Source organism: Sebastes umbrosus, chromosome 10 (genome assembly GCF_015220745.1).
Source record: "Sebastes umbrosus isolate fSebUmb1 chromosome 10, fSebUmb1.pri, whole genome shotgun sequence".
NCBI lineage: Eukaryota > Metazoa > Chordata > Actinopteri > Perciformes > Sebastidae > Sebastes > Sebastes umbrosus.
The window spans coordinates 13,667,195-13,955,552 of record NC_051278.1 but is presented as its reverse complement, the minus strand read 5'-3'; the positions used below and the strand labels follow the sequence as shown (position 1 = coordinate 13,955,552).

The following is a 288,358-nucleotide window of genomic DNA, read 5'->3' as shown; positions in this document are numbered from 1 at the left end:
TTGTACTTAGCTCCACCCTCTCGTGTCACTTCTGGTTGCAAAAAGCCTAGATGGCGACGGTCAAACTGTTGAACTCGAGACTTAAAAACGGCAGTCCACAGACCAATGGGTGACGTCACAGTGACTACGTCCACTTCTTATATACAGTCTATGGGTATGACCAGTAGCTTATGGTGGCTAATGTTAGCATATTTTAGATAATTCTGTGTAACTGAGCCCATTTGTTGTTTCTTACACTTGCCGTTGGCAAAAGGTATGTAGTGTCAAATTATACTTTTGTTTAGCTGGTCAAATTAGCATAATTTGAATGACACCTAAACATTTCTATCCTTTATTTTCTTCTTTCTACCTGTGAAAATGCACAGTACTCTACATCCTTCACCGGAAAACTTTAAATGGGCTTGTGAGAGTTGTTTAAACGGCACATATTTAAGTTGTTTCCTGATACAGACAGGTAAATCTGTAAGGACTCCGGAGAAAATGAGACTAACTGCATGCCTCATGTAGCTTTGACTGCAACAATTTCTCCCTTGGCTACAGATCTATTGAAAGCGTAAAACCAGGTGTCTTTCCCCCAGCCGTCTGGAATTCTTTCAGCCAAAAGCCAACTACTCCACCAGATAATAACCTGGACCGCCTATTCAGACAGCACTAGGGGAGCTGATAATGGCCACTGTCACGGTCTGTCAGCAAGAGCAGGTAATGCCTGTGTGTCACCTTATTGTGATACTGGTCAGTTGGGGCTGAAGCCAGTGCAAGGGACAGCAGATGGGTTGCAAGCACACTGAAACTGAAATGACCAGCGTTTTTGTTCACCAAGAATAGTTTTTACCAAACAGTTCTGTTTGCAATGTGTTGACCACAGAGGTACATATCTGCACAGGGTCTTGGAGAGCCACACAGATACCTTTCCTTCTACACTATTTTTCCTTCTTGCATTTTCTGCCACATGAACACCAAAAATTGCTTGTATCGCTTGGTCTTGGATTTTTTTTCTTGTCTATGTGCAACCTAGACTCTTTATTCGTGACTTTTTTCTGAACCCACTCGCCAGAAACATACTCCTCTGTATCAAAAGACTTTTTCTCTTTTCCTTAGAAAATTCTTGAGGATGCAAACATCTCTCTCAACTTGCACTCAGGCTGTACAATGCACATAACTTCTACATTTCAACCTACTCATTAAAGCTCTTGTGCCTCACAGAAACACTGCTGGGCACTCATCATAGCTGCAGCCACACTGCATGAGGCCGGGATGCCTGCTGGCTGCTGCTGCCTCAATGCTGAATGCTGAGAAATGTCAAGGGCTCTGTCAATCAAGTGTCTCCTTGAAAATGTTTCTGCACCAGCACCACCGATATAAATCTATGATTCCTCACTAATTCTGACTTTAAAATAAGAAATACCTATAACAATAACCTCAATAAAACACACACTGAGTGACGGTGTTAGGTAATCCTAAATGTGCATATATTAAATGGTGATTTTCCGAAGTGGAAGCAGCTCCTAAGATAAAATAAGTGAGATATACTGGCTGCCAAATCAAGATGAGCTTTAATAATGTCCAGGCCTCTCTTGCTGCTGTGGGAGGGAGCCTCACCCTGTAATCCAACTCATATGCTTCACCAGCAACAAACTCTATGTTCACTTAGGACTTAAACGCACTGTAAAATGGAAAGAAAATGATTCGTCAAGGTCCGATTAGACAAGGTCACATGCTCAGCGATGTACAGAAAAAGAAACCAAGAAATAACAGAATGATATGAAAGAAGTGGTGTATTTTTCTCAGATTTGAAACTGTACAGTACAAACTCAGCTTCATTTAAAAGGGCAGAAAAGGAAGTGAATCAGAAACTGTTACCGTAAAAGAGATTTGCATATTTTGAAGCAGTCTCTCTCGAGTAAGACTCACCAGCTGAGCACGTAATCCCTGAACATGAATCCCTAACTTCTTCAGTAAACTCTGAGTGCTGCACATTCATGAATCATGACACCCAACTTGGCATAGACATGGAAAATGAATTTACTTTTTTTAAGATAATAAAGACCATACACGTATCCATCTATTGGTATTGGATTCCTCAGTTTCTGGTTTATCTGAGGGACTGTACAAAAATGATTAGAGGGGTCATGTATTTTTTCTATTTGATGAAGGGGAGGTGGATTATTTTGGGAGAGCAAGGGGGAGTTTAGAAACTTTTAAAGGGGGGGTAGACTGGGGAACACAAAAAAAGTGCAAAAATGTGTTCAATAAATAGCTGCTATATATAACTCCAAATAGCCTACAGCCATTGGCAGATGATGAGACAATGGGCTCTTGGGACACACGCTGGAGAGATTATCTGTGCGTTCCAATACCCATACTATTTAGTATGCCAGAAAAATATTTAGTATGTCCCAATACATAGAATGTCAAATGCAATATGCCAAAAATACCAGGATGTCCTACTACATCCGGCTGCATTTTGCGGTATGCAAGCCAACATGCTTTTCTGGCTATTCCTACCCACAATCCTCTGTGCAGCGGATATAGAGTGCCTCAAGAATTCAATTTAATTTAGATCTATATAGCGCCAAATCAGAAACAGAAGCTATCTCGGGACGCTTTTCAAAGGAATGAGGAATGAGTCCTAAAACCCAGATATGAGTTAGCATTTTGGTTCCCTCGTCTCGAAGTCAATGGGATTATTGAATGTTTTTTTTGTTAGATTCCCGAAATAAAGTCTGTGGTTAACACAAGCTTAAGAGATTTTAACGTTTTGTTCTACGACAAAAAATACATCAATATATGCCCCACTTGTGAATTTTGAAGCCTTAATGTGTCTTAAAAAAGGCGTTTGCTAACAAGTGGCTAAATGAGATTACTAAACGTCATCACGCCGACTCGTCTGCCTTTACAGCCTCGTTGTGCATGCTCGCGCTCATGCGACTGGGGTGTATTCCCACTTCAAACATCATAAAAGTGGTGTTCATTTGTAAAAATGTTCTTGCTGAACAAAATGTGTAAGTATCATAAACTTGTGTTTGCCACAGAGCTGATTTTATACAATAATCCAAAACCCAATGGAAAAATCCCATTGGCTTTTTGTGGAGAGAACCAGGGCGATGCTAACTTCCTGATTGGCCTACAAAAATACGTCATCCCTGGAGCACTCTATATGAGCAACAGGGTCAAAGTTCAAGGTCCAATGTTATGATAAAGTATGTCCCAATTGTATGTACTGTATACTGCATGCAACAGTATGTACTTTGTAAGGGCAGCTGCATTATGTGCTAAAAGTAAAAAGAAAAAGTATGCAATTTGGAACGTCGCCTTTATCTCATCTGGCCTGAGAACTCCAGCCACAGTGCAAAGTAAACAGGTCGATCTACTAACTGACCTGCTGCTGTGGTGTGTTCACTGGACAGCTAACAGCCCTGTATTTTTCTGACCTGTGTGAGTGAATCTCAGTCCCTATGCCCACCCACCTGCCGTAACCTTTTCATATTTAATAGTAGTTATTCCCTGCTAAGCTGACCCTGTCAGACGGTTTGTTTACACAGAACCATCTGAGAGAGCCTTCATTGGAAACTGTTTGGAAAAGGGCAGACACAAAAAATACTTGGCAGGTGATTGGATGAACCATCTGTCAATCAAACTAACGAAAGTGAAACTAACTGAAGGCTCTCCGAGTTTTGATATAACTAATGCTGTTGCGACATCTAAACTAACCTTTTTAGGAGCCGTCATAGTTGTTCAGAACGAACAGTCGCCTCTCCATGTCATCGTCATCTCACTGGGTCTCACACGCAGCTAAACCACGCCCGTAGCTTCAGTAGCTCCTCACAGGACGCCGACTGGTCTGTTGTCTGCCGAGCCAGACACGAACGCATTACTTGAAGCCTGACCAGATGGATTTTTGTGTCACATTTGATACCGTGATTCACGTGTGATCTTGTGACATCGCGAGAATCCAGCTGCCTTGCAAGGTTAATTCCCTGCCATATTCACCCTCACATGAGGGATGCCACAGTAAAGACATTTTCCCACCAGTTAATAAACACGTGACAACACAGGTGTTGCCGATTACGCCGGACATTATACAAGAAAAGATATTTGTCGATGACCCTCAATATCTGTAGAGCGCTTACTTTGATATTTAATATTGGATGGCTGTGTCAGGTTCCCTATTAGCATTGGGTTTAAATTCAAAATATTGCATGCTTTTATAGGTGCTTTTGGTTTTTCACTTTAACACCAGATCCTCTGCCATTGTCTTGTCTGTCAACTCTCTGATAAGTGTATTCTGAATCCTGCTACTCTGCTGCGACTCTTCTGCTGTTGCTGTACAGAGCAGACACTTTCAGTTTATAAATGTAGCGTCCGTCGTCCAACTAAGTATTCATAACATGGTTAGTATTTTACAAATTTACAGATCTACTAAAAATTTACTAAATTGGTTTTATTTCTATTAAATTAGCGGAGTTGGGCATGTAATTGGTGTATGCCCGAACACCATGTAACACCGGTAACACTACTGCAGCAAGCCTACCTCACATACAAAGCCAATTTGCTGCAGGTTAATAATTCATTTACGTTTGTTTACTCTCAGCTGCTGCACCCAAAGACTTAGATGATCGAAACCTCAGGAGAGAAAGACTAACTTTGCATCCTGACAGGATATGTCTCTGTCGCTGCATCTTAACACGACGACAACATAGCCACTGGCTGGGATTTATGGTGACGCTAGCACATCATATTCTGCTGCTGCCACACTCCAAACTTTTTTCCAACTAAGCCTGTAGTTTTCTACACTTTCGACACTCTTTGCCCCTGGTCTGCTTCGGCACAATTTGAACTTTGCCACTTACTCGTGGTGATGGATTTTTTTTTTTATCTACAATCAATTTCCACTTTCTGGGGCTGTTATTTTGTTCCTTTGAGGGTTGCCTCTGCCAAGACCAAGGCCTGAATGACCCTGTTGTTCTTGACCTACAACATCCCTCTACCTATTATCAGTTGTGCTTGCTGCACTTTAATAGCTCCATTCACTTCGAGAGTAGAACCCCTACACTTATAACTTCTTGTTAGATTCAGTTAACATCCTCTCCTGTCTTAGCTTCACTGTGTTTCACTGCCTGGGCTCAAAAATCTTGACTATCTTCCAGGGGTGTGCTACACTGCGGAGACTGTGAGTAACTCCTACACCTACAGACAAAAGCTGATCATTCCTGTGGGAGTCTTACAATTTTCATTATCAGTGGCAACATCAGCGGAGGCATCAGCCAATCTTAAGCTTGCTTTGTACCACAAGCCTCTTTATGCACTCTAAAGCTCTTATCACACCCATACCTAAACCTCAAATCTACTCTTTCTCTGCACAGTTCATGTTATACCGTTTTTCTTTTCTTTTGCAAATCAAGAACCATTTTCCTACAATTTTAATTGGACGCATTCCCATGTCGTTAGTGGCTGGAACTTGCACTGTTGATGAAACAACAATCTGCCAACCAGCATCTATAAAGCTCACTAATTAACATGTTGTAACTTGTTTGTTTGATGCATAGAAAAAACATGTTAAACTAACTGTACAGTCAACTCAAGGCTGGCAGCCAAAGAGTGGAAACTCCCGGAAGTCACAGCTCCTGGCCAAGAAATGGTCCAGAGGAAAATCACAGTGAAACAGCAACTTTTCTTTTGTATGGATTAAACAAATGAGATATAACTTGTTAATAAATGAGCTTTGAAGGAGCTGCTTGGCAGATTTTGTGACCTTTGGACTCGGCCATTTGAAATCGTTTATCACATTTTTCAATAACCAAATAATATTTGAAATGCCGCTGAAATCAATATGTCCCCAGTGTCCGCCCAGGTAGTAATGTGCAGGGACTGTGGTCTAAGAGGAGTCGTGGTTTGGCATCGCCAAGTATCTCAGTGTGCAAGTTTTATTACCTTCCACCTTCTCTTCCTCTATCTCTCTCAAACACACACACACATAGCGAGTGATTCGGCGCTCAGCCCTCAATCATCTCTGTAATGTTAATTGTCGCAGTTCTCAGTCCAAAAGTCAAAATTTATTGAAAAACGATAGATGTAATCATTTCCAAAATTCACAACATGGTAAATGGACTCTGGAAGTCTTCCGACCACTCAAAGCGCTTTACACTATATGTCAGCATTCACACACTCACACACACATTTATACACTGATGGCAGAGGCTGCCATACAAGATGCCAACCTGCCCATCAGGATCTAATCTAAATACTCATTCACACACCAATGGCACAGCCTTCGGGAGCAATTTGGGGTTCAGTATCTTGCTCAAGGACGACATGTGGACTTGAGGAGCCGATCGAACCACCAAACTTCCGATTGGTGGGTGACCCGCTCTGCCTCTAAGCCACAGCCGCCCAACATGTTTTTATCTAACGAAATGTTCTGCTTCAATCCATATTTGTTGGCATCTAGCCTTTCAAAAATGACTTTTTCACTGTGGTTAAAAACCGGTTTACTCTCCCCGGGGCGGTCTAGCATAACAGACATTCAGAGTTTAATTTGAAAACCTCAGTTAAAGCTTTGCATGTAAAAAAAAAACTATTTAAAGTGCAACAAGAAAAGCAAATAAACTTTTTGTAAATAAACTCTTTGGTGATTTGTCTAGGCAGCTCTAAACAGCACTCAAAATTGTCATAATTGTGTAAGATTTTGCAGATAGTGGCTGTAGGCGGTTAAAAATTGATGACTACTTGGTTTAGTTTTGTTTTAAGTGATTTATAAATCAACTTGAATCGATCTATATGTGGGTATATTACTGTTTACACATAGAAGTTACATCTTAACTACAGTCGTGATGGATAGAAAACTTCTCCAACAGAAAACTGGAGCAGAGCTGACAGTGTGATCCCATAAAGAAGTTTTAAGATCACCAAGAAAATAGGTCTGAATGAAAGATGATCCCGTCTCCTCCTCCCTCTGAGCACTTCTAAACTCTGTTTGGGTTTCATGCTTTATGCTGTTACACTCACCAGCTTCACACGCAAAACGGCGGGCGAACCTGAAACCAGCACTAAGCTTGTTTGTGTTTGCTTATTAATGCAGGAAAAAATGGAAATAAGCAAAGGATGTGTGATGAATATTGAGCGGTTTTAAGCTTTGAGCAACATATGCCTATTCTTGTATATAAAGGCATAAATTAGTATGTAAATGATGAGCACTTGTGCTTTATCTACTGATGTGTCAGTTATTTGGTTCATTACAGGTTGGTCAGTATCTTCATTATCACAATAAAGACGTGATTTTCCTCCAAATTAAGGAGGCATCCTTCAGTTTGGATGGAGCATCGCTTACGGCATGATCCACGGGGTATTACCCAAATTATTCTGTGCAGCTCTCAGAAGTGTTTAGAAACTAGATACAAACAATGACGGAGTGAATATTTAACTATATTTATGAAATGAGTATACAAACAACCTCTGTACTGATACAACAAACTGGCTTTGAAACTTTATTTTGCAGCTGAATGCTGAAAAAGCATTTGATGGAATAGAATGACCCTATTCATTTATTTATTTTATTATTATCTGTCATTGTATTTATGTATTATTTACACACTTTCTTAATTTGGCTTAGGACATATGCAATGGATTAGGGCACTTAATTATAAATACTGTCTTGTGTTAAAACAGAATTGCAGTCCCACCTATTCAGCTATTTAGGTCCACTTAACAAGGGTGTCCAGTTCCACCAGTTACTTACATTTTAGCAGTAGAACCTCCTTCTTTGCTATTAACGCCAAGGGTTAAAGTTTTGAGACAAAATCACACAAAACTCCTAAACCGGACAACACTGTGGTAGCGACCTGTCAATCAAAAGGTAGTCACGCCCTAAAGCATCCCCTGCTTTATGGTCTATTTGACTCTAAATGGGACCATAATTTACTAAATGAACATCATGCTGTATTGAAGAAGACTTGAAACTAGCGATTGAGACCATAAACTCATGTTTACAATGTTTACTGAGGTAATAAATTAAGTGAGGAGTAGGTTCATTTTCTCATAGACTTCTGTACAATCAGACTTCTTTTTGCAGCCAGAGGAGTCGCCCCCTGCTGGCTGTTAGAAAGAATGCAAGTTTAAGGCGCTTCCGCATTGGCTTCACTTTTCAGACCCGGAGGTTGCCGGCTGTTTTAACGCTCATTTTTAAGGCAGCAGGAAAAACTTGTACCTTTGTTTTGATGCTTCTTAAGTTTTATACAGTAGATGTTTTCAACAATTCAGTATAGTTGAATGTTAGTGTGGAAGTCTGCATATAAAAATGACATTTCAATTCGGCAAGTAACTACATACTGTATTTACTGTAAATTGAATGCAACCTAAATCATTCACTAGTGTTAATAAAATGCAACTTAATCATTACCTTGTAAACAGGTTTTTCTTATAACATTTGTTCCATTTTTGTTACAAAAAAAGTGAACCAAAAATGTAAAAAAAGCAATTCTAAATCCTAATTGTTTGCAATTCTAAATCCTAATTTGTGTAAAAAGCATTGAGGTTTTGAATATTGCGTGAATGCTGCATCCAATAATCCATTTGTCTCATTAAGAAACAGCCAACAAATAGTGTAGGTGCTGGTAGGTAAATTGTTGTTTTACCAACAGTGCAAATTCAAGCTACCAAAGACATGGGAAAGGGTTGTGTCTAGAAGGTAACCTGCAAATTGCTAAAACTCTGGTGAGACTCGCTGCCCGACGACCTATCATAACCTTAACCATTCAAGGTCAATGCCTAACTTTAACCATCTCCAATTTTTTTCCAGTTACCTTCTAGACATGTATATGGGAAAGTGAAGTAAAGATTGTAAGAAAATGGTTCAGCTTTGCAAAAATAAAAAAAATGGTATAACATGAACTGTGCAGAGAAAGAGTAGATTTGAGGTTTAAGAATGGGTGTAAGAGCTTTAGACTGCATAAAGAGAGCAAACAAATAAATAATAAAAACATTTTATAGTTGAATGCTGACTCAGTGCTGCACCTATAATGCCTGTTTGTATGCCGATGTGTGACATCATGCCTTTGTGCTGCGCTTGTTTGTTCTGCTTTTCATCCGTCTTGAATCATTTCAAACTGTGTTGTTTCTTTTTCTCCTGACAGGCGGATTCTTGGGACTTGTCAACTATTATCTGGTACAATGTGACCTTGAAATAAGTTTGACAGATAATTACAGTTTCACATGGAGGACCATGGAGGACCAGTCATTATTATTGACCGGCTGCAGATACGTGTGATTCAAGAAATAAACGCTCTTGAGGGGTCGCCCTTCCTAACGGCAGCTCAATATCTTCGTGACTGAAATCCATCGTATTGCTAACCATTAAACACCCAATCCTCCTCATTCTATGACACAAAGAACCTAAATTAATTTATAGTCATGCTTTTCACCACCGATACTGATCGGTATGCCTCGGGTTGCTCCGCGTAGCCGAGTACAGGATTTTCAGTGTATTGACTGTGTTGTAATGACAGCGCTTAGAGCAGATGAGAGGCTGTGCTGTGGAAAGGGAGGGAGGTGAGGCCGACACTGAGACTCGGCACTGGCCGGGAATCCAGCAGCTTCAATTTGACAGACTTGATTTGATTTGGTGTGTGCGAGGCAGTGGTCTCCACAAAACCGCTCTCAGATGCAATTCACAGAGACGACGTGGCCTGGCCCGATACTCCTTTATGTCAAAGTTCTGGGAGAATATAGAAGTCTGAAAAGCCTTTGTAACGTCTCCCCAGCTTTACCAGACATCCTTGGGAAATTTAGACGTTTAAAACGTTGCCTTTATCATCACTTGTGCCCCCAAACTTGGTGAGACATGATTGAAGATTGATCTCTTAAGAGATTTGTTTTGGCTTTGTTCTTTTTAAAAGACAGTTGTTGGGGGACAAGTTTCTATCAGACACTAAACAACAGTTTGCTTTAGGGATGCTAATTTTGATTTTTTTTTCTGACCGATAACTGACCCTCATTAACTGATTATTAACCGACAAGATTAGTGCATTTCATGCAGCGTTGCTGTGGTTGTAGTGCCTAACAAGCCACCCAGCTGCAACGATAAGCCAATGCACAAACAGGTTAAATTCATAATTTATCCCCAGCTGCAGTGTATGCACAAAACGGACAACTGAGTCCCCAGTTCACCCGATCAGGAGAGTTAGCAGCCACGATGCTGTGTGTATTGTCGTGGACATATGCAGCCACATTCCCAGTAAAAGTCTCCACCGCATCATTTAGTTCAGCTGCGAGGTTGTCAGCTGTGTGTCTGCCCGGCGTACTCTGTTAGCGAGAGTCCGACAGACCGTGTGTGTGTATGTGCTACGTTCACAGCAATAACGTTACTGATGAATTCATGCTCACCGTTGTCACACACACACACAGTCTCAGTAATGTTATAACTGTGAACGTAGCAGTTTATTTGTCGTGAGTAAATGCTACAACTCCTCAAGACCCGAGCCAACTCCCTGTATGTTGTAACACCAGCTCAGACTCACTTAAAGTGGGCTGTTAAGGTGGACCAGCTATTCTCCTTTACGTGGCAAGCCGCTCCCCTGAGTTTTGCTCAGGTTTTTATTTAATTTTTTATATTTATTTTAACCGTTTAACTGATAGCATCAATCGTTCAAAATTCTCAGTGTCGGTTAATGGTTAAACGGTTAATTATTAACATCCCTAATCCACAAACAATTGGCTAGCTAGTCGTCCAAAGTCTGATTTGATTGGATGAATTTTTGTAAATTTGCGTGCAGGATGAGTTATCAAACATTTGAAACCGTTTATAAGAAGAGAAAAGACAGGGATTTTAATCAGATTTTGATGTAAAGATACTGTGATACTGTTATTTGAATAATAATCAAATAATTCCCAGTGATTTTCGTATAGTATTTTTTTCTTGTATTGCACATTCCTACAATTAACACAGGGACACAGAATTGAGACTGGGAAAATTTATTTTTCATTTCCCAGGGACTTTAACTATTTAAGGTCGTTGCCTAACCTTAACCATCTTGCGAGAGTTTCCCAACTTGTGGGTTACCTTCTAGATATGACCGTGAAACATGGCCTCCAACATGGAGCGCTGCCAAACATTAAAAGTGCGACGCTGTCCTGCTGAAAGCCTTAGAGAAGATTGCAGATAGTGGAGAGAAGAGATTGGAGACCAAGGTGTGAGGAACAGCATGATTAGCTGTAAGAGGTGCCTGTGGGGTGTGTTGTACTTCGCTGCTAAGCTCTTACTTGATTGTGAGCCAACACTAGTATTTTAGCCAACAAAAAAAATCTGCTACAATCCTGTAAAGTATCTGAATGTAATGTGCAGCAGTGTCATTGTTCAGATCTGTTTGTGTGTATGCAATAAGATGTCACAGCTTCTTATGAATTTAGTAAATGCATTTCCCGGCTTTCATTTAGGCATAAATGATTATATGTTTATTTGGTGAATGATAAGTATAATCGTTCCACTTATTGTACTGTACACTGCTGATGATACCAGCAGGCACATCACACGTCTACATGCAAGCCATGTCCACTTTTGCCACTCCATTTTCTATTTGTCCTAGTAAATCACTTTCAAGATTGCTATCTCATTGAAACGCAATTTTCTGTTGCCAGCCAACAGTAAAGCACCAGTGAGGGTCCATAGAGAGCTGTTTTTTCTCTATAGGAAGACAACATTCATGTATTTCCCATTTGTTTGATTCATTCTCTGCCTCGTACCTATTTTAAACAGTATTTGTACACCACGCCTTATGGCCTTATTATTAAGGAGAAAGCATCTTCAGCAATGCTAAACAGTTTTTCTCACAGTTCAGGTTTACAGATCAAAATGCAACACAATAGATTTTGGTGTATGAGCATATGTATGAGAGTCATAGTTATAAAAAATACCGGCATAATCCATTATTAACCATCATTTGATTTTCATTTTTTAAGACAATAATAGATACGTCTATTTAAAGGCTGAGTCTGTGACTCTAATTCAGTACACCTGTTGTCAAATTCAGCAAATATCTCCTCACGGTCCGCTATCTATCTAGCTTTATCTAAAATCCAGTGTTGATACACAGCCCTATCTGTTTTTAATACATTTTGAGTATTGGACTGAAGACTGACTAACAGCGGCGCGCACAGCCGTCATGTGTGTTTGTGTGTTTTTAATAATTAATATAGTTTATAGATGATGCAATTATAGGGGAATGGAGATTAAAGATGAACAGAGACATGACACTGACCGTGCGGCCTCTTTTCATGTCAACACACAGAAGCAGACGAATGATTTTCTCCCGTAGTCTTTGCCTTGGACAGACGACTTCTCACAGCTGTTTTCATTTTGTTCTGAAGGCTGAACCCGCGCTCTGCTGCCACACTGGAGACTGGATTTACCAGCTCTTTGAACGTGGGATTTCCTGATCCTGCAAGCACTCGCTTCACCGGAAGGAAATCCTGCAGCAAGCTCTCCTTCTGTACCAGTGGTGCAGCTGCATCGGCACTCTGAGGCCTCCTACAGTTTGTCAAAATGACGGACGGCCTTCAGACTTTTCAAAAGCGTCCTCTGTATATGAGCAAAAAAAGTTCCTTAAATATACTTAAAAGTATAGCCTCTTGATTAGAAGCAAAACATGGGAAAAGGGGAGTAAAAAGTTAATCTCATATTAAAAGCGACGGTGGCCTTGTGGTCTAAAAACTCCATTATATGCCAATAAAAATATAAAATAATCTTTGGCACCGTTTCAAAAAGTGTAATAGGTTTCCTGTCTATTACAACTGAAATGTCTCTCCAGACTGCAAACTGAGCAGCGAGCCAACACTTGATCTTTTGAAGCGAGCTATCATACCGTGCATTTCATTTCAGGTGTTATTATCAATAGAATAAAATGATTATTTAGTGCAATACTGTTGAATGAATGAAAAATCCTCCTGCGTGCTGTAATAATTGCCACATAAGTGCCTCGTAAATGAATAGTTATGGCCTTTTTCTAAGTGGAAGCCACTCGGGAGTCTTAATGACCACAAAACCATGTGCTAATCAATGTGTGAGCTATGTCCCGCGGGTTTTCATTAAGACATGGAAAATAATGGAATGTAACACAGAATAACTACACAAAATGATCATTTATAATGAAAATATTATCAGTTTAATCTGTGGCACTCTATTACAAGTAAATTATCAATTTGCTTCTTGTTATCCCGTGCTCATATACTGTAACAAAATAATGTAAACCTGCAACCTTTATATTGTCTTTCACATCACAGGAAGTGATGTGTTTAACATTTCCAGCTTTATGGATAGCCTGGAGCAAGATTGTTGATTACCCGATAAAGTCTTGGAATATAGACCTTATCTATTTGGCACGTTTCTAGCATTACAAAGCACCCATTCAATATCGCCTGTCATAGCTCCATGTTATAACAACTTTTGCTTTATTAACCTTCTTATTTCATGTGAAAATATAAACAGGAGAGCGTGAAGAGACATGGAAATGCCTCAACACCACCAGGATTTTAATTCAGAGAGAAAGAGAAGAGTGTTGCCCCAAAAAAATCCAACTCAATTTCACATTCAAACTGTAGATGTCAGAGGTGTGGACTTTTGCAACTCGATTGGACTTTAACACCAGTGATTGTGACTTCATTTGGACTTGAGCCTTTTGACTTGAAGATACTTGATACCTTCCCCAAAGCCCAAAGAAAAGTATGTTATTTAAAATGTGTGTGCACAAAGACGATCAGCTTCCCGGTACAGGAGGTAACTCAGACAGCGTCGGAGATGTTACGGTATTTACTTTTTGAGAGATCCTTTATTGATTCGTTTGGGAAGAGGATTTACTCGTGGAGGAAAAAACTGAACTGAACAAACTGAATTTCTATCTTTTCTTGTTTATTGCCAAATCACCGAAAAGTTTTGTTTTTTGTTGAAGTCTGGACTCTTATTATTTATTACTCTAGTAGCTATTATTACTTATTTTTGGTGAATATTATTGGGACTTGCATTTGATTATCTTACACTTAATTCCCTGAATCAACTTTGTTTGAACCAATCCGACATCATCCAATCAAATCTCAGGAGAAAACCCACAAAGAACTGACGTTGCGTCACTGAACGCAGCATTCAATTGGCGCCAATTCCTCTGTTGTTAAAATAGCATTACATTTGGTGAAGAGCGCAATACGACTTATTTCTGACTTGAAACTCAAAGTTTAGGACTTGGGACTTGAGTGCAAAGACTTGAGACTTAGGGCCCAGACACACCAACCCGACATCAGAGAACTAGCAGTGACGAAGGCCACCAGTTGCATCGCCTCACATCTGATTAATTTACGCTGAACCACCAATTTGTGATTTCTCTCACCGACGGGCTCTGCCACCAATTCAACATGCTGAATCGGCTGAAAAACCTCCAACATGGGCAGACTAGAGTTGATGGACGCTCACCGACGGCCCCAAACTGTCCGGCGGCCGACCGTCGACTTGATGTGTCGGGGCCTTTACTTGAGACTAGCAAAAACAATTACTTGGTCCCACCCCTGGCCGATAGTCATAACACTGATCATGCTGGCTGATTTTTGAGTGTGGCAAGCACAGTGCAAAAACACCACATCAAAGAATACTTTGATCACTTTTCATTACTGAAACATTAAATAAAAAAGAAGGGATCTCAAGCTCTACTGGTTTCACACTTGTTTCAGATTTGTCCTTAAAGTTTTAGTTGTCTAAACTTCCCCAGACTGTTATCATAGTTGGCTACTGACAAATGACCTCTTTTGTCTTGTACTTGCTGAAATCTTCCCGCTGTTAGCAGTGTCGCCATAGCAACATCGGTGAGGAGGCAGCCATGAACTGAACTCCAGTTCATGGGAACCTTCATCTCTTGAAACCTTAAAAAGTCTCCTGCAGCAGAGTCATGTGAAAGTGCAGCCAAATAAACCAAAACGCATCTATTCTCAGAAACAAGCCTGGAGTTGGCTCTAAGCAGTAGGAGTGATCGCACATTATGTTTAAGGGGAGAGAACATTTAAAAACCAAGTCCGAGGTGGTTTACTGTTTTCATAATCCAGTGAGGTATGGATTCAGCAGCTTGCAGCATCCAAAATGTTTCTAAAAACTACTTTAAAAGGCAAATGTAAGTTATCCGATCACTTTGAAGAACTTGTATGTTTTCTCGATATCCCCAGAATCCAATCGATTTCCCCCGCAACTCTCCCTCATCTTTGATTCGTTATTATTCTCCATACATAGCTCATCTGCCTTCCTCTTTGAAGCCGCTCTGCTGCTTTGTGGTTTTCACGCGATCGATCCTGAATCAAATCCACACCGATGTGTGCTGCTGTGAGAGACAGTCTTCTTCTCTCACCACTATAAACTCGGTCCAGAGAAAGGACTGGCTCTGTTTCAGAGGAGACTTCAAATACGCTGTCATTCTTCCAGCCAGCCAGTATATATATATATATATATATATATATATATATAAATATTTATACAGGATGGCATAAAGTCTGACTGAAACTCATAACTTGTCGAAAAGCATACAGTGAGAATGAGGTTGAATGTGACACCAGCTATAAAACGAACCACGGGAGTGTGGCCTTAAACACAAACACTTCAGCATAAATCGCCAGAGATATATTTCAGCGAGTTTGTCCGTTTCGTGAAATGCCAACTCCTTTCTTCAGCCATTGTTTATCAATTTTTATGGCTCATTTTGGTGCTCTCTGGGCTTCTCTTATGCTGAAACAACCTCAATCAATTCTGTTTTCTCGGCCCGACGCGGCAGCAGATCCCCCCCTCCGGCAACACAAAACCACCTGACAGCTCGCATTACAACGGGATTGTAGCCGCCACTTCTCGGACATGGAGTTTGAAGGAATAAGCAGTTGATTATCGCTTGTGAAAACGCTTTTCTTTCAGCTTTCTTATCAGTGTGGAGGATGACCTTCAGAGCTGTGTGGAGGGAGGGGGAGCCATCAGAATAAATTAAGGCTGCTGCCCTTGTCAATGAAGTCCTGCTGGTGGTTGTGACGGAGATGTGTGATTCTCTCTCCATCTCTCTCACACACACATTACTTCTTTTAAAATGACACACAGCTCTGAAGGCTGCAATCATAAATGTAAGCTATAGGTAGGCGTGCACCAGATGTAAATGAGGCAGAATAAAAGATTACAGGTATAGATTAACTCATAAAATAGCTGAATATATTACTCAGAAAAAGGAATCTATGTTGTGATTTATCACCATGGAGATTTGACAAAGGCAGAATGAGCAGGGTGGAAAAAAGTCGAAGTGATAACGCAGCCTGCTCCAACCCTCTGACACGCCGGGTCAGTCGATCATCGAGTGAGGAGATGAGCCAAGGCCCGCGTCTTCTAACCCCCAACCACCCCTTTCATAAATTCATCCACATCTCACTCACTGTCTGTCACATCCGCGTCTCACAGTCACATTGATTGTCTGTGAAATCTTTTTGCTCCTGCTCCCAGGACTGGATGGCCACATTTTAAAGAGCAATAACTACGATTTTTACTGGACCCAGAGCGCCAAATGACCACTATCCATCTGCAGGAGAGCCGACAGTGTTGTTGATCAATATCCGTGACTCTAGGATCACTTCGCAAGACGCTGACATTTCTCACTTTCCAGACGTTAATGCTCCACTTTGGAACCTAATCACAGATTTCCGCTGCTCTGCGAGGAGCTGGCAATACAAGATGTTTCAGTTCCAAAGTCCTGAAAAGCAGAAGCCAAACATTGGAACTTTTAGTTTTTAACATTGACATCGTGCTTAATATCTTAATTAGATATTTTTGTTGGATCTCTGAGAGGGAGTCTAAAAATTCAAGCCTGGCTGAGTTAAGTCCATATAAAAAAGAGCAACAAGATGGAGCTTGACAAAAGGTGACAAAAAGTATGAATATTCTTCTAACCATGTCTCCAAGAAATTACTTTTGTGTACTACAATTTTGCAATAGCATTTCATCCAATTCATAAAACAATGTTAATGTTAATATAAACCGTATTGTAAAACCAACCCGGTGTAAATAGCATGACATTACATTGACATTCCGCGTGTCACAAGGACGCATTTCATGCTTTTCGCGCATCATTTGTACGCCACGCAACAAAACTATGGTAACATCCGAACTTAGGTTCAGGCAACAAAACCACTTAGTTAGGTTTAGGAAAAACGTCATGGTTGGGCTTAAAATAAGTGCGTAAACTAAGAAAAATGCATAGAGAAACAACGTAACATAAGTACGGAAATCACGTCACATATGTCACCAAAAACGTGACAAACCTTACTAACGTCACAAAACAAAACACGCTCTTGAACACCGATCTCCTGTTTGTTGGACCCATACACCTCGCCTCCCGCTTGCCATAAGCAGTCTTTCTCACTTTTTATTCTACATCACTAGCTCTGAGTACAAATGACACGCCAAAAGCAAGAAAGGCATTCTTATTGCACGCCTAATGCCTTACGCATTATTGTGTCATTCATACACCTTTTCCTGTGAACGGGCTGAACAGTATATTTTAGCTACGAAAGCACGGTTGTGTTTAGGCACTACAGTTAAGGTTAAGGAAAGAAAGTCAGTATTGACTTGAAGCACAATACAGGATTGTGTACTTTATTAACATTTAATTGAAACCACAATCTTTCCATTACTTTAACCAAAGTGCTTTTGTTGCCATACTGTATGTAGGACTCAGGGTTCTCATCCCGAGTCTCTGCTCTGTGCATTGTAAACCCTATGAGTCTTTTGTGGTACAAAAATGTAGCGCTTTCATCACTCAAGAAAATGTTTCAAATTAAGATCATCCATGCTGCAATTACGTTTCCCTCCACAACATAATTTGCAAAACAAATTAGTACTGTACAAAACGTCATTTCTACAAGACAGGGATGCAATATCTTTGACAGTAATTGGAGTCAGAAAATAAACATTTGGGCAACAAAGTGGAGTTTGAGTCAAACTACATCTAAAGGCAAAGATGTTTATACCTTATCCAAATGGCTACACTTGAAGGTTGTGCAAAAGGCCTGTCATCATAAAGAGGGGTGAGATGCAGTAATTGTTAAAACTACAATAAGGTCACACACTTTCTGGCAGTCTCTCCTCAAAGTCATTCATGGCGTTGCACTTGGTTAAACACATAAAAACTGACAGAGTGATGGATGAAGAAAGAGAGCTTGGGCGAGAAGTTCAACCCCTGCTTAATGTCTCACCACCGCACAGCTGACCAATCGCTGCGTGAAGTGGGCGTGATTGTCGGATTGTCGATTTTGGAAAGTTATCCGAAGTCGCCCCCTCAATTCCGACATCCAAAAGGTGTCGGGGGAGGGGATTTCAGATGCTGTCTGACAGTCCGACAAGGCCTGAAACATACCGCTCCTTAATGGTTCATAGCCAAGTAATAAAAAATACCATTAGCTGATTTTTTTTTATAAAGAAGCTAGTAAAATAAAAATATTACAGCATTGTAATTTCCCTTTTACGACGTTACGGTATGCAAAATTTTGTAGTTATTGAGGGGCGAATGAGGAACGAATCACAAATGACGTGATAATTAATGAATTGTTAATAAGTAGTTCGTGAATATCTCAGAAACGATGACTATAGTAGATAATGGTGAGTTACTAGAGAACATACTTTAATCATTAGATAATGATTAGAGACATACAGAAATGATTGAGGTGGACAGGGGAGTTGAATCTTATATTTTATTTTATAAAAAAGCAATACTCTTCTCAGCCTTATTTATATTATTGTTGGACTTTCCCCTTGACATTGAAAAAAATACAATAACCTCCCCCCCAGAGATCCCAAAACAAACACACAAACTGGCAACTCCCCAACTGACCCAAAGCCGTGTATCAGCACAGAGATGCCCAATTTAAAAAAGAAAAACGGCACAATACCCAAGGAATCTTTCACAAAGCTTTCTTTTTTTAAAAACAAGATTATTTTTTGGGGGCATTTCTGCTTTTATTGACGGTGAGAAAGACGGACAGGAAAGGCAGGAGAGAGAGAGAGGGGATGACATGCAGCAAAGGGCCCTGGGCTGGACTTGAACCTGGTCCGCTGCGGTAAGGACTTAGTCTTAAGCTGGGGACACACCAACCCGACATCAGAGAACTAGTGGCGACGAAGGCCGCCTGTTGCGTCGCCTCACATCACCTTTGTTTTGGCTGACAAGTTTCACCCGAACACACCGCAAAGACTACAGCCGATGGCTGGTTAGCACGGACGTTCTGCACCTGCATGAGATGAAATAACTCTCCACACCAGCAAGCGGCGGTAGTCTGTATTCGTCATTCAAAAAGGGAAACCGGAAGACCGAGGACGGCGTATATGCAAGCCGTTGTTATGATACATACATGAAACAAAGCAGCATTTGCCGACCATTTTCACACCTCTCTCACTCACCACACACTAACTTCATTCCAGATGGCCATGTCGGTGTGAAAATATCCGTGTATTGGAACGATCAAATGAGATGAAGATGAATAATGAGAAGAGCCTTCTGTGTTTTCCCTCTTGACTTTACTTGTTAGCTTGCTTTCCTTTCGTCCGTTTCTCTTCTCGTGCTCTGATTCGTTGAAGCTGAACAGCCAATCAGAGTGATTCCTTTCACCGACGGGCTCCGCCGCCGATTCAACATGCTGAATCGGCCGAAAATCCTCCAACACTGGCAGACGAGAGCCGACGTTACGGGACACAGAAATGGCTTGGTGTGTCAGGGCCCTTAATGGTACACACTCTACCCGTTGAGCTACCAGGGCGCATCTTTCGCAAAACAACATTGACGTTTGAAACAACAAGTTTCATCAGCCGTTAAGACTGCATCTACTCTCAGTAGAGTGAGAATCCTGCTGATGAGCTCCACCGACTGGCAGTCAGACATCTCCCACATCACGGGGCCTTACAGGATCAGCACCTTGGACAGCGATCATAATGCACTTTATGCAGAACACACCAGCTCCATCTGAAGCAGGAGGCTGCCAGACTATAACCTGTAGTCTTTAACATTTATCACAACTGAACTTTATCTGACATCAGTGGAGCTATGATGTTGATGAGGAAAATAAAACCCTGATACAGAGACAGGATTGATCCTCTGTGTGTAAAACGCACCTTTATGACCCGTTGCGCACATGAAAGCCGTCTTTTTTAATGAAACTATTTGATCTCTGAATTATATAATAAATCTTGCAAGAGTAGGCTGAACTAAAATACACGTATTGAGTAAGAAAACAACATTTAAATGCCCTCTGCTGTCCCCAAAAGAAGCCAGACTACCCTCCCTTAAGCAAAAATACAAAATTGCAATACCCTCCCCCCCTTTGTTTTTAGAAAGACTCACATTAGAAATGGAACAAAGGAAAATCACAAGGGAAATTTGTGTCTTCAACATTTAATTCTGGTCTTTTCAGGATTAAGATGTTCCTAATTGTTGCTTGGGGGCATCAGATGCACACGTTTCTTTGAGGCTGAACAACACTAACTATCAAACAAGAACTAATAAGTGAAGTATATCCATGCGGCAAGTAGTTAGCATATCTGCTAACATCAAACATGTTAACCTACATGATGCTATCTGTCATCTGTTCAACTCTTCTAGAGCTAAAGCAAAAAGAAGCTGTGTTTCTGCTGGCCTTGGGGAACAGTAAAACGTTAAAGTGCTAAAAATCTGTGTCATCTCTTCTGGTGTGGTAGTAGGACTGTGCTGTTGGGTCCATTATCTCCCATGATACATCTATAAACGTTAACAGAATTTTGTTATTGGATTGGTGAAGGTAAAACCCAATATAACAATCGTCAGTACATTGCCTTTTCGTTGAACTATTCCACACTGCTGCTACATGTTGCATTTTTAAAGCATCATCCTCACTATTGCTGCAGAATATGACTTACATGTGGTCTGAATATGATGGTGAAAATATTAATTGAGAATCCTGCTGTCTCTGGTTTGTTATTAAGGAACTGATTGTGAATTTCTCAGTAAAAAGAAATGTACCACTTTGTGGCACAAAAAGGATAGCCTATATGGTCAGATGATCATGAAGTAATGAGGGACTTCTTAGTAATTAGGAGAGATCGAGGTCGTATTTCTCTGTCATAATTTATGTTGGAATATTCTAACCAGCAGCAAATGAAAGGTTAAGGTCTCAGCTTTGAATAAGTATGTTTTAATATACACAAACGATTTCTAAAAGTAGGTGATTCGTGATTAAAGTCATGTTGTGCATTTGTTATACTGCTATAGTTACAAAAAAATGAGGCAACCAAAAGAAACAATTTGACCATTTAATTCAGGCAAGAAACATGAATATTTAATAGAATATATGCCCTTTTTAAAAAACAAACAACATTTATAAGCAATTCTTCAGCACGAATGTCTAATTACTGTGACCATTAAAAAATAATCATAATAAACTAACAATACAAACATTATTTTTAATCCTTAAAAAAATAGTTTTTAATCTCTCAAAATACCCCAACAAATAAACATTAACAGTAACATTAATGGACACGTGCCAACCAACCCCGCTCACATTTGACCCATGTCAATGAATTTTTGTGATGAAATTATAAATCTTATATCAAAATATAGCTGATTCCTATGTCTATTAACTAGAATATATATATTTCCAATATCTCTATCTAACACAGTTTTAGTCCACAGACCACTTTTTTACTTTTGATACTATCAAACTGAAATGTTATCCAGATGTTTTAACATAGTAGATGACTGCAGGTCAAGAAAGCGAATATTTTTATGTTCCATTTTTGTTTCTGTGACCCTCAAAGGACCAGAAAATAGCTGTGTGCCAACCAACCCCAGTCTCCCCTACTCAGTATAATATATCACTTTACTTGGGGGTGCACAAAAATAGTAAATAATGATGAAGTGACAAGTCATTAATGAGTCGTTCCTAGGTTTTGTGCTGCGCGGCGGCTGCTTCACAGTTAATCAGGAACAACTCATGAAGAAAGTGGTCAGTATGTAGATACACAGATATTTATGAACTAATCATTATCTTATGATTAATTAATATAGTCTGTTCTCTAGTAACTCACCGTTATCTATTATATGGTCCTCGTTCCAGAGCTATTCAGGAACAACTTATTAACGCTTTATTAATTATCAGGTCATTCCTTGTTCCCTAGCAACCCCTCACTCATGTGTGTGCCCTATTGTGAAGTGTTATATTATAGGCCAAACAACAAGTGATAAAAAATATCTCCTAGACCCTCTAAAAGATTAAATTTTCTCCCTGGCAGTGCCAGAGAGCTGTCAGTGATGGTGCACAAAGTCTAAAGTGCAACAGTAGAGAAATGTTACATTTTTTTCATTGGAGACAATACAAGAAACTAATCTAAAGGTCTGAGCCACAGTGTCAAGAAGATAGAGGGGGAAAGGGGAGAAACATCACTTTTGATGTTTAATATTTTGAAATAAATGGTATCCACCTTCCGAACTTATTCCGCCAACAAGTGGTGAAGTAAAAACGCAACTGAAAAATCGTCTTTTCTGTTATATCTCCATTCACAGAAAGAACACAATCTCACTTGTATCCAGAGAATTGAACAACACTGCGGTGAAAGAAGTGGAGATGTCCCTGTGTGTCCTTATGTGCTTGGAGGGATTGTGAGTCCTAGACGAGAATGACGACTCATTGATTCCTGTCTTCTCCGGGTAAGTTTTGATTAATTCCCATCCAGGTAATTTGACTTCTGATCCACATTAATTCAAAACAGAGACACCTGCCGACTGATAAGGGAGAATTGCAGTGATTCATCAACATTTTAATCACAGTGTAAATTAGTAAAACAGTATTGTCTGACCACAGCGTCGGCACCAGATAGATCATTAAAATTTGATGTGTCAGTCTTTTTAATAACTTAGTGTTTCTTGAGAACAACTGCAGTGTTAAATAAGGTAGTAACAACAGAGTGTAATATAGATGTCGGTGCACAAACACCACATCAATTAAACCTGGAGCGGTATCCAATATTCCTGACAGTATTTCAGCTTACAGCCGGTATGTTAAAAGGTCAAATAAAGAGACTGAAAGTAGCATTAACACTAATCTGTTTCCATGAACTATATCTACTGTCACACAGTACAGATTTTTTCTATTTAATTACTTAATGGTTGGATTTCCATTAAGCAACTACAATTTTAAAGCAGCTCTAGTCTAAATATTTATATATCAACAATGTGTCAAATGATTACATGTAATGTGAAACAGGTGATGAACACAAAAACATTACATCTTAACTTTTCAGTTCACCTTTTATGGCCATGAACTTTACTGTTTAGGTTCACTTTGACCGTTCTCATCAGCAGAAAAGCTCTAAAAACCCGACTCCAAATGAATGATCATGTTGCTCCGAGTCTGCTGGATGTCCAGGCCAGGAAATCATGTAATACTGTTTTATGTTGTTTTGTTTCTTAAATAGAATAGTTCGATTTCCACTAGCGCTGCAATGATTAATCGATTAGTTCAGGCAACTATTAAATTAATCGATTAGTTGTCAACTACTAAATTAATCCCCAACTAATTTGATAGTAGATCAATCGGTTGGAGTCATTTCTTTAAAGAAAAAAAGTCAAATTCCCATGATTACTGATTCTTAAATGTGAATATTTTCTGGTTTCTTTACTCCTCTATGACAGTAAACTGAATATCTTCGAGTTGAGGATGTCATCTTGGGCTTTGGGGAATACAGATCAACATTTTTCACCATTTTCTGACATCTTATAGACAAAACAACTAATCGATTAATAGAGAAAATAATCAACAGATTAATCGACAATGAAAATAAATATCTTCTAATTTCCACAGCAAAGCAACGGCGGACTACTGACTTATCAACCTATTGGGAAAAAGTAGGTTGTAGTGTCGATGCTGGTCTGATATGACAGGGGTTAGATCTACACTGTGATATTATTCCTTTGAGAGGAAGACTGTGTTATATGGTTCTCTGTGGTTTTATTCTCAGTCAGTTCGGTGTGTACTTTATTTGATGCACACAGCATGTCAAGTTCAATATACGCACCTATATTTCAAAGTTTCTATGAGCCTGTAATTCATCTCACACCCAGCTGACAGCCATCCAACATTTCTACTGATTTCCCTCAGTCTTTTCATGCAATATCTATTACTACTGCAAAGCTGAGTAGCATTAGAATTGATCAGTTAATTATTAACAACTTAAGATCAAGGGCCTCACTGCCTTTTTCCCATGCCTTTCCAACCCAATCTCAAGGGAAGGTGTTTTGAATAGCATGACATTACAATGGCATTCATGAGGACACATTCACACGCCTCTTTTACGTGTCATTTTTTACGCCAAAACTATGGTAACGGCTGCAGTTAGGTTAAGGCAACAAAACCACTTAGTTAGGTTTAGGAAAATTGTCATTGTTGAGCTTAAAACAAGTATGCAAACTAAATTAAATGTGTACAGAAACAACGTAACAGAACAAAAAAACATCACAAAAGTCACAAACGTAACTTCAAAATAGCTCAACAACACTTCGGGACAAGAACACCGGTCTCCTGGTTGAAAGTCCTGTGTTTGTTGGACCCGCTCACCATAAGCAGTCTTTCTCCCTTTTTATTCCACGTCACTAGCTCTGAGCGTCGCATATTTCTGCAGATATGTTTAGCATTGCAGTCAGAACAGAGTACATGGTGTACAAATGACGCCCCAAAAGAACGGCATTCTTATTGCACTCAAAATGTCATTCAAACGCCATTTAGTGCAACCGCGTTGGCCTTTCACAGGGAGCAAACTGTGACAGCACTGAAGTGCCACATCAACCAAATCACGCAGCTCTCTCTCTATTCATGTTCATTTTAGTTTAAATGAAAGTTTATAAGATATTCCTTTTTTTCCAGAAATAAGCCTTTTGGGGGGGAAACTGCGACAGTATTGGCTTTGATGCAATGAGCCACTGTTAATTGGCTGTAAATGTTATGATTGATAATCTTAAGGAGATGGAGACAAGCTCTTAAGCTCGTACTAACAGGCCTCCTGCTGCTTTATTGCAGCACATCAATAACCCTGCAGTATCTCCAGCACTGTGTCTGCACTCACTGTTGCTCTGCTTGTCCCCTTTCTTTCACTCATCAGATAGGGGCCTCCAAGGGCTCCCTCGCTGAACAAGTTACGTGCCTGTTTTGGGCTCCTTTATGAACAGTTATCAATCTAGGCTGGCATCTTCCTGCGTACTTGTGATGAATGCAAAGAAAGAAAGCTTCAGAGAGCACCAAGTGCAGCTTTTTCATAAGTCTCGTACTCAATACAATATATCAAAGCTTTGCAGGGGGAGAGACAGTCATGAATGGTTGGTGAAATTATTTGTCATGCCGAACATTTTCTATTTGGATCAGCCCAGTGCCGAATGTTGATTTAGTGTGCTTCTTTTTGACAGAAGAAAATCCACTTATTTTGCTGACCAATGCAGAACAAATAAGCATTTTTTACTAACATGTCGCATGTTGTATAAACCTTCAATATGCAACTGCAAACTCTGTGTTTTCACGAAGATTAAATAATAAATGGTGAGCTGTTTATTTATGCTTGCCAGAGGGGCAAGAATTTAGATCTCGGTTGCTCGGTACAGTAAAATACGTTTTCAGGGGTTCTTGTTTATCTGCGCATTTCTGACTTAAACTTTTGAATAATGAATAGAGAGCTATTCTTGGATAGTGAGAGTTGCACCTTCTCTTCCTACTATGACTGATAACTTTGTGTGCGAGACCAAAACACTGAAAAAACAACAAAACACAATACAGTATGATGTGAAAAAGCAAACTTGCAACGATCTTGTTGCAAACCTGTATTAAAGGGGTGGAAAAAAACTGAGACATATTCACACTTTTTCTTGTTTTACCCGCCGAATGTTTCCTTCCCACGCATTTTATGAGTACAAATGATTTGGAATAAGCGATCCATTTGCAAACACATTCGCAAATCTGAGTAAGGTACATATTTGAAGTTTATGATAAGCACATCTGTCCAAGCAAGCACCAATGTTTGCAGATACTCTGCAGCAACTGACTGCAGAGTTTCTGTGAGCTCAGGGACTTGCATAACCTTAAACCTCCTTCAGAGGGGCGATCCACTACTTTATAAAAAGTCAGGCACTATACTGTAGCTTTCTTGCCTGAGGAAACAACGTTACCTCTAGCTTATGTTTTTTATTCACCTCATGCAGACCATGCATTTTAACACAACAATTCAAGCCTTAAGGAACTATGTGTTAGTATGTGAGGTAAATGTTACTCAGTGTGTTTGTGTGTGTGTGTGTGTGTGGGCACACTGCTCGTTGTTTGTGTGTTTGTGCGAGCGTGAACAAGTGCCTTCAAAAAACTGATATCCAAGAAGATCTAAAGACAAATAGCTGCAAAGGTAGCGGGCCTAGCATGACAAGTGTAGATAAGCGATTATGTGTTGGGTTTCAGTGGAGCAGGTGATTCCTCAGCCCCGCAGGCAGCGGGTGAGGAGGGTGAGGGGGGTGAGGCATTTCAAGCGGCAGAAACATCAAAAACTCAGCGAGCTGGGAGCTCCGGCTACGCCTTGAAAGATCAATGATAGGGGTTACATCTACAGCTGTTCTCGCAGGAGGTTTTGTTGCTAGAAGTGTGAAAAATGAATCACGCCGATGATGTGGTGTGTTTATTATGTCCACTTTTGATGTGAAAAAAAGTCATTGGTAAACATGAGATAAGAGCCTGGAGGAGATTAGAAGAGGTCGCTGATAAAGCAGATAAACAAAAGGTTTAAAAAATGGACTTATTAATTATGTTGTGGTCTTTTTCATGTGGTCTGTGAATGTGAATAATAATGTCAAAAATAATTAGAGACTCTATTTGTTAACATGAAAGTAGTTTTCTTTGCTTCCATTGTCCTGTTGATGAAGCTACAAACCTGCTGTCAGCATGACCGTACATCCTGCATCCTCCCACTGCGGCAAAACTTAAGGATCCCATGAATAATTTGTCCATCTGGGAGCAGTCGATTTAGCATAACTGACTCATCTATCTGGGCATGAAGCGCGGGGCCAGGCTAAGATTGCCACCGACACGCAAGTCAACTTTTTGCAAATTTCCTGGGTGATTTTACACCAAATGGATTTACAGGGAGGTTCTGTTTTTTACAAGTTGCCGACTAGATCAAATTGTCTGTGAAGATGCCACCCGCTGATATATGAATAACTGATCCACCTCAGGATGAAAATAAGATATATGGCACTCAGTTGGTTTCCATATGGCAGCAATGCTGGATAATTACCCCGTAATTACCTTGAATGTTTGCACTCTGGACCATTTGCCTCGCCAGCTGTCATTGCTGAGGCATCTGCTGGATATCGCAGCGTGCAGTGCCTCACACCTTGGTCCCCCTTTGACCACCCAGAGCCACATGCTCATTAACTAACTCATAAAAAAGTGCAGGCAGCCGTGCCTCTACCTACCCCTTCTAGCTTATTTGTTCCTTTACCCACAGGTCCTCTCAATAAATGCCATATCTTCATGACTTAATGGGATCTTCATCCGCATTGCATCAGCGGGAGTTCATCCTTAATAAACGGAGGCGGCTGCTTCTTCAGCGGCTGCTTGAACCGAGGCTGCAAATCAGCCAAGACTAGGAATGCCATAACTGAACATTAATGAGTAGATTATTGGATATTGATATAAACTGTCTTATCTTGTCTCACAAGGACACTTATGTTACTTAGGATATAACCTCTTCCACTCCTTGAGGGTGCTGGCGTAAAGAAAAACTGGCATGGCGATTTTCAAAGGGGTCCCTTGACCTCTGACCTCAAGGTACCACTATAAAGCTGAGACTCTTGTGGATCCAATGAGCCCAATTGTATTCATGTGTGATGATGTTTGTCCCCATAGTAGCCATTTCATTGTAGTGAGACCATTTTTTAAAATTTGCCCTCACTGTATAAAATGACCAGTGATGACCTCCAGGATAATCACAGCCTCATGAAACTTTACAGCCACAAACTACAGACCTAGAGCACTCAGAGGATGGCTTTCAGAGGTAGATTGACAATAAGGGGGTTTCTGAGCAGTTTACAAAAGTTTTTGATACCAAATCCCAGCATGGCTTTTTCTATGGTTTTCCTCGAGGTCTTGGTGTCTTAATGTGGTATTTCAGAGGGATTATTGATCCTTTTTATCAATTCCCGAGTGGTAAAAAATGGTTAAATGTGTAACAAAAAGTTAAAAGAAATGAAACATATACTTATCTTCCACACATTAATGTCACACATCTCTCATGTCCGAGACATCTCAGACATCCTGGCTGTTTTTATATTTTCTGAGAGGGTTAAAAGCTACAGTACGCGTCTTCACCTTGAGGCGCCTTTTTAATTCCGCCCTCTCAGACGGTCAAGGTCTCGCTTGTCACTCATCTTGTCTCCTATGAATGCATCTAGCCTGAGGCTGCAGTGCCATCAATAAAGACACCACAGGCACCGCCGGTGAACACTGATGATCTGCGGTACGTGAAGCAATTCTGATTCACGCTGGTGTTGAGCTCAGACAGCACCCCTAAAATGTCCCTGAGCAGTAAAGAAAACTGTAGATTTATACTTTAACACGGAGGTCCACTTATTTACAGTGAGTGTATTGTTAGTATTAACTTTAAAAGTTGCATCTCGCACTTATAATTTTCCTGTTTAATAAAGAATGAATGTTTATCTGTGTCTGACAGACGAACTGCTTTCTCTGCTTTTGGCTGTGTGCCGCTGCTGGATGATCTCAGAGGCCTCGCTGGCTCATATCTGACAGGCATATCTGATTCGTATTTTTGCAGTGCAGTGGTCCAGGGACAGGTGTAATCTGTTTGGATTTCTTCGGTTGCTGTCAAGACTGCAGCTGCATTTTCACCTAAGCCAGTTTTTTCAGTAGTCAGATATGCCATGCATTAATTTCTCTGAGCAACGCTGCTTTTGCGGTTTTGTAATTTGCAAGCGATGGTTTGATTATCTTTGAAAAATCAAAGATCAAAGATTCTGCTCCTGGTCTTATTCTTGACACACAATTACTTTGGGAATAGCTGCTTAAGTAAATAATTTACACAAGCAACACAAGTAGTATGTTTTTCTTATGAAACATGTCGAGTAAAATATCTTATCCTTATCTTTTCCTCTGATCAATAATTCATCCAAAGAAAACTTTTCCACATGTTCATAACCTTGTAACAGAAAGATGAAACATTGGGAATCGTTCCACATAATGATGGTAAATCATCTTCTGCTTCTGAATGATATTTTCAGTCAATAACTTGCTAACATCCCAGCAGGAATGCTTGTCAAACTTAGAGGGAGTGTGTTTTGGGGGTTGAAATCTTATCAAAGACTCAGTGGGAATCAAATGACATCCAGCCTTTGAGAGAGATGACACACTGCAAACAACATTTAGGCAGAGGAAGAGTTTCATATTTGTTCTATTGATTCTCAATTTGTGCGGCTTTACATATTTATACAGTCTGTGACTGCACATAGCTAATCGCTCAGGCTGGGAATCAAATTGCCAATCACATCACTTGTTATTGTGAATATACTACACGTTGTTGCAGGGCACTGCTAGAGAAATGCAGACAATCTCCTCGCTGTGCTCCCAATGAAGCAGAGGAGAAGTGCAGAACAATATCATTTGATTTCCCCGCAGTGCAGCTCGCAGGCATGCCAGCCACAGTCCACAGTCCCTGAGGATCAACACCCCATGGTCCTCCAACCATCGGACTTGGAAAGTTCAGAAGTTTTGAGACTTTCCAGTGTTAAAGTTTGGCTGAAACTTAAAGGAGTTGCAGGGTTTCCGCCAGAAAAGTTGTTAGGACTGACGTTGGAGGCGTGCTAAGAAAAACTCGAAGGAGTGGCTTGTCATAATGACAGTAGCGCTGGTCCACCTTAACAGCCCACCTGAGTTGTGAAGTTGTGGCTAACTTTGCGGCTAATCCCTTCAGTAAACAGACTGTGGCCAGCAAGACATGGGAACTTGGCTTGTGTCTTGAGGAGTTGTAGCACTTCTTCACCGACAACCTAAACTGTACAAACAGTGCACTGCTACGCTCAAAACTATACTGTCATCTTCATACTCGCCGTCATTCCGTCACACACACATGCCCCCTCGCTCTCTCTCTCTCTCTCTGTCTGTACCGCACACCGACACACGCCAACGTTAAGCACACAACCTATGAGTTATTCCTTTAAGGAATGCTTAAAGGAAAATGTGTTATACGCTACTTGTATAACACTTTTTAAAACATCTTAAATTATATTTACATTACACTGACGGAAACCCTGAGTTGTTTGAAATTCTAGGAAATAAACTACTAAATTGGAGTTATTTAAAAGTTATTTGCAGAGGACAGGAGGAAATCAGTAGAAGTAAGCCTATGCAGCGCTGACTTTGTTTGTTCATCTGATAACAATCGGACAACTTTTTAATGAAACAACACAACCTAAAAATATTCTAAAATAAATTCTCATATAAGACACCCACTCAATATGAGAGTTTTAATAAGTATGCATTTGGAAAAAAGTGACCTTTACTCTTAGAATAATAATAGGTAGAATAATCTGGGTAGTTATGCCCGAAGGTAATGGCAAAAAAAATAAGAAAAAGTCAAGGTCGCTGGTGCTGCAAGAAGTGATTTTGAAATGTTAACAGAAGGCTTCAAATGCTGCTGTGTATGAAAAGAAAATTAGAAAAAATAATGGACTGGAAAAACTGACAAAGGCTGCATGTAGGCCTCCCCAATGTAAAACAATACAAAGATAAGGCCATTGGTTTTAAAAGAAAACAGTGTTTGTGATGTTAAATTCACCACCTCTCCCTCTTGGCTTCCTAAGCAGCCACACACAGTGTATCTGGCATGGGGAAATTAGAGGATTAATGATTGCATGTATGAAACTGAAGGTTATTCTACAGAGCAGGGGTCAAAGTAAATCACACATAGCTTGCTGAATGAAAGTGTGAGGGTGTAATGAAAGAAATTGTAAGCCACACCTGAATTGAAGGGAAGAAAGTGGATGAAAGGTAATTACAGTTTATTAGAAAAAGTGCTTTTGGAGCAGAACTCTGACATTCCCTTTAAGGGAAATTAGATTTCAGGGGATCAGCGTGACCTGGTCTTTAAATGGCTTCTGTAGTTTTCTAGAGGAGCCGCTGCCTCTTACCATTCGTATTATTCCCTTATAAGTCTTCATTGGTTCGCAAACCTCTTCGGTCTTGCAGCAATTATTACTCCTCTAAAACACTTTCAAAGTTTGCTTTGCCTCTCGTTAGGATTTCATGGCCTGCTAAGCATTGGAGCAATGATTTGACTGTGGAGAGGGAAACGTCTCATCCTGCATCAATACTTCTTTTGAACTCAAGAGCTGCAAAATCACCACTCACTGACAACTTAACCACAGGCGTGTACTTTATATACTCCATTCTTATTGCGTTTAACCAGAGAAATAATCGCAAACAAATGCTGTGATGTTCAAGTAAGTCTGCCACTCCTCTACTGGCTGTTGAGGGTTCATTCCTCCATTTGATTGCATTAAAACAGGATGCGTCACCTGATTATTAGGGCTAACGCAATAATAACGCCTTAACTTGTTTTAATGCCACTAATTTCTTTAAGGTATCAAGTTTGAGGCAAGTCATAGTCAAGTCAGCACACTGACACACTGACAGCTGTTGTTGCCTGTTGGGCTGCAGTTTGCCATGTTATGATTTCAGCATATTTTTTTATGCTAAATGCAGTACCTGTGAGGGATTCACGACAACATTTGTCATTGTTTTGTGTTGTTTGGTTCCCAATAATAAATATATACTTACATTTGCAAAAGCAAGCATATTTGCCCACTCCCATGTTGATAGGAGTATTAAATACTTGAGAAATCTCCCTTTAAGGTACATTTTGAACAGAGCAAATTTGATTAATTTGCAATTAATTGCGATTAACTATTGACAATCATGCGATTAATCACAATTCGATATTTTAAGCGATTGACAGCCCTACTAATTATAAAAAGGTAAATTGTGTTTTTTAGCCTGTGAAACTGGTCTCACGCAACACGTTCTCATCCCAACTTGTCACACACTGCGGCTTTGTCACGCCCTTTGGCGTCACTTTAGGTTTAGCATCAAAACCACTTGATTAGGTTTTGGAAAAAAACACATGGTTGGGCTTAACTCACGGGACATGAACAGCGGTCTCCTGGATGAAAGCCTTGTGTTTGTACGCCGACGGCCGTGACAAATCCTTGGTATTTGAGTGGTTGGTCCAACAAAGAAGTAACTGCAGGCTACAAAGGCATCCCTTTTTCTTTTTTTTTTGAATACTACAAAAAATCAACTAATTTTAAAGAGTAACATTGAGCATATGGGAGATTCTTGGATAGCAGTCGAAACATAAACCAGTCTTTTATTTCTCCTCTTTGGAAGGCCTTTCTTGGAAGCTGCAGCATCAGCAAGAAACTGCACACTAAAAAATGGACATAAAACAAATCCAAGTCCATTAAGTCAACCAGCAGCCCCCCGAAAAAAGAAAAAGAGATTATCAAGTTGAGGCAGGATTTAAATATTGGAAATCACACAGTGCAGAATCTGTAGGGACAGCTTGTGTTTTAAGTATCAAACACATTAAAATCGGAGAGGATGATGAAAGGAACATGATCAGAAAATAACAGGCAAACAAGCAAGCTGACAAACTGGCGTCATGCCTTTCTGTAAGCTCCCTTGACAATTATCATGCCCTGATTTCCACTGTTGGTTAACATATTTCTCAGTGTGGATCTCTGTGCCTTGTGAGTCGTGGCCGTCGTGTTTTATATTCTACCTGCGTGCTTTGTAGAAAGCACACTTCCACAAAGCTTGTCAGTGACAGAGGATTGCTGCGACCTATAACACAAACCTGTCCACCATCAGCATCATTCTTGAATATATTGTCAGTCAGCGCAGGAAACGATCTCTCCTATAGGTGCCACCTTTGTGTACAGTATGTGCATCAGGGGATCCACTATTTGCTCTCTTCTAAATCTACACAATGGGAGAATTTTGATATGTTTGCTATAGAATAAGCTTTTCATATCCCATTTTCTATTGTGATTATACCAGGAGCATTATTTATACCCACGCTGCCTGGTCGGTCTCTCAGGGGCTCTACTGCCCCAAACACCTGAGAGGAGGGAATATTTAACTTTTGTCAAATAGACAGATACACAACTCTAAATGAATGCTAAAGTTGCTCTGTGTTTGCTGGATGTGTAAATAAGTAATTGTCTGTTAACACCCAATTTTACAGTATACTGTAAGCTTGTCAAATGTAATGTATATAAAATCTTAATCTGCAAAGTAGTGCAGTACAATAAAATGTCAGGCTGTTCTTATACACTGTTTGTAGCTTTGCCTACGAAAAGTAATGCACTGTAATTCTTATCTATCCCACGAAATCAATTTGTATGTAATCCACGTCATCATGAACCAGGAAGTATAAAGAGCGACAAACTCAGCGTAGGTTGTGTTTATAAGGTAACACGCAAATTGCTAAACTCTTGCGAGATGGTTAAGATAAGGCATTGACCTTGAATGATTGAGGTTAGGATAGGTTGTTGGGCGGCGAGTCTCGCAAGAGTTTTTGCAAGATTTTGCAATTTGCAATTTGTGGGTTATCTTCTAGACATGACCCTCAGCTTAGTGAGACGGCGGGGTGGATGGGTGGGTCTTAAAACACCGGACTTTCACCCAGGAGACCGGTGTTCGTGTCCTGTGTGAAACCGAGGCTATTGAATGAAGGCTGGAACACGGTCTGGAGCTACGGGGTACGACACATTCGCAGCTGTGATCAATCTCCGGTTCGGAAAAGTGAAGCCAATGCTGAAGTGCTTAAGCTTGTATTCTCTCTAATAGCCAGCAGGGGGCGACTCCTCTGGTTGCAAAAAGAAGTCTGATTGTATAGAAGTCAATGAGAAAATTAGCCTACTTCTCACTTGATTTATTACCTCAGTAAACATTGTAAACATGAGTTTTTGGTCTCAATCGCTAGTTTCAAGACTTCAACACATGTTGCTGGACATTCGTAGGAGAATGCCCGAAAAAACGTTTCGTAAGATGTCATTCAAACCATTGTATGACGATACGTTGAAACAGTACAATGTGTCCTTCTAAAATGTAATGGAGTTCAAGTATAAAAAGACAGAAAATGGAAATAGCCATATAAAGTACAAGTGCATATAACTCTACTTCAGCGCAGTGATTTGTCCTCTTCCCACCTCTGAAAGATACAGGAGATAATATGGTTGCTATGGAGTAAGCTTTTTATATCCAATTTCTTGTCACTATTTTACCAGGGGCATTTTTTACACCCATAGTTCAAATTTCAGGCACGCTGCCTGGTCTCTGAGGGGCTCTTTTGCTCCAGGGCCCTGCACACGTCCCCTGCTAATTTCCTGAAGTGTTAATCAAGGTGAGCTACTCGGATGAAAAACCAACCAGCCGCTGGGCAGAGAGATCCCAGCCAAACACCTCTGAGTCACGGCGCCGCTTCTTTCTTTCCTTCCCCTACACACACTCGCTCTCCTCTCCCTCTTGAGCCCCTTCCTCATGCCAGTGCCTCCTTCATGCGAGAGTCTTCTTCCTCTGATCTCCTGCCTGCGATACGAGGCTCTGGGCACACTTGGCCATTTCAGTCCCACGAGGCTGCTGTACTGTCAAACTCTCGAGGGGCCGTCTTGCCTCCTATCTTCCTTCAACCCGCCGCCACTCACCAATGCTCATTTGAAGGAAGTTCATTCATTATGTAATGCTGTCTTTAATTATTTATCCTCCGCTGAGTTCCCATTAGCATGCAGGGAGCTGTTGTGTTCGACAGTGGAGATCCGTGTGTTTGCCACCTTAAATGCTAATAGTTGTCGCGCTGTATGTCATACAGCTCCCTGCAGACCTGATACCAGACTTACAATTCATGCCAAGTGTTAAATCTTTTTGAAGTTTTCCTCTCTAATGGCTGAGAGGTGAGTGTATGTGTGCCAGTGTGTAAATGCGTAAAGGGCTCTAAGTGGGGGAATTTTGAGGGTACAGGCAGCTTAAAGGTTCTCTATACGATATCCAGAGCATTAATATAGCAGCAAACAACTGTTTGCTATGTAAAGATTAGGGCTGTCAAAGTTAACACAATAATAACACGCAAAATCCTTATAACGCCACTAATTTCTTTAACGCATTAAGGCAACTTGCGATTTTTAGGAGCGGGCTTAGTTTTAAAGCTAGAGTGAAGATACTGGTATCATATGAAACTAGGAAACCTAAGGAATCCATCGGTACCAACCATGTCATACTAGCTTGTCGCGCAGGATAACGCTTCAGACCTGCGCTCATTTTTGGGATCAGAGGTCAAAGGGGTCCCTTGACCTCTGACCTCAAGATATGTGAATGAAAATGGGTTCTATGGGTACCCACGAGTCTCCCCTTTACAGACATGCCCACTTTATGATAATCACACACAGTTTTGGTCAACTCATAGTCAAGTCAGCACACTGACACACTGACAGCTGTTATTTTCTGTTGGGCTTGAGTTTGCCATGTTATGATTTGAGCATATTTTTTTACGCTAAATGCAGTACCTGTGAGGGTTTTTGGACAATATTTGTCATTGTTTTGTGTTGTTAATTGATTTACAATAATAAATATATACAGTAGGCTTCATACATTTGCATAAAGCAAGCATATTTGCCCACTCCCATGTTGGGAAGACATTACATTTTGAACAGATAAAAACTGTGCGATTAATTTACGATTAAATATTTGAATCGATTGACAGCCCTAGTGAAGATATATGGCCGGACTGGCCGTGCATGCTTTTAGTGCATGTTCGTGCATGTGAGTGTGCCCCACTGGCTGGCTCACGGCTGCTGCTCTGCACTGCTCTCATTACAGCGGTTACAGCTGACAACGCCGTCCCGACCAACATCGCTGAAGCTTAGAACTGTCAGCAGTGTTGCCTTTGTTTTCACTGTTAGTACCGTTAGCTACGAGCCGCCACCTCAGCCGTTCCCATGTGCGGAGGTAATAGAAATGCTCCTAATCTCACATTTAGCACCTTTAAATTAAAATGAACCTTTGCATAATAATCGTTAACCCTTGTGTATTAATTACTTTTTTAAAAAGCCTTAATGGTTTCCTAAACTGGCCACCCAATTACAGTTATCTTTCCATGGGTTTAAGCGCTCAGCTCTGAGCCAATACGCTGTTTATAGGACGTGACCTTCTCTTTAGACGGCTGTCTGCTCATAACTTCTTGTGTCAGAGCGTCTTGAGCCAAGCGTTGTGGTTGAGTGTTGGATTCCCTCCAAGAAGAGTCCTGTTATTGATTTGAGTCTTTTATTGCACCATCAGTAGCCATTAGGGCTTTTGTTCTTTTATTTTACTTCTTCATAAAAAAACGCTTTCTTTGTAAAGACGCTGCAGTTAACTAAAATTGTTAAGCAGTGTTTAAAGTTATATCAAGCTGATATTGTGTTTGTCTTAAACTATCTCTAAGATGCTGAAATATTAATTTGTATGGACTTGGATCCATTGTACTTTTTGTCTGTATTGTGAATTATTTAAAGAGTGCTGTATGGCCTAATCAAGTCTGACAACTGTTTACGTTTCACTCAGGAATCTAATGTTATTACCCAGAGATGTTACTGGAGGATGTGCCAGGGTGCGATATTGAGAAACGTTTTGTGGAGTGATGTTTCTACTATTCTCATTTTGGTAAAATCAATAAAGAATTGATTACATAAATTTTAAAAAAGAGGGGGACTTTATACACACTGGAAGGCTTGACTCTTTGACCAAAAGAAAACTTTTAAGTAGTTTCCAAGGTTGTGCTAATTTGTTTTCAGCTTCAAAGTTCAAGTTTTTTGTCATTTTAGTTCCTAATTTCTCTTGATTGTCTTGGCTTGTTATAGTCTGCTGTTGCTTTTCTGTTAACAGACTTTTCTTTCTTTTCCCACACCTTTGTGTCACTAAGTAAACTGTATTTTTGTCACCAGTTAGCCTCTCATTTCTTTCATGTTTTTGTCTTTGAACCCACTGAGACATCCGCTTAGAAAAAATAATAGCAGACAACTTCACCTCCACATGAAACAAATGTGCTGCTCGCACCATCAACAGGTGCTCTTTGTAGAGATCACGTTAAATATCATTTTAAAAAAGGGAGCATAAAGAAGCGTAACTGAAAGAGGCAATTAACTACATAGGAATTATGTTCATTTATAGAGGAAATACTTCACAAAGGCCTGAATAATTCAACCAGCTTGACTAATGTCAAGGTTATTATTTATATGATGGACACTAGCAATGAGTTTATTTGTATTTTGTGGTTAAAATAATGGTATGTTAGCATACTGTGTATATATTTCCTCTTGTTAGAGTGATTCAGAGTGATATTTCTCTTATAATGTGGTTAAAAATCATTGGGATTGTATTTTCTGCAGGCAAGGACATCAGAGTTTCTTTTGGTTATCTCCAAACCGGTGCTCGGAGAGCTTGTCATCCCTGGCGTTTAAGCATAAAGGACAGAAAGGTCAGATGACAAGCTGTGAATGTGAGTCGTGTCTTTGTAAAGTTGGTAATGGAAAAGTTGGGATCACGGTCTTCTGTGTAAAGAGGTCAGGTGAACAGTACAGTACCTGAGCCAGAATGAAAGCTACAATGTCACGGGGGATCAAGCGTTTTCCTGTCAAGGCCTCTGGCCCAGAACACCATGGCGCGGGCCTGTCACGGGGTTACACGGTGTAGGCAGGAGGTGCTTTCGAATGCATACCCTGGGACCAGAGCGGGTCAACACTTTGCGCTTCCAGCTCTTCCCTTTTAGGATGGATCCAAAGGATCTTGAAGTGCTAAAAGCGAACACTAGCGTCTGCTTCCGTGACCTTGGGCAGGAGAGGCATCAGAATGACATATGGAGTCTGACGGCAGCGTTAAGCTGTCTACTGGCGTGGGACATCCTGCAGAGCACACAAGCCCAAATGGGGCTAAGGCAAAGAGTTTGACATGTTGCTGCCCCTACTGCAATATTGATGCCCATTGCGATGTGTGAAAAGCCTGTCTGAACTGCCCATTGTGGTGAATATAAGCCAGACTGACCTTTCGTCTTTTGGGGCCCTCAGTGAGACATTGCTTTGGGGCCATTCTACACCTCAACCTTAACTTAGAAGAGTCAGCTAGATCACCTGTAGTACCACTTTCATTGTAATGTATTGTAGGTGGACCCCAGGGAGAGAGTCCAGTTCAAACAGGAAGTGTGTTAATGACATTTTGGAGTTGGCCCTGTGCATATGTATGAAGTCACTGCTCCCAAAGGCTTGGGATTATGGAAAGCTCTACAGAGAAGAAAGACATTTGTTTTTTTTAATTGTCATGATGGAGTAAAGGTGGAAGTAGTGTGACATTGTTATAGAACCACAAAACCTCTGCCTTTGACATGGTAGACCACTGTTCACTTCCTGTTTCCCACCAAGGAATATATAAAAGAAGTATAAAGTTGAGGTCTAGGCTACTTTAAGCAAATCAGAGGCATCCGGCACAACTTGCTGCCTTTGGAAACTCCCGAGAAACTTTAAACCAAACATTGTTGATCTAAGATATATGTTTTCAGAAATACATTTCGGTGAACTATTTTAATAATATAAGAGAAGAAAGTTTCCAAACGAGCCAACATGTTGGTTCCGGTTTGAACGCTGAGAGCAGCAGCCCACGAGGGAAAGCGCTCATCCAATCAGGTGCCGAGTGCGTAGTGTCTAGTGGCAGCCCATCAAGCGTCCAATGCTGGGAAGCGAGGTGATCCCTCACGATAAAAAACACCCCTGTGGACACTTACCATTGCCAGTCAGAGATACCTGATATTTACCTGAATTATGGTCAATAAGAAGCAACTGATACTAAGGACGAAATCATTTATATCGTCTTTTGGTGACTGGGGGTATTATTATGGACAATAAAGAACATGCTGCATTCTGAGCCTTGAGGTACTTGATGGTGCTGTCAAAGCATCCAACCAGTTGGCATCACCACAGACTCCTCAGGGGGTCAATGGGCTCCACTGCTCTGTCTGACAAAAGGGACTGGTGTCATCAAACAATCATCTATCCGTCCTTTGTGGTGAGTTACTGTGTATGTGGGGCAGCGGGCGGCTAAAAGAAGTGACAACCTTACACATAAAAGTGATGTCCTCAAAGCTCCCTCCATCATGTGAGGAAGACTTCTAAAAGCGCTGACTCCCACAGTCAGTTCAGGCACTTAACTGCCGAGGTCACACCATCACATCAGAACAAAGACGTCGTCTGACAGACGGTGCCAAATGCAAAAATGGATTCGGGGACCCGGCTTTGACTCGGCTTTGTCTACGCTCTCCCATGAGTACCTTGGGCCATCACCGCAGGGGGAATGCAAACTTTCAGATGACAGGGATGGATTTGATATATAAGGAACGTTAAACTTGAAAACCTGTCTCATCTATCATTTCAAGATAGGCATATGCGCTTTAACGATGGCACATCATTCCTTTTCTCCTTCATGAAATACACGTCTATTTCTTGATATGTGGGAGATATATCTGGAGGTGACTTTTTGGTGCAGAGAATAGTAGTGGGAGGCTTCTTTTTTTTTTTTTTTTTTTTTTAGAAAATTGGGCAGCAGTTAAGAAACTCTATCCCTTTGATATAAGCCCAGGATAGATAGCTCTGAGGTAAAGTAAGCTGCAAAGTAGGGTAACTCTCACAAGCAGTCACCAGAGTGCCAGAGAAAGTGAAGAGTTTGTTGAGGTCATTGTTAAACCCTGTAGTATAGGCTTCACAACGGTAGATTTAGTGGAGGAAAAACAAAACACTTTACAGGTCCAACACCTACAAAATCTGACCTCACAGGGGAGTTGTGCTTTTAAAGTGCCAAAGATTTTGCAGATCTTCATGTTTTTGGACAGATGTGTTGGAAAAAAAAAAGAAAAAAGAACTGTTATGCTACCTTGCACAAATGGGTCTATTGTTCTGCCTGCTCTTACTCACGGTTATAAAAATTATTCAAAAGCGCATCAGCTCTACTGCAGATTTCCACTTTGCATTCCCTGTTTGCGCTCTTTCAACCCCCCCAGCCCTCTCCACTGTAAACATAGCTTATTAAGGACAGAAAGGATGGTGTTTTATTTTAATGATTTGTGCAAAAAAACAGTCCCCTGCATGTTGTGTGTTTGAAGGGTGAAGTCTTAATCTACAGAGCCACATTGTAGCAGTTTGAGCAGCCTGTTTGTTGGCAGCGACGTGGTGTCAGTCAGTGTGAATTCTGCTGACTTTGTTCTCCTGGTGGGCATCAGAGGAAACAGGAGAGCAGGAAGATAGAGACCTCGGCATCTTGTACGAGCAGCCAGCCGTACAAAATGGGAAAAGCAGTCTGCAGGACCTTGAGGGAAAGCCCCGATAAGAATTTTGTCTTATCATAAATCCCACAACTGAATTATTCATACGACGCAATTATATTCTATCTTCTTATTTGATTCACAGTAGAATGTGGGTGTGAAAACAGTTCTTTGAAGTGTGGAAATATTGGCCGTTGGCTCCGGGAACAAGTTAACAACAACATTTTTTGCATTAGTGGATGCTGGTGTAGCCTGCTTTGATTACAAATGACAGCTCGCTCTCATTGTCTCGTTTCCATTCAGGACATACGTTTTTTTTTATTCTGAAACAAGAAGACAATACACAGTGATTTAGTATTTGATTTATATTAAATAATCTACTACTATGCAAGCATTGTTGGGCTGTGTGATTAGATTTAAAAGGTGCTCTCATGCAAACAATCAGTGAGACTTATAGTGTCATAGTTGTTGTTTAAATAATGTTGCTCAGTGGATAAATAGCTTTTAAAGTTGTAATCCTAAACGGGGTGTGATTCTGATGCCAGCAAACACTTCTTGAGCAGCTAGTTTGTCAGAAATACAACAGAAGAGCAACTGGTGTATCATGGTGTTCCACTACTCCCTGCAATATTGAAAACTGATCTCATTTTAGGAGGCGGAAATAGGCTAGTAATGGCATATCGGTTTACTCAGTGATTTAAAGGACCAATATGTAATAAATTTACTGTAATAAATTATGAAATGACCATGATATATCGTTAGAGATTAAGAAAACATGCTGAATTGAAATACTGGCTTCTCTGACAACAATGCTACAGCCAGTATGTTCTCCTTGGAAATTTCTATTCCGGTCCGAAACATTTGTTTTTGTTTTGGATCGGTGTGATCCTGTCCACTGCCCATTTCAACACCCCGCTGCCACATATGAAACAAACTGGCATTTAAACAGTCTTCTGCAGCCATGGAAGCAAGCGAACGAATAGGATCAACAGAGATAACATTAACGTTAGATTCTACCTGACCTGAAAAGCCTCGGCACATCTCTCTGTGGTCTGTGTGCAGCTGGGTTATCAAGGCAGCGAGTATTTGAGACGTACAGCCGGTGAAGTGATTTTGACTACTGCTGGTGATCAGAGGCTAACGCAGTTGTGTCTAGAAGGTAACCCTGAAATTGCGAAAAGTGCGCCAACTGCTATAAATCACACCGGAGGAGCTTTGGACTGCTGTTACCCATTTTAATCGCTAGCTGTCAGAGCTACATATTGTTCCTTTATAGATAAGATTTGTGGGTATATTATTGATCGTTTTTATAGTGGCTAATTAACCCCCGTTTGGTCTGTAACCCACTTTATTTTGGCATTGTGATTACTGGAATAATTCTGGACTGTATTGCACCCAACATGCCATGTTGGTAGACATAAATAATAAATGAAGGTACCCACGCTCTGCCAGCTGTGCGTAAATTACACATATTGGAGAGGTCTGAGTGCCAATGTGTCAAATAAACAAAGCAAAGTCACATCCACTCCTCTCCAATAAGAGCTTCTACCACTCAAGGGACAACATCGTGACTGATTATTTATAGATTAATGGCTACATTGAATTATTCCACCACTGTATCTGGCAGGAACATAGTTGGAAACAAGTGGTGTGTGTGTCTTTCTTCTTGGGGTAATTCATATGCTACACTATTGTCAGCATATCTGTTATTTTTCAAACTACTCTGACGTATTTCTGCAAATACATTAATTACATTTTTACAACATTACACTGGATTACATTTCTGTGAATCTCATGTGCATGTGAGTTAATCACGACGTTCTATGGTCTGTTATTTCTTTATAGGAGATTGTGGTAACACATTTTACAGGTCCGCAAATTTCATAGTAGTTAGGTGATAATTAGCAATTAACCTATTTGAAAGTTCTTTGGAATTACTGCCAAATTACCCCAATATCTCCCTCAAAATTGATCAAAAATTACTTTATTATAAACATGATTTAATAATTATATTACGCTATTTCCCAATAGCTGGTAATTTATTTAATACATTTCCAGGAAAAGAATACAAAGTTAAATTGATATGCTTTATTTCCATGTCTGCTGATAAATAGATAATAATTAGCAATTATTTAAAATTTCTTTAAAAAAACTCCCTGAATCATGACATTAGCTACCAGGTTACATTTGTGTAGACAATAAGTCACACAATGGTGAGATCTGTGCCTGATCAGAAGTGTCTTCTATTAGTTTTGGTTTTCCACCTCCGATGAAGAGCAGCGCACAGCCGCTTCTCAAGCTTAAGGGCCCTATTTTAACCATTATATGTTATTTTAGCATATCATTATTAAATATAAATGTTTATTAAATAGATGTTTATAATAAAGTAATTTTCAATATTTTTTAGATAAATATTGGGGTAATTTGGCAGTAATTCCAAAGAAATTTTAAATAGGTTACTTGCTAATTATCATCTAATTACCATGAAATTTGCAGACTTGTAAAATGAAGTGTTACCGCAGATTGTTACTATGTTGCTATGTATAACAGATCGTTGCTATGGGCGCAGTTCTGATTCTCTCTGGCGGACTGTTTTTTTTTGTCAAATTATTGATTTCTTAAGTTAGTAGCCGTGTAATAAGTGGGATAATGTACAGCGAGCGGGTCATTGTTGTGAAATAAACCCCTTGAGGGTGATGCGTCCGGGTCCACACCTGTCGGGGTTTATTTCACAAAATTGACCGGCTCGCTGTACATTATTACATAGATACCTTAGGTAATTACTGAATGTAAATACATTAAGCGGTACTACAGAAAAACAGCTCATCATCATTTTGATTTCATGAAAATCTCTCCTTACATTTTACACCACACTCAGATACACCAGCTACACTGGATATTGGGTTTGAGCTTGTTGTTGTTCAGTATTGTAATCTTATGTGTCAGAAAGGATTATGTAGTCGGTGTGTGCGTCTCGATATCTGCCCTGTGGGGTTTCATAGTTCAGGCCAGGATAAACACTGTAATTTGCATCCAGTTGCATTCAGCTATTATAATAAAAGGTACAGTAAAGAGCCCTGCTGTCGTCAAAGTGTCTTATAGCACAAGCACACCAGGCAGAGCAGCTTCATTGCTTTTGATAAGTGAAACACTTCGTACTCACCTCAAAGGTCTCTCTTATGAGCTTGTAGGCATTCGGGATCAAAGAAGGTTTCATAAAAAGAATTTCAAGTTAATTTCAACATAAACCACATTTCATATTAGAATCATTTTATTGCTCAATAAAAAGTGCCTCTCGATACAGAAGTGCGACGAATTGACCAAGGGCCATGTGAGTCTATAATGTGTGATGTGAGAAATGAATTTCACTCAGCTAAACTCAGTCTCCTCTCTTGACCTCATCACCTTGGTGACTCTGTTATCTATCTATAAAATAAAAAAAGAAAGTGTTGGTGTTAATACCGGATTTCTTTGAAGCTTGGAAATGTATGTTTTAATTGGAAAGGTTATTACAGAGAATGTTCCACATTTACACAAGCAATACTTCATGATTCTGGCGACAGGATGAGTGCATTCCCTTTTCTCTAACCCCCTTTCCTTTTCCCTCCAAAGCAGAACGGGTGCTATGACATGTAATACTCCCAGCACCCATTACAGTGTGAGCCTTTATAGTCTGAGCCGGCATCTGTCCTCATGACAGTGTGTGCAGAGCCTACGATTGCACTCCTTAATATGCAGCTCCGGCGCATTGAGTTCTTGGGGTTGAGAAAACAAACGGAAACACAAAGCACCCGCCTCACTGGGACAAGCAAAGGTTCACAGTACAAATGCGAGATAACATCGCACCCAGACAGCTAGATGCAAAATACGCATCAACATGTTGCAGGTTCACTCAGCTGAAGCTGTGGAAACAAAAGCAGATTTTGTTTTCCTCTGTGCAGGAAGTTCACATCTACAGCCTGAAAGTAGAAGCTCAGACTCTTTTCTGCAGTGGGTGGTCACAGTGGTCCAATATGGCATCATTGACTGGAATGAGAAAAAGCTGAAAAATTCACTGCTTCATCTGCTGCGTGGTGATTTCAGATCGATTACTGTGTTGCGTAGGGGGAATTATCCAATTGCTGGAAAGTCAACCTCCTCAAATCAGATCTAATAACACCCCATTTGTATCGATCCTGCTCTGTATGGAGTTTCCTGACACATGCTTTTGAAATGTGTGTCTGACTTCCTGTGGACAACAAGCATCCCCCAGAGAAATAAGAGCCAGATAGCACCAGGCAAATTACACACTGTTATACATGCCAGGCCCTATAAGAGGGAAAGATGAGCACGAGACCGAGGTTTGAGCTCGGCAAAGAGGGACAAGGATGAGATTGCTTTGGTAAGCCTGTTAACTTGTGTGTGGGTGTGTTAGGGACACACACACATAGACATGGTAAAAGGATGTGTTTTCAGCAAGCCAATGTACTGCATGGTCTGTTACCATTACCATGATGATTTGCTTGGCTGAAACATTTTTGAATTTTTAGGAACCCCGCTGCCACCCAATGCTTTTTGGTAACACATGCATATGAAGTCTAGGAAATATCAGAAGTTGTGTCACTGAAAATACTGTCAACATTATAACTGGTGGTCAGTTTTGCCATGTTTGTCTGACCTGTGGTCATGCTTGTTTGTTTCAGGGGAATGACATTTTGATTTTGAGTTTATGTAAAGGCACATTTAAAACTGTTAAAATGTTCTCCCAAACCAAAATGTGTCTTTGTCACCAATCACTCTTTCTAGTTTCAGGAAGCACTGCAGACAGGGGCCGGATTATATAGTTATTCGCAATTAATCACAAATTTTGTATCTGTTCAAAATTAGTATTTAAGTATTTAATACTCTTATCAACATGGGAGTGGACAAATATGCTGCTTTATGCAAATGTATGTATATATTTATTATTGGAAATCAATTAACAAAACAAAACAATGACAAATATTGTCCAGAAACCCTCACAGGTTCTGCATTTAGCATAAAAAATATGCTCAAATCATAACATGGCAAACTGCAGCCCAAGAGGCAACAACAGCTGTCAGTGTGTTAGTGTGCTGACTTGACTATGACTTGCCCCAAACTGCATGTCATTATCATAAAGTGGGCGTGTCTGTAAAGGGGAGACTCGTGGGTACCCATAGAACCCATTTTCATTCACATATCTTGAGGTCAGAGGTCAAGGGACCCCTTTGAAAATGGCCATAACAGTTTTTCCTCGCCAAAATTTTGCGTAAGTTTGGAGCGTTATTTAACCTGCTTTGTGAGAAGCTAGTATGACATGGTTGGTACCAATGGGTTGATTAGGTTTTCTAGTTTCATATGATGCCAGTATCTTCACTTTAGCTTTAAAACTGAGCCCGCAACAACCTAAAAATTGCAAGTTGTGTTAATTAATTAAAATGAATATGCGTTAACGCGTTAACTTTGACAGCCCTAACTTGTATAACCGGAGTGACAATAAACATCTTGAATTTTGGATCATCGTTCTGCATCTCTCTTACTCGACTAAAAAACCATGTCCCTTCCTGGTGCATCACCTGACATTGACATACCTACTACCTTTATCATTAATCCTGCTTTCCACCTAATAAGTGCTTGGTGTGGTGCTTAGTGTCCCTGGTGTCTACAAAACTAAAGAACAAAAAGAACAACTAATAATACTAAAATAATCAAACTAATGAAATAGCTCTTACATGCATGGTGAATGGAGCCTCGGGGCCCCCTGAGGGTCTGGGGGCCCTGGGTAGTTGCCTGATTTGCCTGGTTGGTAATGCAGCCTTGACTATAGAGTCTGTATTCATATTTTAATCATGATTCCTACCTTGGATTCACCTTCGCACACGATTAACAGGTATATAACATCTGGTAACACAAATAGACATTCGTAACTGGCCTTTTGAAAATTCTTACTGCAAAGTACTTCTCACCGTGACAACAAACTAGGAGCACATTTGAGTTCGCTGTCACCAAAAAACTTCCAACCCCTTAAGAAACTACTCTAATGACAAAAGTTTCAGATCAAACAAATGCAAATATAGACTCAGTGAGTGACATTTTGCCTCAGGTTCACAGAGCTCGAGGAGTTAAAGCAGTCAGCGGCTGTTCTTCAGGTGTTAAGGTTGAGGCTTTCTCTTCAATAATAAATGACAGGAGGGCTCTGCTGGATGGACTGCTGGGCACCGAGATGGGGAGATGGGTGTGTGCAGTATGAGGATCAATAGGTGATGGTGCATTTGTCAGATCTTATGGACAGGGCATGCTGTGTATTAGATCTCATCCACACTCCTCCACAGGGGTCTCCAATACAATACTAGTTCTTAGATAAACTCAAGCTTTCCCAATACGTTTTACTGGGTAAAACTCTTCAATTGTACTGTATATATGACGTTTGGCTCCTATACACATCACAATGTTCTGTCTGTAAACTGTATTTAAAATCCTATAATCTGGGTTTTTTCATCAGCAGGGTCATGTTTGTTTGGAACAAAAGGGTTTCTGTCTCTGACATCTTTATCTGCATCCATTGTATTGACAGAAGTGACACAGCTAACCGCTCCAAATACAAATCAAGCGTGCAGTGACAAACCATTGGCTTTTATGGCTTTTTTCTCCCCATCCACTCATTGGCTTCCTGCGATTTTTAAGGGATGGCTCCTCAAGGGATGCCATTGACGGTCAGACGATCGTTCCACCACTTTGGTCCAGACTGAAATATTTCAAATTGCCATGACATTTTGTTCAGACATCCCTGGTGTTTGGAGATCCTCTGATGGTGACACGGTGGTTTTAAGTGAAATATCATGACAACTATTTGATAGGTTGACATGAAATTTGCTACAGACGTTCATGTTCCCATCAGGATGAATTGTAATAACTTTGGTGACCCTCTGACTTTTCAACATAGAACCACCATCAGGTCCAAATTTCAGTTTGTAACGATACTTAAGTCACGATACGATCTTATTGGGATTTTAAACATTTTGCGATATGCTGAGTATTGTGATAAGATATATTATGATTTATCACCTTTTTTCAACTGAAAATCATGCAGTTTGTGAACAACTATTTTATCTAATAAGATACAGTTTTCACTCTGTTCATCTCAGAGTTTTCATTCACATATCTTGAGGTCAGAGGTCAAGGGACCTGTTTGAAAATGACCATGCCAGTTTTTCCTCGCCAGAATTTAGGGTAACTTTTTGGAGCTATGGAGTTATTTAGCATTCTTCCCGACAAGCTAACATGACATGGTTGGCACCAATCAATTCCTTAGGTTTTCTAGTTTCATAAGACAGCCTGCTACAACCTCTGAAAGACAGAATAGCAGCCGGCAGATTGTTAAGAGGTTAATAGTTTATATAATAAATGATTGATACTTCACATCCCTGTATCGATACAATATTGCCATGCAAAATATCGCAATACTATGCTGTATCGATGCTGTTTTTCCCCCACCCCTAGTGTTTAGTGCCAACTTAAATGCTGAACATGGTAAACATCAGCATGTTTGCATAAGCATTGTGAGCATGTTTGCCAGCTGATGTTATTTAGGTCACAGAGTTGCTGGCATGACTGTAGACTCTTGTTGAAATCACAGTATACTGTATATATCCAGGACTTAATGGCCACCATATAGTGTAGGACTGACTTTTTCAGAAAGCTGCGGGCTTTTGGACTTTGCTGTGGGAAGATTACGTAACTAGAAATATGAGGCTCTCCGCTCCTTTGACATGATCCCACTCACATTTGTGCATGATAATGTGACAACTCACATGGGTTCACGGAATATATTTTAATCCCAGTTTATGGGGTTTTCTTGGTGGCTAGAGCAAGGACAGGCAAACAAAAGTCTACACCAGCTTAAAGTTAGTTTAGTAATTAAGCCGGCAGCTGTGATGTAGTTCATTTTGATTAAATAAGTGGATAATTTAAGGTGATAACAGTTGTGAAAAGACATGGAAATCACACATTTGTCAATGTAATTCTCAACCTCTTTTCTATTTCCTTGTTTGATGTGCCAGTGTTGCTCATTTGGGCAGATACTAGCTAAATGAACCATCCAAATCCTGCCTCTTGGTTAATTGTCTTGCAGATTCTTTGTTATATTTTGACATCTGACTCAGTAGCCATTATATTGTTTGATAAGTGCATCTGTCAAGCTATTCAGAATCTCCTTCTAAGTCGCTAAAGCCAAACAACCATTAACCATTTCTAATCCTCAAACTATGGCCAAATAAATTCCCCATCTTCCCATCAGCTTTAGCGCTGCAGTATGAAAGTTAATAACCGGAAAGTCATTGCTGGAATTCGATGATATGTTTATGGTGATAAGGAGCCATTAAGATTGGTGTGAGAGGGTAAATGAGGTGACGGGGGCTAAGCTGCTTTGTGACTATGCATCGGGCTGATGGGAAGAAGCTGAGACATTGAGGTGACAGTGTGTGGACAAGATAATGAAAATTTCAGTAATATCTAAGAGAGGGAAAGAAGGACAATAGATCTGTAATCTGTGCCACGAGATGTGATAACCCATTACCCACATAAAGATAACATCTGGTCCCCACACTCCTCCCTGGCATGAGATAACAGACCATTTTACATTTCAGTTTCTTATGCTTTTCTAATCCCTGGGCTCAGGCAGTGAGAGCCTTCCTCGTAATCATCCACACAGCCACATATAAACAAACTCGTAATCTTCTCCAAACTTCAGAAAATTAACAAGGCTCATTTTGTGTAAGCATGCACAGCTGTTTCCCACACAGGCTTGAAATGACCTGAATTTACCGGCGAGCCAAGACTGTGTTCCAAATTGGCTTTCAGTATTCACGTTTCTATTTCTCCATATAATGCAAGCCATTAGATATAATGACCTAATGTCATATGCAATTACTGCAACCATCTTGCAACTGATCTTGAAATTGAAATTCCACCTTAACATTGCGGCTGTTTCCTTCTAGTTGTTTGATGGGATGAAAGAAACAATTTCATCAGCTGGATTTGAAATAAATCTAATCTCTTTCGTTCCAAAATCAAACAAAGACAGTTCTAAGAAATAAGAAAATAATTTGAAAAATCCATTCAGTATTTTGTCAAACACTAAAATACCCAGCAATTTTTTTATTCTTTCACAGATCACATATCTTCATGCGCCTCTTTGCTTTATTTATACATCGCCTTCAGCAAAAGCAGCTGGAAAAAAAACACATTTTAAGCAGCATTGTAGGTAAACAAGGAAAAATACTGGCAATGCCAAAGAACAACGGAAAAAGAACAACATTCTTGAAGGTTAACATCGAAAAGTTTTGTTCCATATTGCGAGCGTTTGTTTGTCGGAGTTAGCCACGTCTGCACGAAATAAATCAAGAAAATGATTGTTACCCTTGATGGGAACTGAATCCAACCTCCAGCTGGAGAGGCAACAACCTTGCAGCTTCATTGTACCATGTGATGGATTGTGTGGGTGTCACGACGCATAAATGCTCAACCTTGCAACGTACTGATGAGGAGTTACTTCAGTTCAGCGCTACAGAATTAACAGAATATGATTTAATGAATATACGCGTTGGATCCATGCTTGACACAGCCTGCGGCTTCAGGTACTCTGTTACACATATCTGGGTCAAACATCCCACTGAGAAGCTGCTACATAAGTTGTGTTTTCTAACAGAAAGAGTGCTTTGATTTGTCTGCTCGGCTCCGTTCCTTTCAGTGTTCTGTGATAGTCGACTGTGTGTCACAATGTGGTGAGTTACAGCATGTGATTGTGGGCCGGTTTACACCGAGGTTACACAAAACACACTTGAAGCCTATGCTATACACAGGCAACCATACTGTATCTGATCAAGACTTTATTATTATAATACAAGTATAATATATCTTAATCCCAATAAGTAAATGGTGAGACATGGTGGTATGTGCCTGAAGAGCAAGGCTGGATTAATCTATTGACCTGCCCACATCCCAGGATGCATTGTGTGTATACATCTTGTTGTATAGAGTGCTGCAGGGATGACATATTTTTGTCGGCCAACCAGGAAATTAGCATCGCCCTGGTTCCCTCAGCAAAAAGCCAATGGGATTTTTCCATTTGATTTTATATTATTGCAGAAAATAAGCTCTGTGGCAAACACATGTTTCTGATACTTTTAGGACACAGCAACCCATTTTAGAGGCATATTAAAGGCACATATTGTGCTTGCAAAGTAAAAGCAATGGCCTGGTTGTATGGTCATATTTACTGCGTATACTTTGACAGCTACAATAAATATGTAATGTTTATTTCAAGCTTTATATGGCACAAGCCCTCAAACATTGGTCTTGGTTAAACATATATATATGTATCCAGTCACACACCAAAGTCCAGCCTGACTTTGACAGCGTTTAGTTTTGACAGGGGTCAGGAAAAAAACTCCTGACATTTAAAACTCACCGACAAGATAAAGTCTGTGCTGTTTTCCTGTTTTGACCCTGAGGGCAGCGTTTGCAAAGTGATCCTTTCCCTGTTCCTGTTCTGCTCTGTCGGTTACATTCAGATATGTCAGCTTCCCATACCGCCCTGAAGTGTCCGTGAACAGAGCAGTGAAGGACGTCTGTGACATGTTATGGACAAAAGGTGAGCTCAACGCGTGGCCTGTTTACGTTCCGGATGCATCCTGTCACAGCTCAGTGCCTGCTGAAGGGCAACTTAAATGGAGGACGAGCAATATATATACAGTATAATGACCACTTTATCTGGCAACCAGTTCCAGCATCTTCTGTTGGCTCTCAGGAAACATTGGTACATTCACTTCATAACTGTCAGCTTGGATAAATGTATCATATCTACAGTACAGTGTGGGTGGTATTAGAAAAACAGCAGCATCCTGTCAGACTTCATCCCAGCAATGCTATTTCCTAGAAGTGCCCATCCATCCTTTTACCACAGTTCAATAAGTACGGACATTTGAGCCGGAGGGCTTGAAGCAAGTACGCCCGTTCACACATCAAAGCAAATTTATTTAGAATGTTATGGTCCAGTTATGCAGGTTTGCTGTTTTGTTTTTTTTACAGTGTGGTAGTGAATCATTTATGCAGTGTTTTAAAGGTTCTCTATATGATATCCAGAGCATTAATGTAGCAGCAGCCAACTTTGCTATGTAAAGATATCGTGGAGTAACGCCAAATTCACACCAGAGCAGTGGCGAAGTGCGACCTGCGGCGAGCTGCCATGCAATATCTATGGAAAGCTGTGGCGGCCGCCCCCGAGCTCAGCAAGCTGTAGCCGTTTGATTCTGCGCCGAAGTGCGGCCAAATTAAAAGTCGGGAAGTTTAACTTTTAGCGGCAAAGTGTGACCAGATAGGACCCGCAGCCAATCAGTAAACAGATCCTGTGACTCCTGTGACATGTTGTCCTATGTTACAAAGATTTCTTCCTGCCTGAAACATATGAACACGCCTCCCAGCCGCAGAAAAATGTATTTATTGCGGCGAACCGAACTTTGCCGCTGCCTGGTGTGAATGTAAATGTAAATCAGATTTTACTGTCACACATTGCATTGTACACAGTACAGCACACAGTGAAATTTAATCTCTGCATTTAACCCATCCTAGTATTAGAAGCAGTGAGCAGCTACTATACAGCAGCCAGGAGAGCAGTTTGAGGGGTCGGTGCCTTGCTTAAGAGCTCATCGGCAGTGCCCAGGAGGCGAACTGGCACCTCTCCAGCTACCAGTTCACACTCCATACTCGGTCCGTGCGGGGACCTGAACCAGTTCTCAAGCCAAGTCCCTACTGACTGAGCTACTGCCGCCTGAATTTGGCGTAATATCTACCTGAGCACAGTGTTGGATGAGAATTTTGCCTCCCCTGTAGTATCCTCTGACAAAAAGGCTGATACCTTTTTGAACACATGAAAAATGAAAAGCTAAGTAAACTATCTAGCATTCAACTGCACATTTCTCCAAACCCAGAAAATGTCAAATGATTTCAGACCAGATGGAAATGTCAAGTTGTAGTACTGCCCGTAAAGATGACGTTGCCCACATCATCATGCTTTTTAAATTAAGATGATAAGTAATACTTTAGACTTTTTAGCCTCTTTACCTCTGTGTTTCTTTTGTTTTGAAGGAAGGCTTTGACGGGTTTACAAATGATTGCTCTTTTCAGAAGTGGCATTGAAATCATTTGTAACTCATATTTTAAGTAATTGCAGTTGAGATGCTGACAGTGGAAACAGCAACGAAAAATAAGCAAGAAAAACAAATATTCCGTCTTTCTGAGTAAGTGTTTGTCTCAGTATAATGATTCAAATCTGTCTGTCATCACTGAAAACTTGTCAGAAGACTAAAAAGGATTTTGATTAGCTTTGACAGCTCATGTTTTGTATCGTAGCCTATGCTTAGATGGATGTGATAAACACACACAGACTACACTCGCTGCACCAACATGGCTGCATTATTTGCATGTCTGACAGATGGAGCTGCAGATACTGTCGCAGGCATAGCCTCCGATGGCACCCCAGTTCAAAGATGGCATTTCAGGACAAAGACTTGTTTAATCGTTAGGTGACTTCAGGGAGTGCTGTGATAGGCAGATACCTTTTCAATTTCATGGCGAAAAGTAGCTGAAGTTTGGGTTGTCTGATTGCAGTGGAGTTCAAAGGATTGGGGAAGAGCAATCAAACATACCCCGGGGCTGCCATTTTGGATATCTGGGTTAATAGTGGAGAAAACATGTACTTTGCGCTCCAGCTACGACTCCAAAGCAGAAAATAATCAGCTAAGCTTAAAAGGGCTCATTAGGAAGAGCTCTCTCTGTGAGAAACATGTCGCCAAGCAGGGAGTTTCCCCCCGCGCCTCGTTTTACTCTGGGAAATCTAAATGTAAAATGATTCCTTTCAACAAAGGTTCCCATCTGAACGCATTAAGGAGAAGGGAGGAAAGAGAGCAAGCTGGCAGGTGCATTTCCGGCTTCTACTTAAATGAGAATTTTAATGGCAGCAGAAGATTTCTCCTAATGTTGGCGCTTGTCCAGAGTTGCCCTTTGTGAGGCTGTCTGTGCAGTAAGACCTGGTCTCAGGAGATGCTGTAGGTCTTCAGGACCCCTGCACGGCTTTTGTCTTGCCCGCTTGTCTCTGTTCTCTGTGGCTGACATTCATGCAAATGGATTTCATAGTTCTATAGTCTCTCATGTCTTTCCAGGCTGCATTGTCCAGAGTGGAAACACAATGAGTGTCCGGGGAATGTGCTCATACATTCTTCAGAGATCAATGGAGCCGCACCGGTACCGCTGAATGGATGAGAATTATGAACGCCCTTTATGCAGAGTTCATGTACTGTGAGATCAAGATGAGATTTGAAGCTGGCACATGATGTCTCCTGATTTGCATACTGTATGTTCTAATAGGATTTCATCAACTCACTCCATCATTTGTTCATTCCCCTTGGCCGTCTGCCTTCTTTTATCCTCTCCCACCATTCTCCACTATCGGCGTTTCTTCAGCATACAGCTATTAGCGCGTATCTGTAGACGTCTGAGAAGAGAAAATAGAGGGGAGATTTTATGTTAATGCGCTCGGCATAAGGAGAGCTTCCATAAACAAGAGGCATGTTGGCTAGATTGAATGGGAATGTCGGTGTCATTCATGTGCAAATACACATTAAAATGTACTAAGTTCTTAGAAACCTCTATTCACAGATGAGTTCTTGCCTGCCTCCTTTGTAACATGATAAAGGGCTTGTGTTGGAGAATCTCTCTTTCAGCCTTAATGGGATTTTCACATGATTTCAGTGGTAGGTTGCAATGCCAATTTTATTTATATAGCATATTTCAGTCCACGTAAACTCAAAGTGCTTTACATTGAAAGATAAAATATAAAAATGTAGACATAAACTTAGCATAAACATCATAAATATGAGAATACAGTATAAGCATGAGTACAGTAAAATGCAGAAACCGCATCAATGAAGGATACACATACAAACACCAAAACATAATCAATTAGAAACACACACTCACACTCACACAGGTGGTGAAATGAAACTGAGTCTCATAACACAGACACAACTGAAATTAAAATGCATATTTGGTTTTTGTGACATCATAAAGATCTCTTTTGTAAATTAGATGGCGTATGTCCTCTTGTGGGGGAAGAAAATGTCTACCCAAACAAAGAGTCTTACATTAAAAAAAGGCCAACTGACACTGTGAAATTAGATTGGTGAATCAGACTTGAGCATCCAGGCAATAAAGGATTATCAATTCGCAGTGGGCAACAATGAGGAAGTGCCTTAAACTTGCATTATATCTAATAACCAGCAGGGGGCGACTCCTCTGGTTGCAAAAAGAAGTCTGATTGTATAGAAGACTATGAGAAAATGAGCCTACTTTTGATTTTTTACCTCAGTAAACATTGTAAACATGAGTTTATGGTCTCAATCGCTAGTTTCAAGTCTTCTTCAATACAGCATGATGTTCATTTAGTAAACTATGCAAAATGCCAAACTCGAGGCTTCAAAACGGCAGTCCACAAACCAATGGGTGACATCACGGTGACTACGTCCACTTCTTATATACAGTCTATGGGTCAGTCACATGATCCAAGACAGAGAAGTTCAAATGAACGACTGGAAAACAAAACACTTTTTTTTTTTTTTTTTTAAATAATTTTTCATGTGTGTTTGTGTGTGCCACCTTCAAATGACCTTGTAGATTTCAAAGAGAGGAATTCAAACCACATAAAGTCAGACATATGGTTTTTAAGTTAAAATAGTGCTATAACAAAGAGCAAATATTCAACTGCTTAACCTGACCTTAGATCTACATTGTACAGTTTGTGTTTAAGCTTAACTACATTGACTGGTCATGATTGGTCATTTAGATGCAGAATGGTGTAGTCCTGTTAATTTGTCCTGTTTTGTCTTCCTTTCACTAAAGGCAACATTAACACTAAATTAAACCAGATTTTTTATTATTGTATTTGGTATTTGATATTGTTGAGTTAGAATGTAACTTTGTAACTTGGGTCTTCACCTGAAAGGTAAAATGTTGTTCTTGCTGTTTACAGTTGTCACTCCGAGATCTTCTTCTCTGACATATTCACTCATTTGTAGTATCAGTATTTAATCAGTATCACAATCCAACCCACGCAAAGAAATAATGATAATACCTGAGATGAATAAAAAACCAAGGAAATTGTTCATCGATTATGCCGCAACGAAGGATGTAATCCATGAGACATAATGTCCTTAATTTGCCAGTCTTGCAAACCCTTTAGATCAGCAGCTTATCTGCAGCCCTTCGTGTTTTGAAGTGTTATTAATAGTGAGATGTGTGCAGAGATCTTATGAAGGAAAAAGAGATGTGCCTCAGATTGATCTGCTCTACTGTATCAGGGCATGTGGCAATCTCTCAGCAGATTACAAATAGACAGGACCTTTAAATTGTGTCTGACTGCTCTCCAGAGACCAATCACTCTGAGCCCAGACTGGAGCCGGCTGTAATATGTGTGTGAAATGAGAAACATAACAGTAACGCTGTGCACAGTTTCCCTGATGAATGAGACCCCTTTTAAACTCAGGTTAAATGGTTCGGCTTTGATAGACCAGAAATTTAACCCTTTTCTTTCACCGCAGTTTAAACCATCACTCCATCAGAGTCTCTTCGGGAACACCAACCGTTTTAGTGAAAGCTGACAGAGATGGCAACCTCAATGAAACCCAACAGGAGAAGGTGCATGTTGATACACTTGGGTTTAAACTGAGCAGAGCACTGCTGAAATATGCATGGATGCAGTTCAAGATGAAAAAACGAAAAATGTCTCCATCTGTCTCATTTAATCTTGTCCAGTTAACGTCTTTATCATCACACAGTAGGAAGCGCGAAGGCAGGTGTTGACTCTGCCTCCAGAGGCACCAACTCAGATAAACACTGCTGTGCTGCAGGTATCATACGACTCCTACGCATACTCATCTGCAGCACAACGCCGCCAAGCTCCTCAGGGGTCAGCATATGGCTGCACATAATTTCGTCTGTGCCTCTGAGGTAGCCCTAAACACTTCTCATTAATGCGTCAATATGGTCCAACTTTAGCTGTATATAGGGACCAACTGCGTTTTAACTGTGAACTGATTGACAATACTAATATTCTCTCTGCTAGAACCATAGACTGTATATATATATATATATATATATATATATATATGGTGCCTTCAAATGAAACTCGTGAGCTTGTGTTTCCAACATGGGAAGTCGTGTACACAAAAGTCGTGAGAACACCGCTGCTAGGCAACAGCAATATTAACATTTCTGTCGGCATCTAGAAGGCTAACAATTTAACATAATGCAGTAAATACAAAGGCATAATGACAGAGGAAAAGATGAGGCTGTTAGGAATATCAACATTTCCCTCGGACCTATTATAAAATTACGAAGAAAAACAATATAAGACTAAAATTACAATATATTAACTTATTATGCACCGAGAAATTAACTTCCATGTCCTCCGCCATTTCTGACAATATCAACAAACAACGTCAAACTAGTCGTGAACTCAGAGCTTTCCGAAACTTTTCACTTACGAGTTTGAGAATACCACAAGAGGGGGGCGTTCATATGGACTGTTCTCGTGAAGGCACCACCAATTGATATACGACTCATCTCAAATTCCTTCCACTGTACAAAAGTGAAGCCAAAATATCACAGATACGGGAGCTGCTATCTTGAGATTTTGACGTAATTTGGAGCCAAAGCCTGCATAGGTGGAGCTGCGTTATTGAGATCCCACCTACACACACTAGCCCGAGCCAATCACAAGCTGAGTACAGCCGTAGCTTTTTAACGTGAGCCACCTAGCTGCTACATTAGCACCACGGTAGCTGTTTGGATTGAAATACACAACAACTATCCATAATATCTCTATAACTACATTTATGATCAAATTGACACATGTTCTATTACACAGACTCATGACGATTTTGGAAATTTAAAGTTACATCTCCTCTCTCGTACAATTCCCGAGCCTCCACTCAACTAAAATCAAACTTATCTGAAAAATGAACACTTGAGCATACATCAGTGTGATAAGAACTACCTACAATGACAGAAACCATCTGTGACAAAAATGTATTTGACGTGTACTTTGTCTTTTTAGGTTGGCTCATGTCCCATCCACTAATATGGACGAAGCAGGATTTATGACCTATACTGCAGCCATCCACCAGGGGGCCATTGAGATAATTTGGCTTCACTCTGGTCGTTCATCTTTATGAACAGTCTGTGGCTAGAACAATGACCACATTATCAGATTTGATTCATTAGAGCTGTATTGCCAAATTGCAAGAAAAATTCAGCAGACACTTATTTCCTATTATTCCCCTCATTCAGCAGTGGAAACTGAAATATCTGGTGGCACTGACAATCCTTAGAGGGAGGTACAAAGCAGAGACATTTCTCCACTGGTGTTAACTGCTCATCACACTCACTCTGCTAAGTTTTCACAAACGTCACAGAGACCTGATGCTCTTTAAGTTCTAAATTTAAACAAGAAAATGGCAAAGTCTAAGCGCTGTGCAGTGATTCACTGAAGGGTTGTTTTTAGCTTGTAATTCAAGGCTTGCTCATTAGAAATGTCTGATTTTGATGGTGTGGAGGTGGCACAAGCATAAAACAAAAGCTCACGCCTAAAAATAAAGACCTGCTTGGAGACCGCATTTGCTTGTCACCACTCGTTATGAAAGATCTGTGGCTTTCAGTCAGATATCTGAGGAAGAATAAGACGCTGTTACCTAACAGACGGTGTGGGTAATTAGTATTGTTAGTTGTCTGTATGTTGACGTCAGAGATGCATTGCTATATTTGCTCCCCTCTGACCGTCAGCTGGCTTTAATAACAGGAAATGCCCTGCAACCTTTCTAAAACATCAGCCCTAGCAGCCTCGTCTCTTTGCTCCAGACCTTTCTTCACTTGATATTAAGATGTGATTAATTTCTTTAATTTAGTGGGAGGACGCCTGCCACTGAGCAGGTGTTACCTGACAAACCGATGCTTGGGTATTTTATTCTCCTCCTCAGTATTCAATGAAGGTGAAGGGCAGCTTATAAAATGTCAGACTGTGGTGGTATGGAAACATCAACGGTGTCACAGTGTCACAATATATGCTCCCACCCACTCACACTTATAGGAGGAGGTTCAATCAGGAGGTTAGAGTGAGCAAGAGAAAGAAGAATAGAGAGGCAGAAGTTGGAATAAGAGATCCTACCAAAAATGCAGACAGTCTGCCATCTATTGGATGGATCGCAATGTGCAAGTTAGTATTTTATGTCCTACATTTTGTTGTAGTGCTCTTTTGCAACACTGGGTGGCGATGCACTCCACAAGTTTAGTCATTAATCATTTTATCCATTATGGTAATTTTGAGGTGGTAGCATTTTCTCAAAGGGCAGAAAAATGATGATAAAATGATAAATACCAGAAGGAAGCCAACGTGCGCGCACTGCAGATTTATGTTGAGAAAACTCATCTTCAGGCACCTTGGTATAATAAGTAAAGTCAGTGATTTCCCCCCTTAAACAATACTTTCATTCATACAAAATATATTATCTGACATCTAGCTTTCTCTCTCTCTTTTCAATTTTATTTAAAGCACATTGAGTGTATAAAATGCACTGTATATATACAAAATGCCTTGCCTTACCTTGACATAAAGATATTGATGAATTTTCTGTTAATCTAATCTTGTTAAAATGTATTGTTGTAATAAAAACAGTGAGCTATGGAATGACACCTTTTTTAATTGCATCACGGTTGCCATCGTCATTATTAACAACAGATGTTACAGTCTGGAAGATGAAACGCTGTCAGGTGCACAGAGTTGCCTTAGCAGTGATTAAAGATTAGATTGTTTACACTCACAGCGTGTTTTGCAGAGGCAACAATATATCCCACGAGACTCTAACAAAGTGTTGAGTTTATTAGCATATTTCACCTGTGAGCCAATGGTTTACTGCTTTAATGAAAGTCTAAACAAACAGTTGAAAAGGTCTATGAAGCAAAAGGTGAACTTGACAACAATAATGATCTGATAGAAGATGATGCATTGCTATTACATCAGACTTCTGATTGTGCAAAACACAGTAACATTTGACAAAGTCAATATTTCCCCTCCCCAGTCAGTTTAAACAGGCTGCCACACACATTACCCAACCCTCCGGAGCATGTCAAGTCAAGTCAGCTTTATTTGAGTCCTTAGTCACAGTTACAGTCAGCGGATTTCACAACACCTGCATTATGAGAACAATGACTGAATCAAATAGGAGTTGTCATTACGTGATCGGAGATTGATGATGAATCATGAAAAACATATACCAAAGCAGGTCCTGCCCACTTGAAACTTTACAGTGAAAGTTTTTAGATTTGTTTTGTTTGGGAATTGCAATTTAATGGTTATTAGCAACACAACCATGCACAACAATATCCACCAAGTGTTTATTGTCTATAGGTATTGTACAGCCTTTTCATTTTCATAACGAAAATGCCCCAGGAAAACAACTGTTTGTTTTTACTGATGCTTATTGTTTTTATTATTCGCCTTTGCTACTGTACACTGCAAATGTCCCTACTGTGGGACTAATAAAGGAATATCTTATCTTATCTTATCTTAATGTCATTGTTTGTTAACAGTAAAACAACTATTAACTAAGTTGAATAAATCAATTTACCCTTTATAAAAGATGGTTATTGTAAGTGTTACCAGTAGGCCTACATGTGGTTACAATTTGAAATCCTTTCATTTCAATACAATATAATATAATACAATACACCTTCTTTATTTGTGTGAGAACATTTTGTCTCAAATATGGCATGTTTGAGTTAATATACTAATCTGTATACAAAGTGATTCTAACTTTTAGAAGGTTTTTTGTTCATACTTTATTTCGAAAGTTCAATATTTTCCCCAAAGGATAACCATGCTGCCTTTATAAAAAACAAAATATGTTTTTGGGGGATTCATCTCAACCTTTATGAAATCAGTTTTATAATATTTAATAGTTTATTGATGTTGTGTGTATTTTTGTTCTCAAGTATGGTTATTATGAAATATGTTTATACTCGGAGAAGATTGTCTGGAACTGCAGGGATGCAATCCTAGTGTTTCTGTGTTTGGTTGATGTATTTGCTTCCTAAAGAAGGGGATCAGCCTGTTTAAACTGCTAAATGTCAGCATTTAAAGAAAAATTATTAGAGAGATATCATATATAAAGAACCTCAAAGAGGTTTAGCGATTTAACTGACATGAACATCAGACAACAACACAAATCAGCATAAATATTTCATAGTATAAAAATAATGTAAAAAAAATATATATATATATACATATACACAACAAAAATCAGACAGCTATCGAGCTGTCTGATTTTATTATGTTCATGCCCATTCTTCTTTATTATCAACTTTATAACTCCTCCCCCTTCTGCAGGAAGGACAGCTGAAAACATCAGACACTGAGTACAAATATAATATCAATATCATGTGCAATACTACTTTTTACATTCTCATGTGCAATATCACGGTTCATTGTGTGCAATATTAATGTCCAACATGTGCAATATTACTTATTTTTCTGTTTGTTAGCTTACTTTACCTTTTTTATTTTACTTATCTTATTTACTCATTTTACTAAATGTATCTTACTTAATTGTTATTCTATTAGGCACTGGTGCTAGAAATAGTACTTTTTTATTTAATACACTTGAACTTGTTGTAATTGTGTTGTATTTTTGAGCAATCTCTGGCACAAGAATTTCCCTCGGGATTAATAAAGTTCTATCTTATCTTATCTTATGTTATCTTATCTTATCTTATCTTATCTTATCTTATGTTATCTTATCTTATCTTATGTTATCTTATCTTATCTTATCTTATCTTTTCTTATCTTATCTTATCTTATCTTATCTTATGTTATCTTATGTTATCTTATGTTATCTTATCTTATCTTATCTTAATTCACAGAGCCAACAAACATGATGGAGTGGAGATGAACAATGCTATAACACCTAGCTGGTTATCTCCTGTAACATTACTGCATTCTCCTGTAAGTATGTGTATCCTACTAATCTTTACATATGTAAAGTGAGTATATCAGTGTGTTGATAGTAGAGATGGCCCACCCTGTAGCAGCAGAGACGTGCTGCCCCCTATCAGATCAGTGCCATCATGCCCCGCCCCGCCTATCAGCATCTCCAGTCGGTGTAGAGGAGCAGTGAGTCTGGAGGAGCAGCAGCAGGCAGAGACACAGCGGCTCCACAGCGGCTCCACAGCGGCCCCGCGTACCGTCCTACACTCAAGAGCTGCTCTCCACCACCCAGGCAGGCAGTGGAGGTGATGATGGCGGCGGCTGTAGAGAGAGGAGGCGTCCGGGCCGCTTTCCTGAACCCGAGCAGCGGCGGCGGCGGTGGACCAGCACCGACCACAACTCTGCTCCCCATCGGAGGAGCGTTATCCGGGGCTGTGGTCCTGGGCTCGGGCTCCGGCTCCGGGGGCAGCAGCAGCATGCCTGTACCCATGAACCTCTTCGCGACCTGGGAGATAGACCGATCATCCCCCAGCTGCGTGCCCAGGTAACGTTAACTATGTTAGCGTTAACAAATACCACATCATGTGTACAAATCACCATATTGTTTAAATAACGTTGGACAAACAACGCCCCTCGTTGAGTGTAACGTTAGAGCTGCCACACATTATCACAACACTGCTGGGCTGGCTCACTAGCATGGTGGCTAATGCTAATGCTAACTAGCTAATAGCACTGCCGTTAGAGTTAACTAGCAAGGTGGCTAATGCTAATGCTACCTAGCATATAGCACTGCCGTTAGAGTTAACTAGCAAAGTGGCTAATGCGAATGCTAACTAGCAAGCTAACTAGCATGGTGGCTAATGCTAATGCTACCTAGCTAATAGCACTGCCATTAGAGTTAGCTAGCAAGGTGGCTAATGCTAACTTGCAAGCTAACTAGCATGGTGGCTAATGCTAACTAGCATATAGCACTGCCGTTAGAGTTAACTAGCAAGGTGGCTAATGCTAACTAGCATGGTGGCTAATGCTAACTAGCAAGCTAACTAGCAAGGTGGCTAATGCTAACTAGCAAGCTAACTAGCATGGTGGCTAATGCTAACTAGCTAATGGTGTTAAGAGTTCCTCTAATGTTTCTAAATTTGACTCAAAATCTTTGTTTTGTTTTTTATAATAACGAGGCATTGTGATAAATTGACAATGCTTAAATGTCTAATGCACATCAATATTAAAGTTTAAGTGTGTAATTGTTAATTTTATTCCAACCGTTATGATAAGTAGGTAACAAAAGTTAAGCTAACTAACGGTTAGTTTAACTGCATGTCTTCTGCTTTGTGGCTCTACGTTGGTAAAGCTTTGCAGTTATATTACATTTCCCTTTTGTCCATGCATGCAGGTCTGTGCTTGAACTGATTTAAGGAATGCATTGCCACCTAATAGCAACATAACTATCTATAAATATACAGTGACATGAATGCCGTTCGTCTCATAGAGACTAGCCTAGACATCCTTTTCATCCTTAAGCAGCAGCAGTGTGTGTGTGGTGCAACAGCTGCATAGCCATTTGTAGTCCAGATCATTTTCATGTGTTATTTGTATGTTTATGATCAGATACCTCTCTGAAGCTCAGTGTTGTGCTGTTCACACAGAGCCATAAGACAAACACAAACCACTTCATAGTGTTGACAACAGCAGCTGGCACAAGGAGAGAGTTAACTGCTAGATTGTCACTTTTTGTGTATGCAAATTTACTCTGCATTGTCTTTGTGTTATTCTGTTTAAGTATAGCAGCAATATCCAGTAATACTCTGCATCAGTATTCATTGTCACAGCGAGCAGGCACTGACTGCTGCCACCTGACCAGAAACCTCTCGGGAGCTGTGGGCACATTAATCAGCTTTGACCTAGATCTGTTCCACTCATTGGGAGAGAAGTGGGCTTTGCAAGGGGAGGGTTTCCTCCACAGTCGATGGTGCGTGTGCATATGTGTGGTTTGCCTGCTGCCACTTTAGTGCCTGCAAGAGTATGCAAGTGTCTGTGGAATCATAGCATGCGGAAAACATGGATAATTTACAGTGATGGTGATCTCTGTTTGAATGTTGTTCTGTTTTATCTGTGGCTGCTGATTTGAAGCCAACTAGAATGAGTGAGAATTTGACAGCTCACTACTCTTTTTTTATTGTAGTCCCTTTTCTGAAAATATGATTTTCTATTTTAGCTCAATAAGAATTTGTGACCTTGATCTCACATCTTCCATGACAAAAACTGATCATTGATGTTTGTCTCTAATGTCTCAGGTTTTAGCTCTTTTCATGGACATAAATAGATAAAACTGGTGTATTATACAAGTAACTACAAGTTCTGATAAGTGTATCCATAAAATTTTAAGACTACTGGCTAGCGGAGAAAGCATGTCAGTGCATTTATAGAGCGTGCCATACACGGCACATTGATTTCCCACATTTCTGCCGCTACACTATGTGCTCTCTCTCTATAGTAGAGATGTAGGATGACACACAAGGTGCTGTATTAAAGATGAATAAGGATGAGCATGACAATGGATTATTAATGAGGCCCAGCGTAAAGTCACCAGTCATTGTTCAGTACAAGACTGCTGCAGTAGCTGCCTGACACAAGTCTTTTGTTGATGTCTTGGTAATTTGTTAGATCTGATATGTAATGGAGTAGAAGTGATAATCAAGTATGACAGAATTGTTTATTTAGGCTACGAAGTCTTGTAGTTTTTGTTTGAGATGGTGGCTTGGAGTTGCAGTGCTCACAGCAAGTAATTTGCCAAGCCTATTTCTGCCTTCTTTGTTTTTAGACCACTTATCCTAGACTGGTGTGAAAGGTCTTGCATGGAGCCCAACCCAAGGCCTGTTTTGGGGATTCTGCCTTGGCATGCTTTCAGGGGCTGGGCCATTTTGTGTGCAGCTGTTTGCTCCTCTACTAGCCTTTAGCAAATGTGAGTGTCCAGCTAAGTGGCACGGTTTCAAATGAGGGCATAGGGCTTTTAGTAATTGACTGTTTTTTATTGTGGTACTCTAAAACATCACACACAGCTGTTGTTAATATGAATCTGTATTTTAAAAATCGATCATCCTCCTAAGCCCCACTGAAAGCCATGCTTAGGGGAAAATATTTTATTCACAATGGAAAATATGTTCAGTGCTTGTAGGCCTTCTCAGCATGGGATTATGGTTCCTTACAGTTTTGCTGTTGACACACCTATGGCACTGGGCCAATAAAGGACTAGGACATTTTCTAACTTTTTTTCTTTGCCTTTTCTTTTTAATGTACTATGACTATTACACAGGGTCAAGCTAGATTCATAGAAGTAGTTATATGGGCTGTCAAAAGATACAAATATTTAATAGCGATTAATTGCATGATTGTCCATGCATAACTGCGGTTAATCACACATTGTTATTTGTTCAAAATGTACCTTAAAGGGAGATTTGTCAAATATTTAATACTCTTATCAGCATGAGAGTGGGCAAATATGCTTGCTTTATGCAAATGTATGTATACATTTATTATTGGAAATCAATTAACAACACAAAACAATGACGAATATTGTCAGTGTGCTGACTTTACTATGACTTGCCCAAAACTGCATGTGATTGTCATAAAGTGGGCATGTCTGTAAAGGGGAGACTTGTGGGTACCCATAGAACGGCCAAAATGGCCATGTCAGTTTTTCTTTGCCAAAATTTACCAATGGATTCCTTAGGTTTTCTAGTTCCATATGATACCCGTATCTTCATTCTAGCTTTAAAACTGAGCCTGATACAACCTCCAAAAGATTGATTGGATTAATGCGTTAAAGAAATTAGTGGCCTAAAACGATTTTGCGTTATTGTGTTAACTTTGACAGCTCTAGTTGTTATATCTTTTATTTGCACGATGACTCTTTTACTCTTGCACTTGTTATTATCGATTGCTTTCTATATCTATATGCTATCATAAACTGGCAGATACAATTTTATTGCTGTGTGTGTGATACAGTATTTGACTGGGTTTTACCTGCCAGACAAGTGTTGTCCCTCCGTAACAGGCCTGCTGGAACAGTTGGATTGTTTTTATTCCAGCACTCCCATGCCGCCAGTCTGCAACCCTCCAATGTTTCTAATACCATGTGGTATTACTGTTGCAGCTTATTTCTTATAAGCTGAGTTTTTTCTTCTTGTGTTATCCATCTTCTAAGTGTCTGGAGGGTGCGCTGGGAGCAGAGAGGGTTTGACCCGCCATTTCCACATTTCACCCACAACAAATTGCTGACTAATGCTTTGGGAATGTTGCTGAAAAATCAAAGACAGCTAAAGGTTTAAAGGCGCAGGAATACAGTATACTAGGGGTTTAGTGGCCTGCTCCGGAATCCAAAATTACCCGCATATCTATGGCAAGGCAGGCATTTGTTGAGAATTTGCAGGAATGACACTAATGCAGAGTTCAAGACGGTGCTATGTTTATCTACTAACGATAAAGAATGTGTAGCACCATGTGAGGGTTGGCCTCTTACCAAGTTCAAGGATCTTTTACAACTTGGTGTCAAAAGTTGTGACATTTATCCTCATCACTAACATGATGGAAGCAACCGAGCAATTTTGTCATGTTTGCCATGCAACCTAGCCAGGCGTCATTGTTTCCAAAATGGTAGGGAAGTTGTTATGGTTACCAGTTAACAACTGAATGAAAAATGTTTTCAAGCTCTGGAAATATTTTTGCATTTTCAGTCCATGGTATTTTTACTCCAAATATGTGTCTGTCTTTTAAGTTTCACTATCTGGGTTCAGAGAGGTGAAGATATCTCAGGTTTTCTCACAGGCTATAACATCAACAACATCTTTCCCCTTTCCTCTGACGTTTATCTTGGGTGAGCAGAGCATCCTTCTTTCTGTCTGTTTGATTCGTGTGAGTCCCGAGATGACCTTATTCTCTCGTGAGTGGAACAGCCCTATCTGGATAGTAATTGAGTGTACTCTGCAGGCTCTGGTCAGATGTTTGCGTCTTCTGCCCCAATTCTGTGTATTGGCTCAAATTTGATGTGTGCTGTCTGTGTATGTCCGCAAATACATAAGAAAAACAAAAATAAACTCAGGCCTCGACTGGAGTGACATTATTGTGTCCTCTTTGTTCTAGGTCAATGAATATGAAGCCATCAGCCCTAAGTGTTTACATATACCTTATGCTGTGATGCACACAGCTATTTATTATATCCGGAAGGTGGAATTGTTAGCGTGCAATCTCCAGTATCATCCCTGGCCTTAATCTCTTTGATTTAATGTCTAATTCTCTGTATGTTCATTTTAAACCTAAGATGAAACCATTAAATCGGGATACAAATAAAGGAGGCTCGTCGGTCAAATAAGATGAGCTTACTGTCCCCTTTCACCTCCTCGCTAACCCCTCCATCTCAAGGCTCGGATATTGTTTCTCCTAGCAGGGGAGCTGCCGTAATCTGATTTCATAACAGGAAAAGAAGAGCCAGTAATCTGATGCTGCACACAGACACTGTCTGCTTAATCCCCGGCTTCCTTTTGCAATCATAAACAAGGTCCATCAGCCTTCTCCGGTGCCCTTCAGAATTGTGACACAGCACTCTGTGTCCGTCTGCGTCATGTTTACGATCTTTGTTCGGCCACGGCGACAGTGTAGACATCCGATGCAGAACGTGTAAGGCACAGAAATGTCACTGTTACTGTGATGTCAAAGTCAAACAGCTGCTCGGTCTCAAGGACAGTGTCACATTTTGATTATACTGTTCCTCTCGTACTCAATGAGAGTTTTTAACATGTTTTATGCTGATTGGTTTTGGGGCTGTACAAGAATAATCCAGTTACTCTTCCTTAGTTGGAACACACTTATTGAAAAATGATCCACTGTTTAAAATGTTGTTGAATTACTAAACTCCTCTTACATTGACGAGTTACCCCTACAGCTAATTGACATTATATCAATGCCCCAGAGCCACATTACAATAAAAACATTTGACTTCAGTGACTGGAGTTAGGGAAGATATCCATACCATGGATAAATGAAAATACTTGAACGCATCATAATATAACTCAGTAGAAACTCTGTTGATGTTACTTGCTCCATTATTCAGCCAAGTTGGACTGTGCTGCCCACCGGCTGCTAACAGCTAACATTATTAGCTCTCGTCCTGCCGATTTCAACACAGAGTTGTTGTTCATAATGTAGCATTATCAGGGAAAGATAGGGTGCGCCCCTCAGGTGTATTAGCACCACGCTGTTGAGCGCTTTCTTCCGTTTTTTACATGATACAGTGTGCGTATGGCATTACATCATTGTGCATGCATGAATCTATAGTCACGGAGGCAACCAGGAACCTATTCTCGATTCCCATCCCTAGGCCGTTTTCCCTGTCCGCCAAAGTGGCGGATGGCCTGATAATTTGACCTGCCACTGCCAACAATTTACCCGCATTTGGTGGGTGGCGGGAGCAAATTTTGTCTTTTTTTTTAGGTCCCTCTTAAAATGCATTAAGTTTTGGAAATTAACTAAGAACGGGTTTAGTTCCCTTTTGTGTGATGTATCCTTGAATAAAACCAGTCCTAACTCATGCTCCCCCATGCTGTTCACACACCTTGCTAACAGTAGACCAATCAGCACCTTCTCTCCCCTCTTTTTCATGCTCACTCCCACTGCCTGATATGTGTCAAAATTCTCTTGGTTTCCTTCCCTGCCTTCCTGGAGGAGGAGGAATTTCCTTGAGAAACATTTCACATTCCTAGCGACTAGAGATCTGCTGGTGCAGCCGAAGCCAGGCCGCCGTGCTCTGCCCTCAGCCCCCTTTGTATTCTGTTATTGACCAACTACCTGCTCTCGAGGAGGGAGGGCAGGATTGGAGCTGTGGATTGCCCACCCTGTGAAAAGTTTTGCTGAACTGGCTCAGAGCTTCACAGTGAACGGTGAATGTGCTGAATGCTCATGTTGAATTCCTCACAAAGGGAAGAAAGGTTTGTTCCCCCCTGCCTGGACCTCTGAATGGGAGAAAGGCCAGATTTGTGTGTGGGTGGATACCGGGGTCTCTGCTAGTGAAGAGATCCAACTTCCTGATCCAACAAGTGAGGCAAGGGAAACTGTCCTCTGACACAGGGAGGATCCTGTCAAAATAATCACTTTGGGGACAATGTCTCTCAACTCATTTCTCTCTTGTTCTTGCTCTACTTATTTCCCACCTCTCCCATTCAGGCATTTCCTGAACTGTATGTGCCAGCAGCAACACGGAGAACATTATTTCAGATACAAAACACTGTAGTGTGGATGAATGAGAGCACATGACACACTATTTGAAAACATGAAACATATTCATAATAGCAGTCAGAGCTCCTGTGCTGCAGAATCTACTCTTGTAAACAAACACAGGTAGGGGTGGATTACTAAATTATTCAAAATGAAATGGTAAAAAGCTATGTGTAGCTATGTTTATCCCCCAGAGTCACATTTTTTACTGACAAAATCTCATAATTATTGCAAGCCCTTCTCATAGACCATTTCTTTAATCTCATTGCTGTGTTCATAAACCCAATGGAAATGTAGCCCTTGTCTTGGCTAAATAATATCCTGAGAAAATCATCAACACTTTGCTGTGTGATTGAGGACATAACAGTCCCTGGAGTGTCAACTCTCAAATAGCATTGAGCTAGATGCCCTGCCCACTTGTCTAATCACAGATTAAGGAGCCTGAACTATCTGTCCTCTTTCTGTTCATGTCCCTTTGCTCAATTAGCCCACACTATAATTGTGCCACTCTTCTCGTCTTCTGTGCAAAAACTCCAAGGGTTTTAATGGTTTCATGGACAAAAATTAGGCCCAGCTCTAGACTAAAATTAAATCTAATAGATATAGAATAGATACAAATGTTGGTCTACACTAGACAGTGTCCTAGCACACCAACATTTGCTTACTAAATTAGCAAGTTGAAGTTTGTCATGACTGTTTGGTAGCAGCTGCACAGGTTCTTACTGAACTCCGAGACATCGTTGTCAAAAGTAATGTTACATAGAATGTAAAGGAGAAAGTTGTACACTTCTTAGCACAGCTTGCGTTCACGTGCGCATATTGTTGGGATACGCCACCGCAGAAATGGCGACTTGTTTACTTCTGGTATTTCCCCGGATTCGTGTACTGGTCCCTTAATGCTTATCCAGAAATACAATTTTGGGAACGACTGGAGTTAATTTTACTGCTTTAAATGCTTCTGAGTCTGCCATACTATGAAGCGTTGCGCGAGGGAACTTTGGATAATTAAAAATATTGGGATTCTCAGTAGGAAACATCAGATTATCATGCTGTTTGACTCGCACTGGTTAGCTGTTGGACATTTTCCATTCCAACTGGGGCCTGTCTAAACTAAGCAAGAGAAAAGCCGACTGTCTTTTTTTAAAGCTCTATTGCACAGTCTCTCTTTTGTGTCTGACAGTGTGTACTTCCTTAGAAATGATCTCCCTCTCTGTCTGTCCTGATTAAGGAATCGTGTCTCTGTTGATTTCAGTCTTGGTGTTTCTTGTGAGACGAAAGCTTTCCATCGCTACAGCAGCTCTCTTCAAATTATAGTGTGTTTGTTATTTGGCAGGGTACTGTTAGCTTTTGTCATTTCTCTGGCCTAATTAGCCTCACCTTGGCATCACACTGATGTTAGAAGTACTACTGCATGGATACAGAGAAAAGCAACGTCTGTATATCGAAACTCTGGAGAAACTGGAACTCGGCTACATCCAGCACATTAGTCATTTGGACATATTAAGCCAGGGGGAATGGACTGGGAGGAGAAGGTAGAAAGCATTTTCGGGCTGCCAGTGGTCATTGTTCATCTCAAGAAATAGTGCAAAAAAACTATATTTTCATGCACCAGGTGTTTTATCAGCAGCATTAGTGGATATTACAGCAATAGACGCACGTGGCAATGCATTGTTTGTTTATTAAGTATCCCTCCTCCTGGGAACTTTTAGCATTTTATATCACTTTATCATCAAAAAAAAAAAGCAGAATCATATTTGCTGATGCTGACCATTGTACAGCTATTGATTGCACAATCCCCTGTTCACGGTGGCCCTTCATTATTCTTTCTGGAAGTGTTGTCGACATCGCAGAAAATAGTTTTGAGTCGGCGTACAGAGTTGTTGATGGCCTGTTTGTCAGCTGCAGCATCATTAGCCCAGATAACCTTGCTCTATTGCTTCTTAAAGCTATATTTTCTAATCTTGATTGCTCATACTTGCATATCATGTGCAGTTACCTCTTTAACATAGAACTAAATACAGATGCATGACAACTTGTTGGCAGACTTACAGGCAGATGAGGCCGAGGGTGTCAGGCCTATTTTGTGTAAAATCTCTGATCAATGATGAGAGCAGAAGGACGGATATGATCGTGGTTGCTGCAAGCGTTAAAGGGCAGACTTAATCCCATCTGATGCTAATCAGACTGAGGCACCATATGGCAGTATGAAATATGTATAGTAAACCTGAATAGATCCTTTTGATGAAATGTCAGCAATGTGTAAATTTAACTCAAAGGGAGCATCTAGTTTTGCTGTTTCACACCCTCTAGTGTGATTAGTTATAGTCTTTGCCATCTTATATTTCTAACAATAAGTATGTTTTGATCTATTCAACTAGATTTTAGCCAAGATGTGATTCTGATGTGTAAAAGCTCACAGGGGTCAATGCAGAGGTCTGGCAGGCTTTCCTAAACATCCTTTTCATTGTATTTTCATCCTTGCCCAATCCAGTTTATTCATCAGAAGTTTTTTTAAAGGCCCTAACACACCAAGCCAATGGTTGGCCGTCGGTCAGTTTTGGGCCGTTGGTGAGCGTCTGACGGCCTAGTTTGTGTGGTGTGTCCCGCACCGTTGGCTCTAGTCTGCCCGTTTTAGCGTTTTTTCGACCTATTCAGCATGATGAATCGGCAGCGCCCCCCGCGGTCGGTGAGAGAAATCACTCTGATTGGCTGTTCAGCTTAAACGAATCAGTGCAGGAGAAAAGAAACGGACGTGAGGAAAGCAAGCCTACGAGTAAAGTCAAGAGGAAAAACACAGAAGGCTCTTCTCATTTTTCATCTTCATCTCATCATTCCAATACACAGACATTTTCACAACAACATGGCCATCTGGAATGAAGCTAAGTGGTGAGTGAGAGTGCAACTTTTTGGCCAAGACAAAGGCGACGTGAGGCGACTCAACGGGCGGCCTTCGTTGCTGCTAGTTCTTTGATGTCGAGTTGGTGTGTCCCCAGTTTAGGATGAATCATTTTCAGTGATTTTAGTAGAAAGCTTACATAAGCAAACTAGAAATACTAACCCTGACATACTCAGCACACATTTTTATGCTATTTTGCAATTCTAAATATTTCCTAATAAGGATGGCTTCACAATGAAGGCTGAAATGGAAAATCACAGTTATTGTGCTCAGCACAGAGCAAAAATGTCATTATTATTCATCCATCTCTGGCAACAAAGTCACTGTACTGCAATTTTTTTAAATTGACAGGAAACTGCCTTCATAGTATCAGTGTGTCTAGACTTTATAACCCTGTAAATAAATAGTCATGTGTCCTGTTTGTTTTTAAACACTGGTTTGTATTTACCTGGTCAGTAGGTCAGATGGAGAGATTGTTTTAAACAAGGCTTTGCTCTTGAGCTTTTGATCCTACCAGTAGACTCCACCAGGCAAAGGACTCTTCCTGCCAGGCAGACCATCCACCTTAATAGGATTTTATAGCTCAGCCATAACCTTGTCAGTAGCTATGACCCTCACAGGATTCACCTGTGCCTGTTGGACTGGTTACTGTAAACTCATTAGGAAGTCATTGGATGCAGCAGGCATGAAGTTGAAGGCCATCAGTAAGAGGCCATACTGTAGGTTACTGTAGTTAAACCGATAAGATTGCCGTTTTCTGCATGTTAGGGAGATATCGTCTGTCATGTTACCCCCTGTTATCATGTACTGTAGCTGAGGTTGTCAAGGTGTCTTACTTTGGCTCCTCTGAGTTTGCCTGTAAACATGCCATGTCTGGTCTGATCTTGTCATGCATGGCCACTACAAACATGGGCCTGCTGACCTCATCAGTTTGCGGTCAGGGCTGAACAAAAGAGCTGTTTAGCACTGCGAAAACCGCAAACAAAGGATGACAGCCATGTACTGAGTTCCTGAAAATGATTGTGAGATCACTGACTGAGGTAATGAATGCAGCACAGGGTTGTAATTGGTATCAGAGAGGCTGAAGAGTTGAGTCCGATGAACCACAGTGGGATCGTGTGTATCTTACATTTAAGACTACTTCGTCTGTTAATTTGGTTTGGCTCCAGTTGAACTGGGAGACGCTCTTTTTCCCAGCGTGTGCTTGACTTGATGATGAAACATGGGGACAGGTTCACCCCATTCTTGCGTTTCCTGGTGTCACAGCAAGCTTTTTTTCCCTTACCTCGAACAAGCCTTTTTCTTCTGCCCCATATTTCTCAATAGGAAACATACACAACGTGCTAGCACACCCTTCATTATCAGAGAGAAGTCTTCTACCACCCACACAACAAGAGCGTACTGGTCAGACCTCTGATTCACACTTCACAGACATAAATCTCTTTTTCAAATGGGAGTTTGAGGGAAAGCGCAAGCTTAAATCACTAAACGGAAACAAAATCTGGCACTGAGCTCTAATGCACCAGCACTGTGTAGTATTACATAAAATGTGCTGGTAATCCCGACAACAGTCAGATTCAGCCACAGCTCTGGGGAGCCTCATGACCACAGAGTTCACAAAAACCATATTATAGAGTATTATGACAGATATGAGTGCAGCTATTACGTCCTCTTCTCTCGCATTCTGGGAAACAACCGGTTCATCTGCTCCAGCTCCCCAGTCTATTTTTCTTTTCATAACACGTCCCTCAGGGTGGTTTCATACCTGAGTAATGACACCTGTCCTGTCCTGCCTTCCCGTTGCACCAAATCGCTCCACTGCACCTCACGTGTCTGCACCAGCTGGCCCCAACAAAGCTATAATCCATCCTAGCAATGACTTGACAAAAACTACATGTTGAATGAGGGATGTTAAAAGGCTAAAGGGATGTTGTGTTGCTGTGTCTTAATTACCAGAGCCAGATGGAATGATTTCTGCCAGCCCTCCACTGTTCTCACCAGTATTCAGTAAAAATTACCATTTCTTCAAAGTCTTGTGAAGAATAATTTCACCTTTAACAGCTTAGTGTCATTCGCTCCTAATGGATCATGATAGGGCCTCAACATATATAATTTATTTATGATTGATTAGTCTTTGGACTACTTTTTTCAACTAAACAATTGATCTTTATAATATTTAAATTGTAAAAATTACTGACAAAAATCGATTCACCTGTGTATCGCGATTCTTTTTGTAACGATTTTGAAAACGTTTTTTTTTTCAATTCCAGAATCAATATTTATATATATATATATATATATATATATATATATATATATATATATATATATATATATATATATATATATATATATATATATATATATATATATATATATATATATATATATGGAAGTTATTGCTTTTATTATAGCCGCGCGACAACATAGTCGGGGCCCAAAATCTTTGAAATTTTGGCCAAAAACTATGATTTTTTTCGACTTCTATTTCGTTTCCAGAGTACAACTCGGAAACTATTTAACTTAGGAACTTCAAATTTGGTATGATGGTTGACATTGTGGTCTAGTTATGTCTTTTGTGGGTTAGAAGTCCAGTGTGGCCACATTTTTTTTAATTTTTTTAATTTAAATTTTTTAGATTTTGGCCAAAAACTGTGATACACTGACATTTATGTTAAATACAGTCAAATGGAGCTGCCCATGGATGTATAAAGAGAATGGAGCTGACGGGGAATACTAGCGACGGACTTGGCGAAGTTGCGGAAGTATACACATGTGACTACGTCATGTTCAAAATAAGGGAACTGTATATACAAAATACATATATGGAAATGAGATTGGTTGGATTATATAAATTTTTCCTGTATCAATTTAGATATTTTTAAAATTAAAAGTCCCAAGAAGTGTACGATTAAACTTTTTCCCATGGTTTAGTGTTAAAAGAGTTAACAAAAATCGCAATAAATCATAATATCGAATCGGCACCCAAGTATTGTGATAGTATTGAATCGTGAGATAGATGTATCGTGCAGCCCTAGTTATTGGTGCGTAAGGTTTGATAAGGAAGTTGGTCATATAGATGTAGTTTGGCTAAAATATGGCTGTTGGAACACAGTGAGCATACAGATGACGGGCGGAGGCTTTTTTTTAGGGCATTTATGCTGCAGGCGGGGAAACCTTTTTGACAGACACCTTTCAAGCCTACAGAGGTTTAGTGTTTGATGCTCACAATATTTAAGCCTATGTCTACACAACATTGAAAGAGCTCTGTTTAGCTTAATCACACAACTTCTGGTCAGGCTTTAAGCTGCCGACTCATTTAAAAATATTTTGTATTGTGTTGTGGTTAATGAGTGCACACCATCTGTTGTTTTGCATTATGAGAATTAATGCCTGATGTGAAATTTTCATTGTTACTACTACAGAAGATTAAAGGATATATTTGTAATTTTTGTCTTAATGCCGACCTCTGACATTCAGCAATGTGTTGGCATCAAAAAGTCAAAACAGACACAAGACTTGGTCCCCCTTCAAGGCCATGACTGTGGCTTTGCAAGCCATCATATGAAGGTTGCTTTCTTATCAAAGGTCTGTTTGATTTCAGTCTTATTTAGCTGTTTTTAACCTTTGAGTTCTGTTCTCATCGTGACCATTAGGTTGTGAATCGCACATAAACAAAACAGTCACAGAAATCCGGTGTTTCCAAATGAATAGCTTCCTCTTGTTCTTTGTGTACCCATGGTCACAGCCTCTTCCTCCTCCTTCACTGGGAGCTTGAGAAGATTTCATTCAGGGAATTAAAGCCCAACCAGCATATGGCCATCTGGCACACATAACCAGATATTTGGGGGCTAAAATAGCTTTTGCATGCAAGCCTAAGTGCTGGCTAAGCTCTTATGGCACATCCTACTGTGTGAACTTGTTAAAACCGATCCATTCAGTCCTTTGGATTTGTCTTCATCACTCATAAAGTAGATAATATTCAAAAGTTAATTTCGCTGCTTCTAAATTACCTACCATTGTTCTCATTATTACTTCTCAGTTCCCTCTTTAGCCATAGTATTTTGCAATCTCCATTTCTTTCTACAGTCTAAAAAATTGTGAATTTGAAACCAAAAAGGCAAAGATGATTTATTTACGTGGGTGGTGTGGGTATGGATTTGAGAATGCAGGGCTTTGTTTTTCGCCTTTTCTGTTTGTTTACAATATGATGGAAAGGCTATGAGCAAAATGTCAAAAATAAAGAAGGAAATCTCAGTAGTTCCATAGGCTTCACCATGAATAGATGTGGCCCCTTTTTTCTTGTAGGAGAATGAAATATTCAGAAGAAGTAGCTTTTAGACCAGCGAACCCTTTATTTGGACTAAATTATGCAACTAGACATGAACAAATAATAGTGTTATGAAAGAACAAAGTGCTATGGGTTTTCCTCAGCAAGAACCATGACTAGAGAGAAAGGGTTTTTTGTCAGTCTCCCACATACTTACAAGCCAGCACCATACACGGCTTCCTTAAGAATTTCATGCAGAGCATTATATTCAAGCATGCTTTATTAAAGGAATGTGACCGCCTTCACATCTCAAACAGAGAATACGAGAAATACCACATTGAAAGCACTAAAAGCATGACTTGAAGTCTCTTAATTCTCTAGCTTGGAAGCCCCCCAGCACATACCAAACATAGACAGTGTCTTTTTCATTCAGCCCTCTGTTACATCACTCATCCTCCATCCTCCACTTCCCCCCTGCTTTGTGCCTCTGACAATTGCTGTGCAGTGATCCGAGGGCATGGACCTGGCAAAACATCAACTAGAATGCTGACCGCGGGGAAAAGAATTACAAAAGTGTGTTTTTGTTTAGGCAGCATATCATTCAATTCAAAGGATTTGTTGGCCTCTCTCTCGGTGCCGTGCACAGTCATTTGTGAGCTATGAGCACCATGTCCATGTTTGCATGATAAAGTTTTCATGGCCCTATAAATGTTAAGATCCCTGCTACTAATGCTTCGATCTTTCCAACTGAGACAAATGAGAACACAAGCATTGACACTCGCTTTGTGTAAGCAGCCATATCTCAACATAAGGCTTTGACTACTGTAGCTGCTGTCTCTTTGTACGCTCTTAAACTTAAGGGTGTTCCAATCACACGTTATTTGAGATGCCTCAGTCGCTGTAAAGTGGTCCAGAAATAGCATAGAGATAGCAGCCCCATGTACTCTTACACGCCAGCATATCTTGGACTAATGGCTTTGAAGGATGTTGATGTAGACAGGATCTGTGTTGTTTGTTGACACCAGTGCAGAGAAGAAACACTCTTGAGTGAGGTTGTGATATCCATGTAATAGATGAGGTATTTTTTTAACATAGTAAGCTAGACTTTTTGAAACAAACAAGAATTGTCAATTGAATTGTTGCTATATGAGTTACACGAGGCATTATCACTGTTGAAGCTTAAAATGTTTATATCTCTTAAAGCCCCCCTCCAGCCAGTGTAACTTCCTGTTTTTTGGTTAATGTTTATTCTCAAACTGAGAATTTCAGTCGTGGTTAATAGTCAGACATAATTCATTACCATGGCAACCAGATTACATCGTTTTTCAACCCAGTTTAGATGAATTTACTGTTTGTCAGACCACAAATGACACAATAATTAGCGCAACACACCGACTCTCTCTCACTCGCTCTCTTCTTTACTGTCTCCTCCTGGCGAGGCAGCCGTCTGGCTGCAGCTGCAACAAGGAGTCACACCGCCGTACGCCGGCCACAGCGCACCGGGAGACCAATAGACATGTTGCCGTGGTCCGCCGTTTGAAATGGAGTTTCGGGATGTTTTGGAGGTGCTCCTTCCACCACCACCGGCCGCTCTTGCCTCAGCTCCCAGCACCGACACCGGGTTGCACTGCAATTCATCTATTTCTCTAACGGGACTTTTCTCTTGTTTTCTCTTGAGCTGAAAGTTGTGCGCTACCCATCGTCCGGTATTTTATTTTTTACTTTGAGCACAAAATTAAGTTATTTGTCAAAGCAAACAGTGTGGCTAATAAACTTAGTCGGGAAATGACTAAAATAAATATTAAATATTATAGAAATGACAAAACACACTGGAGGGGGGCTTTAAAGATTTCCTTTTTATAATATGAAAAAAGATCTGTGTGTGAATTTCCTCTTGACTTTTTAAAAACAAGCAATCAACAGAAGGAAAGCTCTATGGTCTCAATGCCCTTGCCTTCATCTGAAATGATTATTCCCTTATATGCTTCCAGTCACATCTTCTCAGATCTGATGCAGAGTGCCTGGGGAGTTGATTTCAGATTTGGGGTTTACATTTTATAAACACCTTTTGATGTCAGTGTAATATAAACTGTCACATAAGCAGTCTCCAGACAGACATATCATTTTACCAAAGAGCCAAACTCAAAGCGGCGAGTGGCCGAAGCTTGGTGTCGCGCCAGAAGTTTTCTTTGAGACCCGACTCCAGAGGAACCTGTGTGAGGCCCCATGTGTGTGTGTGTGTTAAAGAAAGCCAGCCTGACTCAGGGGAAGGTGAGGTCAGAAAGGGGCTAACAAAAAGGATTATTTGCTGTGCTGTGTGTGTATGTGTGTGTCTCTGGGCTGCCTGACTTCCACCCTGCTGTCCACCTTTAATCCACCTCCCGCAATTGATTTGGATTCCTCTGATGTTCCAGCCTCGCTTCAATACAGGCAGGCCAAGTTATTCAGTCTGTACTGGAAGGGAGAGAGAGAGAGAGAGAGACATGGCAACATGACTGTCTCCTGATTAAGTTGTAAAACACTGGTGTGTAATATGATATGCAGGTGTAGTTGCACATGTGTATCACACATTCTTTTTAGCCTATCTTTGTCACTGGGGATTCAGTCAATTTAAAAAGCTTTATACTTAAGGCCCTGTCTACACGTTTACAGATATTTTTAAAAACAGATATTTTCTTCAAGGTTTTTAAAAACCTAGAAGAAATTGGCTGTGCTCCGGCTGGTGGGAGATGCTTGGTATTTCATCAACAACTGATCTCAACATGGCTGCCGGGTCACAAACTTTCTCATTTTACAGCTAAACAGTACACTATAAGATGTTTCTGAAAACATTTGAGTAGAGAAATGGGCATTACAGTAACAGAATATTGGTTCATTTTTGATCAGCGCTGCCTAGTTTGACCGTTTGTTCAGAGCTCATGAGTGATTGACAGCTGCTCAGAGACGGCAGTTTCCAGCTCGGCTCTGACTGGTTATTTTCCTCCGGTCTGTGAAATCTTGCTATTAGGAGCACCGGAAAATCCAGAGGCATCTGTTTTGTTTTTTTTCAGATTACCTGTCTCATGCACTAGTGTCAGGATATACTGAACGTTTTATAAGAATAACTTTTTTTTTTATCTTATTTACTCCATTTCTAACCACTGCAGCTTTAAGGGTCAAATAATTTTGTTACCACCCTTCTCACTCCCTTTCCTTCAGCTTCATTACAGTCAGTTGGATAAATGTTATTGTTGGTGGGGGGGCTGAGATTCCTGGTCGAACTGCATGACTGTCATCACTCTGCTGTCATCAACTGTCTCTTCACATGCATAAATGACGAAAGGGAGGTCATTCAGGTTTATGTCCGTAGCCGTTCTGAGTGCTCCAAACCTCGCCTTCAAACGTCCAAATGCACATTCAATCACCATTCGGCCTCGACATGTTCAAGGTGTTCCCTGCTCTGGCTCCTGTAACTGTAACATTTTTCAAATGTAAAGTAAGAAATAGCAGTGCCAACAAAACGGTAACCAGCTATCTTTGTTATTGTTTCCGGCGCATGCTCATTACACAAAGCAACAATGGGCATGCACAAAATGAGGAGAGGATGTCATCGTTTCCCAAAGGCTCCGTTTTACTCATCCACAACAGATACAATCATACGTTTTTAAATATCTGAACCTTAGAAGGTTAAAAAAATATATCCGTTTTTGTGACCCTGTCTGCGTGTAGACGAGAGGCCAAAACGTAGAGCAAAATATCCGTCTTTAGAAATATCTGTATATATGTAGACAGGGCCTAAGTGATGAAGTGTTAAACTTGTACCTCCCTGGAACTGTGAAAGCTTCAAATGTTTATTACTTTTCCTCCTGATGTCTTGTTGTTATTGCTGTAGATAAAATGGATGAAGCAGCCGAGATAAGATAATGCGCCATCATGTCATATAACCCACAATCACAGCCCTCTTATCTAAAGCCAAATATTTGACCACAGCTGTTTGAGTGTCCTGCCTGATAAGTTGTTTTGTTTGTCCAGGGAAGATAAAAGTGAAAGGATTTGAGCGTAGCCTCAGGCGCACCGTCTGTGTTTCATAACTCGATAACTTCAGCAGAAGCTCTCAGTTCCTTTTCCATCTAATAATGATGATGTACCAACATTCATTGCTGCCTAGCTTAACTGATGTGGCACTGAAGGTACATCTTTTCATGTCCCTTTTCTAATAAGGAGTGAATTAAAAGTCCTGGTGATTGGATTTTGTCATAGGGTTTCGCTGTTTGTTAATTTATTAACCTGCATAGTGCCTAGGTTAGGCCTTAATAAGGCAGTGATCGGCAGGTCAAGTAAATCATTATGTTGCTATGGCTATTTGCTTTGTCGGATACAGTAGCTATGGCTAAGGAACTGTTCCTGTTACAGACCATTTCACAGTACTAAAATGTGTCTCAGTTTATTTCTTGTTGCATTGTAGGTGAATGACATAAGCTGACAGGAAGTAAACATGGACCCAAGCTATAGCCAAGCAATGTAATTCCGTTGAAATGGCCTATAGAGCTTTCAATACAGATTTATAGTCTTTTGTCAATTGATGAAGTTGCTTGCCTCAGCCTTTTTCCTCACACTTCACACAAATAGGAGCATTTGCCGCCTCCATTCTTTAGATTTCCTTAGTAATATTTGTATGTCACTTTGAGCAGTATAGTCTAAAAGAGGGAAATGGCCTTGTAATCTAATGGCCTTGCTTTACTTTAGTGGCCGAAAAGGTCAACAGTTAATGACGGTACAGCGAGTGACTAGGACGCACTAATGGGCTTAGATGCAGCAGCACTACTTACGCTGCGGTGAGTGATGCCATATAGGCTAAATCTATTAGCTGTAGAGTGCTCGGGCACTTACTGGGCACCCTCAGTCAGAGCAGTCGATAACTGGTCATTTTGACATGATATGACACTCCCGTTGTTTTATATATCTATGTCAGTAATGGAAGATGTCATCTAAATAAGATTTGCACGTTTACTGTAATTAGCCTGCTGTAGGACATGATTCTTGATTCCTGCGTTGCCTTAGAGCTGGTTTGTTTGACCTCCATCTCTGACACAATTGGATCTTAAATTATTATTACCGTCACTGTGTTGAAGGTTAAAAGTGAGCTGAGAAGAAGTCCTGCATTATAAGTATTAACAGCAAAATATAGTAGTGAAAGTAGTGGTTCTGCAGTAAAATGTCCCCTGTGACTGATGTATTATTATATATCACATTATAAATACTGATGCAGAGGAAAGAGGAAAAAGTTCTGATATAGACATTTTTAATGCCTTTTCCGATTTTTCCCTTATCTTTCCGATTTTTGTAAAATATTAGATACGTTTCCCTCTCTTAGACTCAATTTTTTAATATGCAATTATATGACAAGTTTATAGAAAAGCTAAGTCTCTCCCCTTCCGGTGGGACCTTATTTCAGAGAAAATATGTACGGTAGTCAAAGGCAAGAGACAGATATATTTTTTAAATTTACAAACATCATATGTGTGATTCATGGCGCAATTCAAACAGGATCAAAAAATATTTGTCTCTCACTGTAGACTACCGTACCATGGTGGTCCACTGGAAGGGGAGGTACTTCGCCTCTCTATTGGGGAAATATCTCTTTGCAATGTACAAGGGGCCCCAACTAAACACGGCTTTTATATAGGGAGTCACAAGCCAAGTTGGAGACCACTGGTTTAATCTTTAACAATATGGTGTAGCATGTGTCTATTTTGTAAAGTAATTAATAATTATATCTGTCAGATACAGTAAATGTAGTGGAGTTTAAGCATAAAGTAACATAAAATGGAAATACTCAAGTATATTAAAATTACTGAAAATTGTACTTAAGTGCAGTACTTGGGTACATTTCCCACCTCTGGTCCTGAATATCAAAACTAGTAAGAGTCCATAACCAGCATACCAGGGTGCATTTTGAGGATCAATAAACCCAGTCTATAACAACGATGACCCAATCAGAAAAGCTTGGCAGGCGATGTGTTGGCTTAGCACCGAAACTGAAAGAGGGATTTCCCCCGTGGGCTCTTATCAACTGGGAAACAGACAGAAAATGTTTCACTTATCTTTTGCTCTTTCCACCGCCTGTTCACAGAAATATTGAACTGCAGACTGCTGTATAGATTCTCCACCCACCCGGTCTTCTCTATGGATTGATATCACTGTTGTTGTTTTGGTCCTGTTTGGCACAGAGAGGCGTTCAGTGATCCCACCCCAGGCTCTCTCTGGGAATGTGGGAATGACATGCCAAAATGGAGGATTAATGCATCTTTCGAGTGGCCTCTGCAAGCCCCTATTTTGATCTTGAGTGTGTGCCAGTGTCTGGAGGGGAGACCATACCACAAATAACATCCCCCTCTCCCCCCCTATATTCCTGTAATCACAAAAGCACAGTGTATCCATACTGACAATGCTTTCTAAAACTAGCTGAATTATCCTTGACCCAGTGTGTGCCTCTTCCAGCAATTTTAGCACGATGATTAGTGCTTTTGTGTGACACCTGGTCTGTCTCTGCAGTCACTGATTGGGTTGCGAAGTGAACTGGCACTGGGCGGGAGCACAGGGTCAGACTGGCACCAGGCCAGAACAGATGGCCACGGGTTTCACTTGCAACACAACACAGTGGCAGGCAGGAGTGGAGATAACACCTCTGTCTAATAATAAAAAAAATCCCCGGTTCCCTAGGTGACCCCTTCAACGCCTGCAGCCTTTTTAATTACATGTGAATCCCAGTCTACTGAGAGAGAGAGAGAGAGAGAGAGAGAGAGAGAGCTGTGATGGGATAGAGATGTTGTTAAACCATCAGCCCTGCTTTCTCTCCCCCCCCTCGTGACAGAGAGCTGTACTCATGACTCATCCTCAGCATAACATAAGGCAAGCTGGATCCATGCGCTACCTACAAGGTTTAACATTTAATTACTCCAGCCTCAAATAGATTTGCATTTGTTATTCTGACGCACACACAAGGTAACTTAGCTAATGGTGTGTGCAGTCAAGTGGATTGGCAGTTTACGCTCAAATGATTGCAGTTAAATGTCGTACAGTTGTGTTGTCACGTTTGGGGCGAAGGGAGATTCTACACAGGAACACCAAGTTCCTGTTGTTGAAAATTTTAACTGTCATCATTAAAGATATATTCTGTTGGCTGCTTGGACACACGTCTCTCGAGATCTAATGACCTTTGGCTTGCTTCCTTCCTTTTCCCTCTATACTGTTGGTGAAAACTATGAGCAAATATATGAATCAATGTGCTTTTTTTGCAATGATGAACGTACAACACTAATGGGATGACATGCATAATGACTAACAAAATCTGACTACATCTCTTCATAATGTCATTGATGGAAATAGGTGGTGAAACTGGAATCTAGGTATCTAGAAGGGGTGTAACGATCCATCGATCTGGATCAATGCATCGATTCAACGAAGACACCGATACGTATCACCATCTTTAAGATATGCCTTTATTTTGAAATTCCCATGGCACATCTGTGTCACCATTTCCGTCCAAGCACACGTCCTTCCTACAGAGCCCAGTAATAAAATCATCAGTTCATATTTCAGTTGCTCATCTCATATCAATCGAAGGCCCCTGAATTAAATTGCATTGAAACTGTATCGTGGCAGACTTTGTGATATCAGCAAATATCTTATCGTTGTCCAACGAATCAATATAATATTGTATCGTGATCAAACTTTTGATTTACACCCCTAGTATCTAGGTATGAATTATTAATACATTATCTTAATGTATGTAATGTAATAATTTATCAGTGCATCCTTAATTGTATTAAACCTTTGCATTTTTAAGACATTACAGATTTATTTATAATTTATGGCCCACAATATTAACTTCTAAACCGACTATCCCATTGTTGGCGTCTCTAACGCAGCAATTTCTGTTACGCTTGAGCATGATGAGTCTTTGTGAATCATAGCAGGGAGTGTCTGAATGAAGTCAGTGAGTGTTGCAGAGTGGCTCTCAAGGAAAGTGGGTGACTGGATAGCTATTTGTTTGCTTTGTCTTTCTTCCTCCCGTTTGACTCTGGCTCAGACTGATCACAATTTAATGCAGCCAGACTTGTGGGAAAAGTGGGTCAGGAGGAAGTTTAGCAAACTTGGCTTGTGAGTTGTTGACTTTCTGTGTGAATGTTTTGCTGTAGCGGCACAGTTTTTAGGGGGATTTTAAAGGTCAGAAATTGCTGTGAATCCATGAAAGAGGTGTTGAATTGAGCTTGTCTGATTTTAGTCTTCTTGTATTGCTCATTTGTGGGGGGTTTTATCTGCGTCTGTGTTTTACAAGATAGGCTGGACCTGAGAGGTGTCCACAGGGACCCTCTGATTTAATACAGTATATGTTACTGTACTTGTTGTCTTCTTTGTACCATTCTGGACCCCAGTGTGACAGCTCCTTGGTATAAAAAGTGTGCCAGACAAAAATGTCTTTTGTGGCATATGTAGGTATATGTTTCTGCCTAGTTTTATTTAATAATGAACAGATGGCAGTGAGTCACATACGTCTCTGTGTTCAACATGTTAATGTGTAGCAGCATGCTGAAACAGGGCTGACTGAAGACATTTTACTGCACCACGGCTTGTCAAGGCATCTGCGCCATGTCACCTTCCATGAAGAATTCGTCCATAAAGCTGACAACATGAATCCTGATTTAGTAGCACTTTGGTGCACCATCCCTTCACAACAAGTCGTAGATTTTTCCTTGATGACGAGGGACACAAAGCTGAATAGAATAGGTTCTGATTACCGAGTTCCTCTCTTCGGTTGTTCACTCCCTTTCGTCACTGATAATTCCTGGATGCTGCCTGTTGTTATTATCATACCTGCTGAAGAAAGAATAAAGACACAAGTAGAAATAAACTAGTGAGTGCTGCTTTGTAAGCAATGCTTTTCATCCCCAGATGCTACACCGTGTCATGAAGGTGTGTTCACATTGTGTTAGTCATGCCACTAATCTGTTTTTCTTTCTCTCCCCTTCTCTTGTTCGTTCTCTTTTCCACAGGCTTTGCAGCCTCACGCTGAAAAAACTGGTCGTCCTCAAAGAACTGGATAAAGAGCTGAACTCCCTGTCTATAGCTGTCAAAATCCAGGTGGGTGGGTTAATCTCCCATGTGCGATGCGAGCAACAGGCTCAGTTGCGAAACATCTGATAGCAGTGTGTCACTTTCTGGAGCCTGTGGCTCACTGTCTCCCAGTTCTTTGCTGGGGCTGTGCTCTGTTGAATGTAATCAGCAAGCCTAGGCGATGATGAGACATGCTACTAATCCTGCCGATTGATAAAAACCTCCTCAGCTGTGCAGGTAGCTCCGGTGAGTCACATCCACTCAGGTGCTTTAGATGACAGACTAGCATTACCACTCTAAGCAGGAGCATTAGCACCTTAAGACGGATTGTGCATCTTACATTGATTGCTAATGCATTTTTGTGACTACGGGTGTGTAGGCCTAACATGTGTTGCATGGTTTCACAGTTTTTATTCAAAATTTATCTTGCACATTTGATGTGGTGGTCATGTTGCGTATGATTTGAATGCCAAATTCAAAAGTACATTGTCATCCTCCTTGATGCAAATGCAAAGCAAAAGAAAAACTGCTACATAAAGAAAGAAAAATAAAATATATATCTATAGAGAGAGAGAGAGAGAGAGAGAGAGAGAGAGAGGGGTACTGCAAAATGTATATAATTGATAGCAGAAACCAGCAGATGGCTGGGTAGGAGGGAGATAGTGTATGTCTCAATGTGTGAACATCTGCCATGGCCATGTGTGTGTGAACAACCCAGTTCATTTTACAGTTTGCCACTCACTAAACAAGCTTACATTATGTTTGCTCGTTGCAGTAGAGTTACAACTTACACTGCAGAGTATGATATGATAACTACTGCGGAGATGAGTTGAGGTTAGTTCCCTCCTTGACGTCGCTGAAGCAACATGTTCCCGTTCAACGACTACCCCATCCTTTAAATGGAAAACAAAGTATTCCTTGAACACAGAGTGACCTTTTTAGAAAGTGTGATAACGTCTGTAGGGCTGCAACTAACAATTATCATTGTCGATTAATCTGTTGATTATTTTCTCCATTTATTGATTAGTTGTTTGGTCTATAAAATATCAGAAAATGGTGAAAAATGGTGATCAGTGTTTCCCAAAGCCCAAGATGACGTCCTAAAATGTCTTGCTTTGTCCACAACCCAAAGACATTCAGTTTACTGTCATAGAGGAGCAAAGAAACCAGAAATAATTCACATTTAAGAAGCTGGAATCAGAGAATTTAGACTTTTCGTTGTTTAAAAAAGAAACTCACACCGATTAATCAATTATCAAAATAGTTTAATTAATTGAATTGATTAATCGTTGCAGCTTTTAAAATATGTCCCTCTCAGAATAATGTTTTGTTTGACTGACATATTGTTGGCAGAGAGTTGGAGAGGTGGTTTTAACTTGTGAGTGCCACGCCCCCTTCAGTGCCCTCGTGTCTGTATGTGCTTGTAAACAGAGAAGAAAAAGGAAACAAAATATTATATTTTAAAAAGCACAAATAAAGTGTTTTTTATAAAGCAAAACTGCAGCTGTGAACCAATTTCCTCAAGATATTTCAATATTGTGTAATTGACATTACGTCGAATATTACTGTTATTATTTTTAAATGACATCATAATCATGGAAACAGACATCCCAAGAGTCGATATAAATAGTGAAGCATATACTGCAACGTAACTGTCAAGAGCATAGACTCAGCTGTAGTGGCTTTTTAGTGAGTGTTGGAAGCCTGCCTTGAGTCTGCAGGCAGGCCTCACAGTTTGAAAACACACACTCAGCAGTAAGCCTAGTAGCGGTTGTAAAGATGATGGTCCACTGCTTCTGAAACCGTTGATTCTGAGAGAGAACTAAGGCCAGTGAGTACACCTTAAGTGTACACAGACACACATGGGAACACATCGCCCTGAGGTGGCCATGTGGAAATAATTCTCAAAGGGAAAAAGTCATTCAAACTTTCTTGACTGCAGAAAATCCACAGAGAAGAGAATCTGAGAATTAGACTCACCTAAAAGCAGGAAGAGGAGAAGGAGCCAACTTTTTCTGTAACTTTTACCTGAAAGATTCTGTGGCACAATAAAATAAGTCTGAGTAAAACTTTTATATTACCAACACATCAGAGAATCTCCTATGTAGCCTTCACCCAGTGCTGTATGTTGCAGATGCTTTAACCCCTCCTTTTCTACTACACAAATCCTGGCCTTTTCACTAAGTACCCACTTCTCAGTAGGAATATGCCACCTATGTCACGTTTGACACTGTGTACACGGTCTCAATCGCTAGTTTCAAGTCTTCTTCATTACAGCATGATGTTCATTTAGTAAATTAGGGTACCATCTAGAGTCAAATAGACCATAAAGCAGGGTATGCTTTAGGGTATGGCTACCATGTGATTGACAGGTTGCTCTGGGAGTTGTCCGTGTTTTCATCTTACAACTTTAACCCTTTCACAGTATGTTTTCAGCTCATGAAAGTTGATTGTAACTGTTTGGTCGCCTAAAAATGTCGTTCGGTTGTACTTAGCTCCACCCTCTCGTGTCACTTCTGGTTGCAAAAAAACGAGATGGCGACGTACAAAATGCCGAACTCGAGGCTTCAAAACAAACCAATGAGTGACGTCACAGTGACCACGTCCACTTCTTATATACAGTCTATGGCTGTTACACAGTTTGGCTAAGAGCCTTTCAGCTTCCAACCCTTTTATATCAACTTCACTGTTTCTGTAGTTACAGCTCTCTGCCTACATGCCTCAGTAAATTACCATTTTTCTTTCCCTCTCTCAATATTGTCCCCCTCATTTTGAAATTTAATTGAAAGTTTAAGCAGCACTGGGTGATTCTATTTAAAGAGAAACAAATCATCTCCCCTTTACCGTCATCCTGAAGGAGAAAGCAACCAACCAAGTGTGACTTTATCCATGAGCTACGCTGTCTCCAGAGCGTGAAATCTCTCCATTTCTGTTGAGCCGCCTGGAGGACAGCCGAGCAAAGCTCCGTTCGCCGCCGCTCCGGAACTGGAGCATTAAATGCAATTTCCAGCAGGTTTGGTTAGGGAGAACAGAGACGCTGAGGGGATAAAGAGACAGTTGGAGAAGATGACAGAGGAATGAGAGGGTTTTGTTTTCAGACAGTGAACGACAAAGCCTCATTACCGCATGTCATCGGTTCTCTGTTCAGCATACAGTGGCAGTCTCTTTCCTCTCTCTGGGCCTCATCAGGTTAAGTGGCCTGCATGCACACACACAACCCCTGTAATGGGGAGACCATTTGGATGGTCTCCCAAAGCCACAGCAGCAGGGATGATGAGATTGCAGTTCAGTCTGCAGGAGGCTCTGCGTTCCCTTGGAGATGCTCTTCTGTCTCTCACCCTGGAGACCGCTGGGTCTCTTCAAGTAGCTGAGGCCTCCTCAGACAACCCTCTGCTACATTGTCTGCACATTGAGTTGCAATGTGGTATTCTCCTACACGTGCACTACATGATTATGCAGTTTATGTCCTGTCTAGTCTGTGTGCAGTTGCCTGAGGTTGTAGTCAGACATTGATGAGAGCTGGATTATGATAAACTGTCACTGTCCAAAGCACTTCCATTTGCAGTCCACTCAGATATGATCCAATTATGTGTGTTGGGTGAAAGCAGAAAACGCCTTTTAAAACCTCTTTATTACAATTGCACATTGAGCTCTTGTCCTGACTCTAAATCACTTCCTGTCTTTGCTGCAGACAGGAAAGAGATTTTTACATCTTCAATAATAACCTTGAGAAGAAGTGTAAAGTTGAACTTTTCCCACAGGCCTGTGGAGCCTGGTAGAGTAGAGGGGCTGTAACGTCCCCCCAATCTGGCCCCAGAAAGACAGTGGAGAAGCTTGTAGCAGGGGAGAGAGAGGGTGAGAGAAGGGGGGGCCAAAGGACATTCAGTACAAGCTTTCCTTGCCAAGGCCCTGTATTGTTAATGCATGTCAGGCAGTTTGAGAGTGCTCAGCTTTTGTGCCTTGATTCATTGTACCAGCTACTGAGCATGAGAAAAGAGTGCATACAAGGCCTCTTTGTGGAGCTCAAGTTAGTGACAAGGTCAGACTCGGACAGAGATTTACCCTCTTTTTTTCTTTATATACAAAACAAGGGCTGCGGCTACTGTCAAGGTGCTGTCAGCAATGTCCTTCTGTTGAACATATTGAGCCATTAGCCTGGATAGAAAAATGCTTATTACAACTGAATGCTTTGCTAGTGTCAGCAAATCTTCTTTATTCCCACATTCCCTTTAGTTCTTCAAAGCTTAGGTTTCATTTCATGCATTTGAAACTATTGACATTGCAGCAAATGTTCTTCTTTTAAAATATACCTTTATGTTATGAGATACACTAGAACAGTGTTATGTGTCTGAGTATTTCATGCTTGTATATAACAAGTTTGTAGATTAAGACTTGGATTTTTCCAACTTCATGCAAGATGTGGAATAATCGAACCCAGAACCTCTTTCTCTCCGAGACAACAGTGCTAATGGGCTCCTGAGCCTCCTGAAACATTTTCAGTTCACTCAAATATTCAGAGGCTGTTTGCCGAAGATAAAATTAGAAGTTGGAGAATGCCTAAACACCAGCTTAGTCGTCAAAGAGCTTTCATTTTCAGTGGTGATGAAAATGGGTTTGTGAGGTGTCAGTTCTGTGTGACATATCAAGCTATATATGATAAGATAAGATAAGATATACTTTTATTGTCCCCGTGGGGAAATTTTTCCTGGACTCCATCCAACTGCAGTTACAAGCACTAAATTAAAACAGCATCAACAACTGCAACTGCGTGCAATCTTGTGTTTGGTTTTCTTGAATTCACACTGCTTGGTTGATGGGAGGGAGTTCATTACTTGAAGCTCGGGTATGTTCTAGGGTTGAGCAGTATGACTGTATGTACCATGCGACAGTAGAAACAAAGATGATAGAAGCAAGAAGCATAGAGACGTATAGAATAGAAATAATATTGTTTACTTTTGTATGGCACTTTGTAGGCGGATGTTATACTGGCGTCTTGTAGTCGCTTTCAGTCCAAAATGGCTTTGCTGCTGGGCACTGATTGTGTAATGGAACGAACAATTGATTTTCACTTCTTGGCAATATATGTTCTTTGGTAGAAATGTGTCAACCGGTAGAGATTTGGCAATGTCGCTTTCACCGTGGTGGCAATTTTCGCGTGATCTCGGCGTGATATCGCAAATCCAGCTACCTGGCAAGGTAACGTGATTTGGGCAGACATGGAGGATGAGAGAGAAGTTATAAAAACAGGGCAGGAGTAGGCATCTCAGCCAACCCAAGATGAGGAAGAACTCCAGTTACGTGATTACCAGACATTTGCACACTGTAGTTTATTTTGTTTTGTCAGCTTTTTGAAATGAAAGATGAATCCTGCAGGACAATTTTTTCTTTCAGTAGACTCTAAATAAAACACAAATTTGTGATTTTTATATTGCACTGATTGAAGTCAGGCTGGTATTTATTTTCACCTGTTAATCCTAAAACCTGTAACATTTGAAATTCTTGTTCTCAGGAACCTTAAAGCTTCCATTTAGAAAGAATTCTAGTTTTCTGGAGTCTTTTGTTTTTAACTCAAAGTGTTGCGTGCGTGCGTGCGTGCGTGCGTGCGTGCGTGCGTGCGTGCGTGCGTGCGTGCGTGCGTGCGTGCGTGCGTGCGTGCGTGCGTGCGTGCGTGCGTGCGTGCGTGCGTGCGTGCGTGCGTGCGTGCGTGCGTGCGTGCGTGCGTGCGTGCGTGCGTGCGTGTGTCTGTCTGTCGCAAAATCCATGTTGTGGCCAAACATGACACTGGTGATGAAACCGGTATACCGCCCATCCCTAATCTGTGATATATACCGTTAAGTGATATAAAATTATGACAAACCCTCGTAATCCTCTTGCTTTGTGTGGCTCACAAGGTGAGAGCCTTTGGATGTTTGTTGGATGTTGATTTTCTGACTGTGAATTTCTGTGGATTTTCCTTGACCTGCCCTTTGTGTCATCTGTGAGTTGACAGTTGTGATTAGTCCGAAAAAACACTATATTTGGAAAAACAGTTAATGGAGTGAAAATATGGAAATTACAAAGCATTGCTCCCCTTTACTGTGCCTATATGAAACATGCATCGTCAGTTAAATACTGTGTTTACCATAACTTATTATGTTACACCTATAGAGCCACCACTGCATTCTTGAATAACGCTGAGCCCCTCTGGTATCTTGTGATGATTCCTCAGCACACTTCCAACCATTTCATTTGGTATCTGTTACCTGATTTAGCAGCTCTGATGACATTAGGATCCAATGTTGTACCCTGTACTATTAGAGTTTATAGGGTATTAAGCGAGATACAGGATATCATTACTGCTCCACGCTGCTCACCAAGTGTTACTTAATTCTATTGGCAGGTTTAGACCGACACCTGAACTAAGCTTTGACGACTTATGAATTTTTTACAGCAGTTGATGAGTTGCCAGATATATTGCACAACAGATTCCTGTCTTCAGCACTCACAGCTTGACATTAAATCGTGAACCCGAGACTTGACAGGCTGTTCCTGTTCTCACGTTCACACTGTTTCAAGATTAGAAGAGGTAGAAAAAGAAGCTTGGATAAAGAGAATTAAACTGTAACTTGACGAGGAACGTGATAGACTTTAATCCGGGGCTCGTAAGAGAAACTCGCTGATGGCTGAGACAGGTCCTCCGAGGACACACTGTGTGTCAGTGTCCTTACATTTGGATGAGACTCCCACAACCCGTGGCTTTTAAATCCCTGTGCTGTTTGGCCACCAGAAATGTGTGCCAGATCCCAGAATTAGCAGGTGACGAGTCTCTCTCAACCAGAATAGCAAGCATTAGATAATACAGTTAAATTTGGTTTGGCGGATTGAAACAGCGGCTGCACCATAATAGCAGCTATATAAACTTATTTAATATAGAAACTTTTTCAGGTCACAGTCCTAGTTCCACCTGGACCAAACCTCCCTTTCAAGGCATGATTAAGAATCCTAAAATGCTGAGGGTAGCAGTAGCTTAGAGGCTGAAGCTGAAGCAGGCTTGTGATTGTTGCTTTTTGAATCCTTTAGTCAGTTCGTAAAACCTCTTGATATATCCCTGAGGAGGGCTTCTGACCCATATTTCAACGGTTCTAGTAGCACTGTTCTCTAGGAAGCAGTGAAGGAGGAGAGGACTGTTTGTACTGGGCTGCCTCAAGGTGTGAATCTGCATCAATGTGTGAATGTGAAGCAGGCTGGTCCTAAAATAAGGCTTGCACACTCAGTCACTGTTGTCTGATAGATATGGGCTCAAGAAACAACATAAGATGAGGGGTTTGTGGGTATGTGTCTTAGTACAAAGGGAGCCCCAGATGCATTTATAAATGTGCTTACAATGAAGCTTTGCTTTACTTTGTCTTCCAGGGTTCGAAGCGTCTTCTGAGATCAAATGAATACGTCCTCCCACCCAGTGGACTGATGGAGACAGACCTGGAGCTCACATTCTCACTACAGGCAAGCAACTCTGACATTATACTGTGAATTCTCACACCGATACAGCAGCTACTTGACAGGGAGGACTGTGTTGAAATCGTTATCCGCACTCGTGTCTCTTCCTCACCCTAAGTTCAAAATATCCATGTGTATTTGTACATGTGTGCTTACAGTGTTTTGTATGGATGAAGAAGTGCAGCCTCCATTCAGAAATGAATCATTACCAAAGTCACTCAAGCAGAATTTTTTATGACCGAATGTTTCAGAGTTGAAATAATAGACGCTGCATGCATGCTGACTATTTGCGGACTGGAATAACCAGAAAACTATAGAGGTGAGAGCCAGGACAAGAGAGCCAGGACAAGTGAACAAGTCGGCCACACGTCAGTGGTGTTGGAAAATGACCAAAATGTAAGTTTTTGGGGCTTATTCTAACATTGTGATTACATGATTCAGATATTATTGCAGATATCTGTTGTTAACCTAGCGTTAGTCTTTTGCTCATTATTATGATATCTGAATCATGCGATCACAATGACGGACAGCCAACTTCAATAATAACTTCATAAACCACAAACCATGGCAACAACAAGCGTGTCCCAGCCGTGTGCATCACTTTTTATTGTCCCCTGGAAACGGTTTCTATTGTGTTGTGAGCTTCTTGCAGCGCTATTTTCAAAATTATGCACGTGTCGTCAAATAGATGTTATCATGTGTCTTCAAGTTGGTGAAGTTGCTTGCGTTGTGTCTATTTGCAGTGTGTTGAACTCCCCCGTAAAAAAAGTGCAAAATCTTTTGCAAAACTCGAAACATCAAGGCCGGCTAAAATCACACTGCTGTTGAGTAAAGCCTAGGAAAAGTAGGGGCAGTATTGGACATGGCTTTTGCAGCAGTGATGTTCAACCAACTTGTGAAACTTGATCTTACAAGCCATTATTGTGTGAATATTATCGACCAAGAAGGCAAGAAAAGTCTTTTTGAAGATCAAGTTCCGGCAGTCAGAGACAATAAGACTCCAGAGGAAACCGTCAAGATAAAAAGAGCGAATGTGAAGAAGAAATACTCAGGAGTCTCGGAGAGAAATATAGTTCTGAAGTGATGAAGGTTCACCAACAGTTCAGCCGCAGTCTAGCAGACAGACAACAGACAGTTTTTTTAATACATCAGTCAGTAAGAATGCAGAGTCTAACACCCACCGGTGCTGGCATCTGAGTACAGTGAATAGCTGTATTTTTACATGACCTTGAACTGAGTGTGTGGGGTATTTCTACATCATCAGTTCACACTATTCAGTGCAGACAGCTTTCGGACAAAAGATACATTTTGTGAAATAGCGAAGCCGTTTGACCGTGCCTGGATAAAGTCGCGGTGCACAACAATGGAGAATTAAAATCTTGCTTTGCAGTCTAAGGGTGCTTTCACAAACCAGAATGCAGGCCGACTGTGTGGGCATTTGTTGAGATGGAGACAGGTAAATGATGATGTTAACATGAGTGGGAGAGGACTGACCTGGACTTCTGCGGAAGGCCAATGTTTGCTTGACATCTGGGCCAAAGGGAACATTCAGAATATGTTAAATGAAGTACACAAAAATAGTGACGTTTATAAAGTTATTTGAGATAAACTGGAGGAGTAGGGATTTGTGCGCACAGTCGATCAATGCCGAGTCGAAGGGAAAACACTTCTACAGCAATATATCAAAGTCTGTGATTCCCTGCATAGAAGTGGCAGCTCTTGAGAGGAAAAAGATAAATTCACTCCTCCGCACACGCCCCTTATTTTTATATTTGGTCTGCTTTAATTTGTGCACCGTGAAACCAAACCAGACTAAATAGAAAATGAACCAAAAGTATTGATTTCACTCTGATTCGGACTAGCCAAACAGACTATGGCTTGTGAAAGCGCTCTAAGATAGCCAAAAGGATTGTAAGGAGCACACTGGCTGGTGAAACACTGGAGATGTGGCATTGATAATATGACCTGGCCACACCCTATGCTGCATTTGGTGGCAATAATCCATGGTTACACAGATAAGCAGTTGCCAGGTGATGCAATGAAATCCACAAAGTCAGTCAAAAAATACTTTGTTTAGAAATAAATAGCATCTGAGAACTCATTCAAACCCAAAAAGAAATTGCTAGTACAGACTGTCTAAAGAAAAAGTGGGCATCATGGTTTCTAAAGGCACTGAAGGACACTGAAATATTGAGTCAGCACGAGTGAATATATGCAATTTTGTTTTGTTATTTCAGTTGTATGGTTAAAAATGTTATTTGCGAGCTGAATACAGACACAACACGCCAGGTCACCACTGAAGAATTAGTTTTCTTTGAAACAAGTCTGCACTTGGGTTTCCATCTCAAGGCTGATGAATATATAACGTGGTCTGCATTATTTATCTGACTTTATTTTTGTCATTTTCAGTACCCCCATTTTCTGAAGAGGGATGCCAACCGACTGCAGATAATGCTGCAGAGGAGGAAACGCTACAAGAATCGAACCATCCTGGGCTACAAAACTTTGGCTGTTGGAGTTATCAATATGGCCGAGGTACCGTATAGTGTTCAACTGGGGCATCGCTTTCAATCACTTCGTTTCATGTTTCATTGTCAGCCAGTTAATTTCTCTTGAGGAACATATCATTTTGCTCTGAGCTTGTGATTGCGTTCTGCTCTTCTCTGACAGTGATGGCTATTAGTGTCTTGGTTTGCCGGAGAGAGGGCCTCCTGCGTTACACATCATTTGAGATGACTCATGGTCATCACACATACTGCTGTGTGAGATTATGGGCCATCTGGAGCTGGCTTCATATGCACTTTTCTGGAAACAGTGCATTCAGCCGTGCTATCTAGTAATAATGGACTAGGAGCTGATATTATGCCACTTGTGGATGCTTGTTTGATGTAGAGATGTACGATTACATTTTTTTTGTCCTGATCCAAGTCATTTAATATTGAGTACAGCCAGTACAGCCCTCAGCTGGACACGCAGCGGGGACTTTGTAGTTACGTCAGACTGTGTTTGGCCACCGGGCCATCAAGATGCCATTTTTGCTTTTTGCTTTTGGCCTGTTGTCAGTGTGGATATCACACATTGAAACGACTGGCTGCTGTTAATTGGGCCACTCTGTGGGTCATTCACTTGCGACACTGTGCAGAACCAATGTGTTCCAGTGTTTCAACACAGCGGGGGATTTTTGATGACTGGCTTACTACTGTGGATTGCAGTGAACAAAGGATTAGAAAGTGGGCTTTATATAGCAGATACAGATCAACTAAAAGTAGGGATACACGATATATATCAGTCCGATAAATTATCGTACGATAATGGTAAAAATATATATTATGTATTATTCCGATAATGAAATTATAGCCGATAAATCAAAGGCAAATTGCTTATGTTAAATATGTTGACATGTCTGATTTGGCTTGTTTTTTGTTTGTTTTGCTGTTTTAACATTAGGGATGTAAGTTAGATTTGGTTAGGTCAGTGCTATATGGAATATTAAATCATGCACCTCAGGTGTGCATAATAAACTACAGGTTATGAACTTCTTTTTAAAATAAAAAAATGGGAAATTATTGGTTATCTCATTTGGCATGAGAAGCAGGTAATTATCTGTAATCGGTGTTGGCTGAAAAGAATCCATATCGTGCATCCCTAATTAAAATGCCTGATTCAGGACATAATTAGTTTGGTGTTTGTACGTGAGAGAAATCGAGATCAAGACAGAGATTTCAGCAGAGATATTGAGAGTCACGCTTATTTGTAATGCCCCCTGTCATGCTCAGTGACTTTCCACCAGTAGCCCCAGGACAGGAATTGACTGACATCTGAAAACAAGACTAGTGCTTTGTTGCATTTTAAAATAACACTCAACTGCTGTGCTGTTTTGGTGCTTGCTGCAGTAAAACAACCCACAGACTTCCATGAATAAAGCTAGATTGGCCATTATTGGATCCTGTTGGGTAATTATGTTGTCATTTGCTGTAGAGTAAACTCTCTCGTGCTCTCCGTCTGAATCTATCGGGGCATTATGTGGGAGGAAGTCACTTATTGGACTTTGCATGCAGCGTTTCGAGAGCACCCCTGCCAGCGTTTGAGCAAAATGAGCCTACTCCCTGTACAGCTATTCATCATGTGAAATGTTGGAAGTACCCCCCAGATAGAGTTTAGGATGAAAGCTCATCCCTTCTCTGATTCAAAACAGTTTATCTGTGTTATACTGTTAGACTAGGGGTCTAACGGTACACAAAATTCACGGTTCGGTATGTACCTCGGTTTTGGGTTTGGCACATTTTCGATACAATATTGAAAACGAAGAAAATACAGAAAATAACTTTATTTTTTCATTTATTTTGAAAACTATAAACATTCAACAATTGCTCATTGGCCATGATTTTTGCTTTAACAGTTAAGGCTGGGGATGCACCGATGCTGATACCGGATCAGATATCGGGCCGATACTGACTCAAATAGCTGGATCAGGTTATCGGTGACAATGAGGCCGATCTATTCAATTTGATTCTATATTTATATACTATATACATTATATACTGGAATTTTAATTCCTGTTTAAGTTTTGACCGATTACATTAAAAAAGGTTTACACTTGAACTGTAATTTCAGTTAATTTTGAAGATGTTTTACCAAGTTGCCAATGTTTATTATTTTAATACAATTCAGTAAATTTATATCCATTTATTTATTTTGTTACATTTTGTTTTACAAAGTTAGGAAAGCAATGGTCAGTCAAGCCTGATGTTTCTTTACACACAAAAGAATGATTCCAGTCACTTCCACACAGTGAGGCATACAGCTTATTAAATAAACACTGGTATCGAATCGGTACTCGGTATAGGCTGATGCCCAAAGCCCAGGTATCGCTTTTAGGTATCGTGACTGAAAAAGCTGGATCGGTGCCTCCCTAATCAAGGCACTCAAATACTGGCATATTGTCACTAAAAAGAATAAATAACAAAACTAAATAACAGAAATGTCTGTAATGTAATGTAATGTAAATTGAACCCATTTCCCCCCCGGGGATCAATAAAGTATTTATGATTCTATAATGCTCCATCAAAAAACTCTGACCTGTTGATAATTCCTGAACTGGGAATAGGTCAGGCACAACAGACTGACTCAAAAGCACACGTGAAGGCACATTGTATGGGGCTCAAAACACTTTGACCATATGCTTTAATTCTCTATTGTTTACGATCAGGTGTGGTTGCATATACGCATCAACAAACACTCTTATAGCATTGGTTATTACTTTGGAACGGTGTAAATCTGCAGTGGGAGGCAGCCTGAACGCTGTGGGGACAAGGACTCGCCGTCCACTCTGTTTTTATTTCGTTCCACAAATCAAACCGTTTGGGTGATGCCTTTCATAAATTAAATGTTTAAAATGTATCCACAGATATACCCGACTTCAGTTTAACAAAGTCAGCATACAGTTTGACACAAATCGTTGCCCATTGAGCTTGATTAACCCTGCAAACTAATGTTACAGCGCTGCTACGGCTGATAGAGTACAACTGGTGCGCTGCCTGCGAGTTTCTGTTCCGCATGTGGTAGACATAAACAGCTGTTTGGGTCACAGAGCGTACCAAAAGGATGTCGTTTACCACACCAAACGTCTTGTACGGAATGGCTCAATACGAATACACGTACAGTTACACCCCTGCGTTTGACTGGATGATATGAGCACATTGGCTCGGTTCATTTAGACCTTCAGAATGGAAAAGCAGCATTGTGCTACTCAAGAGTTACTTGGAGATAGCATAGCTGTCATCTTGTAATCAGGCGGTAAATCTGCGGGCATAAAACAGTGTAACAGAGGCCATGTCAATCTCTGTTGTATCATTGTTGGCTCAGTAAAAAGAGATAAAATTCTTCCATCCTGCCTGCCTGTTGAAGAAATATTATTTGTTCCATCTGCTTCGACATGGCTCTACAGAGTGATTGATAGACGTGGGAATTGTACAAGACATGAAGGCATCTCAGCTAAGGAGGACTTGATGTTTAGTCTTGTGTTGCATTTATTCAAGAAAAGATATTATCAGGAACATTGCGGGGGAGGGATACAATAAAACAGAGAGTCTTGTTTAAACTGGTTTAGAGCCCATTTTGTATTTGAATGGATTCTTAAAATCAATGGCTGTTAATCTTCCTATGTCCAGGTGATGCAACACCCGACAGACGGAGGACAGATTCTGGGTCTCCATAGCAACGTGAAGGAGGCGCCAGTGCGTGTGGCGGAGATCAGCGTGTACTCTCTGTCCAGCCAGCCCATCGACCACGAGGACGGTAGCGGCCAGGCTGGCCGCAAGACCAAAACCTCAGGTGAGCACGTCCACCTCCCGCCGACCTACGTGCGTCTGCTAGACAGGCCTGTACCAACGCTGCCCGGTCATATCCTGACTGTAATTTCAGCCTCCACCCTGGAGCCAGCCCTCCCTGCCAAGGCCTCCCTCTTCCCTCCTTCCACATGGCTCCTATTTCCTGACCGAGCACAGAATAAACTCCATTAATCCCAACCTATGGCCAGTGATATGTTATTCTCTTCAGCTATGGTTGTAATGTTGATTTGAGAGTTGAACCGATTTAGGGCCTATTACCTTACACTGCTCTAATTCTGGACGGGGAGAAATACCGGGCCCTGCTCGGACTCCACGCCTCCATCCTGCTGATGCTGATCCCTCGCTGTTCTGGATGTTATTAAGGAGGCCGCTCAAACATAACAGATGAGCTCATGCACCAAGTATTATACTAGTGTCACTCCGAGGGAAGGAAAGATGTTTATCTTTCGCCTTTCTCCTCTGCAGTGATCCTTAATAACATCCATCCCATCTAAGAGCATAGAGCAGGATGTCTCACAGGCAAAAAGAAGTTAAGAAAAAAAGATCCTCCATCGTCTCATCTGTCCTCAGCTGTCAAACACGCAGTCAAATCTGCCTTTTTAGGAATTTGGCTGTTCAAACCAATAAAATCTGACATTAAACAATAGTAAATCTTCAACCATTGAAATGTCATTAAAATTTAATCAGAATGTGAGACACGGATCACAAAAAAAAGAGCTCCCCAATCTAATTTACATATAACAAGACTTTCATTACATTTCAGCAAGCACATTCAGCATTTAATTGTGTGCGCAGAAAATGTTTTTGCATTACCCCAGTTTCTGTTCATTATTCTTGCCGAGTAGTCAAAGCAATTCATTACTGATGAACTCTGTAGAGTAGGACAGGAAATGAAGCAACTTTATCCACGCCAGATGGAAAATGGTCTTTGGGGCTCAAACTGATTTGTGGGAAGAAAAAAAAAACAATACACTGAAGAGAATTATACTGTTTTTATGTTTAACACCGTTTGCATTCAAATAGCAGTATAAGAACATTGTTTCTTATTGAGTTCAGGAGGCTTGTTTTTCCTGTAGTCTATCTTTATTCTCAAAGACAATTTCAGCAGAGCACTAGTGAGGCAGTGACCTTGGAATTCATTCATTCGCCACGTAAACCCCATTTCTCTCAGCCCAAGTTTTAAAAAGATGTGTCTGTGGGAAACCTGCATATTTTAATCTGTATATATGTAATGCTTCCCAATATAATGTGTCCCTGTATTTGATGTTTTTTTTCTGTGCTTGCCTACCTCCAGACCGCTCCCCAGACATGGATAACTATTCCGAGGAAGACGATGACAGCTACTCGTCAGAGCAGGAAGCCAGCGATGACGCAGTTCATGGCCAGGTCAGTGCCAGAAAATGCTAAGGTGTAACCTAATCTGCAGTACCCGGCGAAATTAAATACATATAAGGACGTCAATGAATACAATTTCTACTACTACAATACTTGTCATACTGAACATGCTGTTACATAGTACACTAGTAATGTTATATAAGAAAAAAGCAGTTGTCCTTTCAGAGTTTTTGGTTTGTATAATAAGGAATTGTCTACATTTAGCTTAAAGGAATACTTAGTTCACCCACAAAATGATCATTTGTATATCAATTACTCACCCTGTGTTACCTTGAATTAGTGAAGCAAAACGTTTTTCTCGCGTGCCTCCACGGTGAACGAAGAATCAAAAACTGAAAAAAGTCTTGATGAATTGAAGTAAATGGGGGTCAGGGTTAACAACAGCAAAATTATATCAAAACATCTGTTTACAAACTCTCACACATCTCGTGCAGTATAATCCAAGTCTCATTTATTCAGTCGTACGCTCACTACTTCCCAAACATATGCATCTTCGCTAAAACCTTAATATTTTAAACGCTTGCACGGACAAGTAGCGCGCCTGCTCAGGAGTGAGTCTGTTTATGCGCATAGTGAGGTTTTAGCGAAGATGCATGTGTTTGGGAAGTACTGAGCATACGACTGGATAAATGAGACGGGGTGAATAATTGATATACAAATGGTCAATTTGTGGGTGAGTTAGGTAGTAATGTAGGGTCACAATTATGTTGAGATTTCACATGTTTCATCCATCCTCTCTGTATTTCAGGATCTTTATGATGAAGACGACGAGGTCAGGAAGCCCAAGAAAGCCCGGAGGAAAATGATCCGAACCACGTCCATGACCAGGGTTAGTTTTCCACCACATGGAGTTTTATGCTTGCCAATCATTGACTATGAGAATAACTCAAGACCTGTGTTTGCTGTCGTACAAGCTTTTAAAGGAAAAGCACACACTGTGTTCCATTTGTCCGAGCCATTAGGACGATGCGGATGAGCACGTAAATGAACACTGTGGGTTCACTGGACTGATTATAATGGTCTTTACATAGAGTGACGGTGAATGAGTAATCCAGTGGCCAGCTACTGGGAGAACTCATAAACCCGAGCCCAGCTGTCATGCGTATTTAATGATGACAGTTATTCCCTTTTCAGGGGGTTCTTTTTCTCATAATTGCATGTTTTTTTTATCTGTTACAGCAACCTAACTTCAAGCAGAAGTTTGTGGCCTTGCTGAAGAGGTTCAAGGTAACAGATGAGGTGAGTGTGAAAAGAATAATTGCCCTTTTTCTTTTGATTGACACCCTGGAGAAGATGTTCAATGTCAAAGCAAATGACGTGGGGAATTTTTGAGGGGTACAGCATCCTTCTCAGTGCACACGCCTGGGATTTCTCAGTCCTTCTGTTATGAAGCTTTTAGCAAGTCAGCTGTGAAACATATCAGTTATTAAACTGGCCTCGGGGCAGGAGAAAACAATCTCAGTATTGACTGTCTGAACAGCATATTGCTGCGTGTAATGTGCTCCTGACTGGAGAAGAATCGCCTGTGAGGAAATCAACACCACAACAACAGAGGTACAAGCATCATTACGGTGCTAGGCTGTATTACCTCTGTGCTCAAGGATGTATGATTCATACATTTCCATTAGCGGTGATCCGTATGCGGAATCCATTAACGACCTTATTCTCCACCACTTAATCTAGTAATAAATGTCGGCTCGTATGCTTGTCCTGTTTAGGTTTGCTTTTCTTCTCTCAAGTCCTTTTCGAATAAATGTTTCCGCGGATTCTACATAATAGCTTGTAATCAGGTCATCAGCAGGAAGTCGACCATTTGTGTGCAACAACCCCTAGATGTCCATTAAAACATAATCTGTGTTAGGTCATTATTATAATGATAATAATTCCTATTGAACTGTGAAATCTATTGGAATAATTGAGATATCCATTGCCTCGTTTCTCCTCTTTCTTCTACTTTCTGACATCAAAAACACTCCATAGATTACAACAAGAAAGATGTATAAAAGATTAAAAGATAAAAGATTAAGTCTATTTTAAACTATACAGGTTTTCAGACGGGATGAGGATTTGCTCTGCCTTTTTACTCATCCCTTTAGGTTTATATGTACCTTTTAAAAAAGGGGACTAAGGCACTTGTGTGAGTGATTTAACCTAGTGATGCTTACAAGAGCCTCTAGGCTATCCGAGTTGTGTTTTGCTGGATGCTTCTGGAAGCTCCAGGTGGCCCGATGATCTTTTATCACGTTCCCTGTCTCTAATCCCTTCCTTGTGGCCGGGCAGTGTGCAGGGCTACAGCTCTATAAATACATAGCCGGGAAGAGGAGAGGGGACAGACTGTGTTTATCTGCTCCCTGCCAGCTTCTGCACTTATGGAGTGGCATTAATCACCTGATTAGTCCACAAGCCTGTCTGTGTGCAGTTCCTATGATATACATCCCCACTGTGCAGCTGGCAGATCAAGGCTCAGCACCTTAGCTCTCTAGCACTCACTTACCTTTTAATTGGCCTGCTTAGGACCAAGGCAGGGGTGTATTTATAGCATAGATTTTCTCATTTTACAGCCTTCAGTGTTCACCTTCATTCTTTAGGCTCCATTAGCCAAGCTGTGAAAGTGATTAGTTAATGCACAGCACCAGTCACTCCCTACACTTATTTACTCAATGGCCATGTTTACAAATCCCTGATTACAGTGTACTGATGTGTTGATGATGTGTCTATGCTGTGCGGCAGGTCCTGGACTCTGACCCAGTTGACCAGACCCAGGAAGTGGAGGAGGATCTGGACTTACTCTACGACAGTCTGGAGGTGTACAACCAGAGTGACAGTGGGCCAGAGATGGAGGACAACGAGAGCGTCCTGAGCACGCCCAAGCCCAAACTCAAGTATGTCTGGACTCACCCCCGTCCCTCAAAGGCCATCTTTTCATAAATGATCTCATATTTCTATGTGTTGTTAATTGATTTCCAATAATAAATATATACATACATTTGCATAAAGCAGCAAATTTGCTCACTCCCATGTTGATAAGAGTATTAAAGCATTTTTTTCCAAGTTGTTAATTTTCTCTAATTCAAATATTTGTTTCTGTTTTCAGGCCGTTTTTTGAAGGGATGTCTCACTCCAGCTCTCAGACAGAAATTGGAAGCATACACAGCCAAAAAAGCCAGCAGAGAGAGCTGTCGTGTCCTGTAAGTTGATCACCAGACACTCTATTAAAATAACCCGTCAGATGCCTTTCAGCCCCGCTGTTTACCCATAAAGGTCTTCCTCTCGGCCGCTGGTGAGGCTCTTTTTGTAAACAGTGTTACGTAAAGGACTTGCCCCTGGGCAGTGTTTAAATGTCTGGCAGTCCTCTGTGCTTATTGTGGTTCAGGGATTCCCAGGAACTTACCATGATACTACGGGCAAGATATTCTGAGCATGAGCGCAATGCAGCTCACACCCCTGCAGAGGAGGATGGGAGGGCCTGCAGTCCTTACCCTCTTCACCCCTACAGCCCTCTAGTATTTATAGGGACCGACACAAAATGACCTCTCCACCACCATCAACACACACACACACACACACACACACACACACACACACAGACACAAATATGCTCGAGAGAGAAGATTGCATGGCACAATCCCTGAACTCTTAGATTTATGGCCCATTGGAAACAACAAGGACAGAGAACGAGAGAACGAGAGAGAGAGAGAGAGAGAGACATGTTGAGTCTGATGGTTAGAGAGGGAGTGCTGTTTATAAATATCTGGGAATCCATTTTAGCCTGTAATAAAACAGCCCGGAGCATTTCAGACTGCTATAGCCCTCCATTTTGCTCAATAAATGTCTCCAGTCGAACTTCATAAACGCGTCTTGCAGGCAAAATGGAAAGCCTTTGATCTAATATTGAAATTAATGAAGCTCGATGTTGCAAGATGCACTTAAACACTTTCAGTCACACAAACTTGAGCACACAAGTGTGTCAGTGATTCTTTTGGGGGTTCGTGTGTTAGTAGGCAGCCGTACTGAAACATATAGATGCTTTTAGAGATATTTATTCTCGCCAGCTCTGCCATCGCCACCAATCTCGACTGTGTGGAGCTGCCACTGTGAAATTGGCCAGCTACGCTTCTTAAGAGTGGTCAATCTTGACCTGAGCAGATGGAGCATAGCCCCCCCCCCGTAAGGAGCTGTGACATTTTGTCATTTATACTCACCAGAGAAGTGCCCTCAATGGTTAAAATGGTCTAATGTGTGTGTGTGTGTGTTTACCCTGCAGAGTGGAGACTTTCTGACCGTGGACAGATGTAAAGTGCAAGGGGCCCGTTATCAAGATGACAGCATCACAGATACAACCGTCGGGGTATGTTTTTGGAACAGCAGTAGTTTTACTTTTGTTGTGTTTGTTTGTTTTTAACTAAATCTCCCTTGAGCATGTCTTTCTCCGATTCTTCCCTACCCTCTCCACTTGAGTGCCCTTACCCCCCATGGGTCTTTGTTGTTTTCCAGGAAAAAGCAAAGAGGGAGGGAGTATGCAAGGGCTGGCAAACCAAACAGCACAGTCATCCATTATGGATCAGTAGAGCAGACAAGGCAGCCCCATGTTGGATAAATCCTTACTGATGAGGATCGAAAGAGGGGTGTTTGTGTTTGTTGTTGTGCTGTCGGGTCAGTCTAACGTTGTTCAGCTCCCCCTCTGAGCGCCGCGGCTGCCGGCACGTTGCACCGCTCCACTAACCCAGCTCAATCTGAATATCTAAAAAAACTGCAGGAACCCGCAGCCTTCTGCTAAGAGACCACTACTTTTTTCGTCCGTCATGGTGGGCTCGTATCATTATCTCCAACCTCAACAGCTCAGCTCAATTAGTCACCAGGCCAGCACCTTTCTACCTCCCTCCCCACTTCAGCTCTTGCTCTTAAAATGCTGGCTGCGGATGCACCACACACTAATGCACAGAAAGAATACAGAATGTACCAGAACCTGCGAGAGACACTGATGTAGCAGTAGATGGGACGTGACAGTGTTGTACGATAAACATCAGCATTGTCCTCTTTGCTCCCTCCCTTTTTGGTTCAGGAGCCAGAGACTGACGACAGCGGGCCAGTGCCGGGGGAGGTGAGCAGCTGGGATGTCAACACTGAACGGATAACCAGCACTGTTGGCAAGCTCTGCAAGACGGAGTCCCAAAACCACATGTCTCCCAGGTACATTGCTGATCACTACATCTGCAAACATGCACACAAGACAATGTCAAGTATGTGCACAAGATACTTAAGATTTTGGAATGGGTGTTTCCTCAACAATTTTTATGAAACCGTTAACATCTGAGCCCAGTTGATTCGGTTCCCTGCTCTGTCTGTCATGTATGTTGAGCTCCTTGTGTTTTCGTCTCCTCCTCAGTAAAGTGGAGAACAGGCTGCAGAGGCGTCCTCGCAGCACCTCCATGAAAGACAGACAGAACTCCAAGGCCCAGAGCGACAGGACCAGCAGCATGGAGAGCGAGTGCTCACCAGACTCACGACTCATAGCACAGGTAAACACCTCGCAAAATGTAATATCAAGCTGCAGTGTTCTTTATAAGGGCTATCAATCGATTAAAATATTTAATCTTGATTAATCTTATGATTGTTTTCATTCACATATCTTGAGGTCAAGGGACCCCTTTTAATTTGGCCATGCCAGTTTTTCCTCGCCAAAATTTAGCGCACGTTTGGAGCGTTATTTAGCCTCCTTCGCCACAATCTAGTATGACATGGTTGGTACCAATGGAGTTCTTAGGTTTTTCTAGTTTCATATTCATTCAATCTACTTTTAAAACTGAGCCTGCTACAACCTAAAAATTGCAAGTTGCGCAAATGTGTTAAAGAAATTAGTGGCGTTAAAACAAAATAGCGTTAACGCCTTATTATCGCGTTGACTTTGACAGCCCTATTCTTTACATATGCTTTTAGTCCTATGGAAATGTGCTCAGACTCTCTGCTTCTCATTTGTCTCAAAGGTTCCCAGGAAGTCTGTGTATGACCAGCTGAACCAGATCCTCATCTCTGACGAACGTCTGCCAGAGAGCATCATCCTCATCAACACCATGGAGTGGCAAGGACAGGTGTGTGTTTTTCATCCCTTCATATATACAGTAGACATTCTTGGGTCAGACAGGATAGAGCTTACTTGCGACAAGCATTTCCTGACATTATTGCAAAAATACAAAATATACTGTTGTACCACAGTGGCATGTTTTTCCTGCTTACTTTCCAACCCGATCAACCCTGCCTCTTGCATACTCATTAACTCATCGTGTCCCTCTCATGTGTGTTTCTGTGCAGTATGTATCGGAGTTGCTCCATGAACAGGGCCAGCCCATTGTGTCCACCTGCTCTGCTGCCGATGTTCAGGCTGCCTTCAACACCATCGTTACTCGCATCCAGAGATTGTGAGTCGCATACATACATGCACATGCATTGGTTGAATGACACCGGAAAGTGTGATCTTGCTGCATGTTATCTCGCTAAACTATGTATATTTATGGTGGCTCGCTGCCAGATAATTGCAGGACGCTATCGCTCACGCTGCTGAAGCTCCCTCTGTCCATGAACCCATTCTATCCGAATGTGCCTGTTTTCTCATGAAAAGCTGAAGTTCAGCCTTCTTCTCTCTCTCTCTTGGATCCATCTGCTCGGCTGCTGTCTCCTCAGGATGTCATGTCAGTGGGAGACTGAGGCTGTCTCAGTCTGCTACGCTGCTTCTGTTAAACCTGTTTTCCCTTTAATCCAGCTGAACTGCAACTTTTTCCACCCTTTACACACCTGCTCCTCAGTAAACCTGTTTACTCCAGCTGGGGCTGTGTCATGGGGTGTCGCTGCTTTAGTTGGCTGCAGGGGTTTTCCTTAAAAGTTGTCACTTTGTAAATGGACATTTTAAAACCCACGGTCCCGTTCTGCTATTGAACATTATCATCTTCCTTCATAATGTCTCAAATCCTGAAGCATTTACATACAAATTCCTTAACACACTCCTTAAAACTACTTAAATATCTTACAGCACATATTTACATGTAAGACGTAAAATTGTGAAAAAACAATGTGGGGGTTTAATGCCTTTTTGAGCATTTAATCAACCCAGCTAAACTGAGTTGAGTGGACTTGAATTTCTTTTTTTAAAGACTCATTTTAAAAATGAAATTGGTCTTCTGTCTGTCATTGTAGAATTATGATCTAAAAGCTGTTGCAATATTCGGTTTAACTTCAGAAAGACTTGCAGATACTTGCAAGTACCTGGTATTACAAATTGTAACATGACATAATCTGGCTCTCAATTAAAAGTAAGACCGGTTTTAAACCAGGAGATATAAATCTTCTGACAGCCGTGAATTCTCTCATACACTCTCTCTGACCCACATCTTTCAAGATTTCTCTCTTTCACATAATTACTCATGCCTCCTCTTCTCATCTTAACCCTTGCAGCTGTAACTGCAATGCACAGACACCACCGACGATGAAGGTGGCCGTGGCAGGCGACCAGAGTTACCTCAGCACCATCCTGAGGTTCTTTGTGGAGCAGCTGGCCAACAAGACGCCTGACTGGCTCAGTTACATACGCTTCCTGGTGATCCCCATAGGTAAGTCTGTCATCCAGGATTAATACTTAATACCAGCCTAACATGCTACATATTTTGTAAGCATTGTTTTATACTTTTCCTCTGCTCTCCTGCATAGGTTCTCATCCCCTGGCAAAGTATGTGGCCTCCTTTGACAGCAGGTTCAACAGCATCTTTATGGACACTGCGTGGAGGGAGCTGTTCTGCAGGACGGAACGGCCCGCCTCAGGTTAGGATGCATCGCTCTGGTGTCTGGCTACAAAGCAAGTCTGCGTGTCTAATGTTCAGCAAACTTGAAAGGGAAAGAAATGGGGTCAGAGTACGGGTCAGAGGCTGATGGATGGGAAGAAGAGATTTTCCTCCAATTGCAAAAGACAGCTACAGCCTGCTGCAGTGTAGCGAATGGCTCTAGATAATGGCACTACTCCTCCTCCTCTCTGTAAACGGTCTGCTGCTGCTTAAGAAGACCAGCAGGCTGTCAGAAGTCTGACTCAGATATTTACCCCAAAGACAGTCAAAATTGCACTTTGTAAGTCTTGTAATTGTTTGCTGGCAGGCACACACATCTATGTTTAAGTTTCCCATCCCTTTTTCTCAATTCTCACTTGTTCTGCCCAGACAAGCCCGATAATCCTCACCCATCCCCACCTATTAATTCACTTAATTTACACCCCATGGGTGCAAGAGTTGCAGTCCCACACAACATGTTGAATCATCTCAAAAGGGGTTTCCAAGAAAAAAATAAAACATCTAAAGAAAGGATAATCTTTTTCCTTTATTCTTCTATCCTTGACGTAAGCTGCCATCGCAGCACAAAAGGCAGTGTTTGGATAGGAAAGGCTGTGAGTGCTTTCTTTCACAAGGAGACTTAGTTTAAACTGCAGAGAGGCAATAGGTCAAAATATGTTGACATTAAAAATCAGCCGGTTTGTAGTTCGGGCTGCATGTGGCCCACAGCTCTTCTGTTTGACACGCAATTCATCTTATTGGTCGTATGGCTGACTTCACCCACATTTTTTAATGACATCTTACACTCGCCCCCCCCTCCCCCCCCCACACCTCCTTAATTCAGTGGAATGAAAAATGATTAATGCACAGTCTTCTAGCGATCTGCTGTATGTGAAAATTAGCATTTGCATCAGTTGTCTTGCAGCTTTATTAGTCAGACATGAAACAGGAGAGGCATGTTGTTAACAATCTGTCTCCCTGCTCCCTGCAGACAACATAGATGTAGCAGGACGAGTCGTTCAGTATCTGGTCGGTGCCAACGTGTCCCACCAGTTCCCCATCTCAGAAGCAATGCTCACCTACAAACAGAAGAGGTAAAGTAACTTTGAGTATTTGAGCATCATGTAGTGAATATGTTTGTGTATGTGTACGCATGTTTTTGTGCTTCTTTGTGCTCGTTTTTAGCATGATTTCTAACTTGGAGTACTGATGTCAATGTTTAGTATGTGTATTTTTCATTAAAAACAAGCCCCAGAACAAATATAACTACAACTGATCATCAGTTAAACTGCATGAGGAAGATGTTTAAACGTGGTATTTTGACAGGTGATGGTGCTTATTGTGTTCAAGCATATGTCCCACACAATGACAATGTTTTACGAGCTAGAACACCAGTCACAGTTCGTCATGTTCACGATAAAAATGACAGAGCAGATTTCAACAAAAAGGAGTACCAAATAGTTGGCCCACATTTTGCCGCCCTTGCCAAAGTGCTGCCCTAAGCGGTTGCCTAGTTTGCCTATATGGACGCACCAGCCCTGGGTTGAAGGGAACATTGTCAGCACATAAAATACTCTTGATCGTGCTGTACTCCTCTGAGCGAAAGGCACTCCCAGACTCCGCACTTCTGAGCGTATCGCTGACCAGGGAGGTTGTTTGGAAATCAATTAACTCCATCTCAAATGCAGCCTCATCCAACGAGGGGATCGTTTTTTTCACCAGAGCGCAAAAGTCGACCTGCAGCCCCATGTCATCCTCTCTCTCTCTCTCTCTCTCTCTCTGTCTCTCTCTTTCTTTCTCTCTCTTTCTCTCTCTCTCTCTCTCTCTCTCTCCCTCTCCCTCTCCCTCTCCCTCTTCTATCACTGTCACTATCAAATAGTCGAGAATAAAGACCGACCTCATGTCCTCATGTGCTCTGTCTATTTTCCTAAAATAATAATAAACTGTTTTTTTCTGACATTAATTACATAACTAATAATGTTGAGAAAAAACATTTTGCTATGATGATTGTTCCTTGCAGTAGTTTATTCTTGGGTCCCCAGGGACTCCAGTCGGTAGTCCTTGTATGTTAAATAGGTTGGTAGGATGAGAGTTAAATGCGTATGCATGCAATCACGCACATACATTAATAAAACACACACACACTAGTTTCTGTGTGCATTTGTTGGTTTTCTCTCTGAGGTTTGACCAAACCCTTCCCCCCTTTGTAAGAGTGGCTTCCTATTGGTCCGCAGGTACTAAACACAACACACAGTTTTAACACTGTTGCATTCCTTCTTCCCCCTTTCCCCTTTGATTTGCATTCAAGGAAAAGAAGTTTGTATTTTGATTTTTACATCAGGTATCTAACTCAACTCTTGTTTTTGTTTTGAACCTCCCTATTTTCTCTCCTCCATTTGGCTTGAGCTCCTTGCTGTGTCTTAACATTACCCTTTTCACACTCGATATACTCACTGTGACTTCACTTTGCACTCTGTCCTGACTTGTGTCTTTGGTTTGCTGTGACTTTTAATTCTTACTCCGTCCTGTGTGTTGTTGCTGTGAAGATTTGCCTAACAACCTTTAAAACAACCCCAAATATCTACAAAGTGGAATGGTCTTCTGGCTCATACATCCAGCAATATCAGTGTTATATGACTAGAAGTCATTTAGAACGACCCACAAGCAAAACAGCAGAACGTTTTGTTTCAGATTTTATGGTGACTTGAATCGCAGGGCTGTATTGGTTTGACCTGAGGAGTGGCTACATAATTATGAACTTTGGCTCAATATTATTGACTGCTTTGACCACTGCGAGGCAAATCAGATATTCAATATCAGTCAAAAGAAATAATATCATTGGTAATATATGATATCTCCCTCTCATTCTAAACTACATGAATACTACTAACTGTATGTATATATATCAGGGCTGTCAACGTTAACGTGATAACGCAAATTTGTTTTAATTGCCACTTATTTCTTTAACTCATTACTGCGATCGAGCTTTCAGAGGGCTCAGCGGGTTTTAAAGCCAGAGTGAAGTCATATGAAACTGGAAAACCTAAGGAATCCATTCAAGATATGTGAATGTAAATGGGTTCTATGGGTACCCACGAGTCTCCCCTTTACAGACATGCCCACTTTATGATAATCACATGCAGTTTGGGGCAAGTCATAGTCAAGTCAGCACACTGACAGCCGTTGTTGCCTGTTGGGCTGCAGTTTGTTATGATTTGAGCATATCTTTTATGCTAAATGCAGAACCTGTGAGGGTTACGTGGGTGTGTCACTGTTTTGTGTTGTTAATTGATTTCCAATGATAAATATATACATACATTTGCATAAAGCAAGCATATTTGAGTATTAAATACTTGACAAATCTCCCTTTAAGGTACATTTTGAACAGATAAAAAATGTGTGATTAATTTGCAATTAATAACAATTAACTATGGCCAATGATGCGATTAATCGCGATTTAAATAGAATGACAGCCCTAATATATATATAAAACAAAGTTATACCTATCTTTACAAAGGATTGGCAGTTAAGTATTTTTAGCTGTTGTGCAGCTTGTGATGCTGCACGTTGCTTTGCAATATTTAACATCACTGAAATATAATGACATAATAGAGGTGGTAAGAGTGCTGGGGATGGCGGTTTTGTATCCGCGCTGAAACGGGAGCCAATAGCGTTCTTCGTCCTCCGTTGTTTGCTGTGGGTGCAATCCATTTTTTAGGCTCATGAAAGACTGGGAGAGAATCACCGGCTAGTTTAGGAGTTACACTATTGGATGGCACATGTTAGAGGACTATCTGAACTCTTCCCTGCTGAATCATTGGGTGCATTTTTGCATTGCCGTACTGTTTTTTCCCATCTTTGTATAGCTATGTATAGTTGAATCGGTGACTCAACACTTCAGAGTAGTAGTGTAAAAAAGCCACGCGGTTACTACGGCTCCTCCCAAACTATCACTTTTAGTCCCGTGCATAAAAATAGCTCCTGGCTGATAAGAAAGACCCCGTCTTCTTTTGGTTGTAAGGAGCGTTCCTCCCATTCATCTCATTGTAACATGACACCCCAAGATGACCCCATCTCACCCCAAGCCAGTCATGTGCCATGTCTGCTGCGATGGGACATGATGCAGGTCATGCCACAGCCATCTTCCCTACAGGACCATTGAGTGTTCATGTTTACCTCTGGAGTGTTGAAGTGGTAAAAACCCATAGCTGGTCGTACTCACAGCGTCTTTACTCTCTCTGTTTACAGCCCTGATGAGGACTCCTGTCAGAAATTTGTGCCGTTCATTGGGGTAAGATTTTTTATTTTTGTTATGCAAACATGCCAGACAGAATTGTTGATCCATTTTGTGTTTAATTTAGTTTCACACTGAAACCTTGTTTTTTTAATCTTGCAGGTTGTGAAAGTTGGGATTGTGGAGCAAAGCCTCTCAACTTCAGGTAAGGGAGAGTATTGTTTTTTTAAAGGTGTGGTAGTATTTTGTTAGTGTGTTTAACATTTTACTATTGATTCCATGTGCTGAGACAGAAACTTAAAAAAACTAAAATGTCTCTCGCTTGAGTCAGATCAGGAAAGAAGAGAATGACCCAGAAACCCCAATATTGTTTCATTTATTTACTTGTTTCTGGCTATGTTTAGTTTTACTTTGAAGCTTTGTGTATGAGACTATTTCCCCCCCCAATTTGCAGTGGACTCAGATGATGCGATGGGGGTCAACACAAGCATCCTGTCCTCCCCAACGCCCCCATCGGCCGGTCCGTATGGGAAGGAAATCGGGGGTACCCCCCCACAGTCTCCCTCTGTGTCCACCGCCCTCTCTGGAGCTGGGTACGACAACAACACACGGCAACAAACTACATCCTTTTATGGTCTGTCTCACCGTGAGCTGTGCTTCAGTAGCAAAGTGATGTACAAGTGTAGTGTTTTTCCTCTGTAGCTCTCCGTGTTCGGGCAGTGAGGTGATGGGTCTCCAGGTGGACTACTGGACGTGGCAAGGCCCGGAGAAGAAGAAAGAGGGCGATAAGAGAGACGTGGGACTGAAGAACACCCTGAAGAGTAACTTCCGTTCACTGCAAGTCAGCCGCCTGCCCTGTGGAGGGGAACTCACCCCCCCACCCAGCATGGCCATGACTGTCGTCACCAAGGAGAAGAACAAGAAAGGTACGCTTTAGAAAAACACACCCACAGAGAAATCAGAGTAATTGAAAACCTAATAATCACAACACATTTACATGTTCCTGTGAAAGCACAACATGATTGCATTTGCAATTTATTTTGCAAAAAAGCGTGACAAATGTTTCTGGTTCTAAAATTGTCCGTGCATAAGACCGATGAGTCGGGAGAAGTTATACATGTTTTGTACTGGAGAAGGGTTAAAAGAGCACACCACAGATTTAGCATTACACTCCTATTATGTTGCAGTAATGCTCCCCAAGTAAGCACACTTTGATACATACAATTGGTGGAGTTCCCCTTAAGTACAACAAATATATAAGTGTAGAAAATGTGTTTTTGAATACCTCCCTGTTTCTCTCTCCAGTGATTTTTCTCAGCAAGAAGCCCAAGGAGAAAGAGCTGGACTCTAAGAGCCAAGTGATTGATGGCATCAGCAGGTTGATCTGCACAGCCAAGCACCAGCACACCATGCTGAGAGGTAACTAAGGCCGACACTCAGACACAAACCCACAGCTGAGGCTGTACTGCCATCTGGTGTTGACGTCAGGACCTCCTCAATACTGCTCAGTAACCGTCATGTAAACAAACGATCTGCTCTGTAACAGCTGGCAGTGCTAATTCTGAAGCATCTATTGTCGGGCTGCTCGATTATGGCATAAATCATAATCACAATTATTTTGGGCAATATTGAGATTATTTAACACAAAAACTCATTGACTTTGGAAACATCATGAATTTATTCAACTTTCTTTATAATTAGATTTTATTTCTTTTATTTTTTTTACATGAATATTGTCACAGTTTGGTCAACAAATGAAATAATTCCTATATGCAAAATAATATTAATATGAAATGAACAATACGAAAAGAAACACAAGTCAAATGCATATTCTCACATTAATCTGCGCCATGATCTAATTTGATTTATGCATTTATCAAACTTTTTAAAAATTGTCTTTTTAATATTTTCTTTAACTTTAAATATAATTCAACTGAAAAATAAATGTAAAAAAATTGATAAAATGAATAATATATAATACTTTATATATATACTGCATATACAGTATATTTAAATAAATAAGCAACTATTTTGTAACGTTAGTGCTCTTCCACAACGTACTCAAAACTACTAAACATATATATTAAATATATAAAATAATATGTAAAAATAAATAAATTAGACCAATATAAATTAGATCAAATATGTCGTAGTTCACTGCCGCCACCTACTGAGAACTCCTAAACATATATTCAACATTTTGGTAAAGATATTCCAGTCAGTAACGAAGGTGAAAACGGGCGACAGCGCTCCGCTGTAAGGGAAAGGTGAGGTGCGCTGGATTTATAACACAAGACAAAACGAGAGCGTCATTACGAAACAGAATGCAGCACAATAATTGTTTTATATCGATTTTCTTGTTTTCATAATCATTGGAAGCCAAAATTGTAATTGAAAATAAAATGATTAATCCCCGGGCCCTAATCTATTGTGTAATGTTAAATGTGTTATTCAATTAGTGCATTTAAACATTTTCCTTTTTTCATCTTTTTAGTCACTATTGATGGAGTGGAGTGGAATGATGTGAAGTTTTTCCAGCTCGCTGCCCAGTGGCCAACACATGTCAAGCACTTCCCGGTGGGAATCTTTGGTTACACTAAGCCTGTGTGACCGTGGCCGCCACCACCACCCACTCCACCTCCACCTCCACCTCCACCTCCACCAGACTCTCCGCTGCACTTCGTCTCACTGAGAGGCTTCAGAGAATGAGAGGAAAAGCCAACGGGCCCCCGGCAGTAATAGTTTTCCTGTGGAAATCTTACTGACTCACAACCACAAATTTCATGTTGTCAATTGGATGTTTTTGATGTCGATGTTGTTGGGTGTTGTTGTTGTTTTTTACACACTACAAAAAGAACAAGTACTATTTTGTAAGATTTGTGCTACCGCCTCGGAGGTATTTTGAGGTATTTTGACAATTTGCCACATTTCGATAATGGCAGCTGTGTTTGCACTTTGTTTTTGTTAACATTTTATTATTTCTGTGAAATCCTACATTTATTGTTACTCTATAGACAATGGAGGAGTGTGATGGTGATGTGCAGTGGCGTGTGTGAGATTGTTTGAGACCGTGTTTGTGTTTGTTGTTGAAAGTTGGAATATTGCTGTGAATCTAGATGGAAACCTTCTCTTCTAACTCAGTGCTCAGTTTTCTTACTCGTCCCTTTACTTTCTCAAAAACAAAGGTCAATTTTTATAGAAAGGAACAGAAAGTTCTGTTTGCCTCGTTGCTTTTAAGCACATAAAGCAAATATTAAAAAACAAAACAACAACTAAAGCTAGGTATTTTTGAAGGTAGCTATAATGAATGTAGCTATGGAGCATTTGTAACCGTTCATCTAATCAGTTCATTATCGTTAAGTGCTTTTGTATCGGTGTTAGTGTACATTCAGACTGTACAGTAACATCTACTTAGCAACAGGGTAACGTGAAACCATATTTCAACTATCAACAGCTGAATGCCAAATTTAGTTTTGACTGTATGAATTGTCGTGTTGTTTCAAGGTCCTGAATTGTTTCTTCAGTTTCCCAGCCGCCCCGTGTTCAGTTCACCTGAGAGGGGACGCCTCACAGACCTGCAGGAACTTGGCAAATACTGGATGTCTCCAGATGTGCAGTGATGTGCCAAAGTCAAGTTCGTTTTACAGTGTAACCACCGGAGCTCTTGGCTTGGCCAAAACTTTATAGTATGTTGAACTAAAATCGTAATGTATTTCATGGTCCCTGTGGAGATCAGTATTTAGATTTACTGAGATATTCATTTGGACAAATAGTGCTCCACATTTGGCTAAATGTAATCAAGCATTTACAAAAACGTGTGCACATCCTATTTAAGCAATTACCTTTGTGTCCTTTATAACCGCTTCACCGTGGCTGAACCTGCAACTAGTACCCAACCTAAAACATACTGATAGGTTGCTCCGTCTGTATTGTGTCGGCCTGTTATTGTGGGGAAAAACTACAAATTAGTAGGACTTGAAACATGTTTTGACAGTCGTCTCGAGCACAATGCAAGTATTGAATTACTTTTAAAATATGATGAAAAAGTGTATGGAGTCTTGCCAGATGTCCAAGTCACTGCCTGTGTGTGTCTGTGTAGGTGTGCTATATGTTCGATGGTACTCCCTGAATAGTGTTACGTGAAACTTTTGCAATAGGAAACCTTTGGACAAAGGGCCTTCTGTAGGAGTTAGCTGTTGCTTTTTTTATAAAGTGAAGACTTACAAGCTTTGATTGGCTGGCTTTTTTAGTAATGTATATAAATATATACAAGATGTATTATTGTGAATCCCCCTCCTCCTACTCCCACTAAATTGAAAGCACAAATAGCTTACCTTTATTTCTCCACATAAATGCCAAATATATTTCCAGAACTCATAACTATGAAGTTGTACAATGCAAAAACACTTATTAGGTATGTCATTTCTCATACATTTCCCTCACTTTTTAATGCACTTTCATGTGGTTTTATACATATTTTAGCTCAAATTGGGACACACTTTGTTTTCGAGGTGTTATATTTGAAATGTAAACCACTACCTATAGTCAAGAGAAGGCAGATTTTTGTTTTCAAAATGACCCTTTTTTTTTTTTTAGGTCTGAAACGCCGTCATGGCCGTCTGTTACTTTGTTTTGCCACTTGATGTTGAAAAGCTTATTTTGCAGCTACCACCATACGTGTCTGCCCGTGACTACACAGTCAAGTTTTCTTTGTCTCCTGCTTTTTGAAGGGTTCACTATCTTCTTTTAGTTGGGAGACCAACTGGCCCGTACAGATGTGTAAACTGGGGCTGTGAAGTGTTAGCCAGGGCAGAGTTGTTTGAGGGAATTTGTCATGTGAGTTTGCCTTCTAAATACTAAACGGGCATAATGACAAGTGTATTTCAATGTATTTCACCTCTTTTTTTTTTTTTTTTGCCCTAAATCTAGAGGTAGCATGGGGGTGTTTTACAGGACTGGATCAATGAGCAGGCATGCTCACTTTGTTAAATTAACTCTTAACATCAGTGTTTAGTTTTCCATTAACGGTCAAACTACAATTACAAAATGCCATCTCATTGTTCCTGTTACTTGAAATGCCACCCAGTGTCTTTGCACAAACCCTATTTTAAATGACATGACAGTATTTTTAAATTTACCACTAAAAATATGGATTACTCTGCATGTTTTACTATAGATGTAAATATGTTTTGGATTTTTATATTGTTTTGTTTCTTTCCATGCTCTCACAAGCAGTTGTGTTTAATAAAATTTTTAATCTTCTGTACAAACTCGTCTTTATTCATTCTTTATATCCGAACATTATTTCATCATAAGCAAGAGACAACAAACAGTCCAGCGTGTTACGTAGCGGAGATGGAGGGAAGGTTGACGTAGATCTTCATCTTAGGCAGCGGTTTAATCTTGCGTCCGGCCCAGCCTCCCTTTCTCTGCCACAAGCCGCTCGAAGGGCGGATGCCGAGCCAGCGGTTGCGACCGGCTTTGCCAATGATCCGTTTATTGTGGTCGATGTTGGACACGCGTCCAACCGTCACCATGCAGGTCTCCAGTACCTGTGTGTGTGTTGAGAGGACAACATTCAGTTCAGAGCAGATCATGGTTTTAACACAGAAGGAGGAATCTTAATCCAGAAAGATAAACTCACCTGAACCTGCTGCTTTGAAGGAAGCTGAATGATTGCCGTTCCGTTGACTTTACGGAGCAAAACGCCAGTCGTTCCTGAAAACCAAATGAACCACAACATTCAGTTTAGGAATTATTATGAGCCGTCAAGTTTTTACAGCAGCTGTTACCTTGTTATAGATGCCCAAGGCTTTCCAGAAAATATTAAAAGAAACAATCAATCCCTATCATGAAACTGTCACAAGGATGCACAGTAACGGAACAAATCTTAATGTAAGTGGACTGTGAAATTAAAATTGGCGTAATTCACTACTTTGACATTTTAAAGACTAATTAATCAAAAAAAAATGTTCGATTAGCAATCCTAAACAAGAGTCTAAACATGTATTCAGGAAATACAAAGTAGAAACACGCAAATAATAGATCACCTGCAGCACGAATGTACTCTGATCCCTTCCCTGGTTGGATCTCCAGGTTGTTCACCAGCGTCCCCACAGGAAGAGCTCCCAGTGGGTAGGCATCGCCCTCATTGGCTGAGACTGCAAAGTAAAACAAAAAGTATGATTTTGTGTTAAATACAGATCATCTTTACTCCCATCATCTCGAGGGAAGGTTTGGATCTTATACCTGCCATGCGTCCGATAACTCCAGATGTTTTAATAATGTCTCCAGTCTGCATGTTCTCTGTAGCAATAATCCATCTTTTGCGGTTGCCTCCGGCCAACAAGGCGATGTCAGCAGACCTGTGTAACACAGATTATGACGATCAACTGCGTGTTCAGAAATACGTGTTAATCAAAGTGTAGCGGGGTGAAAGCTGATCTCACCTGCATGGGTCGTATCGCACTTCAACGACCTTCTCTTCAAAGGGCTGGGCCTCTTTGGTTGGCTCGTAGCGTAGCCGCTGGAAGTCTACCCATCTGTATTTCTGTTTGTGGCCACCGCCGATGCCATGTGTCCGGATCTTTCCTGTACGGCAGAAAGAAAGATGAGCGACTCTTTGCACTCAGCTCTAGTCAGAACAAGTACCACAGATGTTATAAAAGCAAATACATGCTGTCAGCCCTCTACCCGAGGCTCAACCTGACTTCTGATTGACGACTTAAGTGGAAACCTGAGGGGAAATTATTATTAGGTGATTATCATACTCAAAAAAAGATAAAACAGGTGCTCGATTTCATTTTTTCAAACCAGACCTGCAACATAACAATTCATTATTAATTATTCAGCTATAACAAAGTAATAATACTTGTTACAGTACTTATTTCAGTACGTATTTTTTGGGAGTATCTGTACTTTACTTGAGTTTTTATATTTCTGTCAACTGTCACTTTTACTCCACTACATTTCCTAAATAAAATGTGCACTTTTACTCTGATACATTTCCCCTAAGCATCTTCGTTACTTCTTACTATTACAAGTGATGATGGGCAAGTGCAAACGAAGTCCTCTCAAAGCCTTAGTTAAGTTTTGATTTCCGCTCAAGTCCAGGCAGGCTGCATGTCAGATCAGGCTACATGGTACATGCGACAACGAGGGAAAGAAAAAATGGATTTTGCTCTTTAAATCCTTTAAGTTTTGAAGACCTTGTTTTTCTTCAGGTGTAATGTAGCCTCCACTTTTAAGGTGGTGTAACATGTTAAGAGGAATAAACTTCATATATCTCAAAATTCTGAATTACTTTTGATACTTAAGAACATTAAATATCAAACACTTTGTGACTTTTACTCAAGTAATATTCTAAAAGGTGATTTTAACTTCTACTTAAGTCATTTTCTGGTTAGATATTTGTACTTTACAGAAGTGATGCTTTTCAGGTGCTTCATCCACCTGAGTCGTCATTTGGTGTATAAAATGTTGAAATTTCTTATAGCTCAAGATAAAATCTTCAAATTGCTTGTTTTATCTCTATTTGAACCCGGGTCAAGACTTGTGAAAATTGTAATCTAAAAGGACAATTTCACAGTTTTTCCTACTGTACATAACCTGATAGAGGTTTACTTCAAAAGCTGTTTTACTCACTTACTTTAATGAAACTTGAACTGGAGTAACACTGACAGCCTACAGACTGTTTCAAACTGCGCCAGATTTTAATCATATTTATTCTATTTGTAAAAAAGGTGATTTTTCTCTGTTCAGATTACATAAATTCGGGTCTATTTTAAAACCGTCTGTGCTTATGCCAGTTGGGCCTCGACTAGATTGACACTGAAAACTGTTTTGAACTTTGAGATTTGTACACTTACTTTTAATCTATGTGAAAACAGAACAAAGGGCAAACACACAATAATGTATTCTATTCTTCCACATTGACCACAGTCTTTACCTGAGTGATCTCTGCCTCCTGTCTTCTTCATTCCTATAGGCTTGATGGTGTATTTCTCCCTCTGCTTCCAAAACGTCCTGTTCTGCTCCAGAGAGGCCGTGGTGAGGAAGCCTCTGCACTGCTCGACTGTACTGGACACCTGAGATCTCAGCTTGGTCTGTGCAACCGCCTGCAAAACATTTATATATATATATTAGTCCAGGAGCCAGGGGGTTGGTCGTGCCACTTTGGAGGGACCAGATCTCATAGTGACATTTTACACATAGATCCAGTATAAAAGAGGGTAACCTATACAGAATATCATGAAGTCATATATCATTGTAAAGCTTAGACTATAATCTATCCATCAGTCACATTGTCATGACACTGAGGTCAAGAGCATTTGACCTTTGACCTCTAATACTGCAATAGGGCAAATTCTGAATGCTACTCCAAATGCCCTTATAACTAACGTCATATTGATCTGATGTGCCCATGGATAGTTCTCACATAAAGAGCACTACAAGAGCATTAAAATGATGTATTATATGAATAACAACAATAACAACATTTCTCATCAGAATAAACGTAACTTTGTGAAGTTTATATCTGATAGAATGTTATATAGAGATTGTTTGGTGGTTGTGATGAGGACTCAGATCTCCAGCAGTATGACTGACACATGGTGGTTGTGATGAGGACTCAGATCTCCAGCAGTATGACTGACACATAGTGGTTGTGATGAGGACTCAGATCTCCAGCAGTATGACTGACACATGGTGGATGTGATGAGGATTCAGATCTCCAGCAGTATGACTGACACATGGTGGATGTTTACCTGAGAGGAGAGCAGAGCATGCTGGGAGAGAGTCAGGGAGCGCAGGGCTCGAGTTAGACACGACACCGCCATCATGACCACGTCCTCCTGACAGATGAAGAGACAGTCAGACAGCTGGCAGTGTTTCTCACTACCTGGTGAGCAACATTAGCTCAACTGTATATTCTCCTGCTTTCAATTCAGCTTCTTACTTAACTAAGCCTGCAGGTATCAAATCATTACAGGTCAACAACATAACATCACCTACTACCTTTCAATTGCATCCCATATAACAGTGTGTTCTCCCCCTCACTGTGCAGTAACCTTACCCACACATAAACAGGAGCTAGAGCTCTCTCAGCTCTCTTAGCTCTCTTAGCTCTCTCAGCTCTCTTAGCTCTCTTAGCTCTCTTAGCTCTCTTAGCTCAATAAATACACCTCCTTTCTATTTTCTGTTTTAATAAACTGAGCCGAACTGGCCGCTTGTCTCGTGTCTACGTTGTAACATAACCTGGTGTAATAGAAACAGTAAACCGACCTTTATATTCTTCTTCTTATTTCATCACAAGCTTCTCTGGTCTGCGTCCTTCACAGTCCTGCACGCTGCGTCGCGCACTGATGACGTGACTCCAACTCTGGGATCTGAGCTGTGCCAGTTAGAGTGTCTTCTATTTTATCCATCTTCCCTTGTTTGTATATATATATATATATATATATATATATATATATATATATATATAGACATGTTTCAGGCTTTTTTTTTACGGACATTTTTTCATACTTTTTTTTCCAACATTTTTCAAACTTTTTTTTTCAGACTTATTTTTCAAACTTTTTTTTTCCAAAATTTTTACCTTTTTCAGACTTTTTTTTTTTTTTTTTTACCTTTTTCAGACATTGTTTAGACTTTTTTTTCCAACATTTTTACCTTTTTCAGACTTTTTTTTTTTTTACCTTTTTCAGACATTGTTTAGACTTTTTTTTTTTTTTTTTCAGACATTGTTTAGACTTTTTTTCCAACATTTTTCGAACTTTTTTTTTCAGACATTTTCCAAACTTTTTTTTTACGGACATTTTTTCATACTTTTTATTTCCCAACATTTTTCAAACTTTTTTCATCAGACATTTTATTTTTATTTTTTTTACCTTTTTCATACATTGTTTAGACTTTTTTCCAACATTTTTCAAACTTTTTTTTAGACTTTTTTTTTCCTAACATTTTCAGACTTTTTTTTAATTTTTTTTTTAATCTTTTTCATACATTGTTTAGACTTTTTTTCAACATTTTTCAAACTTTTTTTTTTTTTTTTTCCTAACATTTTTCAGACTTTTTTTTATTTTTTTTTTTTTAATCTTTTTCATACATTGTTTAGACTTTTTTTCCAACATTTTGCAAACTTTTTTTTCAGACATTTTTTAAAAAAAATTTTGGGACATTTTCTTTCCAACAATTTTCTGACATTTTTTTTCAAAAATGTTTAGACATTTTTCCGACTTTTTTTTTTTTTACCTTTGTCAGACATTGTTTAGACTTTTTTTTTCCAACATTTTTCAAACTTTTTTTTTTTACCTTTTTCAGACATTGTTTAGACTTTTTTTCCAACATTTTTCAAACTTTTTTTTTTTTTTTTTTTTCCCAACATTTTTCAGACTTTTTTTTTTTTTTTTTACCTTTTTCAGACATTGTTTAGACTTTTTTTCCAACATTTTTCAAACTTTTTTTTTCAGACATTTTCCAAACTTTTTTTTTACGGACATTTTTTCATACTTTTTATTTCCCAACATTTTTCAAACTTTTTTCATCAGACATTTTTTTTTTTTTTTTTACCTCTTTCAGACATTGTTTAGACTTTTTTTCCAACATTTTTCAAACTTTTTTTTAGACTTTTTTTTTCCTAACATTTTCAGATTTTTTTTTTTTTTAATCTTTTTCATACATTGTTTAGACTTTTTTTTCAACATTTTTCATACTTTTTTTTTTCAGACATTTTTCAGACTTTTTTTTGGGACATTTTTCAGACTTTTTTCTGGACTTTTTTTTCAGACTTTTTTTTCGGACCTATTTCAGACTTTTTTTCCAACATTTCTCACATTTTTTTCCCAACATTTTATAAAATAAAATAAATAAATATATTTATATAATTTATATATATATATATAATTTATATAAATATATATATATAAATATATAATTATATAAATATACATATTTATATAAATTATATATATATATATTTATTTATTTTATTTTATTTATTTTTTGTTTGTATAGGGTAAGTATTTAAACCTTTCATAATACATACAGTACAGTAGTAGATAAACTTGCCAGCTTCTTCATTCTCTGACAGCTGGTCTAAATTTCGCCTCTAGGTGGCAGAACTGCCTTCTTGTGTAACTGTGGATGTGGTCTCTAACCTTTTATTGGCAATCATCTATCTAATTTCTCATACCTTTTCATATAGGGGCCATGTATTAAAACAGTGTGTCTCATTGTCACATTGACAGTCATTGCTTAGAGGTTCACATTTTATAGGTTGATGAACAATATATATATATTTATATACTGTATATATATGTCTGCGGCCATGCTGCTTCAGTTGGTGCTGAAGCAGCAAGGCCCATGCCCGGCCAGTTGAGGAGTTTTTTTATATATATATATATTTAAAAAAAATAAAACAAAAAAAAGGAAAAATATTTTCTTTTTCTTCCTTTTCCTAATAACAAAATAAAATAAAACGAAATATGGATAAAACAAAATGGAGAGAAAAAGAAATTAAAGGAAGAAAGAAAAATAAATAAACAAAGAAACAAATAAATAAATAATAATAATAATAATAATAATAATAATAATAAAAATAATAAAAGAAAAAAGAAAACTTTAGAAATTCCAACATAACAGGGCAAGATCAATATTATGTGACTGTGTACAGTCAAGAATTAAGGCAAGATTAAAAAGAATAAGATAAAATAAAGTAAACTAAATATAAATAGGTAGATGGATAGATAGATAGATAAATAGATAATATATAGATATATAGATAGATAGATAGATAGATAGATAGATAATATATATATAGATAGATAGATAGATAGATAGATAGATAGATAGATAGATAGATAATATATAGATAGATAGATAGATAGATAGATAGATGATAGATGGATGGATAGATGTGGTGTGGAAAACAAAACATGACGTCACTATAATTAAAACTGAGCCGCAAAGGCTGCTGGGAGATCCTCGCTGTTGCTGGGAGACATTTTGGATTTAAAGGGGCTGAGCTCAGCTAGCCGTCAGTCAGTCCAGAGAGACCCGGTAAGTCAACGCTGTGTTTCACACCAACTAACAGCACACATCTGTAAACCCTGTATACCACCGTGTAGATAAAGTGGTATTAAGTTAAGACACCGTGTGTAGAAACGATCGGCTCGGCGGTTTGAACAGGGTGAAGTCCTAACAACTAGGGAGTGGTGATGCTAGCTGGTTAGCTGATGCTAGCTGGTTAGCTGATGCTAGCTGGTTAGCTGATGCTAGCTATGTTGCTGAAACAGATCAGAAAGCAGGCTTCTCTGTGAGGTTAGCTTCATTAATGAGAAATAAGAAATCTACTGAAGGAAAGCTGCTCTTATTGTTAATATAGTCCCTGTAGATGGAGGTAGAAAATCCCACCGCTGTTGTGAAAGTCATAACAAAATGATATTGTGAGTCTAATAATGAGCAGCTTATTTGTTGTTTTTATGGTTTGAATTAATGTATAAATGTCCATAAGACTCTCTGTTTGTTTTCCAAGCACGATAAGGTGGTGCAGACTCATTATCATGTAGCTACCTCGACATTAAAATCAAATGTCATTGTGTTTCAACACTATTATACGCATAGGTGTCACCTTTTCTACCCAATAATGAGCATGTCAAATGATCTTATCTGTTGTTTTTATGGTTTTAATTAATGTATAAATGTCCATAAGACTCTCTGTTTGTTTTCTAAGGTTGTGCAGACTCATTAACATGTAGCTACCACGACATTAAAAAAAAAAATGTCATTGTGTTTCAATACTGTTAACACACAAGTGTCACCTTTTCTACATGACACCCCTCAGGGTTAGACAGATGCTGTACTTGGTGGTACCTCTTTCTGCATCAGTAGCACAATTCAGGCAGGCAGTTTTCCGACAACCATTAGTGGGGAAAACATCCCTCACGCAGCTGGTTTCAGTGGTGTGATGGATGACTGTGGCCAGTGTCAGTGGCACTTCCCTCCTGGCCCTGCCACACCCTCCTTGATGTCTGGCTCTCCTTTGTGTCTGGTAGTGATGCGACCCAGTGTTGTTTGGATTGCTGTTTGTGCAGGAAACAGAGGAAGATACAGTGATCTGGTGGTGTCAAACTTCATCAAGTAGACAGGAAATGCGTCTCTAGGGAGATGGCACAGAAATCGACCAACTGGCTTGTTGATGCGCCCACTGCAGTCTGCCTTTTTCCAGTTCCTATGCTAGTATTTTATTATTATAATAATACCACAAAGCACCACACCCTCTCTCAAACCGCTTTTTTTCCATAGCTTGTGCTATGTTTTGTATTTGCTCATTAAGGATTTCCATCTCAGCTTTTCAATAACGTTGTTTGAGAAACATTTACACTTTTTTCTGTAAGTTTGCTGGAAACTAAAGTCACGAAATTTTAAAGAAGAATATGGCAGCTTAGTTATCAGCTCAGTTTTTGTCCTGCCCCAAAGTTACTAAGATTATATGTGCAATTACACTTGGCAGTATCAAGTGCCAGCTGATTAGACTGTTGTCAGGTTATTAAATAGTCGTTATCAGTCACTATAAGCCCCATAGATGTGGGTGAATAGGGGCCTACTACACCCACTAGTAGGTTTTATCATCTGTTCACATGGTGGATCACCGAATGAAGGTATAAAAGAACGACAGCGACCTCTGGCAACTAGTAATTATGACAGGAGCAGAAGCAACACAGGGTTTTCATCCAGGAGACTGGTGTTCGCATCCCGTGTCAAACTAACAATGTGTAGTTGTCGCTGTGTTCATAGTTATTTTAACCCAAAACACTGTTTTCCCCTTAACTAAACAAAGTGTATTTTTTTTGCCTTAACCTAAAGAAGTTCTAGTTTTGCAGCCTAAAACGTGACGTTTCATTCAGTTTTAGATGTTAGAACGTGTTGCCTTTTAAGTTTCGCTTTCACTCTTACAACATAGTAGGTGCAATAGGCCCTTAATGACCCACATCTATGGTGCTTATAGCGACTGATAATGCCTATTAAATGGCCTGATAACAGTTGAATCGAGTGCAAGTGCACACTTATACACAATTAAGGGTTATTCAGTTTATCCTCTCCTTGGAGATCAGTGTTCAAAAGCACAATAGACTTGACTGACTGTAGTGCAGGGATGGTAGGAAGAGATGAGGAGAAACGAGGCCCTGAGTGATGATGGTGTTTTCCAAAGGGAGATGTGATAATGTTAGGCCTGAGGCCTCTCTGGAGATGAAGACTAATGAAGAGTGGAGCTCTGGTTGAGCAAACACGACAGGAAGATGGCCCATGTTTCCACTGCTCAGAGGGAAATAACCCAGTCAATACAGAGTCCACAAAGTTGTTTCTGTAAACACAGAACTGTCTTTCATAAGACTGTTTGCTCCTCTTAGGCATTAGTATTGGCTTCTGGGCCAGATGTGCTACGATTGCTGCAATATAATGTGCCCTTTGATCCCCCTTCAAGGTTGAGTCATCTCTAACTTACTAGTAAAATTCAGTTCCTGATCCACCTCATCACAACAATGTCAATATAGGACTATTCAGTTGTTTTTGAAGAGATTCATATTTGTTAGTAAGCAGTATTTTGATAATGAGTTTTGAAGTTTTTTTTGCTGCACGTGAGATTCTTTTGTCTTTGTATTGTTATTGAACATCTTAAATAATGTTGTTTCAGTGTCGGTCCTCTGTATTCAAGCTGTGGTTGAAATGTGGGAACACATCAACACCTCTTTGGATTGATTTTTCTCTTAAGGTCCATAGACCACAGGTGATCTGTTGCCAATATATTGCTACTATATTTGACTTGTGCTTGTATTAGGATTTAATCATGTTATCAGAAACCAGATAGTTCTCGAATCACTGCTGTATTATTGAGCCTTTGAACATCACTGAAGAGATGTTTGTCTGTATAAATACTCATTACCTGAGGTATCAATCAACCCAGTCGCATAGTAGTTTGTGACATAGTAACGAAATTTAATGTATTGATTTGTGTACATGGACACAAATGTCACACTTTTTTTTTGTGATGGTCAGCACAAAATCAATTCATATGTAATCCACGTAATTGTGAATCGGGAAGTATAGAGAGCAGTGACCATCGCTTTCGCCCAGGAGATTGCTGTTCGTGTCCCGTGTGAAACCACAAGCCAAAGTTGATATATTTGTTGCGTAACTTCCATACTTAAGTTACGCCACTTCAAGAGTTATTTAAACCCAAACCGCAATCTTTTCCTGAACCTAACTAAGTAGTTTTGTTGCCTAAGCCTAACCAAGTCGGTCTTTTCCTAAACCAAACTGAAAACTTTTATTTTGAAAATACCTGAGCGGAAATTGACACATGCGTCACATGTTGCTGGACATATTTAGGAAAGCCAGGAAAATACACTAAAAATACATTGTCTGAAAGTTGTGCTGAGCATCATGGAAAAAAAGGAAAATTAGTGTCTATGTAAACAAATCAAATAGATTACATTTCGTGACTATTTCATGAACTGCCCTGATTTGTCATGTCTAATGTGACATCACAATCAAAAGTTGATTTATTTGTCACGTAACTTCTGTACTTAAGTTACAGCACTTAATTTAACCCAAACCGTGACCCTTTCATTGCGGTTCGGTCGTGTTGCAAGTGTTTGCTGGTCTACAAATGATCACTTTTTGACTATTTGATGGACTGCAGGCCAAGGTCAATGGTTTGATTTTGGGTTATAAGTAAAGTTGTCTCACCAGACATGTATTGCTTGGTGCTAAGGTGTGTAAATCAGTGTCATATTTACACATGCTGCATAGTACCACGAGACAGCAGGTTTTGACCTTGCAGTGTGTTGTGTGCCCTCATCCTTGGTGGCATGTGAAATTCCTTTTGTGCCTGTAAATATAGTGTCATTTAGTCCGTCCCATTAGAGCTATTCCTTTGTGTCTGATGATGACTATAGAGGAGCAGAGTCTAGATTGGGACGGCTCCCTCCCCCATCCGACCCGCTCCTCCTCTGCTCTCCTCCCGCTGTGGGCGGGGCTGTCTCTCGATGTGCGCCCTGAGCTGATATTGGTTGTTCTGACGGAACAGTGGGAAGGTCATCATCATCCCGCAAGCAGCTCTCGTCCTCCTCCTCCTCACCATCGGCACTCTTCACTCTCACTCCTGTCCGGCTTCGTTTCCATTTGCCTGTCTCACACCGAAGGTTTAATTTTTTTCATTCTAAGGACGATCACTTTGGATTAGCACGGCAATTTTATGATGCACTTTGCAAGCGTCTAGCAGCGCTATTGCTGGAGGAGGAGTCATTATTTCATCAGCTTTCCACCCTGCCAAAGTATGAGGCTCTGATCTGCCACTGAAACCGAGGTTAGTTTTCCGGCCTTAAGCCTTTAGTAGGCATTTAGTGGGTTTTGCAATGGATATAAATATTCTTTGAAAGGCTAATTTGCCCTTTTTTTCACATGTTGTCAGTTGTTTCCTATCGTTTTTCCTCATGACAGAAGCCATGACTCGTTTGCTTAGAATAAGTTGTTTCACTCTAATGGTTCTATATATTATAGTTATGTAATGCCACTAATGGTTTTAGATTACAACCTGATTGTAAACTTACATTTATAGTCCATCTGTTGTACCAATGAGTGGCAGCAGGAACATCTGTTAATGCACCATGTCTTATTTATGTTGCGTATGTGTTAAAATGGTAGTTCAAGAAGCTCAGAGCCGAGGGATTTGATGAAAATGGTTTCCTCGTGTGGCCGTGTTTACTTATTGCTTGTTTTAAGAAGTGAACATTTCCTCTTATAGCTACCTAAGTCGCTGCTACTGAACCTTGACTAACCTGATCATTCCTGTTCCTGATCATGAGGACATTTGGATAAAAGCCCAAATCAAATGAACATGTGCTGCTGTGTAGTGTAATGTGTGACATTTCTTTATTGTCCCAAAAGCTCGGTGATCCATTTCAGCAGTATGAGAAGTCATATTCTGGGCCTCATGAATGAGAGCTGGTATATTTGTCAGTCTATTTAATATTAACCTTTTAATGCTATCATTTGTTTTGTGTGCACATGATTTGTATGAAGCACAAAAAAGCAAATGTTAAAGATTAATTCAAGGGCGGTCTTTGTGAAGAAAAACAACAGGCCTGTTGGACTTTATCTCTCCCTTTTTAAAGACTTGGAAAATATTAACTTCAGCTGTCTGAGGAAAGCAAAAAGTCCCTGATACAGGTGTTTGTGTATTTTATCAAGGCGAAGCTGCTTGTGCTTGAAAGCACTTATTCTCTTTGTTAGCTGCCGTGTACACTCAGCTAGTCAGGCCTTTCATCCACATTTAACTGCTGAGAATCAGAGTAGCTGTGCAGGGTAATAAGCTGTCTGATCTGTGAATATGCTTGATCTTTTGAAGAGATTCCCTCTAATATCACAAATCATATCATAATGCAATATCAGTCGAAATAATCGCAATTAGCTATTTCTCCAAAATTGTGTTGCCCTATCATACAGCATACGACTCTAAATGCTGCTTAACTCAAAATTGTATACATGACCGTCATCTCTTTGACCATGCAAATGAGAGTACAGCTCGATTTGTTTGAGATATTTGAATAGACTTTTATGTAAAGTAGCGAGTCCATTTTTTGTCAGGACCGAATGGCGTACAGTCATCTGTGCTGTGGTCTATTTTTCTTTTATGTAAGTTCTCCCAAAAACGTGTTACTTCTTGCCTGCTGGGTGACTTTACGTCAGCACATTTTACTGTTCTCCACGCTTGCAACGACTGACTGTAAGCCTTCTGGTCATTTTGTTTTTGGCATACTAATCATGTGCATACCGTGACCACTACACAACCTCCACAAAACAGTTTTGTACTTGTGAATTTTTACCAGATCGGTTTTAATATTTCTGAGTATATGCTTGTTTAATCTTGATGCTTGACCTCAAAATGTTTTTTTTTAGGGCTGTCAATCGATAAGTATTTAATCACAATTAATCGCATGATTGTCCATAATTAATTGCAAATTAATTTCACATTTTTAATCTGTTCAAAATGTACCTTAAAGGGAGATTTGTCAAGCATTTAATACTCTTATCAACATGGGAGTGGGCAAATATGCTTGCTTTATGCTAATATAGATATATATTTATTATTGGAAATCAATTAACAACATAAAACAATGACAAATATTGTCCAGAAACCCTCACAGGTACTGCATTTAGCATAAAAAATATGCTCAAATCATAACATAGCAAACTGCAGCCCAACAGGCAACAACAGCTGTCAGTGTGTCAGTGTGCTGACTTGACTATGACTTGCCCCAAACTGAATGTGATTATCATAAAGTGGACATGTCTGTAAAGGGGAGACTCGTGGGTACCCATAGAACCCGTTTTCATTCACGTATTTTGAGGTCAGAGGTCAAGAGACCCCTTTGAAAATGGCAATGACAGTTTTTCCTCGCAAAAATTTAGTTTTAAGTTCGGAGCTTTATTTAGCCTCCTTCACGACAAGCTAGTATGACATGGTTGTTCGATGTTGGTACCAATAGACTCAATAGGTTTTCTAGGTTCATATGATACCAGTATCTTCAGTCTAGCTTTAAAACTGAGCCAGCTACAACCTCCGAAAGACCGATTGCGTTAATGCGTTAAAGAAATTGGTAGCATTAAAACAAATTTGCGTTAACTTTGACAGCCCTAGTCTTTTTAGATGTTGACTTCAATGTAGGTATATATTTGATGATCTCTTGAAGTGGTTTGGAAAGAGTTCATATTACTATTAATATATGTTGTTTCATTTGATGTGGGATGATAAATGCTTAATGGATCTTGTCACTCTACTCGTTCTCTGAAGAGGTTGGCTGTCTCTGTGAATTTGCTTTTTACTGCTCTCTTCTGTTTCTTCCTGTAAAATGGAAGCAAAGAGATAATCATATATGAAGTGCAATAAAGTACTAAACTGCGGATGAGAGGTGCTCAATGTCACCCCTGGGTACCAAATCTAACATGCTCAGTATGAATCAGTCAGCTTCAGCATTCTAACAGCTTAAACAAGATCCTACCTGCTTTACATCAGGCTTACTCCACCCCTTCATGCTTTCCTTCGCCACACCGAGGCTTCAGGAATTTAACAGAAAAGCTTCTTTGTAGGAAAAGAGGAAAAATCTATTTCCTTCAAACATTTTGCATTTTTTGAATTCTTCAATGGGTTTAAGTAAGCGGGTTCATGAACCCAAGGATTGTAAAGCTTTTAACTGGAAAGCAAACTTACAGGAAAAACAATATCATTTCACATTAAGAGGTTTTCACCTGACAGCAGAGATATATATATATATGTACAGTATGTCTTCTCTGTATCCTCCCATACACTCCATAGTGTTAGGTCACCTGACACTTTTTATTATCGATCACTGCTGCTCTTCTTCCCATCCAGAACCTCCAGCTGGTGGTACACATGCCGGCTCCAGTGTCGTCCTGATTAAAGCTCATTTCCACAGGCTGACTGACGTCCAGTTGGCCATTAGTTGGCTTCAGTAGCTGCCCCTGTGCGCTTGTCTAGTGTCCATCATGAAATATATTAGCATCACAAATAACAGTCCCCTGACCGAGATCAGCTGTGATTACATGATGTGACATGCATAATATCACTGGAGGGACATAATTACTGGATACTAGCAACAGACCCAGTTTGATGTGTTGCCTGTGTTTCAGACAAGTGTCAGCTGTAAAGTTGAGCCAAGGTCCACTGAAAATACACAACAAACTCCATCTTCTGTAACGGCATTTCTCCACCAGATCTTGTGACGGAGGGCGTCTAAACGCTTTTCTTTCATTTCCTATGAAAAGCTGGAGAAGCAGTCGCCCGGTGCATGGTGGGAGTGTTACGGCGAGTTGGCTAGGGTCTGAATTTTAAAGTTGAAAAATCAAAAATGTATGCAAATGAGCTCATACAGCACGACGCGTCTGGTTCACGAAACTTGGACCAAGCTCTCAAAATATGCAATGTAGTTCTAAAATGAAACAAGATCCAGCAGTGGCATAGCCTATTTCTATTTCTCCGCACATTTTATACACAAGCGACTTATCAATTAATCACGAAAATAATAAGCAGATGAATTGAATACAAAGAAAACAATAGTTAGTTGCAACCCTAGTAGTCATTTATCAAGTAGTTTGATTCTTTTTAATACTTTATTATAAAGTTTTCAAACATTCAAGAACAATACAACTTATTCCAACTAAGAACTCAATAATACAGTACAATACAATACACAAGAGACAGAAAACAAGGAGGTAAAATAAATATTAGTTTCATGATTTATATTAATAATTAATTATATTACTTTTATATTATGTTTAATATATTAATTAATGATAAAACTAATATAAATGAATAATAATATTAATGAAAAATAAATAATGATTTTAAAAAATGTTTAAAAAGATAGATAAATATACACACAATTCTTCTGTCGTGAAATACTTGCCACTGAGGTACCTCAACCATTGTGCCTGGAAGTTAGTATTGGCCTCCATTGGAACCAGTTCAAAGGTTACAGAGAGTCTTCTTCATCAGTTGATAGAGGTAATGTTTCCATGTACAGTATTCAATGAAAGCTACGTTAATTCCAGATCTCAGCAGGATTTAACATAGTTGCCATCATCTCTTCTGTTTTCACATTACGAAGCTATTTATTGCAGTTGTTTAGGGCTTTTATTAGTCTTTTTATTTTCTCAATGCTCTTCTTTTTTTATAGACAATTGCTGAAATGAAGTAGCAAAGCAGGGAGTGGCTCATTAATGGTGTAGTATATTTTCCTCTTGGCAGATGGCTCTCAGCTGGTGTTTATCACTGCAAACTCCCTCATCTATAACCTCTTATGCTCACTGCTGTTAATATACAGAAAGCTCTACATTGCCTGGACCCCAGCCGGCAAGGGCAGGGCAGCTTTATGCACTGACATTTGCACGATGTAGCCAACAGTGACGTGGCTCAGTGAGTCATAGGTTATCTTCAGACTGTTTGGGGGAAAATGGCACATGTTCCATGTGCTCGCCAAAGGGCTGACATTTCTTGAGAACACATTATTATTATTGACCCTGGTGTTTTTTCTGCGATTGACCAGCTGCTAAGCTGTATTCCTGAGGCTTTTGTCACGTCATCCTCTCCTCGACTCTTCAGCCAGTCATGCAGCCAGCTCTGTTTGGATCAAGTGCTGGCACCAGAACGGCCCCACACTGCAGCATCTGTGTGCCCTCTGGTACACTGCAGGCTGCAGCCCTTCTCCCAACCAGAGCTTATTATAGGTGCCAAATCCCAGCAGTCTCTCCACCAGAATGATATGTCCCTGTGGCCCTCAGCTATGCATAAAGCAGGCATTATACGCATGTCTTTACTCTGTATGTGTCCATTCATTCAACCCCTGCAGCTGAGTAATTCACAAGACTTGGTTGGAGCATGTGTCTTATTTTAACAACCCTTCTTTATTGAACAGCATACATTCAGAATTTGTCTAATTTAACAGCTCACAGAAATGCTGACCTATCTCACTCATGAAATTTGCATCCCTCATCTCCCCTGTAAAGATAAAACACAAGTTAATTTCCCCTTTTATGGCTGTCACGTTGCTCGGGGATCATGCTACTAACTCAGCGGAGCACAAGAATGACTTGGGTTGTGTCTGAAATCATTCACTCATTCACTGCCCCCTACTCACTATCTAGAGATTATGTAGAGGACTATATAGTGAGCTCATCTGCAAAATGAAAAAACTCTTTCGGACACTAGTCTGGTCATTTTCTTTGTGCTATTTATTACGTCATTGCTGTCACACAATTAAAACATACGAGATCAACGTCTGCAGGTAGACCCTCCATATAAATACTGACATGTATTTTTGTGTGTGATAAATACGTAAGTTATTTTGTTGAGTTGTCTCTTAGTATAATGCTCTGAGTGAATTTAAGTTCCACTTGGTAAGCAGTATGCAGTGTCTATGTCTAGGGCTTTTATTGTGAAAGGTAAGAGTTAACAGCCGTTGTGAATGTGAGGGCAATAAGCGTATTTTCCCAAATTAATAAATACAAAGTACTTTGCCGTTTGTGTTGTGGTGCTGCTTTGTTCACATTAAATACATTATTTTTGCGCCGCAACTCACGGATTTGTCGAAGTCGCAGTGCTCTCTTTCCTCTCGTCTGTCTGCCATTTTGCTTTCAGCGCAATGCATGATGGTATATAGTGCTTGATAAGTGACCATCGTTGTCCACTACTTTTTGGGATTGTGGGATGCTTTGAGTCCACTATATAGGATATAATAATTCTCACTTTACATTCAGACAGCACTATAAAATGGCAAACTCACTATATAGTCCTCTATATAGTGAGTACAGTAGTGATTGATTTCAGACAGAGCGTTGGTGTCCGTCAGCATCAAGGTCGGGGCTTTACACTGTCAGACATTGATATCTTTAAACAGATAATCCCGTAGATACTTTTTAGTGTGAAAGATCATTTGAAATTGAAGATACTCTCAGTGAAATACAGGAAAAGTAACGAGACATGTTGCGACATTAGCAGTTCAGCAGAGCTCTCGGGTTCTGTGTTATGAATTTTTATATTAAACAAGCACAGCTGCATCTTTGAAAGACCGTTATGAAAATGTCCTTTTAATGTGGCAGCTGCTGCTGTTTAAATTTTCCCACAGTGGTCCAGTGCCTGTTATAACAGCCGCTTCCCCTTTCTTTCAATCTCTACAGGTTTCCCTGAGCTACAGAGAAGATGTCCACCATGGTGTATGCACGGGAAGAGAAGCTTGAGAAGCTCACCCAGGAAGAGATCATCTCCAACACGAAGCTGGTGATCCAGGGTCTGGAGGCCCTGAAGAATGAGCACAACTCCATCCTCCACAGCCTCCTGGAGACTATCAAGTGCCTAAAGAAGGATGAAGAGGCAAACCTGGTGCACGAGAAGTCCAACCTGCTCCGCAAGTCAGTGGAGATGATTGAACTGGGCCTGGGAGAAGCACAGGTAAGACGGGGTGGTGGAGGTATGATGACTTAATGAGTAGATATAGTTAGGTCTCTAGGATGATACGAGCAAAAGATAAAAATGAAGTGGGTTACAGTTTTTAATATCAGAATTGGCAGAAAAAGAGAATGGCTCACAATGTAGTACAACTGTATACGTATGTGTTATTTAGGGCTGTCCCCTGAAGGTTGATGAGTCAAATCACCGTCGGTGACCCCTCAGTTGACAGGAAATTCTTGAAGTTGAGCCGTGTTTTTTTTTTTTTCTTTAGGCTAGATCTATGAAGAACTTCGTGCTTTTATAAACAAATTTTGTGCTCTTGTAAACAAATCAATCATAAACACATCTGTTGTATAGTATATGAATGATGATGACACAGAAAATGTCTCACCCAAGCATGGTAAACGAGACGGGGTCCGTGTCAAGACGAGTTTTGTCGGTTGTCGACATCGCCGCTGACCCCACGTACTGAGGACAGTCGCGCTAGGAACCCCGTCCCTCCACCGCAGGGAGCGGGTGCAGCGAGCACTAACTTCACGATCCGGGCAAGCGGTGAGGACCGGGCGAGGGCTGCTGCAAAGGTCACGGATCGAGCTGCGAGCCACTTTCAGCCCGGGCCTTTCCGAGCCAAGAGCCAGTCGCGGCGCACTGCGGCGCCCTCACTGTAGAGAGGTCCCACGAGAGGATCCTTCCCCACTGAGCCGCTGTCCCTGACTCACTAAATTTAATCCCTCGGGTAGACTACGCAGACCCCACCAGTTGGGAAGTGTAAAACTATTTTCGGTTCATTATGAAACTGTAGCGAACTGCATTTGACTACGTTAATAAGGTCAAAATCATCACTGAGACTCATGCCAGTGGATTTTATGAATGCCAGATAGTCTATATAAAGAGGAAAAAAGGAACAAATCAAATATTTGTATTGAACAGCCTAATCTGATTTAAAAATAATTCTGATTCAGATACAGCACTAGTGTTATTTAATCCACCTAGCCATGTGTTACTGTCTTCTACTTTGTGTGCTTCCTCACAGCTTCCTCTTTCTATACTGAGCTTGAGTGCTGATCGTGATTCATTCAGAATCAGCCCCGGTTTGTTATCTCCTGCTTTGCCGCTGCAGCAGTTTGTCCTTGTTAAATGTCATTGCTCAACTTCGATGCTGTCTCTGTCTCAGGTGATGATGGCCCTGTCCAACCATCTGAACGCCGTGGAGTCGGAGAAGCAGAAGCTGCGTGCGCAGGTGAGGAGGCTCTGCCAGGAGAACCAGTGGCTGCGGGACGAGCTGGCCAACACCCAGCAGAAGCTGCAGAAGAGCGAGCAGAGCGTGGCCCAGCTGGAGGAGGAGAAGAAGCACCTGGAGTTCATGAACCAGCTCAAAAAATATGATGAAGACGTCTCACCCACTGTAAGTGCAATTACAAATGCATCTACAGAGTATTACGTGTGTTATAGTTAGATTGTTCTCATTATAACAGGATTCTTTAAAATATATTGTTCCTCTTTAACACTGTTAACCGAAAGCACCGAGTTACAAATGTCATTTATTATTTACCCTATGCAGTGAAATGAGGTGACTTGTTAAATAAAATAAGCGAAATGGGACAGAAATAGTCAGAACATACTAATACAAATCATGTGCTCTGAACTAACTTGGAACTATTTTTATTCTAAATCTGCATTCAAATGATTGATTTAACTCTAAAGGGCAGCAAACTGTCAGTGATATTCGATCAGCTGCATTGTCTTCCAGGAATGAGCCTTTCTGGTCCTCATTGATCCAATGGTGGGAATGAATCGCTGCATATTCTGACCTTATTCTTAGTCACAAAAAGAGGCTGTAATAGCTTGTATCCACTAACAGCTTATTGCAGAATCCATCATGCTGATACCCTGAAGGATCCATATTCTTGCTCTGGAAACAGCTTTTCCATTTCCCAGCTTTTAACAGGCTTCTGTGTTAAGATCCAACTGAAACCACATTTAGTCATTTGATAGATCGCTGACATTACTGTTTTATGCAAAGTTTGATTGGCTGTGTAGAAATAAGATCATCACACAAATAAGATATCCATCTTCAAGGACAGATACCTAACCATATTCCATGGAATTAATGCAGAACTAGGGACGCCATCATCATTTCTCTCTAAAGAGAACACAGGACAACTGACTGACAGAGCAGATATGTACGGTATGTCCAGGGTTAATGTTTTTTCCCTTGCCTGGTCTGGCAAGTGGGTCACAAATCTACTTGCCTAAAGTAAACCTTACTTGCCCCAATTCAAATTGTTTTATTTATCAGCGGTTATCAAATAACCACAAACACCAACATTAACTGTCATGTTTAATCTTTATTTAAGTGAATTAATCTGGAGTTTTGCCCACGTCCTCCAACTAAACTCCTGTTTGCAGGATAATTGAAATGCTCGCTTGCACTTCAGCTCATAAACTTTGTCTTTACCCGCCATACGCTGACTATGGATAAGTACCTCATACAACCCCACTTCAAAAACACCAGAACCATCCCTCTAACTGTTTAAAAGATAAAAACTACATGACAGTGTTGCCAGATGGTCATCCATGATTCCCACTGTCTGTTGGATGAACTGACTGGCAGGTTTGTTTTATCTTCTCAGCAGGAGGAGAAGGACCGAGAAACACCGAAGGACTCCCTGGACGACCTCTTCCCCAATGATGAGGAGGAGCATGGCCCAGGAAGTAAGAACAACAGTATTCAGCACTTCGGCATGACATTATGATTTTACTCACCAATAAGACTGTTAAACCTGAAAATAACAGCTTTTCTACGATAGGAGTTTGCTTTCCAAAATGTTAAATTTAGAGTAAAGAACTAATAATACATTTTTATCCAAAAGTATTTATTGTACGGGATTAAAACGAATGATTATTACATTATTAGAATTGCAATTAGTAAAACAATTGAGACTTTTACAGCATGATGCGTCATCAAAATAATGACACTTATGGCTTTTACACACCGGCAGTGTTTTTTTCATGCGATTTTTCTGAGCTTTGGCACCACAAATAAAGGCATCAACCAATCATGTTGTGTAAAACAGGTTGAGTTGCGGCTATATTTATGCAACAACAACACAGAGGCTTCGTAGTCCGAATTTAGACAGAAAATTGTTTTACTCCTTAGGTTGTCAATAAGCAATAACCTGCTTTGAATCAGGAAAATCTGGCATTATTGGTTTGATATTAAGATCATGCAGGACCGATTATCTGGTGTCACATCCCTCTCCGAGTAAATGAACCTATCTATCTAAGTCCAGGACACTGGAGTAGATAATGTTGTGTCATTCCATTAAATACTAATTGAATTATCCCCATAATGTAATTATTCCCTGAAACAACAGCATTGTTTGCGTGCAAATGTAGTTAGCGGTATAATCAGGTCTGAGTTTTCTCCCTTTGACGTCCAAGCTCACCTTTGCCCCGTGTGTGTGGCCTCTGTTACTCCACAGTGCCACACCAACACAACAGTGCGGCCGTGGCTGCAGCCCAGCAGGGAGGCTACGAGATCCCGGCACGTCTGAGAACCCTGCACAACCTGGTGATCCAGTACGCCTCCCAGGGCAGGTACGAGGTGGCGGTCCCCCTCTGCAAGCAGGCTTTGGAGGACTTGGAGAAGACTTCTGGACACGACCACCCTGACGTGGCCACCATGCTCAACATCCTGGCCTTGGTCTATAGGTCAGAAATGCCTCCGTTTGGGAGCGTTTGCTTACTTGTGTCATGTTTCCCTCCTTTTCTACACAAATTGTGTCAAAGAGCGAGAAACATCCAGTCTCATCACTGTCTCTCCCTCTCACTTGTTCAGGGATCAGAATAAATACAAAGAGGCCGCCCATCTGCTCAACGATGCTCTGTCCATCCGTGAGAAAACCCTGGGGAAAGACCATCCCGCTGTAAGACCACACCATCGTCATAGTAACCATATCTTCATGTGGACATATCCATGTTTAGATAGATCATAATTGCTCAAAGTCTCTGTCAACAGGGAGGCAATAACCACAAAGTCTACTGTATTTATTCTTCTACTCAGTCTGTATGGATTTTGTTTTCACCGTTATTAAAGTATGGATTTTTGAGCATGTGCCTGCAGGCTTTAAAGTAATCAATCACAACTGCTCATACATCCAGCATGAACCAACCCACAAAGTCCTTGCAGTCGGCATACAACGACCAATGGGAAATCATTAAACTATACCACCCAGTTCATTGCCTTTGTGAAGAGATTTGTATGAATCAATTTATACTGTGACACCAAAACAACTCGTAAAGCCTAAAGGACGCTAATAAAGCCCAGTGCTAGTCCCTGCAGCTCTGTGGGATTTGGGTTTGTCTCGTATAGTTACTCTTGTCACTCTGACACAGAATAATGAAACACTACCATCCTGTGTAATCCGGGTGGCTTTGAGCTTTTTGAAAAGACTGCTTGATTGAACAATATACATTTTTTAGGACTGTAATAAGTCGTTAGACAATAGTAAAAGTTCTGTAATTGTGAAGCTGATGTGAAAGCAAAGTGAAGAAAGGAAGTGACCTTATTCTCTCTTTCTGTATGTCCAGGTTGCTGCGACACTGAACAACTTGGCTGTGCTGTACGGAAAGAGGGGGAAGTACAAGGAGGCTGAGCCTCTGTGTAAGAGGGCTCTGGAGATCAGAGAAAAGGTAGGCCACATCCCTGGATCGCACCAGTAGAGCCGAGCTATCGAGGCCTCATCTCAAGGCTAAACCGGTGAACAATTAGCTCATTGTAATAAAGTAGTTAACGGTGATAATAGTTCCAAAATGTCAGTTGGAGCTACTGTAACACCAGCGACTATAAATAGGGAAATGATTTTCTTAAATTGTCTGTGAAGTTTCCGCTGGGGGCCAGGAGGAGTTTAATTGAGAGCACAGCTGAAAAAGGATCGCAGGCTTCTGGGAGCGAGGCAGGAGATAGATAGGAGACATGACAAAGCTACAGAGCCCACCAGGAAACTAAGAGTCTCTCTTTGCCTGAGAGCTCTATTCTGTACCCTCTCTATTGATCAGCCAGCCTTTTATTAGATCTCCTGAGTGTCTGCAGCAGACGGACCTGCTGAAAGCAGCAAAAGGTACAGAAGGGAGAGATGCTTGGAGAAAGCCAAAGGCACTGAGTTTTAATTCAAAACATTTCTCTGTGATTTCCCTCAGGTCCTGGGTAAAGACCACCCAGATGTGGCCAAACAGCTGAACAACCTGGCTCTGCTTTGCCAGAACCAGGGCAAGTATGAGGAGGTGGAGTACTACTACTGCCGTGCCCTGGAGATCTACGAGTGCCGACTGGGCCCAGATGACGCCAATGTGGCCAAAACCAAGAATAATCTGGTGAGAGACAAGTTACCACATCAGCTTTTATTGTGATTCTCTCCCCTCGTCCTTTCAAACCCTTTCACTTCTACACTATACTTTTTATTTTGACAAGAATTACAGTCCCTACTGAGCTGTGAATGTACCAAGGTAAACACACAGGCAGAGTGCAGTGTTATTGCTCTGTCAGCCTGAGCTCAGTCTCTGCGGTCAGCATGTAAACGGTAACTGCTTTCTGCCTGCAAAGTTTACGCTTGAAATGTCTTTTTAAATTTTATTGTATACAATTGATGTTTTTCAGATTTATACTGTGCCTGACTTTACAGAAGGGGCACTATTTTTCTCAACTCGTTTTTTTATGAAAGGCAAAAAGGCAAAAGTTATGAAAGGCAGCTGAATATATTGTAATTTCACTCTTTCGGCACAGGCGTCGTCATCTTCAGAGGTGTTTATAGAATGACTGTGTTTCAAGAAGCCTTGCTTATACAAGCCAGTTGTCTAGAGATGCACCGATTGCAATTTTCTGGGCCAATTCCAATTTTACTTTAAAGGTATAATATGCAAGAATTTACAAAAAAATTAATGTATGACTGATAGTAAAAAAAAAAAAGATCGTAAAATAATCCCTCTCAATCATCCCTCATGCCCGACTAGAAGTGTGTGGTGGTGTCTGTTTCTGCAGAGACTTTGCAGCCCTCTGCTTGTATTTTCAGTTTTCTTCTTATTTTGCTTTACTCGGGATGCGTCTGTGTTGACAGACGGCGTTCAATGTTTTTACGCGATGTGACACGATAGTCGGACGCTTGCTTGCCGTTAGGACACGGTGTTACTGTCAAAATTTGATTGGCATAATATTGGATATATGAGACTAATCGGCCAGTCACCGGTCATGGCCGACTGGCTGAAAAGTGGCCGGTTTCAAGCGGTTGCAGATCGATTGGTATATCTCTACAGTTTGTCTATTGCCGTGCTTTTTCTCCTTCCTTCTTGTCTTCTGTCTCACTGATGATGGAGAAACTGTATGAAGACAGTAACGGCGGCTCTGGTACTGTATCATTATCCATGAGTCACAGTGCACACAGGAGAAATATGCAGGCCAACTGCTTCTGCTGTCTGAGGGGACACTGTGAGTCAATAATCCCATCTGATCCAACAGTAAAATGTGTTTTCTCTTCTCTTTCTTCTTCAGGCGTCCTGCTTCCTCAAACAGGGGAAATACAAGGAGGCTGAGATTCTGTACAAAGAGATCCTGACTCGTGCTCATGAGAAAGAGTTTGGATCTGTTGATGGTAAGGCCTCATAGCGTAGCTTACTGTATGTGGCAGCACATGTCTGTCTCTATATGGCTGTGGTGGTCGAGATTATTTTTTTCAATCAACCTATAAACACAACAAGAAAAATGGTGGTGGGTCACATCAAACTTCCCCGATTTGATTTTTGTCTGATCTTCCATCTACTGTTTGTCTCACACCAGCGGGCAGAGTGAGTGATGGTGGACAGGTGGTTAAAAAGTGGACGATGTTCTAAGCAGGGTGCCAACCTTCACCACTCACAAGGAGCACAAAGAATATAAAAAAACTTTTTAAAGAATAAAGAGTTTACCTGTCTGAAAGATGAACTCTTGCAATTTTCTTCTCTTTGAGTTGAAGTTGAGCTGTTTGTGGGCTTTCCTCCAGGGGATTAGATTGACTGCTTTGAAAAAGTAATAAAAGAGACTCAAAGGCACAATGAACTGCTCTGATGCTTTTCAAAGCAAAAGCATCTCACATTTTTTCTAAAAGGTTTATTTTCCATGTGTCACTTGACTTGACAATAGCGCTCAGATATTTTAAAAACCTGTTGGAGAGTTGAAGGTTAAGTGAAGCAGCACAGCAGCTTTAAGCAGCAACAGTTTGTGTCCCTGGGAATGAAGAAAAACACAATGGTTTATAGTTTATCACAAGCAATCGCAAATGGTGTTAAATATATTTTAATTTGAGTTATAGGTAGGGTTCAACAATTTAAAAAAAATATCTAATTGCAATTATTTTGACTGATATTGCAATTGTGATATGATTTGCAATATTAGAGGGCATTATCATTTTTACATCATATTCATTGAAAAATGTGTTAACATGATTATGTTGGACATCTCTGCAGCCCCCCAATATTTAATTCAATATGATATTTTGACAACATTTCGCCTCTAACAATTATTGCACTTCCTGTGATTTGAAAATTGCAGAAGTAAATTTTGATTAGTGGTGCAGCCCTAGTTATGGATGCTATGTTTGTGTGTTTCAAAGGCATATATAATGAATCTATTGCATGAATAAGTAATAATGGCTACTTGTAAATGTTTAAGTGTACTGGCGTGTGTCACTGTTTATATAACATCACCAGTATCACCTTCTTTCACTTACTCAGGTTTTTGTACAACAAGACAATTTAATGGTGCATTTATAATGTTTTCTGTATTTCTTTCTTCATTTATTTGGGAAAGAATCTGCTTAAATGTTTATGAAAAGATTAAATTCAAAAGAAAGACAAGTTATTGTAGCTATTGTACTATTTTTTTTACTTATTTTTATTTTATTTACAACTGTCTTAAACATTTAGCTAGTTTTATAATATTTAAACTCCAGGTATTTGTTTAGCTAAATATTAGGAGTGGGAATAACCAGAGGATATATTATATATATATTATCACGATACTTAAGTCACGATACGATCTTATTACGATTTTAAACATTTTGCGATATGCTGAGTATTCAATAAGATATATTGTGATTTATTACTTTTTTTCAACTGCAAATTATGCAGTTTGTCAACATCTGTTTTATCTAATAAAATACAGTTTTCATTGTTTCATCATCAAAGGTCAAGGGACCCCTTTGAAAATAACAATGCCGAATTTTCCTCGCCAAGTTTAGCTTAACTTTGGAGCATTATTTAGCATTCTTTCCAACAAGCTGGTGCATGGTTGGTACCAATTGATTCCTTAGGTTTTCTACTTTCATATCATACCAGTATCTTCACTCTAGCTTTAAAACTGAGCTCGCTACAACCTCTGAAATACAGAATAGCGGATTTCACTATTCTAGTCAGAAGGGTAACATGGCAAGCTCAGCCTGCGTCATCAATATTTCATGGTGGATTCAGTGAAACATCCGGAGGTCGACCACTTAAGCTGTTTCCCAGTCCTGTTGTACTGTATGAAGACCACCTCTCTTGTCTGTTTGTCTGCAGCTGAAAACAAGCCCATCTGGATGCACGCAGAGGAAAGAGAGGAAATGAGCAAGGTGTGTAGTCAACCTCATGTCATTCTGAACAAAGGCAGAGCAAATATTACTAATAAGCACTGCAAATTAAATGAATGAAACGTGTCACATGGAAAGAAAAAAAACAGGTCTGTCTATTTCACTTCCTGGAAAGTATGATACAATAATTTTTTTCAGGGCGCTCTTCTTCTTCACACATACAATATAAGCCTCAGTGAGCATATGATAGTTATATGTAAACACAGGAAAAATGCTGCTGATCCAGTTCAAACCACCACTCCCCTTCACGCTCTTTTCTCTTCCGTTTCTCCCTTATTTACTTCCAGGGCAAGCACAGAGACAACACTCCATACGGAGAGTACGGAGGCTGGTACAAGGCCTGCAAAGTCAACAGGTGAGGCAGAGCGTGATAAGCCTGTTTTTACAACTTGGTTATGAACAAAGACACATTGTAAAGGTTAGAGATTAATCACTCCCATTTATTTATTCTTTGATACATGTGTGAACTCAATATATTGCAGAAAAACCTTTGTATTTGTCAGAGTTTTCTTCTTTATTTTTTAGGAATGTGATGAAATCAGCAGTGGTTTTCTTAATCTTTCAGGGTTTTTTAGCATTTTCTTGCACTATACTACATAACGCATCAATTTGCTCGGATCAAATTGTTCCTCAAATAACCTTGTGGGTAAATATTGGTGTGCCTGTCTCATTTTCCAGCCCCACAGTGAACACCACCCTGAGGAACCTGGGGGCCCTGTACCGCCGACAGGGCAAGCTAGAGGCTGCTGAGACCCTGGAAGAGTGCGCCGTGAGGTCTCGCAAGCAGGTCAGCAGCGTTTCCCTGAGCTGAAAATGTCCCTGTCTGCATGCAGATAACTTCCTGTTTTTGTAAATTCTTAAATATGCCCCCCAAAATCTCATGATATTTCTTTCCCTTTCTTTACAATGCTATGGATCCAGAGCAACACAGTAAGTGGTTTGTCTATAACTGATAGCCCTCCATGGAGTCTCACCTCTCTACCCTAACATCACTACCATCTCACAGACATTTAGAATGTCCTCTTTGTCTCTGTGGTGCCGCTGTGACAGAGCTGTGAACGCATTAAAAGAGACAGAAAACATAAAACCTCTTTAATAATTCCATGTAACTTTACATTTCTCTCACCCTTCTCAACGAGCTGATGTCTACCGCCGAGCTAGTTCTAATCATGGCATGTTTGTTTGTTTGTGTGTGTGTGTGTGTCGTACCCGTGTTCTTACTTCCATCAGGGCATCGACCCCATCCACCAGACACGTGTGGTGGAGATCCTGAAGGATACAGACGGCGACAGGCGGAGGAGCCGGGAGAGCCTGAGCAGCGTTAAGTATGAGAGCGGCTCTGAGACCGGCGAGGAAGTGAGTATGGGCGTGGAGTGGAACGGGGTGAGTACAAATCCACTATAGTCGAGTCAACACGGCCAGTGACCTCACTGGGAGAACAAGGTGGTGTTTGCAATGTCACAGAGAGCGTGGACTGGTACAGAGCGGTGACTCGTGTCTTGTAGATCAGATCAGTGCAGTGAGATGACCAGTGATTTGGAAGCAGCCAGGGTTTTACATTTAACAGGAAGCGGACTCTTCTGGCTCCTGTACTGAAATTATCAGGAAGCCCCACTTGATGATGCACCTCACAGGAAGCCCTCTCCTCCTCACTGTGGTCAAACTGCACAAATTAGTCATTCCTGCATTACCTATTTCATGATGTCACTATTGCACATCATCATAAGTTGTATATGAATGACATTACTTATTCAATATAAGGCCAAGTTGTACAACCGGCTTTTTACTAAATGATTTTGAGGCACACCTTTTTAAAAATTGGTGGAATAGCAGCTCACTCCCAGTTCTTAATTTGGCTGCACTCACTTGGCCTTTCTCAAATATCAAATTCCTAAACCCTCTACCTTCCCTACTTCCACTCCATTTGCGCGTTCACGTGGAGGGTTCGCCATATTAAGTGGCATCCCAAACCAATTAGCGGGGAGTGGAAGTGGATTATATAACTCTCCAACAGCGAGCTTGCGTTGATACCGACTTACTAGCCACGTGCAACGAGGTTTTGTGTTCGTCACGGAACAGGCTCCACACAAATATAGTTCCTTTCAACTACCCTTACAAACATGAACTGCTCAAACTAAATAGATATTTAACAACTTAAGGTTACACTGTATTTAGGATGAAATCTACCCTTGTCTAGTCTAGAAAACGGTAGACGTATTCATTTGATTTTAAGTGTTGTATATTTACTGCTGCAAAACCCAAGCAGCTCATTTAACATCAGAGTTAAAAACGAAAAAAGATGTTTACAAAAAAAAGAAAAGGAATGCCACCACAGAAGCATTGGAGTAGGTTTTATTTTTTTAAATTTTATTTTCTCTGTAACCAATGGTTACGAAACATTACGACAGTTTCCGTCGGAGAGAGGGACATTCGTCCCAAAGCTTGCCGCTGTATTTATACCCCACACCTTAAAGAAGGGTGCTTCATTCAGCTGTGAGTGAGACTACAAACAGAGTTCACTCCGTCACAGAGTGGGAGTGGGGAGGGTCCGGTTAGAGAAAGGCCCACTGTATCTGTATCAGTCCACCGACTCCTGTAGATGCATCTTGTTCCTCTCATGAGGTTGAATCCTTTTTTGCAAACTGTAAAGCTGATTGAGTGTCTTGGCATGCTGCCCTCTTGTTTATGACAGCATCCCAGTTTGCTTTGGACTAAATGTTCATGTGTTTTTTGTCGTCCATTGCTTGACAGTAAAAGTCCTCATGTCTCGTTTTAATACGTGGTTGTTCTGCTGGCAATGCTTCTGCACAAGTGGAGCGGTAACAAAAAAAAAAAAAAGGCACAGGCTCATTCTGTGGCACCCTGGCAACATATGAAATATTGATTTGCTTTAGTGGGACTCAGAGATACAGCCTATTACACTGCTCTATTAGGACGTCTCATGTTTCCGCTATTAAACACAATTGACAGGGTTCCCAATATCCTTGCTGCTCATCCCTCTGCTCAGTAAACAAGGCGGTTGATATGTTACGCTTCATCCGGCTTTTTTTATTGCCTCATTATAACGTCCACTCTGGCTGTGTCTTCAACCATCGTTAGTGTCATTTCACCACAGAGCTTTTATTTCTGCACAGTGTTTCCCATTGGACATGTAACCCCTCTCCTCGTTATGAAAGAGGACGGTGCTGAAAACATGATATTGAAGCAGTGTATGCAGTTAAATAGACAGAGCTAGAGCCCTCTGGTGACGCTTACATAAACCAGAGGGCAGGGTTTTGCCATCATCGTCTGAGCCTGTGCCTCTCCCCTCACTTAAGTGCAGCTACGCCCTTCACCGCGCCGCCAACCCAGTCCAAAACATGCATGTAGCAACGCCAGCCTGCTGGGCTCACCCTTAACACGCACACATGTGAGTTCTCTGTGGTTGATAAATGTCTGTTAACCCGCTGCTCTCTCTGAGTAACATTAAGTAGAACGGTGGGGTTTTGTTTGCTGGCTGTTTGTGTGAATGTGAATGCTTCTCTACACACATGTTCATATGCATAACACAGCTACTCAAAACCGCTTCACTCCAGCAATTAATGCAACGGCATGCGTATTCATCCGAGTGTGCACCTGTTTGAAACATGGGATGGCATGCAGAGGGTTGCTGCTAGCATTTCATTATCCACGTCACGACTATAGCAGTAGAAACTAAATGTACACAGTTCAAATGGAAACTCATGACATTTTCATGCTTTTAAAGTCTCTGAAAGCTTATGTTAGGGATGCACCGATCTGACTTTTTCAGTCCCGATAGCGATAGCGACACCTGGGCTTTGGGTATCGCCCGATATCGAGTACCGATCCAATAGTGTTTAATTAATAAGCTGTATGCCTCACTGTGTGGAGGTGACTGGGATCATTCTTTTATGTGTAAGGCAACATCAGACTTGACTTAAACATTGCTTTACTAACTTTGTAAAACAAAATGTATCAAATAAATACATAAATATAAATTTTTTGAATTGTCATTTATTATTAAAATAATTAATCGTACACCAGAAAATTGGTAAAAAATCTTCAAAATTAACAGGAATTACAGTTCAAGTGTAATCCTTTTAATGCAGCGACAAATTGGTCAAAACTTAAACAGGAATTCAAATTCCAGTATATAATGTATATAGTATATAAACATAGAATTGAATAGATTGACGCCATTGTCACCGATATCCGATCCAGCTATTTAAGTCAGTATCGGCCCGACATCCGACCCGGTATCGGTGCATCCCTAGCTAATTTGTCACAAAACATTTGAGCTTTTGACTAAAAGATTTCTTAACAAAATTCCATCCATCCAGTCATTTACAAAGCTGCAAACGTGTTCTTGTGTTTTAGAAAATAGGCTTGTAAAGTCCTGTCTGCTTGTGTGTAGATATTTGCTGAGAGATGTTGTGATAGGCACGTCAGAGCTACCCCTCCCCTACTGTACAGCTTTGCCCCAACATGTCTTCATTCTACTCTCAGAAAGTCACTGAGGCCATAGGAGTGGTTCATATACTCCAAATTCTGCATTAGAATAAATTCCTGCTGTTTCATTATGGCATTATTTAGATGGGACTAATTTACAGGAGCTCATTTACTTAGTTTGTGTTGAACAAGTGGATGTACACAAGGAAGTAACGCTGAAAGCAAATTAGTGGTTGTGTTCAGGTTAATTGGTAGTATGTACGTACGTGTCTCTTTATGCATGGTTGGATTTACAAGTGTGTTTGTGTCTACAGTTGCTTTGCTCTCTCGGCTACACGCTTCAATGTGCTGCCTGTTTGTTCGCATGCTTTCTAGATTTCATCCTTTTCCTTTTTTCTACGTGTCACTAACCTACTTCCTTGATGATGATTCATGCCATGACAACCAATCAGCCTGTCAATCAAATCTCCTTTTCTCACTCAGTGGATTGTACTCTCCCTTTTTTCTACACAATACGCTTGGGTGGGTTGGTATATAGTGACATAATAGATAAGCTAGACAATTAGGTAATTCGTTATTAAGGCAATGGAGCACAAGGCAAGCTGAGGCTAGTACTGAAGGATGAACATAATGCTTTCATCATCTTACTAAGGATGACTTAATGCAGGATTTCTAAATGCAAAATGCAGTACATAAAGATGGTGATTCACAATGCCAATCCCTCTCATCATCAATGCAATGGCTACATCAGTGCTGATGCTTGCAGATGTCCCACGTCTGCAGTGCACAGTCACTGGCTGGGTGCAGTGTGCCAAGTCCAGGCTTCCTGGTACCCAGAGAGGAGAGAGAAACAGCTGAGTCACGGTGACTGCAACCACCAACCTACTGCATCACTGACCTGCTTGTTGTAGTGCAGCTCCTGAGACGGACGTAATGTTTCAAAGAGAAGCACAACTCCTGTGCTGCTGCATTTTCACGTCATTTTTGTTTCAACCGGGGTTTATAAAAAAAAAAATTAGGGCTGTCAATCGATTGAAATATTTAATCATGATTAATCGCATGATTGTCCATAGTTTTTATCTGTTCAAAATGTACCTTAAAGGGAGATTTGTCAAGTATTTAATACTCTTATCAATGTGGGAGTGAACAAATATGCTGCTTTATGCAAATGTATGTATATATTTATTACTGGAAATCAATTAACAACACAAAACAATGACAAATATTGTCCAGAAACCCTCACAGGTACTGCATTTAGCATAAAAAATATGCTAAAATCATAACATGGCAAACTGCAGCCCAACAGACAACAACAGCTGTCAGTGTGTCAGTGTGCTGACTTGACTGACCTGCCCCTAAACTGCTTGTGATTATCATAAAGTGGTCATGTCTGTAAAGGGGAGACTCGTGGGTACCCATAGAACCCATTTTCATTCACATATCTGGAGGTCAGAGGTCAAGGGACCCCTTTGAAAATGGCCACGACAGTTTGGAGCGTTATTTAGCCTCCTTCAAGACAAGCTAGTATTGAAGGGTTGGTACCAACAGATTCCTTAGTTTTTCTAGTTTCATATGATGACAGTACTTCAGCCCGCTACAACCTAGAAATCTGAAGTTGTGTTAGTACGTTAAAGAAATTAGTGGTGTTAAAACACATTTGCATTAATGCGTTATCATCGCGTTAACTTTGACAGCCCTAAAATAAACTATAACCAGACCCTAAGCTGCAGTTAAAACAGTAAACTTGGTGCAGGATAGATAATAGTGCAGATAAGTGTATAAAAGGGATGAAGCTCAGTGTGTAGGTGTCTAGCGTAGGCAACCCAACCCAGAGCTCTTAATCTTACAATGTGTGCCGTTTTTGTCTGTTTCTCTCTCTCTCTCTCTTTTATCAGGCCTAAGCCATCAAGATTATTCCTCCATCCTTCTCTCCTTCCCCAACACAATAGCAAAAGGATGTGTGTTGTCGTTCCCTCTGGCCTTCTCTTACCCGACAAAAACAACAACGGCTCCTCCGGCGGAGACTCAGAAAGCCTCCTCCCGGCTGTCGCCTCTGTCACCTGTTCAACTGCTGGGACGTTTGGTCTTCTCATCTCTGCTCTCTTTTTCCTTTCACTCTCTCTCTCTCTCTCTCTCTCTATCCTTTCCTCTCACTAACCTTGTGTCGTCCACCATTTCAGAAATCGTTCTTTCTCTCACTTAACATAAAAAAAAAAAAATCATTGTGTGTGAAATCTTTTCCCTGTGAGGAAGCCACTCGCACATTTTTCCTCTCTCCCAACACCCATTTGTAATTTTTCATAGGTGCATAGTAGATTTATTTGGCTAGATAAGAGGAGCAGGAAAAGTAATTTATTGGAAGAAGGCAAAAGATGAAAGATGTTGAGTATCAGTGTCATGTTTGACGGCAGCCTCGGCTCCAGAGATCACTCTGACCCAGTCAGATAAGACGTCACAATCGCTATAGAGTCAATATATTACAAAATGATTCATTTCCGCAGTTGCTCTGCTTTGGTCTCGCTCTGTTTTGTTTGCACTTGCAGTCTCTTTCTACAACAGGTGCAAGTTGACCTCAAAGCTAGCTTCCAACCTGGTGCCTGTATTTAGCCGTAATAGTATCTTGTGATTTTAAAGAAACGTGTTTTTTTTTTTTTTTTGCCGTTTCTGTTTTTAACTACCTTAACAATAATGAGATCAAATGCCTAAACAGTTTGGAAATAAACGGTACTGTATAGCTTCACATGCTAATCAAAATATGTCATTTCTTTTTGCTGCCTAGTTGGTGGGAAATGAGAAGGGAGCATTGCCATTTTATTTTTGTTTTTATAGATATATTTCCTTTTTAATTTCAATTTTGTATCATTTTGTTTACATTTTTTTTTAAGTGTTGGATTATTTTGTGGCGGAATATTAAGGCAGTAGTTAGTCAACTAATGCCGTAGCGTTGCCTATGTTGAAAGACCAGAGGCCTGTACTACGAAGCAGGAGGTTAGCGAGGTAACTTCAGGGTTAACCCTCGGTTTTCAGTCCTATGACGGTGGCAGCAGGTTATGTTCCAGATAAGAGATCGACTCATATAAAAGCACCGCCTACTGACCAATCAGAGCTCGGTGCGCAGATCTCATGATAATATTACACAAATACGAAGAAGTCATAATCCAGACTAAAAGCAACTGCCAAATGCAGGAAGGACATCTGGATGTGTGCTGTGGGTGCTTACCGCTTTGAATTATGTTTTTATATTTATTTTTTTACTTGCTCCCAAGTCTGTTTCCCACCGCCGGAGTCGGGGATGCAGCTGAAAGAAGGCTGAAATAGCTAGTCATACACGCCACATATTTACCAAAGGGTATAATGAAGTGTAATCTCTTCATCTATTCTGTTTTAAAAGCTATTTATACATCACTCACATGCTGCAAACACCGCCCCGTCTATGTGAACGCGCTCACAGCCAGATTGAGAAACCCAGATTTGATTTACCGAGTTGATAACCAGCGTCGTAGGACCGCTTAGCGTGATCACCGTTGTTAGGGTTAGTCAAGCCAGATAACGAGAAGATACCCCGGATACGTTGAACTCACTTCGTAGTACAGGCCTCAGAAGGGTTAACATCAGTTGACAGCAAAATTGGTCAGATCACAGCAAGCTGTTGTTGCCATGGTAATTTATGTTCAAGTTGCTCTTACCTGCGTCAGTGTCCTTGGTTTGATAGAGTGTTCACACACACACAGGCTCTACGCTGGTACATTATGTACACCGTAGCATTTACAAAGGGAATTGGCAACACCGGCTGATGCTGTAAAGCCGGCTGAGACCAACCGGAGCATCGAGCACAGATAACTGACCACCTGAGAGAGATGGCGAAATAATAGTAGATATCAAGAAATTATGGACGTAAATGCCCAGACTTGCCTTTTATTTGTTGGTGCAGGAGTAGATTAGAAGCTATAGTGTTATTATCAGTGGAGGCCTGGATTCCACAGTAGTGTTAGTGTGTATTTGTGTATGTTTTGGTGGTACAGTCACAGCGCCCGATCTAGCTATGGATACTGTATTTTGAACACAAAAGCTTAATGGAGTGTGTTGCCTTTTTTTCTTACACAGTAAGTTGTTTGCAAGTAAACATTGTCACTTTGGTGGATCACGTTTTTAGACACCAAAAAGTACAAGTGCGAGTGTTTCCTCAAGATCGACATGTTATTTTCAGATGTTTAACTAACTGAATGTAAAATTTAACATCTCTAACGTGTAATTGTAGGCTGTATTTATAGATTTGACAAGTGCATTCACTATACGGCTTTTCGGTATGCTACTTGCCTTGATTCTTCATTCCTTCCAACGAGTACACCTATTACTTCTAATGCAACTCTGATCAAAAAGAAATTGACTGTGTACATCACATAATTATGACAATATTGTTGTGTTAGTGGAATGCTTATTTATTGAACTGTCTATTCTCGACATATATAGTGTGACTTCAGTTTCCTGATGTGGAAGAACATAAATGGTAAGGTCTATAAGCACTATCTTAGTAAGTAGGACTGCATTATATATATTTACCATTCTGCATTGTGAAGACTATTGCATCAACACCTGTTGGTATTCTCAAATAAAGTTTTTCATTTGTGAAGTTTCGTCTTTTCTCTGCGTCGGATGGAGATCCAGAAATATTTAGATACATGTAAATCATCTGATTTACCCACAGTCCCCTCTGCTGGTGATACGCCTGTATTGCATCATGATGATCACTCCTCCAAACACTGTTTCTACAGTATTTTGTTATGCCAGAGGACGGTACACACACTGTTTACTGTTAGTTAATAATCAAAACACACACAATACAGGACAGCTGGTATGTGACAAACAAGACTAATCTAAAAATGAATGGATGGATGGATAAATTGATTAATCTGCCGGTTGATTTATGGATAAATTGAGTAATCGTTTGGTCTATAAATAGTCAGAATATAGGGTTGATCACACTATTCTGAACACCACGGTGACCGACAGACTCCAACCCAAAGATATGCAGTTTCCTGTCACAAAAGAGAAAGAAACACAGCAAATACTCCCCATTAAGATGCTGAAATGGAAGTAATATTTGGCATGTTTGTTTTAAAAATTACATAAATGACTAATCGATAATCAGAATTAGAGCGGCAACGATTAATCGATTAGTTGTCAATTATTAAAGTAATCGGCAACAACTTTTGATAATCGATTAATCGAATTTTTTAAGAAAAGGGTCAAAATTCTTTGATTCCAGCTTCTTAAATGTGAATATTTTCTGGTTTCTTTACTCCTCTATGACAGTAAACTGAATATCTTTGAGTTGTGGACAAAACAAGACATTTGAGGACGTCATCTTGGGCTTCGAGAAACACTGATCGACGTTTTTCACCATTTTCTGACATTTTATAGACCAAACAACTAATCGATTAATCAAGAAAATAATCAACAATGAAAACAATCGTTAGTTGCAGCCCTAATCAGAATAGTTGCTGATTATCTTTCAATAATCAATTAAACTCAAGTTACTATAGATGAAAAATAACACACAGCACAACACTTGGACCACAATGACACCTTCACACGAGTGACCTGCTTGATGGATGTGAAAAAGTTACTACGGTGGATTCTTGTGGTGAAACTTTACAAATGGGCATTTACATGGTGGTTACAGGGTGATGGAAATGATGTTTAAAGGTCAGTTATCAGAAAATGAATTGGTGGTGGCATTGCCTGCTCTCATTCACATTGCACACATGTACATATCTAGCTAAATATTTCAGTATCGCCTCATTTATTGCTCTCTAAAAAGTTGTACTGGTAATTTCATGTATAGACCTTTTAGACTTCATGCTGTTTGGCTGCAACCAACTACTCATAACAGGACTGGCCTACACAACAACTAATGCAAAACACAAACATGCTTCTGCAAAAGTTAAGAAAAAGAGAAAAAGATTTGACCTCTGACTTCTTGTGCCCACATCCTCAGTGCTGAATGGATGGTTGATGATTGTGTGTGTGTCTGCAGGATGGCAGCGGAGCACTCCAGCGCAGCGGCTCTCTGGGGAAGCTCCGGGACGTCCTGCGTCGCAGCAGTGAGCTGCTGGTGAAGAAACTGCAGGGCAACGGACCGCCTGAACCTCGCAGCACCACGTAAGAACAGAAGAAATCCTCTGTTATGATGGATAGCAGACATTTAAAGCAAAGTATACTCCTTGTTGAAGGAGTAAGTCATGTCTTTGGGAAGCAAGTAGATTGATAGTAGTTTAGAAATTAACTCTCCAGCTTCATGCATAATAATGTTGTACCTGTGCCCTGATCTCACTGACCGTTTATTTTCTTACTATTCGTTCAACAGCATGAAGCGAGCTGCTTCCTTGAATTACCTGAACAAAACCAGTGATGACCCGTTCCAGGTGAGCAACAGTTTGTATAGTCTTTTACATCGTGTTCAATTTGGGCTGTATTATTGGAAATGTTATGTTTTAAGGGGGAGACACTATACAGGCAAAAACATAATTTTTCATGTACTTGTCAATTTTGAGATTTTGCTTCCATAAAATGTCTTCTTTAGACATGTGGAAAGAAACCATCCAAAATACTCAGTTAGGTGTTTTGTTTTACTACACTTTGTCTATTTGCATCTGTAGATTTATCCTAAAGTCACCAACTGTTACCATTAGATCATTTTCATATTTAAACATAAACTTTCAGGAAACTTGTAATACAAATATAATTGTCTTAATGTAAGTAAGCAACTGGGGAAGTTTCATGGTGATATCTGTTAGTTAAAACATGTTTATTCTATTTATCTGTGGTGTCTCCCCTTAACTTTCATATCGTTCCCCTCTTATATCTTCTGTATTTTGTCTTCTTCTGTTTCTTTGTCAGACTCCGGGCGGCAGTAATTTCAGGGAGAGCCGAGGTCTGAGCTCCAGCACTGTGGATCTCTACACCGGAAACAACAGCTGATGTGTTCGCCGACCCAGAGAGGCTCCTTCCTTTGGCTCGTTCTCTGAGCCACGGTGATCACCGACAACTCTACCAGACAGCCTCCCACACTGTCTGCGTCCGACCCAAAGACAAAGTGTGTTTTTTTCCCAGTTTGTTTTTAAAATCCAAGTAGTTGATTTTTGATCTTCCCAGAGACAGATTGCTGTATGTTTCCCCTCATTGTGTTCCTAACATTGGTGTCGCCTCAGTGCCTCCTAAATGTGGCCAATAAAACTTACCTCATCTCTCCCCTTCTGTTGCAATAATGTCACCCGTTCTGGATTATTTCTCCTTTTATGTTTGAGATATTTGTGTCTTCCTGTGCCATTCATTGGTTTATTACTGCAAATTATAAGATATTTTGTGCATTTCTATTTTCTCCAAAATAGAAATATAATAAGTAGGTCTGTTGGGCTTGAAATGACATGATTATACTGTTTTAAAAAAAAAAAAAAATCATTTTTATTTTCATTTTAATGGTTTTGCCTGTTGAGATTTACTTGCAATGCGAGGTGTTGGTTAAAGCTTTGGGAAACAAGGTGACATATTTGTCTTACTAACATGATTTCAGTCATGTGACTCTTTTAGGGATAACTTTTTGTTCATACCAAGTTTTGAAAAACAATTAGAACTGGCTGCTGCTTTAACCTGTTCAACTTTGAGATCCAAGTGTGTTTTTCTCTTCCATTGCAGAGAAAACGCAAGAGAGTCATTTATGGTGTGCTGAGAAACACAACCATGAAAATGTTCAACTTTTTAGATTGTATATATAAAAATAAATGACGAGGTTGACCCGGGTTGCTTAATTAATCCTGGTCTTCCTGAATGTTCTCTGGTGCCATGCAGGACTCGTCTGCAGAACCGGCTGCATCTCTGTGTTTCAGTCGACCTCTGCAGGTTTGAGCTGCCAGCATCATCCTATAATGTTGTTTACAGTGATTAGAATGAGTGTCTAGATAATGTGATTTGGTTATAATGGTTTTTGCACAATTCTCAGATGGGTGTTTTCTGTCTTTGATTGCATTTTTAGTGAAGCTCAAAAGAACTGGAATGTCTTGTAATTATATTTTTGATTTTTCTTTTTTGCATTGTTTCACATGTTTTTCCTTTCATCATTTATAATAAATGTAAACAACAGAATCTGATCACAAGTTCACAAATCATAGAATTCATCAGGAAATTAGTGGGAATAGAATAAAATAGTCATTTTTGGTTGAATGTGCATCTGTTTGGATCTGATTCTTAAACAATCCCATATGTCACTGGTTCCCAACCTGGGACCTTTACTAGGAGTCACCAAAGCTTCATGGGGGGTTGCGAGGCCTTCTTGATTTTAAGGGGTGTATGACAACTTTTTAATTAAGGGATAATGTACACCTAGCGGCTCATTGTTGTGAAATACCCCGACCGGGCAATGCGGGTCTTGCATCGCCCTGTCGGGGTTTATTCCACAACAATGACCTGCTAGCTGTACATTATCTCGCTTATTAAACAGGGAGACTTACTGAAGAAATCAATAATTTCACACAAAAATGGCGCGCCAGAGTTCGAGATAAGAACTGTGCCCATAGCAACGGTCTGTTATACGTAGCAACGGTCTGCTATGAAGAAATAACAGACCGCAGAACGTCATGTTTGACCAATCAGAATCGAATATTCAACAAAGCCGTGTAATAAAAATATATAAGAATACACAGTTGGCCTATATCTCAGCATTTCATTCATTTCTGTGAAGAAAACTAAATGAAATTGTTATTTTTAAAGTTTGTATTATTATTTGAGGTATAAACAGGATAAGGGCTCGGTGAAGAACCTGAACACAAGCTCAGAGCGTTCCCTCTCTGCTAAACAGCCTCGTCCTGCATTAGAAAAGTACACAGTTAAAACAACCAAAGAGCTGATAGAAGGCCAAGCATCAGGGAGAAGAAAACACTGCAGCTATTAAGTATGTATGCTTGTTAAAAATGAAAAAATACAGAGAATTGTATTAAAAGTTCCTAAAAATAGCAGGAAAACTCATCTCTGATACAATATTCACAGGAAATAATCATTGAATATAATATGAAATATCCCTAAAATATGTCACTTAGGGGTCGTCAGTTAGGAAAAAGGATGGGAACCACGGCCACATGTCATGAATACTATCTGATAGCAAATCTGAACCACTTTCTGAGAAATAAATCCAACAATTTTCTATTCATAGTTGCGTTTTTGTTATTTATTCTTAAATTAGATTGTATGTGACTGATTTGAGAATTTCCTGCAGCCCTTGATTTGAAAAAAAACTTTGTTTAAAGTTCTTAGATGAATGAATTGGCTTGAAAATACTTGACAAGATCAAGACTAATGTTATGCGTTGCCCTTTCCTTAACCCTGCAATTATAACACAGTGAATTCCACCAAGCGAGATCTTAAACGTCAGTGTCTAAGTAAGTGTGGGAACCCTGATGCGTTGCCAAGATGTGATATGTCTCCCAGAGTTTTCCCTCCTGTTGGTGGAAGTCAGTCTGAGGTTTCTCTGCTCGCTGGTAATCTCACAGTATGTCAGCGCTTTAATGTGGAGCCTGAACCCTTTTTATCACTTCACTGAGAGCTTTGAATGACCCCGGGATGGTTTCCTTCTACCGAGAACTGTCAGGCTCCTTCTCCCGGCTGTCTTGGAAGCAGAGTAATAGAGTTTGTTATAGTGCCTCAGAGACTTTAACTTCTCATTAAAGGTCCCATATTATAAAAAAGTGAGATTTTCATGTTTGTTTATTATAAAGCAGACTTAAGTACTATATAAATACTGTGAAAGTATTGAAACACTCAATCCACAGGGAAATACACACAGCCCGTATTCAGAAACTCTGCATTTGAAACAAGCTGTCAGGATTTCTGCCCATTCGTGATGTCACGAATATACAATATTTAGACCCTTGACACAATTTTAAACGTAAACATTCTAAATGTGTCCCAGCTTATTTCCTGGTTGCAGTGTATGTGAATGTCATCAGCTGACAGGAAGTACACATGGACCCAAGCTGTTGCCTAGCGACGCAATTCTGTTGCAATTCCATTGAAATGCACTAAAACGGAGCGTTTCAGACAGAGGGTAAATACAGATATATTCAGACAGACAGTATGAGGAAAATAAAGTTGTTTTTTAACATTACAGCATGTAAACATGTTCTAGTAGAAACACAAAATACAAGTATGAACCTGAAAATTAGCATTATATGGGACCTTTAAAGGTTTTTGTATAATACGTTTTTTTAAATTCATTTTTTACAACTGTGTCCTCCTATTCACTGCATCCCCTTCCTATCAGCGGTGACACCTGTTTGACCCTTCAGCTTGGTCGACTGCATGTTTCAGCCGTCTAGGAGCCAGCTGGACCAGCAGCATGGCACCAGTCCCACACACAGTACCACCAGTGATGCTGCCAGCAGGGCCGTCCCCTCCTGCTGAGTGGGATGGATTTGAATAGGCTGGACTCACTGGGTTTGTGCCATAATTTATTACCTGTCAAACTCTTAAACGTACAGAATGTGCTGCTAGTTAGCTGCTGGTTTAACTGTGATATTAGAGCATTGACACACCTACAGTAATTATAGAGCCAACTATTATACAGATAATTATGGATAAACAAATTAACATAATAATAAACTAGATAGATTGTAGCATGGAATAGGTAAAGCCACTCTGAACTGATGTTTTTCTTTTTCTTGAGGACCCAATCGGATAATTTTGCAATTACTCTGGATTATATACACATTACATTATTAATCTGCATTATATACACATACAAAAACACATATATATTGTTTTTTTGTTTATTTTGAAACAACAGAACAAACATTCACAAACATCCCCAATAATAACATTCTCAGTACAAAGAAACTTAACAAACTTAATATTAATATAAAATAAGCCAGTATAGATACAGGAAAAACATATTATTTACAAAAAAAAATAGATCAATAAATAAAAAGAATATACACAAGTAAAAAATAAAATAGAAAATAAATTAAAATTAAAATGAAAATGAAAAATAATAAAATATAATAAAATCTATTTAAATATATATACATATATACTGTATACATATATACATATATAAATTTAATTTAATTTCCAAAAACATTTAATCTAGTGGAGATAAACGCATGCAGGACTTAGTTTTTCTATGACTGAATGAATTGCATGATATGAGAGTGTTTTAAACAGTGATCAGGTTGAACCAGGGGGTCGCAGTGTTGTACTCTTTATCCCAGGTCGGGTACGGGCACCGGAAGCTGCTCCGGAGGGAAAACAGGGAATGACGTCAAACCACCAGAGATGCACAGATTGATACCGGATGTAGTGATTTCAAAATAAAATCTACTTCTATTTGTTTTGGTATGTACTGAACTGAATAGTTGATTGGAAGTTGTTGAGGGGTGTTGCCTGTACTGTTAAAGGTCCCATATTGTAAAAAGTAAGATTGTCATGTCTTTTATATAATAAAGCAGGTTTAAGTGCTTTATAAATACTGTTAAAGATTGATGTGTTGTGTCACTGGGTGAGTGTTGTTCAGAAAAACAAAAATTAACTTTCCCTGTATAGTGACTGTTCTACTGATTATTGACAATTAATAAAAAGACCTTTGAAAGAGAAAAATAGACAAGTGAGCAGACAGACAGACGCGCCGACATTCTGTTTGCTGACATTGTATTTTCTCTTTTTGCTCAGGTCATTTCTGTGATGCAAAATAAATAAATAAATAAAATAAATGACACTTTTTCTATCATTTATTTTAAAAGTCCTCACCGGAACTGTTTTTTTATTGTAATTTAAAATAATATTTTTTTAGAAAGTACGCTTGCATGTTACAAATTTTAAAGAAAATATGCTTTAAATGACACTTCCCATTTAAATTTTTTTTTTAATTTAATTTATCTATTCATTATTATCATTATTATTTGTATTATTATTATTATTATTATTATTGTTATTTATTTATGTTTTCTATTTTTATATATATATGTATGTATATGTAGGTATGTATATGTGTATGTGTATGTGTATGTGTATGTATGTATGTGTATGTATGTATGTATATATATATATATTAAATTATTATATTATTATAATTATAATTATTATTATTTTTGTTTTTTGCTCAGGTCATTTCTGTGAGGCAGTTCCGGTGCAACAAAAAAAATAAAAAATCAAAATCAAAATAAATTACACTTTCTATGATTTATTTTGAAAGTCCTCACCGGAACTGCCGTGTATAGTTTCCGCCTGCTTGCCGTTGGTTGTAAAGCTTCACACTACAGACTAGAGAGCTGAGAGGAAGCAGAGTGAAACACCGCGGAGCTGAACTCCTTCTTGTTGCAGACTGAACTGAACTGCGACCGGCGGTCTGCGGCTCTGGACGCAGACGGACGGCGGCTACACACAGACACAGAGACCGGGTTGTAGTTAAACCTCCGAGGACCTGAAACCCAACACCAACCGTCCGTTGTCTTCACCCAACTGACGTCTAAACTTCTGCTCCAAACTTTCGGCGGTTTGTTCTCCTCGGTGTGTGAAGTGAAGTCGTTACCGTCTCGCTGGCCTGTAAACCGACACACAGACGCGTCCACATGTTTCTGCCTTGTTAGTGAGCTAGTTTACACAACAACCAGGTGAGCAGGCCAGCGACCTGCGCAGGTAACTCGGGTTAGTTTACCTGGACGCTCCCGTTGCCGAGCACCAGGATCTCAGGATGGATCTACCAGCAGAGAGAGAGACCCGGCGGCGGCGGAGGGACGTGATTAACCGGAGGAAAACACCGGTGGATACCGTGTACACCGTCGGTATTATCTGCCTCCAAGGTTGGTACCAAGCTATTGGACATTTCAAACACACAGTACTCATACATTTCTGTTTATTTCTATTCACTCAGAGGCTGTGAAACAAGAACAAACTCACTGCTACACTCATTGTATGTAGCAGGACCCAGACATTGACCTCCATGCTTTTTCTAAAGGGGTTTTGCTGTTTGCTGGTTAAAGTTAGTTATTTGGGTTTATTTCTGCTTGCACTGAACAAAAGAGTGAAAGTCTCATTTATACAGCTGCTTTTTCTCATTCATTGCTCCAGGACCCAGACATTGACCTCCATGCTTTTTCTAAAGGGGTTTGTTGCTGGTTCAAGTTAGTTATTTGGGGCTTATTACTGCTTGCACTGTACAAAGTCACATTTACAGCTGCTTTTCCTCATTCATTACTCCAGAGAGAAGCTTTCTATTGAGTTTAAAACTACATCTTGTTTGGGGGTCAATGCACCCCTCCCCCTTCCTCCATTGACCCCTAGTTTTGGGGGAAGTAAATGTAAATGATTATTTCATCCATACGATTTAACTAGAAACTGGAAAAATATACACAATACCAACAATTGACACTAGTGTTGCAACGATTTATCGATTAGTAGTCAACTGTTAAGTTAATCTGCAACTATTTTGATAGTTGATTAATCGGCTTGTGTAATTTTTTAAGAAAAAAAAGGTCAAAATTCGTAACAAGCTAATGTTCATTTTCAAACACACTAGTAGGCTTTCTGTTTATTTCTATTCATTCAGAGGCTGTGAAACAAGAACAAACGGTCAGATTACACTCATTGTATGTAGCAGGACCCAGACATTGACCTCCATGCTTTTTCTAAAGGGGTTTTGCTATTTGCTGGTTCAAGTTTGGGCTTATTACTGCTTGCACTGTACAAAGAGTGAAAGTCACATTTATACAGCTGCTTTCCTCATTCATTACTCCAGAGAGAAGCTTTCTTTTAAGTTAAAAATTAAAGAGTTTAAACTACATTTTGTGTGGGGGTCAATGGAGGAAAGGGGGCAGCCCCTCCCCCCTCCCCCATGGACCCCAGTTTTGGGGGAAGTAAATGTAAATGATTATTTCATCCATACGATTTAACTAGAAACTGGAAAAATATACACAATACCAACAATTGACATTAGTGCTGCAATGATTAATCGATTAGTAGTCAACTGTTAAGTTAATCTGCAACTATTTTGATAGTTGATTAATCGGTTTGAGTCATTTTTTAAGAAATAAAGTCAAAAAATGTTCTGATACCAGCTTCTCAAACACACAGTACGCTTTCTGTTTATTTCTATTTATTCAGAGGCTGTGAAACAAGAACAAACGGTCAGATTACACTCGTTGTATGTAGCAGGACCTAGACATTGACCTCCATGCTTTTCTAAAGGGGTTTTGCTGTTTCAAGTTAGTTATTTGGGCTTATTATTGCTTGCACTGTACAATGGAGGAAGGGGACATCATTTCTGATTTCTTTACTCCTTTATGACGGTAAACTGAATATTTTAGAGTTGTGGACAAAACAAGACATTTGAGGACGCCATCTTGGGCTTTGATCAACATTTTTCACCATTTTCTGACATTTTATAGACCAAACAACCAATCGATTAATCGAGAAAATAATAGATTAATCAACTATGAAAATAATCGTTAGTTTCGTCCCTAAACTAAAATGTGACCAGGGACGAGATTTCCAGCTTAAACCTTGAAAACATGTCATTTAAATGTGGTACATTTAATACGTAAAGCTAAATCTTAAACACATATTGTCTGTATTAATGAAACTCACCACTAGTGCTGCAACTAATGGTTACTTTTATTATTGATTAATCAATTATTCATTTTGTCGATAAATTGGCAGAAAATAGTGAAAGCTGCCGGTTGTCATTTCCCATAGCCCAAGGAGACGTCTTAATATGTCTTGTTTTGTCCGACCAACAGTCCGAAACTCAAAGAAATTCAACTTACTGTGACGTGTGACAAAGGAAAGCATCAAATTCTCTAATTTGAAAAGCTGGAACTAGTAAATGTGAATATCTTCTGGTTTCTTTACTCCTCTATGACAGTAAACTGAATATCTTTGTGGACAAAACAGGACATTTGAGGACGGACGCCATCTTGGGCTTTGATCGCCATTTTTCACCATTTTCTGACATTTTATAGACCAACCAACCAATCGATTAATCAAGAAAATAATTGACAGATTAATTGACAATGAAAATAATTGTTAGTTGCAGCCCTTGTTTACATATTACCGTAGTTACACAGTAATTAAATGTGTAGTCTGGAGCAGGGGCATGGTGGGTTTCCGTCTATCACTGAAGGCAGTCTTGCCATGTCATTATGTATTCCCAGGAGTATACTTCCATCTTCACACAACACATTGGACACGCCATTCCTGATTATCATATTCATAACTCTGTTTGCATGTTTGAACAGCCTCTCGGAGCCCCAGCGCGACATGCTTTCATGGGTGCCATTCGTATGGAGAGCACGGGTGGAGAGCAGTGCTCTGAGTGTTATCCAAAAAGAGAAGAGCCAGAAAAAAGAGAAATTAACATGACGCAACGCCCCCCAACACATTGTCAAAGCCTTTTAAAAGTTCATAACCTCGGCCGCAGAGCCATGAAAGGATCCTTCCTAGTTTGTGGAAGGAATGCTCTTATCCCTGCCAAGGATCAGGCTCATTAACTCACCGCTCATCATGTCAAAACTCAGTCAGTTTTATCTCATCCCCACACGTAGACGAGCGCAGATTGTGTTTGCCTGAGCCTTCAACACGACCGTGATAGCCAGAGTGGCTGAAAAATTCCTTTAAGTTGAAGTGTCTGTCTGTCGCCCCCCTCCAGTCTCCTCATGGTGCCCACTTTGGGATGAATGTGTCCTCTGTGTGCAGGCAGCAGGGGAGACGGAGGCTGCTACGGGTTGGTGTTTATAAGACTCATGAATAGAGCCAAGCCAGGTACTGTCATGACAGCCTCACGCTTTAGAAATGTCCTATTTTTAAAAGGGCTTTCTGAGGCCAGAAATGGCGGCGAATGAGACATTTTTATAGTGGCTTTATTCCCACATGAAGCTGTCCACACCAAACGCACCATGTTTCTGTCTGATCTGCTGGATTTGGCCACCGCTGTCCAATATTTACCCAGATCTTTTTTTTATTTTTAGTTTACAGTAATCGTTCTGTTTTTGCTGCTCCACTCTTCGCATCTTGATCTGGTTTCTATTTGTGGCTGACCAGCAGCGCCAATGCAGCTCTGAAGCAGCTCCCAGTAGATGAAAGCTACTTATGGAGTTAATGTCCATAATGTTAATGCATTCGCATCCGCCTACCTATTCCTTTTTCACCCCTTCCTCCTCGTGTGTTTTTCATTTTCATTTCCCCCCCTGCTTGCTTCATCAAGGCACAATCACATTCCTGAAGTATTTATGTGAAGAAATGACTGGGCGTATTGCCGAGGAGCGGAGATAGATGTGAAATGTCTATGTAACATCCTAGAGACCCTCCTCTTTGATCCTTCTCCCTCACGGTGCAGCTGGAGAAGATCTCTCCTGGCACATTAATAATTTGGATGCCTGTGCAAAAACTAATAATCATCTCATGATGATTTAGAGGTGTGCCATCAAATTTCGTGATGGAATTCAATAGTGAGTCCAGACTTTATTGACTTGTATATCTTCTCTTCTTAACCCTCTGAAACCCAAGCATTGATTTCATTGATGTATAATTTATTTTATTGTTTTAAGCTGTCTTTAGCAAGTCCCTGATTAAAAAAAACTCAATATTTTCTTGATCTTTTTTGTTTTTTGATTTTTTTTGTGAAAACAAGGGGCTGTCACAAATACCATTTTTTGTGCTTCCGAGCTTCGGTGAGAAATATTCAAAGGTATTTGAAGCTTCGCGGAGTAGCGCGACGCAGCAGACTGACATGTTCTTCTGCCGCACTACTGTACACACATGCATCTCTACACACAGCAAACAGTGATATCATATAAATGCTACGGTAAGAGTAAGTGACATATGTATAAAAAGCAAGAAAGACCACTTATGGTGGGCGGTTGGGGAGGTGGATGGGCCCAACATACACCGGAATTTTAAACCAGGAGATCCGTGTTAGAGACAGTTTGTTTTGTAAGTTACGTTAATGATGTTTGTGTTGTGTTTTCCATAGTCGGGTTACATTGTTTCCATACATATTCTACTGAATTTACGTACTTATTTTAAGCCCAATCATGACGTTTTCTCACCCTAACTAAGTGTTTTTCTTGCCTGAACCTAACTACAAACGTTTGCTTGACATACAAATGACACGCGAAAAGGCTAAAATGCGTACTTGTACAGAATGCCCATGTTGTGGCGTGGTATTTATACGCCTTTCTGTGAGCCCGGTTGGATACAGTTTAGAGTCTGGGGTGTTGGGATATGTAGTGTTTGTCTACATTCAGTCAGGAATAGATACTACTAAACACTTTCAAATGGATCTAAACTGCAGGAGTAGCAAGCCCCAGTGTATATTATACGGTATGTGTAATGGATTTGTTCTTCAGTCAATAAATTGATGGTGTTTTGCCCAGAAATATGAGGGATATAGGAAGTCAGCATTGTGCAGAAGGTCTCCTGTATTCAGGAATCGACCAGTGTTTTACTAAGTGGTGGTTTCACGGTTTCCAATACAAGGTCCATAAAGCTAATCTGCAGCATTTGTCCTGTTTCAGCTGGAGAGCAGCTCTGAGCAGATACCATAGAGGCTTTTTTTCTGGATATTTTGTTGGCTTGCCCACCTGCCGCTGCTTTATTTTACAATCTATACGCTTGGCTCTTATTAACCCATGCTGTGCTCGGAGGCTATTTGGCTGCACACTGGTCCCGATTGTCTGAATACACAAATTTCAGAGGGGATGAAAGGATGACGTCTAAATAAACACAGGAATATATTGTGTGAAGTGGAATTTGTCTGTTTACTATCGGGTTGCTGTTTACAATCCTGTGGTGGATAAAAATCGTCAAAAGGAAATTGTACTGTTGGAATTTATTTAAAAACATTTGAGTGGTTTACAATACACTCAAGAGATTGGTATCTTTTGTGCGCAGCTGTTGATGCAATAAACCGCTGTAATCGTATTTATACATCATTATTATAGTTTTATCATATTGCTAAACAATTTTAAGAAAGATTATCTTTTTTCTTTAAAACTGAACTCTACTATTTTTAACCACCACACCAATTGATTCTGATGTCGTGTTTGTTATTTCACTAATAGTGCTGCAGAGGTTGGATATTATATGAACATCTGTGCACATCATTGCATCAATCCACCACAACAGCCCTGCATGTGCTTTATCTTTTATCTCACTTTGTTATGGCAGACCAAGGCAGTAATTCCTGGCTTTAGTATTTTAGAAGTATAGTTTTGCGTAATGTGCTGGGCGATAATTCAATTTACCCGCTATTGAATTGAAGTCATATTGTGATATGATCTTATTCTATCATTTAACAAGTTTCTGTTGGCTGAGTTAATGATTTAGAGCAAGTTGTAGTTAAAAACTAAACATAACTTTTATTTTAAAATGGTCATTGAAGGTTTCTTTAAGGTACAGTGCTTAGAATTTGGTGGCATCTAGTGGTGTGGTTGCAGATTGCAACCAACTGAGTACTAGTACGGACTAGTAACACTACTTCAGAAGCAACGGAAGTCAGACTGCGGCTGGCGGTACCACGTTTTTGCACTCTGCATCTCACATTACCGCAGTTTCACAAGCGTGTCGGAGAACTATGGTGGCTTTCAGGTAACGTAAAAACACTATATCTGACATTTTTGAGGTCAGTACCAAAATTGATTTTTGAGAGTTTACAATGTCCTATTCATCTTTTTTTTTTTAGAAATAACATAGATTATTTATTATTTAAAGAATTGTGACAAAGAAAAAATTAACCTGTCAGTGCTCTCTCTCGGACAAACTATGTAATGGTGACACACATTTCTGTTCTACTATTCTCGTTATATATCAGCTGACATATATGCTGAAATCAATACATCTACATCGACCAGTTTACTGGTTTAGCATTAATCTTAACAGATACTGATTCTGGAAAATATTGTCATTAATATTGTGATATTGATTTCAACAATGTCACTGAGCCAGCCCTGGTTTGTGGTGTTTTATTAGATTAGTTTAACATGTAGCGTCATTTAGTCTTCCTGTATGTATAAATATTGTAGTCCTGTGGAGAAGAAATAACAGCTATGTTTTAAACTTTCCTATAGACATTTGCTATATAAAAGATCTGTATATGGTCATTATTACAATTTGCCAGGGCCGTTTCAAGGATAGCCCGTGCTCAGAGTCGAGCGTGACAGCAAAACAAAGCATCGAGCAGAAAAAAGATGATGAATAGAGTTTAATAATAAGATCTGGTTCTCAGTGTGTTTGTGCACATCAGAGAGTTTGACTGGTAGCACGAGTTGTGAGACTGGGGAAGGATTTCTCAAGGTCTTCCATGGCTCTAGTTTCTGGTCATTTATCAGACAGTGTTTATTCAGGTTTAGGTGAAGCCTTTTGAACGTGAGAGTCCTCTTTTCCACCCAGTTGGTATGTGCAGTTTGCACTCACTATATTGTAGAGGGCTCTTCTCCCAGGGGAGGATCTTCTTGCACTCTCTCAGAGGTTATAATCATGGTTGGCCACCCAATATCTTAGATTTTGGGTCCTTGTGGGTTATAAATTGATGCGTCCTTGTCTCCTCGGTTCTCTGTCCTCCAGCCCGTGACCCCAAAACTGATCTAGGTCTGCCATCTTTAAAGATCTTGAAGAGGAGTGAGGGAGCAAGGAGCCTCCCTCCATACATGTCTGGCTAAATTGAAAACATTAAGGGTGGGGGAAAAAATCTTATATAGTGATTTTATTTTTATTTTTATTTTGTAATTGATTTTTTTTAATGCCTGAATCGATTTAGTTGCTTCATTTGAGTCTATGCAGAGGTAAAAGGAAGTTGCCGCTTTTATCATGTTATTGTTATAGTCTGAATAACGTGACATCACATCCGTTTGATCTGGACATGGCTCAAGCTGCATGCTAACTTTGTCATGTACAGGTAATTTGTTATTGTAGATAAGCATATAGCCCTAGAAAACATGCAACGCTGTCATAGATGTACATTTTCACTGTCTTCAAATTTTAATCAAACATGAGCAAAGATTTGGCAGAGACATGTTAACTTGATACCTTCACCCACATCACACCTCTTCTTTGATTCCAAATAAAGCTAGAAGAAATGCAACAGAGGGAAGCAAGGTTGCATGAATTAGGAATTGAAAAGACACATTGTCCTCACTATGCTTATTTTCCTCCTGACCAAAGTAAATTGGTAGAGCAACAGGGAAAGAAATGCTTCATCTTAACTTCATTTTATTTTTAGTTTCTTGCCGCCATGTCTAAATGTGTTGATTGGAATCATTTTGAAGTTATGGATCAGTGGTTGCCAAAAACAACTCTTACCAGCCCGAGGGAGAGATTAATGAAAGAGAGATGGTTATTATGATAGCTTATATTTTCCATTCTGCAACATTAAATGTGTGGTATGTGTGTAGGAAGCTTACCTGCTGATTTGTCCAGGATCTCCCTGAGGTTTCTTTCTTTAGTCGGACCTGAAAATAAGCACAGTTCATAATGACCACTGCCCTCTGTGGCCCCTGCTGGCTGCTTGTCATCAATAAAGCCAAATAAACAAAGGACTGCGAGGAGCTACTCGCTTTAAATGATGATTACTGCTCCTAATGACCCATGTATTGGAGCTGCTGCTGTGTGTATGTACGTGTGATGGAGTGCATGCGCGTTGGCTCATGTGTTGGTGGTTTTGCTGGCTCTGCTGTTGGACCCTGTGGTTGTGATTGCAGTCGGGCCTTGTAGATCTCTGTCTCTTTCTCCTTCTTTCCTGTCGTGGTTGGTCCGTCGCCCCTCGTGGTTGCCAGTCTGGAGGGATCTCTGTTGTTTATTGACTCGGTGCCTGCTGCTCAGCTCTGTCTCCTGTCTGGGCTGGAGGAGTGGTTCGCCTGCACCCACCACCACCACCACCGCCGCTGCTGACTTTAATTTGTTGTTTTTCATTTTTGTTCTTTGGCGTTTCCAATTACTTACTGCCATGCTTCAATGGGATAGTATGCTGGAAGAGCTTTGTAATTTACCAAGGCTTCAGTCCAGAAAATCACTTCTGACTAATGCAAAACACATGATCATAACCTATTCTAAATATGTATTTTTTGAAGGTGTTAAATTCAATGTCTAGAGCATTAACAACAAACAACTATTGTCTATGTAAAGATATAGAGGAGTAATGTCTACCTGAGCAGAGAATGAAGTCACTCTCCGTCTGTGTGTGTTATAATCAGAGCTTTTCCGTGCATTGTTGACATCGCCGGGCCGGCCGCACGCACATGCTTTCAGTGCATGTTTGTGCATGTGAGAGTGCCCCACTGGCTAGCTCACGGCTGCCGCTGCGCACTGCTCTCATGCGGTGGTTACAGCTGAAAACCCCATCCCGACCAATGGCGTCTTTGCGGAAGTGTAGCACCCACCCTCCAGTTCCCCCTCAGATTAACACTGTTAGCTCTGTCAGCACTTTCGCCATTGTTAGCACCGTTATCTGCGAGCTGCTAGCTCGCCGTCGCCATGTTGACAGGCAATAGAAATGCTCGTAATCTCGTATTAGATACCTTTCGTTTTTATGTCTTTGTAAGAGAGTTCATAATTCAAACGGCATACAGTGGCGAGTAGAGCTGCAACGATTAGTTGACAGAAAATTAATCGTCAACTATTATGAAAATCGTTTTAGTTATTTTTAAAGCAAAATTGTCAAACATTTACTAATTCCAGCTTCTCAGTTGAGAGGATTTGACGCTTTCCTTTGTCACAGTAAGCGGAATTTCTTTGAGTTTTGGACTGTTGATCAGACCAAACAAAAAAATCTGAAGATGTCTAATTGGGCTATGAGAAATTACAGGTATTTATCAGAGTAAAGTGACATTATTGTTCTTATCAAATGCAGTCGCTGACATCTGTTGACCGTCTTTAACCTCCACTCTATCTAATCTGCTGTTGCTGGATCACTTATCTGCTATTAGTGATAACCCATGGTTTCATGTTTACTTTTAAAGTGATGAATACAGATGTTTTTATAGGTTCGCCGCTGCAGATATAACCCACTCCGACAGTTGTAAATCCTTACAACAACTTTCCCCCCGCAGGGCAGGTGTGAGGCCCTGGTGAGGGGAAGCTCGCCCTCAGAGTGAAACAAAATCCCTGTTTTGTTCCCACGTCGTCGGTGCCAAAGCATGCGCAGCGCCGCCGCTGCATTCAAATGCATCTGATCGAAACGTGCAGGAATGCCTAATTTGGCTTCAGCCCGTTTGAAGGGGAGAGAGGGGAGAAAGGAGGGCAGGAGAGGAGAAAGGCGTCTGGCATGCCGTTGCATAATCCAAGCAGCCATTAACTCTTTGTGTCCTGAGGCTGAATGAACTCATCATAGCAACGGGCCACAGGCAGAGTGACATCAGGCAGCTCTCAATCAGTCCTCAGCTCCTCCCCGCCACGCCAGCAGGTTTAAACAGGCTGAAAAGGCCACTGGTGTTTAATGGGAAGGGCCTTCAACTGTGTTTGATCTTCTAATGAATGGGGTCAGCTGGCTACAACTGACCCTGCAGAGGGCCCGGCTGTTGTTGGGAGAGAATATATTTACCGTCAGTAGTTTGCTCGTCCTCGTATCAGCGCTGATTTACTGTATCATCCAGTTTACTTATTCTCTGTTGTGTTTGGCGGCGCTCCTCATTATGCTGTTTCAGCTCTGGGTTGCAGCCGAGCTCAAAGGCCAGGTCTGTCTCCGCGGCAGCCTGTACAGTGTTAACCTCCCGGTCCTGGTACCTGACTAAACCAGCAGAGCTTGGATTTACTCTGTACGACGGAGCCAGCATAATGTATGACCTGAGCTGGTGGCTTCATCAGCTCTTGGCGCGTGGAGCCTGTGAATGTTTTAGAGCTTTCCGACTCCTTTGAATCCACGCTCATACATTTTGGATGCGAACCAAAGTGCCATACTACTACTACTACTACTGGTGTTCTCCCAGCAGGCTTTGGGGGAGCACAGCTGTATCTTTTCGGTTGTTCTCACCACAACACTATTTCTTGAAAGGGTTTCCTTTGAAATTGTCTCTGAAAGAAATATGGGGATGAAGAAAACATACTTCAGAGAGATTTTGGGGGGATATCTCAATTGGAGAGATATCTTTGTGTTTTGCAGCTTGAAGAAAGTATTGACTTGATATATAACAGGGATGGCTGATCAGTCAGGATCGAGTATGTCTGTGCGAGCTGAAAACACTGTTCACAGAAGCTTGTGCAAAATGGCTCCATATTTAATTGTGAAATTAGTATTCTCATTTAGGAAATATTTGGTCATATGCAAGCTATTTTATACTTTACTCACGATACAATATTATTACGATTTTAAACATTTTGCGACATGCTTCTTGCGATAAGATATATTGTGATTTATTACCTTTTCTCAACTGCAAAAAATGCAGTTTGTCAACATCCGTGTGTTTTACCTAATAAGATACAGTTTTCACTCTGTTCATCTCAGAGTTTTCATTCACATATCTTGAAGTCAGAGGTCAAGGGACCCTTTTTAAAATGGACATGCCAGTTTTCCTCGCCAAAAATTTATAGCCTTATTTAGCGTTCTTCCTGACAAGCAAATATGACATGCTGATTCCTTAGATTTTCTAGTTTCATATGATACCAGTATCTTCACTCTAGCTTTAAGACTGAGCCCGCTACAACCTCTGAAAGACAGAATAGCGGCCGGATTGTTAAGAAAGTTTATATAATAAAATATTGATATTTGATGTCCGTTTATCAATACAATATTGCCACGCAAAATATCGCGATGCTATGCTGTATTGATTTTTTTTCCCCCACCCCTATTAACTAGGTGTATGTACTGTATATAGTTGTATATAAGCTTGTTATAGGCTGATCAAACTTTATTGTCTCTGCTGTGCTGGAAATATCTCAATGTGATATGAGACTTTTTAACTAGAGGAATAAGAAAAATAGAAAGCCAAATAACAACTAAATGAATCCAAAACTTGAATATCATACATCCCCAACAGCTACGTTTTTTTGGTAGACAAGCACCCCATGGGTCATTTATTCATTCAGTTCTCTCTGGACACATTAGATCAGGATTAAACCCATGTACTACTGCAGAGCTGTTCAGCGTATATGTCACAATATACTTGTTAACAGTGTGGCAATTGATTTATCATTGATGTTTCCTCTTACTGCCTCTTTTTCAGGATTGTACGTCTTTCTGCGCTTTACCCTGTAATCAGCCTCTAACAGTGAAACCAGTCTTTCAGTAGATTTATTTATTGGCGACATAAATAATCACCCAGTGAAACCTCTGCTGACCCGAGGTCTGTTACCCAGTCATGTTTGACGATTAAACGTCTCCTCTCCTGCAGCCAGTACGGCCCAGCAGCATTAGCACATTATGGTCTGCATTGTTCTGTATTAGTAGACAGTAATTACCCACAGCAGAGAGGGAAGCTCATTACACGGCCAACATTGTTATTTTCTGTGGTTTTAATTATGTTAAACAACCTCACCAGTCTCTCCAGCTTCATCTTGTTTCTGTACTCGCACTCCGTTTCACCTTCCTCTGCTCCTTTTCACTTCGTTCGTTCCACTTTCACCAACCATGCCAACTTCTGAATCCCTTTAAACCTCCCGTTCTCCTTTCTGCTGTCCTCTATCTGAACCTCCCTTTGAGTCTGCATTCAAGCCAGACATCAGAGTTTTTTTTAAAAATCATTTCTGACAGAGGGATGGCACAGCAGAGGCAGACAGAGTGGGTTTGCCGCATGAGGAGGTTTTGGTAAAACTGCACTTCTTTGGTCAGTTGAAGCGATTCTCCTGATGGGAAGGGAGCTAAAACGAGCCTACAGATGTGTGAAATGATGTCAGACAGACACTGGGGAAGTTTGTTTTTATATCCAAACAAATTGTTTTTATTGCTCAAGTTTGTACTGACACACAGGAGTCTGGTTCTTCACTCAGTGTCAGGACTCTGGCTTGTGCCCAATTCTGACCAAAATGCCTCCAGAAGATTTTTTTTTATGTTTTACAGCGAGGTGTCCTGTCAGGAGAAATCTCTGTCTGTTGGTTTGTTTTCACCGGTGCAACAAGAGGTCACAGGTCAGTCCTGTAACATCTGCCACAGGAAGGTGCTTCCTGTTTGTCTTCCATTATTCCCTCCATCCTTCCACACTACTGTAGCTTCTATTGTGGAGACTCCTATGATGTATGGGGTTGTGCTCTTGGTGTTTATTAAAACAGATTTCATTGTGTGTGTTTTCAGTACACTTGATCAAAACTACTCTGGCGGTTTATGGCATTTAAATGCTTGTTCTGGGTTTCCATTGAGAATTTTTCTGCTGCACAGTCTAAAAGCTGTTTTTAAAAGGATTTTCCACTCTGCCAGAATAAAAAGTCTTGAGGGGCAAACTTGATCGTTGTATTTTTAGGGATATTTTTCACATGAAGATGGCCCACTATAAAGTTATCTGAATATCTGCACAGGCTGGAAAACGCAGACAGGAAAACACTAAATTTGGATAAAAGTTTTCTTTAAATAAATCACTGGTAGGCAACTTTTTGAGATGATAACACTTGAATGCATTATTATATGCCTGCAGTCTACCCTGTTGAATAAACCTATTTAATTTTAATGAGTGAACATGTTTTAAGATAACTTTGTACCAGTTTCTGCATGAAATTCGAGTGGAGAAGACCCACCTAGCCTGAGATAAAGAGCACCAGAAGAAATAATTTTCCCCTTTATTGAACTATAATATTCGGCTCATTAAGCCTAATATTTCTGCAAATATTGATTATTTTCTTGATAAATTGATCTATAAACTGTCAAAAAATAGTGGATTATTTTCATTGATTATTTCCTCAATTAATCGATTAGTTGTTTGGTCTATAAAATTCTGAAAATGGTGAAAAATGTCGATCAGTGTTTCCCAAAGCACAAGATGAAGTCCTAAAATGTCTTGTTCTGTCCACAACTCAAAGATATTCAGTTTACTTTCATAGAGGAGTAAAGAAACCAGAAAATATTCACATTTAAGAAGCTGGAATTTTGAATTTCTTTTAAAAAAATGACTCACACCGAACCGTCATCAGATCTCTTGCTTTGTCCGACTAACACTCTAGAAATACTGTACATTGTGGCCAATATTAATTATTATTGGTTTTACCTTAGTTTATCAGTCTTCTGTGGGTGAAATGAAACATTAACTCCAGTCATTGTTATCAGTATCAGCTATTACCAGCCTCAGTCAACAATATTATATATTTTGCCCTCCGAAACCCACATTGGTCGATCCCCACAGAGGACAAATGCACCAAATGATACACACCACTACAATGGGCTGCTCTGTGCAGGTGCAGCCTTGTTGATTGGGGAGCACAGGACAGTGTTTCCTGTTCTTATCTGCTGAGGTGACGACAGATAGAAATGCCCGCGTGTTGTGTCTGACAATTGACAATGGTCCCCTGTCCCCCCTCCTGTGCCAGAGGAAGTTCATATTCTGTTGTGGTTATTTCCTCCCGGCGTTGCGTCAGAGCGGATGGGGATCTCCGCAGCGTCCTCCCTGTTCAACGCCACAGCTTTCACCGCTGCTTTGTGTCCTCATCCAGGTTAGGACCCAGCCAGAGGGCCACGGTGCTGTCTTTCCTCACTTTGAAACACGTGGCCGAGGGTTCTCGGCTCTGTGCGTGTGTGTGTGTGTGTGTGTGTGTGTGTGTGTGTGTGTGTATATGTGTGTGGTCAGGATGGAGGGCAAAGGCTGCGATCTCCCTGAGGGTCTGGATAACAGCCTTGGCAGGAGAAGGTCGACAGCTGTTTGGCTGTTGAGTTCCTGTGTTGCAGATGGGGCGCCCCCGTGCTGCTGGACACATGGGGCTTTCACTGTCGCTGGAATTTTTAAAATCTGTAAACGCAGACTGACGCCACGCAAGAAAGGCTATTTTGCGTATGTGTGTGACATGTGCTTGTGTGATATACACATGGGGCTTGTGCACCTGTGGGTACATATCTGTCTGTATTTTTATAGCGAGTGCTTTATTTGTCCTGGTATGTACCATCATTTCTCAAATTAGACACACAGTTAACTCCTTTTTTATTCATTCTTCTTTCTCATTCTTACGCACGACTGGTGATGCTTCATCCTGGGATACAATTTTAAGTGAGTTCATTCCTGCGTGAGAAAATGCGAAGCCTGTGTTGCTGTCTGTATGAGAAGATGACACCGAAATAGACCAAATCTTTTCTTTATCTCGTGCTTTCTCTGTCTTTTAGTAAAATACTCTCTGCCATTATCCAGATAGTGCATTTCTGCCCATTGCGTTCTTACACCATGACTTCACCGGGGCTCTTTCATCTCTCCGTGGATGGTTTCCAGGCAGACGTCTTACTCGGCCTTTGTGTGTGTGCCCTCCCGTCCTGTCATTTCGTAGGAAGCAAAGAAAAGGTTGCAGTGAAAGCTACACCCCTGCCTTCCCTGCAACCTTACAGGTCCTTCTTAAAATGAGGTCAGATGACACACGAGCCCCGGGTGCACCTCTTTCTCTCGCTTCCTCACTCTCCTTTTCTATTCCTCCCTCGCGCTCTTTGAACATTCACATCGACTGTGGCGCGATTTGACGGGAGAAAACTACTGAGTGACTCTGGAACAGCGAGCGCCTCACCCTCTGATGTAACAAAGGGTAGAGAAACCCTCCTGTCTGCTTTCAAAAAATGTCATGTTCAAACTGTATGTGGGTTGAGTGACAATCAAATACTCCTGGCAGCATTCCTCACATACACGAGTCAAACGGAGGAAAATGTGTCAAAGTTAGCTGCAGTGTTTCCCTGTTGTGTGCTTGTTTTTTGGATCTCGTAGAAATGTCGCAACCATAGCTCATTAAGGCCACACCTTTTCACTTAAAGGCAGGGTTGACGATGTTATCCAGTATACATTATTTGTTATATTGGTTGAAATGGTCTTTACAACCCGACAGCGATCCATTACTTATGAGCTCTGAAAAAGGACCGGAAAAGAGACGTCATCTGTAGCTGCTGTAATCCTGTAAAACGTCTACCAATCACTGCCTCGCGGTCCGCTTGGAAAGAACCAATCAGATGCCTCCCTGCTCGCACCCTACCCTTTGCGTGCACTAGCCTGAACTTATAGCGCGTCGCCGCCGCACGTTTCCTGGAGAATGGAAGAGAAAACTCAGCCAAATGTAGCACTGCCATAACATCACTTCATCCTGATGAAAATAGCAGTTATCCTTACATCAGGTTACTTATTAGATTAGAAATAAAAAAAAGATAAAATTGACTAGAAAAGCAAGTCTTCAGATTTTCAACACGACAACACCTCGGCGGAAAAGAGGCTCGTCATGAATTAATCAAGCGCTCCTATTCATAGACACCCGCACAAGTGTTTCCCATCTCTTACAAGAGAAACATTTGGATGTCCTGCAGCTTTTCCTCCACCACTCCCTCTTTGTTTGATCTTTTCTGGCACTGTAACTCTTTCTAAAACTCTGTGGCTGTTCAAAAGGCATTAAACATGAGCAAGTTCCCCAGTGCAAGGAAACGGTGAAAGGCGTTCACAGAATATGCTGAGTGCATTAAAGACCTGAGCCTCCCAGAGCTGTTGGCCCCATGCACCCCGTTTCCCTCTGTAAACACATTCACAAACTCACACTCCCGTTAGTTATTCTTTTTTTGAAACATGTTACTTTGAGGATGCCGTTTGGGATTCTCTAAAGTCGGTGCATTTCCTCAAGTCTTTACCAGAAATAAGGTACAAAGTAAAAGGTTGGTTTACTTTGGAAATCTGACTATATTACATAAATGTTTATGGAAGGAGGGAAAAGTGCACTTGGGCTTTGTTTTTACACTTAGTGAGACCACATCTGGCTTGCTATGAACAGCTGTAAAATACCCAAGACAGCATCATCATAAAGCCTGAGATTCATGTCTTAATTATGTTCTGAAAAGTTGGGAAGCAGATAAAGGCACACATATATCTAAGGAGTTTCAACTCGGGAGAGGAAGTTTTTTTCTATTTCCCAAAGCAACTAGAAAACTTCACAAATTTATATCTACTTGTACAAGTTGGACATGACAAGCTGCCTCTTCCTTTTCATGTCACAGCTGGAAATCAGTGGAGGAAAAGGTTTGGCTGCAGACTGTATATCAAAGTAACTTTTATGGCGGTGTGCTGTTGGTGGGAGAGTCCATAAAAATCGGACTCTGCTTCTTAAACTGTCCTAATAAGACTTTAATTTCAGGCGGGAGTGTGGGTGATTTGGGCAGCTGGAGGGCATCAGTCTGAGAGAGGTTAGAGGTTCAGAGAGGAGGTGAGGTCACAGCTCCCCCTCAAAGAGCTGCTCAGGTTTCAATGCAGATGGACTTTAACAAGCATTAACCTGATTCCAAGTGAGGAAGAGACCCAGGTTTTAAGCCACTACAGATGGAAGTGTGAGCTCTTAATCGCAACCCTGTCAGCTTTAAAAGTGTAATGAATGATTAAAGGTCGAGGAGCACACCGAGGATCTATTTGCTCCAGATTCCCTTTTCACAGATGGAAAAGGTAACTTTTCTGACAATACGTACTTGAATAGACTTCCTACAAAGGAAATACGATGCATCAACTCATTCCAGCTGTGAACTGTTTTTGGTTGGACATGCTTTGCTCAAGGGGAGCACTTTTCAGTCGGCACAGGACCGTCCTTGAGCAAAAACACTGAACACTAAAACGAGCTAATTACCTCCCTGCTGACTTGCATGTATAAGTGACTGTGTGTGCTTGGGAGATACCAAAGACTGTATAAGAAGTGGACGTAGTCACCTTGACGTCACCCATTGGTTTGTGGACTGCTGTTTTGAAGCCTCGAGTTCGGCATTTTGGCTGTCAACATCTTGTTTGTTTTTTTTCAAACCGGAAGTGACACGAGAAGGTGGAGTTAAGTACAACCGAATGCTGAATATTTTTAGGCGACCAAAAGTGTTATAATTAACCTTCATGAACTGAAAATGCACTGTGAAAGGGTTAAAATTGTAAGACGAAAATGTGGACAACTCCCAAACCGGTCAATGCCGTGGTAGCGACCTGTCAATCCCAAGATAGCCACGCCCTAAAGCATACCCTGCTTTATGGTCTATTTGACTCTAAATGGGACCATAATTTAGTAAATGAACATCATGCTGTATTGAAAAAGACTTGAAACTAGCGATTGAGACAATAAACTCATGTTTACAATGTTTATTGAGGTAATAAATTAAGTGAGAAGTAGGGTTATTTTCACATAGACTTCTTTAAAATCAGACTTCTTTTTGCAACCAGAGGAGTTGCCCCCTGCTGGCTATTAGAAAGAATGCAAGGCACTTCCGCATTGGCTTCACTTTTCAGACCTGGAGGTTGCCCAGTGGGAGATACTGACAAAGACATCTTACAGTCACCCAGCAACTTGATCCTGTGATCTTGACCCTGTGGGTCAGGTGATGTGAGAGATCAAAGGCCTGTCCATGCCGTCCCAAATTAATTTATTAAATACCCTTCTAACCTATAAAGCATCAGCCTTTGATGCTGCATCTGATCCCAGCAAACCCAGTCTGGTGGGTGGAGAGGACGTTGACGGGTTTTTTGACTGGCTTTAGACATAAGTACATTCAAACTTCCAGGCAGCCGATTCAACTGTCAGGATGTGAAGCTTCATATTTACTCCCTCTGACACCATCGTAAACTTAACATAAGTGCTTTGTGGTTACAGGATCATAAATTATAGTACTAATTTGTTTTTTTTACAAGAGACTTCATGAGTTTGTTTGTTTGTGTTATAATTAAAAAAGATACCACTAAATATTACAGCAGCTCAACTTTAAATGTTCTCTATACAATATCCAGAGCATTAATATAGCAGCAAACAACTATTTGCTATGTAAAGATATAGAGGAGTAATGTCAACCTGAGCAGAGAATGAAGTCACTCTCCCTCTATATGTGTTGTAATCAGCTTCTCCGTGCTTTGCTGACATAGCCGGCTCATACGGCAGTTACAGCGGATAACCGTCCCAACCAACAACTGCGTCACGGAAGCGTAGCACCCACCCTCCAGTTTCCCCGCTTCCACTGTTGGCGCCGTTAGCACCGTTAGCTACGAGCCACTGGCTCAGCTATCGCCATGTTGAGAGCCGTGCGGAGGCAATAGAAATGCTCCCAATTTTGCATTGAGCACCTTTAAAAGATATAAATGTTCCTGTAACTTCCTGCAGTTTTTTACTAAGCCTGCTTAAAACCTACACCATTCATATGGAAATTGCGTGCAGAGTCCTGCTAATGCTACTTAGGTTAAGGCTTGTGTGTTTCAGAGTCCCTCATGTGTATGAAGAACATGCATTTGAGAATAGATTAAATCAGATGCTGGGATTAACCCTCTTTTTCAGATTTCTCAATTAGATTATTGTAGTAATTGTAAACTGACACTCACACATATTGTTTATAGTTTGTTGACAGTTAAATTTAGTGGCGACATTATGACATTTTTACAGTTTTTATGAGCCGAAGATGATTGACTGCCCTCGAAGTAGTGAGTCAGTCTTCAACACCACTTTTTTTCTGTATATGCCTGCGAGCAAAATGCTGTACAGGATCTTGTGGTGTGTCTGAAGTACCCTTTAAGGTCTGTTTTTATGAATGAGGGCTGCTTTTAGGTGGCTAGTTCCTGAGGTCGCACTGAGCCGTGCGGCTTGATGAATCCTCTAGAAGCTGTGCAGTGGAGAACAAGTGGTTCTTGTTAAATGTGAGCCGGAGAGAAAATAGCTGTAATTGAATGTGAGACCATATGCTTCTTATTTGGGGAAAATGCTTTTTTTGTTTTAGATCTTGTTAAATGTAGTGTTGCCAGACTACTCAGTGCATGCCATAAACAATGACCCATTTTCAGTGTTTTATGATGGAATATTACTGCATGGTGAAGACCAGTTCCCAAAGACGCTTCAAGCTATTTAATGTGACGCCTTCATTGATTTTTTTCTAGTTTGTAAATGAAACCTCTGTGTTCTTTTCTACTCGGTTCAATGAGAGTATTTCTACATAGACGTGCTGTAGAAATGATGACTGAGTGAATCCTGTAGAAAATTTTTGGCACATGGTCTTGTCAGACGTTCTGCAGTTTAACACTATTATCGCCCTTTGAGAGAAAACAAGAGCATCTCTGACTTCTCTCGGCCCTCTAAATCAGTCATTCTCAAAGACTGGGTCGGGACCCACAGGTGGGTCGCAGGACATTTTATTAGGGTCGTCAAAAAAATTTGCAGAACTTTCTTCTTAGTCTTTTATTTAAGATTTGTATCTGCAGTACACCTTTGAATTGAATTGTAGCCTACTTATAACATTGAATCTAATCTGAAAGGCTAGCGTACACTGTTTGTTTTACTGACGAGAGGAAAAATACGAGCCTGTTAACTCCACCTAAATGCATTTATAAAGTATTATAACATGTGTATTAGGGCTGTCGTGATACCAAAAATGTAATAGTCGATACCAATACCAGGGAAATTCCACAATTCTCGATACCACGGTAAAAAAACAAAAACAAACCTCCTGCCGATTTCAACACGGATTTGTTGTTCGCAATGTAGCATTATCAGGAAAACTTCTATTGTCCCTGGGTCCCGCCGAATTCACACCAGAGCAGCGGTGAAGTGCGGCGAACTGCCATGCAATCTCTGTGAAAAGCTGTGGCGGCAACTCCCGAGCTCAGCAAGCTGCGCCCGTTTGATTCTGCGGCAAACAACAATTGGGAAAAGTTTAACTTTTAGCAGCGAAGTGCGGCAAAAGAGGACCCGCAGCCAATCTGTAAACAGATCTTGTGACTCTTGTTACATGTTGACCTATGTTACAAAGAATTTCTTCCTGCCTGAAACATATGAATACACCTCCCGGCCGCAGAAAAGTGTATTTATTACCGTAACGTTTTCAGAGTTTTGGCATCGACTCAGTACCGAAGTATCAGTTTTCATTAATGCGTGCATAAAACAAAGTTGTCATTTATCAAACATATATCTCTACGAAATGACTGGTTTATCTACTCACGGTAATAGAAGATTGATGTAAAAATGGTCAGGAACGTACATTTACGCACAAATTCGTTCTTCTCACGAACACTGCTAGTAATGCCTTTTCATATTAACTTGTTTAACACACAGCGCCGAGCAGGTGGCTGCATGAATCTGAAATATAGGTTGACTGAAGGTATTTGAGGAGATGTAGCTGAAGTGTGTTGTTTGTTTTGGCCTCATTCCAACAGAACTATGCTAATCCAAGTGAAATAACGGCTCGCTCTGCAAAATAAACAAAAACCTACTTGTACCTTTTTTCTGGACAGCCTGTAGATTTTTTTTTTCCCTTTTACATTTAGTGTTTGCTTTAGCTTGGAAGTTGTTGGTTGAGTGAAGCAGTTTGATTTTTCAAGAGGTTTGCACTTTATATGCTACATAGGAAGAGGTGGGCTGTGGTAAAAGAATATATTTGCTACTGCAGACAGCAGAGTATTAAGTTACAGAGCTCTGATATTTTTCTTCATTTAAGCTGTAAGTGGCAGACTTGTCAGAAAGGTATTTTCGTGGATTCATAGCCGTGCAGGGAAGCTGGGCGTGCCTTCAGACGTTACAGAGTGAAGTTCAGTTCCTCGGATCAGTGGCTCTTTGTTACTGCGTGTTAGAAAACGGCTATTCTGACCCTCCGTTGTAAGCCACAGTCTCTGTAGTCATAAGCCTGACCCTGGGTGTCAAACTGACAGAGTCGGAGCTTTATGTCCAGAGGTCGAGACATGTGTTTTAACCTCAGGTCCTGAAACACTGAGACTTCTGTATAACATGACCTCTCACCTTTAAACAAGGCAAATCTGCTCCTTACAGGGTCATTATCTGATTATCCCCACCATGTAATTTCACACAGGAAAACTCCATCTTAACCAGCCGCGGCCATGTTGTGTATTTAACAAGGTCTTAAATCCTGACAAATTGTCACTTTTCTCTAAACAGCCTCAGCTGCTCTGCGTCGTCTGTATACTCGGACAAAAGCCGGACTGTTGCAATGTTGATAACTCTCAGGATGTAAATTCTTGTGTTCTTTGTGCTACGAGGCAAAAGTCGCCTCAGAAAATACAGTTTATCCGAACTTTAGTAAACCAACACTGTGCTGACGCAGTGGCTATCAACGGCTCCTCGACCCCTCTCTTTATGTTTGTGTGAAACTCAAACAAAGTCTGCGTCACCTGCCTTCACATAGTGGAATAGAGTTTTTTTTCTTCGTCCACACTGTCAACAAAATGCGTCAAAAGCGGACAGAGCAGAGGTAATTTAGATGGCATCTACTCATTGTGCAGTCGTGCACAGAAACGGTAAAGCTCCTCCGAGCTCGACCCCCGACAATCCGTTCGGTGGGCAGCTTTTCAGGGCAGAGGTGTGAGACGGGGAGCAGGCAGAAAAACAGGTTCCTGGTGATAAATAGCAGGCCCGGTTTGGAAAGTGTCTCCTTTCTGACAGAGGATCGGGCTTTGTCTTGAAATGTGAGCTGCCTCTCTGCAGCCACTGCCAGCTTCTCAGAGGCTCTGACTTTCAGCGGGGTGGAGGGGAGGAGAGAGAGCTTTATGTTACAGGGGGATGCCTCTGGGTGACATGGAGGGATAAAAAGATTTGAGTAGCTGTTGCTGTCTGTTAAAGGGGATTACCATTTAATTAGAGCTAAGGCCAAGGATATAGCAATCAGTATATTTCAACATGAGGAGCTGTCAACCAGTGTCCAGAACTCAAATATTTGATGATATCACGAGACAATGAATCACAAACTACATTTTTTCTTACATGTAGCTGATATTATACAACCACCTGTTTAATCTCTCATTGTAATAACATTTTCAGAAAGCCACCTATTAGGGGTGGGAATGACCAGAGTCCCCACAATACAATATTATCACAATACTTAAGTCACGATACGATCTTCGATTTTAAAACATTTTGTGATACGCAGAGTATTGCGATAAGATATATTGGGATTTCTTAACGTTTTCTTCCTAACAAGCTAGTATGACATGGTTAGTATCAATTGATTCCTTAGGTTTTAGTTTTGTGTGATGCCATTATCTTCATTGTAGCTGTAAGACTGTGCCCGCTAGTAGTTTATATAATGAAATCACAATTCAAAACACTTTTTTTCTTATATACACTTGTAGCTCTTGCACTTTCATAACATTTTTAGAAAGCCACCTATTTTGGTGTGTTTCTTTATGTAGGTTTAAGGCCCTGACACATCAAGCCGATGGTCGGCCGTCGGCAAGTTTGGGCCGTCCGTTAGTGTCTGCCTGCCTAGTTTTTGCGGTGTGTCCTGCACTGTCGGCTCCAGTCTGCCGGTGTCTGAGGTTTTTGGGCTGATTCAACATGTTGAATCGGTGGTGGAGCCCGCCGGTGAGAAAAATCACTCTGATTGGCTTTTCAGCTTAAGCGAATCAGAGCAAGAGAAGAGAAACAGACGTGAGGAAAGCAAGCACACGAGTAAAGTCTTGAGGAAGGCTCTTCTCATCTTTCATCTTCATCTCATCTGATCATGCAATACGCGGATATTTTCACAACGACACGGCCATCTGGAATGAAGCTAAGTGGTGAGTGACAGTGGTGTGAAAATGGTTGGCAAACCCAGCTTTGTTTCATGTATGTATCACAACAACAGCTTTTATATCCGCAGTCCTCGGTCTCCTAGTTTCCCTTTTTGAATGACATATACAGACTACCGCCACCTGCTGGTGTGAGAGTTCCTGTCACGCAGGCGCAGATAGTCCGTGCTAACTGGCTGTTGGCTGTAGTCTTTGCTTTGTGTTCAAGTGCAACTTGTCGGCCAAGACAAAGCTGACGTGAGGCGACGCAGCAGTCAGCCTTCATCGCCGCTAGTCCTTTGATGTTGTGTTGCTGTGTCTGGGCCTTTAGGGTTGATTGATTTCCTGCAACCAACATCACTCTGAACTTTAATGCTTTCTAATGCGATAGAAATGTGTGAATTTTATCTGTGATGGCTACTGTCACAGATAAAATCGCTGTTTCACTTGGAATTATGACTCATTTAGTTTCCTTTTTCATCTGTAAAACACTGCAGCCATTCTGTGTGGTTCCCCTTTAGGGCTAAGCTTGACTAATCGAAAGACATGACGCAGATTAAAGAGCAAGAAAGATTTTCCTTTCTTCTTTCAAACAGTTGCTATATGTTATGAGAAACTGGAAGTTCCAGAGGGAGATGAGCCTCATATTTCAGTCCGGAAATGTACTTGTAGCCCCCCTTTAAAGACCTAATGCTTGGAGCCCAAGTAGACCATTAGTATTAGCAGGTGAGATACGTTGAAGCTAACATTTATAATGAGATCCCTCTGCTGTTGATCTCTCTGTAGTCTTGTTTTAATGAATTGAGCTGCCAGGGAAACGCTGACCTTGTGTGTCCTGGGATCAGCTCGACCCTCTTTTTGGCTCATCTCCTCCTCGCACCTTGTTCCTGGTGTCCTCAGGTGTGTATTTGGGTATATCTCTCTGTAGGTGAGGTTGTTTATGCCAGGTGGTAAATTGAAGTGAGGATTTGCCCACAGCAGGAGCTTGGGTGCCCAGCGCCACTTTTCACGGGTCACAGATTTCGCCTTTGTGTGTCCCCTCTGGCACACTGGTACAATCCCTGCTGTGCCCACAGCTGCACTCCGTAGTAAAATACCTCCTTCCAAATTGACAAAAACACTCGCATATACACGCAGGGGAGTGAAGTGGAGTGAAGTGGAGTGCCCCAGATCTTGTTTCCTTGGAAAAAAGCCTGCAGGAGTAGTGTGTAATGGCAGCTGATGCATGCAGTCCATCTAATCTGCTCCCTGTTTGTCAGTGATGGATGTGGATGACGGGTGGGGAGATTGTGCAGGCTCATTACCGTCGTGTCAGAATGCCTGCATCTACACATACATGTATGCATAGAATAGCTCTTGTTTGGTTTCACTGTGACCCTGCGTGTGTTAAATACATGACGAATATGTGTTGTCAAGTCATTCTTTGGACATGCTTGCCAAGGGCGAGTGTGACTCACAGGATTCAGTTCTTTTTAATGCCTTTTCCCGAAACCAAAACATTTTTTTTTGTCATAGTTAAGCTCACTCTAAATGTTTACCCCCTGCATTTCAGCTAAACACAGACAGAGTGAAACACTTAACCTGTGGCTGATACAGCTGGGGGATCTGGGAGAGCGGTGGGAAATTCAGACAATGTGTGTGAGGCATTCTTGCCGGTGGGAGTGTGGTTTCCTGGGCTTGTTAATATTAGCCATGAGGGCAGAAGAATACACAGTCTGAGCCATCAGTCGTAGAAGGCTTTGATCAACCAGTGAGACCAACAGGGAGTCAGCAAGAGTCCTCCAGCTCTGCAGTGGACCTTGACTCACCGTCAGAGGATAAACCTGGTGGGCAGTAACCGAATGGATTCTTGCAGGACTAAACACAGACACAGATACGATCCTGTCAGTACCACTGTGTTTTATTAAAATATATGTTATCTATAGGCGACATATATAAGGCACAGGAAGTGAATTATTATCATACTGTGAATGTGATGTGTCTGTGTTTTTGTTTCGGTGCTTTGCACAGAGCTTACACCCGCCCGCTCGCTCTCATCCGGCTCTGAAGCTCTGTACGGTGCCGTTACCTGGAAAATTTAGCGGTGTCGGCAGCACAGCGGTGGTAGAAAATAACCTTATATTTTGATATTAATAAAATGTACCCAAATTCACGAATATGTAGGATATTACTACTGACATTCATGTAATATTACGTCACAACGTCTGCTGCATTAGCCATGTGTTTACCACGTGTTTATTTGCATATAGGGTGGGGAAGTGAGATCCGATCACAAGTGGCCACTCAAGACGCAGGTGGAGATGCCAGGTGTGAGCAGGGCCATTGAGTGAAATGCTAATGTCAGTATGCTAATGTACTCACAATGCTAACATGCTGATGTATAGCAGGTACAATGAATACCACGTTCACCATCTTTGTTTTGGCATGTTAGCATGCCAACATTTGCTACTGAGTCGTAGTAGTAGTAGAAGAAGTATTTGACCTGATGAAAGGTCAAATGTAAAGTGAAAGGATCACTTAAGTTATTACGATTCACCGTAACCGTCTTTACCAAAGTTTATGGCAATCCATCCAATAGTTGTTGGGACATTTCACTCAAAATGACAACTTCATAGTGGCACTAGAGGAAAAGTCAAGGATTCACCAATCAATGTCATTAGGGTTTATCCTCTGGGGAGCAAAATCTCATTCAGTCCATCCAACATTTGTTGATATATCGGTCTGCATCAAAGTGGAAAACAGACCAAACAACTAACATGGCCATCCTGAGAGCCCCGACATCAATGTGGCTAAAAAGTACTACCATTAAAACTGCCTTGCCATACATTAGTCTCTAATTCACATTATTCACATAGCAACACAATCCGTTGTATATTGGGCAGAACAACCTCACGTATAAATATTTCAATTAAGCATCAAGAGGTGTCGTTGCACTCACTGTTTTCTCTGTAATCATCAATGATCAGCACTGCTAATGAACACATGTGATCTGATTATGTAATCACTACTACTAGCTTGATTTATTCAAATGATTTCATGTCTTAAACACGTCGGCAGTTGCAGCTGTTTAATTGAACCGTTTCATTAGCGCTTGCCAATCCCCTTTCTCCATGGCGTTTTGTCCATGCCATGTGTGTGTGTTAACCCATCCCAGTCTGAGCGAGCTGCTACCCATACTAATGCGGAGCAGGATTTCAGTGTAGAGAGCTCATTGAAGGGCTTTAAAGGGGGGCTGAGTTTTGCAGGGCTGTCACTCTCTCATTGAGGAGCAGAGGAGCGCGCCTCAACACATCTTACTCCAATACAAAGAGAGGCTGTGATGTACATACAAATGAGCCCATAATAGGTGGTTTTGTCACTCAATTCCTTCTTACTTTAATCTGACGAACAAACCCTCTGTGTGTATGTGTGTGTACGTGCACATTTCACCTTAATCAAAGCTCTTTTTATAACCGTGAGCAGATCCTACATCCATACTTGTGTTTTGAAGAGTCTGATGAGGAGAAACTCAACTCAGCCCCCCCGTCTTCCTCAACCCCCTCATTCCCGCCCCCATTTGCCCCCTCAGCCTAAATCCTGGGAAAAGCAAAACATTGTTCATTCTCGGTGTGCATGACCTGCAGGAGATGGTGTGTAAAGCAGGAAGTAATTAGAGCTAATTATTCTGCTTTAATCATCACAAAAAGTACTCCACGGCTGCTGCTTCCCCACTGTAGTTGGTTAACCAGCGTTTTCACCATATAATTATTGTTCATAGCAGTTTGTTGTTCACAGTGAGACAGAGAGGCAAAGGCACATGATGTCCTTGGTTTACAACCACTCTGAGTCATCTGAAAGTGCGTCAGAAATCTCAGATAAATTTGCTGGTATCAGACGCCAAACACGTCCACATTCCACATCTTTGTTGTTATACTTCTCCTTTAAAACCTTTTTCTTTCCAATGTTTGTTTTGTTTTTAGTGTTAGACCTCCCTCCTTTGCAGTAGGACTTTGCTCACGTGTTGCTTTTCTGTCCTCCTTGCTAGGGCTGCATAATTAATCCAAAATTGTATCGAATTGGCAATATGGCCTACTGCAATAGGTGCAATATTTAATTATGGCGAAATGTGTATCAAAATACCATCCATCCATTATCTGTAAACGCTTATCCTATTCAGGGTCGCAGGGGGGCTGGAGCCGATCCCAGCTTTCTCTGGGCGAAGGCGGCTTACAGCCTGGACAGGTCGCCAGACTAGCACAGGGCTGACACATAGAGACAGACAACCATTCACACTCACATTCACACCTACGGGCAATTTAGAGTGCTGCAGGAAAAAGAATAACAGATCATTAAGGCCAAACAGATTTTAATCATGTGTGCAATTCTGCAAAGTATGAACATTCAACAAGAATTTTGACTTGGTTAAGACTTTTGCATAAATCCCATCCCAAAATGATCATTGGTTTCAAAAGGTAAACAACAACACTCAAGTAAAGTGCACTCTTGCTACATAACATTAAAGGAACTGAATTTGAAATTATAGACACAGATCCACAGGTGGAATATAGACAGCCGTAATAATTACTACTGTCAGCAGATAGAAGGGTCGACACATGACTGACAGAGCCTCTAAATCAGGGGAACAGTGACGGTCAGTGATTTGGCTGTTTGTACACCAGCCATTATACACATAAATACAGAGTCCGCCCCCCTTTTGGTCTTACTGTACCAGAGTCTTTGCTTCGGTCCAGGCGGTGGATTGTTCAGCCTGCTAGCTGCACAGCAGCGTCAGGTATCAGCGGGTGAAGCCAGGTCTCTGTTATAAACATCGTGCAGCAGCCTCTGGCGGACTTGTAAGCTGCCATCTGTAGCTTTAATTCGTCCATTTTGTGAACGATGGATCTGGCGTTAGAGAGAAAGATGCTTGGTAGCGGTGGTTTGTGTGGATGCTTCTTTAGCCTAGCCAGCAGCCCTGTCCGGCATCCCCGTTTCTGCTTCCTCTCTCTACGCCGCCTACGTCGCTTCTCGGAGCCAATAACAATCCACATAGACCCCGATGATTTGGAGATGTCCGCTTGAAGTTGCTTGTAACGGCGGTACTGTAATCCGATGTTGATTAAGTCTTGCCGACGATACACATACTTTGCCTGGCAAAACTGGACAAGCAAATCCAGCACATACACAAATAAGCCCCAAACTAGGAAGCGACACACATTTCACCTTTAACAAATATTGAGCCTTTTGCGATTTCAATCAAATTTTGATTAATTGTGCAGCCCCAATTGTTTTACGAAATTCTATTGTCCAAATTAATGACTGAGTACCTTTTCAATAAATTAATGTGTTTGAAGTTTTACATGTGATTTAATTTTTTCCCCAAATAGTGATATTTCCATATTTCCAAGCCATCTTTGTTAAAAATATTGTCCTCCTATCCTTCCTGTTACATCGATGTAGTGACAGCACCCAGGAACCTATTTATCATGTCCAACACGCTCTATAGACGACTAGCCGATGACAGGGTGAATCTGGTCCTCATGCCACGGCCTGGTCACAAGGGTGTCGACCCCACGGCTTGTTCAGGAGAACGGCGGGGGGAAGTGAGCCCTAATTGCCAGGGGAAATAGGATGGCCTTACAGGGAGGTTTCTATTGTAGCTAGGGCAATTAACTTGGCTTCTTTCATCTGAACGTCCCCTTTGAAAAGAGACATTGTGCTTAGCTGCTCGGTGAGCACCGAGATGGGACTGAGCCGTTAGCGGCTGCATTCCCGCTGCAGTGCCAAAAGGAGGTGTGTGTGTCTGTCGGGGGTTGTTGTTGGGACGCCACAGACGCGCCGTCCCTGATTGCCTGACCGTGTCGCGTCCCCAGTGAAAGAGACTTCCATTTCTTCAGTGCTGTCAGGACCAATAAGCTTTGTGATCGCTGTGCTTCTGCAGTTACATTACAGCCAAGTCTGTCAAGGCCTTCAGCTCGATGTGTTTACTCTGCAGTATTTTACCTCGGAGCACTTCCTCAGAGTAGTTCGCACAGAGCCTGAACTTACTTTATAGCCCAGTTGTTGCAGTGAGCTGCTTGATCTTCTGCCTGACTTCTTATTGCTCTTTTTAAAGCCAGAGAGCTGTTGGGGCGATTGGATATACGCCTGCAGGGACTTGGCCTACTGTAACAAACCCTGGACCACAATCTGCCCAGCTTTTTTACATCTTTGAAAGAGGTAGATGATGTGTGCCGAACCAGGATTGGTGGGGGGGTCGCGACACATCATGCCAGACACTAAAACCAGGTTAAGGGAACAATGGGAGACCTGAGGAGTAGGAGATGAGACGCTGGTCTGTGAAGTTCTGCAGCCAAGCATTTACGATAGTCCTCTGCATGTCTGCTTCCCAGTGGAGTGGAAAGGAGGCCACGCAGGGCTGAGGAGAGCCAAGCTGTGCTGGGCCAAGGCATGTGGAGGAAGAGGTGGGATCCAGGGAATGGTGGGGGCAGACACCCCACACTGTGAAAGACAAACTGACAGCCACAAATTAATTCAACATTTCAATGAATCATCTCTTCATTTGGCCGCATTAATCCCCCGCTTCCCTCTTTCTTCCCTTTACTCCCTCCTCTAACCTCCTCCTTCTGTACCCACGCAACCCTTTTCACCTCCTTCCAACCATCCAGACTCTTAAAACTCCAGGATGTCTGGAAAGAGAATTTCAGCTGTGTTGCATTTCTTTCCCTTCCTCCCACTCATCTACATTTAATTAAAACATCAGAGATAACACACATGAGTGTTTGGGAGTGTGAAACAGCGCTGATCTTTGGGGGAACATATGGCACTGTATTTCTGTGACCCACTTTTCCATTAAACAGTGTACCCTGCAGGAATTTTGCATTACATTTGGATAGGCCAAAAAAATGATTAGGCTGTTACTGTGTTTGAAGTAAATATGTTTTTTTTCTTCTTCTAATAAGGAGTTTTTTTTTTCCATTACAGGTTCAAGCATAGTTCTTTAGAAACTAATTACTGTAAAGTTGAAGTGGGGACAATAACTGCTTCTTTTTAAAACGATGCTTTATGAATAAAACTTTTTTTTATTGAAAACTACTATGCACAGTGCACAGGGTTCCTATGCAGTATTGCATTTGATTTTTAGTTATTCCCAGGTCTGGATAAGTATGGAAAAAATAAAACAGAGTATGGAAACATATTTGTGTTTCCAGATTATTGCCCCTATAAAATAAATTGATCATACAAGCAGAGTTTTTCATGAGGTTTGGAGCAGCAAACACCGCCTGCAAATCAGCTCTGCCCAAAATGCCTTATACTGTAACTGTACCAAATTGGTACATGTGCGACCAAATTAGTTTGAAAGAAAATGCGGCAATGTCTTTGAATCGCATATATAGCATCACAAATAAACAAATATTAAGCTAGTCTGAACATTTATGAGTTATGCAGTGATGTAGTTATCAGAAAAGTCAACGGATCTTTTTTTGCTTAAGGAAACCAAACCTTTATGGCTGCAGTGAATAAAAAAGGTTGTATTAGATAAAACAGATGTTGACAAACTGAATAATTTGCAGTTGAAAAAAGGTAATAACTCGCAATATATCTTATACTATACTATACTCAGCATATCGCAAAATGTTTAAAATCGCAATAAGATCTTATCGTGACTTAAGTAACATGATAATATCGTATCCTGGGGCCTTTGGTGATTCCCACCCCTAAAAATTAGGGTTTAATAGTTCAATAAGTTTAAAATTAAAGTCTTGTTTTATAAGATTCAACCAGTTGGTTTGTGTAGGCTATTGAAATTAGAAATCAAGATGCATCAAGAATATTTTTGTAATAAAATCTTGGCACCCTGAATAGAAATCTAATCAGATTGCGAAGTACGTAGAGCTTCCCAGTCCCGATGTAAAGTAGGTTAGCTTGTTCGTGTTCAGTCCACTAATGCAGTTTTGCAGTCATCTCACATCCACTGTAATCTCACCTCCTCGCCCTTTCTTTTCACAAACAGTAAACACAGTTGACCTCTTGTTTTCTGTGGCAGAGAATTCGAACAAATGCAGAGAATTCTTCACAACGCCATGCAGCAGATCACTGGAGGCAAATAACTGAAGATGCCTTCATAGTGAAACATCCATCATGGTTTTATTACCTCACAGTGGTTTGTGTCTGTGTGCCAATATATATGCCTGAAGCTTGTCTCTGTTGAGTGCTCATGGTGGCTAAAGCAGTGTTTTAGATTTCCCCCAGCCCGTATGCTGCACACTCAAGGAGAGGAGCTTGACAGTCCAGTGGCTCTCCCTGTGAATACCTATCATTGTCCCTCTGTTTTGGGGGAACTCTAGAGGCTGGCGCAGGACACGCTGGCTGGGGTTCAGGAACTCTGCGGGGCCAGAGATTAGCAAGGCATGGCAGGATCCCTGATAACTGACACCCTCCACGCAGGCATCTGAGCCGCTCTCCCATCCCGCTAAAGACTACAGCCACAAAGACGCCTTTCAGCGCTGGGCACGGTGGCGCTAATCCCCTTAGCACAAAGACCCCAGCCACCGATAGCATCTAAATAACTCTTCAGTAAATGTCATTTGCCTGAATTAGCTGTATAGTATCTCCCGATGCCGGTGGATTGCATTGTAGGTTGTGCAGAAATATTTGTGCCTGTTGTGATTTCTCTTGATGTGCTGTTGAGTGCTGGCATTTAAAAAGCCACGGGGACGGGTCAACTACTGAGCTGCTCTGCCATTGGCTGCTTGGCCCGCGGTTTTAGGTCAATTTAGTGCTGCAGCTTTGTTGAAACCATCCTTAGCATTCATATGGCATCGAACCGTCTCGCTGTTGGCCCTCGCTGACACCGTAGCCTTTTAACCCTGGGAGAGGAGCGTCTGGATGTGGCTGCACTAGTCGGGTGAACGCTTAACATCCATACAGTTGATATTGCCATAGATTTCTCTTTTATGAACTGGCCTCTAGGCATCGTCTCGACTGCGGTCTTATTCAGGTCACCAAACGTTAGATTGAGGTTAGATTGTCCTTGCTGTGCTGTTGTCACAAAAAGGGTAAAGAAGCTTTGAAGCCCCTGAGGAGATTGTGGGCAAACAGCAAAAGAAAACTGCCCTTTTTGCTCTGGTTTAAGAAAGCATTTGTACTACAGAGTATTTTTATGATGGCTTCTTTGTAGGGCTGCCCCCTCTTAGTCAACTAGTCGACTTATCGGTTGTTTTTGGTCTAAGTCGACTAAGATTTCTTTAGTTGATTAGTCATTTTTTATGCTTTTTTTCATGCTGAATGACTTATTTCCAAGACACTTATGAGCACATCTCTGGTAAACACAAGATTAAAAGTGGTGCTTTTGTGTGATTCTTTGTGGAGAAACTCAGTTTTACAGATCTGTCGATTGAATCAACTAATTGATTAGTTGACAAAATCATATGAGTGTTAGTCGACTAAGAATTTATTTAGTTGAGGACAGCCCTACTTTTCGGGAAACAAATACCCACTGAAGCATTTTTTAACAAGTCAGTATAAAGCAAAAAATAAATAAATAAATAAATACAGCAGCCAAAGGGATTTGTCACTGGTGAATGCATATTAACTCTCCTTTAAAAAAAATTATACCAGGGGGGATGGCTGCTTGAAGATAGGAGGATCATCGCTCCTCTTAGCAAAAATAAATTACCCTTAATTGACCTTTGACCACTGGTGAGTCCCCTTCTCCCGGGAGGATCACTGTCCTGCCACGGTTGCCGTGGAAACGCCTGTTGGAAGATGCTGCATAGATGCATGAGGGATGCTCCTCAAATTGCCCCAACCCACCTTTCGTTCTGTTACACACAAACCACCTCCTCCCTAAAAATAAAAACCTATTACAAACAATATATATCATTAAAATAGTCTCATTTCTACTTGCAGAATCCAATTATAGGATGCATTTATTTGGCAATTGATGACCTGTAGGCTTCTCCAATAACCAAAGGAGAATTCTTCCCATCATCTCTTTATGATGCAGCTCACATCCCCTCCTTTTGTAAACCCATCCGCCCATTACGAGGGCATGTCTGGGTCCTTCCTGAGACAAGACCTTGAGCTGCAGGATCAATACTTCCTGCTGAAATGGAGAATGGAAACAAACAACCTGTGTGTTGAAGTATACAGTAATCCTTAGCATGGTGTTTTTGCTCTCCTCCCTGCTGTCCCACTGGTCCTGGATGAGTTTGAAAGGGGGGTTTTACTCACTACAGTGCCCCGTCCCTCCCAGCTTTAATTCAATAGGGCTGACACCTGAGAACTGGACCAAGGCTGTATTAGCCCTATAGCCTGGCTTCTGGGTTTAGGCCAGATGGAAAGATAGACCAGACTGTTACTGGACGCCTGAGAAGGGTGGGATGGGGGCTGAAATTAGACATGCAGATACTCCTGTTTTTACTGTGTAACACGATCTGTTATTGTTTGGCATTTGCCGGTAAAGTATCACTGTTTTTTTGGGAGCAACAGACAATTTAAAAGTCAAGGGAGGGATCTGTTACTGAAGCTCGCCCAGAGAAAAATCATTAAATCACTAGGTCTGGAGGCAGCGGTCACCATTGATGTGAAGAGAGGCAGAGCCGCCCTTTGTGCTACTGATACGCGGGTGGGGGGCGAGACGGTCGCTGATGATGCTCAACAGCGAGGGTTTCCTTTACACCTTTTAAAAGCCATCTGAGATTTATTGGACATCCTTCTTTTGAAGATGTTCAAAGATAAACTTGAGGCAGTGGGACTCAGGTGGGTTATGCTCATGCAAGTCAACTCTGCTTTGTTAACTACGGTTTCTGTCTTCTGTAGAGTAATATTTAACGACATTCAGAGGCTTTGTTGCATCACTTTAGCTCACACCAGGAAGTGGCCCAGTGAAATTCATTAGTGCGTCTTCACAAAATGTGTGGTTCTGAAGGCTTTGGGACATAATTATTGTTTGCAGGGCTAGGTTTTGGCACTGATTGTGGCAATGTCATTTAAAGGGCAAGTCCAACTACGATCTTTTTTTTTTTTTTTTAAATGGGATCACCCTGACGTAGGTTACCAAAGTACGCTAATCAAAGCTCATCAATAAGGTTATGAATAATGTGAACGCTAGCACTAGCTGAGTTAGCTGTGCTAAGTTTGGAGATAACTGAAAGGGTTAGTTTGGATTTTTTTGAGTGGGGTTGTGTGTATACTCGTGCGTTCTGTGAGGTAAAATTACTGCTTTTGTGGATGTAGTCTGGCGGCCTTGAAGTGACTACATATTACAGCTTCAGTTTCCCGTCAGAAAGGGCCGTCTGATGGTGAGGTAAAGCGGCTATGGACGGGAGCAGCAGAAAAATATTTTTAATGATACACTGAAATATAAGGATGTGTGTGTGTGTATATGTATATCCATGTGTGTATATATATATATATATGTATGTATATGTATATACTGTATACTGTACATGTAGCAGTGTCATCACGCAGAAACCTACGTCAAGACCCGCGGGAAAAGGTTTTTAGGAGGGCTTGGGAAAATAGCATTTTGACGCTAAAACATGCATTCTTTAACCAAAATATGAATGTTCGGATTTGAATGCATGAGGAACACCATTGGAAAGCTACAGAATATTATAAAAACCTAAAAAAAAAAAAAATTGACCCGCCCTTTAAATGAATTTGATTTTGCCATAAATTTGTTGTTTTAAATGCTGGTGTGATTGGACGCATAATAATCCCGTTCTCAGTGTGTGTGTATGAGTGTGTGCCTTTTTATATACTGTATACGGTGTGTACATGAATCTGTTGACATATTTCAGTGCATCCACTTTTGTTGTTGTCTGAAAGCAGCTCGTCTTAGTGTCCCGATGATGTCACGGCACCCAGAAGCCGCCATCGGGGTCATGTTACTTTGTGCACTTCCATTTGCTTTAGTCATAGAGGAAACACATACTGTATACCTCCCAGCCACACCGTGTCCTGGAAACATTCACCTTGGACAAGTTCCGCGTTGATCACGTCAGGCTACATATATGTGCAGTATTGTCCTCCGTGGTCCTCCCCCTCAGGCTGGGAGTGCTGGCAGAGACAGAACACCCTCCTGCTGCCTTTCTTTCTTTACTTAATCCTCTTATAAATAGGCCACTGTGTCTATTTTACAGGCAATAAAGCAATGTGTTCTGAGCGTGTCAGTAAGGTTCAGGGGGTGAGCAGGAGGGCGAGGGGTCTCCCATGGTGGCAAAGGTCTGGTCTTTAAGACGCTGCAAAATGGAGATCCACCGCTCTCTCACTTTTTGATGTACTATCTGTTATTTAGCTTTTGCGTCTCTCCTCTCTCCCCTCCTGTGGCGCTCCGACTGAGCCGAGATGAGCCCAAAACAGTGGGAAGATAAATGGGAGCCAGTGAAGGGAAAAAAATAGATTTATGTTGCACTGCTCATGGGGGCTTTTAGAAATGTATGGTGCACTTTTTCGTAGATTGTTCCTTTGAGACAGAGAGAGTGAGAGAGAGAAGATGTGTTGACCTGAACCTCTCTTCCCTGCATGAAAGCATTACCCAGAAGCCCTTTGTTTTGGCCCATGAGACCACTCCTGTTGTTGCTGTCGAGGTTTATACCGCCAGCGATGATGAACCGTAAATCCATCATGGCCATATATAGTTTTGGGGAAATATATTGAAGGATGAATTGATGGATTCATGTTTACACCTGGATGGATTTATCTCGTCCTCCATTCAGATGTTTATGTGCCAGCAGGCATCGCACTGTTACTGCAGTGCTGCACTGAGTGAGAAGTACATTAAAGAAACACCTTTCAGATAGAAATGTTCATGTTGCCTCAAGGTCATCCTGCTGTTTGTGTCGATGCTGAGCCCGTGGCTAATAATCTTGTTTTTCTTTCCTTCTCTCCACATGTCTGCTTGGACGTGACTGCGGCCATTTCCATCAAAGGTAAGCTTAGATATATTTCCACTTTCTTGTTTCTGCAAACCAAACACATTTACTCTGAAGGTCATGGGAAATGCTCAGCTTGTTGCTTCACAGTAAGACTTCAGTATCACCTGGCTGCTTCACCCTTTAAACAAACAATCGATCAGTTGGATCCTAATGCTCTTGAAGAGAAGTGCTGACTTGGTTGGAATATATAAATGAAAAACACCAGTTTAGTCTTAATTCATATTACATTTCAGATTCAAACAGGAAAATGTCTCCTCCTTGTATTTTATTTATAGTCTATATGAACCAATCAATTAATGAGGACAGGCTGATTAAACCTGGATTGGCAGCATGTGATTTTAGTGAATGTTCTTGGAGTAGCTTCACTACAAATTTTCTCCAAACTATGATGAAGGGATAAACATGCAACACGGAGACAAATTGACGCACACTGCTGCAAATTACTGAACCAGATGGGTAGATATAACAATACCGTGTCAACTGGTAAGATGGCACAATAACAAGTCACTTGTCAATGCAAAACAAAGCAATTACAGACGCGAGAGGCAACATCATTTCATGTGCAAATTAAGCAATGTAAATGTAGTGGGGGGGATAAATCAGGCCTTGTTTTGATTTGAGGCATGAAGACGCACTTTCTATTAAATCTTATTCCTTTCTGTGATGTTTTGTTCTCAAGTTACTCAAACTAGGGTAGGTTTTTGAAGGCTGACACTTCCATCTTCGTACTGAAGTTGTTGATAGCTAATTCAACAATTAACACCTCTGCTAATACGTTTTGCAAGGGGACTTCCTGCGTAATATTAGTCAAATTTCAAACATGTGGATTCTTGTTCTTTTCACCGACATGAATATAGCAGTTCTTTTTGTAAACGATCAAAATTATATGAGGATTATCAGCTTTAAAGTGGCAATCCGTAAGATTTCAGTCCTGGCTGATTTGGTGACACCCTGTTTACTGGTGGTAACAGCAAATGCAGCTCAATACTATGGGTCCCAGAATACTTGGGACAGCAAGACAAACTATTGTTGTTGTAATAAAGAAGTCAGGCAATAATTGGCCTTTTCCATCATTCTGTGAGCAATCATGATCTGATTTAATGCTGCACACAGCACACCAGTCTGCGAACAGCGAAAATGAAAGTAGTTATGTTGCTCTCTAACAGCTCATTGTCGCTCCTTCTTGTTCCATTACTCCCTGCAGTATTTCAAACCGATCCGCTGTCAAAAAATTACGAAAATGGCCGTTGTCTTGTTTCGTAGATGCATTTTTGATGAACTATAGCGGTTAGTGTGAAGCTCACTGACAAACATGTTGCATTTCCTGTGAGTACATAAGAAAAGTCAACTCTTGTTTCACCAGTGAAATGCTTTTAATGTGAAGCAGCAGCAGCAGTAGGAAATGTTCAGTTTGTATTAGCACACCCAGTTCGTAATACTGCAAATATATAAATAATTCATCAGTGGGCCATAGTCTCAATCACCATTGTGCTATTTCTTTTGTTGCTAGGTAATGACTTAACAGACATTTATTTAAATGAAAATCTTCAAAATTATTACTGTAAACTGAGCTCCAGGCTCAATCCAGCAGCACAAAAAGTTTATCATATGGAGAAAGCCTTTACAAAGCTTTACAAAGAAAGGACTTATTGCATGGTTACAGTATTGGATTACTTTATATAGTGCAAGTGTAGCTAATAAATTGGTACCTCAGTGTAAGCCTTTTATGTGGTAAAGATAAGTCAAGCATTAGCTGGCAGATGAACTAGCAATCTTGTGTAATGCATAAAGTGGCTGCCTACCCTAACACAGACCACCTCTTTACTTCAACCCTGACTCCTACAAAATTACGTTCCCATGCTACTAAACTGCATTCTTGGTTACATTTTCTCCAGGATTACGGTTGCCGTTTTAAACAGATGGTTGACGTTGTAAACAAAACAAAAAACGCAACAAAACTACCTCGTTAGGTTTAATAAAAAAACAACACGTATTGGTTTAAAACTACTACAAGATTTAAACAAAACATAACAAAAATGCAGCAAAACTACCTGGTTAGGTGTAATAAAAAAACATAATGATTAAAATAAGTGAACATTAACTTTTAGTTTTACATGGGACACGAATACCAGTCTGCTGGGCGAAAGTCCGGAGTTTGTTGACCCATCTACCACCACAACCTCCTCCCTTGGCGTGTTTCCACGGACTATGATTGCAAACGTATTTGTGATACGTCAAAAACAGACATAATCCGCAACAAAATCAGTTTCCCCTTGAAACGTGATTCACAATGCAGTTTAGTTGTATGGAATGCAATTTTTGGGAGACCAGGCTGCTTTACTTCCATGACGTCAGACTGTCTTTAAGGACCTCTGCCACTGTTAAAATTAGTCAAAATATACTTAGGTGGCCTTTAATGTATCATGGCAGGTTGCCCAGTACAGCCTATATGTGGGGAAACACTAAACCCTTATATAGAGCAAACCGTAAAATGACTGAAGGGCAGAGGGAACAAAAATATCTGAAAGGGCACCAGTATAGAGCACTGATGTGGCCTGTGTGGGGTGGGTAAGGATGGCAACGATTATGGGATAGCAGAGTGGTCTTCCAGGCCAACGGGAGAACTCAGACAGGAAACAGCATTGTCCAATCGTGCTTAAAGACGAGACAGGCTCTGACAGAAAGACGGGGAGGGCTCCAGCTTCACACACAGGTAATTGGCTGTCGGCATGGGGGACGACACAGCGTGAGACTGGATTCTTTATTCCAAACAGACAGACACACACACACACACACTCTCTCTCTCGCTCTCGCTCTCTCTTCCCTTTCCTCTTCGCTTCCTCCCCTCTTCACCTTTGAGAGAACTGCCTATAACAACAGCTGCTGCCCCAAACCCAGTTAGTATTCACACACAGCCAAGCAAGCCAATTAGTGGCCTTAGAGCGTATAATTGTGCGTCTGTGATTGTGTGTACGTGTGTGTGCGCGTGTGTGTGTGTGTGTGTGTGTGTGTGTGTGTGTGTGTGTGTGTGTGTGTGTGTGTGTGTGTGTGTGTGTGTGTGTGTGTGTGTGTGTGTGTGTGTGTGTGTGTGTGTGTGTGTGTGTGTGTGTGTGTGTGTGTGTGTGTGTGTGTGTGTGTGTGTGTGTGTGTGTGTGTGTGTGTGTGTGTGTGTGTGTGTGTGTGAAGGTGTCATTTCGTTAAGTCTCAGGGGGTCGCGCCACCTCCTGCAGTGAGGAGTCTCTCCCTAGAGTGTGAGTGACAGTACAGTTGGAGGGAGGCCATTGTGCCAGTCAGGCCTCACTGGTTTCCAATGCTGTTTACATTTAAGGGGAAAGAAAACCAGTATGATGTCGTGTGTGTGTGTTTATTGGAAACTGAACAACTCATAACCCTCCCATCCCATAAATGGTGGGAAAATAATTTTGAAGTTTAAATTCTTTTAAATAGTTTGGTCAAGTTTATGGACTTGTTACTTAAAGGACAGATTTTGTGGTACTCTGAAGTAGTTTCACTTAACAATGTTTGCTTTATTGTACTGTAGAGAGATTTATATACCAACAAAATACCAAATGTTTATCTCCTGGTGCAGACTGGTCACACAAAAAGGTGTGTAAATGACACAATAAAATGTGCAAGGCAAAAATGTGTAATAACAAAGCCTTTCCTGCTTTAGGCGTGTCATTTTCACGCCATGTAGTCTGTACTGACTGCAATGTAAATGCATCCGCGTAAATATGCTACGCTCAGAGCTAGTGACGTTGAATAAAAAGTGTCGGGCGGGAGGGGAGGGGGATGGCTCCAACAAACACACGACTTTCAAAGAGGAGACCGGTGTTTGTTTTGTAAGCTACATTAGTGACGTTCGGTGACGTGTTTTCCGTAGTTATGTTATGTTGTTTCTGTACGTATTGTTCTTAGTTTACACACTTATTTTAAGTCCAACCATGATGTTTTTCCTAAATCTAACTAAGTGGTTTTGTTGCCTAAACCTAAGTGATTGATTTTGTTGCCCCCTGCTGGTACTGCACCTTAATACACACGTGTAATATTCATGCCTCAGGGAGGGGAAACATGACTCTGGCACGCTATCCTCTGATGGACAGGCGGGTCTATTTACACGCTTTGGCGTGATACCGGGTTGGCTGGTGGCATGACAGATTGAAGACTTTGAAGAGTCTTATCTAGGTTTTAGAGAGACACAGCGAACTCACTCTCCTTACAATTCAGGAAGTGCTATAAAGACGAGTACTTCCTGTACTCAAGAGGAGAAAGCATCTCTCCATTACGAGAAGAGAGAGAGTGATTGTGCTTTAAATGTCTTGTCAGAGACATCAGACTAAAGCTCCCTCACATCATGGGATATTCTTGCTTTAACAGTGACGTTCTGCTATAAATCCATTAGATATCTACATTAAGGCTGTTACAAATCCTTCAGTAGTACCATTAAAGTGTTTGAGCCCTCAAAGATGTGACGGTTTATTTGTTACATGAACGTTATTAGTTTTATGAAATAATTCCGCCGTATCCTGAGTAAAGCAAATTAACAGTTGCAATGGAAAAATAGTATTGTAAGTTGTTCAAGAAACACATCAGAGTCCATCATCTGTCTTTTGAATTAGGCTACTCATTTCATTCACGCTCATGTGCTCAAAAATGTATTCGTTTGGAAAATAGCCATGTCAAGGCTTTTATTTTGTATCTGCTTTTGTTTTCTGTAAATGCATCAGCTTGAAAAACTAAAACCGTCAAAGTCCATTAACCATGGACTGTTGACTGAGGTATCTAGAGTACAACATTAGTCATGATTGATATTTGAATGAGTGCATTTTTCCATTGGTGTTTTTCTTTATCTCTCATGAATTAGCATGTCCAAGATTGCATGGTTGCATGTGTATTTTTGCACAAATGTAAGCTGTTTTTTTCACGATTCTGATTATCCAGTCAAATTGGAAGCTCTCTACATCCCTATTTTCAATTACATGTTCATGTCACTGGCAAAGATGGTCTTGTATTGAACTCCAGCTGGGGCTGAAATTTCTCTTTTCATTTTAAAGAAACATGTTTTTGAAGAAACATGTTTTATTTGATCTAAATGCATGTCTGTTTTTGAAGGGGTGCTTTTAGGTTGTTGTTACATGGTGTGCCCAAACCACCCCTCGTCGTCATAACCATGGTTTGTTTTGGGTGAATGGCCACTTCACATCTATAGATGTGTATCTGTCCCATAGTCTGTATATATAAGAAATGGAAGTCACCCATTGGTCTGTGGACTGCCGTTTTGAACCATTTTGACCATCGCCATCTTGGTTTTTGTCCATTGCCATCTTGAAGATGTGACACAAGAGGGTGGAGCTAAATATATCTGAACGCTGAATAAGACATTTTCAGGCGTTCAAAAAGGTTAGAATTAAACACACTGTGAAAGGGTTAAATTTCTAAGACGAAACACGGATAACTCCTAGACTGGATAACACCGTGGTAGCGACCTGTCAATCGCAAGGTAGCCACGCCCTGAAGCATACCCTGCTTTATGGTCTATTTGACTCTAAATGGGACCATAATTGACTAAATGAACATCATGCTGTACTGAAGAAGACTTGAAACTAGCGATTGAGACCATAAACTCATGTTTACAATGTTTACGGAGGTAATAAATCAAGTGAGAAGTAGGGTCATTTTCTCATAGACTTCTATACAATCAGACTTCTTTTTGCAACCAGAGGAGTCGCCCCCTGCTGGCTATTAGAAAGAATGCAAGAGTAAGGCACTTAACAGCATTGACTTCACTTCTCAGACCCGGAGGTTTCCCACTGTTCTGTCCATTGTGCTGTGTGGACAGGTCACTCTGTGCTTAGACTGCTTCCCAGTGATTGTAATGACCATCGCTGAACATCCTTCTACACTACAAATAGTCAACAAATAAAAATATCATAAATGATTTTTCCTCAGACCAATGACTGTTCTGAAAGGAGCCGTGAATCTCCTCTGAGCCTGGAGCTGAGAGGGGGAGGGAGCTTGAGTTGGCTGGTCATGATCACCGCTGGTCTAGCCGCAGTCTGTAACTTCATCCACTGGCATCCTCATTAGACCAGAGCCCTGAGCAGAAACAGACCATTCACATGAGAACATGCTGTCCATTTGATCCTCAGGATACTCAAAGGCAAATATACAGAAATATTGGCATACATGCATCAGACACAATCTTCATATTGTCTCTCTCTCTCTACCTCCCTCTTTCCTCTTCTCACAGTTCCTCTATTTCATCCAACATGAGTACACACATTCAACATTTGTAGCACCGATGTAGAGATGGATAACAGCTGCTGTTCTGCTCTGAAGTGTTTTCCCTACTTGGATGTTGATGAGTAGAAAGACATCGACCGACTCCATCAAGATTCCTGGAAAGGCATAATGGAAAAAATGAGGATAAATCGTAATCAAGATGGTTTTCCACAGATGATTATGATCCTTCCTTTGCCAGTGCAGCAGACAGACAGACCCCTGCCTATTGTTTCAGTAAGACTACTTTAGGTCTATGAAGGTGAAAGCCTGCTGATAACTTGGAGCCTTTAACTTGTTTGAGCAGGAAGGTCGTACATTGGTCCACCGTCTTAACCCCCTTTGTGTTGGCGTTTATCAGGCACACTTATCCCAACGGAAGTCTGTCGTCCTGTCCTATCTCAGATCCTCGCTCTCACCGTGTTAGTGTCTAGATGCCTATCAACAGGTGCAGTACCTGGACAAACACTCCACACAGCCACGACGTGCAGAGACCAAACATTTAATTTCCTGTCCAGAGACCCTTAATCTACGGCACATATGAGCCTCCAGTCATCTGGTTTTCGTTGCCTGATTTCTCTCGTGCTTGCAGTGTGAACACAAAGCGCTTTTCTCTCTACACGGAGGTGTGAAGGGTGAGCGCTGAGCTGTTGAATTGTTCATAGAAACAACGTAATCACCTTGACCGTGTTCAGCTCCACCTGAGTGGGTGGAAACGCAACAAGTGGCGCGTGTTGCCAGGTAACGCAGCCAGTAAGTAGTTGTGTGATCGTCCATAATAATGGTGGCTGTGTGTCGCAGTGCTTCAATAAAGCTTGTGTATCATTAATATTTACAACAAAGGCATTTAGCAAGCCAGGAATTACTTTGATTTTGATATTTGGAGTCATTTTTCCAAGGCTTTTTTTAATGTAAATTGGGCGAAATCTGTTTGTTTGGGAGATTATTCTTCATTGTTATCCTTTAATTGAATTAATCTGTGCCCTGCTCAGTACTTGCATCAGCCAGTTATCTTTCATCAGTATGTATCCCTGCGCTACAGCCAGCACCTCATAGTCTCTAGAGTTAGTGTTTTACGACTAAATGGAACATGGATTATACAACTAAATCAAATATTCATTCAACATATCTGGCAGTAAAAAATGTTTGTGATTTCCCCCGCCCCCTTCTAATTGCTCTTTTTCCACCCACTTCTTCCCTCTTCAGCACAGAGGTGCGAAGTAGATGCAGCGCTCTCTATGCTAATAAAAACATTGCTTTCAAAGCTAAATGCTGAGCCTCGCTGGGGGTCTGCCACATCCTGCCCATTCCTCTGTTATTCAAATAATTGGAGGCGCTGCAAATGTCATGCACCCCCTACGGCACACACAAAGTCATCCCAGGAGATCTGAAAGTGGCACTTGTGCTTTGCAATGTCCTTTTGATATACTACACTGTATGCTAAATGTAAATAAAAGCAAAAATTGGTGCATTTAACGCCCAAGGAGAAATATCTCTTAAGGATTTTCTCAAACACTCACTGTATCAAAAGGATTCATACAGCGAAGCATACACTCCTAAAATGTGAAGATGAAGTTCTGTAAAAGACAGGCTGTGTTTTGTCAGTACATCACCTTATAAAATAAATTAATTCAACAGATGTTCATTCATTACACATCACAACAGATTCTGATGCCAGATGTGAACTGCAATCTCTCTCATCTGGATCCAAACTCAAACTGGACTCAGTATGTGTATAGATGACACCAGATCTGAACAGGGTGTACTAAACCAAAATACAGTAACGTACAGAAATAGGTAATCCCTCCACCTCCCCCTCCACTTTTCTTGCTCTTCACGGCTGTGCAAATGGACCACCTGCTGGCGTACAAACATGCCGGCTCAGTCTGCCTTCCTTAATTAAAAGATAATACAACCTAATTATAATCATTTGGGATGCAGATGCATGAAAAACATCAAGAACGGTGTTGGAGCGACACACTCACTCGCTCTTTAACTCACATAATGGGATGCTTTTGATGTCAGATTTTATGTAGATGACACACATTCTCATTAAGTGCACAATTAGTTCCTCGTGTGTCATGTCTGCTCTTAGCTAGATCTTTTTTTCTCATTGGTTAGGGTTGGACCTGGTTGTGTGTTTTAAATTAGGAAGGCTGAGGTAGGTGTTTCTGTATGCTTTGTTTCTTTGCTTTTCTTATTGCTATTGTTGGATATTATGTTCAAATTATGTAGCATTCATTTTAAGTAATAGGATAAATCTCCATATTTCCCTTTTAGTTTTGGACATTTACGAGTGTTGGTTTTGAGAGTTTGTTGAAAATGAAGCAAAGGCATCTTTTCTCACCTTACATGTGTGCTGAAACTTTCTGCTCTGGTAGATTTATATAAACACACACTCGTACCTATGTGGTCCACAGTCACAAGGACCTTTCTTACACCAGGAGAGGCTCCAGCGACTGCAGTTACAGTAAACGTCTGTCCAGAGAGGTTGCGGGTAATTAAACTGTGGTGACTACACTGAGCTCACTCTGCAGAGCCAGCCAAGCTCTGCTAGGAAACCTACACCACAGAGCCGACTGGTCCTGGAAACAACCTGGTTGCCAGGTTTGTTTGATTCCCTTCTGCCAGCGTCAACATCTGTGTGTGTGTTTGTGTGTGTGTGGGAAGGAAAGGTAGATATAGAGAGGCCACCCATGTCTTCAATCTATTTTTCTGAATGAAATGAAGAAGGTAGATATACACTGCCTTCTTGTCTTGCTTTTATATGTTAAAGGTCTGGTGTTTTTTGTGTCTTTTGTTAGCTTCAGTGCCCTCAGGGTGCCACAGTTGCTCAGATGAGGATATTGCAGATTGCTTTTACCAGAGGGATTCAGTAAGCTTTTAAAAACACACTTCCGAAGGCCAGTGGTAGATGGACTGTTATAGTGTGATGGAGAGAGACAGCAAGACAGAGAGCAAACTGGGGTTTAATGGAGTCCTTATTGTACTCTGGAGCCCCATTGAGTGACTGAAAGAATCTGACTCTTACGGATGTTCATCCATCCATCCGTCCGTCATTAAGTATTCCATCTTCTCGTCTTTATAATCCGTCTCATTAGATCATGAAATTGATGCTGCCCTGGCTGAGGAATCTAATTTCAAACCTCTTTTTTAATTATCCCTATTAAACATATTAGCAGTTGGATGTTACAGCAGCAACGTGGCATTGGATTGACCTAGAATGAAATTGTAATACTCAAAGGGATTGGTTAATCTCCCACACAATCTCATGTCCTCCTCAGTGCGAGACAGCGATAGAGTAATGACGGTCTCTCTTTTACAGCCATTATGGAGCCAAAAGCCTGAATGACTCTGGGTTTAATATAAGCTGTCTTCAGAATGACTGAAAGGCTCTCATCTTCTCTTGTTTTTCTACCCTTTATTCAAGGGGTGGGAATCACCAGAGGCCCCACAATATGATATTATCACAATTCTTTTGAGTCAAGATACAACCTTATTGCGATTTTAAACATTTTGCAATTTGCTGGGTATTGCTTTTTATTACCTTCTTTCAACTGCAAATTATGCAATCTGTCAACATCCGTTTTATGTAATAAGTATTGCTGTCAAAGTTAACGTGATAATAATGCGTTAACGCAAATTTGTTTTAACACCACTAATTTCTTTAAGGCATTAACGTGACTTGCAATTTTTAGGTTGTAGCGGGCTCTGTTTTAAAGCTAGAGTGAAGATACTGCTATCATATGAAACTAGAAAACCTAACCATGTCATACAAGCTCGTCACAAAGGGAGCTGAATGACGCACCAAACTTACGCTAAATTTTTGCAAGGAAAACTAGCATGGCCATTTTCAAAGGGGTCCCTTGACGTCTGACCTCGAGCGTTATTTAGCGTTCTTCCTGACAAGCTAACATGACATGGTTGGTACCAGTAGATTCCTTAGTTTTCTAGTTTCATATGATACCAGTATCTTCACTCTAGCTTTAAAACTGAGTCCGCTACAGCCTAAAAATGGTTGCTGTATTGATTTTCTCCCCCACCCCTGCTTCATTCTGAAAGTCTCCTCTTCTTCCTCCCCTCTTATCTTGGCTCACTCCCCTTCATGCCGGGTAGTTTGCCAGGGGGATTGTCGAGTGCCACCACATTCCTGGTTGGCACTCATGTCTGGACATAGCAGAGGTGCAGGCATTAGCCAGAGCCGCCTGCAGAGAGGAGACCGGCGCTGGCAGCCAAGGACTCAGCGCCCATCTGCTGCCAGAGCCAGTGAGGGAACCATCATTTATTACTTCCACTGATGCGAAAAGCAGCTCTTGTCACTCTGGAGACATATTGTCCCGTGATTGCTGCACTCTCGAAGGTTTCCGTCCCAAGTAGTCTGCATGTTTGGCTTCGGGTTGTGCAGTGGAGCTATTTTTCCCCCTCTTTCTGTTTAATCCATCCAACTTGTTCATCCTCAGTCACAGATCGTATTTCAGAAGGCAAGACACTTGGAAACAGCATCCCGTTTCTTGCCATTTCTGCTTTATCTCATATCTGTCATATTGTTCTGTAGAGGCGGCGTCTACAGGCCTGCAGAGGAAGATTTAACCCTGCAGCTCCAGCTCTCTAACTCCCACTTTAAAAGCAGACCCTTTAGTCTGAAACATCTATCAGTGTTTAGCCTGACTGCAAACTGCTGAGCTCCTCTGTTCCACTGTGTCTTAATCTTCCATCTTTGGCTCATAATGCTGGAAAAAAATCACAGAGTGTGACCCCAGATGTTTGACATTACAGTTCCTTTATATTTAGTTTGATACTAAATCCTCAGTTAATTTTTGCTCATGCCCTTTGCAGGGTAGTTATAGCACTTACTTATGTAAACAGTTTGCATTAGGCTTTCATGCCGGCTGTGTGTAGAGCCTTTGTTGTATATATGGAGAAAAAAATTAAATATATGTACAAGAAATGGCGGCCTTTGTTCTCTTCTGCTGCACTGTTGAGTTTTCCCTCTAAAAGTGGTGTCATTACTGGATTAGTGCCCAGTTTTTCAGGACCAAAGAGACAGGAACGGCCCAACCTGCCTTACCTGAGCAAAGCCTAATCCGCTTTAATCTAATAATTGCTCTCCCATTCACTCAGAGCACAGCTGCAGGGGACGGTTGTGGCTCCAGATTGCTGTGCACCATGGGTAATAATACCCATAGTCCCCTTTCATGGCCAGGATCAGATCTGTGGACGCCGCGAAGGTTTTGTCATCGTCATCGTTTGGGCGTTCCAGACAAACCTCTTCTCGGTGCCTTTCTTTCCCCGTCGGCTCAGGTTCAGTCCTCAGCATGCGTGGATTACACAGAGATGCATTAGGCTGCCTGTGTTTCAACAGTCGGCCTTTTATGAGTGGGTGTTGAAAATTGGTGAGAGCTGGCCGTGCTCACATGTCTCTATTTTAGATACAGCATGACAGTTATGAAGCCTGGTGTGGAGGGACAGAGCAGCGGGGGGCGATGAGAGACACTGCTCATATCTTCTCTGAAAAGGCTTCTTCAGAAGCTGAAGCTCCGTCTGTCGTAAAGCCAGCGAATCACGCTCCGTGAACTGCCATTTATATATCACACGATAACACAAAATAGCATGACATTGTGATGCTATGCTAATGTTCGGCGTTACAGTTAAATAACCTCAGCAGTGAGATAAAAGTCAACCATTTGATGCAAAGACAGCTTCTTCTACAAACTGGTGACATGGAAGTTAAACTAAAAATGTGATGATAAGTGTACAAAATCTATCATAAAGTAGATTTTTGTGAATAGAAAATAGAGCTATTTATAAAAGTAATCTTTTTTTTCAAAATGAATGGCCTGATGCTAATTATTCTGTCCTGTCTATTATCCTGCTTAAACTATGAGTTATGATTATGTCTGTTATTCCTGCTGGTTATATAATGAACTACTAGTGTTCCTCAGGGGCCAGACTAGTCCCAGTCCTCAGTCCTAGCCTGAAGCCCGCTGCAGGCCTCCTAGCACGGCTAGTAATGAGGCGGTAATGGCGAAGGATGGGTGGCCTATTAAAGCACACGTGAAGGAGCGTTTGGGTGGGGCCCAGCCAACACTTTGATGCTGTTGACCGCCTCCCGGTGCGCTTATTAAGAGATTTATGACTGACGCCTGTTCCCCCCTCCCTCCTCCTGCTCGCACTGTTACATGAGTGTTTTTATTATTTTCCCTGTCATGGAGACCATATGGAGCACTTCTTCATTTCAAAGGCAGAGGTGTGCTGGCAAGCAGCGTCTCGTTAGGAGGGATGAGAGGGTATTTCATTGCGGTGTAATAGAGGTGACGCACTTCTGTCAAAACGCCATGTCAAATAGTTTTCTGTAATGCAGAATCTACAGCTGTAATGCAATCAGTGTCATGTTCCTGATGAAAGGGCTCATTTTAGGAGTCAAAATGGGGATCACGCTAGAGATTCCACTGAGGCGTCATGGATGACTGTTGCTGCCGTTTGAAGCAAAGCGATGGTCCACCTGGAGAGGTTGCACGCCGGTTGCCATGCCAATGTTGCCTGATAATAAGCCGGGGAGGGGGCCGTCTCAGTCTAAGGGGAGCAGAGCTCGCTCCCCGCCGTCAGCGGCAAGACGGAGAGTAACAGGCATAAACTGATAGTGATCTCAGTGAGGTTTGTTATAATGAGCCCGGCCCACTCTTTGCACACGAGCAAGTCGCTCCACAGAGCGAGACCCCTCCACAGAGCAATTACCTGGTACAATAAGAGCAGAGATTGAATTAAGGTAGCGGGTGTGCATACCGGCCTTACTGGTAAAAAGGCAGCCCGGCTCTGCTGCTTTGAACATTTTCAATTAGAAGCAGAGGAATGAACACAGAGATGTGCTCTGCTGATGAATGCCACGCAGAGAAGAAAATACTACCCGGGGTCAGTTTTTTGGATGTAATGAAAAGAGACAGCAGGGGCTCGTTCTTTTGTATTACTTTGATCCATTTCAGCTTGATGGAGTGGGGGTGCCTGCCTCTGTAATGGCACGTTGGTGCTGCTTGAACATTGTCTATTTGTTCATACCTGAATGTTACCTTGTATGAGGCTCTGATGTCATTTATCAAACCCTGAGAAGAGACCCTGCATTGTACAGATTTCCTGGACTGGAATAGTTTTGAAAGTAGTAGTTAATCAACACAAAATTAATGACCATCAATTTTAAAGGTCAATTAGGGCTGCAACAAACGATTATTTTCATTGTCGATTAATCTGTCGATTTTTTTCTCGATTAATCGATCAGTTGTTTGGTCTATAAAATGTCAGAAAATGGAGAAAAATATCGATCAGTGTTTTTTCTCAAAGCCCAAGATGACATCCTCAAATGTCTTGTTTTGTCCACAACTCAAAGATATTCAGTTTACTGTCATAGAGGAGTAAAGAAACCAGAAAATATTCACTTTTAAGAAGCTGGAATCAGAGAGTTTTTCACTTTTTTTCTTAAGAAATTACTCAAATCCATTAATCGATTATCCAATTAGTTGGCGATTTATTTCATAGTGGACAACTAATCGATTAATCGTTGCAGCTCTAGTATCAATCTTTTCATCTAACTTTCAGATGTGAGGATTTGACTATTTTTATGTCACTGAACTAAATATTTTGGGGTTTGGGTCTGTTGGATGGGCAAAACAAGCAATTTGACCTTTCAGTAGAAGATTTATCAATAACAAAAATAATCCTCAGTTGCAGCCCTTGACAAGTTTAAGATTAAACACATGAACTCCCTCATCTCTTACACCTTTATTTCCCTTTGTTTTCTACTTAAGGGGTCAATAATGAGATCAGTCTGTTGGGAACCAAACTGTCACTCCCGTTACAATGTTTTGACAGAGACATTGTACCTGGCCTGACTTTGTCCTGTTTAACGTCTCTGCTGTCAAGTTAAATAAGGCAACCTGACCTCTTTGTTTGGGCAGCATTTCAGCTTCATGCACTGGTGATTTCTCTGTGTAAATTCTTGTCGGAGATGCCAAAATGTTTCTGACATAAAGCATTGTTAAAAATATTGACCAAAATTCACTGAAGCATGAAAATGCACTTGTAGCTAAATAAACTCAATTTGACATCGGTATCTGAGATTAGCTTCTATTTTTCAGTTAGCAGTGCTTTGTTTATAAAAGCACAGATTTTATTTTATGTCTTTTTTTTGTTTGTTTTACACTTTTATTACCACAATATCAATTTGCATTTTTGACCATGATCCATATTCTCCAACATTGCATTGCGTGCATGTTCTCAGTTGTAGCTGGAATTTAAATTGTGATTTGTCAAGATATCACAGCATTAATAAATCACAATGCAGTTTATCATGTAGCCGTACCTGTTTTACGCTCTTTTGGTTTCTGCCAACCACTTTTCAAGGAGGCAGCCAGGTGAGGCAACTCAGTCAGTGGAAAACACACACACACACACACATCTGGTAATTTGCATGACGGGCAGTGAAATCTCTGTCAGTTGGCTTCATACTGTTTGCCCTTCATTCCCTCTCCGATTCATCTCCCTGACATCTTGATCCAGAAACACAACTGGGGATGACGTTTTCACGGTTTTTCATCTGAGGTTGTATTTCAGCTATTAAAACACACTGTGACAGATTGTTATCGGCCCCTCTCTGCAAGTGCCAACATGACACTCACCCAAGCTAGCACCTCTGAGACTTCATCGAGACTTGATGGATTGTTCTATAACATTACATGTATTTGGCTGCCATGTGGTTACTACTGGTTACTACTAGCTAATTTATATAGAGTACATGAAAAAGAAAGAGATACTGTAGACCTTTTCAAACTTGACAACATAAATATTCTAAATGGGCCCTTTTGTATTTCCCGTTGTAATGTTTTTTTAATGCAGTAGCTGACAGGAAGTAAACTTGGACCAAAGCTGTTGCCCTAGCGACAGAATACCAATGAAAAGGTCTATACTGTAGACCTGAAATTCATCAGGCGGTTCTCATGCAATGTTCCTAGATATACCTATGAAAAGTAATGCACTGTAATTTGTGTATCCCACAAAATCTATTTGTGTGTAATTCACGTAATCGTGAACCAGGAAATTACAAAGAACGGCAAACGCAGCGTAGGGAGGAGGTCGGGGTGGATGGGAGGGGTCAAAAAACACCATACTTTTGCCCAGAAGGCTGGCGTTCGTGTCCCGTGTGAAACATAACTTAAGTTACACCACTTCCGGAGTTAGTTTAACCCGAACCGCAATCTTTTCTTAAACCTAGATTAAATATAATATATCACCTTGCTTAGAATATCGTAATATATTGAATTGTAACCCCTTTATCATGATGCGTATCCTATCGCCAGATTCTTGCCAAAACACAGGCCATTATGAATTATGAATTACATTTCAGTTGGTACTCAAAAGGTATTTAGGTTCGATACCCAGGACTACTTCCAAGTGGGTTAAAACAAATTAGAAACTAATTCTATTTTGCCATATTGTGCATCTTACTGTCTTCTTCTGACAGTGAGGACTTTTCTCCTTTCGCTCCCTCCTTCGCTCCGTGACATCCACCCTGGTAGGAATGCTAATCTTGTTAGCTCGGCATTCCAGTCAACCAGCAGGAATCTGCAGGAATTGCTAGAGATAAAAAATATGATTTACATTTTTTTTATCCCCACTGATGGCATTCCTGAATTGTTTAAGGGGAGCACTTTAAAGACGACCTCGTTAACTGAGCCTGAGGATGAAGACGGGGATCCACCCTTATTTTGGATCTTAACTTTCTCCTCAGAAAGTTGACCGGAGGGCACTAGACTTGTGTATTCTACAGTGTAAGACGGCACAGCGGCTGCTAAAATAGATGCTTTCAAGGAGAGAGTTTGCATCAGTCTACCATGTTGAAAAATTGATGCCATGTTTTTCCAGTCTGTTTGGCCCATGTCTGACCTCGTGATTACCATTAACTAAATAAGATGTTTCATTCTGCTTCCAAATCATGCTTAGCTCTCTTTCAGATCTCATGTGAAGAACTCTCTGCGTTGTTAATAATTGATCCGATCAGAGGCGCTCTAATCGTGTCTGTGTCGTTTCCCCCCTTTTTTTGCACTCTTTTGAAGTTGCACTGTTTGTGCAGTTTGAGCAAAGAGGGCTGATGTTATCTGGAGTCGTGCTGCTCTTATCCTTAATTGGGTTATGTAGATTTTGCGGCTGGGGAGAGGAGGGAGTAATGAAAATAGAGTGATCATGGATGGTGGAAGCGTCTTCATTAACGATGGCAGACTTTTAGTGCTGTTTTCGTGCATGACTTTAAACTCAAAAAGAGTGTTTGACAGTGTTTTAATGGATGTCTGCAGCAGTTTAACTGTAGGAATTTTTATGTCAACCGAGGCGTCGTTGAGATAAACATCTAATAGCAGCTACGCTCCAATCACTGTCTCACGCTCCGTCAGCATCGCTCATTTCCGCGACTCCAAGACTCCTCGTTCTGCCGTCCTGTCACTCTAAAACATTTCGGAGCAGCTGTCTCGCTCCGACACGGTCCGTTGAGAAGCTGTGAAATCACACACGTAGGGGCTTTTTGAGCTCCCACACGGGGAGACATGGGTGTGCCCGGTGCCAAGTATTTGTGGGTGCTGCTGTTTGCGTCTATGCATGTGCAGGGTGTCTTCCCCTTTAACCTTTTTGCAGCCTCCGGCATGTGTGTCATCCCTGCTTGTCGTCACTCTGGCTGGATACACACGATCCCGATTACAGGATATCCACTGATAAGATAACGTCCTCTTTGATGCAGCTGTTTATCTGAAGGAATTAAGGCTCTTATCTGAAATATTTTTTAGAAATATAGAAGCAGTTTCAGTTTTAACAGACAACTTTTACCTGCACAATGAAAGCCTGTGTGTAGTCTGTATTAACATCAAACAGTTTGTCTTATCTGGATATTGATTTCATTGTTAATGTCCACAGATAATTTACACACTCTCCCACATAACCTCTTTCTTTGACCCCAATTCTGCTGCTTGCATTCAGCCCTACTCTTATATGGTGATAGTTTTTCTTGAAATGTGATTCCCCTCGGCCAGCTCTGCTTGCCAGTGCCAGCAGACAAAGTTGAGAAAGAGAGAAGAGAAGCGTCGGCTGCTGATGAGCCCATTATGGTTGGTTCTGTCTGTCAGGCCGACTTAAAGGCGACTTCCACCTGACAGCGCTGACAGCCGAGCCAGGCTTAATGGGGTCGGCAGTGCAGCGAGTTGAGATTCCCCGCGTGCAGATATTTCACCCCTCTCAGCAGTTTCCCTCTCCGTCTTTAACCTACTTTCTCTGTCTTCCAACTTCTTTCCAGATACCTTGATCGAAAATCCAGAGAAACCCAAACTATTTTGAAAACGAAGAACTATTAATATTTCATGGTCGATCGCAGCTCATCCGGGTGCATTAGTGTATTCGTTGCTGGCTTTTCCCGGCAAGTGCATATTGATTGGTGTCAGAGCCAAGACTTTTTTTTTTTTGTTTTCTGTTTTTCTTAATCTGTGAAGAGATGGAGGCTCCCTGGAGGGAGAGTGTGTTTGTGCCTAGTTTTCTACTGCTTTGATTTATTTAGACATCATATTCCTTTCCTGTTATGAAGCTTTCTGGTATAAAAAAAACAACTACATTTTAAGTTAGTGTAATTGAAAATTCAGTCAACATAAACTTTGATGATTAATCATTTATCAAGATAGTTATCGATTATTCAAGCAAAAATAGTACAAGAGTACATTTACTTGTTCCAGCTTCTCAAATGGGGAGGATATGTAGTTTTTGTCTTTGCAAATTTTGAATGAGCAGTTTTCAATATTTTCTGACATTTTATACACTTAACTATTAATTCTAAAAACAATCTACCAATCAACCAATAATGAAGATATTGATTGGTTAGAGCTCTAATTTTAAAACTTAAAGGAGTTCTCCAATAAAAGTTATATTTACATTCAGTTAGGGCTGGGGGATATGGCCAAAACCTATCCTGATATAGGTCATTTCATATCTCAATAATATGAATAACAATATTGCATGTTTTCTGGTAATTCGATAAATAATCTATATAAAATAAGACATAGTAAAACCTATTTTTGTATACTACTGTGTGAATTAAAAACACTTGACAAATGAAAAGTTCTGAGTATTTTCTTATTTTAAGAACTTGAACAGTTAAAGTGAAATTATAGAGAAAAAATAAATAAATATACGTAAGCCTAGCCTATAACGCGATAGAAACAATATAGAAAACAATATACAATGGACATTTTTATATTGTTTTGACGATGTATATCGTCATATTGCCCAGCCCTACATTCAGTGTGTATCTTTGAGGTAACCCGTTGAATGCCTTTCCTTCCTCATGAAACATTTGCAAAGCTGATTATTTAAATAATTTGAAATAAGGCATTGTTTGATACCACTTTGCTCCGCTTCTTTGCATGTTACTGCCACCAGTTGTTGGTCGACACAAGAGTGTGAAACCGGTGTGAAGGAAAGTGTCTCGCATCGCCTGTGTGCAAATATATAACGGGAAACTTAAAAAAGTTGCTCCATAGCGCCACTAGTGGCGAAACTCCTTTCAGTCCAACTTTAATTTGTATTTAATCTATTCCGCTGTATTTCTTTGTGCTATTGTTCAGTTTGTCAGTTTAACATTCTACCCTTTCGATACCTGAGTCTCAGCATTGCAGAGCTTTTGCCATAAGAGCATTCCCACTCTGTCCTCCCCTCTCTCGCTGTTTGTTTCCCCTTCATCAGTAACTCTCCCTTTCAACCACTCTCACTTTGAAGGGCCCTCAGTGGGAGTTTGGATAGCATCTGCTCCGCTTATCTATTTGAAATGTCACTCTGTGCAGAGCCAAACATTCCTGTTCCCTCAGCCGTTGTGTGAGTCTGTGAAAAGCATGACCTAAATGAACTGTATTGATTTGGTCAGACAGACACAACTTTAGTAGTATTTATGTTGCAACTTGCAGCGCGTCTACGTCATGGTGGTAGAGGTGATCAGAGATGGCAGCTCTGGCTTTGTGTTTACGATTGTGTGCTTTGTATATGTGTGTGTGTGTGTGTGTGTGCCCTCCGTGTCTATACTTGTATCTGTTTAGAGAGGCAGGGCTGCGGTGTGTTTGAGAGATGTAGGTCACGATGCCTTCCCTGTTTGAACCTGGCAGACTTCCTCAGACGTGATAGACTATGCCTCACTCTCTCCCCATCTTAGTCTGTCATCCTGTGGTATGTGAAAACACCTTATCTGTGTGTGCTGTCTCTGCTGGGACTTTTCCCGGAAGTCATTCCCTTTGTAAACACACACACACACACACACTATATGTCAACGTGCATCTCAAATGAAACCATCAACTGCATGCCACAGCTCCGATGTTTCTCCACCAGAGCTCGTAACACCGCTGTTCACAGAGGAGGCTCAGTGTGATGGAAGTTGGCACGCTCGCTCACACACCAGCTGTAAGCTTGGCGTGAAGGCAGCGTGCTGTCTGTGAACATTACTTGATGGATTGTTTGAGGTGGATGTTGGGGAAAGACTCCGCTGGTGTTTCCAACCCATCTGCTGCCTTTTATCCCAGTTTTATGCAGATGGAACAAATTCTCAGCCTCTTAGGGAAATGTTAGAGACCGCACTTGCTTATACAGAAGAGACGTTATAACAATCGGTTGTGCAATATATCCTGTGAAGCTCGAGGCCGACCGATACAATGACGATAGTTAGGACCAGGAAAAAAGCCAAAACCCGATTAATCGGCCGATACCCCCAATGCCCATTAAAAAAATTTGACACTGTCGGAAAACAATTTTTGACCTTATTACAAACTATATAACTAACTGACATCTAAGTCAAATAAATAAATACATTTGTAACTTCAAACTTAAAGTACTAAATATCTAAACATGAAATGAATCCCACTTGTCTGCTTGCTGTAAAATCAGCTGTTCCCCGGGACCGCGTTGAAGGTTTTTTTCATGCAGTGGAAAATTGCTTTCTGAAAAATGTATGTCAAACTATCTAAAAAATAAACAGACCTATCTAAAACGTAATTTAAAGTCTGTCGTGCATTTATGGCTGGAGCACACTTTTGCTCGATAAATAACTTAAAGAATTTATTCATCAACATTTTATGAGAAAATAAGAATAAAAGAAGCTGTGATTTGATAATAATAAAAAAAAAAAGGTCTAGGTGGCTCAAATTGAGGTGAAGAGGTGACCTTTCATCCCAAGTGAGACATTTTGCCTGATACAGTGAAGTAAAAGCCAATCATCAGGCAGCAGGTGTCTCTCCTGGAGCCTGTAAATTTCTCCGCACATTGTATTTACAGCTGAAAGAAAAGCCACTGGGGCTGTGACCTCTAATACAGTGTCGCCAGGGGGAAAAAAAACAATTTCCCCAAAGAAGCCATCGATCCACCTGGCCAGACTTGGTGAAATTAAAAACTAAAGTATGATGGACTAGAACTAATAACACTGTGGAGTGGAGTATAGTGTGTCTTTGTCTCACCATCCCACCAAAGTTGAAAAAAAGGGTGACCAAAACTGTGTTATTTTTTTTAATAAAATATGAGATGAGAGAGCAAGAGCATCCACATAAAAGTGCTTTGTAATGTGCAGTCAGCAAGGACATTTGCAAGAAAAGGAGTCCTGTTGGAGAGCAGAGATAGCTGTCTGTGAAATCCCCTTTTCTCAGCTCACCAGCATCCTTACAAATAGTGACTTGTTATTCTATGTTTGTGTTTTAGGCCTTGAAGGGAGATGACTGTGGATTTGTCCCATTGTAGGAAAACATTTAATGGTGATTGTTGTCTTCGTGCTGTTGTGTCCTTCCCTGAGGATATTTTCTCTTTCATGCATAGTAGGAGACGTTCAGCAGTGGATTTTGGCTTTAACACAGGAATACTGATGGTTTTTATCTGTGTGGGAGGTGTTTAGTTAACACATATCTCTTTACTTGAGCTAAATGTTCATGTTCATGTTCAAAAACACTCAAGAACACGGCCAGACATTCCTTCTTATTTTTGGCACTGTCAGGGAATGCATAATGCATATAACTCAGTTTGATCCATCTACCTACCTTGTATGTAACATAGATGGTATTTCAGTATCTTATTTCTTGCTGACATTAACAGCAGAGGTCCACCACGTTTTGATACTAGTCCTCTACCTCTGATATTCTTTGGTAATTTCAGTTCCTTCTAGGGCTGTGTGTTGGCAAGAATCTGGCGATACGATATGTATCATGATACTGGGGTAACCATTCAATATATTGTGATATTGTAAGCAAGGCGATATATTGCAATCTTTTAAATCAAAATTTTAGGAAAAAACTGTCATAGTATAAAGAACAAACACCAGAAATGCAAAAATAACACATTTATACTGCATGCAAAAAACTGCATGGTTTTTGCCCAAACCCGCATGTGATTATCATAAAGTGGTCATGTCTGTAAACCCCTAGTTCCTTTTGTCTGTAAAGGTAAGGGGGCATTTAAGGCAAAATAATTAGTTTCATCACCCAGCTTATCCACAGCCTCTCTAGCTGTCTACCATGTTTAACCAGCCTTTCTGCCTCGCTGCGTCTTTTTCTGCCTGCCTGTCTGTCAGCTCGAGCCACCTGCAGCAGAGACAAAGGTGAGCCTGATGAAGAGCTGGACAGGCAGCAGAAGGACAGGAGCGGTGGGATGAGGAGGGTCAAAGATGGAGGAATTACCTTGGCTCATCTTCAACAGGCTCCTTGATTTAACATTATTGAAAGATCCTCTTACTTGGCTTCAGTCCTGCAAGAGACTATGAACACACACACAGACACCGTTACGCAGGTGTAGGTATGCTTAATCGACTCTAGCGGTGGACCTTTCTTATCATAACAAACCGTGACATCAGGTATGATAACATTGTGTTACACTGGACTCATGAGGGCCTGCTGTGACACACTATTGAGTTGGCTATTGATGAGTAGTTCATTGTGGTAGTTGTTCAAACAAGAAGGTAGCGCAGCTGTTGATGCCAGTCAGACTCCTTCCATTGTTTCCAACATTTCTCTAATTAGCAACAAACATGAATGCAGCTCGTCAAGATGTTGTGTTTTTTGGGTTTGTTTGTTTTTGAGATAGACACAAGAACTATCGTGTAGAGGTGTTTGTGAGCTGGAATAAGCAAGTGTAAAAACTGGCAATTTTGCAAAGAAAACAATCTGTGTTTTTTGATCCAAGAGTCTATTTAAAATCATAGAACACGAGGATGAATTGGTTGGATCGTAACTGTTACCACATGCTCTTTCAACTTCTTCTGGTTGTTCCATGAATGGCATTAAAAAAGGGAAAAATAAAAATAGGAAACAAGAAAACGTCTTGTAATGAGGAACCACAGACCAGAGACAGAAATAAAAACTGAAATTAGAGTATTACTCACACTGTTTTCATTTTCTTTACTCCGTGTCTTCTAGGGATGCTAAATCAAACCGTGGGCTTGTTGAACTGTTGCACCACTATTACATACAGGCCTGCTAATTTTTTGATGAGTTGCCAGAGACATAGAAGAGGCAATTACCTGCATATAAGCTTACTTGACCATTAAGTAGCCGACCTTATTTCATGTGTAAAATCAGTATTTTGGTTTCGTATAATATAGAAATATCATTCATTACTAGGGGTGTAAGAAAATATCGATACACATGAGTATCGTGATATTATGTTTTGTGATACTGTGTTGATTTGTCCGGCAGACCCAGACACTATACCTCTTCCAGAGGTTGTAGCGGACGCTTTAAGGCGTTATAGTAAAGATACTGGCATCATATAAAAGAAGAAAACCTAAGGAATCCATTGGTACCAACCATGTCATACTAGCTTGTTGCAGAGGAGGCTAAATAACGCTCCAAAGTTGGGCTAAATTTTGGCGAGGAAAAATTGGCATGACCATTTTCAAAGGGGTCCCTTGACCTCTGACCTCAAGAAATGTGAATGAAAATGGGTTCTATTAGTACCCATGAGTCTCCCCTTTACAGACATGCCCACTTTATGATAATCACATGCAGCTTGGGGCAAAAACAATGCAGTTTTGCATGCAGTATAAATGTGTTATTTTCGCTTAGTCTAAAATGGTGTATTTGAATATTTCTGCATACTGGGGTCCCTAAACAGTCTTGTAATTACAAAAATTGGGCTTGACTGTAAAACTGACACTCAAATCCAATTGTATTCATGTGTAATGATGTTCGTCCCCATAGTAGCCATTTCACATAGTGACTGTCTTTTACTAAGACGGTGGTGTGTGTTTATACTATGACAATGATGATATATTTTTTAAAAATTGAAATATATCACCTTGCTTACAGTATCGAAATATATTAATTGTTACCCCTGTATCATGACATTTATTGTATCGCCAGATCCTTGTCAATGCACAGAAATGGTTGTTTTTCTTCTTGCTAATGTGCAAAACAAAATAAACCGAATACAAACCGAACCGTGGGCTCGTTGAACCGTTGCACCACTAGTGTCTTCACCCTGATTTAGTTTACTGTGTTTTGTGACCTCTTATTTTATAACTGTAGCATATCAAAATGACTGTGACCGTGTTGTATTCTTCCAGCCTTCAGTCCAAGTCACACTCTTAGTCATTTTTCTCCACAGAGATGGTGTTAAATAGAGCAGAAAACATGTCTCTCACACAGTGCTTGTACACAGCATCACGAGGGGGAATAAAAGATTTAAATGTGCGTGAGGATGTGTGTGCAACACATCACGTCTTGTTTGAGATACGTGAGCTGATGGCACATGACTGTGAGGCACTCCTGTGTGTGTGTGTGTGTGTGTGTGTGTGTGTGTCTATTAGATCACCGACTCGCGTCACAGCCTCACTAACGGGAAAAAAAGTATTTTCTCCGTGTTAGGTCTGATAATTTTACGAGAAAATAATTCACGGCTAGCCAGTATTGTCTAAACATCACATTCCTCTGCAAGGCTAAGTGGTCGCCATGGCATACACTTAATGAACGGAAAAAGCAGTAAAATGTTAACAGCAGCTCCTTTCTAATCCTCTGTCTTCTACTTTCTCTCTCTCCTCTTCCAGTTCTGTCCATCCAGGCTGCCGCCATCCAGTTCACCAAGGAGCCCAAGTCCCAGGATGCCTTGCACGGCCGCAGCGCCATGCTACGCTGCGAGGTCAGCGATCCAACCGACATCAGTTACGGCTGGCATCACAACGGCCAGCCCCTGGAAAGCAGCGAGAGGCGCTTCCAGGAGGGCAGCAACCTCAAGTTCACCGCTGTGGATCGGCAGCTGGATGCGGGGAACTTTGAGTGCGTCGCACGAAACGAGGTCGCGGGAGAGGTGCTCCACTCCACCAAAGCCTCCTTCAATATCAAGTGTGAGTGTTTCATTTCAAGCCGTTCTCACCCTCATTCTTTAAAAAACCTCCCGAGTGAAAATTGCCAGCTGACAGGGTTTCATAATGGCAACAAGGGCGCGCATCCAGTTTCTGGATCAAAAAAGCAAAACAAAAGTAGCCGTATAAGATGACAGGTAGTATGAGCTGAAGGAATGTTTCCACCTTGTTGCCTTGTTCTTTGTGGCTTCCTCTCCCGCTCTCCAAAGGGAAACTGGATATGTGCGCCACCAAGCATGTGTTTCTTGTTGCTTGTATCTTTTTTTCTCCGTTGTGCAACACTCTCTTTTCCCATATACTATCAAAAGGCTTTTGTCTGGAAATTACCGAGCAGTGTAATTTGCTTCCCAGCTATATAATTATTTAGGTTTACATTAACACTGGCCTCCCCGCTCCAGCTTTTCACTCTTTTCTGTCCCATTAAGGAGGCACACTAGTATCTTAAGTTTGTTGTTTAGCCCCAAAACCAAACCTCAACGACCCTCTTAAGTTTCAGCGGAAGCCATGGGAATTCTGCACAGCCCTGTTTGGGATAAATAACAACCTTGTTCCAGCATTGTGGAAGGCCCTCAGGTACCAGTCGTTAGTGAAAAGCCTTTGTGTCTTACAAACAGAGACAGAGAGAGTTTGTACTGATGGCAGTAGACAACAAAAAGCAAAGCAGGATGAAAAATGGCTCCATCTGGAATATGTTGTCCTCTCTTGCTACATTCAGCCGGAGGTTTCTCTTTTGCGGTGATGTTACTCGTTCAAAGGCTGATTACGAGAACAGATGAGCGTCCAGACCTCCTGGTAGCAAACTGAGAGACAGACCGAGAGGCAGAGAGCAGAGGTTTAACCCCTGCTCTATGATGTGTCTCCACCAGTGGATATTTGTGGGCTGCGATGTTGAGCCCCGACTCCGAACGATTACAGTTTTTAGCCAGATGGACCGAGGAAGCACATCAGTTTTCCAAACCTTGTCTGATCTGAAGGGAACTGCTTTTATGCGTTGCAATTAAACGTGATGTAGTGTGTCAATAAAGCTCAACTGACACACTCCCACAGATTAAAAGGAAAAAAAAAACAAGTTAGACACGAAGCACCAGTTTTTAAGATCTGCCATCATGACCCAGAATAAACTTCACTGTCTGCCAGGTCATTAATATTCCCACGCATTGGAAGAGAGGCATGTTTTTACTGGAACGAAGGTGGTGTATTCATTTTTCAAAATCAAATTTATTCTTGCTCATTTAAGCATGGAAATGAAACATGTTTACACAAGAGTGGTAATACATTTTTAGATCAGTGTAGATGTGATATTTGGAGAAAAAGAGTGTCAAAACATGATTTAAATATAAAATAAGATGTGACTTGATCTTTAATGTTGTTGAAAGATCTGGGTCAAGTTCGAGGCATGCACAGATCACAATAATATCTGACTTCTTACCGCTCTATTTGGCAATTGGCAATGCAACAATCAGCTGTTTTCAGCAAAAAGCTCTGATAAACCTAGTGTACTCTACCTTGAGCTTAAACTGTATTTCAATCGTCATATACATTACATACATGCAATTTGACCTCTGCGTTTAACCCATCCTGAGCATTAGGATCAGTGGGCTGCTGGGAAGAGCCCAGAGAGCAGCTTAGAGTTTAGTGTCTCGCTCAAGGACACTTCTACATGTGGACATTAGGAGGGATCGAACCACTAGCCCTGTGATTAAAGGATGATGCGCTCTAGCCCCTGGGCCACAGCCGCCCAACACACCAGCCCAGCACCAAACATCAGTTAGACAAAGTTAGCGACTAGCTGGTGCACAAAGTGGAGCATTTAGCAGCTAAAGAGTGAATGTTGCTCCATGTCTGCTTCATGTGTCAATAAGCAGCTGTTGAGCATACCAACTTCATAAGGTGATAATGCATCAGTGTAGGGGCAAGTTTAACTAAATAAATCCTCAGTAAAGATACTTCCGTTAGTACACTTCATGTAGTACACTGTACACACTATGTACTTACTTGTGTAGTGCATGAATTTCGACAGCGCGGTGTTGTCTCTAATTACACTCAGCTGTTGTGCACTCACCGGAAGCTCGCTAGATCAGCTGCGGATATCACGCCATATCAGCAATAATTCAATTTAGATGGATAAATTAACCCAATAATGGCTTATATCTGACTGCAGTATAGTGGCACTTGGTGAAAAAAATGTATACATGTATAACTTAAATTGGTATAGTTAGGTTTTTTACGTTTCAATCGCAACCGCTGCAGCTTCGTCACCCGCCATTTTCATAAGTTCGAAATAGGTTGATGGCCCCTCCTCTTGCGCTACGTAGCAAAAATGGTGGTCGTTGAGGGTGAGGAGTGTCCAGCGTTCCACACTCAATGGTTTGACTGTTTTGAGTACAACATCCGGGTACTTAGAGTGCACTGCATTTTGCCATTGGCTCAAAATAGCAAGTGCAGGTACGGAAGTCCACAAATTGAGACATACCATTAGAAAGTCTTAAATTTGACTCTCTGAAAGTTGACCAGTGCATCAAAGGCGTAGTAACAAATGTGCTTGCACATGATATTTCCTTATTTGTGGGCGTTAACGAGCGTACATATTTGCACGCATGGATTCTCCACCTGCCTCTGTGGGTGTTTATAGGGCATCGTATCATATAGCCTTTAAAGGCGGCCTTTGAAAGTGGATGCTTGAAGAGGCTTTTAGCAAGTCCACCACAGCCATGCAGTACATAAAACAAGATATGAGCAGCAGATAGATACATAGCTGGGAGGCAGACATTAACGGATATAGTGCAGTAAATTCTGCTAGAAACTGTAAGATCGATAGCTTTATATCAGTTTAATAAGAGTACAACAGGCGCGGACTCCTCTGGCACGACTTCAGATAAGAAACCATCCACAGAACACCTCCTTTTAAAGCAGAAACAAGATAAGTTATAGCACAGAACATACTTGAATCAAACAAGGTAAGGTAGCATGCAGTAATAAATCATCCGTAATCACTTCTGTATGCTACATCTGTCTCTGTGCGTATCAACGCATTTGTCTCTGTCATAATGCGCAGGTTGTCTGGCCATCTCTGGATCACTTTAGGTTGATCAGACCATGTTATGACAGATGTTCTCATATTTCCCCAACATACATTTAACGGGCGATAAAGCCGTGCACAGCTTAAAAGTAAAGACCCCCTCTGGCATTAACCCTGCATGTGCGCTCACTCATGTGTACGCTAGTTTGCGTGCGTACTAGTAAATGTGGGTTGTGAGGAGGGGGTATTCATATGTACTGTACATGGACTGTACCGGAGTCGATTGTTTCCCCTCCCCCTCCTGCCCTCTGCAGAGAGAGAGTTAATTTATCTTGCTCTCAATGGTGGGTGGGCAAATCCTGCCAGTTGAGAGTTATTCAGAGTAATTATCCCCCCTCTGTTTTCACTAATAGAGGTTTTAGCCCCCCCTTCATCCTTTTGTCCCGCCCAGTCACTGGGTCTCCATGGCGAGACCGCGTCCAGCAGAGGCGTCGGGCTCAGTCATCGCTATTGTCAGCGTGTTTTGTTGGTCCTGGAGGCAACGCTTCGCTTGACTCTCTGTAACAAGATGCAGACTGACAGTGTCTTGGAAATAAGTGACATAGTAGGAAGAAGGGAAACATACAGTAGAAACCGAGGCACATTTTCTTCCCTATTTAATCTCTCAAATCACAGAGACACACACACACACACACACACACACACACACACACACACACACACACACATGCCATCTCGGTTTAATCACACAGCATGTGTCCTTAACCTACATTTGTTGGGCGGATGCATTTTACAGCATCCTTACTGATGGCGAGTGCAGCTGCACTCTTTCACCTCCCTGTCATTTTTTTCCTAGTCTTTTGTGAGCTGACAAAATGCAGCTCCTCATGCTTAATGACCCAGGCTCCATCCGTCAGCTTGTCCCCTGCAGAGTCACTTTGCTCCAGTGTCTTTTTCTCCTTCCTCTTTCTGTCTCGTCACAGCAGCAGCAGCAGCATCTCTCTGAGTCGCCGTAGTTTGCCGCCTGGCCTGTTGACCCCTGTCAGCCACAGCTGATAAAATCTGACACCTCGCAGCGAGCTGACTCTGTCACGCTTTTCCCAGGGCTGTGCTAGGGCACAAAGTTTACAATATGAAGCCACATGTTTTAGTTATTTCCATACCCATATGGCGCTGTCAGTCAGCACTCCCCTGGATAAAAAAATCCACCTTGCCTCTCTGTTGCACAAACCCTTCTCCATGGCAACAAATCAGCTCGTTGAGTGAAACAGACAAACACGCAGTTGCCTTTTGGCACAGTGAGGAATGAATGGTCCCAGCATCTGCCTTGACAATATCCTTGCAATTCATCTGTTATCATCCCCGTGTTGATAGGGCTTCCTGTTCTGCCTCCAACATAATAATTATACGGCCCTAATTATGGCGTTAGCTGCCAGGCCTGCTCCAACACTTAGTCATGCATTCTGAGAGGGATTATGGGGAAGTATTTGCCGCTAATAGGTTATGAAAGAGCGCCTTCTGTTTGTCGAGCGGACAGCTGGAGAAACCTGAACTGTGAATGGAGCTGTGAGCGAGAGTAAAGGGCTAGAATGTGTGACTGTGAGAAAATCCAGGTCAAAGTGGAAATGAAATAATACCAAGAATTGGTTTTAACCTGCTGGAGAACCAAATAGGCCAGAAACTTTAGACGGTCACAAGGCTGCGAGTGTTGACAAGTGCCCATTGTTGCAATGATTGTCAGGTCACAGAGGTCAAGCAGTGTGTCCTCCTGCACTGTGATTACTTTTTTACCATGGTCTCTCTTAGTGCTCACACTAGAGGTTGATAGTGGATTTTTAAAGGCCGATATAATAACAATATTTTGGATCAGGAATAAGGGCGATAGACGATTAATCAGTCAATATCTTCTTTACTTCTGCAGCAGCCTAGTCGGCTACTTTTGCATACGCCGTTTTTAATAAATACGTTTTTTGTCACTCCAAATTTCATCAGTCCCTAAGAGAATATCCTGAAGTGTGATTTGGTGGATTACATCGTTGGAATATATTATATTTATTTAATAGGCGATGCGCTGTTCTGTGGCGTATGACTGGCAAGGATTACTTCTGTTGTGCGTCATGTCACATTGTTAAATTACACTCTTACAAAGCATTAATGGTCATGACTCACGCATATTTCCGGGGTAAGGAGGATCCTAAGGTGTGTGATTTCATATCATGAATGGATAGTTACATAACTGGATTATTTGGAAGAGAGAACGGCAAATTGGCAAGTAAATTGTTAAAGTACCATTGAATGATTTCTTTTCCTCCCTGTCTGCCTGTCTTGTGTCATGGACAAAGAGCTGATATGGTTGCATTAGATAGATAGATAGATAGATAGATAGATAGATAGATAGATAGATAGATAACTTTTGTGCGGAGAAATAAACTCCCTCCTTTGTGTATGGATCCTCTGTGTAAAACGGTGATGTACGTCCAAGTGTGACTGGTGGTGGCTGTGCAGCCATTGGCCACTGTCAGAGCTCAGTTCAGCCAATAACAATAGTTTGTAAAACGTCCTATCGGCGCAGATTGATCGGTCTACCTCTACTACCTACCCAATTAGTTTTGCTCGTATTTCACAGTCATGCTGCTGGAATGTAAAATATCGCTTACAGATGTAAAAATGTGTCAGAGAGGGGTTTTCCCAAGAAAGACATACCAGACACAGAGAAGTTAAAATCTGTAAGTTGAATCGCTATTTCTTTTTTTCTTCTTTTTTTTCAATTGGCAATAGACAACAGAAAAACACACACTGACTCTTATAAAAGTAGCAGAGAATGTGACTTTAACATTCAGCCGCGTCTCCTGAGGTTGACAGTTTGACACCACCTGATAGTGGAAACACCCACCTGTTACTCCAGGCAGGTTGAAACAAATTCTTTGAATTTCATTTGTAAATGTCAGTCGCGCTGCAGATGATAGTTGTTGTTCCATCAAACTTCGTCTCACTCTCTCTCCTCCTCCTCCTCCTCCTCCTCAGTGACTCACTGTCTCCCCGTCTGGTTTTGTCGGCCCCGTTATGCTTCCAGTGCACTAATAATATGTCTGTCTAAGAGTCTGGCCCCAGGTCCCCATAGCTGGGATGGCCTTCACCTCCTCCTCCTCCTCCTCCTCCTCCTCTGTTGACTGGAACGGCCCGGACTGAGACACCCAACCAATTAGCATCCTCTGCAAAACACTCATAGACATTTGAGTACATTTGCACGCATGCATTCATGCTTAGGGGCACAGCATCATCAACTGTGTTTTACTTCTCACCACCACACACATACACAAACACTTGTCTCTAACGCCTCGTTTCCACATAGCTCTGTGTACATATGCATATCATCCGAAAGTTCAGTCATTCCTTTGGGAACCTATACTTTACGGATTTACGGACCCAAAACAAAACTGTGTGGAAACGAGGCGTAACAGACACATAAACGCACATATATGATCCAATGCAGCGTGATATGCACACACACTCACAGTTGTCGGGGCATCTGTGTTAGGAGGAAGCTAATGAGCGGAGTCCTGTTACTGCAGAGATGGTTTCTTATGATCCCCCAGGGTGCAGAGTAATACCAGGTTCCTGTGTAATTCATTGTGACAGGTCTTCCTCTAGCGCCCCCTCTTACCTCACAGCGGTGATTCCCCTCTCTCCACCACTGTCTCAGGTGGAGGCTCATGCCATGCATATTTCATAGATGATCCAAACAGCAGCAGAGATACAGCCGCAGTATTCAGCCACAGGCCATAGGTATGGAGCTCAGCATGATGGAACGTCTTACAACATACATGCACACAAAACCCTCAAGGAGTCATGTATAAACCAGGGCGACCCAAAGAAACATGCTCTCTCTTACTCTCTCTTAGTGAATGTTGTGTGTATGTACACAGCAACCACGTCGGGGGTACAGTTACTGCATGTCACACAACCACAACTTATTTATCATCACGTACATAACTATTAGCCCTGTTTCTCATTCAGTGTGAACATTTAGTATTTGTATAGTCAACAAACTCAGCAGCAGAGGAAGGGGAATTCCAGCTGGGTACACAAAGACTGTACAGACAAATCTAAGGTGTCACTCACCACAGGAGACTCCCTAAATAACTTAAATATGTCTTTATTCATCCAGTAGACTTTAATGTGCATCAGGTGGTGATTTTGTCAACATACCAGACATACACATATATCTATTATACATATCCAGACATACACATATATCCATTATACATATCCAGACATCCATACCAGGAAGATTCAGCTTCCATGTCCTCAAACAAAGGCCAATAAAGGATGACAAATAGTATAACATTTCCTAGTAGAACCTCTGACAGTATATTTATATAATTATTAGGACTATCAATCGATTAGAATATTTAATCATGATTAATCGCATGTTTGTCCATAGATAATCGTGATTAATCGCAAATTGATCACACATTTTTATCTGTTCAAAATGTACCTTAAAGAGAGATTTGTCACGTATTTAATACTCTTATCAACATGGGAGTGGGCAAATATGCTGCTTTATGCAAATGTTTGTATATATTTGTTATTGGAAATCAATTAACAACACAAAACAATGACAAATATTGTCCAGGAACCCTCACAGGTACTGCATTTAGCATACAAAATATGCTCAAATCATAACATGGCAAACTGAAGCCCAACAGGCAACAACAGCTGTCAGTGTGTCAGTGTGTTGACCTGACTATGACTTGCCCCAAACTGCATGTGATTATCATAAAGTTAGTCCTTTGTAATTTCATATGATACCAGTATCTTCACTCTAGAAAGATCAAACTGAGCCTGTTACAACCAAAATCGCAAGTTGCGTTTATGCGTTAAAGAATTTAGTTGCGTTAAAACAAGTTTGCGTTAATGTGTTATTATCGCGTTAACTTTGACATCCCATAAATTATATAATTACATAATTTTCTCCAGTTTAAGATGGTGCATAACTTCCCTGATCCAATGACTGTATGTTGGTGAAATAGGATCTTTCCATTTAAACAATATCACTCTCCCATCCAGGAGAGAACACAAAGCCATCATGCTGATCTCCCACTTACTGAGAGGGGCGTCTATTGGGGCCACACCAAACACCGTTTTTACAAATATCATAGAGACGGTTTCAAAAACGGTTTGCCAAAACGGGTTGAGCTTTGGACATGTCCAACACATGTGCCAGAGCCTTCCTGCATCGATCACAGGTGGGATCAGTGTCGGCTTAATACAGCATTTTTATGGCTGACACTGAATTTCTGGCTGCTCCAAAGAGACTTAGCTTACAGGAGCCACCACTATCCTTTTTATTGAAAGAGGGATGAATGCCTTAGTACATCATGAGATATATATATCTACCAGTCTCCCCTTGGACACTGAAAAACTATCGTATTCTCTTAGGAGAACGTAGGAATGATTTGCTGCTGTGATAGTTTCTTGACATACTGCATGTAGTTGATGTATATTTCCCAGTGTACCGGGTCAAACCCCTTTTAATGGTAAAACCACACTGTTCCATTCATTTCTCACTGCAACATGATGCATTCAGGGGACGACTGTGGATCAATTTCCCCGCCATCTGTTTCCTTCATTTATTCTCTTGTTCATCCGTCACTCAAGACGCCATTGATCAGGTTTCATGTTACGTTGTGTGAGTGATGTCTGTCATCTCTTTGTTGTGGCATATGCTCCTCCCACGGTGCGGTAATGTAGACACCTAATCAGGTTTGAAGACATTTCGAAGGATTCCAGCATTTTTAAAATTATAACTGCAAGGTGCTAAAAAGTCAAAACATGTTCACGGTTGTGTTGTTGCTCATTTCCCTTCTGCCTGATTTTATGGGCTGCGCTGACAGCAGAGTAGCCCTTTTAACAGAGTAAGCCAATGAACTGTCCATTAAATGTCCATAAAAAGCACTGTAAAGGCGCAGCTTGCTCTTGTGAGTGCAGGAAAGCGGTATGCTGATGAAAGCCGACCCAGTGATGTGGTAGCTCCCTGCTCTGTCTCTGTGCATGAGTCACCGTGCTGTCACGGTGATGTGCCCGACTCTCCCCGCTTCACCCATTAGCATCACAGGAGGACAGACGACGGGACAACCACTTAACTCAATTTTTCCTCCTGTCCTTCTCCTCCATTATTACTCCTGCTCCTGCGGCTCACAGTCGCCTCTGTTTTTCTTCTTCTACAGGGTTAGAAAGTGGCGGCGTGACTTTGAAGGAGCCCGCCTCAGAAGGGGAGATCGAGAGCTCTGCGCCGGTCACGTTACGCTGTCATATTGATGGACACCCACGGTGAGTCTCCTCCCCTGTCACCTCAGGTTCAGAGCTCACCGGGTTAAGGATCTGTACTGAAAAACCACTCTGTCCTCGTTGGCCTCTCTCATGCCCTTATGTTCCTCTTTCCCTATTCTTCTTCTTTCTCCCTCTCCCCTCACCTTTGTATCTCTTCTTTTTTGGCTTCATCAATCACCCGGCTCTTCTCTTATTTTCCTCTCCCTCTCAGGCCGACGTGCCAGTGGTTCAAGGACGGGGTGAAGCTGACAGAGAAGAGCCACCAGATCAACAACAAGGAGAGGACGCTCACCTTTACGAGTGCCAGTCCGGACGATAACGGCCTGTACTACTGCTGCGCCAAGAATGCAGCTGGGCACGTCTGCAGCAACAGCAATTTCACTCTCAATATTATAGGTGTGTGTGTGTCCTTACATGTGTAACATATACATTATCTTTTTTTAACACTTTTCTGCCACTCTTAGAATTGCTTGTAGAGCTGCAAGTAAGGGCTGATAGTTAATCGTGATTGATCGCAAATTAATCACACATTTTTTTATCTGTTCAAAATGTACCTTAAAGGCAGATTTGTCAAGTATTTAATACTCTTATCAACATGGGAGTGGGCAAATATGTCTGCTTTATGCAAATGTAAGTATATATCTATTAATGGAAATCAATTAACAACACAAGACAATGACAAATGTTGTCCAGAAACCCTCACAGGTACTGCATTTAGCATTAAAAATATGCTCAAATTATAACATGACAAGCTCAAGCCCAACAGACAACAACAGCTGTCAGTGTGTCAGTGTGCTGACTTGACTATAATTTGCCCCAAACTGCATGTGATTATCATAAAGTGGGCATGTCTGTAAAGGGGAGACTTGTGGGTACCCATAGAACCCATTTTCATTCACATATCTTGAGGTCAGAGGTCAAGGGACACCTTTGAAAATGTCCATGACAGTTTTTCCTTGCGGAAATTTAGCGTAAGTTTGGAGCGTTTTTTAGCCTCCTACGCGATATGATACCTCTTGCTTTAAAACTGAGCCCGCTACAACCTAAAAATCGCAAGTTGCGTATAAGGTGACATTAAAACAATATTAATTAATTTAGCGATTATTTTCTCGATCACTCCTCCCATGGGACACATTTCGTCTATAAAACGTTAAATGGTGAGAAAATGCTCCTCACAATCCCCAAGAGCCCAAGGTAACGCCCTCAAATCTTTGGTTTTGTCTTACCAACTGTCCAAAACTCAGATATATATATATTTTGCAACAATTTAAATCAGAGAAAAAGCAGCAGATCCCCTCACTAGAGCTGCAACAATTTTGATAATCAATTAATAGGTTTGAGTAATTTTTTAAGGAAAAAAAGGAACAACTAATCGATTAATCAAGAAAAATACTCATAAGATTAATCAACAATCACATTATATAAGTTAAAACCATTTTTGCTTGAAAATTACTTAGGTGAATATTTCCACATTGCCACACCTGCCAGGAAGTGTGGTGAGGAGGAGGGGGGGTGTATATATAGTCCATTAGTGTTGAGAGAGAGCAGGAAGAGAAAGTGATGGAGCTCCTAATGTGATTACCAGAGAGTGTGTTAGCACCTTCCTCCTCCGCGCGCCCACGCAGACAGAAACAACATCATAAACATCTACAGAGAGAACAATAACATCATCTCCCTCAGCAGCAGCAGCGTTGTTCTGTTGATCTGATGGCGTAACTGTAGCTTTCAGACACTTTGGTGTACTGTGTTGAAAAGGGAGATTATTTATTTTTCTGCTCTCAACATGTCTTATGATGTTTACTCTGTGTATGCGTGTGTGTGTGTGTGTGTGTGTGTGCGTGTCCCTCCTGTGTATTATCCCCTCATTACACCACAGAGTTAGTACAGTACATACAGCAGCACATCTGTGCATGAAACCTGACTCCCTGTTCCACTCTAATTAGACACCTGCAACACACACACAGACAGACACGCTAGGTTAGCACCTGTGTGGAGGAAGAATGGATAATTGTTGAGTTTCCAGTTACCATGTTGCCACCCTCTGCTCCTCTATAGGGTTTCACCTTAAGGTAAGGCTGACAGATTTAGACAGCTTTTCAATGCACGGTCACAGCTCTTTAAGACGAGGCCTTCCCGCCGACTTCCTGGGTGGGCCAGGTGCGATCTGAGGGAACGCCTTTCGTTTTCTTCACACCAGCCGGTAGCCATATCCTAATACTGTTACTGGCACCGTTGGCTGTTCAGATTTGAAATACTCACACACGTAAACCTGGATTAAGGGTATTTTCGTGTTCCCGTTTCTTTATTGAGCTCAACGCCCTTCAGCTTTGTATTTGGAGTACAACAATGTCCTAAAGTCTGTTGGGTAATTACTCCTCCTCTAGGTTTTACTGCAAATCTCTGGTTTTGGCAGGTCAGAGCAGCCTGTTCCAGTGTTAGAGGGCGGCTGGGAGGTTAGAAAGAGTCAAAAGAATGTGAATAGAAGGAAAATACTGTGCAGCGTTTTGGGGTGTTTTGAAATTGTTAAAAATCAAATCTTGACAGCATCAGAGCAGACAAATCCTGGCGCACCTTTGTGATCTTTGGCGCCTCCCTAAGGGGGGCCTGGACCCCAGGTTGGGAACCACTGCCTTAAATTATATATCAAATTTATATTTTAAGTGCAGGTTTTTCTTGCTTCCATACCAGTCGACCCCACTTGAGTCCTTCTAACCCCAATTTCTTGTGATAGCGTGACTTCAGATGATCACAGAGTAGAGAGAGAGATGGTCTCCTGTGTGTGTGATTCTGCGATCCAGGAGTTAAAAACAGGAGGAGATGATGGTCCAGATAAGCTACAGGGTCTATTCACTGACCTCATTAAGTCTCTCCGGGGCCCCTGAGGTGTTGACACACAACGCCACCTGAAGGCCGCCTGCGCACCAGCCCCACGCTGCTGTTGGCAGCTTTTAATAAAGTCCGGAGTAGATGGGTGCGACGCACGAGCATCCACACAGATGGAACTTGATGGTCTGATGCCTGCAGATGTAATCATGCAGATGTTTGTTCTACCTCTCTAACAGATAAGAGTTTTCCGCGGCCGGTGGTCACTCCTGAGGACCAGGTGGTGTTGAGGAACGAGGAGGCCGCGTTCCACTGCCAGTTCACCGCCGACCCGGCCCCAACGCTGGAGTGGTACCACGAAAACGAGCTGCTGGCGAACAAGTCTCGGTATGTTGAGAGCTAAATCCTCCCCTTCTTTTCTTTCTCATCATACATCTCAGACTCCCATCTCCCAGCCACATCCTGCCCCCACTTCATTCCCTCTCCTTACTCACCGTTATATAAGCTTCAGCCACAATCGGGTATCCCTTTGAACCCAATGAGGCAGAAACCCCTTGCGATGGGCTCTCAGCTCTCTGTGTGCCATTACAAGATGTATTGCACATTAAGGAATATTATTACTGGAACAGAGTAAAGTTTCTCTGCAGTCTACTATACATCACTTGAACGCAGCCTTTCTCTCAAGCCTATCATAAGGGACTTTGCAGCTCTCTGGTGTTCACACACTGAGCGGAAATGGAAAAGCATGTCCCCTATAAACACAAGATAATAACCAATTTCTATACCAAGTGCCAAGTATTCCCTCAGGGTTCATAGCACCTCATGCTTAAACATAGAGGCTTTGTAGGCAAGCTGCTCCACATGGAGAGCCTGGTTTTTCGATTTTTGAAGTGATTATTGTGTTCAGTGAGCGAGGGAAGAGAAGGACTTCAACATTAATAGTTAGTCACTTGTGTAATGAGCTTGTCGGAGGCGGGTTTGGTCACCTAGGCAGTGATGACTCAGCACCGGGATTACAGATGGATGGGTAATAAGCGTGAACATAAACACACACACAGAGTGTTTCATTAAAAACCTGGCGTCTTCGTGGTTGACGTGTTCCAAGGCAGCCTCTGTGTTTGTGTTTATTGATCTGGGCCGACGATAATGCCAGAGGAATGCAGCGCTCTGCAGGAGATAATCATCTGTTTCGCACCTGCACTGTTTAGACAACTCCCCCTTCTAGATTATGCGTGAATATTTGATTGTTTTTTCACATGTGTGAAACTAAGAAAAAATACACCAGCGTAAGCTCAAGGCTGTTTTTGCAGACAGAAAGAATTCTGCCCCGTGGGGTCAAACCAACTCTGGAGGGGAAAAATGTGAAACCGTACCAATTCTTTCTGCACATGTAGCTACAAAGATGATTGCCTTAAAAAGAAGACTCTGCCTTTGTTCATTTTGTTTTGTGGTTATTTTAGAGTTTCCTCAGAGTAAAGTATTGCTCCATCTCGGGGCTGGAAACACACACAAGCTCCCAAAGCTCATTTCCCTCCCGCTATTGAACAGAGAAGAAGAGATGACACAGAAATATCCCCCCCCTGAGGGAATCCGGTGCAGAACCAGATCAGTCCTGGATGATGGAAAAAACTCTACTCTGGAATAAAGCAGCATCCTAAATGCATCCAGCAGCACCTTTACTTGTTCCTCTCTGCTTTACATATTCACTTCTCCCACGAGCTTTACAATAACTTTGTCGTATAGCCGTGATGAGCTGTCGAGTTGTCCCATCTGTGGAGCTCCTCTCTGTGCTGCGTGGGATGTGCGGCTCCTTATCTGTCAGCCCTGAAGCTGGCTTAAGGTCAGCCTTTAATTACATCTCATCCCGTCCATCACTGGCACTGATACTCCCTTCAGCCTGCCAGAGGCCGGCCGTCAGTCCTGCTCTTTAAAAAGCACAAGACTTTTTTTAAATTAACTCACTATGTAGGACGCTTTCATTCGGTTTCTGTTGGACACATTCTTAGCATTTACTGTAACCTATTTGGGGCTGCAGATGGCTTGTGTTTAGTGAATCAGGGCAATTCAGATAGCGTCAGGTAACATGCCAAGTACATAAAAAGTAGGCCTGTGCTAAAATAGTCCTTTTATTTGTGGCGCTCGTATTGTGCTGTGCGGCAGAGCATCTCCATCTGGCGCTCTCAGCGGGCCAAAAGTAATGCTAGTAAGAATTATTTTCAGATGCCATCTGAGCAAGATCTGGGGGTGGGAGTTGCACATGTGCAGAGAGCATTTCTGTGACATGTGCTGCTGTTGATGTGCTTTCATGTACAAATGAAGGGTGACACCGTGGGCCTCATGCAGGAAGCAATGTACGAACATGAATACAATTTGTTCTTATTTTGTTAGTACCCAGACTTCTGGGATTCACCAATGTTTTCTTATTTTTGCTCTTCTCTTTGGTAAGAGAACATTTTACCAAGATACGAGAAAAGCATCTTGTTTTCACAGTCCACAAATTGTTTGTCCAAGTTTTAAATTTGAGGACATTAAAAACAAAATATCATATGTTCAAATTTAGATTATTCTATGGTTTAGAGTAATAGAGTAAGGACAGCTTCTGAATGGCTTACATGCTGCTCTTAGATGCTATTTGATTTTCCTGTAACCCCAGCACTGACGCTCTGGAAAATCACTTGTTTACTTTAACTATGTTTATTTAACAGTACCAGTAATATTAATATTATAGGCCTATGTCTGTTTCAATGCATAATGCAGCCCAATCCCTCCGCATGCTATTGATCCAAGTTCTTCTTCTTCTACCAGCCTTATTTTGGGGGCAGCATGTACCGAGTATTTCCACAGAGCATAATACCTGCCCTTATATAGTGTTTGGGGGGGTGTTGTCTATGCTAATAATAAACATCGGCCACACGCCTCCAATTTATGATCAAATGGTATTTATTATTGACCTGGTAAGAGCAGATTTGGATGATTAAGTACGTTTGGTGCATCTGGAGTTGACGTTTCTTTTTTTCTCTCAACAGGAAATTAAGAGAAAATATAATAGAAATTTAAGAGAATGTTGCTGCATGAGGCCCCATTGTTTGTTGGTCAGTGATGGTGAGACAGTATGAATGAAAGTGTAATCTGTTTGATTTGTTTATTCTCCACAGTGTGATCCTGTTATCCAACGGCACAGTGCTGATCACCCAGGTGAAGCCCAGGAACACTGGGACCTACAAGTGTGTTGGCCGCGGCGTCAGCGGATCCCATGTTGCCCTGGAGGCCTCCCTCCTCATAGCTGGTACACACACACACACACACACACACACACACACACACACACACACACACACATATTTGCAGTTGTTGAACTGGTGAGGGATAAACACCTGTGATTCTGTAATCTGAGAGCGAGAGGGGCATCTGGGTTACATATTTATCCCATTCTGCTCTCCCCTCCCTTCTTCTTCTTCTTCTGGCTCTTTCACTTACAGCCAGATCCTTCCAATGATAATCACATTCCCTTATTGACATCCGGCCCAGCTGTATCCACTACAAACACACGCGCGCATGGCGATGGAGTATTTTCCTGCTTCCTCTCCATATTATTTCCTCCCAACAGTCCAGCTGTTTGCCAAACTTGTTTAGCTCAACAAGCCTTCCTCAAAGCGTAACAGCACCTGGCTGAACAAGCAACACTAGATACCAGTATGACTCAAACTGGTTAACGAGCAGTGTAATTATGAGCTTGTGAAAGGTCATTAGACCTCCCACCTGTGATTTTCCTCCAACATCACTAGAAGTTTACTGGTAATAAATGACTACTTCCAAATGGGGAGGTGTGTTAAACCACATTTTAAAATGAAAACAAAACATCAGAACTATAACACTAACTATAAAGGTGTGGTTGTGCATAAAGCTTAGGTTGTCACACATGCAGAGAAAACAGTGTCATAAACAAGTCCTGACACATCAAAGTTGTTTCAATATTGCTCATAACAGCGCCTGCTCTTTTCCTGCCTAACCCCGACTCCAAAGAGAAAACGTTTTAAGTGGCTGCTTGAGCTTAAAAGCAGGAACAAGCTGTAGTATCGTCTCATTTTACTAATCAGCCAGCATTTTGAAATGCAAGTGCATGCAAGTCAAATATTTTGTTTAAGCTTAGGGCTGGAATTTCTATGCGTTTCAGAGTCCCGACCACTTTATTCTCCTCCATCAGCCCCCTTTCCTCCCCCCTCAAGGGTTTTGGATTAACGAGGTACGACTGTATCTGCAGTTTTAACCCAGTGAACCACAGCTCCATTTAAATACCTTAATTCACTTAATCTGATGGTAATCCCCACGGGCATTATAGGGGATTGTGTCACAGTAGAATCCAGTATTTAGGGACAAGTTTAAACAGTCACTCCATCGTAGCTCCACCTCATTCATTCTCCCCCCCCCTTCTCCCCAGCTCGACTTCCCTTTCATCCGCTGAGAAATGTGTGTTTTCTTCTGTTCTCATTAATTGATTTAGATCTCTAGACTCGTAGAAGGTCGCAGCCACTGACCAGCTTTCAGAGCGTTGTCGGCCAATAAAGTATTAATGACTTCCATTTGGGACGCACAGTAGTAAACCACACAGTAGTGGGAGGTCTTGTGAGACCACAGATCACGTTCCACTTTCTGTATAGGGGCTGCCAGTTTTGATATGACCCACCTCACACAGGCTCTAGTTAATTCCCATACAACCTATATACTCTGTTCGCCTACTGTGCTCTTTGTTCTCTAATTAATGTGACCGCCGCTACGAATCAGAGGACTTTTCCCAACAACAGAAACGAGCGTTGAAATTAAGCGTGCTTATGAAATCCAAAATGCTTCACTGGCTTTGAAGGCAGATTGATGATTATCAGCGTGTAAATGGAAATCAATTCATTCAGCTCTGCTACTTCATGCTGAAAATGTTCTCACACTCTCTGCTTTCCACCACAGAGATCGACGACATGGTGCCCAAGATGTCGAAGGTTTTCACATCGGACACCCTGCAGCGGGTGGCCTGTCGCCCCCCACGCGGCCGGCCCGAGCCCGAGGTCTGGTGGGAGAGAGAAGGTCAGCGGGTGCCCACGGAGGGCAGAGTGTACCAGGATGGTCTTGATCTGGTCTTCAGTCCCACAGAGGAAGGAGACTCAGGCACCTACACCTGCGTGGCCCAGAACAGAGCAGGACGCAAGACACAGGAGGTCACCTTCACCGTGGCCAGTGAGTCATACACAGGGACACATTAAGTTGGGTTTACCCGTCACAAGCAGAACTACTCCTGGGAAACTGTTTTATAACGCTGTAGAAAGTTTAAAAAATAATCCTCGGTTTGGGTTTGAGACTTACATTTTTTTAACAGAGGATGCGTTGGGTTTGAAAGAAGTTGGCATTTATGAGGCATGGAAGATCTATTGAAAGATGCTTCCACAATGCATTATGGGAAATGTAGGATCCAGTGTTTGTGGAGCTTTACCGTACAAGAAATAAAAAAAAAGTCAGGATATTTGGCATCTGCTGCTTCAATTATGGCTACTCTTTTTTTTTTTTAAATCTGTCTCTTGTGAGTCCCCTTGTGAGTTTTAGTTTTTTAAAGCAACCCCAAAAGTAGTGAAAATAAGTTTTCCCCCGTAGATTGTAAACTAAAACAGAACATAAGCAAGCCAATAAGGGCTAACAAACAGAAGGGGTGTACAAAAGAAAATATTGAGTATTGCCATATTATGTTTTGTGATACTGTATTGATTCTCAAAAACACTGTATATCGATTTTTAATTACTAGTTTACATGCAACGAGTAACTCAGTCAATACTATTTCATTTACATATTCAGATATGCGCTATATCAGTGTATGTGCCCTCTCAAAGTAGTGCTATGAACTTTTTTTTAGTCAGATTTTATGCATATGGTGGTGTGTTCTTATATACTATGACAAATTTCCTAAAATTTGGTTTAAAAAAATTGCAACATATCACAACATATTGAATCGTAACTCCTGTATCATGATACATATCGTGTCGCCAGATTCTTGCCAATAGACAGCCCTAACATACAATATAGATAATCGAAGCACTCTTTAATATTACAGTAAGTCTTGTTCTTTATAGTGAGCAGCATGCTGGGAACACTGGGACCATCTAGATACACAGGGATTAATGGAGTCTATGTTTAGACTAACCAGTGGGATAAAAAAAAAGATAAAAGATAAGCCTTTATTGATCTCCAGTGGGGAAAACAGAATAATATAATAAAATGTAAGAGTTTCCTGCTTGTTTTTTATTCTTTATTTTATTCTACAGTATGTGAAGCATCTTTGAGAACTTTGAAAAGCACAATATAAATCTGATGTATAGTTATTATTACTATTATAAGTATACATAAATAGAGAAGTAAAAATAAGAATACATAATGAATAAATAAACAACGTGCCTACAACGTTTCTATGTATAATAATTAATGAATAAATGATAAAATAAGAGGAATATACAAATAGTATAAGAGTAGAAACAACAAAACTCTACAAGAATGAACAAGTGTATTCCTTCATGGACTGCCGTGTAGCTGAAGAGCAATTATGTGTATACTGTATGGGTATGTGTAAAATGTCTGTGCTTATTTAACACATTTGTGTGTGTGTGTGTCTCCACAGCTGCTCCAGTGTGGGTAACGAGGCCTCAGGACAGCCACCTAGAGGAGGGAAAACCAGGTTATCTTCACTGTCACGCTCAGGCCAACCCTGAACCTGAGGTCACCTGGCTCCGCAACAACATCATGGTCACACCAGAGGTCAGTTACCAAACACAATCACAAGTAAACACGTTCTAATAAGTATAAGGGCTGTCGCAAACACCATTTTTTGGGATTCAAAGCTTCGGTAAGAAATAGTCAAAGGTATTCGAAGCTTCGCAGTACAGCGCAGCAGACTGACATGTTCTTCTGTCTGTCTCCATCTCCCCCGTTTCAGTGCCGCTGCCTTACTACTGTCCACACACGCACCTCTACACACAAAAATCAGAGATATCCATCTAAGAATAACTAATAATAATTAATGTTGAATATGAATAATTAATTGATTCTTCCTTATTTCATGGACTATTTGGGGATTTATACATTTTCATTACATACTTATATATAAAAAAACAAACAAAAAAATTAAGCATTCGAATACTGATTTGGAGGTCGATTATCATGGCAACAGTCGAAGCTTCGAAGCGTTCGGGTCAGCCCTAATTAGTGTTACTGTGTCTTTTTCTCACATGCATTCTATCTACACCTATGAGATGAAAATTTAAACTTGTATAACATCTTTCTTTTCTTGTTCTAGGACCCTCGTTTTAAGCTGTTCCCTAACGGCACGCTCAGGATCAACAACGTGGAGGTGTACGACGGACAGATGTACGGCTGTGAAACCAAGACTGTAGGCGGCCGACTCTCCGGGCAAGCTAGAGTCATTGTGCTCGGTAAGCTGCGATGGAATCACTCAGTTATATCTAATATATACAGTAGATTATACTTTGAGCAAATATTTGACGTTATTCCCCAGACTGACTGGAAGATGATGTGTAATGAGTGAAATCATATCCAGGGTATAATGAGTAATACAATGTTATTAAATATAAAACAAATGTGGTCATGCCTGTGGGCTTGTGAATGTGTGTGTTTCCTAAAATAAGAGTCCATGTTGTGTCTCTGGGCGTCCTGCAGGACACCCACAGAGGTGTAAAATATGACTCATGCTTTATTCTAGCCTCCATTTGAACACATTATCTCCATGTTAAAGCGTAGCTCTGCTGCTATAGGATTACTGTGATAGATGGCCTGACATGTCGCTGTTTTGTCTGGCCAATCCCTCCGTTTATATGATCTCATCCTCTGATAGACTTTTTATACGTGTGCATGTATCCACATTTCCCTGAATGTGTCTGAACTTGATTTCAGTCAGCTTAGTGTCATTTCATCTGCAGTGTGAGATGCACAAAAGAGGCTTTGGCATGTGTGCCGCCCTCCTTCTGTGTTTACCATATGCGTAATGAGTGTTTGGTGGTTTGACTTGTGTTTCAGAGAAGCTGAAGTTCACCCCGACCCCCCAGCCTTCTCAGTGCCTGGAGCTGGATAACAAGAACGCCATCCAGTGCTCGGCTAAAGGCCAAGAGAACCCGACCATCCGCTGGACCAAAGCAGGTGTGTACACCGCTCACTAAACCTCAGCTCACAATAGCTTTAGTCAGAAAAGGAATGACTGTTTAACACTTTCTTAAGGAAAGTAGCCCTCATTCTGTTTGTGGGTGTTTCTGCAACTACGGTCACTTTTGACTGTCTCAAATTAAAAACAGAAAAACCTCTTTAAACCTTTTTACCATCAGAGTAGGTAATACATATAAACAGGTACACAAAATTACATATTTTATGGTTTTCATCACTTGTTCTTACTAAATGTCCTTACCGCAACATTACAACAACTTTCATTTTATACATTTCGCTTTTTTAATATCTATTATATCTTTGAGACATTAAAAATAAGTTTTCATCAAGCTTTTTGCATCATTGTAAATATTGATATAAAACACAACATATTATATATTTTTTTGTGTATGAAGACATCTATGATTACTGTCTACATTTTTCAGGGTGTAGAGAAAATCATGAAATCCCCTATTTTAAAAAAAAAAATGTTTTTATGACAGATATTGCAATTCTAATGTCCTTACCACAACACCTAAAGCTGTTGCGGAAATCACATTTTTGCTAATATTGCAGATAAATGGAAAGGTCTGCTACGTTAGCTTTGACTCTTAGAATCTATTATACATGAATTCGACACTAATGTTAAGTTATTTTTTAAATGTAGTTCAAAATGCACAATTACTAAATATGTATATGAAACAATTACATTTGAAATAATGTCATATTACAATTGAATTAGCTCATGTTATGGGTCTCGTTGAAACCACAGTTGTGGGACATAAAGAAAAGTGGTGTTTGGACCCATAAAATGCTTAATACATTTTATTAAATCAAATTATTTAGTAATTATTTTTTTATGTCAAGATGGATAATAACACTGTGTATTTATCAATTGTTGCACTGCAAATTTGAACATAAATCCAAAATTTAATTGCTGATTAAAAATGCCCGTAGTTGCAGAAACACCCTTATGCTTATGATGATAAATGTTGTTTCCACAAGAATCATGCACAGAATCTGTAATAAACAGCGTGCGAGGAAGGTACATCATCATGGATCATTTCCCCCATTCATCTGCGTTTGCTATGATGGAGTCGATTTAACCACTTAAATCCCACATGCAGCACCAGACTCAGCCCTCCTCACCCCCACCGTGTCCCTGTGTGTCTCTTTGTCTCCCCCTGCAGACGGAGGAGAGCTGCCGCCCCGGGTGGAGCAGAGGAAAGGCAAGCTCCACTTCTCCAAAGTCACCCGCAGCGACGCCGGCAACTACACCTGCATCGCCTCCAACAGCCTCCAGGGGGAGATCAGAGCCCTGGTGACCTTCATAGTTGCAGGTAAACCGCTCACTCATCATCCTGAAAGCTGGGAATTATGAATGAAAGAGGCCACGCCGCCATATTAGTCATAAGTCCCACATTGAAATGACTTGTGGTCTCAGTACATCTGAGTCATTGATCATTCTCATCAAGTGGCAAACACTGCAGCCTTTATTGTGCACTTGCTGGCCTTTTTATGGCCCCACTAATGAATTGCTTTTGGGTTGTAGAGTGTAACTGAGACGTTAACCACAGTCACCGCAGTCTGTAAAGGAAATGTTACGGCCCAGTTGTGGTGTTGTATTAATGAGCGTGTGCATGTGTTTGTGCACATGTAGTGTACATTCGCTTTAAGGTGGACCCAGAGAATACGACGGTGTACCAAGGTCACACAGCCATCCTGCACTGTCAGGCCACCGGCGACCCCGAGCCTCACATCCACTGGATGGTCAAAGACAAGACGCTGGACATCAGTAAGAACAGGAGGTAAATGAGACACTTTTTGATCTGTCTTTTAGACCGCTCATCCATCATGGAGTAGGATTACAGTTTGTGAATACAAGTTCCAAACAGGATCGGTTGCATGTCTGTACATTAATTATAGATTTAACTTGTGCTAATGTAGTATTACACACCTGAATACAATGAGCCTCATGCAAAAATGTCTCTTACTAACAGATTTGTTCTGAAGTGGCACGTAAGAGTGATTTAAGAGAACTTGTCACTAGTTTTCTTGTACTTCCTTTAAAGGGATAGTTTGGGTGTTTTGAAGTGAGGTTGTATGAGGTACTTATTCATAGTCAGTGTATTACTTATAGTAGATGACATAGTAGGCTCTTTTTTCAAATCTAGACGTGTTAGTATTTAAATTATGTTTACTACATGCTTAGTGTGTGTGCCCCTATTTTCAAGCTTCAGATAGCTTATCAGGGTTTCCCATTTCACATATCTCCATTATGATGATGATGTCCTTGTATCTTAACTGCGTTGTGAATAAATTGAAACTGAACTGAACTGTGTTTGTGTAGTGGACGTTGTTGTGAAAGACCTCCACCTTCATCTCTACCGTCCCGTCTTTCTTCCAGGTTCCAGAAGATGCCCAATGGCTCCTTGGTGATATTAGATGTTACTACAGATGACACGGGCAGATACACATGTGTGGCCGGAAACAGCTGCAGTATCGAAGACCGTGGGGCTCAGCTGTATGTAGTGGGTGAGTTCAACACACACATATATACATACACAGGCTTCCTTTATGGGGAACAAAGGTGCACACATGGGGGCGTGAGCCACGATCACAAGTAAAGGGATGAAGGCGTTAATTAAAGCTTCACCCTCTGCCTGTCATCCTTCTCGACAGGTTAATAACAGCCGCATCTCTGACGCCACGGCTGTCACTGAGGTGACGGGATTGGGCAGACGTTAGATCTAATAACGCTTCACACTCCTTGTGTGCTGACTGAAGCTGAAAATTACAGTCACACACTCGCATTAGTGTCTCATATCAACTCATTATCTACCAAAGGAGCAGGATGGTCGTACGGATTAGTTCAAAGTCGGAGACAGTTGACTTTAAGATGTTCGCTGTAGCTTGTCAGTGTCAGCGTGACAGCACTGCCCAACAAAACCAGACTGGTAACAGAAAAATGACTTGTTGAATGACATGACCGTATGTTTTGAATTAGAATTATGGTTGTTAAAATTCAGTGTAAGTACATTTAATCTGTAACAGATAAGGGTTTACTAGGGTACTTGTGTGACAGTTGTTGCATGGGTTTTACTTTGCACATCATAACTGTAGTGGATTTATTAAACTATAAACCACATCTGATTCAAAGTGATCTGCATATTTGCATCTTTTTTCAATCTTACAACTCTTTTCAAAAGTCTATTCTTGGAAAAAAATGAAATGTGTTTACCCTTTTATGATGCAAAAACTGACCCTAAAACAACAGCATGTGCTGAAAGATGTAACACAATATGTGATTTTGATTAAAGACTTGGATGTTTACTGTTTCAGAGCATTTTTTAGTTGACCATAATTGCTGCCTGTGCCCAACAGAAAAACCAGTGCATCACTTGGATGAAGAAGACATGGACAAGGCTCCCTACAAGATGATCCAAACCATCGGTCTGTCAGTGGGAGCGGCCGTGGCTTACATCATCGTCGTGCTCGGACTCATGTTCTACTGCAAAAAGAGACGCAACTCCAAAAGGCTGCAGAAAGGCCAGGACGGAGAGGAGCCGGAGATGGAGTGTCTCAACGGTATGAATGTCTGGTGGAGAACAATGATTATGAATTTCTGGTCAGGTGGTTGTAACATCAGTCAGGAAGTTACGAGAGTACTTGATATTCCCTCAACCTCATGTTCCTCAGTGTTGCTTGAAAGGTTTTGGATATTTGCCGCCATCTTGTGTTCATCGTAGTTATTGCCGTTAAAATTTAAAATGTAAAATAGCACAAGTTCAGATCAATTTGATGAGACGTGTGTAATTACTTGTGTAATATGTTTACACTGGAAAAGTGACACAGTTAAGCATACTCAAAACAGTCAATATGCATACAAAAAAAACGTTATTTCTGAGGGAGTTGATGTGCATAAGGAAATGGAGCAGCTGCTCAAAGCTGGAAAATAAAACTTAATTGTGGATGATGGTGAAACAGTTTTTGGAACAACTCAGAACACAAGAAATATTACATTTTTGAAAAAACATTTAGCTTCGTCTCTATGAAATTTGATCAGTAGTGACACCTCTATGTCACAGTTTGATTCAACAGCGGAACGACTAACTGCAAAAATAGCATACTATGATGATGATAATAATAATAATAATAATAATAATAATAATAATAATAATAATCTTTATTTATATAGCACTTATCTAAACAGAGTTACAAAGTTATTCCCATAAAACAAATAAAAAAACAGCAATAACAAAATAAGAGTACTGAAAAAAATAAAATATTATTTAAAAAAAAAAAACTAATAAAAACTAGAATCAGGTGGAATCAGGGAAGGCAGTGCGATAAATGTACATTTTGAGATTAGATTTAAAAAAATTCAGTCTGCCTTATTTCCTCGAGCAAGGTGCTCCAGAGCTTTGGCGGTCTTATCTTAAAAGCTCTGTCCCCCTTTAGTCTTCAGCTGAAGACTGCAACAGATAAAAGACCCCTGCCCGAGGATCTCAAAGTACGAGCAGGGTCGCATGATGTTTGTTTCCTCGTACAACATCCATTACTCATCATTACTCTGTCATTCATAATTCAGTCTCTTTGCTCCACATTTCATGCCAGTGTGTTCTTCGTTAACCATCCTCTCTGATATTTATCTTAGATTTGGCTGAGCAGAGCAACAAGACAATGATTAATACGATTCACTGTATTTGGACTCGGATCACATTTACAGTGCCCTTTACTGCCCAGTGTGATTTGCACTATGTCTATGACCTTTGACCCTGTGGGATGTGTGTTGTGTTTGTCAGGAGGGGCCGTTCAACAAAATGGCCACACCACCGCTGAGATCCAGGAAGAGGTGGCACTCACCAACATGGGTACCATAGCAACAACCGAGAAACGCCACAGCCATGTCAACAACGATAAGCTCCACTTTGCCCGAGCAAACCTACAAACCATCACGACTTTAGGTAGACTGATTTATCCACTTCTCTCTTGTCTTTATATAACTGAGCATGCTCTGATTTCATAGGAAGTCACCTGATCTTAAAGATACAGCATTTCAACTAATAAATCAACATATGCGTTGTTGATTTTTGAGCTCTGACGTTTGCTCTGTGGTTTGTGTGAATGTTTATTCAGGCAAAGGGGAGTTCGGCGAGGTGCTGCTGTGCAAGGCGAAGGGTATCGAGGAGAGCGAGGAGGAGACGGTGGTGTTGGTGAAGAGCCTGCAGACCAGAGACGAGCAGCTCCAGCTAGACTTCCGCCGCGAAGCCGAAATGTTCGCCAAGCTCAGCCACCCCAACGTCGTCCGCCTGTTGGGCCTTTGTAGGGAGGCCGAGCCCCACTACACCATCCTAGAGTACTACGACCTGGTGAGCACACAGAAATAGAAACACACACACAGAAGGATTTAAAATGTTTTGCCTGATAATGTACAATGCTCTTTTTTTTTGCTTTTATCACGACAGGGAGACCTAAAGCAGTTCCTGAGAATTTCCAAAAGCAAAGATGACAAGGTCAAATCTCAACCTATCAGCACCAAGACCAAAGTAAGTGTTGAGATACACGTTTTTTTTTTCGAGGTTTAGATAAGAAGAGCAGTGCTACTGTCATGTCTGTACACTCAATATGAAGCTACAGCCAGGAGACGGTTAGTGTAGCTTAGCATAAAGATTAAACATGGGGAAACCTGGCTCAGTCCAAAGGTCAATAAATCCACCTACCAGCACTTCCAAAGCTCACTAATTAACATGTTATATCTTCTTTCTTTAATCTGTACAAAAGCCATAGTGTAGAAATTAGAAGTCATGGTTTTATATCCTGGTTATGTGCAGGATCATTTCTTGGTCAGTGGAGACTTTTTTCCATAAGGTGGAACTATTCCTAACTGATGCAACTAAGGGAAACCTTGGCAATACTTGTTGCTTGTTGATTTATTCTCAAAGTCACTTCACGTCAATTTACCTGACAGTTTTTATGTATTTTTCTTTCTTTCCCTTCAGGTTTCCATCTGTGCCCAGGTGGCTCGTGGGATGGAGCATCTGTCCAATCACCGCTTCGTTCACAAAGACCTAGCCGCCCGAAACTGCCTGATCAACAGTCAGAGGCGTGTTAAAGTGTCATCGCTCAGCCTCAGCAAGGACGTCTACAACAGGTCTGTTAGAAAAGGAACTTCATTTCATAATAATCTACAATAAATGGCATGATTTTAAAATTCTCTGTTCATCCGGCTAATTAGGAGTTGTTTCCACCTCCTCGTCTTTTCTCTTGTGTACATGTATGCAGTGAGTACTACCACTACAGACAGGCATGGATCCCGCTGCGCTGGCTCCCATCAGAGTCTGTGTTTGAAGACGACTTCTCCACCAAGTCTGACGTGTGGGCCTTCGGAGTGTTGATGTGGGAAGTGTTCAGTCACGGCGAAATGCCATATACCAAACTGAGCGATGATGAGGCGCTGGAAGGTCAGTATAATGCATTACCGGCTTAATTTATCAAGTATTTAATACTCTTATCAACATGGGAGTGGGCAAATATGCTTGCTTTATGCAAATGTATGTATTTATTTATTTATTTTTGGAGATCAGTTAACGACGCAAAACAAATTTTGGCCAGAAACCCTCACAGGTACTGCATTTAGCATCATAAATGTGCTCAAATCATAACATGGCAAACTCAAGCACAACAACAGCTGCAGGGACCCCTTTGAAAATGGCCATGACTTTTTTTCCTCACCAAAATGTTGCATAACTTTGGAGCGTTATTTAGCCACTTTGTGACAAGCAAGTATGACATCGTTGTTACCAATGGATTCCTTAGGTTTTTTAGTTTCATATGATGCCAGTATCTTCACTCTAGCTTTAAAACTGAGCCCGCTACAACCTAAAAAATCACAAGTTGCGTTAATGTGTTAAACAATTTAGTGGCGTTATTTGCGTTAACTTTGACAGCCCTATCAAATATCCTTTTAAATGTTGCAATCTCAAAACATAAAATGTGTCCGTATTTCTGATTTGGTTTAACCTCCCTCTCTCTGCTGCTTCTCCGGCGCCCCTCCAGCTCTGCAAACCGGGAAGCTGAAGCTGCCCGTTCCAGACGGATGCCCCTCCAAAATCTACAAGCTCATGGCCCGCTGCTGGGCGCTAAGCCTCAAAGAGCGCCCCTCCTTCACCGAAATCGTCCACACCCTGGGAGAGGTGCCCTCTGACAGCAAAGTCTGAGACGCCCACATCAGAGGGGAACTTTGACCAACCCCCAAAAAACTAAAGACAGGAGTGCTGGATTATTAGTCTCAAACATTTCAGGGAAGAGGGTTGAGGAGGAGGAAACACTTTTTTTAATATGCATTTCAAGCAGTGGGTGTGTGGATAAGACTTCTTTGGTATATCAGTGGAAACGCACTCACGTTTGTGTGAGCGGCTTCTCGTGAGCAGTGCCAGGAGTCTACGTTTGCCTTAACCGCAGCGTGGATGACGCTCCCCTCGGGGTTCCCCGTCTGTGGTTCCACTGTGACCCTGCCTGCCCGTCTGCGGCCGCTCTGACCCTGAGACGCTTTGTTTCACGGAGCCTCACAACCTCAGTGCCTCTACGCCTCCACACACACACACACACACACACACACACACTCACCCAGACCTCCGACTGCTTTGTAGTAAGGTACAGTGCTCTCTCTGGCTCAGATCAATAGAAAATATTGGTTGGACATTTAGGAAAAAAAACTGAAATTTAGACTCACTGCTCTGTCATGTCTGAAAGAATATTGAAGGGAAAGTGGGACGTATCAATGGAGCATTGAAGCTTCAACCACTTCGGAGTGTGTTGAACGAGATCGTTTCAACTGGTCTGCTTGAAAATCCAGCTGCATCCTGAGTCCACCACCCTGATCCTGGAGGAGACGATCCTCCAAAGTGTGTGTGTGTGTGTGTGTGTGTGCCACCGAACTGTTCCCACGCTACAGTGTACGTTCAAAGAAGAAGTGGAATAGGGTTTGCATGAAGGTTCGTCGTCTTGTCACGCTCGTGATTTGCGACGCGAGGAAAACTTGTGGAAAAAGTAATCCGTGTTATGGTAACACTTCAGGAAAAAAAAAAAAAAGATAACAGCCAAGGAATATATTGAATAGATGAGATTGTGCCAGTGTGGGCTTTGTACGTTTTTACGAGTGTGTTCTGTTCTTGTATTAACTTTGAGGTGCTTATTGGTAACACAGACCTATTGGGTAAGAAACACCCGTTATACCACATTAATCATGTTGCAGGCATGCAGCCTATCACTGTGTTATTAACCTGCGACATCATTTTCTCCAGAGGTCCAATCACAGTTTTCCTCCAGGTCCAGTTGTTTTTGTGCAATGCTGCAAAGTGGACCATCACACCAGGCAATGTGTACATAATGTAGAAGCCATGCACTAACTTCACTTAAAACAATATCTCTCTTTATCTCTATCATGTTGTGTAGTAGGACATGCAGGTGCCTGTTTATTTATGATGAAGGTCCTGTCTTTTTTTAACTATGTTTATAACAGAAAGGTACTTCTCTGATGCTATGTATTCATTCTCACGGTCCATCTCAGCAGGCGTTCAGTCTGGTAACCGGCTGAATACGCGAACACAAAGTACACAGGAGGTCAAAAAAGTGACGGCTGGTCACCAGTACTCATTAAGTGCCTGGTAAATGAAGGATTATCTTAACTGTTTCCCTCTTTTTTTTCTTTTTTTTTTTTACATTATCTAATCAAATGCAATGGCCTTTTGTTTATGAACTTGTTTTTATACGTTGTTTTTAGTGTAATGTTTTGTTTTTATGAATGCTAGGCACTCACACCTAGACCTCTTTTTTTAATCTGCTTCAGCAAATGTTCACAATAATCACAGATATATATACAAAAGTATACATGCTGCTGTCAATAAAGGTTCACAGTGTTTTTACCCAATGTGTTGTGATTAATAATGTAGATAGCAACGCATCGGTGATCAGTTTTACGTGGGGGTTTTTTTTCTTCCTTTTTAATTTAGTATGAAAACTTTCAAATAATTTTGACTTTACGCTAAAATATAGGAATACAATATAATGTAATGTAAAATATAATACTGTGACAGCCTGGTAAGTAAAAGTAAAATATGTTAGTTTCTTTCAGTAATATAATAGTATGCCATTAAAAAATCCTAAATATTTCTTAGTATGCTATGTCAGAAAAAACAATCATGATATAGTAAGCTATTAAGTTATAAAAACATCACAAAAATATAGTATAGTATGCCATAAAAGTAAAAAAGGTTTAGTATGTCATACCCAAGTTGTAAAAAAGTAATAAAACATCATAGTAAAATATAGTATAGTATGCCATTCAAATGTGTATATAAAATATCAAGAATATCATAATGCCATATATATATATATATATATGCCACAAAAATGTTATAGAATTAAATAATAGTATGCCATAATTCATAAAAACATCATAAATGTCATAAAAAATGTCAAAGAATGATCCGGCTCTAAGGCAAATAAGGAAAGCACAAGTGAGGGATTAAGTAAAAGAAATGTTTTATTTAACAGAAGTTAGTTAATTAGGTAGTTAAATTTCTTTTTAACAAAATATGAATTGTAACAAATGATGCTGGCAGGAAAACATTCTGTCAGGGTAACTCAGGTAATGATGAATAAAGTATACTGCAAATCAAAAGTCTGACATGACACAAGGTGGTGCCAGGGGGAAAGGAGTCCACAGACTCGCATGATGGGGTGGGTCTTATAGACTGGAAACAGTGGCCAGCAGCCTCCAATCCCTTTATGGCCTCCAGCTCCAACAAACTGGGAACCAGTAACACTGAAATAAATGTCACACACATAAAAAAAGTCATACAATGAAAATATCATGCTATATGCTGCTTTGACATCCTATACTACGACTTTTTTTCGACATACTATGACTTTTTTCGACACACTATACTATGACTTTTTTATTTTTTCAACATATTATACTATGACTTTTTTTCAACATACTATACTGTGAATCTTTGATTTTTTTCGTCATAGTTTACCATGGTGTTTTTTTTAATTTTTTCGACATACTATAGTATGACTTTTTCTTAAACATGACTTTTTAAATTTTTTTCGACACTGACTTTTTTATTTTCGACATTCCGTCTATGAATTTTTTTTTTAAATATTTTTTCAACATACTATACTATGATTTCTTTTACTTTTTTGACATACTAAACTGACTTTTTTTCATTTTCCCGACATACTATACTATGACTTTTTTTTTTTCAACATACTATACTATGACTTTTTTTCATTTTTTTTAGATACTATCCATGACTTTTTTTCTTTTTTCATTTTTTCAACATACTATACTATGACTTTATTTTTTTCAACATGCTATGCTATGACTTTTTTTGACTTTTTTCGACATACTATACTATTAGTTTTCTTCGACATACTATACTGTGACTTTTTTTCCGATATACTATACTATGACCTTTATTCGACATACTATATTATGACTTTTTTATTTTTTCAACATAATATACTATGACTTTTATTTTTTCGTCATACTATACTATGACTTTTTTTATTTTTTCGACATACTATACTGTGATTTTTTTTTTTAGACATACTTTACTATGACTTTTTTTAAAAATTTCGACATACTACACTATGATTTTTTTTTTTTCAACATACTATTCTATGACTTTTCCCGACATACTATACTATGACTTTTTTATTTTTTCGACATACTATACTTTGACTTTTTTTTTATTTTTCGACATGCTATACCATGAGTTTTCTTCGACATACTATATTATGACTTTTTTATTTTTTCAACATAATATACTATGACTTTTTTTATTTTTTCGACATACTATACTGTGATTTTTTTTTTTAGACATACTTTACTGACTTTTTTTAAAAATTTCGACATACTACACTATGATTTTTTTTTTTTTTCAACATACTATTCTATGACTTTTCCCGACATACTATACTATGACTTTTTTATTTTTTCGACATACTATACTTTGACTTTTTTTTTATTTTTCGACATGCTATACCATAAGTTTTCTTCGACATACTATATTGACTTTTTTATTTTGTCGACATACTATACTATGACTTTTTTTTATTTTTTCGACATACCATACTATGACTTTTTCCCGACATACTATACTATGACTTTTTTCGATATACTATACTATGACTTTTATTTTTTCAACATACTATACTATGACTTTATTTAATTTTTTTGAGATACTATCCATGACTTTTTTTCTTTTTTTCATTTTTTCGACATACTATACTATGACTTTTTATTTTTTTCAACATGCTATGCTATGACTTTTTTTTACTTTTTCGACATACTATACTATGAGTTTTCTTCGACATACTATACTATGACTTTTATTCGACATACTATATTGACTTTTTTATTTTTTCCACATACTATGATTTTTTTTTTCAACATACTGTACTGTGACTTTTTAAATTTTTTCGACATATTATACCTTTACTTTTTTTTTTTTTTTCAACATACTATACTATGACTTTTTTTTCATTTTCGACATACTAAAATGTCATGTTCCTTCTCACAATAATCTTTAATTTTAGCCTTGCATCATTCTGCTCAAGAAACTCTCACAAGAAACTCCGGTTCTTTCTGTTGTTTACCTCCAGCCTCTTTACATCGCTTTTCCTTGAGGTTTTACAGCAGTTGCCACCTGTTGCATTTACCTTCATCCTCCTCCTCTTCTTCTTTTTCTTCTTCCTTTTCTTCTTCTTCTTCTTCTTCATAGTTTTACGGCAGCCGGCGCATTTTACGTTGCATTGCTGCCACCTTCTGGAACAAGTCATTACTGTGCCATCTTCATCCACTTTATACTAGACAAGTGACTCTCAAGTAGTCAGACACTTTATTCCTTCTCTTTTACTTCCGTACTCTTTTTTTTTTTTAAACAATATTTTTTATTGAATTTTACATATAAACATATAAACATATATACATATATACACATACAGACAGAATAACAATATTAATAATTAAATTATACAATGAAATGTTTAGTCAGAATTTCCACAGTAATCAAAGAAAGAGAGACATGACATTTCATGTATTTCATATATCTAACAAAGAAAACTAATAAAATAAAAGATAAGACAAAACAAATAAATACCTCAAAGAAGAAGAACAAAAAAAACACAACAATTTCAACACAGCACTCAGCAACACACAGCAGTTTCAATTGTACTGTGCCCGCTGACGTCCAAGAAACTCCAACAAAGGTTTCCACACTTTTTCAAATTCTGCTGCTTTTCCTATCTAAAATACTTCTTATTGATATTTCTGTAAACCCCTTTTTCCTCATTCCAGTTTAAATATCTTTAAAGCAGTGCCTACATCCCATAAAATGCAGGGGTTTTTTTTACAGCTCCTGTCATGTCACTGAAAGTTTATTTATGTCTCAAAATGACTTGATTTCATTCATGAGAGTTATATTTGACAGCCAGACCTTTTTACCTGTTGAAATACCTTTAAATGTGCAATACCATAATGCAGGTTTACACTTGCCAAACAGGATTACAGTCCCTATAGTGTCACTGAAAGGTTATGTATGCCTCAAAATGACCTTTAGAGGCATTTCAACAGGTTAAACAGACTGGGTGGACTGCCAAATATAACCTCATGGACGAAATCTAGTAATTTTGAGACATAAATAACCTTTCAGTAATACTGTAAGAGCTGTTTTTGGACCGTTGACTTTTTATAATCACTTATAACTAGTGAAAAGTACTGGGTTGGTTGTAGGGCCCAAAGCAGGTACATAATGCATAGCCATAATGCAAAAGAGATTTTTTTTATAACCCATCCATAAATCCTTATAATTACAGTCTAGTTTCCAAATATAAACAATATTATACATACCATACACATATTTTTTAGAAGCAATATTGCCTATATCATGTAAATGTCATGCCATTTGTGATGTCACGAATATACAATATTTAGACCCTTGACACAATTTTAAACGTAAACATTCTAAATGTGTCCCAGTTTATTCCTGGTTGCAGTGTATGTGAATGTCATCAGCTGACAGGAAGTACACGTGGACCCAAGCTGTTGCCTAGCAACGCAATTCTGTTGCAATTTCATCAAAATGCGCTAAAATGGAGCGTTTCATACATAGGGTGAATACTGGTTTATTCAGGCTGACAGCATGAGGAAAATAAAGTTTTTTTTTAACATGACAGCATGCAAACATATTCTAGTAGAAACACAAAATACAAGTATGAACGTGAAAATGAGCACGATATAGCACCTTTAATGAGGTTAAACTACAGTCAAACTCATTCAATGTGATATTGTGGCAACTTTTTTCCAAGTGCATTTACGTAGTGAAAGCCCATGTATTTCAATAAAAATCCCTTAGCAGCCTGCAATCTTGGTTGAGAAACCATTTCTAAATACCATAATTTGTGGTATTTGTTTTAACCTGCCTGGAGTACCAGATGGGTGGGGTTTATTGCATCATTTTAAACACTGTCAGATAAGTATATAGAGCCTTTTGACAGATTAACCTGTTATGGGCCTTTATCACAGAGGACATGTTGACATTTAACAGGAGGAAAAGTACATGTGCAAATAATAAAATGAATGATGGCTGAGTTCCATTTGGCTGCTTCAGTTTCAGGGTCCTGGTATTGTACATCATGCTGGCTCACTGTTATGGCTTACTGGGACACTTTAATAGCCATCGTTAATGTTATTAGTAACACCTGTGCTTATAGGTTATAGCCTAATGTCTGCTGTGAAAAGGGCCTATTGTGAAAACTATGCAGGGTCGTAATAGGTATTGTGGCTCTGCAACATGTTGAATGCAACTTGCATGCTTTTGCAGTTTGTTTTAAGTAATTAAAAATACTCATAGTTTTGCCAACAGAGTGAAGAGTTGTGTTACAATTATTGAGAAAGTGATGCAGACATAGTCTTCAAAGTAATAATTAGTGTGTGAGGAGAGAATAGAGTATACACCATATTTTAGGGGAAATAGATGATGTATACAATGCACAAACAAAAATAAAACAATAACCTATAAGATAAGATATACTTTTATTGTCCCCGTGGGGACATTTTTCCTGGACTCCGTCCAACAGCAGTTACAAACACTAAATTAAAACAGCATCAACAACAATAATAAACGATTCCACACAAGACAGGGAAACAGTTCCACAGAAACAGATGTTTCAACACATACACAGTCCACGTACATAATGGCACATACTATCACACACACCATGGCAGGTATTGCACCCAGGTAGTGCACTGCACCGTCAACCGTCTTGCCCATATTGCATAGACAATGGCCCAATATTACACAGCTGCAACATATTGCACTGTCCCAATTTAACATATTGCACTGTATATTATATATACTGTATATTGCACTATATACAGACGTAGGCAAAGTTGTTGGTACCCTTCCGTTAAAGAGAGAAAAACCCACAATGGTCACTGAAATAACTTGAAACTGACAAAAGTAATAATAAATAAAAATTTACTGAAAATGAACTAATGAAAATCAGACATTGTTTTTGAATTGTGGTTCAACAGAATAATTTTAAAAAACAAACTAATGAAACTGACCTGGACAAAAAATGATGGTACCCCTAGAAAAGATGTAAAATAATGTGACCATAGGGACATGTTAAACTAAGGTGTGTCCTGTAAATAGCATCACAGGTATCTTCAAACTTGTAATCAGTCAGTCTGCCTATTTAAAGGGTGAAAAGTAGTCACTGTGCTGTTTGGTGTCATGGTGTGTACCACACTGAATATGGACCACAGAAAGCTAAGGAGAGAGTTGTCTCAGGAGATCAGAAAGAACATTATAGACCTTCATGTTAAAGGTAAAGGCTATAAGACCATCTCCAAGCAGCTTGACATTCCTGTGACTACAGCTGCACATATTATGCAGAAGTTTAAGGTCCATGGGACTGTAGCCAACCTCCCTGGACGTGACCGTAAGAGGAAAAATTGATGACATATCGAAGAGACGGATAATACGAATGGTAACCAAAGAGCCCAGAACAACTTCCAAAGAGATTAGAGGTGAACTCCAAGGTCAAGGTACATCAGTGTCAGATCGCACCATCCGTCACTGTTTGAGCCAAAGTGGACTTAATGGAAGACGACCCAGGAGGACACCAAATCATAAAAAAGCGAGACTGGAATTTTCCAAAATGCATATTGACAAGCCACAAAGCTTCTGGGAGAATGTCCTTTGGACAGATGAGACAAAACTGGAGCTTTTTGGCAAGTCACATCAGCTCTATGTTCACAGACGCAAAAATGAAGCATCCAAAGAAAAGAACACTGTACCTAATGTGAAACATGGAGGAGGCTCGGTTATGTTATGGGGCTGCTTTGCTGCATCTGGCACAGGGTGTCTTGAATCTGTGCAGGGTGCAATGAAATCTCAAGACTATCAAGGCATTCTGGAGCGAAATGTGCTGCCCAGTGTCAGAAAGCTTGGTCTCAGTTGCAGGCCATGGGTCCTCAAACAGGATAATGACCCAAAACACAGCTAAAAACACCCAAGAATGGCTAAGAACAAAACATTGGACTGTTATGAAGTGGCCTTCTATGAGCCCTGATCTAAATCCTATTGAACATCTGTGGAAGGAGCTGAAACATGCAGTCTGGAGAAGGCACCCTTCAAACCTGAGACAGCTGGAGCAGTTTGCTCACGAGGAGTGGGCCAACATACCTGTCGACAGGTGCAGAAGTCTCATTGAGAGTTACAGAAATCACTCGATTGAAGTGATTGCCTCGAAAGGTTGTGCAACAAAATATTAAGTTAAGGGTACCATCATTTTTGTCTAGGCCAGTTTCATTAGTTTGTTTTTTTAAATGATTCTGCTGAACCATAATTCAAAAACAATATCTGATTTTCATTAGCTCATTTTCAGTGAATTTTTATTTATTATTACTTTTGTCAGTTTCAAGTTATTTCAGTGACCATTGTTGGTTTTTCTTTCTTTAACGGAAGGGTACCAACGATTTTGCCTACGTCTGTATGTGATTGTTATAAGAATTTGTGATCTAAATTAGAATTTATCTAAACTTATATTTCCGTAAGAATAAAAAAATAAAAAATAAAGAAATGCTACCAATATACAATATAAGCTATAAACAAAAATAAAAATAAAAATGTAAAAAAATATAAAAAATATAAAAATAATAATAATAATAACAAAAATAAAAATAAAAATAATAATAAAAATAAATTTGATGTATGATGTATACAATGCAAAAACAAAAATAAAACAAATATGTGATTGTTATAATAATTACTTAACTTATATTTCCACCAACAGCAGATACAAAATCTCATCTAAACTAAAAAAAAAACAATTCTTCTGACAGAATCATTTCAGCCAATAAAGATAAATAAATAGATAATTTGGCTTAATACTCTGGGAAAACATGGTTTTGTGGTATGACAGGTACAACCTGTAGGGAATAAAAAACTTGGATGTTTGTTATTTTGACCATAATTTTAGGGGAAATAGATGAATCAGAATCAGAATCAGAATCATGTTTATTGCCAGGTGTAAGAGGTATACACTAGGAATTTGCTCTGGTTTTGTTGGTGCAAATAAGCAGTATAATAACAAAAGAATAGATAAAAACGTTAGAATAAAATAAGAATAAAAAAAATAAAAAATTTAAATTCTACCAATATACAATATAAGCTATAAACAAAAATAAAAATAAAAATACAAATATAAAAAATATATAAAAAATAATAATAATAATAACAAAAATAAAAATACAAATAAAAATAAATTTGATGTATGATGTATACAATGTACAAACAAAAATAAAACAAATATGTGATTGTTATAATAATTTGTGATCTAAATTAGAATTTATCTAAACTTTTTTTCTAAACTATTTCCACCAACAGCAGATATACAAAATCTCATCTAAGCTAAAAAAAAAACAATTCTTCTGACAGAATCATTTCAAGCCAATAAAGATCAATAAATAGATATTTTGGCTTAATACTCTGGGAAAACATGGTTTTGTGGTATGACAAATACAATATGTAGGGAATAAAAACTATATATATGTGATTGTTATAATAATTTGTGATCTAAATTAGAATTTATTTAAACTTATATATCCACCAACAATACAAAATCTCATCTAAACTGAAAAAAAACAATTCTTCTGACAGAATCATTTCAGCCAATAAAGATCAATAAATAGATATTTCGGCTTAATACTCTGGGAAAACATGGTTTTGTGGCATGACAAGTACAACCTGTAGGGAATAAAAAACTTTGGATGTTTGTTATTTTGGTTGCCTCTGCATGGTCCACGGTGACGTTGTCGGTAGCGCAACCATTTTGGTATTTATTCTAATGAGCGTTCGTATTGACCAATCACAGCGCTGCTCAGATAATCCTCAGCCAATCAGCAGGCGCCGCTGTGACTCACCAAATAAGGAGAGACAGCACCAAATAAGGAAACATTGTATCTCTTTATAAGGGTGGGAAGTAGATCCTGGGTTGTGATATCACTCCGCTGTCGTTAACGCTGTTTAAAAAATAGAGGGTTTTTATGTGTTAATAATCCATGAAAGGATACATATTGTGGTGTAGATGCAGTAAAAAATAGCAGTTGGTGGCTAACTGCTAAGCACAAGGGTTATTTTTCGCTTCCAAATGGCGGACTACTTAAAATGGCGGATGGACACCGAGGTGAGCTCTTCGGCCTTTTTCCTTTTTGAGAAAGCGCTGTGAGTTTTGGAGATAGAGGAGGAGGGTTGAACCAAACCGAGCCGTGCTGAAGGGGGTCTTAGGGGGCAGCATCACTTTCGAAAGTTTGTCTCGGTAACTTCCTGGAGTCTCCAAAACCCTCCAAACTGGTCTGGTTTGTTTACGTTTTGTGTGTGTGGCCTATTGCTAGTAGCCATTTGGCGAGGAACAACAACCAACGGCGCTATACAGCTCTTCGTTTTTATATAGCTGGCGGTTGGTTGTTAGGGCGACGATAGCTGGCGGTTGGTTGTTAGGGGCGACGACTACGGTTCAGTTTTTTAAGCCGTTAAATATATAATGTTACCGAGCCGGGTTGGATCGGCACCATCTGGAAACGGGTCAGCTACGGGGAGAGGTAACACGGGACACGGTTCGGGGGTTGTCGGTGGAGGGATTCGGCCGGTTTTGGTCCGAGCAGGGCAGGTTTTAGTACCGGGGGTCAGCGAGCAGAGTGCCGGGCGAGAAGCGGTGATGCTGGGGGCGAACGGTCCAGGCGGGTCGAGAGGAGGTGTGAGACCGGGGAACGGCACCGGGACCGGGGTGACAGCCAATCTGCAGACCGCCGTCCAGGGCAACATGGTGGGGTTAAACACGGGAGTTGTGTTGCCTCACCGGTTCGAGGACAGAGACAGAGACAGAGAGAGCGCTCCAATGTGCAGCGGCTCGGATAACGACTCGGACTCCGGAGACGACGACGACCCGTCATCGGTGGGTTCACTCGGGGACAGCAGGAGAGGCGTGAAGCGGGAGAGAGGCGAGATGGAGGCTGCTGTGACGGGGCAGGAGGTGGGGATGATACCTCCAGGAGGAGGAGGAGGAGGTTACGGCATGGTGCCCGGGGGGGTCGCCGGGGCAAAGCCGGGGAAGAAGACACGTGGGCGCGTCAAGATAAAGATGGAGTTTATCGATAACAAGTTGAGACGCTACACCACTTTCAGCAAGAGGAAGACAGGCATTATGAAGAAGGTGAGTCATGTGATTACCTTTGGATCTCATTCAATTAACATTTGATTTGAGTGTCACTTGAGTGCTGTTTGGCCTTGATATACTGCCTATAATATTCATTCATTCATGGAATTAACAATTAGGTTACACCTTAATAAGCTGCACAACCATAACATCATGTGGGAAAATACTGCATGGATAATTATATATATTATATATAGGCTTTTGACCTGTAATAAATTAATTTATTCCTATATAAAAACAGTTGTGGCACAACACCACTTTCAGCAAGAGGAAGACTGGTATTATGAAAAAGGTGTGTCATGTGTGATTGGATCTCATTCAACTATACAGTAACATTTGATTTTAAGTGTCACTTTGAGTGCTGTTTGGCCTTGATATACTGCTGTATAGGCCTATAATATTCATTCATTCATTCATGGAATTAACAATCAGGTTACTCCTTAATAAGCTCCACAATCATAACACATCATGGGTAAATATAATATAATAGTGGGTCTATATTATATATAGACTTTTGACCTGTAATAAATCAATTTATTCCTTTTATAAAAAACAATTGTGGCACAACACCACTTTCAACAAGAAGAAGACTTTTGGATCTCATTCAACTACAGTAACATCTGATTTTGAGTGTCACTTTGAGTGCTGTTTGGCTTTGATATACTGCCTATAATATTCATTCATTCATGGAATTAACAATAAGGTTACACCTTAATAAGCTGCACAATCATAACATCATGTGGGAAAATACTGAATGGGTAAATATAATATAATAGTGGACCTGTAATAAATCAATTTATTCTTTTATAAAAACAATTGTGGCACAACACCACTTTCAGCAAGAGGAAGATTGGTATTATGAAAAAGGTGAGGCATGTGATTACCTTTGGATCTCATTCAACTACACAGCAACATTTGATTTTAAGTGTCACTTTGAGAGTGCTGTTTGACCTTGATATACTGCTGTATAGGCCTAGAATATTCATTCATTCATGCAATTAACAATTAGGTTACACCTCAATAAGCTGCACAATCATAACATCAGTGGGGAAATACTGCATGGGTAAATTTAATATAATAGTGGGCCTATATTATTTATATATATATATATATATATATATATATATATATATATATATATATATATATATATATATATATATATATATATATAGACTTTTGACCAGCAATAAATCAATTTATTCCTTTATAAAAACAATTGTGACACAACACCACTTTCAGCAAGAGGAAGACTGGTATTATGAAAAAGGTGAGTTGTGATTACTTTTGGATCTCATTCAACTACAGTAACATTTGATTTTGAGTTGAGAGTGCTGTTTGGCCTTGATATACTCTCTATAATATTCATTCATTCATGGAATTAACAATAAGGTTGAGGTAACACCTTAATAAGCTGCGCAGTCATAACATCAGTGGGAAAATACTGCATTGGTTAATTATAATATAATAGTGGGCCTATATTTTATATATAGACTTTTGACCTGTACTAAATCAATTTATTCCTTTTTATAAAAGACAAAAACTGGATGTGAGGAAACATTCATGACAGGCTTTAAATAGGCTTGAGCAAATGACAATTCTATTTATGACCACCCCAACTATCACACACACACACATGGCCTGACACTCACATACGCATTTCCAGACACACTCATTCATGCACAGATAGACCCCAGAACTGTTGGAAGTAGTTGCCATCAGTGGCCCTCAGTGCACACAGGCTGTTCCCTCTGTCACTGTGAAGCAGGGCTTTGCTTGCAGGCGGCAGCCATGCGGTGGTTGAGCAGCAGCGGGGCCTGTAAGGTGCCAACAGCTGACTAAACCCCAGGGAAACAGGATCAGAGGACAGTCAAAGAGCACTCAAACAGAAGAAAGAAGCCAGGGACTGTCTGTGCATGCATTATGGCACATTTTGATACAAGCGTCAGTCCAGCCTCATCCTGTGATGACTTTCCTTGGTTTCAGTTTTGTTAAATCTGGCACACAAGCAGTTGACAATAAAGATGACAGAACATGCTCCATGTTAGTCATAACTGCCTCCATTACCGTCCTATTAGGTTTAGTACCAAAGCAGTATTTCACTGGAAATCCAAGCACACGATTGCTGCCTTGATAAAGTATAGCTATGTGGCATCTAAAGTTGATTATTTGGAGACGAGGTCAGCTGTTGACTAGCAGTTGTAGACATGACCATTTTTCATTACGACCTTAAATAAACACAATGCTTTATTGTAGTGCAAGAGTTATCATTTGTTACTTGTACTGTGTACTCTGCTGTATTTCTATTTTTTTTATGTATCCCAGACTGTTGTCGTGGAAACTGAGGTGTCTTTATGTAGGCTCTTGGCAACATGAACACTATTTGACACACTGTGTGTGGATAGAGATTTTTGGAAATGTTGCCTACACTATGTCAGCCATCACAGAAATTTGAGAGGTGGGTGGAGTGGGAAGATTCATAGTAGACTGGTGGTCTCAAACTGGTTTCTAGGATGAGCCTGCGGTTTCATTTTGGAGGATGTGGTGAGTGAAGCACCGGCCTATTTGTTCGCTTCTCATAAATGCTTTAGATTACGTGCATGTAAACATTTGCACAATACAAACTGTTAACTCAATTTGAGTTGCAGGACCGCTCAATTAATACTTGCATTTCCTTTTTTCCCCCCCAATATTGGTCCAGTTAAGGGCATGTTTTCATGTTTGCTCTTTTCTAACTATGCTCTATAGGCTGTTTTCATGGCAGACCTTTTGACCTGTCATAGCAGGAAAAGCACGTAAATAAGGGCTCCATTCCATTTAGGTGCCTCAATACCCCATGCAAGTGAGCCAACATGCACAATACCAGCGCTCTGAAACTGGCTCACCTAAATGGAATGCAGCCACTATTGTTTTTTATTATTTACACCTGGGCTTTTCCTTCTATGATATGCATTTAGATTAGATCCTGATGGGCAGGTTGGTACCTTGCTTAGCAGCCTCTGCCATCAGTGTATGAATGTGTGTGTGTTAATGTTGACATGTAGTGTAAAAGCGATTTGAGGGGTCGGAAGACTAGAAAGGCGCTATATAAATGCAAGTCCATTCACCACATGTCTGCTGCTGAAACAATGAGTCAATTAATTGAAAAAATAATCAATATCAATAATCTGATTGTATAGAAGTCTATGAGAAAATGACCCTACTTCTCACTTGATTTATTACCTCAGTAAACATTGTAAACATGAGTTTATGGTCTCAATTGCTAGTTTCAAGACTTTTTCAATACAGCATGATGTTCATTTAGTAAATTATGGTCCCATTTAGAGTCAAATAGACGGTAAAGCAGGGTATGCTTCAGGGTCGTGGCTACATTGTGATTGACAGGTCGCTACCATGGCGTTGTCCGGTCTGGGTGTTTTGTCTGTGTTTTAAAAAAACTAAATGGCGACGGCCAAAATGCCAAACTTGATGCTTCAAAAAGGCAGTCCACAAACCAACGGGTAACGTCACGGTGACTACGGCCACTTCTTATAAAGAGTCTATGGGTTGGACACAACAAGCAATTTGAAGACACTACCTTGAAATGCAGGAACTCAATGATAAATTGAAGGCTTAATCCACAATGAAAGTTGTCATTAGTTGCAGTCCATCACAATTCGTTGTCTGAAAACCATCCAAAATCCAAAGTTATTAAATTTTTCAATTTGAACTTGCAACTGTATACAGTCACAAGGCTACCATTGGGACTAGTGTTCGAACTGCCAAGATAACATCTGAAAAATACGCCACTGTTTTTTGTTGTTTTGAATTGCACAACTACATATGTACATGTTTGCGGCCGTCGATGAGTTTTATCTTTACGCTTCTTTTTTATTTGATATATAGGCTTAGCTAGGGAGTTTGTGTGACAGAGGAACCTATTACAGCCAGAGTAATTGGCACTGGTAGTCTGCAGTCATGAATATTTATGAGAAAATCAGCAGAGCAAGGAAACTTATTAAAGCATTATGTGGCTCTAGTTTGTGCCTCCACCTAGCACATTTAAGGTGACAAATTAGTCCTTCTCAGCCTTGGATGTTGGCCAAACATGAGGCTCTGTTGTTAGAGACTCCTCTGTAGCTGCTGCAGAGCTAATCAAGGGAGATGGTAGTGGAAGAGGATGACTGGAGCTGTGTACTTCATTACCTGCTCCTGTAATGCTGCATTAGCAGGCGGTGAGGTGAATTGTAAAACTAGATATTCCTTTTCAACACACACACATCAAAAACCTCCGTATAATTAAGGTTTGAAGTGCTCAGGGGAAACGAGCGTAGTGTAGCATTGAGCCACTGTGGCAGTAGCTGGTCATCATTAGCCTTTCTGTGCTCTGTCATATTATTGCACACAAAAGACAATTATACAATCAGCTTCAGCATGCACCCACATATAGAGGATTGGACTGATAGGGCCCATAATGAACACAGTGTTTGAGCATGATAGAGTAGAGCAGCATGAATATGGTTTTATAACAGCCCAATAAAAACCTTTTAATTTGAATGTGATTCGTCTCCTCCTCTTGTGCTCCAGCTTACAATGGCACATCTATCAAGCGAGCTCTGACTGCCTGTGTTCACCAAGGTGATGGTAATGGCGCTGTGCCTTCACAGCACCAGAAGCATCCTCCACATAACTTATGACTCATTTAGATAAAAAGGCTTTCTCAAGAGTTCACTCTGAGTGCAGCATCGGCGTGCGTTTGCTCGATGGAGTTGAATCTCATTGTGCTTTTCCTGTACACTGGGGAGTTTGAATGTGTGTGTGTGTATGCACGCTGTATAATGAATGACAAGGCAGCAGACTTTGATGGTGGCCTCACGTTTCACAGTCAGCTACCTCTGGGTTGTTAAGAATGATTCCTTGTGTCCTCCGTCAAGACTGGGTTACTACAACTCCCCCTGCCTATGCAAGCCAGTCCCCAGCTGCAATCAGTCTCTCAGCTATATCACACTCTCTATTCTGGGAGCCTTATCTCATGTTATTTTAGCTTCATTTGTGCTATACGTCAGACTTCACTAGAGGGGTATTTTTAGATTCTAGTGGTTTCTTGTCTAGGTTGTTTTTTTTCCCCCATAGGTTCACCTTTTGTATCATATGAAACTAGAAACCTAGTGAATTCATTGGAACCAATCATGTCATACTAGCTTGTCGCGGAGGAGGCTAAATAACGCTCCAAACTTGCACTAAATTTGGGCGAGGAAAAACTGTCATGGCCTTTTTCAAAGGGCTCCCTTGACCTCTGACCTCAAGATATGTGAATGAAAATGGGTTTTATGGGTACCCACGAGTTTCCACTTTAAAGACATGCCCACTTTATGATAATCACATGCAGTTTTGGGGCAAGTCATAGTCAAGTCATCACACTGACACACTGACAGCTGTTGTTACCTGTTGGGCTGCAGTTTGCCATGTTATGATTTGAGCATATTTTGTATGCTAAATGCAGTACCTGTGAGGGTTTTTGGACAATATTTGTCATTGTTTTCTGTTAATTGATTTCCAATAGTAAATATATACATACATTTGTCCACTCCCATGTTGATAAGACTATTAAATACTTGATAAATCTCCCTTTAAGGTACATTTTGAACAGATACAAAATGTACTGTAATGTAATTCCCAATAGAGATTACTTTGTCTATGAGATGAAGAACCATATCTTTCTGGCTCTTGGCCTATCCTCTCTGTCATATACTTAATTCTCTTCTTTCTCTTTCCCAGGCCTATGAACTCTCCACGCTGACGGGAACCCAGGTTCTGCTGCTTGTGGCCAGTGAAACGGGTCATGTCTACACTTTCGCCACCCGCAAACTCCAACCCATGATCACAAGTGAAACGGGCAAAGCTCTGATCCAAACATGCCTCAACTCGCCAGACTCGCCGCCACGCTCGGACCCCTCCACGGACCAGCGCATGAGCGCCACGGGCTTTGAGGAGACGGACCTCACCTATCAGGTGTCTGAGTCGGAGAGCATGGGCGACACAAAGGTTAGAATCAAAGAGGTCGGCTGTTGTAGACCAGTCCTCCAGGCAGTCAGATCATAAAATTAAGAACACACTTCATCTCTTTTGGGAAGATCGTAGTGAGGCTACAGCTGTGAATCCACAAAATTGAATACACTCATTTCAGTCCCAACCATCCAATTCCCCTGCTTTGAGCAACAATGGTACTCAAGTTAAAGTCTTCGTGACTCACTGTCTGCTAATGGAGACATGAATTGCAGTGCAAATTAAAAAATTATAAAAACCTGATGAAGCCCCATAGAGAGTCACTAATGGATATAGTGGGAAATCTCTCTCTAGAAAAGGCTAGACAACCATGCGAGGAAAGCAAATTCATCAAACCCACAAGCAGCTGTGGAAAATAATCTTTGTCCTATTGTAAACACAGTTTTGAACTTTTGCCTGTTCTATATGAGGCCTCTGTTTTGGGCTTGTGGTTTGGTTTTGAGCAGAAAGTAATTTTTTTAATTAAACCAAAAAATCTCTGTAGTCCTTCAAAGGGCTCTAAAGGGAAGGGAGAGCCAGATAAGATGCAGAGTATTACCCCACTCACTAAAGGGAGCTGTCTACACTTTACCTTTCTGACCTCTCATCCGGGAAAGCCTCGTAACACTCTCAAAGATAAATCACAGCAGCAGGTCTGGGTTGTGTTAGGACGAGAAACACGCAGCCTGCTACATGGAGGACTTTGGTGTTTATCTTTGATTTTTTTTGTGATGGAGCTGTCGTGTGTTCATGGATGAAACACTGAGATTGTTCAACAGAACTTACATTTCTGAAAATATTGGAACATCAAATATTTTGTGCCGTTTTCAAACTTGTCATGACAGAAATAAGCTGAATTTAGGATGTGATATTTTCAAAAGATGAATGATAAAAGATTAATTTCTACTCTGAAATCCTCATAATCATAATAAGATGACTGTGTGACCTCTTCTCATCCCTAATGAAAAGTTGCAGTTTCTGTGTCTCCTACTACAGCGATTTTCAAAGTGGGGTCTGTGGCACTCTGCCAGGGGGTCCGCAAAATAATTTGCTATAAATTAAATTATATAACTGTGCTGTTTCATTAAAAAGTTCATATGTAAGATGGGGACCAGTTGCGCCAATAGAACAAGCATAGTGTGTCCATTACTACCGCCCACGTTAGCTTTGGGCCAATGGAAGCTCTAATATGATTGTGACACATCACGTCAATCTGTCATGAATCAGTCACTTCACTCAGGGCGCAACACTCCTGCTGCTGCTGCTTAGCCAGCCAGCTAGCCGGCGAGCATGGAGAAATATTTGAGTCAGTCCACATCTTCGAGTGACACTAACCCCAAATTATCTAAATTGAGAAAATATGACAACAGTTTTATTGAGAATAGCAACTGGAGACTAAAATGCGTCATGTGTCTTCAGGTGCTAGCAAACGAAGCCATGAAACTGGCAAAGCTAAAGAGACTTCTGATTACAAAGCACCCGGAACATAAAGGCCAAACAAAGTGGTATTACATGATTCAAATCAAAAGGTGTTTCTGTTTATCACTATGAAACAGGTCCAAAGTATTTAGGTTGAAAAGTATTTGAATACAATTAGTTCTAATGGCATCTAAGAGTACAATTGGTAGTGAACATTATGCTTAATTGGTGATACGATTATGAGGAGGTCCTTGGAAAATTTTCTCCTTGGCCCCGAAAAGTTTGAGAACCCCTGTCCTACTACATTACTGCTAGAGCTCTTGAACTTCAGGTCTTTGAGATTTTGAAGTGAAGCGATAAATTCATCAGCAGACACGCTCCACTGTCCACACCTTCGTGCACTCACGTGCTGCGAGCCGAGATTCCCTCCGCTGTTTACACGGCTTAAGTACGCCCCTTTGAAGATGGACACTTCCAGGCCTGTTTGCTTGCGTGCTGTTCTTACAAGGCACCAACTAACACCTACCATACACCGTCAAGGATGGGAGATCAACCTTTGCATGTTAAGCCACTCTCATGCCCGCTCCGCTCATTGATAAAAATTAGATTCTGCCTCTGTAGCCATATATGGTATGGTTTCCCTGCCTGCTCTCTTGGCTGAGGCCCCTCACATTCCTTATAAGCTGCAGCTGTCTTTGGAGTCCTGTGATTTCCCCCCCCCCCCCTCCCCCCCCACTCATTTAGTGATATGGAGGGGAGGTAAGGATGTAGATATGAGCGGGTGGAATGGAAACATTTGAGCAATATTTTACATTTCATGCAACGTCTCTTGAGGTGGCTGGCAGTGACGCCGTGACCTCTGCCCCCCGCTGCAGTTTTGAGTGTGGGAGACCAGCATGGGCCTGTGAACACTGCTCACAGAGGGACACTCTAGAAACTCCGTCATTTTGGGCTCCATGTCAGGATCAGCGCTGTTATGATTAGGACATGGTGGGGGATACGCACATTGTGCAGTAGGTCTGATGCGTGGTCGCCGCATGCACCTCTGCAGCGTCTGGACACTATTAATCAAGAGAATAGTATGTCATACATACAGTCCAAGCTAGTCTAAACAGTTCAGAGTTTGCGATGGCTGGTGGGGGGAGTGGAGGACATGTTGGAGAAGCAAAAGAAAGAGGCTTAGATGATAAATGAAGTAGCTCATAAATTCATGTGACTAGAAATTCAAGAGAAATTCAGAAGTAATTCAGTTGTGTATATTTTAGTTTTTACCATGGATAATGTGCCTATACACTGGTATAGTGGAGTTTGATGTTTTTCAGTGGTTTAAAATGTTCACGTTAGGGCGCTTTTCATAAGCCAACATTTAGTTTGTTTTAATCGAATTCTGGTGCGTTTTTTTGGCCAATTTTGAACGCAGTAATCGTACTCTGGTGCGGACCAAAACAACCAGCCTGAAATCGCTTGTGAGAGGTCGTCTCGGACCGTTTTCAAGCAAATCAAAATGCAGGCTGCCTGTGTGGTCATTTGTTGAGATGGAAACAGGTAAACTACAGGTTAACATGAGTGGGAGAGGACTGACCTGGACTTGAATTTGGGATACACTGAAGGAGAAGGGATTCATGCGCACAGTAGATCAGTACTGAGTCAAATTGGAAAAACTTCGACAGCAATATAGCCAATCAAACAAATTTATCCTATTATAATAATCAATTATAGATAGAGATATAGAAATTTAAAGGCGTGGCGTTTCAGAGTCATCTTTTGTATCGCCCTACAACTTCTTGTTTTCATGGTTGATAGTTTTGTGTAGGGATGCACTGATCTTTTTCAGTCCTGATACTGATACCTGGGCTTTGGGTATCGGCTGATACCGAGTACCAATCCGGTACCAGTGTTTAATTAATAAGCTATATGCCTCACTGCGTGGAAGTGACTGGGATCATTCTTTTATGTGTAAGGCAACATCAGGCTTGACTTAAACATTACTTTCTTAACTTTGTAAAACAAAATGTAAAAAGTAAATCCATAGATGTAAATTTACTGAATTATTTATTATTAAAGTAATAAATCATACACCAGCAACTTGGTAACAAAATCTTCAAAATGAATTACAATGCAAGTGTAAACCTTTTTAATGCAGAAACAAATTGGTCAAAACCTAAACAGGAAGTAAAATTTCAGTAAATAATGTATATGGTGTTTAGACATTGAATTGAATAGATCGGCCCCATTGTCACCATACCCGATCCAGCTATGTGAGTTTGTATTGACCCGATATTGGTATCATGCATCCCTAGTTTTGTGTGGTTGCATGTTAAAGTTTGAGACTGAAAAGGCTGTGAGTCGCATTATTTTCATCTAATGGGCTGCTGATTGGTCTGATGCATATAGCTGGATTGATTCTTGGGTCAGTGTCACCAGGCCTAAATCTGGTCCTGAAAACTGAGCCTGCAAAATGTAATCTAGCCGTGAGAGATGAGAGGCTTCTTTCTGGAAATATCCTTTGGCATCTACTTAATCCATGTATTCATTGAGAGCGTCTTTAGTTTAGACTTTAGCAGATTGCAGTGTTAAAATAATGAGACATTAAGTTTAAGGTGCGTGACTGGAAAACCCTGGCTTTTCTATTGTTATCGCTCTGGCAGCACACATTAAGTAGGTATTAAGACTGTTCTCTAAGGGCTGTAGAAATGCATTCTGGGAAGTGTGATGTCTGACATAGAGGTGAATGAGGGAGAAGTGGTTACACCAGAAATTAAATGCAAATACTTCACAGAGAGGGTACATTTGCAATTATAGTGGCAGATCTTTGGATTGTTGTGGCTTCTGTGACTGCTTCTTGATATTAGACGTGCCTACAGTACAGATGTTTTTATGCTTTTTGGGTTATTTTTGGAAGGGGATGGCAAATCCCACAACTCATGTTTGCTTAGAGGATCTAGCTTAGGATGGAATTCTCAGTATCACAGTCTCCTCTGGTTTTCCCCTCTCTCACTTTCTCTCTCTCTCTCTCTCTTCCCTGCTGCTCTATCTGTCAGTGTTATTGCTGTAATCCTGGCAAAGTCTATTTGTTGCTCTGCTCATTAGCACAGATCACATTGTCTTTGCCGCTATAATATTGCAAGCAGAACGTCCAGACTGAGGCCACTGTCCAGACCAACAGCTGACATGTTTGTTTTCCTTTCATTTTGGCTCTTTTGGACGTCCTGCGACAGCCTCCTTATTCAAAATATTGCACGCATATAAATGTGTATGAATTTGAATTGGTCTCCTTAGAGAAATGAAAGTGATTTGATAATGAATGCTTAAATGGAGAACTGTACTTGTAAAGGTATAAGTATGTATAATTTTCTTCTGTCTAACTGCTGTTATAAGAGCAGAGCAGTGGCTTCAAGTAGGTGACGAGAGACAATCACTGAGATAATGGAAAGTTAATTTACTCAGATAGGCGCTCTTATCACAAGGCAGTATGTAGAGAGAGGTGGTGGTGGTGTCGGAGGGATTCGGACGGTGTCGGCAGCGAGAGCAGCGTGTTGGCTGTGTTAGCGGGGAGGAAAGCTACGCTATGTCACCCCCCACCCCCTTATTTTACAGCAAGCAACTGGACAGGTCAGCAGCCATTGGCTGCACCTCCTCCACTTGGGCTGCCTTGCCTTTTTTAGCAGTCCCAAATGGAGCTGCAAATTCCTTGTTGCTGGCAGGGTGACAGACGGGGAGATGGGAGCCAGCAAATGGGAGATTAGACGAGGGCCAGCCACCAGTAAACTGCACAATGGGCTCTCCAACCAACACTGGCCGAGCCTGCCAGTTGTCACCTTCAATTTGGAATGATTAATCCCTCATGAATAGGGAATCATTTGTGTCCTACTCTTTTTAATTACTCTCTCATTTCCTGTTACTTTAAGACAGGGTCTTTCGTATGATGTCTGCGAATGTGAGAAGGGCAACGGAGGCTTTTATTCTTTTACCATATATAGAACCCTTACAAACGGCCAAAATATGGAAACTGCGTATTGAAAGGACTTTTAAAGAACCACAAGGAAATGTTTCTTCACCTATTGTAGCACCACTACCAAACCAAAGATCCCTGGAAATCGTCAGTGTGTAAATAAACATGCTCATGTCTCTTTTGATATGCGTTTAATGAATTCTATCTCCTGATCCTTTTTATATTAGGATTTCTCATATGTTTATTATAGGAGGGGCAGATGTATAATACTCGAGATCTCTCTGTTGCTGGAGTTAAATAATGTCCCTCTCTTGTAAAATGGATTACTTAGCATGTTATGGAGGGTTCACTCAGTAGCTGTGCAGAGCTCAGAGGATTCATTGCTTATTCCAGACGACTCAGCCCTCCATTCGCACGACTATAAATTGTGACTTAATTTGTTACGTTCTGGTATCTCATTATACAAAGTGGCGTGTATCCCCAGGTTGGGCCCTGTTTTTTTTTTGTTTTTTTTTTTTCCCAAAACGAGGAGAGCAGTAGTGAGGTTGATTTGAAAACAAGTGGTAAAATGTGAATCTGTAGTACAACATGATCACATTTAATTTAAACCAGCTTTTCTATTTGTGAAAGAAATCCCCTCACCTATATCCTCTGGGTGGGTGAAAAATTGGTACAGCATAGTATTGTGATATTTTGCGTGGCAATATTGTATCAATACACGGACGTCAAATATCGATCTTTTAATATATAAACTATTAACCGTAGCAGTCTGACGGCCTGGCGGCGGGCTAGGCCGCTATTCTGTCTTTCGGAGTTTTTTTATGGGAATATAATGCTCTAAAGTTGCGCTAAATTTTGGCAAGGAAAAATTGGCAAAGCCATTTTCAAAGGGGCCCCTTGACCTCTGACCTCAAGATATGTGAATGAAAACACTGAGACAAGTTGAAATATAGCTTATCTCAGTACTGAGCATATCGCAAAATGTTTAAAATCGTAATAAGATTGTGACTATTGTAATAATATCATATCGTGAGGCTTTGGGTGATTCCCACCTCTACTATATTATTATATATTGTAGTGCTGCAACTAACGGGTATATTCACTATCAATTAATTTCCCTTATTTTCTAAATCGGTTAATTGTTTGGTAAGATATCGCAAAAAGTGACAAATACCCTTCACAACTTCCCAGAACCCAAAGTCACGTCTTCAAATTGCTCGTATCGTCTGACCAAAAAGTTCAAAATATATAGTTTCATATAACATAAGACAAAGAAAAGCAGCAAATTAAAAAGTAATAAAATTACTGTCATGATCAAAATAGCTGCAAATTAAGAACAATTGATTAATTAACAACTTTTTTCAGCTCTATTGTATTGTATAGAATATACTACTCAGACTTCCAGTACATTACAGTGAAGGGGTTCATTTTTAGTGATGAAGATGATGGGATGTATCGGTGTGTAAGGTTCTATTAAAAAGAGCAGGAGATGGATTTAACGAGGAGATGACAGTGCTGAGACTTTGGCTACACTTCTTTTCTAAAGAATGCATTACACCAATGTAGCCTATGTTTACTATGCACTGCCTTGACTCTGAACTAAAAGCCAGCGCTGTTTATAGACTGGCCAGTTGAACAGCAGACACGTGGAGATGGTCAAACAAAGCAGTAGGTCAGTGGAGGCTCGCTATGTAGGTCACAGAGATAGTGGCAGTTTGACTAGACCTCGAGATTACCACATAGGTTAAAACCTGGATGATCAGCTTGTTTACACCTTCTGAAGCCAAACTCTCAGGCACTGTTGGAGTAGAAATGTGACAGGAAAGCAAGAGCTAGGAATGAGACAGTATAGGATTTTATCACAGATCGCGATTTAAAAAAAAAAAAAGAAAAGAAAAAAGCTTGCAATAAGTTGATAGTATTGAATTTCTATTATCAGGATAATCGTGAATATCCTCACAAGTGACTTGAAAAAGGTGTCGTGCTCGCTATAGAGTTAGAGCTATATTTAATTGGTTTGAGTATTTTTTCAAGAAAAAAAAGTCTAAACTCTCTGATTCCGGCTTCTTGAATGTGAATATTTTCTGGTTTCTTTACTCCTCTATGACAGTAAACTGAATATCTTTGAGTTGTGGACAAAACAAAACATTTGAGGACGTCATCTTAGGCTTTGAGAAACACTGATCGACATTTTTCATTATTTTCTGACATTTTATAGACCAAACAACTAATCGATTAATCAACAGATTAATCGACAATGAAAATAATCTTTATTCGCAGCCCAAGAAAAATGGACCCTGAAATACAGGAATTATCATGTAAAACAGAACAGACTCAAACATTGTTATTATTTTTAAAATGTAGTTATTTATCCTTTATTTATGCACAGGACCTTATGATTTTTGATTACCTTATTTAAGTTTCTTTTTCACTAAAAAGAAGATCTGTGATGCAATAAAAAAATATTTGTTTATTAACAAAATGTAATATAAAGTGTTTCCAGTATGTTTTGGTGCCATTTTTAAGAGTTTTAAACATATTTTGATGATTATCGGGATAATATTCGTGACATGAAATTTCCATATCATCCCATGCCTCACAAGAGCAGCCATTTCTCCATTGAATGGTGTAAAAAAAAAAAAAAAAAAAAACTGGAACACATGACCTTGTCCCTTCAGTGAGCCATATTGTCCTTTTAATGATAGTACACGGTGAAGCATCTCAGTGAATTCAGTCGTTCTTGTGCGGCCCCGATGGTGAGATCTGCTAAAGAGTCAGATGGCGGCTGTCTTTTCACGTGGCCTCCTGCTGCCTCAGCTGGCTTGGAAAGGGTTAATTCCTCCTCAGAGGTGCTCAGGTTTCCCGCCAGCTGTCTGTACCCTCAGCTGTTTGTACTCTCGCCCCTATCCTGTCCCCTGTCCCCCGTCCCCGAACCTCACTCAGGTCTGACTCTGCTTCGCCTGCCGCACACAGACACACATACTCTGCTACTGCTGTGGCTAAAACACGCTACCACACCGCCGTGATGATCCAAACACTTGTACTTTATCTCCAGTCTCAAAATGTTGGCTTCATTTTTGTTCTGCTTTGTGACTGCTATCCTCTTCCTCTGTTACTATCTTAAATTTGTCTTACCTGTTGACATTAGGCATAGTAATATCTGTAAACCCTACGCAGATGTAGAGTGAGTTTTAAACATTTATATTTTTGCTATATATATATTATCACGCTTATTACTATATTCAACCAAAAGTCTCCAGAGAGAATGAAGACGTGGTGACAGCTGTGTCTCGGTCTGACTGTCAGCCATCGCTCTGTGATGACTGACAGGCCTGATAGTTGTTCAGTAAATGGATGACAGATCGTTGTTGGGAGAATTTAGTCAGTTTTCCTTCTTGGTTGAAAGGGCAGAACAACTGTGTGTGGCCCGCCCTCTTTGACTTTCCAGCTGCTGTTTAACTAAAGAGGTAAAGGACCTTGGACTGTCAGAGCCCCTCAGTGGGCCTGGATCTGAGCTGCAAATGAGTTAACTAACTGCTCAGCACTGTGTAGCTCTGTCTTGTTGATTCAGAGCAGCTTGTATAAGACACCACTTGCTTAGCCATCTGTATGTCATGAGGGCCAGAAAACGCTTTGAGTTAACGGTGACACACTTTTTTTTTACTTCATCAAATAAAAAAAACATTTAGTTAAGTCACTACAGTGAGTCGTACTAGCAGACTATCTTTGGTATTAAGATGTGAGCAGACTGTGATGTGGCTGAAGACTTGCAGTAGCTCCACTGGCATGTTTGCGTGATAGTATGTGGTTGGAAGGCCTTATCAGTGGAGTCCATGCTGAATCATCCACCTCTCACCCATGTAATCAGTCACATATAAAAACCAATAGTGCTTTGCTAAGAGACGTTGGCCTAGCCTGCTTCCACACTACCTTTCTCTGCCTGTTCAGAAATTCCAGCTTATAGGATGCAACACACCTCATTTACTTGCTCATTGTTAGCCTGTCTGTGTTTGATACATGACTGTGTTTTCATATTCAATCTCCTCAGCTGTTATACTGCTGCACTGTGTCGAGTGCTTTGAGTCTGTGGCACAATAGCTTTGACCCAATTCTAAGGCTGGATCCTCCAAAGGACAAGGCCTGCAAAGGTATGTCCTTCAGAGGACCTGAGGTCTAGGGTTAATCTCCACAAGTAAAATGGTCTAGCCTCAGAGTCAAATTGAGAGAGATTGAGATTGCCATGTTGTGATTTGAGCATATTTTTTATGCTAAATGCAGTACCTGTGAGGGTTTCTGGACAATATTTAATTGTTTTGTGTTAATTGATTTCCATTAATACATATTTACATACAGTACATTTGCATAAAGAAAGCATATTTGCCCACTCCCATGTTGGTATTAGTATTAAATACTTGACAAATCTCTCTTTAAGGTACATTTTTAACAGATAAAAATTGAGATTAATTTGCGTTTAACTATGGACAATCATACGATTTAAATATTTTAATCGATTGACAGCCCCAGTGAATACCACTGGGAAACTTGTTTCCCAAATACAGGGGTTTATAGTGCGAGTTATAACGTTTTACTTCAATACATGAAGTCTCAAGCTCAGATAACCCTGATGAAATCATCACAATGCATTATGGGATACTGAGAACTGCAAAGGATACCGGTTGTGTCCTCCAAATTCAGGCAAAAAGAACGCTGCATTTTTTTGGCCACATGTGGAGGAGCCTTTGAAATGGGACAGTCTGTTATGATGTCCTCTGTACTCACAGCGTCTAATATCTGTGTCTGCCTCTGTTAGGGCTGCAACTAAAGATCATTTTCATTGTCGATTAATCTGTCAATTATTTTCTTGATTAATAGATCAGTTGTTTGGTCTATAAAATGTCATAAAATGGTGAAAAATGTCTTATCAAAATAGTTGTCGATAAACAACAGTTCAACAACAGACAACTAATCGATTAATTATTGCAGCTCTAGCCTCTGTGTCTTAGCAACGTCTCTGTATCTAATCAAACTCTGAAAGAACAGTGAACCCACAGGAACATGCCAACTCTTACATGCCTTCTAATGTGTAGGCTCGTTCCTGCTATTACAGATCGTAACTATCAAGTGTTAAACGTTTGTATAAGTGCGTAGAAACAGGCATGGCTGGTTCAGATGTGCTTTATAGTCTAGAGCCTCACGCCTACCCTGCTCTTATCATGCAGCCCACTCACCAACACATCCTGCTCTGCTGTTCAATGGATGTGCACATTAGCGTATGCTGCGATGCTACGTCCCTCCTCCATTGATCTTAAGTTTATGTGAGCATCTCATCTGCCTGATTTCTACATGTTTTACTGAGATGTTACACGGTCATCTAGTTGTCATAGTGACTCGACAAAATATACTATTTATATTTACTCTTTGATAGAGTTGGATTAAGCAGTGATTGATCTTAATTGAAACAGGTATAGATGATGAGTGGATGATGCTGTGAGTATTCAGGTGTGTGATTTATATATTATTTTCTCTCTTGCGCATTAAGGAGTAGCATTTTACTAGGATTTGATGTGTTTCCCAATTAGTGTTGTGTCGCCATCCTACATTCAGTCGTGACAACTGACCCGATTTTTTTCTCAAACTTAAATACGACTTTTTGCTCAGAGAAACGCTCCCTGCTCTGCATATTATTTTACATATGGGTGCAATTAGAGGGGTCCCAGCCTGTTTCTCTACCTTGTTTATGTCGTTTGCCTTTCGTCTGGTAAAAACCCTCTCTGGTTCCTGTTACCCATCCATTGATCCATGTAAACATTGCAACTTCTCCTGCTTAAAGAGGAAAAGCCCCATTAATGGTGTTGTTTTAGGTGTTCTCATGTGAAACTCTTCTGATGTTGCTTTTGCAGTCACTGGAATAAATGGGTTGTTGCAGCGTAGAGCACGTACTAGTGCATCAGAAATACTAGCAACTAGGGGTGTAAGAAAGTATACGAGTATCGTCATATTATGTTGTGCAATACTGTATCGATTCTCCAAAACGCTATCAATTTTTAATTAATCTCTTAAAAATCAACCCGCCGATGGGCCCGGCTGCTATTCGATCTTTCGGAGGTTGCAGCGGGCTCAGCTTTAAAGCTAGAATCAAGATTCTGGCATCATATGAAACTAGAAAACATAACGAATCCATTGCCAAATATGTCATACTAGCTTGTCGTGAAGGAGGCGAAATAATGCTCCAAAGTTAGGCTAAATTTTGGCAAGGAAAAACTGGCATGGTGATTTTCACAGGGGTCCCTTGACCTCTGACCTCGAGATATGTGAATGAAAATGGGTTCTATGGGTACCTACGAGTCTCCCCTTTACAGACATGACCACTTTATGATAATCACATGTAGTTTTTTGCATGCAGTATGAATGTGTTATTTTTGCTTATTCTAAAATGGTTTATTTCTGATGTGTTCTTTATACTACGACAGTTTTCCTAGAATCAAATTAAAAGAAAATTGCAATATACCGCCTTGCTTACAGTATCGCAATATATCGCAATATATTTAATCGTTACCCCTGTATCATGATACGTATCGTACCGCCAGATTCTTGCGAAGACGCAGCCCTACTAGCACCTGATGATGTCATCAGGGTTATCCTGGACTTGGCTTGAGCCTACAAAATGTAGATGTGGGGATTGTTGTTTGACTTACATCTCTGGCATCGTGTACATTTGTTTTTTTTTGCACATAATTGATCGCTTTTATTGTTTAGATTTAGTTTATTCGCACTCTTTATATTTGCACTCTTTCCCACTTAGTATTGCAACAACAATATCCCTCAAGATAAATAAGGTTTTATCTTATCTTATTGAAAGATGTTGACATTTACCAGTCAGGAGAGGCCTAACAAAAGACCTGACTGAGTTGCATTATGAGAATTGTAGGAGCCAGTGTGTTTTGAGCTTGACCCATACTAGGGAGGAGAAGTCTGGATATCTCGGTGGCTGATTTTCACCGTTCTTTATTAAAACTGTCTCTTGCAATACGATTTATCAATACTAAATCCCCCTCGACTCAGTCCTCTTCTTTCTTGACAGAATCCAGTACTGATTTAATTTCATCAAATGCTCTTCCGCTGTCTTTTTACTCACACTCGTCTTCTTCCTCCTACAGGATACACTGAAGCCAACGTTCACGGTAGCCAGCCTACCAGGTGGCACCAGCAGCGCCCAGTGCACGGTACCCACCACCTCAACCACCATGCAGGTGAGCAGCGGCCAATCGTTTCCCATCACCAACTACCTGGCGCCCGTCTCGGCCAGCGGCAACATCAGCGCCAACGGTACCGTCCTCAAGACCACCGGCGCATCCACGGGGGTCATGCAGCTGCCCGGTGGCTTCACTTTCATGCCCGGTATGTAGGAGTGCAAAACAACTTTAACTCAACATCCAGAGCTCTGTCGCAATTCTTGATTATTTCCTTTATGGTTTGTTTATCTTAACCTCATCTTTTAGAATTGATGCTTCTGCTTCCTATTTTGTTAAAGCCACTGCGTCCTCTAGATTATTAGCTGATTAGAATTTGAATGGCGCCGCGCCGTGACCTCAGCTGTCTCGAAGTGGTCGTGCATCTCTCTCTTGGAGCTGTTTACATCACACAACAGCCCTTCACAGCCAGTCATCAACACTCAGCAGCCTCTGGTTTTACAAAGCCTTCAGTGTACAGGAAAGCCACGTCTATTGGCGACTGGCCCTGCCTTTGATTGTCACTTGGGGACAGGAATAATTAGGTGAGAGGGACACAATAGACCTGGCAATGAGGGATGACGAACATGGCCCATAATTAGTCATGAATATTCAATGAAGGATCGCTGGCTTGTGCTGAAATTATAATTGAGACGTACTTTGTGGAGCCGGAGCTTTGTGACAGAGCGGTCGTGAACTAGACGTGACCCTTCATTAAGGGGGACTTCACAGACACACTCTTAAACACAAGGGATCGCTACCGCACCAACTCAATGAGGACTTTGGGGCAGCAGGCTCTGATTCGGGGATCCCTAAAGTGTTTCTAAATTGGCTTCCCCCAGTAATTATTCATTACACTTCCTTTTCATGGTGGATGTGCTGGGAAATACTGGAGTCTGGGGATGCCAATAGGTAACGATTCACCCAAAAACATAAAGAATATTTGAATTTCATAATTTAATTAGATATTATCTCATCTGTATAAGAAGCTCAGTGCTCTTGAACATTTATTTGGACCGTCCATGACATGAACAATTTGAAAAAGGCTGGTTAAATGCTGACTGGTGCATTGTTTTCTACAGTATATGATGTAGTACTGGCATTAATGTCACTATCTAGTTGTACAGCTGAACAGACAGACGCATGACGCCCACTAATGGGTCCTGTATGTTATGTTGACTGACAGCTGACGGACAGCCAGGCAGCGTCTCTCTCTGTCCCTTTTCCCCCCTTTTTCTTTGTCCATCTTTCTCCTTCTGCAACAACCTTCTCTCTCACCCTCCCTCCTCTCCCTCTCTCCTCCTCACCACCTGTCTGGCACATAGCAGCAGTGCCAGGTGGAACAACACACCCTCCCACACTAAAACCTCCTCAGCTGACAGCTTGAAAGGGCCTGCCCACCCTACTGCAGCAACTGTTTATGGAGCATGTGACCAAATGTGAGGGTGTAACTCCAGAGTCATGTTCTGCCATGTGTGAGAGAAAACACTTTGATAATAGAAAATCAAAACAAATCATGCAACTCTTGAAAATATTTAAATGTCAATTCCAGCCAACCCCATAAACACCACTTAATACAGTCATATAATTACAGTAGGTGTCACTTGACTAAGCAGTCATGTATGTATTGAAACTAAGGCTGTCAATGGATTACAAAATTGAATCACATGATTGTCCATGATTAATTGCAAATTAATCACATATTTTTTTATGTTCAAATTGTACCTTAAAAGGAGACTTGTCAAGTATTTAATATTCATATCAATATGGGAGTGGGCAAATATGCTTGATTTATGCATATATATTATTGGAAATCAATTAAAAACACAAACAATGACAAATATTGTCTAGAGACCATCACAGGTACTGCATTTAGCATCAAAATATGCTCAAATCATAACATGGCAAACTGCAGCCCAATAGGCAACAACAGCTGTTGGTGTGCTGAACTATGTATATTTTGGCCTTTGACATCTTTTTTTTTTTGCAACCAGAAGTGACGAAAGAGGGTGGAGCTCCGAACACGGAGTAAGACATTTTTAGGCGACCAAAAATGTTATAATTAACTTTCATGGACTGCAAAACAGTGAAAGGGTTAAAATTGTAAGACAAAAACACTGACAACTCCCAGATCGGACAACGCCGTGGTAGCGACCATTTAATCACAAGGTAGCCACGCCCTAAAGCATCCCCTGCTTTATGGTCTATTTGACTGTAAATGGGACCATAATGTACTAAATGAACATCATGCTGTATTGAAGAAGACTTGAAACTAGCGATTGATACCATAAACTCATGTTTACAATGTTTACTGAGTGAAAAGTAGGGTCATTTTGTCATAGACTTTTATACAATCAGACTTCTTTTTGCAACCAGAGGAGTCGCCCCCTGCTGGCTAGTAGAAAGAATGCAAGTTTAAGGCACTTCAGCAGTGGCTTCACTTTTCAGACCCTGGAGTTGCCCACTGTTTTTTTTGCAAGTGGGTTACCGTTTTGTTTGTAACGTTTTACTTGAAAATTAAACTCACTCATATTGATGCTTGCTATGTTGCTTAGCAGTCATGTTATCTATCCAATGATCTAGAACTTGCCAGGTGGATAAATAATATTAAGTATATTTTTTGTGAACCTTGCATCCTTAACAGGGGTACATTCTGTACAATTTAAGTTATTAGCACTTTTTCAAGCTGTATTATCTTTTGGCCTTTAGTCTCATCCCCCTCTGTGTGTGTGTGTGTGCCCCTCCAGCAGGCACTCCTCTCCCCCCCGGCACCCCCACCATTCCTCTGAGCCAGCTGCAGCAGCACTCCCTGGCCCTCCAGGGGCAGCATGGTCAGGCCCTGGCTGTCGCCCCGCAGCCTCAGCAGGGACAGCAGGCTGTCTTCCGCTTCCCTGCTGCTGTCTCCCTCACAGGTGACCCGCTCTGCCACGACTGTGCCTGCTTAAACTGATCATAATCACATCACCATAAAGCTGCTGCTGCTGCTGCTGCTAGTACTGCTAATGCCACCTCTTCTGCTATGACTAATATACATGATAGGATTACTAATGCCACTTGCATGACAACAACTTCTTCCTCAGCTAATAGTTCTGCAAATGCTTCTACCCCCACTACTGCAGTCCCCATACTCCTACTGCAACTACTACAATTCCCCGTGCGGGGTGTTTTGTAGACTTACTGTCGTTGGCTGAATGCCCTCTGTGTGTGTCCAGGACCAGGGTTGCCCCAGCAGCTCCAGGCTATCCAGGTACACCACAACACCACCTCCAACAGCGACAGCAGCCTCGACATCTGCCACACCTCCACAAACTCCACCGGTAGGTCAAACCCCTCTCTAAAGAACGTCCTGTCTGGATGAGAATTTGTAGGTTTTCTTAGAGAAACGGCTCCATTTAAAAACACATTCGTGCTCCAGATGGTGGAAAAAGAAGACATAGAGTAACATTTATGAAGTTTTACTTAAAGCAGCAGTAGGCAGATTGGAGCAAATATGATTTAAAAAAAAAAAGTTATTTTTATAATACGGAAAAAAATCATGTGCCTCCGGTGCTCCTAATGGTCTTCACAGACCGGAGGAAAACAACCAATCAGAGCCGAGCTGGAGCCTGCCGTCTATGAGCAGCTGTCATTCAGTTGCAAACTCCGATCAAACGGTCAAACTAGGCAGCGCTGATCAAATATGAATCAATATTCTGTTACTGTAATGACTATTTCTCACCTCAAATGTTTTGCAGAAACATCTAATAGTGTACTGTTTAGCTGTAAAATGAGAAAGTTTGTAACCTGGCAGCCATGTTGAGATCTGTTGAGGAAATACCAAGCACCGCCCATTAGCCGGAGCAAACTTTTGTGTGTTTGCGAGTGATTGACAGCTGCCTCCATTGAATGAGCCAATAGGAACGCGCTCTCTCTGAAATGACCTGTGATTGGCCAAAGTCTCCCAATCACGGGCTAGATTTTTTAAAGCCTGAAAACAGAGCCATGAGGAGGTGCAGAAGTCTCTCTCAGAACACGTGAATTACAATATGCTGAAAGGTTATTATGAAACTTTTGCCCAATGACGCCAAAAACATTCTGCCTACTGCAGGTTTAATCATTTTTCACATCAGAATTTTTAGTTTGGCCTAAAAATGCAAGTACACAGCATCTCAATGAGTGGAAATGGGGTCCTCTTGTGTGTTGCTGTCCCACTTTGTGCCTGACAACAGTAGTAGATTTTTACAAGAATATCCTTTTAAAATGTGTTTCATTTTGTTTTTTCATTCTGCTAATGTTTGGAGTGAGCTGTGTCCTCTAGAAAAGTGTTATTGTGTCACTACACGCTGCATAAGTAGGAGTTAGCAGATGAATTACATGGATGTTAAGCGCCATCTGCTGGCCAACATGTATACCCACCTCTTGCCCTCAGTGTGACATGTGCTTTCTCTCCCTCCTCCTCCTCGCTCCCCTGCTCTCTCCTTCCAGCGACGGTGAGTCTCCCAGCAACCATCGTCACCTCGTCATTGCCAACGTCTGTTGCGGGTCACATGATGTACCCCAGCCCGCACACGGTGATGTACGCCTCCACGCCGACGCTGGCTGACGGGGGGCTGGCTGTGCTCAACGCCTTCTCCCAGGGCACCTCGGCCATGCAGGTGTCCCACGCACAGGGCCAAGACTCAGGTGAGACGCTGAACAACACAGACTGGCCACGTCAACTTGGATGAGTTTGTGCTTAATATCAAATAAAAAATGTAAGAGTTTACCAATTTGTTTTTCCCTTCGCAAGGTGCTGTCCCTCAGGTGTTCCTCACAGCACCTCCGGGCACGGTGCAGATCCCCGTCTCAGCGGTGCAACTACACCCAGTACGGCAAGATCTGCATTTTACAAGTGAAACTCTCATATTCCCTCTGCAACCAGCATGCCACGTGACCGCACTAATGCATCCTAACTGAGCACTGGCACACAGAGGCTGCAGGGTTGTCACCTGTTGCCTCTTTTGGATGAATGAGAATGATCAGCTGGTGGCTTGTTTTACCTGTGATTTTCAGCAAAATACACATGCAATAGACTTAACTAAACACCACTGTAGCAGTGCATGGGAATCAAAACTTTATATTTACTTTATGAGGTCCAGTCTTCAGTGTATTTAATGAAATTATATTTAATTATATCAACTTTCTTTAATGAATAGAACTCTGCAGTTTTGTCAACATAAATAAAGTAATGACGTCTTGACAGATTCGCCAAGCTAATGCAGATACAAAATGTGATCTTTTCTTTTTAAACGACTTACTTTACTAAAATACCGTTGGAACCGAAAAAAAGATTTTTGTAATTGTGTTTAAATAAATGTAAATTATGGTGCTGTTAGCTGCAAGACGGACCCGTTAATACTGGTGCGTGCCTCCCTGTGTGTGCGGCAAGCGGGACAGCAAATAGGTTTTAGTAAATGTTGTTTTTGAAAGGCTTAACGCCAACAAATATGGATTGAAGCAGATTATTTTGTTAGATAAAAACATGAATTTTGGAAATTATTACATCTATCTGTTTTTGATACATTTTGGACTTTAAAATGCTCTGGCGAAATGTTACTGTAATATAATTCTACAAATAGTATAATACTAATAATATTAGTGTAGCCTGATCATCATCTGCAGATGTGCACAAATACTGTACCGTGTTTGAACAGAATGTGGCCTATTAAGAAGCAAAAAAAAAAATGTATATATAAAAATTTTTTTTTTTTTTCTTAAGATTATTTTTCTGGCTTTTTGCCTTTATTTGATAAAGACAGTGATAGTCTTGAAGGGAGGGAGAAAGTGGGGACGACATGCAGCAAGTGGCCACGGGTATTTGAACCCTGGCCACTGCGTTAAGAACTCAGACTTGGAAAATAAATAAATAAAAATATATAAATAAATAAATAAAAATGTAAATAAATAAAAATGTAAATAAATAAAAATATAAATATATTTAGATATATATCTTTTTAATTATTATTTTTTTTTATACAGACGTTTGTGTAAAATGATCAAGTAAGTGTTGTTAGGATTGTAGTTATACCTGTGCAAATCTAATTTTGACAACTTCAGAGCAGACAAATCCTTGCACACCCCCTGTGATCTTTGGCTCCCAACCTGGGGTCCGGGTCCCCATTAGGGGGGTTAAGGGGGACCCGGACCCCAGGTTGGGAACCACTGCTCTAGAGAATGATTTCATCGAGTAAATAACTTCAGTATTACAGAAAATAGCCTCTATTACAGCATTACATCACTCCATGATGAACAGCATGTAGTGTAGCAGGATTTCCATCTGCGCTGGGTGTTGTGCTGACCTGTGATTGGCTGCGTGATACCGTCTGCTGATGTCGCTGTGTTGCGTTCCAGATGGTGATTGGCCAGCAGTCGAGCGGCAGCAGCAGTAACCTGACGGAGCTCCAGGTGGTCAACTTGGACGCAGTACAGAACTCAAAGAGCGACTGACAGACGGCTGGAGCTGTTTAACACGGCAGACCCAGGGACACAGACGGACTTACATACATCTCTATTTATTGATGCCTTCCTACAGAGTTTCACTTCTGAATGTGACTTCACATCTATACACACAATCAAGGGCATAAGTGTGACTGACCCTTATACAGTATACAGTATGTTTTGGTATATAAATATATATAAATATATATATATTCGCAAATGCATAGGAAATATATCACGACATCCATCATCGGAAGCTATTTTCTATGCCGTTAGATGGTGTTATTTTTTTTTGTGTGCGTGCGTGTGTTTTTATTTTGAAAATGTGTAATTACATGTACACACATACTGCGAGGTGCCACAGCTTCACACCAGCCAAAGAGACATTTGCTTGTCTGAATGTTCCAGTGTGAGCAACTCGTGCACAAGTGTGTGTCTGTGCGCATATCTGGGGTTTGTAAATGGGCGGGGAGACGTTTAAAAAAAAAAAGAGACATTTGGAAATGTACATAGTTTTTTTTTTTTTTTTAAATGACAACTTGTATTTTTTGCCTGGTTTAGTTTGTGCAACGGCATGTAGTTGTTTTTTTTTACGTAGTGGTTTTGTATGTACATGAAAATGATTTGCATCAAGAGAAAGAATTATTTACATGTATATGTAAATTAATTTAATATACCATCACATGTTGATATACTGTCATGCTGTTGGGAGTTTTCACTACAAGATGGAGAAAGAACGCTGGATGTTTTTCTACATGAGTGGATTGTGACATTTGTAGGACTGTCCCTTTAAACAGGATCACGTAGCTGGGTCACAACATGTAAAACATAAGATATTCATGATTTACTGTTAACATATTCTTTACTTTAAACTGGGAAGGTTTCAGCGCAGATGGCATCATTTTAGTATGACATCAGTTTTGCATGTGATGTTTCGTAATGAAGCCCTGATCTGGCACTTTCTTAGTGTGAAAAACAGTTACAACAACTATGACAATCTGATGGAAATTTATCTCACCTTTTAACATAATGCTATCTATATTTTCATGTGTTCACACACATAAATATGGATACAATTCTGACATTTTAAAAACATCTTTAGCGTGATTAGAACATTTTATTTGCTTATTTTTTAAATGCCACAATAGTTGAGTTGATGGTTGCCAAACAGGTTTTCATGACATCAGCTAAACTTTTATGTTGTTTAAAAAGTGATCCGTGGTAAACCCGTCGCGTTGATTTGCCTCCACTTGACTGCAGAACTTTAATGATTTGATGCCGTGACTGACTTGAGTCAGGGCATTGGACACAAATCTCTTGTTTAACAAGACACTGTATAGACTTGGCAATTCCACTTCGATACTGCAATTATTGTTTCCATGTATGGAAGCACTCGGTTATTCAGTGCAGTAGTATTACAACAGTAATGAGTGAATATTTTTGTACGAACAAGGATCTCTTATTTAGGAAAAGTAACTTCAGGTGCTTTAACATGTTAATATACTCCTATAAGTACAACTGTAAGACCCCAGCTGACTGCAATCTCAGTGTGTACCTCTGCAATCATTAAGAATGAGAGAGTTATTCGACTGAGAGCCTTCTTTCTGCACCATAGTGCCTCTTTTCCATGGCTGATTTCTAAATCACTGCTAGGCGAGGGAAACGTAGGATTTACTTATTTCCAGACCACCTCACATGACTTTTCATACAGTCCTCTGCTGTGAGAGTTTTGACTCGTTTCTACAGAACTAGCGGGATGACTGGGCATGCTGGCTTGAAGCCAGAGAGCGTTTGACGGAGGATAAAGTACCCGTGCTGACTGCTGCTCAGTTATTCACTGGCGAGAGAGAGGTCATTTTCATGCTCGCCCGCTGTTCTCTGGTCTGTTCTTGTACATGAGGTCATGTCATCCTGCAGGGTTGTTTGTGTAGGAAATTTACAGGTTAAAGACATCCGGTTTGTTTTTCCAAAAAAGTTATTTTAAAAAGGGGATTATTGAACAGAATTTGTGGTTTTCACCTCGTCATTGAAAGAAATGGTTATTTTGTGTATTTTTGTTTTGTTGTACAGACATTTTGTAATAAAAAATATGATGAAACACAAATGAACTGTTCAAACTGCAGAAGAACTTTCTTTCTTTTTTTAATTGGGACGGAGAATGTTAAAGAAACCATATTGTCCTGAACGCATTGTGTAACTGCAGTGTTGAAATGAAGACAGTTGATTAAGAATAAATGCCTCAGAGACAAAAAGAGATACTGCGTCACTTTACAATTAACTCTGTGAGGCATTGAGAGGCAGGAGGAGTGAGCATGCACGTTAGCTTAATGTTTAAATTATGCATTGCACGATCACAAAATCAAAGTGGCCGTGAGACGGAAGAAGCATAACAAGACTTGTTCCGTTTCACACCAGAGGAAAGCAGCGATTAACAAAGAAATGCAACATGATACAGTGATTGGTCTAA

At 40.7% G+C, this 288,358-nt stretch overlaps 5 protein-coding genes across 28 annotated transcripts; 4 read left to right on the top strand and 1 right to left on the bottom strand.

Moving 5' to 3' along the window:
- The first annotated feature begins 61,657 nt into the window (after positions 1 to 61,657).
- Positions 61,658 to 117,384, top strand: zmp:0000000755 (phosphofurin acidic cluster sorting protein 2). Its single transcript, XM_037781555.1, has 24 exons — positions 61,658 to 62,073; positions 84,997 to 85,084; positions 92,450 to 92,539; positions 94,943 to 95,068; positions 98,704 to 98,866; positions 100,178 to 100,269; positions 101,027 to 101,107; positions 101,458 to 101,517; positions 103,009 to 103,160; positions 103,373 to 103,466; positions 104,543 to 104,626; positions 105,341 to 105,468; positions 105,665 to 105,797; positions 106,263 to 106,367; positions 106,588 to 106,694; positions 107,725 to 107,879; positions 107,977 to 108,087; positions 109,078 to 109,180; positions 112,335 to 112,377; positions 112,483 to 112,525; positions 112,775 to 112,913; positions 113,023 to 113,246; positions 113,626 to 113,739; positions 114,815 to 117,384. Exons 1-24 carry the CDS (start codon positions 61,838 to 61,840, stop codon positions 114,928 to 114,930), a joined length of 2,787 nt encoding a protein of 928 aa, XP_037637483.1. The 5' UTR covers positions 61,658 to 61,837; the 3' UTR covers positions 114,931 to 117,384.
- On the bottom strand, positions 117,229 to 121,746 carry mrpl2 (mitochondrial ribosomal protein L2). Of its 3 annotated transcripts, none has more exons than XM_037781609.1 (8): positions 121,603 to 121,746; positions 121,086 to 121,172; positions 120,269 to 120,437; positions 118,770 to 118,911; positions 118,570 to 118,685; positions 118,371 to 118,481; positions 117,965 to 118,038; positions 117,229 to 117,872 (listed from the first exon to the last, which is right to left on the bottom strand). In XM_037781609.1, exons 2-8 carry the CDS (start codon positions 121,158 to 121,160, stop codon positions 117,663 to 117,665), a joined length of 897 nt encoding a protein of 298 aa, XP_037637537.1. In that variant the 5' UTR covers positions 121,161 to 121,172; positions 121,603 to 121,746; the 3' UTR covers positions 117,229 to 117,662. The 3 variants fall into 3 exon arrangements, with proteins under 3 accessions (XP_037637537.1, XP_037637538.1, XP_037637539.1); XM_037781610.1 differs by having other exon boundaries at positions 121,086 to 121,176; positions 121,603 to 121,656; XM_037781611.1 differs by lacking the exon at positions 121,603 to 121,746 and adding an exon at positions 121,394 to 121,415.
- Positions 121,747 to 124,259: 2,513 nt separating this feature from the next.
- On the top strand, positions 124,260 to 156,679 carry klc1b (kinesin light chain 1b). Of its 12 annotated transcripts, none has more exons than XM_037781583.1 (18): positions 124,260 to 124,380; positions 135,079 to 135,349; positions 136,524 to 136,754; positions 137,986 to 138,064; positions 138,835 to 139,063; positions 139,191 to 139,278; positions 139,943 to 140,044; positions 140,552 to 140,725; positions 141,897 to 141,996; positions 143,936 to 143,988; positions 144,294 to 144,361; positions 144,685 to 144,793; positions 144,928 to 144,936; positions 145,237 to 145,389; positions 147,329 to 147,415; positions 154,493 to 154,617; positions 154,823 to 154,880; positions 155,356 to 156,679. In XM_037781583.1, exons 2-18 carry the CDS (start codon positions 135,101 to 135,103, stop codon positions 155,434 to 155,436), a joined length of 1,995 nt encoding a protein of 664 aa, XP_037637511.1. In that variant the 5' UTR covers positions 124,260 to 124,380; positions 135,079 to 135,100; the 3' UTR covers positions 155,437 to 156,679. The 12 variants fall into 12 exon arrangements, with proteins under 12 accessions (XP_037637511.1, XP_037637506.1, XP_037637513.1 ...); XM_037781578.1 differs by having other exon boundaries at positions 137,983 to 138,064; XM_037781580.1 differs by having other exon boundaries at positions 124,359 to 124,464; positions 137,983 to 138,064.
- A 4,047-nt stretch (positions 156,680 to 160,726) lies between these two features.
- On the top strand, positions 160,727 to 250,948 carry ptk7b (protein tyrosine kinase 7b). Its single transcript, XM_037781554.1, has 20 exons — positions 160,727 to 161,300; positions 221,343 to 221,639; positions 230,907 to 231,009; positions 231,221 to 231,405; positions 234,072 to 234,219; positions 236,988 to 237,118; positions 238,792 to 239,058; positions 240,485 to 240,621; positions 241,160 to 241,295; positions 241,897 to 242,016; positions 243,207 to 243,356; positions 243,677 to 243,824; positions 244,424 to 244,551; positions 245,401 to 245,604; positions 246,822 to 246,983; positions 247,156 to 247,388; positions 247,485 to 247,565; positions 248,019 to 248,170; positions 248,302 to 248,480; positions 249,076 to 250,948. The coding sequence occupies exons 1-20, from the start codon at positions 161,192 to 161,194 to the stop codon at positions 249,234 to 249,236; spliced, it is 3,231 nt and encodes a 1,076-aa protein (XP_037637482.1). The 5' UTR covers positions 160,727 to 161,191; the 3' UTR covers positions 249,237 to 250,948.
- An 8,709-nt stretch (positions 250,949 to 259,657) lies between these two features.
- srfb (serum response factor b) lies at positions 259,658 to 288,147 on the top strand. 11 transcript variants are annotated; one of them, XM_037781598.1, is made up of 8 exons: positions 259,658 to 260,808; positions 266,569 to 266,802; positions 279,364 to 279,604; positions 282,183 to 282,347; positions 282,648 to 282,752; positions 283,900 to 284,097; positions 284,174 to 284,280; positions 285,805 to 288,147. In XM_037781598.1, the coding sequence occupies exons 1-8, from the start codon at positions 260,140 to 260,142 to the stop codon at positions 285,898 to 285,900; spliced, it is 1,815 nt and encodes a 604-aa protein (XP_037637526.1). In that variant the 5' UTR covers positions 259,658 to 260,139; the 3' UTR covers positions 285,901 to 288,147. The 11 variants fall into 11 exon arrangements, with proteins under 11 accessions (XP_037637526.1, XP_037637523.1, XP_037637522.1 ...); XM_037781595.1 differs by having other exon boundaries at positions 259,662 to 260,808; positions 266,569 to 266,835; positions 282,654 to 282,752; XM_037781594.1 differs by having other exon boundaries at positions 259,663 to 260,808; positions 266,569 to 266,835; positions 282,186 to 282,347.
- The last annotated feature ends 211 nt before the right edge of the window (positions 288,148 to 288,358 follow it).

Bases quoted from the DNA above. Each gene is read 5' to 3' on its own strand.
- ptk7b (XM_037781554.1), top strand. From the start codon at position 161,192: ATGGATCTACCAGCAGAGAGAGAGACCCGGCGGCGGCGGAGGGACGTG. The intron at 234,220-236,987 runs GTATGTTGAGAG...TATTCTCCACAG, and splicing joins CTGCTGGCGAACAAGTCTCG to TGTGATCCTGTTATCCAACG. The intron at 243,825-244,423 runs GTAAATGAGACA...TCTTTCTTCCAG, and splicing joins GACATCAGTAAGAACAGGAG to GTTCCAGAAGATGCCCAATG.
- zmp:0000000755 (XM_037781555.1), top strand. From the start codon at position 61,838: ATGATGGCGGCGGCTGTAGAGAGAGGAGGCGTCCGGGCCGCTTTCCTG. The intron at 101,108-101,457 runs GTTAGTTTTCCA...TATCTGTTACAG, and splicing joins GAACCACGTCCATGACCAGG to CAACCTAACTTCAAGCAGAA. The intron at 112,378-112,482 runs GTAAGATTTTTT...TTAATCTTGCAG, and splicing joins AATTTGTGCCGTTCATTGGG to GTTGTGAAAGTTGGGATTGT.
- klc1b (XM_037781578.1), top strand. From the start codon at position 135,101: ATGTCCACCATGGTGTATGCACGGGAAGAGAAGCTTGAGAAGCTCACC. The intron at 143,989-144,293 runs GTGTGTAGTCAA...ATTTACTTCCAG, and splicing joins AAAGAGAGGAAATGAGCAAG to GGCAAGCACAGAGACAACAC. The intron at 147,416-154,492 runs GTGAGTTCTCTG...GTGTGTCTGCAG, and splicing joins CACCCTTAACACGCACACAT to GATGGCAGCGGAGCACTCCA.
- srfb (XM_037781593.1), top strand. From the start codon at position 260,140: ATGTTACCGAGCCGGGTTGGATCGGCACCATCTGGAAACGGGTCAGCT. The intron at 266,836-279,363 runs GTTAGAATCAAA...TTCCTCCTACAG, and splicing joins AGAGCATGGGCGACACAAAG to GATACACTGAAGCCAACGTT. The intron at 282,753-283,899 runs GTAGGTCAAACC...CTCTCCTTCCAG, and splicing joins CACCTCCACAAACTCCACCG to CGACGGTGAGTCTCCCAGCA.
- mrpl2 (XM_037781609.1), bottom strand. From the start codon at position 121,160: ATGATGGCGGTGTCGTGTCTAACTCGAGCCCTGCGCTCCCTGACTCTC. The intron at 120,438-121,085 runs GTAAACATCCAC...AATGTTTTGCAG, and splicing joins ATGCTCTGCTCTCCTCTCAG to GCGGTTGCACAGACCAAGCT. The intron at 117,873-117,964 runs GTGAGTTTATCT...ACACACACACAG, and splicing joins CTTCAAAGCAGCAGGTTCAG to GTACTGGAGACCTGCATGGT.